This window comes from Caloenas nicobarica, chromosome 16 (genome assembly GCF_036013445.1).
Source record: "Caloenas nicobarica isolate bCalNic1 chromosome 16, bCalNic1.hap1, whole genome shotgun sequence".
Classification (NCBI taxonomy): Eukaryota; Metazoa; Chordata; class Aves; order Columbiformes; family Columbidae; genus Caloenas; species Caloenas nicobarica.
In genome coordinates this window covers 8,225,119-8,501,741 of record NC_088260.1, presented here as the reverse complement: position 1 = coordinate 8,501,741, position 276,623 = coordinate 8,225,119, and the positions used below count along the sequence as shown (strand labels likewise).

At 41.4% G+C, this 276,623-nt stretch overlaps 9 protein-coding genes and 1 long non-coding RNA gene across 22 annotated transcripts; 5 read left to right on the top strand and 5 right to left on the bottom strand.

Moving 5' to 3' along the window:
• The first annotated feature begins 22,909 nt into the window (after positions 1-22,909).
• MAPK1 (mitogen-activated protein kinase 1) lies at positions 22,910-59,981 on the top strand. Its single transcript, XM_065646242.1, has 9 exons — positions 22,910-23,257; positions 40,813-40,995; positions 42,681-42,870; positions 48,717-48,833; positions 50,606-50,720; positions 51,268-51,399; positions 53,540-53,649; positions 54,376-54,503; positions 55,828-59,981. The coding sequence occupies exons 1-8, from the start codon at positions 23,115-23,117 to the stop codon at positions 54,490-54,492; spliced, it is 1,107 nt and encodes a 368-aa protein (XP_065502314.1). The 5' UTR covers positions 22,910-23,114; the 3' UTR covers positions 54,493-54,503; positions 55,828-59,981.
• Positions 59,982-80,672: 20,691 nt separating this feature from the next.
• YPEL1 (yippee like 1) lies at positions 80,673-103,146 on the top strand. 5 transcript variants are annotated; one of them, XM_065646053.1, is made up of 6 exons: positions 80,673-81,064; positions 82,609-82,770; positions 84,957-85,239; positions 96,281-96,324; positions 97,741-97,849; positions 98,662-103,146. In XM_065646053.1, exons 3-6 carry the CDS (start codon positions 85,123-85,125, stop codon positions 98,749-98,751), a joined length of 360 nt encoding a protein of 119 aa, XP_065502125.1. In that variant the 5' UTR covers positions 80,673-81,064; positions 82,609-82,770; positions 84,957-85,122; the 3' UTR covers positions 98,752-103,146. The 5 variants fall into 5 exon arrangements, with proteins under 5 accessions (XP_065502125.1, XP_065502123.1, XP_065502128.1 ...); XM_065646055.1 differs by lacking the exon at positions 80,673-81,064 and adding an exon at positions 82,171-82,490; XM_065646051.1 differs by lacking the exon at positions 82,609-82,770.
• Positions 103,147-122,786: 19,640 nt separating this feature from the next.
• Positions 122,787-194,611, bottom strand: PPIL2 (peptidylprolyl isomerase like 2). Its single transcript, XM_065646674.1, has 20 exons — positions 194,494-194,611; positions 194,373-194,422; positions 193,753-193,798; positions 192,809-192,871; positions 192,587-192,638; positions 178,669-178,720; positions 176,349-176,440; positions 174,698-174,787; positions 165,804-165,879; positions 164,269-164,429; positions 162,624-162,699; positions 161,300-161,406; positions 149,232-149,321; positions 147,800-147,833; positions 138,994-139,111; positions 136,303-136,359; positions 126,742-126,814; positions 126,517-126,579; positions 125,901-126,040; positions 122,787-124,172 (listed from the first exon to the last, which is right to left on the bottom strand). The coding sequence occupies exons 1-20, from the start codon at positions 194,523-194,525 to the stop codon at positions 124,079-124,081; spliced, it is 1,566 nt and encodes a 521-aa protein (XP_065502746.1). The 5' UTR covers positions 194,526-194,611; the 3' UTR covers positions 122,787-124,078.
• On the top strand, positions 144,240-148,645 carry LOC135995396 (uncharacterized). 2 transcript variants are annotated; one of them, XR_010607098.1, is made up of 3 exons: positions 144,240-144,331; positions 145,861-145,964; positions 147,535-148,645. It is a non-coding gene; the product is annotated as an uncharacterized LOC135995396 (long non-coding RNA). The 2 variants fall into 2 exon arrangements; XR_010607099.1 differs by having other exon boundaries at positions 145,858-145,964.
• A 1,553-nt stretch (positions 194,612-196,164) lies between the features above and the next one.
• On the bottom strand, positions 196,165-231,146 carry LOC135995150 (protein HIRA). Of its 3 annotated transcripts, none has more exons than XM_065646243.1 (25): positions 230,883-231,146; positions 223,261-223,323; positions 222,413-222,523; positions 221,398-221,488; positions 220,808-220,902; positions 219,873-219,968; positions 218,389-218,549; positions 217,408-217,575; positions 216,814-216,927; positions 215,039-215,109; positions 212,681-212,786; positions 211,866-212,090; positions 211,066-211,151; positions 210,400-210,594; positions 208,814-208,984; positions 207,102-207,306; positions 206,242-206,346; positions 205,376-205,524; positions 204,891-205,052; positions 204,080-204,138; positions 202,978-203,083; positions 201,098-201,220; positions 199,712-199,875; positions 197,614-197,702; positions 196,165-197,037 (listed from the first exon to the last, which is right to left on the bottom strand). In XM_065646243.1, the coding sequence occupies exons 1-25, from the start codon at positions 230,974-230,976 to the stop codon at positions 196,921-196,923; spliced, it is 3,126 nt and encodes a 1,041-aa protein (XP_065502315.1). In that variant the 5' UTR covers positions 230,977-231,146; the 3' UTR covers positions 196,165-196,920. The 3 variants fall into 3 exon arrangements, with proteins under 3 accessions (XP_065502315.1, XP_065502316.1, XP_065502317.1); XM_065646244.1 differs by having other exon boundaries at positions 230,940-231,146; XM_065646245.1 differs by having other exon boundaries at positions 230,906-230,968.
• A 272-nt stretch (positions 231,147-231,418) lies between these two features.
• MRPL40 (mitochondrial ribosomal protein L40) lies at positions 231,419-234,243 on the top strand. The gene is made up of 4 exons (XM_065646443.1): positions 231,419-231,604; positions 232,196-232,279; positions 233,272-233,430; positions 233,774-234,243. Exons 1-4 carry the CDS (start codon positions 231,558-231,560, stop codon positions 234,081-234,083), a joined length of 600 nt encoding a protein of 199 aa, XP_065502515.1. The 5' UTR covers positions 231,419-231,557; the 3' UTR covers positions 234,084-234,243.
• A 1,780-nt stretch (positions 234,244-236,023) lies between these two features.
• Positions 236,024-237,114, bottom strand: C16H22orf39 (chromosome 16 C22orf39 homolog). 5 transcript variants are annotated; one of them, XM_065646609.1, is made up of 4 exons: positions 237,031-237,114; positions 236,766-236,952; positions 236,414-236,547; positions 236,024-236,206 (listed from the first exon to the last, which is right to left on the bottom strand). In XM_065646609.1, exons 1-4 carry the CDS (start codon positions 237,052-237,054, stop codon positions 236,081-236,083), a joined length of 471 nt encoding a protein of 156 aa, XP_065502681.1. In that variant the 5' UTR covers positions 237,055-237,114; the 3' UTR covers positions 236,024-236,080. The 5 variants fall into 5 exon arrangements, with proteins under 5 accessions (XP_065502681.1, XP_065502680.1, XP_065502682.1 ...); XM_065646608.1 differs by having other exon boundaries at positions 236,414-236,593; positions 236,785-236,952; XM_065646610.1 differs by having other exon boundaries at positions 236,414-236,563; positions 236,785-236,952.
• A 274-nt stretch (positions 237,115-237,388) lies between these two features.
• UFD1 (ubiquitin recognition factor in ER associated degradation 1) lies at positions 237,389-245,077 on the bottom strand. The gene is made up of 12 exons (XM_065646329.1): positions 244,997-245,077; positions 244,419-244,551; positions 243,573-243,605; positions 242,613-242,734; positions 242,129-242,259; positions 241,651-241,723; positions 240,874-240,942; positions 240,277-240,342; positions 239,945-239,992; positions 239,497-239,585; positions 238,664-238,745; positions 237,389-238,241 (listed from the first exon to the last, which is right to left on the bottom strand). The coding sequence occupies exons 1-12, from the start codon at positions 244,997-244,999 to the stop codon at positions 238,167-238,169; spliced, it is 924 nt and encodes a 307-aa protein (XP_065502401.1). The 5' UTR covers positions 245,000-245,077; the 3' UTR covers positions 237,389-238,166.
• Positions 245,078-245,665: 588 nt separating this feature from the next.
• On the top strand, positions 245,666-256,688 carry CDC45 (cell division cycle 45). 2 transcript variants are annotated; one of them, XM_065646436.1, is made up of 18 exons: positions 245,666-245,716; positions 246,996-247,055; positions 247,353-247,445; positions 247,782-247,919; positions 248,478-248,621; positions 249,740-249,795; positions 250,406-250,454; positions 250,957-251,018; positions 251,388-251,438; positions 252,226-252,345; positions 252,720-252,851; positions 252,945-253,043; positions 253,301-253,462; positions 253,664-253,802; positions 254,156-254,239; positions 255,445-255,563; positions 255,977-256,053; positions 256,624-256,688. In XM_065646436.1, the coding sequence occupies exons 1-18, from the start codon at positions 245,666-245,668 to the stop codon at positions 256,686-256,688; spliced, it is 1,701 nt and encodes a 566-aa protein (XP_065502508.1). The 2 variants fall into 2 exon arrangements, with proteins under 2 accessions (XP_065502508.1, XP_065502509.1); XM_065646437.1 differs by lacking the exon at positions 247,782-247,919.
• Positions 256,689-272,525: 15,837 nt separating this feature from the next.
• On the bottom strand, positions 272,526-276,355 carry CLDN5 (claudin 5). Its single transcript, XM_065646705.1, has one exon. The coding sequence runs from the start codon at positions 276,268-276,270 to the stop codon at positions 275,620-275,622; it is 651 nt and encodes a 216-aa protein (XP_065502777.1). The 5' UTR covers positions 276,271-276,355; the 3' UTR covers positions 272,526-275,619.
• Between the last annotated feature and the right edge of the window lie 268 nt (positions 276,356-276,623).

Genomic DNA, 276,623 nt, shown 5'->3' with positions numbered 1-276,623 from the left:
CAAATTTTCAGGAAAGGGTAGGTTGGGGATTTGCTTGAGTAGGTTTAGCAGCAGTTTCCTAGCCTGTGATTCACTTAGCTCACCAGGGAGCACAATCACCAGTTTGCTGCTGCTGCTTTTTCATGACTATGGAAAGCAACTATGGGAATCAATCGTCCAAGTACCTCCACAATCCAAAGGCAACTACAGCTGCTCTTCGCTGATAACAGCACAGAGCTGAACCAAATCAGTCTTGTAGCATCTCTGGTACCTCACAAAGGTGTTGTCTTTCTGTAGATCTGAGCCCATTCCAGCTGCATTTGAGAACAGGAGTGGACATCACTATTGTTTCTCCTTGGTGGTCCCCAACACAGGCTTTACTGTCACCTTTCGATTAGTAGAAGGTGGAATCCAGACATTGCTGATTCTTGCTGGCTGTGCTGTCTTACCCATGAATGTTTTCTTTTTCATCTAGCAGGTCTTCAATAGACCATGTGTTCAACAGGGACTCGTAGCCAACCTTCTGCTCAGTGATATCAGTCATCTGCAGTCTCTGTTGCTGGTGGGCTTGAGCAAGAAGCAATCAGTGAGCCCATGGAAATGAATGTAAAACTTTGATTTAAAGGTACATGAAGCTAAACTTAGTTGCCATTGATGGGTTTCATTTTACAGAAGCGTTATCTACCTCAATTGTTTGAGCAAGCAATGACAAGCTTAACCACTCTCATTTGATGTATGTTTTTTTGCAAACAACGTGCTGTAAAATCAGTAGCCACTTGTTTCCTAGACTGTATAAAGTAATGAAATAACAGTGGTGAAGAGGCAGGTGTTTCTGTTTCAGCGTGAATTAGTGACTGTTACAGCACAAATGGGGGCTGTTTAATTCTTACAGAGCTACTGAGTTTACCTTGACTAGTATTTGCTGTTCTCATCCAGGTTCTCTAGGAAACTTCACTGGGGGTTGCTATGCAGAATTTAGTTGTTCAGCTCTACCAAATCAGTCTGGAAATGCCTGTTCCCTACACCTGGGGAATGGAGTGAGCAGAAGAGCTGCTCCAGAGACCAGCAGAACTGTAAGAAATACTGGCTTTCCCCCAGTAATGCAGACTTCACATGTCTCTGCTCTTTGGCAAGGGCCAGACAAAACATTTTCTGCATCTAGATCAAGTTTGCTATTCAAGTAGCACTAATGTAGATTACAGGCTTTCATGTTACTGTCTCTTTTTTTTTTTTTTTTTTTTTTAAGAAATCAAGCATAATCTTGAGCATGTCATGCAGAAAGTTGCTTGTGTATTATGTGTAGAGACTGTAATGGGTATTTACCTGTTTCACCAAACTGATAATGCAGTTTTGCATATGTAACTGCAGATGTCTTACAGTCAACATCCCTTATATAAAAGAAACCCCAACTTTTTAAAAGTGTTAAGCTGGTTTTGAACTTTTCTGGTTTGGATATCTAACAATCTGTTACCTGTTGTACTAAAACTAATTCTAAATATCTTGTTAGATGCTTTTTGTTACTTGCATGTTGGTTGTGGTGTGTATTTTTTGTTGTTGTTGTTGTTTACTGGAGTTAAAATGTTTTGAAGTTTGGGTTTGCCACATTCTCGTGTTGTTATATTGAGCCATTTGGAAATCACACAGAATCACAGAATCACAGAATGTTAGGGATTGGAAGGGACCTCAAAAGATCATCTAGTCCAATCCCCCTGCCAGAGCAGGAAAACTTAGGTGAGGTTACACAGGAAGGCGTCCAGGAGGGTTTTGAATGTCTCCAGAGAAGGAGAATCCACAACCCCCCTGGGCAGCCTGTTCCAGTGTTCTGTCACCCTCACTGAGAAGAAGTTTCTTCTCACATTTAAGTGGAACCTCTTGTGTTCCAGCTTGAACCCATTACCCCTTGTCTTACTGTTGGTTGTCACCGAGAAGAGCCTAGCTCCATCCTCGTGACACCCACCCTTTATATATTTATAAACATTAATGAGGTCACCCCTCAGTCTCCTCTTCTCCAAGCTAAAGAGACCCAGCTCCCTCAGCCTTTCCTCATAAGGGAGATGCTCCACTCCCTTAATCATCTTTGTGGCCCTGCGCTGGACTCTTTCCAGAAGTTCCCTGTCCTTCTTGAACTGAGGGGCCCAGAACTGGACACAATATTCCAGATGAGGTCTCACCAGGGCAGAGTAGAGGGGAAGGAGAACCTCTCTGGACCTACTAACCACCCCCCTTCTAATACACCCCAGGATGCCATTGGCCTTCTTGGCCACAAGGGCACAGTGCTGGCTCATGGTCATCCTGCTGTCCACCAGGACCCCCAGGTCTCTTTCCCCTACACTGCTCTCTAATAGGTCATTCCCCAACCTGTACTGGAACCTGGGGTTGTTCCTGCCCAGATGCAAGACTCTACATTTCCCCTTGTTATATTTCATTAAATTTTTCCCCGCCCAACTCTCTAGCCTGTCCAGATCTCGCTGGATGGCAGCACAGCCTTCTGGCGTGTCAGCCACTCCTCCCAGCTTGGTGTCATCAGCAAACTTGCTGATGGTACACTCAATTCCCTCATCCAAGTCATTGATGAATATATTGAACAGTATTGGTCCCAGAACTGACCCTTGAGGCACTCCACTAGATACAGGCCTCCAACCAGACTCCGCCCCATTGATCACAACTCTCTGGCTTCTCTCCTTCAGCCAGTTTGCAGTCCACCTCACTACCCGATCGTCCAGTCCACACTTCCTCAGTTTTGCCGTGAGGATGCTGTGGGAGACGGTGTCAAATGCTTTGCTGAAGTCAAGGTAGACCACATCCACTGCTCTGCCATCGTCAATCCACCTTGTTACGTCTTCATAAAAGGCTATGAGGTTGGTCAAACACGACTTCCCCTTGGTGAAGCCATGCTGACTGTCCCTGATGACCCTCTTATCCTTGATATGTCTTAAGATGGCACCAAGGATAAGGTGTTCCATCACTTTCCCAGGGATGGAGGTGAGGCTGACCGGTCTATAGTTGCCCGGGTCCTCCTTCTTGCCCTTTTTGAAGACCGGAGTGACATTTGCTTTCCTCCAGTCCTCAGGCACCTCTCCCGTTTCCCAAGACTTGGCAAAGATGATGGAGAGCGGTCCAGCAATGACTTCAGCCAGCTCCCTCAGCACCCGCGGGTGCATCCCATCTGGACCCATGGATTTATGGATGTCCAGATTGCTTAATTGCTCCCTAACCCAGTCCTCATCAACTGAGGCAGACTCCTCCATTGCCCTGCCTTCCTCTGGGGCCTCAGGGGTACGGGGCTCCTCAGGACAGCCTCCGGCAGAGTAGACAGAGACAAAGAAGGCATTCAGTAATTCTGCCTTCTCTGTATCTTCTGTCACCAGGGCACCCACCCCGTTCATCAGTGGGCCTACATTGCCTCTGGTGTTAGTTTTATCTGCCATGTATTTGAAGAACCTCTTCCTGTTGTCCTTGACCCCTCTCGCCAGGTTTAACTCTAAGGAGGCCTTAGCTTTCCTAGTTGCCTCCCTACATCCTCTGACAACAGCCTTATATTCTTCCCAAGTGGCCAGCCCCTCCTTCCATGATTTGTAAACCCTCCTCTTCCACTTGAGTTTGCCCAGCAGTTCCCTGTTTAACCACGCAGGTCTCCTGGCTCCCTTCCTTGACTTCCTGCGCGTCGGGATGCACTGATCTTGAGCTTGGTAGAAGCAGTCCCTGAAAGTTAACCAACTATCTTGGGCGCCTTTACCTTCAAGCAGCCTTGCCCACGGGATTCCCTCCAGCAACTGTTTGAAAAGGCCAAAGTCGGCCCTGCTGAAGTCCAGGGTTGCAATTCTGCTCGGTATTCTGCTCCCACCACAGGAGATTCTGAACTCCACCATCTCATGGTCACTGCAACCAAGGCAGCCCCCCACCTTTACTGCTTCGACCAGACCCTCCTTGTTAGCGAGGACGAGATCCAGCAGCGCACCTCTTCTAGTCGGCTCCTCCACCATTTGCATCAGAAAGTTATCGTCAATGCACTGGAGGAACCTCCTAGACTGAGGCTGGCTGGCTGAGTAGTCCTTCCAGCAAACATCAGGGTAGTTAAAATCCCCCATAACAACCAGAGCCTGTGACTGTGAGGCCGCTCTCAGCTGCCCGTAGAAGGCCTCATCAACTTCCTCACCCTGATCTGGTGGCCTGTAATAGACTCCCACAACAGTGTCACCCCTGCCAGCCTGCTCCTTAATTCTCACCCACAGACTCTCAACTCGCTCCTCAACCGCACCTGGACAGTACTCTATACATTGCAGTTGCTCTCTCACATAAAGAGCAACTCCACCACCACGCTTGGCCAGCCTGTCTTTCCTGAAAAGGGCATAGCCATCCATGACCACATTCCAGTCATGTGAGCTGTCCCACCATGTCTCTGTTAATGCCACCAGATCATAATCTCCTGACCGAACGCAGGTTTCTAACTCCTCCTGCTTATTCCCCATGCTGCGCGCATTGGTGTACAGGCATTTCAGGGAGCGAGCCGAGTACACCGATTTCACCCTAGGGGCCTGGGGGGCCTCCTGGTCTTTATTGATTCCAGTGTGCTGCCCCACTGATGCAAGCCCAGCTACAACCCCATCCCCCTTCAAATCTAGTTTAAAGCCCTGCAAATGAGCCCTGCTAATTCCTGTCCCAGCATCTTTTTACCCCTGTGGGATAAACCTTTCCCACATATCACTGACCGGACTGGTGTCTTATAACACCAACCGTTATCAAAGAACCCAAAGCCCTGCCTGTAGCACCAGTCCCGAAGCCAATCATTTACGGACTCAATTTTTCTATTCCGTCCCACATCATCATCCGAAAATGGAAGGAGGGAAGAGAAGATAACTTGAGCCCCAGACTCTTTCACCATTTGTCCCAAGGCCTTGAAGTCTCTCTTCATTCCCCTCAGACTACGGGATGCCGCTTCCTCCCCATCTGTCTGGAAGATCAGTAGGGGGTAATAGTCCGTTGGGCGCACCAGTTTGGGGAGGGCCCTGGCGATGTCCCTGATCCGAGCTCCAGGTAGGCTACAAACTTCCCGATGCTGAGGGTCAGCTCTGCATATCGGGCCCTCTGTCCCTCTCAGAAGGGAATTGCCTACCACAATTACCCTTCTTTCTTTTTTATCGGAAGCAGTCTTGAGGCGTGGAGTCGATCGCCTCTTCCTATGTGACTTCGTAGGCGGCCCTTGCACCACATCCCCACCTACATCTTCTTCAATATCCAGGGCCTCAAACCTATTACGGAGGGGCACCTGGGGAAGCAAAGCAGGTAGGGAGGGGGGTTGCCCGCGACGCCTAACTGGAACTCGCTTCCAACCCTCCTCAGCTGTTTGGCCCCCTACTTCTGCCCGACAGCGACAGGGCAGGGGCTCTCTCAAATCCTCCCTCTCTGCCCGACAGGGCAGGGGGTCCATCACCTTTTGGGGGGTTCCCCCTTGGGGCCTTTCTGCCTGGCACGCCAGGGAGTTACTCCACCAGTCAATCTCCCTTTCACACTCCCTGATGGACCTCAGCGTCTCAATCTCCTCCTTAAGCTTTGCAACCATGACGAGCAGATCTTGCACCTGCTCACACCTCACACAGGCTGAATGCTCATCTCTCTCCCCCGGCAGCAGCAGGCTCTGGCACTCCCTGCAGCCGGACACCTGGACAGCCACGGTTCGAGGCAGTAGCTCCGTCTGAGTTGACACAGTCTTCTTTAAGCAAGCTCTCTTCCTGGAGGAGACCATGGTTGGCAACAGTCAGGGACACTAATAATCTAAAGTTCTCATTAGAATGAGAAAATATTTAAATGTTTAAATGGTGCAGCTGTTATCTAGCCTTCAAATAGAAGTAGCTCTTGGAAAGAAATATTTTGAACATGCCTTGACAAACATAAGCCTGCTCATTTTATACAAGAGTTCATTGTATGCTTGAGGCATACAGTAAGGCAAAAACAACTCTTTTGCATAGCCTGAAAGAAAAAATTCTAGCTATGTTGTGGTGGGCTGGACTAGTTACACTATTTCAGCCTGCAGTTTGATGGTGTTCTGTTTGCCCTGAAAAAGGTGGCACAAATGGTAGAAAAGAGACTTATTCCCCACATCGTATTCTAGGCTGTAGAGTAAGCACTTCCAGGAAAAAGCCTGTGAGCTCCTTGCACCCAGCCTGATTTTTCTGCATAGACCTACAGCTTCAGAGCCCTTGACACGGCTCCCATCTCAAGGTGAGGCAGGAGGGGCTGGGTACAGAAAAAGGCAAATTGTTCTGCAGGTGCCTGAACGCTCCTTCAGGGCTTTGTGTTTCTGCCCCTAGAGGGCTCCCTCTTGCCTTTGGCCAAAGCGAAACAAAAAGCGGTGGGACAAGATAAGTGATGTTGCCTATTGCCACAAATTGTTCAAAAGAGCCCCCTGCATATTGTGTCATTCCCATAATATTTTCATCTTGCTGGTAGGCACTGGAAAGCTGAGTGGGGAAAATTTCAGTCTCTTGCAACCAAAATTATTCTATGATTCTATAATATGGCAAAGGAAGGAAGGTATTATCTTTTAAGAAGTTGCAGTGCCTCTGGCACTAATTCTGTTTTGATTTTTACTGAGTAAAATGCAGGTAGGTGGTTCAGGCTGGGGAACAGCTGTCCGACACCAGATCTCTGGTAATCCCAACAGCGGTAATTTGGGGAGAGTGCAAAAAGCCTTTTATATGGGAGGCAGGGAAGAAGTCATTCACGTAAAGAGTGGGACATAACCAGTATAGGTTAGAAGAATGTTTCTTTTTGCACCTCTTAGACAAGATTTAAAAAAATCCGAAGCCTTGTTTCTCTTTATATAAGATGTAAAAGATATTTGTCTGTTTATCAGGCTATAAGAGAGACCTCTCTTTTAGTCTAGAGCCCAGTTCCTTTACAAAATCAAGTTCTGGTGTCAGTGTGGGGGGAAAAAAAAAAATTAACAATGGAACTGAAGACACTTCAGGCTTTCTATATAATTAATTATAGTTATTTAAAATCTTGTGCAAAGTCTATGCTTGAAAAAGTTCTAAGTTATAATTAAGTCAAACTGCTAACGATGGATCTAATTGTTGGGTTACAGACAGGCACAGGTAATGCAAGTTGGGCCACTGACATCAGATATTTCACCCAATTGCTTTCTGTTGATGCAGCTAATTCCACACAACTGTTCCAGCAGCTGGAATGACCGGCATGGGATGAAGCGTGGATGTATGTCAAGAGCTTTCCCTGACAGACTTAACTGGCCGAATGTCAGTGGTCTTTAAAGGTTCCGTGTCCTAAGTATTGGCTCTCAAAAGACTCCCTGGGGCACAGCTGCTTTAGCACGGCTGCTGTTGAAACCCCTGCTAGTGAGGGACTCGAGATGGGAGAATGAATTAGATGCCAAAATGGCTTTGCCAATTTCGCCCTTTCTATCTTATCAGTCACCTGAAGTCTCGTATTTTTCTGAAAAGAATCATTGCAGTTGAAGAAAATGTCAAGTTTAACAGTGTAGGCAGGTTTTGTTGTTGCATTGGTGAGTCTGCTTTTGAAAACAAAAAGTAATCCCCTCCCACTCTTCCATGGATTTTAATCTCTTCAAAATGTTAGAAATATCAAATCGTACATGGACAGACCTTCCCCTTTACTACAGATCGAAAGCTGATTGATTAGCTACATTGCTGATTGATGAGGATACTGAAGTAAACATCAAACCCTAGACACGCAATATTGGGGTTCCATTTAGAGTCTGAATACAGGGTGTTTGGAAGTGACTGCCTGAACCATTGAAACAATGTTCCTGCTACACAGTGCACCATACACTAACTAGAGGATTATGAAGCAAGTGCTTGGTTTTGGCCTGGCATTAAAACCCTTGAAACACCCTTGAAAAATAGTTTAATTTTTCTTTCCTCCATTATGTTCTTCCTCCTCGAAATGTTTGAGGCTTTTTTTTTTTAATTGTAGCATTTTAATTGCAGCATCTCAATTAGTGTCTTGGTTTGGTCTGTTTTCTAAATTAAATAAATTGTGGATCTGTATTCTCAATCTTGAACCTCTTGGTAACTGGTGGCTGTTACTCTGTTACTGTTTATGTATTTATTTGGTGATGCTAGCAAGAGATTAGGAAGTGGATGGTTTCTGCAGGGTAAAAGAGACAGGGGAACCAAGAAATTTAGTATTTTTTACTTTCAAGTAGTTTAATGAAAGGTTAATGAACAAAACCTTAATACAAATACTAACTAAAACTGTTCATTTCTCCCCCTGACTAATAATCACCTCTTGTAACGAGAAGAGATGCTGCAAAGGCCCGCCCCTTCGCTCAGAAAATTGCCTTCTAATATTTTCTTGTTAATGAAATTTTAAGTCAACAGGCTATTCCCAAGTAGCAATAGGCCAAGGCAGGATATGCATTAGCGGGCTGATGGCAGGCGTCCCATGGCAATCCTTGAGCGCTGGCTGCATCGCTGGGAGCACTTAACGCCGGCTCTGCTAAAGCACTTCTTGTGCTCCCGCTGCCTCCTTTGGGAGACTGGTCCACTGACTAATAGAGCTCAGTGTCAGGAAGTCTTTCCTGTTTGTCAGTCTTACTGGTCTCAGTTCCAATATACGTAACTGTAACTTCTTTGACTGCTCTTTAATGAAAAATTTAAAAAGAAAGGCAAAAAGTCATCAAACTTGCATAAAAAATTGAAACAAATCTCGTTTTTCAGTCTTCACTGTAAAATTTGTAGAACATGGGTTTTTAGTTAAATGCTGCCTGCATATGTTTTGGGCTGATGGCAGCAGGATCTGGAAGCTGGCTGGCATAAATCCGCTCATAAATAAAACTACTGCATCTCGGAATCTGTCAGTGACCGATGTGTGTGTCTGTGACATGTACGAAAGCTGGCAGCTCGTGAAAGCCGAGCTGAGCTGCTAGGGGCTCAAGAGAAGTTGGTGAAGTTACACAATGCGCTAGTTGAGATGTCACGGGGAAGCCAATGGCTGGGGTGTGGAGGGGAGACCACCGGGGCTGTGTTTTGCAAGGAAAATGGTGCCGGTACAACAGCCGCCTGCAAAGCGCTCTGGCCGGGGCAGCGGGAGCTGCTCGCAGCCTTCACCAGCCGCAGAGAGCGGCTGCTGTGCAGGAAGCAGCCGGGGAGAGGTTTTCACAAGGACCTGTTGTTTGCTTGCTCAGATTATATCAGTGTTCTGGCTATTGAGAGGCATTTGGCCTTTGGGTTTTGCTTTCAGCTTTATTTATTTTTGCCTGTTCTCAATTCTCTTTGTGAATAGCGATATTCTGAGTCACCCAGAATGATTTCTGCCTTCATTAAAGATTCCTTCCAGCTCCCCTTCAACTGCCTGTGGGCTGCAGCCTGCCCCTGCCTCCCCCTATGCACTTTGCTGCACATATTTAGCTCACAGTATTCCATCACTCGTCAACTCCTGCAGCTCTGGCTCTCCTTCAACCATATTAAACTATATTGTACTTTTGGTTCTTTGCACAACTCGCATTCTTCACCTGACCTGTAGTGTCTGTGCTACATCTGAAACATGTTTTCCAGCATTTGAGAGCATAGAGCTGATGGAGTAAAATGGTTAAACCGGGAAACTGGGCATCCAGAGCCTTTAGTCTCTTTCTGTCACACTGTGTCTTTCTGTGTCACCCTGGATAAATCCGTTTACCTATTTGTGTCTTTGTTTCTTTGATATACATTGGTGTTTAAATTGTCTATGGTATCGACACCAAACACACAGGACTATGTTTCCATAAAACCAAAATTAAAAGATGCAATATAAAAAAAGAAGTAATTGTATAGTTCTTTAATGGGTATTCCTACATGAATTGCTGAGCTCTGTGGCACTCTAAAGCTTGTGTATAAGAAATTCTACAAATCAATAAAGAAAATAACCTGGAAGGGAGGATGGGTCTCTTGTTACAGCACTAAGCGTCGATACTGTAAATGTCTTAATGCTAGTTAATGACCATCCCTAATGGTACTCAAACAATATACATTTGCTTTAGCTTTTTTCAAAGTCCAGATGAGCTGCTCAGAGCTCTTTTAATGATGCGAATTATTTAACGCTCATTTGTATGCAGTATGCTCCTGCTTTCAAAGTACTTCACAGAATTCAAGCCAAATTCAGCCTTGCAGCTCCACTGAAGTCAGTGCTTGTCTGTGCATCTGTTGGTCGCTTTTCTTTTTGTTTTTTGCTTGAAGAGTTAACTTCTTGTTATGTTCATTTTATTTTTTTAAAGGTGATATCAGCAAAGGGCTTTTAGTCGCCCTTCTTTCCTCCCAAAGTAGTAGCCGTAAGTATCAATGCAGTTCTGTTGACTCTTGCATCTCCCTCTTACCCCCTGCAAAAGGAGGACAGGCTAAGCAGAATATAATTTTTTGTGTGTTATTTTCTTTCCTCTACTTTGCACCTCCTAAGCACATTTTTGGTGATATCTGGCACTTCGCCTGAAAATCATCCTGCAAACAATATCTGCCATCTGATGTATGCAAGATACTGAGTTCCTTTCTGTGGCCCATTTCGATTTAACACAACATGAACTGATGGAGGCCCAAGTCATGTACAATCCTGCAGGTTAGTTATGCTCAGTATAACGATGTCAGGATTCACTTTTTATGGCTGGGAGCAATATGGCATGGGAGCCTGACCTGGTATTTTGAATTAAAGTAGCTGCTGAAAGGTGGAACAGGCATTGTTACTTCAGGCGTATACTAATTTTTTTAGTGTTGGACTTCACAACTGCAATATTCTTATAATGTAATTTTTAACTCATCCCATTTTTAACACACACATTGAAAGAAAGTAAAAATTAATCTGCAATCATATTATTCACTCCCCCTGGTACAGCACAGACCCACAAACATCTACTGCCGGCATGGAAGAGTGGAAAAGCATCCTTTCTAGATGTGCATGTCACTAGGCTGGGCAGAGACGTTTCTTGTCAGCTGTTAGATATTTGCTGGCAGCACCGGGATGAGTGTTGAAACGTGGGAATAATGGGTTCATTTCCAAGCTCCACAGCAGATGAATCTAGATGCCCTGTTGCCCTATTTTACATAATATTGCAACAGTAAATGGCTGCTTGCCCTCTCCCTTTGCCGCAGTACTGTCCTCCGGCTCCTGCCGAGGTGATGTTCATCTGGATGTTCTCTGCAGGCAGCTCCTTTCCTGCTCCCCCAGCTCCTCCCTCCCCATGGCTTGCCCATCCCTTTTGGCCTGCATCCCTCTTCCCTCTCTCCTGCTGGGATGGATGTAATCCCTGGAGGAATGTGGCCCACAGGCTTCTGCAGGACTTGGGTGTGTGACGCTGGAGAGCCTCTGATGGTGAATGCAAAGCAGGAAAAAGCAAATCTCGCGTCACCTGGCAGCACAGGGAGGGAAGAGCTGGGGGGTTGTGGGCTGTTCAGTGTGCCTGGCTGGCCAGCCAGCTTATCAGACGAAAAATAGAGGCTAGACTTTCAGGCTGCATGGGCCATTTCCTTATTCATTGTGTCTGGGTGATGTATTCTCTGCCTGTGGTTTTAATAAATATCTTTCATAGCTTCTTTCTGCTTCAGTCCCCTTTGGGATAGCTCTTTCCAACTCAGCTGCATCAGTGTGCTGAAGATGTTAAGTCTGAGTGTGTGGAAAAGAGGAAAGAGGAGGGAGAACTTCACGTAGAGCATCTAAGAAAGCTTTAGCCGTAACTCTGTGAAACTGCTGTGTATTACACAAGCCTCACCTGCAGCGTAAGTTGCACAAAACTCTCTCACTCAACCGTATTAACTCTTATTCACTTTCCTCTTTATATGTCCACAGAGCATTCAAGTGTTTGCAAGGAGGATCCCAAGCTACTGCTAGGACCCATACTTATGTTTTCAATAAGGCTTTGCATATAGGATGTTGCTGTGTTTTAGTGAGTATCCTGGAAGTTTCAACAGGGATGTAGGGGGAAAGAAAAAAAGACAATTCTGTGTTTGGAAACTGCATTTTGTCCTATGTAGTAAGCACCTGTCTTAACCCTGCTAGAGCAGAACAAACCCCCTTTTCTAGCAGAAACCAGAGTTGTTGTTAATTAATGTCTTGCTGAAAACTAAGTCTTTGCCATCTGTTCCGCCCCCTCACTACGAATGCCACTCTGATTATGTTGATTATGTAATTAAAAATGAAAATATATTTTGGTAGAGTGCTGTATAGGCATCTGTGCTGATTCTTCTCCTGTTCCTATTTACTGTCCCCTGTCTCACAAGAAGAGGGAAAGTCGACGATTGTTTGACTCCTGGGTAGCTTCATCCTGGAGCAGCAGCACTGGCTGCCAAGCTGGTGCAAGTTGTGGGAGCAGCCGCTTGAACCTGCCGCGTTTGAGCCACGAGTCCTTTGGAACCCCTGGTTATTCAGTTCATGAGAAATCCGTGGCAGGAACCTGCCCCTTAAACTGAAGGTGCTTTAAGTTCTTGTGAGGGGTTAACTCGAGTCCAGAAGAAGAAAAGTGAAAAGAAAGAGTCCTGGTTACTTCACAAGTGATAGCATGACCTGTGAGATCAGCCAGGCTGCTCCTGTTACAAATACGGCCTCTGTCTATCTAGGGGTGGAGGAAGAAGGAAAGAGGAGGGGCAGCTTTCCTGTAAGTGGGTTAGAGCAATTACTGAGGTCTCTTACAGCAAATGAAGTTGTCAGTGTGAGTCACATTCCCTTTTTTCTCTCACTGCCAAGTTTTAGGCAGTAACCAGACAGAGGGAGGAAAAAAAAAAATAGGGAAAAGCAACAATGGAGAAAAGTTGAACTGAAACAACCCTTCATTCGGGGTATTGTTTGACATTTTAGTTCTGATTGTACGTAGCGATAAAGGGTCTATAAATATCCTGCCTGCTGAAATTCCTTATCACAACATCGCCTGTCAGCTGAACAAATAGGGTCCGTTCTCCAAATAATACATAATTACATATGTAAATACAAAGTAACTGATGATATCTCTGCGGCACGTGGAATGAAGGCCCGATCACTGGAAAGCACCTTAAACCTTTTCTCTGTTACTGAAAGATGTCCCAGTCTCGGGAAAGCAAATGGCAGATAGAGCTGTTACTGCTGAATCGGTGGGAGCTCTGAGACGGGGCAGAAATAAGGAAGGAGATGTTTATCTGACTGACTAGACTAGATAAAAGCATCTTCTGACGCTTTTTGAAAGTATCTTAGCATTTAGTTCTGTTTAACAAATGGCTGGAAGCTTTTCTGCTCTGCTCTAGAGCTTTTAATGAAGCATTGTGATTCCCATTGTGGTCGATTGTTTGACACTTTTATTATTACTGGTATGCGTAGAGTTTTTTAATGGTTGACAGCTGGAGAAAGAAGTATTTTGTGCATTCAAACTTTTAGCACAAAGCTGCTGTTTTCTATTCTGCCTTTGTCTTTTATTCTTGCTGATGCAAATCAGCGAACGACAGAACTGATTAAATTACGTTTGTTTACTTTTCCTTGATGATAATAAGACACAGCCTGCCTTTTATGAAAGACAGAAATAGAGGATGTGAATGTTTCTACAGTATTTCTAGAAAGGTTTTTTTTCTTACAATAGAAAGGCGTTTATTTGTTTCTTATGTCTTGTTTTATCAGATAATGCGCACTTCCTAATGTATGTGGAATAAGAATAGAGCAATGAAGGACAGTTAGCAATGGATTCCATTTGGAAAGCTTCTACCTTGTTATTTTTATTAATTCAACAATATAAATGATCAGACCACATCACAAAACAAACACAGCAAGATACTTCTGTCCTTCACAGTAGGAATGCCTCTGGTTATTACTATAGCTGTACAAAAAATTCCCCTCCATTGCAGGCTTTAGGTTTATACGTTTGCAGTTGCCATTGGCTTCTGGCTTCAGGATATTGGTACGATACTGGAAAGAAACAAGCACTGAGGGGCAGGGCTGCAGAAATAGGATACCCATGATTGTTTTGGTGAGTAATGCGCATGTCTTGCGGATTGTGTAATACTTTTTTTTTTTGAAGGCTTGTCCTGAGAAAGGAGGCCTGTGTTTGTCTGTCTTGCTTGCGCAGTGTGTTTGCAAGGAAAAAGATCCTGGATCAGGAGTGTGTTTCTAGAGGTCAGCAGCTGCTCGTGAGACGATAGGACAAGGTCACTGGGAGCATGGAGAATTACAGCAGGAAGACTTTGGGAGGGCTAAATGGCGGAAGCAGGAGAGGAAGAGGACAAGCAGAAATGAGGTGGTAAGGAAGTCACTATAAAACTGCCCTCATTATTATTTTTTCCTGCATTTTTCCAAAATAGAGAAAAGTGCAGCAAAAGATGGCAAAGGCAAAAGAAAAGTGCCTCAAGGCTTCTCAGCAGTGTAGTCAAACCTCCCTGTTTCACAGATGAAACTAGATTTAGGGAGTGATAGCACATGGCAGCTGAGTTGAATCTAATGGACTGCTGGTATCAAAAACGACATTTCTGCTCCCAGCCTTGCTGCTTTCTTTGTACAGGTCTGGTGCTTGTCAGGCCCTTTGATGAGCTCATGCAGCTCAATAAATTGTAAGAAAATTAATTCAGCAAAAACACCCCGTACCAGCCCAGGAAAGGAGAGTTGGACACTGTAAGAATGGAGACTGGAACTGCCGTGAGTGGCAGAAGTACAGACGTCAGATTTTTGCTGCAGATTTGGGGTGTGCTGGGGGATGCCTCGCTGCTGTTCTGCGCCTAACCTCCCACTTCACCTCCAAGGTGGTGCTCCCCTCAAAAGGGCACGAGATGAACGCAGCCTGATCAGGGAGGCTGACTGGCTAGGTGAAGGGAGGCGATCCACAGCGGGGAAGGGAACGAACGGGACTGCAGGAGCCCAGGAGGAGGTTGACATGGGTAAGAGTAGTGGAAGAGGAACTGAGGAGGAAAGAGGACATGTTCAGAGTGACCACGGAAAGCTGCTGCAACAAGCACCGGAAAAATGATTGAATACAGGGCAATGGTCCCATCTTCTTAATCTAGCTCTTAAAGAGTTTATTCTTGTGTATACATGTAGCTGTCCCTGAAGGAGAAGTCCTGTTTATGTCCCTTATTTAGGTATATATTTCTCCAAATTGGGATTTGATAAGATGACAGCTGCTGCATTTTTATTATCCGCACCCAGCAGCAGTAAAAGCTGTTCAGAGTTCAAGATGGAAATGTATCTGTATATTGGCATTTATCCAGCTGCACTTCACAAAGGTAAATGGCACACGAGAGTGGTACGCTGCCCCCTTTTAATCCATTTTCTATAGACAGGGGTACTTTGCCTCTCTGCAGAAAAGCCCAGCACAGCTACTGTGCTAATAAACACTCATTTCTCACTGCAGCATATGCGCTTCCCAGGCTCATAAATCCAGGCAACTTGTAGTTGAATAACAATTAAATATCCACACGCATTTCCATACCATGGTCTGGTGCACAAGGCATAGGCCTAAGTAGCTGGACATCTGCTGTCTGCTCTCCCACACTTACTGTTTGGCAGAGCATAATCACTTAATCTTATCCTGCCACCATTAATGGTACCTGTAAAATTGGATGCAGAGCATCATCCTACAGGTATTTTGCCATGTCCTTCAAAAAGAGCAGTGTTCTCTTGCCTTTTTTTTTTCTTTTTTTTAAAGCAGCCTTTATTGTAATAGTCAAAAATACTTTTCATTGCTGTTGGTCTTTCTCTCAGGATTTCCAGGCCAGGGATTCAGTTTGGCTCTTAACATCAGTGGGAAATGAGACATCATATTGAATAGTTAGTTGAGATGCAGGTTGCTGATAGATCCTCACAACCATTTTGTGTCACTTTTACAAAACCCAGAGACTCAGTCATGCAGTAAGATAAATGTAGTGCTTGATTACAATGGATGTATTGCAGTTATAAAAGGCATCTCTTATCATTAGGCTCTGCATATCTGGAGTAACAACCACCATATGTCAGGTAAGACAACAATAACGTGAGCCAGATAATTCTCCCATTGTTAAAACTTTCAAAATCAAAAAAGCTACAAATGTCTTAATTACTAATTCATTTTAGCAAGACCTAGTGCTGGTGGCTGGAGGGAACATCCTTCTGAAGTTCAGTCTTGCCCCTGGTCTGATAACAGTCTATGTGGCAGAGTTTAAAATGTTATAGCCATTTAAAGAAGTAAGAATTGTATACAGTCGTCGCCCATTTTGAATTTGCGTGCAGCAGGGTTATCACATGGAACTGCAGTTCAGATCTTCCCATTTCTCCCAGAAACACCGAACAAACAGGTAAGTCTTATAGTTTGCTCTGAACTTAACAAGCCTCGTCCGCTGGTGAAGTTCTATGAGACACAAGGCCTGTCTTTGCATAGCTGTGTAGTTACCTGTCAAAATGCTATTCCCTATAGAATTGCCAGAAACTTTGAATTTCCTCCGCAACTCCCACCCTTGTGTGCCTGTCAGCTGTGGACCAAGCTCTAGCCATGATCACAACCACCTCCTGAGTCAGTCTCAACCATTTGCGTTTCCTTGCCAAAGTTCTTATCTGCTGGGGGTGCAAATTGCGCCATCAAGGTTGCTGGTGTTGAAAAATCTGCATCCTTCTGCACCCCAGCTCTACATTTTCAGGCTAGGTTAATTTATCTGGAATAACTAATTGAGACAACAAAGCTGTCAAGTGAGAAAGGCCACACTGTGAGACAGCACTGCTCTGAACATCTGCACAATTTGTGTATTTGATTAGGCACCTCAGCACTTGCAGATTATTGTCGTTAGAAGCAAATCTTACTCTTGCCGTTTTCATATAAGGCTCTGTGCAGTAATTCCGCAGATGTTTGTCCTCTGTATACCCACATTGTTTACAAAAATGACAAATGCTGATAGTAAAAACTACATTTGCTCATTCAAACATCTTGATATTTACATACAAGAAAAATCATATGCTGAGGTCCGATGATGTAATGAGAGATGCAACGTGGACTTCAGCAGGAGGTGGATGGAGCCCTCAAAATCTGCTTCACTCACACAAATAGTCCCCTGATATATATAATGAAAACCCTCTTTTGTTTATAATGACAGATGCCACAGGCAGTTGTATATTTGGATATTATTTTTTCTCTAGGAGTGTTTATTAACAAAGGCTTGAAAGTTTTATGATGTGGTGAAAACTGCATCTCTCCTGATAAACAGGAAGTGCTCAGAGGTATTGCGTTACCCCTGTAATGCAACACAGATTCTAACAGCTTGGCTCTTTTTTTTTCAAAATACTGTAACACTATGTCCTTCAAGAAATCTCTCTCACCTGCACAGCTCTTATCTACTATAGATAAGCAAAATTGCAAAAGAAATGGTTGTTTTAAAAAGGAATGATGATTCATCAATTTCAGACTGCAGAAACGGATGTCTGTAATGTATACAGTATCTATTAAAAAAAAAAGCAGTACGGTCTCTTTGGGATCTAAGGTCAATGGATTGAACAACATGCAAGGAGAAGAAACTGATAACCTTCCTTCCCTCCCTCAGCACAGGTGCAGCTTAGAGAGCAGAGATGCAGATTTCCCTGCAGGTTCTCGGAGTGTCTCAGCTGTAAATCTGGCGGTGCCTCTTCTGCGGTTCTGTGGTTCAGCGTCAGCAAGGCCAGGACCTGGCCCGTAAAGGAGGAAAGGCCATTCTGCTTCCAGCCAGGACTTGCTGTCTGCCACAACCAGCGACAGGGAAGCTAAGTGTGATACTTCATATGTGGAACCTTATATTCAGAATAACTGTGCTACGGCCTTCAACTTGCTCATAAAGGCTGCCACGCACTTGTCATGCGATGTTGTATCAATGTTGGCTGAATTTTGAACCCTGGTGACTTTTATGTGAAAATCTAAGAATCTCACTAGGGTACTGTTCCCTGTCACCTGTTTCTCAGCCACTGCCCATCATTTAGACTGAGTACAACAACACAGGCAGTTAGGAAGTATACCTGCGCCATCACAAAACCATTAGCCGCATGTTTATTTGTGATGAACGTCACCCCAGCTGACAACGTCACGTGAAAGCAAGTCCTGGTAAGCTCTTTTTAGAAGGTCTGGCACCATTCCCCAGACTGGTTCCCCACAAAGGGACTTGTCTGTCTGCCAAGTGCTTCCCTTGCACAAAGCCAGATGCACTGGGGTCTGGACATCACCCCTGCAGCTCCCACCCTGCTGTTCCCATAGCTCACTCCCACTACCTGTTCATCTTACTTTACTTTTACATGCTTCCCCCCCACATATTCCCTTTTATCCTTCACCGTTCTTTCTCCTCTGCCCTCACATCAGCCAACCTCTTCATCTAAACACTCCCTAAGTCTTTAGCTATGAGAAGTATTAAAAATGAAGTTACTGCAATATCTGGAGAACAAAACTCCTAATAATCCTGTTTCTACGTTCCTTGACTTCTGCTTCTGTTGGGAGGCATTGCTTGTCCTGTCTACAGCTGAACTGAGAACAAGTGGGGGAAACAGACTGCATATTTTAGTATTTGTAAATCATCAGACTCGTGAGGTTTTGTAATAACCTTATCTCCTTTTTTATATTTTCGTGTATTTGCCTAGCAATCAATGATACCAGAAACACAGTGATCAAGAGATTGATATTATACAGTAGTTCAATCTTTTTGTAAAAACTTAATAGCTTTCCAGTGCCTAAAGCTTCGGCACAAGAGTGGTCATATACCAGGACTTTAGTGGCATCCTCAAAAGTCACTGTAATATTCTGTATAAATATTCACCACACGTATGGGTTGTCAGTCTTGTAAAATAACTTTTAATCTGGTGGTTCAATTCTCTTATAATCCACAGCTTGTTTAATGAATTCTAAGTCTTGGGCAAGATGAAGCAAGCTCATGGGGAGTAGCTTGGTTTTCAAGATACCAGCTCCAGATAACTGAGGACAAGTAAAGCACACAACAATATTGAAATCACTCAGAGTTTTATTGCAGCTGACTGAGACAGAGTGTGCTTTGAGGCTGGGAAATTTCCATTACTGAAGTGCAGGTCAGTGCCTGGGTACTGCTGCTACTGCAGCTGAAAAATAAAAGCAACTTAATTTTATATAGACAGCAGCAAAATGTCAGTATATTAATTAAAATTGTTAGAATTATATAATAAGCTTTTAAGGTTGCTGCAAGATGGATCCCTTTAAAAATATTTAGAATATAATAGTGAACTACTTGTACAAAAAATGACTTTGAAAATGCAACTGCATTTTCAAACTATATTTGTGAACAGCGAATCTAGCAAGAACATGATAGATAATACAAGACATCTACAACAGCGACAGATTCTGACAGTGACAATGACACCCAGTGCAAGGTCAAGATTGTTACTGACAGTATAGTTCTGCAATTAATTATCTTTTGTACTCCCCTTGGCGTGCGCAAAACAAACATAGCAATCTGTTTACTAGTTTTAACTGTGGTGTATAAGCCACCATAAGCTTCCTGCAAAGTCAGAAGGCTGAATGGGGAAAAAAGGAAATACTGGGGAGGGGGAAAGTAACTTTGTTTTGGCATCAGTTGCCAAGCAATTTGAGTGAGAGACTGTTTTTAACTTCCCAACAGCGTAAGATTACACCAAGATCCTCATTTTCTTCGAGGTCACTTCACACTGTCAATGCTGTGGCCGACACTGAAACGAGAATCAGTCTCGAGGGATTTCGGCCGCATGTCACCAGTTAAATCAAGCCCAGGTAGGTACTGACTAGAAGTTATTAGCATCTGATGCTCTTAATGAATCTTAGGATAGTTCCCTGTGGATCAGAGCTCATATCTAAGCAATTTAAGTTTGTGTCACATTCATCACCATGGTTCCTGAGTGCCTTAGAAGTTAAAATATATCTTTATAAAACATCTTACATGTCTTATTTCACTCTCTCGTCACCCCCGCACCGAGGCTTGAGGTCCTTTTAAATAATGCTGGGAAAATGGTTTTAAATACTTAAGGCCTGCATTTCGTTGGGATGATGGAGAGGTTCAGGTCATGCTGAGGTACTCGGAAAGCAAATGCTATACTCCTACAGCAGCTACCAAGAAACCTGCATCTTCAGTGTCCCCACGCAAACAATACAACTAATATGATGATGATTTTGGGAGACGTAGCTTTAGTTTTAAATTAGCACAAAAATTTGAAATCCCTCCCACCCCCAATAAAGAGTGGCACAGTAGGGCAGCTACGCAGTGTTTGTCCTTTGCCCAAACTCGATAATACTGTTTCCAGGACTTGTAGGACCTTTCATAGCATGAGACTTACTTTTTTCAAGAGACCTATTTACAGAAGTTAACAATTCAAGTAGACATGTGTAACAGTACAGAGAATTTCTAGAGCCTGATTGTAGGATGAACTCACCCATGTGAGTCCCGAACTTGATACGGAGATAGTCCGAACCACGGCATTTTTAAACTGCTCGGTCGTATGGCTTGGCTGTTTCCTAATATCGCTTTCAACCTGAAGATACTGTGTTTCTGCTTGGACAAACTCTTATCAGCGGTGATTTAATTTCTTTTTGAAATAAAAGGGTTTTCATCAGCCGCTATCATTTTTTACTAAGTACCACCTCTTCTCCCCCAGTGTAATCCTTTATTTTGATCCTGGAACTAATAATTTTGTGAAAGCACATTTATGTTCTTTCCAGAAGTGAGGTTTTAATGTCACCTTTTTGAGGTAAAAGACCCAACATTAAGTGCAGGTAATGACAGAGTATTTAAACGGGTTAAAAAGCAATTGATAACACTTCTGTGTGGCCTGTCTCGTTAACAGGAGTGCTTTGCTGAAATACATACACTCAGTTCTGCCACAGGAGACATTGTTGGGAAAGCATGCCATAGCAATCTGACCACTTATTTGGGTTTAATTGGATTAGACACGTATTTGAACACAGCACTCGAGGAGCTGACAGTCTTTCCGCAATTTCCTAGTCTGCCTGGTTGGTTTCCTTTTTGATCACACACATCCCAGTGAAGGTAGAAAATAATCTAGATACACGCCAGTTTTTAATTAAATTTGCTATGACAGGTTGTGTTTAAGCTAGATTCTCTATAATCATTTGTTTTGCATTTGCTGATGACAGATTTATTTATGTATGTAATCAGAACTGTAAGCACAATTTCATTTTTAGAGCTAAGAGAACCTTTTAAATAACATTTTACTTGGTTTCAGAAAATTTAAACATTTATTCACATTTACTGCTGTCTAAAATTACTGAGAAAATAATGCTGTGTTTCTAAAGTGCAGAAGAACACATCATGGAAAGGAAAGCATTACATACGAGTGAAAATAAATACATCGGAAGCATTATCCCACTCAAATACTTAAAAACCCAAACTGTATCATTGAATGTCTGTTAGAGGGCGTTTATTAGATGATGTTGGTCACCTATGACAGCTTTCGCTCCATCAAACTAGGCTGGCGCTGTGTCTGGAACCCAGACCCTGCCGGGCTGGAAGGAGAGTCCTGGGGCTGCACCCCGGGTAACCGGTGCGCAACTGGAACCAGAAACTCTTCCTTCTCGACTTCTGGTCAAACAGCCAGCCTGAGGCTTTGGGGGATGTTCGTCAGTTGTCATCAGGAGATCGTATGGCGTTTGGAAGCAGCTACGGAAAACTGCAATCGTTGGGTGGATGGCAAAGGAAGCTGGTGCGCAACACGCAGGGCCAGAAGGTGGTGGGATGCCAGAAATGAGCCTCTGGCAGCTGGGAGATGGAAAACACAGAGCACACAGGGACACCTTCAAGGCAAGGACAGACATGAAGAAGCAGGATTGTCAGCTGTAGAAATGTCAACAGGAAGAGCCAAGAGTAACAAGAGGGCAAAGTACAACCAGTGAAAACCTGCGAGCAACTGGATTGTCGGGTAACAGCTTCCATCTGAGCACTGTAAACGGGAATGCAAAATTAATAACTGCTTCTAAGAGAAAAGCTTGATAGTCAAGGGGTAATCAGATGATTCCACATTGGGGTCTTCTGACAGACTGGCATGGTTATAAACGTGGACACACAAGCACGCTAAGATGTATGAAGATATGTATTTGAACACATTTTCAAAGGAACAGGAGATACAGCACATCTCGAGCAGCGCTGGCAACAGTAGTTAAAGCAATCAGCAGTAGGATTTCAGACCAGGGTTAATACTTTTTGTCAAGATGCTTAAATTGCGGGAACAAAATCAGAAGTGGTTAAGATCCTTGTGCATAGTTTTTGCAAACTTCCAGATCAAGTAACAGCTACTGCAGGAAAACAGGACAGGCACTGTCGAAAGCGGAGTCAATGGCACAACGCAAACCACCAACTGCATCCTCACCTCCTGCCCAAGCCCTAAGTTTATTTACGTTTGTATGGGAAACGACTAGGAGGAAAATGTAATTCTGTGTAAAAACAATATGCTAAGTAGAGGTTGCAAAACTACGCACTGAAGTTAGGAGATGCCAGAGACAAAGTTGCCCTTGCTACAGCAGTTCGGCTTTCACACGTAATAACCTTGCGCTGCGTGACAGCGGCGGGCGGCAGCGCACCCGGCAGCCGCGCAGGCCCGGCCCGCAGAAGCGCTTTTCCGGCACGGACTCCCGGCCGCCCCGCCCGCGGGCAGCGGTGTCACGGCGGCCTGCGGGACCCCCGCCCGCGCGGCTCTCGGGCCTTCCGCCGGGAGGGCGCCCAGAGGCTGCAGCCCCGCCCGCTGCCGGGAGGGCCCGTCCCGGTTCCCCGGCGGGAGGCGGCAGCGGGACCCCGGCCCGGGCTCCATTTCCTGCCTCCGCCACCTGACGCCTCTAATGGCGCCGGGCGGCCGCGCGCCCGGAGAGCCGGCACGCCCACCACGTGACCCGCCCGCCGCGCCCCCTCCCCGGCGGCTGCGGTTACCGCAGTCCCCGGCCCCGCCCCCGGCCCCGCCCCCCCCCGCCCGGCCCCGCCCCGCCGCTCCCTCCGCGCGAGCCCCCACCCCCTCCCCCCTCCCCCCGGCCTGGCTCGGTGCGCGCGCGCGCGGCCGGCGGCGTCTCCTCAGAGCGGCCGCGGCGGGGACGGCGCTGACGGGGCCTCGGAGCCGGTGGCGGCGGCCTGTGCTGCGGAGCGCGGCGGAGCGGGCGACGCCTCTTTCCATCCCTCCCGCATCCTTCTCCTCGTCCCCCTCCTTCCTCCTCCCCCCGCCTCCGCCCCCCCCCGCACGCAGTCACCGCGGTTCCCGGCACGGACAACATGGCGGCGGTGTCGGGGGCCGGGGCTGCGGGCGGCTCGGCCAACGCCGGGGGCCCGGAGATGGTGCGGGGCCAAGTGTTCGACGTGGGACCGCGCTACACCAACCTCTCCTACATCGGCGAGGGGGCCTACGGCATGGTGTGGTGAGTGCCGGCAGCCAGCCCGGCTGGGGCAGCGCCCTTGCCCTCAACAACTCCCTCCCTCCTTCCCTCCGCGCCGCCCTGCCCGGCCGCAGCCTCCGCGGGGCCCGGCCCCGGGCTCCGGCCCGCCCTGGCAGCGGGAGCAGCCCGTGTGTCGGGGGAGGGGGACCGGGGCTCCAGCATCTCTGCCTCGCTCCCCTCAGCTCTGCTTTTCCCTCCGTGCTCCCGAGGTTTGTCCCTCCGGCATCCCCTTTCCCCTCCCTCGCTGCCGCCTCCCCCCGCTTCCAAAATTCCTCCATCCCTGGGTGCAGCTGAGCGTCTCGTTTCCTTTCAGCCGTGCGTTTATTTCCTTGGATGTTTTTCGTCCCCGTCTCTAGAGTTGGTTGCTCTCTTTTATTTTCTCCGTCTCTGTAGTGCTACTGCAGGCGGTCAAAAAGGGGGAAACGGTAAAATCCTGCTGGCAGCTCCGCGGGTCTCTGTGCCCCCGCCAAGGCTCGCCTGCCTGCCTGGCCCTGAGGTCACGGCTGAGAAAAAAAGTGAATTTGTGCATACGAGTTGCTGCCCCTACCTGGCTTTTCTTAGGACGTGCCGTCTGTGCTGCGAAGCCTGCCAGATTAGTGTCTAAATTAACATGTGTGCAGGTGAAAGTTCTCTTCAGACGTTCTAGCTTTTGGTTATATTTTTGTACTAAGGCTCACTAAAAAGCGATCGTGTGTGTTTGCTTTGCTTGATATCACTCTTAAAGACTTGGGTGAATTAGCTACAAAAGACGGAAAAGGTAAACTAACCAGATGGAGGGCGTGAGGTGAGGTGGGTTTTTTTTTTTTTCAATCTAAATGAGTTGGGATGATGCTGTGTGATGGTACGTGTAGTATCTGGGTTATAAATCTGACATGCTCAGTGACGTCACTTAGGATTTCTTATTCTGTTTTCTATTAGTAAAAGAGGTTAAAAACCCCCTTACTTCTGAAATAATTTATGGGATGCAGATGAAAAACTTCTTTTGTTATTGTTTTGTCAACTTTCTTCCAATGCCGCATCTGTTTCTTCAGCGTGCTTTTGACCAGAGGTACTAAATGAGATTTACGGGCTATGACTTCACGGAAGCTTGGTCAGCATTAATTTCTCTCTCTGATGCTTCATCTTTTGTAAACTAGTGCATTTCTCAGCAAAGGCTCCTCACAGCCTTCAGCTGTATGTTACAGGGTTTTATAGCTGTAAGTTTTTGCATATAGTCATTGAATTGTGCTGGCCTGTTAAGATGAAGTCATCTCGTATTTCAGGGTGGAAGCTTTCGTCTAGGCCTGAACTGAGCTGGGAGATGAGCCTCTTACAAAGTTTTGAGTTGTGGCCTTTGCTTTTTTTGCTGTGGGAAGAACCTTCAAACTGTAAATCAGTAATCCTGTTTACAGTGTAAAAATATCCTTGTTATTGATTTAGTGCTAGAAATCACGACAATCATTCGAGTCCAGAACCTGTTAATGTAGCTTATGGTACAAGCTGTACTTTATTACTGTGTACTTTATCATCTGGGCTAGGGCAACTAAACCACCGCAGATAATCTCGGTACTAACTGCACTGGTTTATACTTGCAGTCTGATTTAGGAAAGTACTTGGCAACAGTATTTCCAAGATGTACACTCTGTATAGTGTAGTTCATGTGAACGGGGTGTTAAAAGTGTATTTAACAGACAACGTGTTAAAGCTGAAATATTTTGCCACAGATCAGAGATTACAAAGAGCAGTGGGATGGCAGCTGATGCCCTTTTTTGGCATCACTGCGCTAGTGAGCAGATACAGGGGAAACGGGGCCACTTTCTGCCCCTCCAAATGCTACATTATTAAATTCTATACTGAAACTGTTTCCCCTCCAAAACTATATAAGGTTATCTTTTATTTAAGAACTTGCTCTAATATATTGTGTCTGCTATGGATGCTGTACAAAATTACTAAAAAAAATTCCAAATCTCCAGTTCAGTTGAAATATGCACTTGGGTCTTGTGGTTTTTACTCTAAAATTATTAATGTGAAATACTAAATTGGGTGTGTTGTGCACTTCATTATTGCTCTTCTGCCTTGGATGTGAAATGTCAGGGAACAAAGTCTCAGTTTATATTATTATACTTGATAAGGCAAGTGTTGGATGCACTTGTAGTTAAATGCCATAGCAACTGTAATGTTTTGTAGTGCCTAACATACAAGCTCTTATGATTAAATAAGATTACTTATAAATCGACGGAGGTATGGGTTATGCAATTTAGTACTACATGTTTCTTATCTAGCTTTGATTGCTAATGCAGTGAGGATCTGCAGAAGCCTCTCCCTTGGGGGCGGGGTAGAGGGCAGGCTGCGTGCAGATGGAGATGTTTCCTGCAACTGCAAAATCCATTTAAATTTCTGCACTTTAATGAGGGAAAGCAAAGCAAGCTTTGATTTTGTTTTAGACCCACAGCTAATGCGTACAACTTGGGAGATGCTAGTTATTTGCAAGTGCATTGTGCCAAAAGGCTTGTTATACAGAAAACAAGTGACTTTACTCTTAAAATCTTTCACTCTTTTCCTTGTTTTTACTAAGTCTTGTATATCTAGGTTATTGGGTTAGGGAGTTGAAAACAATAAATTCTTTATATTAATAAAAGGACAAATTAAGTATTCTTAGGATAGTGCTGTTACAGTCAGTCTTCCATTTTGATTTTGCAGCAGAGAGAATAATGTTTGAGAAATATTGATCGCAACATAAAATAACAGCAGAGGAAATAGAGGAAGATGTTGACTGAATAGACTGTACGCGAATGTTCTCTCATCTGGATTAGAAAACCCTTAAAGGCATTGATCAATTTTCTCCAGTGCATTCGTTTTTAACCTAATCAGGTTTAGAGTAAAAATGAACTTAGCAGTCTATTTACTGCTGTATTGTGGTTGCACTTTCTCAGCTTCCTAAGCAGAAAAGGCACAACGGCATCAGGCAAACCCCCATCTTAATGTCCTCCAGTTAAACTCTGCCAAAATTGTTCATCCTTTTTGATACAGGCTTGCATCTTTCTTGGAAATTTTATTGCTGGAGGTGAAGAAGTTAATAAGTGGATATCCATGTCAGTATTCTTTTCTAACCTGTTTTTTGTTTTCAGTATTTCTGCATGTGAAACTAGGGGATGACCACAGAGCAAACCAAGTTTTAGCCACAATCCTCGGCACTTTCCAGGACTGCAGGACTGTCTTTGAGCAATTTAGTCATACAGTCATGTTTGTTCTGAATTAATTTATCCAAATATATGCAAATGTCATGTTTATTTTTTTTCCTCTTCCCTTTCTCTTTTGCTTAGGAGTTGTTTTGAAGGGCTTTGGTGGGAAGCTCTTCATGTAACTTGCCCTTTCTTTCAGCGATAGGGGATTATCAACCTCAGAGTCAGCTGGGACCGACTTTCACACCAAGTCTGAAAGTTTCAGAGCTGCCTTTCAGACACAATAAAGTGTGAAAGGTTTGTGAGATTGTCTCCTCCTTCCCAAATGTGTGTGGGCTTTTTTTTTCTTCTTAAAAACCAACCAAACAAAAAACTGTTAACAGGCCATATTTTAAACACACTGACACAGCAAAAAAATAGGATTGTGTTGAGCCGTAAATTTCCAGTGTGAATTGTTCTTCATGAAGTTGGTCAGCAGTAATTTGGTAAGGATGATCATTTGACAGATTAAAACAAGTCAGCTTTTTGGAAAGAAATGATGAATGGGAATGTGATAGGGATGTTGGTTTATATTCTGGGTTTTGGAAGTCCTTTTTATCAGCAGGCTTATGTAAATGTTAAGTATTATCACTGGTGTGAATAACTGCATATAAATAATAAACATGAATGCAGTTGGAAGAAAACAAACTTGAAGCTCAAATCTTGCATTTCTTGGCCTGAATTTGACTGTGTTGTTACAAAGACATCTTTGTGTTACTGATGTGCTATAGAAGAGTGATATTAGAGGTTAAAGTAGTCAATAGAGGGACTTTAAAGTAATACTGAAAAGAATATTTTAAACATTTGGCAGTAGTTTTTTCAAAGTTCTGCTCCTTTCTACTGTCTCACAGAAGAGCCCTACTTGTAGAGGATGGATAATTTAAAATGAAATCTGAGAAGTGTATTCAGGATGAGGCTCGAAACAGAAAAAAAAAAAAATCAGGGATAGAATGATCTGCAAGGTGTAGATATTAAAAGATGAAAATAGAAAACTTGATGGGCTTGATGATTGTGTAATATTTTCTTTTGAGACTGCCCAGCGTTACACAAAAAGGTAGCATTTGCATCCCTGTGAGGGTCAGGTGGGCGGGCTGCTTAGTGGCAAGGATCAGAAACAGCCTCTAAGGTTTTTTTTCTGTTAACCATTGCATTGATACAGACAAAGTACACTGTAATGACAGAGCAAGTGTAGAGATGGATGTTCCTATTTATATGTGCTTTTAGGGCACACAGGTTTGGTATGGGTGTCCATACCCACTAATTAACATGTTCTAGTCTTTGTGATGAGGAAAATGGGGAGCTGATACAAGTTAGCCAACCCCGATAGATCATTCTTATTAGGGAGTGTAATCAGTGGCTACTTATCAGCTTCTGCCCTCTGGGGAGGAGGTCCAGGTCCATGTTTCCCTTCAGTCACCCAAACTTGTTTAACCTGAGGTGGAAACACGAAAGGAGCAATTAGAGCTGCTTTTGCCTCTCTCCCCTGGGATGCGACAGGAGGTCCGCAAGCTGTGCAGCAGGCGGCAGGGACGGGACAGCAGCTACTCGCTCGCTCTGTTTGTATCAGAACTGTCTGTGAGATTTATGGGAGATGAGAGATAGCAGCTTCTCCTGTCCACCCAAAGTAGTGGGATACTAGCTTAAGAGTTGAGGAGTGCAGCTCAGGGGCACTTGCATTTTATAAATAAATACACATTTTCTTAACATAGCCTGGTCCAGCCCACATAAACAGATAGAGGTAACTTGTGTTGTTTTTTTAAGCCTGATGTGTTAAGGAAATAAGGCTTATGTGTTCATAGTATCTGTATGTGGTTGCATCAGTCTGTCTCCTGTACTCCTACATATGATTCGTGAACCTGTTGCCTGCCTTCTATCAAATTTGACAGATGGTGGAGGTCTTAAAGATGGAAAGTTTCTACAAGTTTCTTAAAAATAGGTATTTTGCTACAGTGAAGAAATCCTGTATGCTGCTTGGCTGAAGAAGAGACTGTATCAGGAGGTCACTATGAGAAGTCAGACTTGCCCCAAGAGATGTGACAGATGCCCCAGTTTCACAGATGGATTTATTTGTACTCTGGAGATGAGAAATGTGCATTTGTAGGACACCAGGCTCTGTTCAGTGAGCTCGTTTAGGTGTGGGGATCTACAGCCCACAGAGGAGTTAATACTTACCAACGGAGTAGATGTGTACAGCTCAACTTGAGTTGAAAACTAGTACTTTGCCAACATAGTAATTTTTTAATTGCTTTTTATGTTGATGCTTTGTCATGACTTTCAGCTGTGATACAGTGATGAAATTAACTGATCAGTTGGATATTTAATAAAAATATTTTACGACATCTTGCTGTGGAATCCTTCACAGCATAATGTAGGTTGAAAGGGACTTCTGATGTCATGTAGCCCAACCTCCTACTCAAAGCAGGGCTGATGTCAAAATTCGATCAAGTTGCTCAACTTGTCCACTCAATATTTCCAAAATCTCCAGGAATGGAGATTCCACAACATCTCTGGGCAGCTTCTGGTTCTAGTGTTAAGCCAATTGCCCAGTGAAATTTTTGCCCTTAAGAACATGAGAGTTTCCCTTGCTGCAACTAGATGGTCACCTCTTGTCCTCCGTACTTTACCTCTGAGAAGTGTCTGGATCAGTTTTCTCTATATCTCCCTTTATGTAGCTTAAACCAGCAATTAGATGCTTTCTGCCCACCCACCTTTTTTTTTTTTTTCCCCCTCCTAGCCTATAGAAACCCAGTTTCCTCTGTTTTTTTCTTGTATGTCAAGTCCTTCAGCCCACTGTGCATCCTAATGGTTTTCTGCTGGACTTTCTCCAGTACCGGGAGAGAGGAAAATCAGGCACAGGATTCCAGATATGGCCTCACAACAGTAATCACTTTCCTCGACCTGATGGCTACACACTTAATAACCCAGCCCAGTCCATGGTTAGTTTTCTTGGCTGTGGGCAGGTGCTGCTCATGGATGAAGCTGGATGTTTTTCTGCTAATCTAGACAATACTTTTACTTGCACTTAAAGTGAGGTATTTTAGGAACTTTTTACATTATGTCTGAAAAAAACCCAAACAAACCCTAAAACATTTTATTAAGCTGTTTCAATTGTATTTGATTTTGATTTCTAAATCGCTCAAATGAAGCATATGGAGCCATAAACATATTTTAGAGTACAACTTTTACTGTTTTGTAAGGTAAATTAAATTAATAGTATATGTGAAATGCAGCAAAGCCTAGTTTGTTTCAGATGGTTTATTTGTGTAAAACATAGATTCTATTAATTGTTAAGTCAGTTATTAAAGAGAGTTGTTTGCTCGGGAATGAATCTCCTTTTCAGAAGGGAGCTTATTTTCCTTTACATTATTAAAACTTTTGGGCATATAAAGAAGCTATTATCAAACTCATCTTTTTGCAAGGTACATTGAAAGCCAAATATGCATTGCTTTATCAGTTTCTACCATGTAGATGAATAAGATCCAGGTAGTAATAAATGTCATTCAGATGGGGATTATTCTATGAGATTGTTATTTTCTTATAATTGATATTTTCTTACCATTGATGGTGGACTTGGCAGTGTTAGGTTAACAGTGGATGAAGTACTGGTTTGTGGGTCTGTATATATACACAGACGGCTCGAATAGAAATATTGTTCTATTAGATTTGGGCAGAATCTTCCATGACAGTCCAGTTTTTAGTGGAGTTGTGCAAGTGTTTTTACTATTTATCTTGTTTAGCAGTACCTAAAATCACAACAGTCTAAGTTCTGTTAACAGAAGATCTCTTCTCTTGGAAGTTCTTCTTTCATATTTTAAGAGAATTTTCATAAAATACTGAAATACTCTGTGGTGATTAGGATGCAAATGAGAGTTTTTGTTACATGGTAGAAAGTAATTCGCCTGTGGTGTGGGTGCGTTTTAAGTACCAGCAACTTGCAATTAGACTTACAGTTTATAATATGCAATTACTTCACTTTGCAGTTTTCCTTAAAATTAGCAGCTGTTACTGCAGTGCCTTCTCAGTTGTTTGGAGAGAAAGCAGTTTCCTCCACCAAATATTGCTGATGTGTCCTGCGTAAAACTTGAAGTCATTTGAGCACTGCAAATTAATACTCCCCAAACTGCTTCAGTCCAGAATTTGCCCAATTTTATTGGGATTTGGATGGTGCAAAGTACCCCAAATGACATTCAGGCTGACTTTTGTATTGGATTTTTCTGAGCGTTTCATAATCGTGAAATATCTTCCTTTTAGTTACAGGAACTGACATGTCTTAATGCCAATACCCTGCCTGAACAAAACACAACTATTAGTATGTTGAGGGGCTAGAGTTTACTGTTGGCATGTCTTTTTAAAAAGATAGAAAAAACATGCAAAAAATGCCTTGTAAGCGGATACTGAAGGGAAGTAACTTCTGATAGTGGTGAGATGCACCGTCAGTGCTGGTGGTTTGGGTTTTTGTTGTTTTGTTTTGCAAGTGGAGTACTGAACTGGCCATGGCAGGGTGGACAGTAGCAATGAGCTTGCTTTCTCTGGTGCTTTGTGATAGTTTTCATTTTGCACTGATGTTTCTACAGGTTTAGGAACACCTCTGCTGAGTATACATGGATGATCTTGTTCAGTGTTTTATTTATTTTCCATTGGAGTGAAATACCGTGAACTGTCTCTTTTGAAGATTTATGTAGTGTGGAATCAGTTAAATAAGCTAATTCCTGAAAAAAATATCATAATTGTCTGGATTTTTTTCCTTTTTCTAAAGCTGATTAGGGATTGAAGTCAAATTAGAACGTTATTAGACAGAAGAGTAAACCACACTGGGGGATTTGTTAATATGATTTCACTCCCAGCTCTCTCCCCACTCTCTAGGAAAGGGCGATGTTTCCTGCACACATTCATAGTGCTGCTCTGCTGGCAGCAGTTGTTTCCTTGACTCTGGAGTAACACTGGTTGTGGAACTGACCCGCCATTGCTGTCTTGGTGGCTTTTTGTTGCCTCTTGAGAAGCCATAAGCACAGGAGGAGGAAGCTGGCGCTTCATCAGCTTGTGTGGAGGTTGAGCTTTCATGACAGTGGGACCTCAACGCTTACGCTGTGGTTTCCATGACTGACTTGTGCTGATCTCGGGCTGTGGTGCTTCTAAAGGAGCAACCTTTCCTTCTGTGCCTCGCGTCGAGTCATTCCTTCCTCCGCTCTTGTGCTGGTGCTTACAGAGCTGTAGAGTTAGCTGTGGTGGGAACCTGGTTTAGGTGAAGTTACTTCATAAAAAGTTAAATGTAAAGGTAGTAAGTTGATGTGACTGACACAAAACCCGTCGAGTGCTAGTGCTGACGCAGGAAGGGAATGGGAAAATGCAGGTAAAGACTTTACTGTTCCTGTTCATAAGCTGCTTTGACTTTGAGCTGCTTTAGCTCTCTGAACTAGCACAAAGAAAGCAACCGCTCCAAGCAAAAAAGTGAGAAAGGGGCAGAGTTGTCAGGCAGAAAAAAAAGAGAGTGAACCGCAACCACTCCTTTTAATTCGTGGAGCCCTTAGGTTGACTCAGATGTTGTCGAGCTCTTACAATTTTAGCCTGAAATTGATACCCACAGGAGTTGTCTTTAAGTTTTATATAGAGAGAAGAAAGCTAGTGATATTTAATATCATAATATCTTATCAAAAGGAATGGGTGCTTTTGGAATGGAGGTTTTATTTTGCAAATAGGAAAAGGGCCTTGAAATGTAACAGTTAAGTTTGCCTAAATGTTAAATTTGGCATAGATGCTATCAAAGGAAATATTGGCAGCGGAGAACCTGTAAACCTCTAAAATGAGGAAGCTAAGTGGGAAGGCAAGAAGCAGAAAAAATAGACTATGTAAAAGTTGTCTGTTTTCTGAAGACCAACTTGAACCAAAGTACCATAAAGTAAAGTAGGCATATATGGCGATTTGAAGTCACAGTGCTTCACAGCTGAAGGTATAGAAAGAAAAATACATATTAGAAGAGACTGAGAGAAGCGATTGTTTTTTTCGAGCAACTAAGATTGATCAAAACACCATAAAGTTAAATGACAATACAGAACATTGGGTGAAATAGCTAATATTTTTCTAATACTAGATGTTAAGGTGCATTTCTGGAATAGCTGTTTTCCATAGTTCTGCTTAGTAGGTGCTAACAAAGCACAAATCATCTGGTCTGCCACACCCTGGGTTATGAATTGACTGAGTTTCTGGTGAAAGTGATTTATTTAACAGGCTCCATTTTGCATGACTAACTATTTATTTTCAAAATACTAGGAATGATCTAAGGAATTAAATTATTAAATCTTTATTATGTGCATAGTAAATAGTTTAAAATTGTAATGCTTTGGAAGGTTCCATCAGATTTTCCTTTTCAAATACTGAAAAATAAAATCATGCTTTTGTAACCTATTAGAATCATTTGAGTAGATATATGAAAACAAATTTCCTATAGGAGGTTACAAAAGTGCCTTAAGAATTTGTGGTGTGAAGGGCAATAACCTGTAGTAGATCAGAAACTGCCAAAGAGTTAATAGCGTTTATGAGTAATTATTCACATTTGTCATGGGCGGAAAGAGTTGTCATAATTATGCCAGCAATCTTTAATAGTAGGATTGATAGATAGTGAACGTTATGAGAGAGAGGACTGAAAAAGTAGGTGGTAAAGGTGAAGGCAATGCAGCTGCATTTTTGACCCAGTAAGCTTCAGAATTTAACTAAAAGCATGATAGAGCAGTCTGCATTGATTACTTGTGCACATCACTATGGACTTGTGATAAAGGACACTGGTTTAGAAATTAGATTTATTTTCCCCCGGGCTGGAAAAGAAAAACAAAAATCAAAATGGGTGGAAATTGCCAGGTGAGTTTCAGTGTCTGTGGGCAGCTGTATGTCACAGCAGTGCATATTATTTTTCTTTCCTTGACAAAAACAAGACTTAAGGTAAATCTGAGGTTATCCAGTAGCTTACAACTTGAGGTAGAGTTCCAACACACTTGACAAATCGTGGAAAATTCAGCAACCAGATAATGATAAGAAGAGGTCCATTTCTTAAAAACTCAAACTTTTGGCAATTCAGTATGTAATTCTTGTATCCAAGCTTACTCTGAAGTATCTCAATTTTGAATTCAAGTGTTTTGGCCTCTTCTTTTGTTAGAAGAATCCCGGCTGTAGAGCCGGGCCCAAAGAGTTGTGGTGGACGGAGCCAAATCCATTTGGCGGCCGGTTATGAGTGGTGTTCCCCAGGGCTCAGTGCTGGGGCCAGTTCTGTTTAATCTCTCTATCAATGATCTGGATGAGGAGATTGAGTGTGCCCACAGTGGTTGCAGATGACACCAAATTGTGTGTGAGTGTGGATCTGCTGGAGGGTAGGGTGACCATACAGAGGGATCTGGACCAGTGGATCATTGGGCTGAGGCCAATTGTATGAGGTTTAACAAGGTCAAGTGCCAGGTCCTGCACTTGGGTCATAACAACCCCAGGCAGCGCTGCAGGCTCAGGGAAGAGTGGCTGGAAAGTGCCTGGCAGAGAGGGATCTGGGCATGTTGATTGACAGCAGCTGAACATGAGCCAGCAGTGTGACAAGGTGGCCAAGAAGGCCAACAGCATCCTGGCTTGTATCAGGAATAGTGTGGCCAGCAGGACCAGGGCAGTGACCATCCCACTGTACTGGGCACTGGGGAGGCCAAACCTCGAACCTGGGGTCAGTTTTGGGCCTCTCATGACAAGAAAGCCCTTGAGGTGCTGGAGTGAGTTCAGGGAAGGGAACGGAGCTGGGGAAGGGGCTGGAGCACAAGGGTGATGGGAGCAGCTGAGAGACCTGGGGTTATTTAACCTGGAGAACAGGAGGCTGAGGGGAGACCTTCTCACTGTCTTCTACTACCTGAAGGGAGGTTGGAGCATGGAGGGTGTTGGTCTCCTCTCCCAAGTAACAAGTGATAAGATGGGAAGAAATGACCTCAAGTTGCACTAGAGGAGGTTTAGATTGGATATTGGGAAAAATTTTTTCTCAGAAAGGGGTGTCAGGCATTGGAACAGGCTGCCCAGGGCAGTGGTGGAGTCACGGTCCCTGGAAGGGTTTAAAAGTCAGGTAGATGTGCTTAGGGACATGGTTTAGTGGTGGGCTTGGCAGTGCTGGGTTTATGGTTGGACCTGATGGTCTTAAAGGTCTTTTCCAACCTAAGCAATTCTATGATTATAGGCTAGTAGTGCTTATGCATGTTTCCTAAAGACTGAGAAGATAATACATACAGCTATTTTTTAATAATCAATGGGGAGTCTCTGTAGCATAGCAATAGATAAGAGTGCAGATTATAACTTACTTGACTTTTGTCTGAGTAAGATGAAAAAGTACATGGTGCTCATGTTCTTAAAGTTATTATAATATTTTTGTAGCTTGAAAAGCAACTAGACCCTTAAGGCTGAGGTTTGTTGGGTTTGCTTTGGTTTTTTGTGTGTGTGGTGGTGTGTTTTTTGTTCTGGGTGGGGTTTTTTTTGTTTTTGTTTGGTTTTTTTTATAATCTAATATTTAGGTAGCTCTCCATTTTCATGGATCTACTAACTTCCCTGCATAGTAGGAATTAGTCTGTAAAACTAAAACTTTAATGGAGCAAAGTAAAAGTTTATTAAGATGCCCTCGTTTCATTAGCTTTTTTCCTGAATTCACAGCTGAGAAGCCTGGGAGATGTTCTGTTACTGAGAACCTATTCTAGAGAAAGCTAATAAATCAAACCAAAAACTCTCAGCCAGACATGGGTTGTCTTTTCATAAACTGAGGTCTGTTAAAACAAGGCAAATATGTCTTAATATGAATAGGCACATATTCCTTTTAAAACCAGGTGCTGACTCAGTAAGTTAGTGCTAATAAAAAAGGTCTAATAATATACTTATTTATCTTCAAAAATATTATGAATGAATGGGACAAAGTACATATAATTCTAGTAACCATAGGTGTTTACAGTTGGGGACAAAAAGTGTATTCAGTGGTATAAAAATGACACATTACTGAATGTCCTCAAATATGAAACTGTCCGACTACTTTTATCCTTTTTCCAGTTTTTTTGGTAAAAGAATACTACACTGTAGCTACTCCCTGTATTTTAATCATTTAGAATCAGAAACTAATTATTCTGAAGAATCTGAAAGGGTTAATATCTGATTAAAAAAAGAAGAAAGACACAAACCAAACTAAAACCACACAGTCCCCTCCACAAATCAGCACCCATAGCACTACCTTCTTGCTTTCCCCCACCCCCCAAAATCATAGTAAGCAGTCTGTTATGGTACTGCCTGTTATTACTACATCATAACGCTGCGTTTTTTTTCTTACAGCAGTCTTAAAAATAAGTTTAAGCTATTTGCATTGTAACTTGATAAATGTCAGCATGTTGTAGAAATGTCCGTGATTGAGCTAAATGTAGACTGAATGGAGAGATTAAAGATCTTCATAGATCAGCTTGTTTGCTGGGAATTATTTTTGCCTCTCCTCTCCTGGTTGCAAGCAGAATTATTCAATATTTCAGAAAGACTCTTATCCCTGGATATGCCCTTGGAATCTTGTTTCCACAGCAACACAAAGCTACTGATGAAACATCCCTTTTAAACTTCAAATCAGTCTTTTATTTAGAGTTGTAATTAGGATGTTTGCTGGTAGCATTGTGTATTTTTATGCGTATATATGCATGTGCTGAGAGCAGCCTGCAGAACAGCCGTAAGGTGAATAATCCTGGAGTGTTGGAAGAACATCCCGTGGTGGGGCGAGCCTTCCGGCCGCATGGCACAGGAGTGTGCTGAGGATGGGGGTGCCCACAGAGCAGGCGGTTGTTTTTCAATGGTTATATGAAGAAACAGCCCTCTGTGGGGTGTAACTCTTGCCAGGAGCTGGCTCCCTTCCTCCCGCAGCTGCAGCGTGCTCTCACTTGTTCCAGTTCTGCTCCAAAGTGAAACATGTGAAGAATCGAAATGGATGGAAGAACATGCAGCAGCCATTGTGCGTAGAAGGAGCTGAGCTTTGGCACTTGTCCCGATCTGTCTGGTGAAAAGCTTTCCTGCCTCGAGGAGGAATGAATGGGAGAGGGGCTACATGTCAGAGGTTCCTCTGAGCAATCAGTGTGCAATTTTCTGCAGGCTCCTCAGAAACTGCCTTGCACGTTCTGGTCATTGCATTTGGAAGCAGCCCCACCTGGGGCTTTTTTTTTTTTTTTTCGGAAGGAAGATGGTACTGGAGCAATAGAAGAATAAAACACTGGCTTTAGAAGTTCCACGGTGCAGCTTCTTGGTTATGAATGCTCATTTGTTTATTTTGTACAGCTGTGAAAGATGTTTTACATGTCAAATCTTCCTTATATATTTACAAAAAACTTAATATTAGGAGTTATAAACTGTACTGCTAGGGCTTGTATTGATTTTCATGCGGTGTCTTAAAAGCATCTAAATAATGGTGCTGTTGCAGGTGGTTTCAGGATGGTAACCACAGCTTGAAATAGGAATAATGTTGTGTATACTAGAGTTGGGCACTTGCAAAATCTGTATTTAAATTTATCACATTACAGATAAATAGCACTCACAGCTGAATGGTTGCATCAGCTTGTGAAGTTGCACATCATTGGGGTGGAAATAAATCCTTCTTTCTGAATATTTAAAGTGTCAATAACTAGATTAATCGTAATGTGAATAATACACAGACTGTTAAAGGAAAGTTCCGTGTGCAATGATCAGCACGTGGTTAATGATTGGAAACTAAAATCTATAAATTAGTACTCTAAAAGTTGTTAGTATGTGAACTGTTATTCTCACTTTACAGATTTTTATCTTCTCTAGGAAAAAAGCCTAGATAATAGAAGGTTCTTGCCTTTAGAAGGAGTCCCAGTTAACTGCTTCAGTGAAACTATCAACAGTTGTTGTGAGATTTAGTAGAAGCTGAAAGTCCAGACAATGAGGTTAGACTGTGCACACTGGGACAGCACTTCCAGAATGCAAATAATCTAAATTTAGGATGTGCAGGGTGGTGGATGGGATGTATATGTGGAGCTATTCCTTTTTGGTCTGTAGGGGGAGCATGGGTGATTATTAGTTGTAAAATTAGATCTCTAATTCTAGCTAAGGCTAAGCAAGATGAATCCTGCGTTAAGTGATAAGCTGTTATATTAACTGCAGTGCGTTAATGCGTCGAGGGTTTTGATTTGCACTTTTAATAGTTTTATTTGTGAACACTACACATGACACTGTGTGTGAGCAGCATATTTCTGCAGCAGAGTTCTGGAGAGTGGTGGGTAAATCCGGTGTTGATGGTAGATGCTGGTTGGATGGAGACAGGAAAAGCTTTGGGAAGTGGTTTGGTCTGACCTGATTTTGTTAGTTTATGGTGTTTCCTAGGTAGTGAACCAGATATTACTATCTGGTTTCATAGGCCAAATAAGTGTCTGATTGTAGCATATGTGCATGAGAAAACACGACTCTTCAGTTCTGCTGAAGTTCCGTGTAATTTGTAGCTTTTACAGTTTTCTGTAGCATGCGTCAAATTGAAAAAGCACATTCTTTCTAAAGGGTCACAGTTTACTCAAAGCCATATTTGCTTTGAGGGCTGTGACTGAGAATGTGAAATGGTTTCAACTTTAATACAGATTCTCTGTGTACCTGTATTATGCATGATATTTAAAATATGCATAAGCAAGTGTACTAACTACTTATATGATTAGCTTCTTCATAGGAATTGAGATAATCTTTCATATGTTTAATCAAGTTACAGAAAGGCTCATATTTCAGAAAGTGTGACAACAGAAAGAAATCCAGTGTTCCTTGTAATGTTTCAAGTAGGTGGTATTTTGGTGTTGCTCTCCTTAGCTGAGGCTTTGCAGTGGTAACAGCAATGCATGCTTAGCTCCACTGGTGTGGTGAGATCTTCTGATACCAACAGAAAAATGACTGTATGCAGAATGTACACTGCAGAGGAAACTGATTGCATCTTTACTGCAAAGAGTCAGCTTTTTCCCCACACCAAATCATGTGTTTTGTAGTCAAACCATCTGAAAGCAACCCATTCTTTTTTAAATAACTGCATAAACCTTTTGCTAAGAAAATGCTTCAAGAAGCGTATGTGAAACAGCTACAAGAGAGCAAATCTTGGTATATTTATTTGATGGATTCAAGTTCATTGAATCTGTACAAGGAAAGATGCGTATTTTTCATCAATAACCAACCTTTGCTTGAGAAGCAATAACTTAAAGATTTACCAAATATTGTAAGAGATTAGGAGCTTTTATTTAAGCAGCATCAATTAGTAAATGTTGGCATTTTGCCTTTTTCTGCTCTGCATAGCTGCTCTTGTCCAGTACTTTGAAAGGAAGTAAGATTCTGCATTGTGAGAGAAAAAAATATGCTGAAATCAATACAAAGGAGGAGGTAGGAGGTTTGTTTATAAGGATAAAATGGTCCATAGGACTCTTTATTTTGTTTCCCAAATACAGGTGGTTCATGCATCAGAATTATTTCTAATTCTGCTTTCTGCTTGTGACTTACCTTACTGGTATATTGTAAACACCACAGGTGATTAACTAAGAAAATTACTGAAGATGAAGTGCTCTTGAAGGCTGTGCCAAGTTCCACTTATGGCACTTTGTTATTATCTATTTTGGGACTTAAGAACCGCTAATGTGTTATCTATACATACGTAATAGCAACAGTTGTAACGAACACTTGCTCTTAGCATGTGGAATTTCAAAGCACCCTGTGAAGCATTTGAGTTCATTGTTCTAGAGGCAAATAAATTGTGCTGTCTGTCTGTGGTTATAGACCGGGGTTACAGATGCAGACAGGTCAGAGTGATTCTGCAGAAAAATCATGCAAAAAAGATGTCACTACATATGCATGGGCTGTATGGAGATCTTACTGGTGGCACAAATTCTCTGTCATTTTTAATAATGAAAGTGAGAAATGTTGAGCACTTGCATACAGTGGTAACAGTGCTGTCTCAAAAACACCTCGCTGCACCGTAAATCTGCTTAGTGGTAGAAGAACCTCAACGTGGCCAGGTATTTCAATTCCTTTTAGGTCTCCTTTTCTTATTGGATTTTCGTATTTCTTTCTGATTTAGCCAATCACCAGATACCTGGATATCTCAGCAGAGTGAGGCCAATTAAGAAGGTTTCAAAGAATGTTCTGGGACTCGATTATAGAAAATTGGTGGAATGTAAAGCCTGTTTGGCCAGTATGTTTATATTTTTATATGAAATAGTTGACACTGACAGAAATGTTTAAATGTAAGCTTATTTGTTAATTTCCAAACAATACCATAGTGAGTAAAAATAAATTTGAAAGGAACAAGAATCATATACACACATTTAAATTCTATTTTTTTATTACCATATACTTTCAGCATAAAGAGAAGTTATTATAATGAGATGCTTTGTCATTCATATAAGCAAGACCATAGAAAACATCCTAAAATTTGGAAGGATTCATAACATTTTTACTAAATAATGACCTGAGTCCAAATTTTAGAAAATTATGTATGTGTTACTGAGCCTTTTTACATGGCTTAGGCTGTGATATTCTTCATAAATGCGTAGGCATTTCGAACAGAAATACTGCTTTATTGGTGTAGCCAGGAATGCTGTTCTGAGCTGCTGAGCTCACAGTACTGGAAATGCAGCAGCCAGCGTGTTTGTTAATGTGGGTCGCCCTCTCGGATTGCCTGGTCATACTGCTGCTTGCTTTTGCTTCATGTGTGTAGTCTGATACAGCCTTTCTCTGTCGCTGTTATCTTTGGAATTGTACTCGGAAAGGTGTTTTCACAAATTCGCCATCCCTTTTGTTCTTCAATGGCTGTTCTTTGTGGAGATGCCAACAGTGTAGCTCAATGGAGTGGTAAAAGGTTGTGGCAACTGGAATTACTTGCGGGAGTTAGACACAGAATGTGGGATTCTGCTGCTTGAAAGATGATTTCTGAAGGCTTTTCTGCACCCCAAAGTGAGTGGGTTAACTCAAGATGAACTCCTCCTCTCAAACAACTTATTGATTATAGCACATAGAAAAAGACTTAAACTTGTTTGTTCCACAGGCTGATAAAGAAGATGAATTCTTTTTCTTTATTCAGGTACCTGAGAATCAGCAGACTCTAAGTCAGTTGGGAAAGATAATGACTTGTAGATACACAATTATGCTGGTGATACAACAGTCTTGTCTGTTCATCAGATTAAAAGATATGTGCCACTGTCACCTCTCTTCATTTGATAAAAATAAATGTAAAACAAATGCACTACCCCCATATTCAGTTGCATTCACGTTCTAGCTTTCTGAATTGAATTAATTTAATATTCCTTATAACTAATGTTATTGATTCTCTTCTAGTTCTGCCTATGATAACGTCAACAAAGTTCGAGTTGCTATAAAGAAAATCAGTCCTTTTGAGCATCAGACGTACTGCCAGAGAACTCTGAGAGAGATTAAGATCCTACTGCGCTTCAGACATGAGAATATTATTGGAATAAATGACATTATCCGAGCTCCAACTATTGAACAAATGAAAGATGTGTATCCTTTCAAAATTCTAAAGTTATTCTGCAATGTTAGTGATGGTTACCGCCTTCTGTGTTTTGATTATTTCTCCCTTTTCATCTTCTTCCTTACTAGATTTTAATAAAATTTGGCTTCTATTATTGAAAACTGAAAAGGAAGTTCATGGTGTTTGATGGCTTTATAGATAGATTTGATATATAGGTGAACACTAGTTTTGTTTGTTCTTTTTCAGGAAAAAAAAAAAGTTAATTTCTGTGTTCCAAGCCAAAGAACTCGACATTGTAGAGATGATTTAGTTTAGCCACTTAATCCTAAAAATATATTTGTTCTTGATAGAGCTATTGTTAGAACTATCTGACTGCTCTGAGGATAAAATAAAATGGCCAGACTCTGCTACAATTGTCTAAAATTTTCTTAAAGAATAGAATAGATACATCTTGGTGGGGGGGGGAAGTGAAACACAAGCCCTGGTTGTGCAGAGCTGCCTGCATGTGTGAAAAGTCCCAACTGCACATGGGCAGGTAAACATGCTTGATTAATATATGCAAATCTGGCCTTTTTGTTATACTAATGGATCTTTCATGAGAAACCTGACTTTGTGTAGGTGACTTCATGTGGATGTCTCGTGTATGAAGTCTTAGCTGAGAGACTTGAGATACAAAGCCTAGTTTAGAGTCAACCAGCTTAATTTCCCCGAGTCAGTGTTCATTGATTCCTATGGGTTTCGTGGGTCTATGCCCAACAAAAGGCATAAGGCAGACAGAAATGGAATTGAATCTGGGTCAAATGTTTTCACTTTGTAAATTATCAATATATTATTTGAGTTCAATTGGTCTTATGTGGGATTCTGAGCCTGCATTTCTGCGGCCATTTTGACTAATGTAAGCAGATGCTGCCCATAGAAAGATGCCCTGGTTATGTGATCCAGTCTGAATGCCCAGAGGAGAGGATGGGAATGCCCAACTAGAATGGCAATAGTAGGGTGTTTTCACAAAATCCTATTTTGCTGAAAAGTGATCATGGAACTACATCCCAAGGGTTTTGCAGCCAAATTGAATTAAGGGAGAAGGTGGTTTTACTTATTCCTGCCAAAGCAGAAAAAAACCTCCACCTTTTCTTTATATTCATTCCAATCTTAGGGAAAAAAAAATCTGACTGAAAATATTATGTTTAATTTTGGTAAGCAAAGGACTGTTGTGTTCAATGTAGCATAATAAATACATAGTAAAGGAGAACGACATCCCAATTTTTGAAGTGGAACAGTGGCATAGAAGCCTGACCAGAAATGATCAGATCTTCTACCTTCATGCTTTTATGCAACTGAAAGCAAGTATCTCAGAAGCTTATTACTCATTAAACTAAAAAGCAGTCTTTTATTTCCTGGCAAGCGGAATAGGAATCTGGTCATATTAAGATTCCAATAAAAATCAGGCTCTAATGTAAAGAAATAGAGGTTTATGATGATTAATTGGAGAGGAGCATGTGCTGATGCCTCTTAATTCTATAAAGGGCTGCATCATGTAACAGGATTGATTCGAATCAGAACTTGTAAAGGAAGAAACAGCTACATAGATTCATAATTGTTGTGAAACAGACAAATAAGATACAAAAATCATTACAGAAGTTTCATCTGGTACTGTATGTTGATATCTAAGATGACACCACATTTGTTTTGCTGCCTTACATCTGATGCCTGACAGATACATTGTGCAAGATCTTATGGAGACAGATCTTTACAAGCTCTTAAAGACTCAACACCTCAGCAACGACCACATTTGTTATTTCCTTTACCAGATTCTGAGAGGGTTAAAATATATCCATTCAGCCAATGTGCTTCATCGTGACCTCAAACCTTCGAATTTGCTGCTTAACACCACTTGTGATCTCAAGGTCAGTTGAAATTTCTTAGAAATTTTGCTTCCAGGGTCTTCATAAGCTGCCTGCTATACGCATGGGTGTTACTGGAAATAAATGTGATTTTTATCCTGGAAAGATTGCCAAAACAATATTGGTTTTGATAAAATAATTATTAAGATTTGAGTGACTAAGAACTCACTGTTATGCTATTTTAATGAGTGCATCACTGTTTCCATCTGGAGGCTGACTTTGAAACGGCCTCTTTGAAAGCTGGGTGAAGTACTTTGTCTGAAGCAGAGTTATGTTTACCTAGAAAGGAAACTCAAAACTATATATTTCAGGTCTTGGTTTCTCTGTGTTTAAAACGTTAATTGTTCAGTGTTGGAAAAGGACTTCATATTAGTGGGTAACTAAAATGGCATGTGAAATTCAGTGCTGATTAAATGCACAGCAATTAGAAAAGAGAGAGAGCGTTCCTAATTTACATTTCCAGCGCTGGGCTCTGTACTAGCTGATACTACACAAGGATGATCTTAGAGCTGTTACGCATCTTGGAAAATGTCAGCTCAGTGCTTAGTAGCATTCAGTAAAGCAAACCGCTTGTGAAGAATCAGAACGGAAATAGAGAATAAAACAGAAAACATGCCATTCTACAGCTTGCTGTTTTGGAGTTTTCAGTTCTGTGTGATCATAATTATCACACTTCTCCCTATGATGTCCTTTTAAAATGAGGAGACCAGGGCTTCAAAGTACTTCCCTCTGTATCAGGAAGAACTGTTTAGCCTGGGTCTCTGTTGGAAAATACTGCTTGAGGGAAAGAAAGAACACAATAGAACTTGATAAAATTGTTAGTGGCATAAGGAGGGTGAATAGAGAACAGTTGTTCAGTGTCTTTATCTGCCAAAAGGCCGAGGTGGGGAAGAAGAAAATGCTCAGAGTGAAAGGACATAGTAGTTAACTTGCAGCATTCTTAAACTTTGGAATTTGGTACCATAGAGCACTGTAGATATTACAGATAATGTGACTTAAAACACCGACCAAGTTAGTAGAAGAAAAAGCTGTTGAAAGCTGCCACTGGTTTTACAGTCCCATGGTGGCCAATCCGTGGAGGATGAGACTGGCAGAGCAGCACTGTTACGTTCCCTTTGACACGTTACGTTATGTATTTGCTGTTGGCCACTGATGGAGCGAGGTTACGGACGTTACTTTGATCTGATGTGGTACAACTGTGTGTGTTGCACACTGTGTTGCACTTCATTACAGTTGTTTTTTTTATAGTAGCTCTAGCGTTCTCATTAAAAAAAAAAATACACTCTTCAAAATGTAAACCAATTGCTGGCCGTGCAAGTTTGTCACAATTCCAAGAAAAGTCCTTGCTGCTCATACGCTGGTCCATTCTAAAAAGTGGCTACATGGTCAGTTTGCTTTACATTCCCACTGCTACTTGTAAGCGTTTCCTAATGCATGGTACTGTTGGACTGGTCACGTCTGACTCCTGCTATGGGATTTCAGCAGCGGTTATTACATCAAATCCCTTCAAGGCATTAACCCCTTCATGAAAGAAATGGAGTAAAATCTACGATGACTGTGCAACAGAAGCAGAACAGAACAGTTTGAGTGTAGCTCTGTGTTATGTGCATTTAAAGGCAATTATACAATAAACGGCAATGTTTTAACACAAGTAACATAGTCATGAAAAAGATGGTAAGTTCGCTGTATGGCAAAATAGTACTTATATGACCTTAGTGAGTATTGTTCCTGTTTCTTTGTAAGGTTATAAAAAGGGCACGTGGCTCCAATATGTGCTGCCTAGTGCAGAATGCGGTAGTCTATATGACAGAGCATATGCTTTTTCATAACCTAAAGGGAACTCTGGTTTTGTATTAATACCGCATCTAAAGTTTAAACAACAGAATTGGAGAGAAAACTAGTACATGTTAGGGCTTGACGAATGCTGAACTTGTACTAACTTGTTTCTTCTAGGGCCGTTCTGCAAGTCTGTTTGTCAGCTATGTATGTGTGCATGCTTACTAATTTGGTTATTGTACATAAACCACAGCATACGGTGAAAATGAACAACTTAAAATTACACTTTTGGAAGAAAGTATGTTCATCTTCAGTGGTAATGCTGTTGGCTTCTTTCTTTAATGGCGTTATGAGAGAGAGCTGTTCATCTTTTCTGGAGCTGAGTCCTACAGGTTATAACAAGAGCTTGCTCTTTCTTCTCCCTTAAACATGATCTTGACTCCTGGATCACAGACTCTATTTCCAGGAAGGAAACATAGGAGTCTCTATTGACACAGTTTGTCTGTGAACCCTGTAGCTTGTCCGAAGCAGCTGAAAGGCTCAGGGCAGAAGTGCAGAACCTAAAGCTGTTTGTTTCCTTAGGCTGTGCTACAGACTTAAATGACACCTTAAATGTGATTTACCACATGGTGAATGAAAACTTGTGAAAGTACATAATTTTGACTTAACTACTGTCTCTTGTTATATATTTTCAGTGAAAGATTAGATTTGAGAATACATGAAAACTACTACCTTGAGATCTCTGTCCTGTGAGAGTCCTGGGTAATAAAAATACTGGTCTTCTCTTTTGCAGTCTGGCATCTTTCCCGTGAATGAGATTAATGTACATACCACGGGCTGGAATATACTCTAAAATAGTATCTAACATTTTTAGAAATATTTTCACATGCTTTCATACAACAATTGGGGCTGTTTTGCAGTTTTGTAAATGGAATAAGTTACATAAACTATCATGACTGTGTAATTTTCCTAGGCTAGTGGCATTAATATTTCAGAAAATGAGGTCAAAGTTATTTTAAACAGATTCTCAACTAGTATATTGCAGTGTCTTCAGTGTACCAGTTTACTCTAGCTGGGAGAATCTATTTCTTTGACTTGGTTAAAACATGAATACACTGTATCAATATTATTTATAAGTTGTGATTTTCTATCTGCATAGTGAATACTTCCAAGTATTAAACATCCAAGAATTGTTAGATATTAATACCTCAATAGGCTTGAAAGGAAGGTGATGAGAGAGGGATTTTTTTGTTGAAAAACTGCAAGTTGTTTGTTTCAGGATTTTACCAATTTCTTTAGAGATGCAGCTGTTTCAACTAGCATCTTAGCATTAACAACTAAACTTAATGGAAGTCTCTCCTTTTATACACATATATACATGCACATGCACAAACTACTTAATGATACAACTTCAAATATTTCAGTGTATTAGTTGCACTGTTGGGTGTCAATTAATTTGCTTAGTAAATGGTAGTATGTATGTGATCCTCATAAATGTTCCCACCTGCTTGGTAGCTTCATCCAATTTTAAGTTATATCTGCTTAAAAAAAGAAAAGCTTACCTGATGCTGGAAGCTAAATATATAAATAAGATGCTGGCATTTTATGTATTTACTTATTTAGTGGGGAAGTAATTCCTTCTCTCTTAGTAGCATCTGTTCTGTCTCTCCAAGGCATGAAGCACTGACTGATGTACCTGGGTCTTTCATTATGCACTTTTTTATTCTCTGTTATGACTTAGTCAAAATGCCAAGAAAATGTTGCCTGCCATTATGTTGCTTTCACAGATTCTTTCTTCTTTTGTTTTAGTTCTGATTGAGAAGCCTACCTTCTTCTCGTGCTTTGACTTTTATCAATTATGTTTTGAACAGGCATAGTGGACTTGGATTATCTTTTTTTCCCCTAAACAGGGTGGCTGTTTCGGTTAATGTGCTCCGTTGCCACAGGACAAGCAGTGTCTGCCCTCAGCAGGGTCCGGTCAGTCTCTGTGCTTTGTCCCTCGCACCCAGGACCTGAGGCAGAACTGTGACCTCTCCAGCTCCTCCTTTGTCCTGCCCGTGCTCCTGGGCAGCTGCTGCAGGCGCTGCCAACAGCCAGAAGCCTCTTTCTTGCAGCTTCAGCCTTGATGTCTTTCTCACTAATGGTGTTTCTTCTTTTCTGCTTAACCTGTTTCTGCTCCAGTCAGCAGGGGCTTTTTGTCATTTTAATGAGCTCTCTTGGTCATTAATCTTCCTTTCCATTCCATGTGCATTTTTCTACTTGAATTGACAGATTCATAGGCACCTTCTTTAATTTGATTCTTTCTCCTCACTGTGGACCAGAGAGTGAGTGTCTATATTTTTTTCTTAGTAATAACAAATCGTAGCACTTTGCTTATGTGTAATAGTATAATTCTGCACAAGTCTCCTTGCCTATAGTCTTATCTAGCTTTTTGCTGAGGTGAGGAGGAAGAGGTTGCAACAGTTTTGTCTGCCTTCATAATTATTTTCTGAAGTGCATAAAGCTTTCCTCTACAGTTTCTTCGCCTCTGTCTTCACAAGAGACTCTTCTGATTATTTGCACTGATTCTCTTTATGTAAGCTGCTAATTGCACACAAGGCAGCTGTTCTGTTTCTGTAGCCAGGGAAAACCTTGACATACTAAAAAGGGTTCTTTTTGGTTTTGTTTTCTAAGGATTTAGGTTGTGGGGTTTTGTTGTTGTTTGTGTTTTGGTTTTGTTGTGTTGTGTTTAGTGTTTTGGTTTTTTTGTTAATACGTAGCTAAAATCAGAGGAGTTATCTCATGCAGCTTGGCTTATGAATTTCATAATTGCCTTTTCTTCAGTCCCTCTGTTTAACAGTCAGCTGCTGAATCTTGTCTTTCAGATGCAGCTTTTAGTGGGCTGAATCACTTCTGAACTGATCTATCAGTTGTTTCACAGGCTTGTCCTTCTAGGAAAATAAAGGAGTAAGTTGGCAAGGTACCATGAGGTTTCCGCATCTTTGGCAGGATGATCCATTACAGTTTTGATTGACTACAATATATTATTACTTCACATTTTTAATATAATCAGTGTACACAACTATCAAAGAGTAAACTATTATAAGATGTATGCATCAGCGGAACCTCCTGTTTGCTACTCCTACATTTGATGCCTTGTTTTTCTGAGAGTACATATCCTTTCATGCAAATACACTTTGAGTGGAAGTTGATCATTATCATAAATTGGTATTTGCTTAGTGGTAGCAAAAGCATATAAATGTGTCTCCTGCCATGTACCTTCTGGAAGGTAAGAAAGGAACAGCTGCTGTTCTCTAGAACACTCTCTTTCTTCACATTTTCAGTTTTCTTAGTTTTTCTCTGGAGAGAGGACACTAAATAGCTCTGAAAGCCCTGGAGCCTCCTTACCAGAGTAAGGAACTCACTAGTCTAGATCAGAGTTTATTTTTCTTTCCATGATTAGATAAAACTATTTTCCTGATACAAGGCTGAAAAATATTTTCTTGCATGGCACTTGGGGGGGTGGTGGTGGTGGTGGTTGTTTTGGTTGGTTTTTTTGTTTTTGTTTTTTGAACTCATGCTTTATTCAGCACCTATAATCTCTCCACTCTACCATTATCTCATGATTGGATGGGATCTCATGCAGAGATGCTTTTATGATGGTAGCTTTTGTAAAAAAGGGTATTGAACTTCGCTACAAATGTGGTGGTCAGTAATTTTGTTTTCTGGAAATCTTAATCTCTTTTCGTTTTCTGGTAAATTCCCAATAACAGGTTGGAGCAATATATTTTGCCACTTATCTGGCAGAGAAGGTGTTAAGTGCAACATCAGTTGTGCACCAGGAACATATTTTTTTCCAAAATAGCTTATTTTTCCTGGCCCCTGCATGGTCTAATCCGATATTCTTTGTATTTATATCCAAAACATGTTTCTTAAGGTTTGCGCAATAATTTGTTTCTGTAAATACAGGTTACCATCCCTGCATTTGTAGGTGTTACATCATGGGTTGAGGAGCAGTGAATTAGTAATGTTGTAGTATTGGAAGCTGTATGTCTAATATCTAACATGCTTTTTTAAAATTTCTTTAAAACCAGATTTGTGACTTTGGACTGGCTCGTGTTGCAGATCCAGATCATGATCACACAGGATTCTTGACAGAATACGTGGCCACGCGTTGGTACAGGGCTCCTGAAATCATGCTGAATTCTAAGGTAAGAACCACAGCGCTGCTGTGGTGCTTCTGTTGCTGGTTATTCACCTGTGAGTACCAGGTTTGCTTCCACCCTGTGTTTTTAGGTTCACACATGCATAGTCTTGAGAAAATGCAGCAAAGGATTTGCAGTGTAGCTACTGGCTTGCAATAACTTTGTGATTCCAGATACAATTATTGGCTACTACAACTGAGTAATCATGTGTGTGAGTTCCCGTGTGTCAAGTTCTTTGCCAATCACAAGACTTCTTTACATCAAATGCTCCTCCACAGAACAGGACAGGAGTACTGGCAATGAGAGCATTTTACTACCATCTTCATCAAGGCTCGCAAATGTTGCCTTAATATTATCTTGACATCTTGATTTAGGTTTAGAATGTATAATGAGGATGAATCTAATTCTGAAGGCATGTGATCATTATGTGCCAATCTTAATTGCATTCCCATAGTGTTAATGAAATAATCCCTTTGTGTTTTGGTTTTGTTTGGTTTGGGTTTTTTTATACTTGGAATTGTTCTTACGTTCTTCTGTGGCTGTTTTAAGGTCCCTGCATGGTGTGAGCAATGGATATATTTCATAACCTTTGCATTAGTTTCTACAGCCTTACACTTGCTTGCTAAATACCTATGTGACATCTGTGTCTGTTTTTAAATTCCTCAAAGACTGTTGTTTCTGTAGGATTATGGCTTCACTGGCGGTTGTGTTTTATTTGTTGTGGCAATAGTGTGTCAAATGTGCTTCTAGAAAATAGTCGTCTGATCAGTCGAGGTTGGTTTTTTTCCTGCTTCTTGTATTTTAAACTCATGTTGAGGCCATAAACACAGGGCAACTTGACCTTACTTCTGGATAGCCATGTACATTTATCAGCAGCTTTTACAAGAAAATATTTTGTGTGTTTCCTAAGAGGTGGCCAACTTAGAATTTCCTGGCCTGTAGCCCGATTCTTTTTAGAATTACAGTGCCTTGAAAACAAATGGTCAAGTGATGAGGTCCTGAGAAGCCGGCGCTGAGGTGCCCTAGATTGAGCAGTTACTGTAATAGCAGTTGTTGGGACCTCCCTGCTGGCAGGAGGGGCAGCGCTGGGCAGCGGGCGGGGGGAGAACAGGGGCTTCTGAGCCGAACCGGCCCCTGCCTTACCCAGGCACTGCTAACGCTTTTCTTGTGGCTAACACAGGTTTTCCATACACATGAAAATATGGCCATTGCTTCCATTCTTCATATATCACATGTACTATTGTTGGCCTTCTCACATCATCTTTACTACTTACTTACTGTTGTGTTTTACATACCAGCTAAAAAACAAGCTGGTTTGCCCTTTCACCCCTTGGATGCTGAAGGCTGCTTACTGGTGTTGTATTTAGATCCTGTGAGGAAGAAGGATGGCACTTTTCACATGTGTTTAGCATACTGTTAGGAGCTACAGAACTAAGAAGAATAGCTTGTTTCCAAAATATGTTAGTGTAAATTTGCTGTAAAATTAGGGAGTCTCAAAAATTTGCAGTTGGTAATACGTTTAGCTAAACTTAGAGAATCCTCTCAGAAAAGCCTCACTTGCATACTTCAGCTCTTGCTAGCCCTTCAAAGTAGTGGTTTTGATACACAGTTCTTAATTATTTCATTCTGTACAGAAAAATCGAACAGCATGAACAAGCATGACTCATCTTAAAAAAGAAGATTTAGTTGCGTGAACTTTCAAAATCTACTAAAGTAACATGTTGCTGCAATTATGCAAAAATTTCTTTGACAAAAACGTGGTTTTGCTTTACTTGCAGGGTTACACCAAGTCTATTGACATCTGGTCAGTAGGCTGTATTCTGGCAGAGATGCTCTCCAACAGACCCATCTTTCCAGGAAAACACTACCTTGACCAACTTAACCACATCCTTGGTAAGCTTTGTAGAAAAGTGGCATTTCCATGTCCATCTGGCTCTTTCCATCTTTTCTACCAGCTAGACTGGTCTTGGGCACTTGCATCTTTCTCTTGGTCAACGAATAATGTAGGGATCTGCAGGAGTAACATCTGTTCCCTGCCAGTATTTCTGCAGTGATTTCTACAACAAATTGTTGATTTGGGGGCCAACTAGAGGATATTTACCAATTTATTTAAAAAAAAAAAAAAAAAAGAAGCTCAAATATACTATCAGGTCCGGGTCAATTTTTTAAAAATTTCTGTAGATAGGCCACTTAATTTTATCTTTTAAACAGATTACTGATGGTTAGAAAACTCAAATGCACTTGTTTGTTTACAAGAAAAAAAAAAACAAATTTAAATCTTTTTAGTAAAGGTTTCTAAAAAAATTCTAAGATATTCTATACTCTTGGAGCATTTAGTCTGAAATCTTCCCAGTGGTTTTAATGTAGAGTTTTAGCAAATGTGATATAACTGTTTTAATGTGCTTTTCATAGAATGCAGTACTGTTTGTATTTTTTTTAGGTATACTTGGATCCCCTTCCCAAGAAGATTTGAATTGTATAATAAATTTAAAGGCCAGAAACTACTTGCTTTCTCTACCACACAAAAATAAGGTACCATGGAACAGGCTGTTTCCAAACGCTGACCCCAAAGGTATTTTATACTTTATCACATTGTATCACATCTTCAGAAAGGGAAATGAGCCCCAAAAGTAATGGCAGGATGGGATTTTTAAAAGCACCATAAGAATTGATCTATATTGGAAATAGAACATGCAGGTCTGTTAAAACAGCAGTATAAATCTAATATAAAATCAGAAACCAGCGTGAAACCCTCATACTAGCTTATCTTTTTAAAGCAATTTTTAGTAACTCTTAAGATTACGTGTTGTGGTGTTTGATCTTTAATTTACATGTAAAACTTAAATCCTAACTCTTGTTACTGTCTTTGAAAGCACGATCCACTACTCAGGTACTGGACACAGGCATCGGATTTTGACACGGGCATCAAACAAATCTTGAACTGTTTCTAAAATGGGATATGAGAAAGCTGCTTATTGCCAAACTCAGTATAGTCTCTGCAGACTGTGCAGATCAAACAGGATAATTTCAATCCAAGTGTGGGGCCTTAGGCAGTATGACAGGTTAACATTTCATGGGTTAAAAAATTCAGTTATGATAAGTGGAGCAAAAGTTATAAAAACAAGGAATATAATAATTGTTACCTTTCTTAACAAGGCTTTAGTAAAGGGTAAATATGACTTTGTTTTGCCTTTAAATTCTGCTTCATGCAGTTCAGGGGTGGGCGTGTTCACAGCCCAGTGCTCTTTTACCTGCTCTGATACAACCATAAGTCACTTATTTTTTTAAACTGATATGATAATTTACTCTTAGTGAAAATGATCAGGTACTGAACTGCCATGTAAAAGCTGATTTCTGCAGATGGAACTGTGTAGAGCTGATTATCCTTATCATTGGGAGAAACAGCAGTGATGTATTCTGCTTTTATAATAGTGCTTATCAATGTGAGAATTTTTACCATGGGCTTCTGATGGCTGCAGCTGTAGCTGCGCTGCTGTGCTGAGCTGCTAGGGGAACATGCAGTTTGCACGGCTTCTGCTACGCCTTCTCATCTCAAGTAGCTCTGACAGTGATTTTTCAAAAAGCTGTTTGTCAGTCATTTCAGTAAAAGCATTGTCCGGGACATGCTTTAGCATGGAGTGAGCATGTGAGTTTCCAGTGTTGAGAAAACCACATCAAAATTTTTGATGTTAAATGTTGTGCAAGTTTGCAGCTTTTCAAGCTGCCATTGAATGCAGTGGTAAGGTCTGTCTCTTCTGCAGTGCTGGGTACGCATCTCATCCTGATGCAAAGCTACAGCTACTTTGCTGCAGTAAGAAGCCTCTATTTAAGTTCTATGTCATAAATGTGGTGAGGAAAAGAAATGGAATGGAATTTAGGATATGCTGCACGTATCTTTGGGCTTCTTGCTATAATCATTCTGTGTTTTTTTCCTGGAAAAGTAAAATGTGTTACAATCAAAGTAGTTGAACAATTGCAGTAACTCTGACATGTAACATTTGTACAGAATTTCATCAGACCTCCCTCTCTGTCTTACTAGATCTTCAAGTTCTCTATGGATACTTTATGACTTGTATTCAACATTTTGCCTGAGTCTCATGAATATGAATATATTTGTATCTTAGCTGGAGAGTATCTTCTGGGCAGCTAGTTTTGCTGGAACAGTTCACTGTGATGATCTGGAACTCCTAATGACTTCTGGATGACATTTTTGTCAGTAAACAGCCAAATTTTCTTTTCAGAATAAGAACATATTTGTGATTACTTACTCATCTCAGAAAAGCTCTATCTTGGTTTGGATTTTTGGCACAAAAATACAAAGCATCTATTTGAGTGAAGAAAAATCCCGATCTCTTCCATTTCTGCTGTAGTTAAAACCAGATTCTACTGCGGGGTTTTATGCGTTTCTTCATTTGACATCCATTCTGACACTAGAAGAGCCTTTGCAAGGGTTTTACCTCCGTTACAGCAGATGGTGCCAGAGGCAGCTGTAGCCAAGGAGCTGATGAGATGGGTGGGCGAGGAGACTGCCCAAGTTACAGGGAGGAATCAGCTGCTTCTGTTGCTGCCACTACACCTGGGGAATTCCAGCTGGAAATTGAAATCAGTGCAAAACTTAGGGCAGAGTGTATTTTCTGTGTAATATTGGTGTTTACAATGTTTTTGTGCTTTAGGGTGTGTATTAAACTCTTGCTCACTTTTTTTCCTCTCAGCACTTGATTTGTTGGATAAAATGTTGACCTTTAATCCTCACAAGCGGATTGAAGTGGAGCAAGCTTTAGCCCATCCATATCTGGAGCAGTATTATGATCCAAGTGATGAGGTAAAAGACATTGTTAAAATGTCAATATTGATTAAATGATGTAATGTGTTATTTTCTTCATTAGTTTAAGGACAGTGTTTCTACTGCTCTAATGGAGCGCAGAATGAATTGCATCAATTTACCAAAATTTTTTATTTCTTGGTCTATTACAACATTTTGGAGACACAACGCAATAAATAGATGCTAAGGTGTACTCTGCTGAAAATGGAACTTCTCGGCTCACTATGGTCTTGTTTCATAATGTCTGAGATAAACGTGGAGAATAACTGAGTTTGCCATCAGATTATGCATTTACAGCCCCTCAATCTGAACTTGCTGCAGTTTAGTATAAAATTCCGAGATGTCAGGTTACTTTTGGTGCAGAAGTAGGGGCGAAGGAAATTAGCTAGTTTTTCTTAAGGGATGGGTATGCTTATTCTGAGAAATTCAAATGTTTCAGATAATTTTTCGTCAGGTAGATATGAAGTTATGAGCCTTTAACAAATATTTTAACTTGTGGTTTAGATTTGAGTAGCTACTTACTATGGTTTGACTTAAAAGCTGGTAAGCTAATATATAAAGCGCACAAAGGACAAATAAAATGAGTTCTTCCTTGACGACTGCACAGGATTAGATATTTTTGTGAAGTGCATTTTCAGATTTTTTTTTCCCCATACAAGAACTACGTGAAATTCCACAGAACAGTAGTATTAAAACAAAGTAATAATGTTTCTTTATATTATTCAGCCTGTAGCTGAAGCACCCTTCAAGTTTGATATGGAGTTGGATGACTTGCCTAAGGAAAAGCTGAAAGAACTGATTTTTGAGGAAACTGCTAGATTCCAGCCAGGATATCGATCTTAAATTGTGCATAGGTAAAGTCACAGCAATACGAAACCAGGGGGGCAGGGGGGAGGAATTTGGAACTTTGTTACCACTAGTGAAATGTAGAACTTGCCTTGTTTCTGTTGATATGCTCACGGGTGCTAAAGGAGAGTTTATGCTTAGTCGTTTGACCTCAGTTCTGTCTGTTGCTGAAGAAACTTTTGAAAATGCAGTTTTTACTTAAATAGAGTAACTTCTGTGGCCACTGGCTTGAATATTCAAATGTATAGAAGTTCACAAATTAAGTCATTCTGATCTTTATAAATACTGTATTTTGTTTATTTAAGCTTACTAGCTAACATTTGAAACCATTTTAATAATTAAAAGGCACACCTAAGGTTCACACACCTGGCCCTTATTGTTAGCTGGGCATTGCCAGCAGAATTAGACCCGGGACACAACTACACACGTGGTGCTTATTTCCCATCTGTGTTTTCCAAAGCTAATTCTGTACAAGAGGCAGTAGCTGTACATGTACACATTCTGGAAGAAAATTACCTAAATTTTTAGGAGTAAGATGAATCCTGTTACTAATAGGCTGTAGTATGAAGGGAGAGCAAATAGCTGACATTGGTAAGTTGTAGTTCATGATCTCTCCTGCTTGCCTCTTTGCCCAGAGCATACTTACCTGGGTTGGATTAGGGATTAAGGGATAAAGGGATTGGGCATAAAGACATCAGTGAGCCGGTGCTAACGGAAATTTCTGGTTTGCTAAAACTGTTACCTTTCAATGTTACTATGAAGAGTTGATGTGGCTTACGTGATGCTGAGATTTAACTATTGTACTCAGCTTGATAATGATATGCTGATAAATTTTCCTAGTCATTTGTGGTTAGAATTATTAGCTATTCCACATCACAACAGGTTAAACATACATAGCTGACATCCCAGTGAAGGCCAGTCCGCGGGAGGTGGCCTAAAACGGACGGTAACGGTCTCTTCCTGTGCGTTTCTGCTCCCCCTACACACACCCCAGTACTTTTTCAACTGTCTCAGTGTGCTTATTTCTTGAGATTCAAAACTTCCTCCTTGGCTGTAGTTTTTGGAAGTGAGAAGCAATGTGAAAATAACAGATTATTCAGATAAACAAATAATGTACTGTATTAATTAGTTCTGATGAATCTTCTTAATCTTTTGAAGATTTAAATTTTCAATTTAAAATGTAATGTACTAATATTCAGAGTCTCTCGCGCTTTTTTTAAACGTATATTGGCTCACAGTATAAATAAAACATAGAAATAGGAAAGTATGCTTGTTTTAAAAGGGAATGTTAAAACCACCTTCACTGAAATATGTCTCTGCTCTTTTTTGTAGGACAAGGACTTAAAGGACTGGGCATGCTCAAACGTTGCTGTTCCTCTTCCCAGTTCTTTATTGTTGGTCATGTCTTGTGGCCTCTCTCAGCTTATCCACTAACTCCTTTGAGCCATTCAGGAGGGCAGTTCCTGGTAGTTTTGGCTTTTCATGCTTTCAATGAATCTTTTAAGGCTGAAGAATTGTAATTGACACTCCTATGCGTAATGCCCATTGTTGATCTGTTGCAGTACTGTACTGTAAGTGCACCTACTGCTGGCCGTATTTTAACTGCTTGCTTTCTGGTTTGAAAGATGCAGTGGTTCCTTTCACTCCTGGATCAATATCCAAGAAGATAATTCATTAACCTGTAAGAAGTTTACACCATGAACTATGTTTTTCTGACTTTACTGAAGTCGCTGGCATTTTTTTTAGAAAAGCTACTATTCAGGGCACTTTAAGTCAGTGACATCCCAGATTTTTTTTTTTTTTTTTTTGCACTTCCTTTTTAAATAGAAATGGGTAGCATCCAGCAGAGTTTATACATTATTCTATGGATTACAGCATAAGTCGTGTTCACGTTAATCTTGCTTATGCACTTGTTTGGGTGTCCTGTGCTGTACATACAGGTATTCTATACAGTGTAAGAGCCACATAGGAACCCAACTTAATTGAATTCATCTAAGAAACATTTTTTTCCATGTATTGACAAAATTTGTACCTTTTTCCCCCTGCCTTTTCTAAAAGAGATCATTTAAAGTTTAACCATGTTGGAGGCATGGTACTTCCAAAGTTCATACCATGTAGTGGTGTTTATAAGACTTGTGCAAAGAGAATGAGTGGCAGCTCGCCAACTTACGGTTACTCACCGTGTGGTGGAAGATTAACAAAGAACATAATGGCACGATGACCTAATGGTGAATGCTTTTCTCTGTGGAAGGCATCCATGTGCGGTGGCAAGCGAGAAACCAAAATATGATGTTAATAAACTCAATCTACATACTACATACCAATGAAATGCTTCAGATGAGGACGATAGTTTTTACCTTTTGAATCTAATCACTGACATTCAGAATTCTTGCAGAGAGGAACACTGCATCTTTAAATGAGAAAGTTTGATTTTACTTTTGCTCCTACAGCATGTCAGCATCTCAAGTTCATTTCTTGCAACCTACACTATGGTGATTTGTAATCCAGCCTCCATGAGCTCGTGACATGAAGTACTGTTCTGTTGTCAAGTACTATCAAACTTTTCTGATAATGCTGAGTTAGGACAACCAAACAAAGCTAGCACTAAATAATGTTTAAAATTGTATACCTTTTAATGATCTTTTCAAGTATTTGTTACTGAAATTGTATAATGTGGAGTTTACTAGGTGTTATGTTCCAGTGCAGTGCCTCCTTTTCTTTCCCCACTGCTCTCTGTGGTGAGAAATTTGCCTTGTTTAAAATAATTACTGTGCCCTCGCATGACTGTTAAAGCTTTCTGTGCAAAGATGATTGTCTAAGTGCCACATGCCTATGATTGAGAAAAAAAATAATCTATTGTTACCTCTGAGTTGTGTTCAACTGAAATGCTATTCAACAAATAACTTAGGAAAAATAGCTCTATTTTTAGCTTTTCATATCTCTGCTGTCTTTTTCTCATTTTATTTTGGCAGCAGTGAAGAATGGATTGTATAAAGACTGCTTGCTAATATGAACAAAATGCACTTGTAATTCCTGGAAATAAATTTAAATCTTATATCTTCACATTAACATTAAGAATTAGTTTTTGGTTTCCTCTTGGGTAATGTGTTTGAATGGAAATCAGGTTCAATTGCTACTGTAGTATATAAGGACGCTTGCTGGTTAATAACTTCAGGCTCCTCATACCACTTAGTCTGCTCTTCAACGAAATCTAGAAAGCCATTAACTTAGACTTCAATAGATAAGGGTGCTTACAAGATTCCATTTCAAAATTTTCTTTTTCCTATATTTTTAAGTGTTAGTCTGCCAAAACTAATTTTTATTAAGCAAGGGTTCATCATTAAAGGGCATTTTCTATTAGGAAGTTCCTGTGGTACATAAATCTCTGTTGCGGGGAACATATTAGGAGCATTGTCAGGACACTGCGCAAGTGACCATTGAATTGCGGTATGGAACCTATGCTAAAAACATTTCTATGGAAATATGCACTTGACTGTTGATACTAGTGTAGAAATTTCTCGACATTTCTACACATCTTTACCAAAATGCTTTTCTCACTGAGTTTTGAAAAGTTGAAATATTTCTAGAATCTCTGCTACTTGTATGATCATCATTACTACAGGAATAATTTTTGGCATGGTTGGAAAGATGACTGTTACTGAAATTAGTTTGTAACACCTCCGTTTTAATTTATTAAGAGAGAACTTTTGTCAGCTTACTTCATCTTTCTCTTGCCAATTCTTTTTTTTTTTAATACTTGCTTTAATTTTGGATTTTTGGGGAGGTGTAGACTTACCCTTGCATTGTGTCTCTCAGAATGAGAAGCCGAGGGTTTGCTTTACCTAACATCTGGTGCTTTGGGGCTTTCTTCCTTAGCTATTCTTGCTGAATCCAATTGGCATCCATCAGTATCAGTAACCACATTCACCAATCCTTTACCAAATTCACTTAACATTGTTGGGTTGAATTTGTTGATGTGTCAAACGCAGAAGCATGATTATTTTTTTGGTCAGATTTTGAAAATAGTTTAAAAGAAGGTGCCTATAACAACACTGTGTTAGATCAGTTATCTCATAATTTTACATTGATTTTTTTCTTTATGTAGTCTTTATATTTTAGAGTGGAGAACAGCAACTCCTAATCGAAGTTAACACGCATATTTCATGGTAAAGGTGTTTTGAGAATAAGGAATGTAAACAGTTCACTGTCAAAAACATTCCAACCTTACAGCTGAAGAAAAATATGCAAACATAAATTTCTCACGGATGCTCTGGCAAACAAGCATCTTACTCTGCTGTCCTGACTGTCACCAGACTCTTCCTCATCAATATCGCACGTTCTATCCAGGCTGAAGTGTCCGACGCATGCTGGGCTGAGCGCTGCGCTGCACTGGGAGCTGTCGGGCTGCAGCACTGGCAGAGCTCAGCAGTGGCCAAACGAGACCTGAGGAGTTGAGCGTGGTTTTCCTCACAGAAGGAGAAAAAGAAAAACCTGTTGTTGCTGCCCACTGTAATATGCTACGATATATTTATACCATGTCGAAGTTGTTTGCTGAGCAACTGTACTATAGATTTAAACTTTATTAATATATATTTGCTTATGTTAGTGTAGTTTATATAGTCCTTGGTTATTGATAAATTTATTGTGTTGTTACAGCACAGTGATATGGTATAAATATAGGTCTATGCATACACACCACGTACTCATGAATTTGGTCCCTTGCATAGTACTTTTATATTTGTACAGCTATGTCTTCAAGCAATCCCAGATTTTAGGGGAAATATTTTTGTAAATGCAGTGGTTTAAACAAAAAAAGTCCAAACAATCCTTTTACTAAGTTTTAAATACATTTGTGGTTCAAAATAGTTTAGTTAACAATTGAAATCAAGACACTAAATTAGTGAAAAGTGCACATTAGTAAAGTGAAGCTTACAATGGTTTTTGTAGCGTGCGCTGTGATCAAACTAAGTGAAACATTGGAGGAAATGTAAAACTTGGACTACCTTTGTAAATCTAGAACAAATTTCTAAAGGTTGCAGCTGGTTTACTTACTATTGTTGCCTTTTCTTGTGTTGTATCAGTGTAGAGCACTCTTAAAATACTCAAACTGCTTTGTCTTTGCTTTGTACTGTTGGTGCCTTCTTAGTCATGTACCCCAAGGTCCTGCATAGCTACTTTAGTTAATGGTAAGTTTAAAATAAAAAAGCAAAGGAAGATTTTATAAAAAAAATTCATTTTCTGTATGTTCTTATTCATTGTAACAATTAAACGTTTATATTGTGACAGATTTGTGATTTGGTTAATCTGTATAGATCAATTGTAAGTAGCAAAGGTTTATATTTCGTCTTATTCTTTTGATGTTGTAAACGTATGTGATTTTCTTTTTTGAATCAGGTAACTTAATGTTCTGTTTTGTTTTTTGGCATCTGAATCTTGTAAAAACAAATGCGAAGAAAATCATTAAATTGTGTCCCTGTATTACCAAATCGACATAGTACTGTGCATATATAGAATGACTGGAATTTTGCTTTACAATGAACTGCTGTTCTGTAAACCATAACTACACGATGTGTATTACATTAGCTTATCTAAAAAATTACTGTTGCTTGAACACTACAGTGGTGAGAATACTCGTTTGCTTGTTACACTGTATGGTTACACCAGCTTGAAATTAAATTAGGGAAACCTTCCAAAAAAACACAGGTGAAGTTTCTTCATATGCAAGCAGAAATGTTTTGTCTTTGGTGCAACGAAGTTATGAAATCATCAGTATTTTGAACTGTTGAGCACAGAGTAACGCAAATAGATCCCAGCGTATCTGATGATTCACAGGCTTTTTTGACACTCTTTATACTGATATTCATATAGCTATCGCCTCGTTCCCATGAAATCTTGAAAATAATTACTTGAGCAATCCTTAGAGAGCAAATGTTTTCATTTTACTACAAAAAGGTTTTCTTCTCGGGCCAAGGGTTTTAAATGTGTGATTTCTGGGAACAATGCGAGCAAGCTTACATCACTGTAATGGGCTTTTAATGGTTTTTTTGTTGGTTTTTTTTGTTGGTTTTTTTTTGTTGGTTTTTTTTTTTTAGCCTAAAATCAGACTGTGCCAAAGAACTGAACTCTTAAAAGATGTAGTTGGATAATGGCAGCTAGAAACTTCTCTAATCAATATGAAAACATAGAAAATGTGACCTGAAACTGAAGAGAGTTTAGCTATAACTGACAGTTCTGTAACAATTCTGAGAATTAGCTTGTCAAAATTCATCTCTCTATCCCCTCTTTGGCTTTCACAGCGGAGTAAGTAAGGTTTTCTTCCAGAATATTACAGAATTTCATTTTTGCCATAAATAGGTTTATGCGTGTTCTTAGTACTTAGCTGACTGTAGCTGCCTCTCGCTTTCTTTGTTCCCTCTAGCAGAGCGCTGTATTTGCGGTGGCATGTGCTTCCACAAGTTACTTCAAGGTGTGACTCCGCTCCAGCTTGTCTCAGTGGGGGTTTTGACAAGCTGCTGATTGACTTCACAGAATGTCAGGGATTGGAAGGGACCTCAAAAGCTCATCCAGTCCAATCCCCCCGCCGGAGCAGGAACACCCAGATGAGGTTACACAGGAAGGTGTCCAGGCGGGTTGGAATGTCTGCAGAGAACGAGACTCCACAGCCCCCCTGGGCAGCCTGTTCAGTGTTCCGTCACCCTCACTGAGAAGAAGTTTCTTCTCAAATTTAAGCAGAACCTCGTGTTCCAGTTTGAACCCATTACCCCTTGTCTTAACATTGATTGTCACTGAGAAGAGCCTGGCTCCATCCTCGTGACACTCACTCTTTATATATTTATAAACATTAATGATTCCACCCCTCAGTCTCCTCCAAACTAAAGAGCCCCAGCTCCCTCAGCCTTTCCTCACAAGGGAGCTGCTCTGCTCCCTTCAGCATCTTTGTTGCCCTACGCTGGACTCTCTCCAGCAGTTCCCTGTCCTTCTGGAACTGAGGGGCCCAGAACTGGACACAATATTCCAGATGTGGCCTCACTTAACACTCTGGTAACCCTTGCCTAAGTACTGTTAGTGTGAAATACTAATATTTCCCATATTTCACCACAATTGGACACTGATCCTCTCTATCTGTGAACTTCAAGTATAACGGGCATTCTTAAACTGTTGGAGCCAAAGACTAGGGATGGGTGCTTGGGGCTGGGTGTGGGCTTGTGGCCAGCGTGGGCTGGCCTGGTTCAGCAGGAGCCCCCAGGGTGCTCTGGAAGCTGAGCCAGGTGAAGTGGTTGCACTCAGATACTCATGAAGGCTTGTGAGGAGCTACTGAGTACATGTTTATTTGAAGAGATTAGTGTAGGTCTGGTGGCATCAAGTTTTGTAGAACTCTGACCCCTGGACTTTTCTCTGCAGACCGAAGGTGGCAGGTTCTGTGTTCTGTATGTTTCATTTTCTGTTAGTTTTTTTCCACTAAATTGCACATACGTAACACTTGACAAGCTTAAAAAATAAGAAAAACATTTGAGGTATGTAGAAGACTTACAAACTTCATCACATCAATACGCATTGTGTCTGTTGATGGTTGTCTTGCTCCGATGTGTCTTTCCACCACACGTGGAACTCTTCAGCTAGATTCAGAAGAGTTCTGGGGCTTGAACTCAGATTCTGAAGGTGGCTTTGGTGAGTCTGCAAAGTGACATGCTGGTGCTCTGCCAGTGCTCACATCACCTGTCGGAATGTGGTTGCACTCACACAGTGTTCATGTGAAGTCTGATACGAGAGTTGTTCTTTGACCCCTCTGCCTTTCCCCTTTGTAAATTACTTATGCTGATAACTTTTCCTCCATGTGTTTTCCAGACCTCTGCTCGTTTTTTTCAGTACAACTTGCTGTTGACAATTTACTTTTTTCTTTGTCTCCCTATTCAAAGTGAGTCTAAAGTCCCAGTTGTTAAAAAAAATCTTTCTTCTGTAGGATTCATGAGCTTTCTGATGGTAAACAACAGATTATTGATCCTGGTGGTGAAACTGTAAATCCACTGAAGAGGTAAGCAAGGAAGGTGGAAAGTCACCTGGGACTCTTCCTTTTGGAAGCACAGCCTGTGATCTGATATCTGTACGTGGGTTTCTGAGAAGACAGTATAAAAACAGAAGGAGCAGAAAGGAACAGTGCATTTGGCTAAGATGTGGCATAAAACCCCATTCCACTGGGTTTCTTTGCTACTGTTGGGAACTTCTGCCTGAAGTCCAACAGTCCCTGCTTCGAAGTTTTCTCTTTTTGACTCTAAATCTTTAAATACCTTCTGGATACTGAAATCTTCCTGCTACTTCCCTAAAGCTGCCTCTCGTCTTCCTCTCAACACAGAGACAGAGCCCTTTTACCTTAAGTTCCTTCCCTTTCCATCTGATTAACAAGTGTAGCAAACAAATGTGTGATCCTTCTAGCTTTTCATTTTACTTGGTACAGAGGTAGCTTATGTTTGTACATGAGGACTGAAAAAAGGAGCCTTGAAGTATTCTATTTCTGATTTCCCAGAAAAGAGCAAGAACTACGTTGACAGCATATTGAGTGTGCAGCATTTTCTCTTCTAAAAATATGGAGTTTAAAAATACTTTCATTTATCTTTCTGTGAGCTTGTGCAAAGCTCAACTGCATTAGCTGTTGACCAAAATACTAGTTCGCTGTGTCTCCTGCCACTGCTGCTTGGGCTGGGCTGACCTTTGGTCTTGCTGAGTTACTGTCTTCCTGCAATGCTTCTGTTCCTCACGGTTTTACACTTCCCATGTTGGTGTTTTCCTCCAAAGTCTTTGTCTCCTATGACCGACTCAATGACTTCACTTCTTTGGTCTGACTTTATCTTGCATGGCTGTAGATTACCTACAGTCTCACAGCTCGACTTCTGTTTGCTTTTTTTAATTTTTCCCTTCTGCAAAGCTGAGCCAAGGACACAGTTGTGCTCATGGAGCTGAGCCCTGGGCCGCTGGTCACAGCCACTGGCTCTGGGGAGGAAACGGGCAGCGCATGGCAGCTCCTCTCCTGCCGTTGTCGCCGCAGTGCCCGGGATGGCACCAAGGCGCCGTGCAGTGACCTCTTCATTCCACCTTACAATTTTAATGCTGACCTTGAATACACAACCCAGAAATAACAATGGAAAATTTTAGTCTTTGTAGCCATGATGCATGCTTCAGCACACCTGAAAACAATATCAAAATTCAGGCTTTTCTAGCAAAAAAATAATAAAACCCGAAGCTCTAAGGGAATGCCGCAGATTTTTTTTTTTTTAATTTGCTGTTACTAAAAGACTTGAGATGCACATTTTAGGGCTTTGTCGTTGCTGTTAGATCCAAGACTAAATGGCTTGTTCTGAAGATGTTTTTCTGCCTTAAAAGTGCAAATGCACAAATGCTGAATATTCAGAATTTTGGTTTGAGATTCACTGAACTGATTATACCACAAGTAATATGAACAATTCAGAGGAAGGTTTCTTAGTCAAGCCTTTCTTCTAGTTCACCTTTGATTTCAAGAGCTAGTACTTAGAAGGAAATTATGACTAAAAACTTTCTATATTCCTGGAAGTGTTAAAACTCACAAATACTCTAACTTGTAGTTGAGACATAGACTCAGGAGTTCAAACTTCAGACTTTTAAATGCATTCTGTGTTTTTAAAAAGCTTTTTGTTAGTTTTTGTACATGTATATACTTCTGCAAGCTTTTTGACTAGGTATGCCACAGATGTGGAGGGAACGCAAACTTTCGCAGGCCAGCTTACACACTCAGAAATACTTTAATGTTGTTGATGTCTGTGTTTGCTCTCACATGCAGCATAAGTGCAGCACTCCAGGCAAATGTGTGGGCATTAAGGAAGAAAAAAAAACACCTGTGGTTATTTCTTAAGCATTCTTTTGTAGCTAAACTTAATTTATAAACTTGTTTTTGAGAGTATGTTTGGTCTTTTGGGAGAACTGTATTAAGCTGTTTTTACAGCTGACGTCGTGACATTTCTCTAAGCATAATACGCTGTCGTTCCAGCATGGCAAAGGTCTGCATAATTCATGTGTGCTCAGCTTAATCACTGGTTTTCTTCTTGTGACAATAAATGGCATTGTACCAAAAGCAATATATCCTGTGTCTAGTTAGTAGTGGAAATAATTATTACTGTGCAGCTTTTATTTTCATTGTCTTTCCAGCGCTTGCCACTAGCATGGATCGTGTGCACTGACAGTTGCTCCAGGCTATTAAAGATGTCTGGGGGGGGAAACAGTCCTGAATAATACTTTCTGGAAGCTGCTGCTGTACTTTGAAGCAGAGAAGGGTTGCATCTGATGCTGCATTAAGCTTATTTTCTTCTGAGTCTTATCATCAGAATACATCTAGATCTCTAGAGTGTTTCTCCGGAATTGTTCCTCCACATTTTTCCTCTTGAGAAAGGCCCAGGCTCAACACCAGCATTGTCAGAGCCAAGGATTATAAGAGAGCGGAAGGGCTTTTTTTTTCCTCTGCTTGATTTTGGGATTCTGCTAAGCTGTGCGCAGCCTTATTAGATCACGGCACTGTAAAAAGACTTGTGGAATGCTGCAACTGGCTTTGCTCACCAACTGCTTAAGACCAGATAAGACCACACAGGCAATATGCAATGCACGGCAACTCTCTAGGCTTAAGTTCTGTCCCTCCTGCCCCCCCGTAGCAATTCCATGCTACTGGTTTTGCAAGTAAACCAACGCTGGATAACTTTCCCTTAAAAGAGAGAAGCTTTGTTTTTTCCTTTCTGGGTGCTCAAAAGGGCAAGATATTAAGACAGTTCTCTCCCCACCGCATTTGACTGCTAGTGTGTAGTATTTATCATACTGAAGTGTTGCTGTACAAAAACTTTAATGCTGAAGAACTTGCTCTTCTTAATGTGTATATTCCTTCTCACTGTAGAAAAATACCTACTTCCAGTTATAACTAAATAGCTTTTCTGCATTTTCTGTGCACATTTTTCTCTGCTGCCTCCTACTCTTCTAGATGTGACTTACTTTACTGCTAACGGTGTTATAAAAACTGTAGCACTACAGGTGTCATGTGGTAACTTGTAAATAAAATTACTGTAAACACATGGTCAAGTTATTTGTGGTGCTACTCTGTAAATGTGTGACATACCTTAGCTGTAAAGCATAATTGCGCTTTCCTGAAGGACCTATGCTTTGCACTTGGTGATTACGAAGTTGCTGTCTGTGCCCTTTTACAAGAAACCTTTCGGTGACTGGCCTCCTCAGCAATCTCGTCCTAGTAACAAGTTCCAGGCAACTACAGCATTGACAGCAATTATTTCTAGGCAGTAACTTTGCAGCATAATTTGCTAGATGACAGCAAATCAACACTTATGTCAAACTGATTGTCAGTGGAGCAATAATACATTTTAATGTAAATATCTCTAAAAATTTGTATAGTAAGTAGAGAACACAAGATTATTTATGGTTGGAAGCTGATTAGGAAGCTGTTGCTGTGGTAGCATTTTACCCTTGGAGCTGATCAGCTCTAGCAAAGGGCTGTTTCCTATCCAATTGAGAGGGTGGCGGACAAAAGTGGAAGAGGTCTGACCTGCGTAGAGAACACAAAGTGCTGTGTTTTGGTTAAAAAAACAGATACACTGCTCTGCTGCGTTCCCTTCGTGGTTGGCATGCTGTCAGAAATGGAGCGGCAAATGCTGTGTGGCTGGCTGCAGGGCTGTGCAGGCAGAGAAAGGTATGGCAGGCACTGCCAGGAGCTGGTGGGGACGTGTTCATGAACAATACTGCCTTTCTCTTCCAGAAAACAGTCCTGAGATCTAATTAGCAGTCAGATGTTAAGCTCTTCAGAACAATTTGCCTTCATGTATGCATGTGTTGTGGAGGGCCTGTCAGTGGGCTGTGTACCAGTAGATAAAATTTAATGTTTAAGGGTTGCCTTTTCTTTGGGGGATGAATGTTTTAGTCAGCCCTATGGAATACTTTAAGAAAATACTCAAATGGCTGAATTTTCTGCAGTGCTGGAGAGATAAGCAGCCTGTCATTCCCTACTACCTGAGGCTCCAGTCAGCTGTATTTGTGTATGCAGGTAAAAACCACCTTCTACTCCACACCATGGCAACAGGCTCTTTCTAAAAAGCTTGTCTGAGCAGGGGCGGGTGGGCTGTTCGAAATGTGCGGTTCGTAATGCTGTTCCTCCTGTTGGGTGCCTTTACAGAATCATCCTTTGCAGTTCTCTCTTCCCTGTACCTCTGGCTTCATCTCATGGTTTTTCCTGCCAGTGCAGACTAAATGATGTTGCTTGTCAATGCCTTGTCTGTGACTGATAAGATTTTCCTCTGTCTTCCACTCTTTAAGTTCATCTGGAAGCAGAGTTCAGTCCAACTTTAATTCTGAAATCAGTTTTGGCTGGTGGTTTTTTGTTTGGGTTTTTGCTTTGGTTTTGTTTTGGGTTTTTTGGGTTTTTTTGTTGTTTGGTGGGGGTTTTTTTTGTGAGAACTGTTATTACAGGCTTGAGCTTTTTGGTAGGCAAATGACACTTCCTTGTGAGACAGTAATAAAAACCTTGGCAAGCACCTTTGCCTAAGCTTGCTTTGTTTTTGTACAATGGACTTGACAGAGAAATAAATCAGAACAGATTTTTTGCTTTCCTTGTGTATTGTGTTGACAGTCATCAAGAACACACTAATTTGGGAGAAACTGTTTTTAGAAATTGCTCCAGTTTAGCAAACATTTTGTGCATTGATTTTTAAATAATTGTCCTTGTGATCTGCAGTGTGAGTACAGTTATTTGAAGGGACAGTCCGGTGGCAGTCAGGCAGCATGTGCACAACATCTAGTCTTGAGTTCTGACACTGCCCAGGAGGGGAAAAGCAAGTAAGAGGAGTCATAGCTCTTTTAAAAGCAGCTGATGAGCCAAAAATGCTATTTGATGCTGTCTAATAATGTTAGCTATGTTCAGAGTTTAAATAGTGCCAAATAAATGAGCAAAGGACAAGTAATTTGCCCTCTGCTTTCAAGATGTGGACAACCAGCAGCTGGGCCAGACTCCTTCATCACTCACTTCAGACACTGCCAGCCATAGCTAGTCAGTTGAAAGTGGCTGCATTAACACATGTACTTTTGACTATGAATTCCCTTCATACTTTTGTTAAGTAACTAAGAAAATTGCTTTCCATTCAAATCAGACCTTTAAAGTCGGGCGAGAAAGAAATGAACTTTCAGTGTTGCTCATGACTTTAAATGATTTGATATGGTAATATTTCTGCTTCTTGGCTTTCAGTTGCTCCTCTAGTTCGTCACCTCATTCTTCCCTTCACATCTCCTTCCCTGTAACTGTTACATAGTCTGTGGGAGCCTGATTCTTTTCAAGGTATTTAAGTGAATTAAGAGGCAAGTACCACATGGAAACAGTTCCACTTAACAAGGATCAAGCTGTTTCTCAAAGCAGGAGCTGTGACACAGTGGTCTGTGGCCTTTTACCATAAGGGGTAATTGAGTTTTATTTACAGCGAGCATATTAAGCTGAACAATTCAAAGAATAAACATACTCAAAACAAATACAGCCCTGTTCAGAATAAAATGTCATGTCCATGACAACTACTGAATGGAATCTCTGACAAGACAAACCCAAACAAACAGGTACTAGAAAACAAAAATGTCTCAGAAGCAATGCTCTTGAATGAATGAAATCCGTGTATGCGACAGAGATTGTCTGAAGGTGGTGATTATAACCCAGTCATTTTTTGGGGGCAGAGAGGTGGGCAGCAACAACGAAGCCTGTGACATTTCTTGTATAAACATTTCTATCTGCAAATTGCCACACACCTCCTCAAACACAGATAGCAATTAATTAAGCAGGAGAGTCCATTTCAGCTCTTAAGATGCTTATTCCAGATATTCAAGTATTGCTTTGGCATTTACTTGCACTGAGAATGGATTAATGATGACATTTTTGTGTTAAATTATTGAAATTTGGCATGTGTATATTTTGGTTTTACATGAATGTATGAATCACTTGAACACCCAGTAATTTTCATGGTGAAAGGAAGTGTGACAGCATTTCAGTGATCCTGCCTTCCTACTGCCTGCTAACTGTACTTGCTTTTCTTTTGGAGTGCACCCTTCCATGCCCTGGAATGTTTTTAGAATGAAATAATCTTCAGGTAAACTAGTGAAAATTACAAACTCTTTGCATGGCCTGTTCAGGGATAATAAATACATCTGTATACCCTTTGCACCTACTTAGGCAGTGAAGAGCTGGTTAATATCTAAAAAGCTTGAGGAAAGGAGATAATGTAAACTCAGCTCATGTTTTCCTGTAAACACAATTCCTGTATCCTGCTGGTGACTAAACCACGGGCTGTCAGTTTCCAGGGCTTGGTAATTAGTAGAAGTCACAATGCTTCTGGGTGGTTTTTCCTATGCCGTATTGTTTTTATTAATAATTTTGTCTGCATGTCAAATTTTTCAGCAATAGGGCTATATAGTCTCCAGAACAGAAAAAGAACAGACCTAAAATTTGCCATAGATGTAATAATACTTTTTATTCAGCCTCCCACTAGAAACCTCGCATCCATGAAAATCCAAATAAAAGCTGTTAAAGGAAAAACGTAGCTGTAGCTTAGTCCTATGTGCTTCATGGCTCTCCTGCCCATTCCAGGAATTGTGGAATTGTTGGACTGATTCTGGCCTGCAGCTGAGCCATCTGCTGGCAAGAGGTTGCCATGAAAATAGTTCATATAAATAAAAACCTTGCTGAATGACAGTTTGACGTGATCATTAAAGAGCAAAATTTATAATAGTAATACCTAGAGTGTTCCAAAAAATATTGTGTAAATCCTCTAGAATTATAGCTCCAATGTTTATCAAAGGCTAACCTAGCAACAATTTAGAGCAGGAACACACTTGTGAAACTGTAGTGAATGATTTTTTTTTTTACATGGTAGGTTTTGAGGTTCTTTTGGTTTGGTTGGTTTGTTTGTTTGGCGGGGTTTTGTGTGCTTTTTTTTTTTTTTCCCCAAACAGGCCGAGTCTCACAGTGTATATGCAATATGACTGGTCAAGGCAGTAGAAATGAGGATTAAAAGAAAATTTTGTTGCCTGGGGACTGAGTTGATAATTTTTCCAAAACTTGGATACCGATTGAGATGACATATTGCAATATTTGCATTTCATCCCTATGTTGCCTGTCAACCTTCTATCCTGGTGCACTGCAGAATGCGAAGCAGCAGCATTACCTCTGTCTTTATTTTAAGTAATCATTATTGCATACTATGACATACAGCTGGTAGCTTTTATGCTCAGTGCTGGATGCTGCTGTCTCGAGCAGATGTAGGATGGCCTTTTATAGCTTTCACCTGCCCCTTTTCCAGTAATTTAAAATGTTAACCATGCTGTGGCTGAAAAGAAGGGCTGAGTCCCCTTTGCAGCAGCCCAGTCATGCTATTCCTCTCCTGTCCTCTTCCTTGTTCTGCCTCACTGGGCTACAAGCTACACTGGCGATTGTGCCAGGCTCAGAAAATGTTTTGACAAACATGTAACTACCAGTGCAGACCAGAGGAATTATTCAGTAGCTGTACAGCACAGTACACAGCACAGTGTGTAGGTACTGTGTGCATAGTGCCTTCTGACTAAGCAACACACTTATTTAATGCAAATATTTTTTCTTGGTACAAAAGCTAGCAAGGAATTCTTCATATAAAACCATAGTGCAGCCATGAGCAAATTTAATTTATGAAATGCACATGACGGCCAGCAGAAAGAATTAGACTTTCACAATATTCATTCACTATGTGTTAGTCTTCTCAACCTGCACTTATTTGCAGATCTCTGAGCATGTCTGCAGGGTATATAAAATGGAATTCTAGATTTGGAATGTGCTCCAGCTTGGCACTTACATTACAAGGTAAGGCTGTTCTGTCACTCACCTTTGGACATCATGGATGCTCTACATGACATAGCAAGAGAGACTTTTCTTGCCAGGCATATTTTGCTGGGGCCTGCGACTCACTGTTGCACCTTCTTTGTTTCCATGTCATACGGATCAGGGGATATGTTTTTCATATTAAGATTGTCAAAATACATGTGCAGCTAGTCTCATCCTGTCATGTACCCAGTAACCAACTCCATACCAGTTTCTGGAAACATAATTTGTATTCTCTTCATCTCTGCAATCTTGCACCTCTGACAATATTTTTAGAGAGATTAATGCAATTTCTGATGCGATTGCTAGAAGCTCTATCCAGTAATATACAAGCTGATATGCAACAGAACCGAAAATCTGGTATACCCTGTCAGCTCACCGCCTTCCTGCTGCCAACATTGAAGGTGCTAAAAATGAACTTACATATGTGGGATATGAACAAGGGCCTTGCTGAGCTATGTGGTCACTGAGTCCAGGTGTTGGTGGCCTCTGTAGTTTCTGCTGTGTGTTTTGTCCTTTCCTATGCTGAGTTCATGGTTTGGGTGGTCAAGCAGTCAAATCAGGGCAGTTACTCAATACGTTTCTAGTTCAGGGATGGCAGGAGGAAGTTAATTGAAACGTATCTGCTTTTTTCTTCCATTCAAATGCTAGCATTTTATTTGAGGACAACTACTTGAAAAATAATTGTTTTAGAGAAGAAAAAAAGTTGCCAAAATAAACAACTCATCTGTGCTTAGGTTTTCATAGAAACTCTAGGGAATTCTTGAAGGTAAGTGGCAAGGTACTTCACTGGGCACACCAAGTTAATAGTGAACAGCAACATTACTGCAGGTTGGAGTTAAAAAGTGCTAATAGATGCTTGTTCTCACTATGTGCCTGGCTGAGGCTTCTCTAACAGTAACGAGGAGGATGTAATCAAATACTATGATTGATAGTGTTACACAAGGAAATGGGCAATGCTTGCTTGAGCTAATCTTGTCTTTAACCAGTCTCCCTATTTCTCTGTTACCAGAAACATTCGACCCATTTGTTCTAAAATTTATAAAGGAAGTTCATATATTTATTTATCAATATTTATATAAAGATGATGGTAAGAAGAGTCAACCTGATATAAAAAAATCAGTACAGTTTCAGCCACGAGATGGAGCCAGTACAATATCAGGCACATCTTCTCAGTTGAAGAGAACGTTACATGCTATTTTGTCTCTAAATCCTTCAGCAGCTTTAAGAGGATTGTTCGCTTCTCAGTTACTGAGATAGCACTGGAGAAAACAAAAAACCAGAAATACCTAGTAGTTAGGGTACAGAATTAATGTATAAATTATTCCAACCCACAAATGAAACTCTTACAGCTAATCTAATAATGAAAAATAAAAATCAGTGATGCTTCCTTTGTGACTCTAAATAAAACTAGTCTTTAGACTCAGTTGCATTCTCCAGGGGTTTACGAAATTAAATAACTTGAGGAAAAGAAAGAAGGGAAGATTAAGAAGAGGGAAAAATTAGAGAGTGGCAAATAAGGCCCTTGCATTAATCTTACAGAATCAGGTGTATCTATGTAAGTAATAAAACAGCAGAGGCAGCTCTAGCAGCTACTGCAGAGAATGTAATATAGTAAAAATCTCAGTGAGCAGGACAGGAAGATGGGGTTTCTCCATACGTTCTGCTTCCCGTAATCTTTTTAGACATTTTCTAGATAAGTTATTATAAATAAATTAATCAGTTAGGCCTGGCTGCAGTGTCAAGTTATAGTGTACAACCCTGTGTTCTGACAGTTACAGAGGATCTGTTTTCTTCTTGTTATTACCGTTCTCCTCTCCAGTCTCCTCATTGTTTCAAAGTTACACTAGACTCATACTAATTACAAGAAAAGCTTTTCTTTTTGTCCTTCTCTGATAGAAAATTTCCATGGCAAACATTATTTTTTACTTTCCATAGTCATCTCAACATCGCAAAAAAGAATGAGCTCTTTAACAACATCTGTCTTCACGTAATTCTAGAGAATAGTGTGAGTGTGATGCCTTGAAGTTTTATCCTGCCCTGCTTCATTATGCCCTGTAAACAATGGGCTGGCTACTACTACAATAAGTCAATACTCCTAATCAAAATAGGTTCCTATTTTTAAAAAATTTAATTTCCTAGAACATAGCTTTACTAAGGAAACCTATGTTCTAATTCACCTTTGAAAAAATTTAGGTGACCTGCTGGTCATTCTCAACAAGAGATGTCTCCTGAATGTAGCCAGACTTTTAACTTGTACAGTATGTCTGGACCAATTCAGGAGAAAACACTAATAAGCTGAAAATGTTTTTACATCAAATAGCTCTTTTTTTTTTTTTTTGCTTTCCACTTATTATGAGATTATCAGTAGCAGAAGTCTTCATTAAAGTGTCAGTGCATTTATGAACAGGCCAGTCACATCTCCACTTCTTTCAACTTAAGTATGAATATGTTTGTATAACATATGATCTGCACAATGGTACTGCTTGTAGAAAAGAAAAACAAAGTTAAACATCTGTAGCACTCATTTTATATTTCATATATTGTTTATTCAAACAGCTAACTGTATTAAAATAGTTGCTGTGAGGCTGATGGATTAATAACAGATTAATGGTAACAGAAAGCATTTTCTTAGCATTGTATAAACTATCATTGTCTAAAAACATCTATAACATGGGGTCTGTGGAGTGGCCTAACATTTTTATGAGACCAATTACTGTGTTATCTCTGCCCAGAAGTCCATTTTGCTTATATTCTCTTAAACACCAGTGATTTTCAAATCTAATTTGTATTTAAGCTGTTAGACAAACTTCACTATATGTTCCTAGTAAGTTATTGAAAGTGGTGTTATAACATTAAAAAAATCAACTCAGTGTCTCTGATATATCTGAAATGCTATTTGTAATTCAGGGAAGGTAATAGACTAATCAAGACTTTGTTTCCCTCTCTATAAGGCTTCTCTGGGGTTTAAACTTTGCATATCTCCTTGCTTAGAAAGAAAGGTGGGAAATGGCAGGTATGCATGTTCTTGAAGTGGGAACAGCAATTCTGAAATGCCTTTGGGGATCCTAATGAAGAATCAGTTGAACACCTGGCAATTAACCAAACAGATAGATGTGATAATCAGGCTGTCTAAATAGGAAAAGAACAGTCCTGTGCTTGACAGGGACAAAAATCACTGCTGGAATCCACAGTTCAAGACATCTTTTGATAACTTGGAGAAGGATCTGAGAAGAGATACAGAAACAACTTAGAAATTGAAAAATGTGCTTTATAAAATGCTATTACTCAAAAGGATGACTTGCTCTTGTATCTACAGTGAGTCCTATTGTCTCCTCAGTCTTATAGATGAAGGAAAAAACAGCTAACAATAAAACTAAATACATTCAAGGGAGAAATAAGATGTAAAGATTTGTCAATGAGAGTAATTAATGACTGGAAAAAGGAATTAACAATTTGTAGAGACAGGATGTTCTAGGATGTTTTCCTAAGGGATGTTCTGGTTCAAATGACAAGTAATATCACCAGTCACATGGCTTCTATCTTACAGCAAGTTATACCACATGATTACACTAATCTCCTTGGCCCTATTTATCTGTGAAATGATAGAATATGCTTGTGCTGGATGTCCTAATCTGGACAGGATACAAAATGAGGATGGAAGTGTAAGTCTAGGATTTAAAATGAAAAACACACCTCTTGGCAGAAGGGAAAAAAAGAGAAGAAAAAAACCCCACCAAACCACAACACAACCTAACCCAGAAAAAGCTTGAATCCCTGCCTTGAGCCAACTGTTTTACATATATAGGCAAGTGTATGCAGAATATGTTTTTATAAAACATGTCTCAACAGAAAATTGATTTCTGCTTTTCTACGGCTCGCAAAACACAGGTTTAACTTCTCAGGTAAGTAATAACTGGCCAACAATTAGCCAGGGAGTCTATAGCCACATGAAACAGATAACAATTCTATAAAAAAGGTGGATTTTATAATATGTATGTGTACACTGAAAGGTTATTTAGTTCTTTTTATTATGTCTTCCTTTTGCCTCACAGAAATGTGTCTTCTGCTTTCTTTACTGCTAAATACAGACAATACATGCTAGCATTTGCTTTTGCACTTTAAATGGTACGGTCCTCATAAAGTGCAATTAGTTTGTATGTGGTGGTGTGCTGGTTTATTGTGTTCCCACTCCTGTTTGCATTCTAAATTGAGGTTCAAATGTTCCACTACACTGTGTAATTTACTTACCAGGAATAAATAGCTGGAAAACTGATGATGCCATTCCCAGTCTCATGGTAAAGTGAAGTCTGATTCTTGCCTACAGTCTCAACGTACCTTGCTGGAGACACAGCCTAGCCCTCTCAGAATTCAGAATTACCCAGCCAATATCAGGGGTTCAGAATAGTTCTGTCTTTTCAGTTTTTGGATATGATCTAGACCTATTCCCCCTCTACCCACCCACAAGGAGCTTGGGATAGTTTAAAATAACTACTACTTTTCAGAGATAAGGAGGAAATTATAGTACTCCTGGGTTAGGTTTCAGTTCACTGACAGATTTTGGCCAGTCCAGTCATGTACACCAATGGACTTTCATATCAGAAATTGGATCAAATTACTGAATTCTGAAACAGGTCACAAACAAATTTTAAGACCGCTTACCACTTTTGTCCTGTTTTCCATCTCTAGTATGCTTTCACATTAACTATCAAAATGAGTCTGTATTGGATAGATAAAATGCTTATGCTTATTTCCCATAAAGAGAAACATGAGGTAGATTGCCCACAGACAGTTAAGATTTGGAATTTGAGAGTTAGGACTGAGAGATATAATGTACAGCTCAGCGCTGGCTAAATCTACAAGTTTAATTAAAATAGAAGGATCTTCTAATGCATACTTTTGGTATCACTTTTTGGCCCTGAATCTTCTTTTGTAGCAGTCTAAAGCATATCATAATGAGCCAAAACACTTGTGACCCCAATTTTAGGACTTAATTGCTACTGTATCTCATCTTTGGGTCCTGATCTGTGAATCCTACAGTTCCAGAGATTGTAATTGATTGACCGTGCCAGATACAGAAATTGAACAGTTATAAATTCTCCCATTAGAAAAACACTCTTGTTAATTTTATATAGAGAGATATACACATGTATTCACACACTACAATTCCGTTCTGCTCAAGTCTCTTGAAAGACTTTCTGCAAATCCAATGACAGCTAGCAGGAAAAGCAGAAACGAGTTGCAGGGCTTCCTCACTTTACCAAACTAGGCAAGTAGCTGCTTGCAGTCCCTGTAGCTGCCTCCGCTTTTGAGGACAGTCAGAACTTCATGGATCCAGTATCTTTTCCTCTCCACAGCTTGGCTAGTACAAGAAACAATTTTCAAGAATAAATATGGCTATCACTTGTTGTTATGATCACCATTTTGACTACTGTGCTTATATCAAGATAATTCTTTTTGTTGGCCTTATATTTTTGTTAAAGACCAAAAGGAGTATATAACAAAACCTGGATGTTTATAGACTCCTACTAGTGTTATCCTGCAGTGAAACGTCTAGATTTTCTAGTGAAAGCAGATCTTTAAGTATTATAAAACCAAATTCGGGGCGGGGGGAGTAACCTAGCTACTAAGGTACGTTGAAGCTTGAAGGGCTTGTATGCTGGCTAATTTCCTGATGAACTTACCTGTTTCAGGTAGGACACTTGTCTCTCTGTCAGTCTGAATATCAGAAAATTTTAGTTAACATCTGGTTTTGTTATTTCAAATGTCACACAAGAGATAAAAGTAGCACTTCCACAGTGATTCTGGGCATAAAAAGTGCAATTCAGATTGTACAGGTGACAAATCACTCTCCAGTGGTGTGTATTTCGGTCCCCTAATTAGAGACTATATATATAAATATATATATACACACACACACACACACTCCCAGATTAGGTATCTAGAGTTGGGTGATACAGACTTTTTTCCATCTCACATCCATTTACATGTACATGAGCAGACGTCTACATCATATAAAAATCATGATACAAATTTGTTTGATTCATAACCCCCAAACAAATTCCTCTGCCTATTCTCTGCTTGAGGATAGCTTGAGATGACAAAGTATTTCCGGACAGCTGATCATATAACTTGATATTCCCTGATCCACTGAAGCAATAGCTTCACTGCATCTTTTCTGTGTTTGCAGGTTTTACATTAGCACAGGTAGTGCAACTTAATATTTACTCCTACTGTTTAAAAAATCATCCCAAATGAAAAGATACTAATTTATTTTTTCCTCCGAAATACCTCCCTACACACAAAGTTCCAGACATCTAAAATCTGCTGTGACAAATACCAGTATAATTTATGACCTAGCAACAAACTGTTTTGCAATTAATGCATAGTGCTTTATTTTCATATTATATAATCAGAAGTTTGATATTAATTTTGTCAGTTATTTCTATATTGTACTCTTTAGGCCAGCTGCTGCCATGTCCCAAGAAACAGATACATATTTATTTTCATTGGAGAACTCTGGAGAACACAATGTTATATATCTGAGTAACTGCAAACTTTTTTTTTCATCACTAAGCTCACATTTATGACATAGGAAAGAAATTATTTTTCATTTAAAAATATTTTTCCCTCTTTCAGCTAAAACAGAGAACACAAAACTTTGCAACTCTAGGACCAGTAGAGATTTAACATCTTGAGGAACCAAAGGAAAGAAAGATCCTGACATTCTTTCTCAGTTTGGGTGCCTTTAATGATCCTTCCTGCCTCTACCTGTCCTGTTTCAAGTTTGTCCTGTTTTCAGAATGGCCTTTTATGGTTTTAGATACAAGTCACCTACCAGTTCTACTTCTAATGTGCTAAACCACGTGGACTATGACTGCATGCTGTCTGACTCCCATAACCCAGTGAATTCCAGAACTACGGACCATAACATTGATTAGAATCTTAACAAGGAACAGCAACATCCCCTCTCCATTACAAAATTGTATTTAAAGAGAAGTTTCATGATGCAGAGCTCACAACAGGAACAGAGACAACACCTGTCAGTGTCAAAATCAGTCCTATTAAAATGGTGTGCATTGTATTACTGATGATAATATTATTATAATTAGGACACTACAGAGGATTAAGTAGTAGCAGTAGTAGTAGTGGTAGCACGACTTCTGCTTTGCTAGTCAAGATCGGAGCCCCGCTCTGAAAGTCAGATTTGACCCTCAGAGTTTACAATCTAAACAGTATAGAAATTGAGATGCAAGCATTTAATTTCTCCCACATTTCTTAGGTTATTTCACTGTCTCAGTAGACTACAGGCAGTACTTCCAAGAACATCATGCTGTATCAGAGGTTTATTCAGACAAGCAACCTTAGTCTGCTCCTAAAGCACTGAATACATCCTTGACATGTCTTTATCATTAAAAAAAAAAAAAAGAAAAAAATGGAGAAAAAGATGGTATTCTAACAGTGCAGCTTGTGTATTTGTTACTAGGGAAACAAACAGCAAAGAGAAAGAAACCCTCAGTGTCCTTGTCATTTGGATCTTCCAGTGATGAAGCAGAGCTTGTGTTAAAACAATGGAAACATTGTTCTGCTTTCGGGATCCTTTGCTGTCCTCACTGAGTGACAGACACTTCTTTCTCCCCCTTGTCCATCTTGTCAGCTCCGAAAACGAGAGTCACTTCTCTATTCAGGATTGGACTGCTGTGGAGTTTTTGTTTTTAATTATTTTTTAAATTCCTCCAGTCTATTTTAATGTCTGTTTCTGTGTAACCTGGTCAGTTCCTAACACCTAAACCAAGATCACAGCTTGTCTCTCAAGGTAAACAGAAGAGAGAGACCCCATGTTACATTCACATCTGTAGAAAAGCCTGTACAGCAGCACTAGTAACTCTGAGTTTGTACTTCCAGTCAGTGTTGAGACAGAGCATCAGCAAGATTTTACAGAGGGCGAGAGGTTCTGCAGCATTTGCCACATTTCAGCATCAGGCTGTGCAGCTGTGATCCCTGAGGAGGACTCTGCATGTGCGATATCGTTGCTTCTGAGGCTCAGGGGTTGTGTATCATGGTGGGAGCTTCACCACCAGTTTCAGTGAACCAGCGAGGTGTCAGTCATTGCTTACGTGGACTGACACCTCACTTTGTGGTTTGGGAGCACGACCTGCAGAAATCAGTGTTGTTTTTATAATGACTTTCTGCTCATTGGTTAATATTCCTTGTTCCTAATCCTCAAAAAGAGGACAGAAGTTGGAACTATGGTAAACGCACTGTGGTAGAGTACTTGGAACCTGTAAAATCCAATATAAGTATTAACTGTTTTTAAAAGGCCGAAGCAGTTACTTCTAAAGCAGACATATGGGAACTTTTTTACACAACTCTATGGCAGCTGGCTGCGTGAATAAGGTACAGGATCAGCTAGACCAGATGCCAACAGCTGTCCATCTAGTCAGGTATCCTTCGGCTTGATAAAGAAGAATGGAGTAAGAAACCTGTCTTGTTAAGGAAGAGTAGTACAGGCCCCTCAAAATGAAGTAAAAGAAGCAGTTTGTTGAAAATTTGTAAAAGCCCTTTATGGGATAATTTTAACTTTTAACAGGCTGAAGCTGTTTTTCAAGAAGCATCTCGAGATTTATGTAAGTTCCGCGCGGTATCAGATTTAATGTAATTTCTCTGCTAAATTATGCTACACCCCTGCCTCTTTCTCCAATTATTATCTTGTTGTACGTCTTTATCATACGCCTCATCCAACTCACCTGTGGGAACTGGATTGGGAAGCTTGATTTGGTGCACTCTGAAGTCAGGCTGAACAAATCAAAAGGATTATCACCTTTCTCCTTTTTACAAGACTACAGCTACCAGCACTGGAGCAAGAGAGATTATGGGAAAATTGCAATAAAAGCCCTACTGGAAATACTCTCACAGATGTTTGTTTCCTGCTGCTTTGCCAAAAACATATTTCTCCTTTATTGTGCGTAACTTTTTTGTACTGTTCTTCAAGAATGGCCATTAATTTGCCATTAAGAAGGAAGAAGCATGTGACGAAAAAAATGTATGAACATGTGAATTATAGTAAAAAATTGATCTGCAGAATAAAATCAACTAGCACATGGTTTATTGATTATAGCCACTATCTGAATTGTAATGGATTCTATTTCTCTAATATTCTGCAAAGTACCAAGGCCCCTTGGGTAAAAAAACTCACTTGATAAATCTTTGGAAAAAAAGATGTCAGTACTGACAAGAAGAAAAGGAGGCAAAGAAAATGTTATTGATGCTGCATTTATGTAGCATGACAAAAGAGCCCTGCCTTGGGGCACAAAGTGGAAATGACGGCTTTGTCACAGGCTTTGTCAGTTTTTATCTCTATACTCTTTGCCCATGGAAATAGAAGTGTACAGCCAAAATAAACTAGGGGCCAGCTTTTATTTACTTTTTCAAGGAAAACAAGATCATTGCCAACAGACCTCAGATGCTTCAGAAAATACTTGTGTGTGAGTTGTATTTTGGTTTTCTTAATCCTCAAAATAGTTATTCTATACCTTAAAAACTGTATTTTTTTTTCTTTATGAGCAATGATCTCTTTCCAAAACTCTTTCCAGAAACAAGTGCTCTGACCCATCCTACTGATCTTCCAATCTCCAGCTGGGCTTTTTTCCGTAATGGTTTTTCTACAGCACTGACCTCTTAACACACTCGTGTCATCTTCCAGAGTTTCACCTACTTTCAGCAGAAACGTGGAAAACAAATACTCTCCTGAGAGGAAAAGAAAAAAAAAAAAAGCCTGAGCAATCCTACATTGCTTATTACGATGCCTTCGCATGGAAAGCCTTCTGAAAATACTCAGGGATGAAACCATGACCGAGCCGGCTGCTCCGGCTGAGAATTTACCTCGTGTCGGTTTGGCGCCCCCGGCCCGGGCCGCCCCTCTCCTCAGCTGCCCCCTCAGCGCAGCCCGGGCGGCCGCAGCCCCCAGCGCGCGCTTCCCGCCTCGCACCGCCGCGCGCCGGGGCGGGGGGAAGCGGGAACGGGGTGGGGGGGGCGCTCTCTGCCCGCGCACACCGGCACGCGCCCCCCTGCCTCGCGCGCAACGGCCCGCGGGGGCGGAGCGACAGGGGGTGGAGCCGAGTCGGCGCGCTCGCCCCGCCCCTTCCTCCACAAAGCCGAGGGGGGGGCGTGTGGGCGGAGCGCCGCGCGCCCGCAGCTGGCGCGCGCCCCCCGCCGCGGCCGCCGCCGTTCCGTCTCCCGCTCCCAAGGGGGCGGGGCGAGCGCGAGGGCGCGCGCGCGCGCGCCGTGATTGGCTGCCGGCGGCGGTGGGAGCGGGTTTAACGGCCGCAGCACCCCCGGGCCGGGGGAAAACAAAACAAAGGCGGCGGCGGGCGGCAGCGCAGCGGCAGGATGCCTCGGCCGCCCCTCGGCCCTCGGGGCGGGAGACGCGCGCCCAGCTCCCGCTTATGACCCCCGGCCGCCGTCGAGAAGGCACCTTCGAGGCGAAGGAAGCCGCATCCCCCGCCCCCCTTTGTTTTTCGGTGAGGGCCCGGCGCTGAGCCCTTGCCGGCCGTCGCGTGAGGCTCGGGGGTCCCGCTTCCCCTCCTGCCCTTGCCCGCTGAGGGAGAGGGGCCCGGGAGCGCGCTGCTGCTCGGAGTGCGGGCTGGGGAGCGGAGCCGGCACGGCGCAGCGGTGAGTACCGGGGCGTGCGGGCAGCCGGTCCCTCTCCCTGTTGTTGGAAATTTTTTTGGGGGGGACGGGCAGGCGGCTCCGAAAGGAGCCCCGTGTTGCTCCCCCGGCCGGGGGGGCCGTGGCTTCCTGTGCGCGCGGGGCGGGGGGCCGCCAAGGCAACTTTGCTGGCGGGAGGAGGGCTCGGGCGCTATTTATAGCGCCTGGAAATGACGGCAGCGCTGCCTGCCTGCATGTAGCCTCCTCGTTACAGGGCGGGTGGTGATGGTTTACATAATTGGAGGGGGGGGTAAGGCTGAGCTCGGCGGGCAGGGGTCCGGTGGGGTTCCCGCGTCGCTCCCTCCCGCCCTGCGAGGGCCCCGGGAGCGGTGCGGCGGGTCCCTGCTCGGGGTCCGGCGGCTGGCAGGAGGCTGGTCCGTGTTAGGGTGGCTGCGCACGGCTGTCCCCGGGCTGCGTGCCCGCGCTCTGGGGGAAACGAGCCGTTGTCCTGCGGGGATCGCTGCGCGTGGGAGAGAAAAGGCAACGGCGTCACCCGCCGCCGCGGCTTTGTGCTCCGGAGGGAGGGAGGAAAAGGCTTAAACGCGCATGGAGCAGCTGCTCCCTCCCGGCACGGAAACCAAGGTCTGGCTCTGCCGGTAACTTTCTAATCGCATCTTTTTGTTTCCTGGTGTTTCTCGGTATCGAAAGCGAAAATGAGACGCCTATATCTCAAATCTTTGAGATTTTTTGTGATGGAGTAATCAAATCGCAGCTTACCGAGAGTGCGTGCGTAGACTTCGTCCGGCTCTGCGGGGCCAGTCAAAGACTCTTAAGTTTATTTTGTGTCACTCTTCTTGGTTTTTTTGAGCCCGGACGGAATGACGGAGTGGCTAATTGCTCACACATCTTATTTCTCCATAGGCGCGTGTGGTTCCAAGCAGCGCCGTGACAATCCCCACGCAGGCAGGGTCGCCGCCTGCTCGTTTCTTCCTTGCCGGTGCCCGGCTCATTGAGCAGAGCTGGTCTCGCCGCCCCCTGCCCAGGGCCGCCCCCCCGCCACGCTTATCGGGGTGTTTGTTTACACATCCGGGAGCTGCGCGGGGCGGGGCCGCCCCGCCGCGCCATTGGTCGCCCAGTGCCCCTCCCCGGTGACGTCACAGGGCGGGGCGCCGGGCCCGCGCTGTCCCTCGGGGGGCGAAGTGCGGGCGGCGGGACGGGGCTGGGCATTAATGATCCATCCCCCGAAAAACGGCCTTTAGCTTTCGGGGTGCGCGTCCTCCTCGGGAAGAGGGGGCGGTCGGATCTGTGGCACTGCCGGGGCAAACCCCCCGGCTGCAGTGCTGGTGCGAGGAAGGCGAAGAGGTTTGTTCGTTCGGGCTCTGCTGGCTGCTGTGCGAGTCCGCGGCGAATGCAGTTGGTGCTTCCAGAGGTGCCTGTTGGTTCTAGACCGGTAGGTACAGGGACAAGTCACCCGAAACACGGTCTGGACAGCCATTTGGAAATGGCTAGACACCGATATCTACACTTTGTTTTGCACTTAATTTTGCGTTTTCTTTCAAATTCCTTAGATCTTCAGGAAACCTGTCATGGGCATGACCAAAGCACAGACTGTGCTGTTGTCCAAGAATAAGAAAGAAATGGTTGCCTCAGGTTTTTGCACTGCTTTCCACAGCATACTGAACAGCAGTTGTGGAACTTGCTACTGCTCATAGCTATCAGAGTGAAGCAAGGTTGGATTTATTCATCCTTACTAGAACAAGCTAAGAAATTATTTAAGTTTTGGACTTTGCCTTTAACATCCTAACTTTACCTTAACATCCCACTGTTATTACAGTGTGTATTAAACACTTAGGATTGCCTTTTTTTTGAAGACAGCAATATGAAATAGAGTTTATCAGAAGAGCTTTGGAGTTCTTTAAGTATATTGAGTCTGAAAGAGTCCAGATTGCTATTAGAAATGCAAGTTAAAAATACCTTGAAGAAAATTATTTTCCACTTACCTTCAACTTGCTGAACTTTTGCAAGCATTGAACTCATGTTTTAGTTACTGATAGAAAGGGTCTAATCCAAAGTCAAAACATCTTTGCCTGTGGTGCCTTTCATTCTGAAACCCTGGGGTTTTTTTCCCATTTCTATGAATGGAAACAGGATCTGTATCTTTCTAACATTAAAAGTTCAAGCTGGGAATTTCAAGGGAACTTCCTTTTAACTTCCAGGATTGTATTTCTTATGTCATCTTTCTCGTACAATCTGTTGCCTCTGATAAATGTGGCTTAATATCTAAGTGTTCTACAAAAGCAATACGTTCTTTCAAACACAGTAATCAATCTTCCATTATATAATTAAATTATCTTGGGACAATAGGTGTATAATATTTGTTTAAATGACTGTATTAATAAAGTTCTGTTCTTCCTACTAACCGGATTAATATTTCAAATATATTAATGTATCCCTTATCAAGTCTATTTTCCTCTTCAGTGACTAACAAAAGCCCAGTCACCATGATGTGTAGATCTGTGATGTGCTTTGGATGGCAGCTTGTTCCCATTGTTGCTTTATTTTTTGGTTTGCATATGTTCTGCTTCTTGTCTTGTTTGTGGCTTATCTCTGCTTCTGCAATTCTTTGTGTAAGAAACTTTCTTACAGTAATTCCTTCAGTAGTTCTTGAGTCTTCTCTCCTGCTGCTGTCATAAGCCTAAGATTTAAAAAAGATTGTGCTAGGCCTGCTGTACAGCTTACTTTTTTCAAGACTACTTTTGAAGCGCAGTTAATGCTTCCTATAAACAACCTTTTTGTAGCTTTCATTATCTCTACTGGTATTGCTAGTACTCTATTGCTAGAAGAGTGATTAACTGCTGCCTGGCACACAGTTTACAATTGTAATAAGTGTTTTGCATGCTTGTTTTAATAGCTGGATCAAGATACTGTAAATTCTTTATGTTGGCTCTCATTTCTGTGTTTGTGCTGTGGACCTACTCCGTCAGTCAGCTGATAGCTGATGACATCAGTGACTGTGCAGTGTTCATGTTTGGATTGCTCATCAACTTGCCGCATATAGTGGTAGCTGTTGACCTTTGACAGATGAGTAGATGTTATGAATATTTAGAATCTGTAATTTTCAGGCAAAATCTGAAACAGGCTTGCTTAGCAGGAAGGTCCAGCCTTCTCAGTTTATGCATATAATGTCTCTTAAAGGGACTCGGAATTAAGAATGCAACTGGGTATTAACTGTGTAGAATTTACCTTTTATTAGCTGACTGTGATTTTGGTAGTAGCATCTGTTAAGACTATTCTGTTAGAATAGGGAAATCTCTAATTAGTTTTGGTCAGGACACTAGTCAAAAAGGTCTTTGCCTAAAAGCATAATTCTGCTGAGCTTGAAAGAGGAGGCACGGATCCCTCAACAGGGTAGTGGCATCTTGCTTGATACTTGACTTAAAGCCAGATGCAATACATCAAGATTTTTGCTGAAAGCCCAAGTGCAAATATCTGATGTGCGTTTATTGGTGGACATAGCAACTGTTTTCCAAGATGTCTTGTCACTTGCTATATTGGAACCAACCACTGGAACTTCAGAAAATTAACTTTCTCTAATCTCCTGCATTTTTGCTGCATGGATGTCCTAAAGAGTATACCTGGTATATTGTAGAAAGTGCTCTTGTGTTTCATGAAACACTGTTTGAATCTCTTCCTTCATTAGAAATGTGGTGGAGTAGATTCCACTAGCAGAACAGAGCTGCTTGTTACTGTGTTGAATGGAACTTGAATTGAGCAGCTTCATAGAAAAAAAGGAGCCTGTAGTATAGCCAGGCTTTTGCTCTAAATAACACTTTGCTATGTCTCTAAAATTATTGGATAACAAGTTTATTCTGGCCTTGTTGTAAGCTGCTAATCATTCTGCTCTTTTCACCTACAGGTTGTGACTGTTTCTCTTCTGTCATTTGTGTGGAAAGTGCCACACACACTCCAGAACAACAACGGCTTTTGCTTGCATATTCCAGTGTTTCTTTTGTCAGCGAGTTCAGCAAAGTTGTAATTCTTCAAGTGCCAGCCCTGAGCTGAGTGAGGAGCCACCAGCAGAGATGGTAAAAATGACAAAGTCAAAAACGTTCCAGGCTTACCTGCCAAACTGTCATCGAACCTACAGCTGTATCCACTGCAGAGCCCATCTAGCCAATCATGATGAATTGATCTCCAAGGCAAGTGGTTTGTTTAGAGACCTCATGAATTATTTCTTAACCAAAATGGTTATCACTGTGTCATTGCTCCCAGTAGATTAGGGATGCAAACTGATGCATACTTCAGAGTATCTTCCCTGAGTTCACTCTTGGGTCGTACATATTGTGTACTGAGGACTGGATATATTCTGGAAACTTTTGAATGTGACGTAAAGGCTTATCTAATATATTCCCTATATTAACAACCTCTGACTACTGTCAGGTAGGTACTATTTGTGAGCAGTCATATCTGAGAAGTCTGCTAAGAAAACTATCAGAAGAAAGCATGGATATCAGGGTAGGGGTTACTCTGGGCATGGTTATTCCAGATAAAGATTGTTTTTTACTCTATTTGACTGAAGGTCACAAAACTGTTTCCAGAATGTTCCACTGTGGTGAACACATTTACTTCTGCTGTATGCTGGTTTCTGAGGAATGTGATTAACCAGAGGTGTACAAAGTAGTTGGACTGTCTAAACCTTAGAGGATGTGTGGATCCTTGAAACAGGCAAGGCCTGTCCTTCTTATCTGTTGCTGGAAGAAACCAAGATTTGTGATGTATGAAATACTTAGGAAAACTTTAAGTTTGGGATGAATACTTGACAGACTGGTTCATTCCTTGCTTCATATCAGCTCCTGACAGATTCGCTCTTAATGGCATCCTGGAGAAAACAGTTTCTTTTCAAACCTTTTAATACACATTGCTTCCTATATAACTATTTTGTCAAATAAAATTTTTAGTGGCAAACCATATTAAACTGACTTTCTGTTACTCTTGCCTGTTCCTGTGTTTGGCAGTGCTCAGGTGATGCAGCTTTTGAGTGCTGAAGAGATGAGGGGTGTTGAGAATGCTGCTACTTCTGAATTGAGATTTTTGTTTGCATGAGGAGAAAGCATACCTGCTTGTTTATCCCTTAAAGGGTTACCAGGGAATAATGGGTCTTCCCTATGCCGTTTTTCCTGTGTTATTAATATTTTTTGATCTTTGTTTAGGTCTCAAGACAACTTTTTTATTCAGATAGTAAAATTTGTAACAGTTCTTGGCAGTGTTACTTATTGCTTGCTTGCTTCTGCTCTGCCTTCTGTCCCCTAAACAATTATTTTCCTCAACTTAGTACATGAGGCATGGAACTGCAAATGTGAAACAGTGAGCTAGCTACATATGTAAAATGATGTGAAGAAATTAAGGAGGACTTGTTTTATTGTATTAACCTGAAAAAAGTTCCTCACTTTCTTTATAGTGATATTTTGTTTTAAGGTCAGCAAAAATAAGAGAAATATTCAAACAGTAATGTGAATGCATTTGAATTTCATTTGTTTCCACATTGATTTCAGTATTCAAATATAGGGGGTCTTTTTGGCAACACTGGATTCCAATTTACAAGCAATAATAGCTTCATTATTCACTACATGTTCTGGGCAGAAAACTAGCGGGAGGTGTTAATCTTTCCTGAACTTCAGGTTGTAGATGCCTACAGGAAGAAAGAAACTTTGCTAGCTGTGTCTCTTGAGATGTATGAATTCATCAAGAAAACGCAATCCAAGCACACATACTTAATAGCAAACTTTTCTTTTAGTGGATTTAGATTTTTGCGTGTCAACTAAACTGCCAGTTACTGCATGAGCTGGTTGTTCTCCAAGGTCTTGGGAGTTTTGATCAGTAGAATATTTTGAATGCTCTTAAGCAAATCACATGTTCATATTACAGCTTAATAAATTCATTTCAAACATAAGTCAAATTTTCAAACAACATGGAGAACTATTTTTAAAAATCTACCTAGTAAAGAGGAATACTTTAAGTTGTTCCTAATGGTGTTGGGAAAAGTGTTAGATATGGATTCTGCTTTTTCTGGCTTCCATAATTTTCAGCGAAGACATCTTAAAACATTTCTCTGCCTGCAGGTTGACCATATGCTTATTTGACAGCCGATCCATATTCTGTCAACTTAAGATTTGACCATATTTTATTGTCTCTATCTGTGTGATAATGAGAAATAAATGTGAAGTGTATATTTCTGTATGTTTGTAAAAAATAAAAAATGTTTTTCATCTGTTGTATTTGGAATGTAGCTTTAGCAACCTCACCATCCTTTAAGCTTAACTTGTGTGTTTTCCAACATTGGAGAAGTTCTTCTGATGGAAACAACTGCAAAGCAATAGTTAGTTACACAAATAACTAGTGCTGTCCTGGGGAGTGGTGCGAGGAAATAAGATTTATTTTAAATGAAAATGCAGATTAACCTGGAAAGTAAAAACCAAAGAAATCCTAGGCAATGTGTAGACAGGACCATATAAGGACTGACAGATGAGTGTATGTGAATCTTTTTTCTGAAGTTCTCTTAAAGTGCTTTCACTGCACATAGTGTGCAATGAATTTAGGTTAATGAGAGAGGTTTTTTTTTAATTTATACTAACAATATCTAGGCTTCTAGTTACTATACCCAGCTGCAGCAAAAATACTTATAACCTGAAGTGTAGCAAGTTGATTGTATACAATCTAAAGTTAACCAAGAGCAGTGCTGTTGCTGTGCTGGTTTGGATTTATTGATGGAACAGAGAATTGGACTGTTCAACCTGATTTCCTCCCCCTTCCATGCTTTACTTTGAGGGCCTAGTTAAAAGCTAAGCTCTGGTTAACACTAAATATGATTTTTTTGGTTACAGATTGTCTAGGTTTTTTTCCAAATGATTTCTATACAATATCACTCCACAACCCTAGTGTTACAAATACTCCGCAGCAGGTAAAGGCAAAGGGTATTTGGCATTTAGCTGTAACTGTTTAATTTGGGTTGTCTCCCCACCCCACATTTCCTGGGTGCATGGTGATTGTTGCTTTCTTCTTCTGTGTGGTCAGGGAAAAAAAGAGCCAAAGTGTGTGGTGTACTCTCAATTTAAAGCAGCTACAACTAGCTTTCTGATGTGCTTTGAGGTAAAAGCGTTTGTTATACCTGATACCATAATGCTTCCAACTTTGAATGCTGTGAAATGAGTGGTGTTTCTCTTAAATGTTTGTCTGTCAGGGAAAAGCAACAAGTGCTGCATATTTCTGTCAATCATCCCTTTGATTCTGGTCCTCAGAATACCAGACTTCAATACAAATTTGCAGTTCTTCTGCTTTTGACAACTGTTGATGCCAATTGTCTGACAAGGATGGCAGCGCACATGAATCACCTTCTCATTTTATTTCTGTTCTGTTTGAGCAGCAGGATCTCTTTCTTCCCTTAGAATTAATCATCAAGCTCTTTTTCCTTGTGACCTTGCTGGTGATAAAATGGCAACTAAGAGTCACGGCAGCAGCTTAGAAATAAGAATGCAGACTAAGACGACAGTACAAAAATGTGCTACCTGCACAAGTGAATTCATCATTATCTGTAGTTTTCATTTTTTCTGCAACTATGAAAGGACGCAACATGTTGCCTCGTGTTGAAATCTGCTTGGATGTTAGTGATTAGAGCATATGTTTCTAGATATTTTTCACTCTACAACCTTGTGTTTTCTGTGTCTAGGGAGGAGCTTGTGGAAAGAGGAGGAATGGGAAGAAGGCTGGTTGAGAACAAGAGTCCCAAACTGGGAAGTCATCAGAAGTAGAGATGTTGGCACACAGTCTGTAGAGCTGAACACATGTGCATGTCTATGAACAGTTGCCATAATAATTTATAATCCCAGTCATTTGGGGAAAACACTCATTTGAAGGATGCACAATAAAAGAACTCATACTATAGATGACTTTTAATTGAAATAAGTGTAACTTTGGAGTGGTGGTAGGTAGCTCTTAGACACTACTGAGCACTGTTTGTTCTGTTTCTTTGGTGAAGCCTTCAAAGTGAATGTTAAACAAACAAACACCAAAAAACAATCAAACCAAAAAACCAAACACAAAACAAGAAAAACTATTGGACTATACCAGTCTTCACTATGCTGGGGGATGTTCAGAGGACAGAGGAAGAACCTGCAGCTTTTTTACTTTTTTAAAGGAGCAAATGGGTATTTTTAGAATAATGTCCTACTATGAGTACAGGCACAGAACTAGCTTCTACCAGCAAGTAACCACAGGCCTTAACAAAGAGCAAGGCAAAAAATTAATGCCACAGGAGGCACTTGTTGGATTTAAAATGTTCAAATAGCACATAAAAAGCAACCAAACATTATATGTTAATAATAATAATCTCAACAATTAAAAAAATTGACATAATTGAGTTTTAAGGGAAAACCTCTACAAGACTCTTTGAAGTCCAATGGAGGTTGCCACTTGTGTGGCCTATACAAAATGTTATATGTATGCTGCTCTTAAAGCATTCTAAAATGAGTTTTGTGAAAGGCTTAACTGAGCTTTCTTCTGGTTTGTTTGTACATGGTAGAGAATGTGCAGTGATTACTAGCAGTAGTTAATTTTATAGGAGGCATATGTTACTTGAAGAGCATAAGTTTTAAAGCACTTGAGAATGGCTTGTACCCACCGAGTTCCAGTAGTTGTTTAGAAATTCAGTCAAGGTCCAACAAATTATGAAGAAATACAAATACCTAATAGAAATCTTGGAACCTAGTGGATATATTGCAAAGGATAATGCTCTGTTACTCAAGGTTGGCCTGCTTGAAAGACACTTAAATCGTCTTACAAAGTGCCTTAATGCTGGAGATGGAAGAAAATCTGGATTATTTTGTTTGGGTGCCTGTATAAATACTGTCACTTTCTTCTGTCTCGTTCATTGCAAAGCATATCTGCCCAGAGGGGGAAAAAGTCATATGAAGTCACAGAACAAGACTAGATGTGTCAATATTTTCAAGACCACATTCTGCATAAAGGTATATATACATAAGTGTCATTGACCTCACTGGGAAATCCTTGCACCTTATGGTGATTAAATTTAGTTCTCCAAGGCATTCAGTATGTCTGCTGTTTTATTATTGATGAGAAGGGAAAGTCTTCAGCTTAAATAGATGCCAAAACGTTTTTAGCCTTGCTAAGCAATCTGTGTTTTTGTCCTCTGCTGTTTAACTGATGAGTTCAAGAGGATTTTTTTAACGGTTTATTGTCTGTAAGTAAATGTGCTGTTCTTAGCTTGATTCAATTTGATAATCCCCTTCGCTTATGATAGAAGAGTACTCGGAAAGACAGATGGGCCTGTTGTATGCTTGAAGGCCATTTTTGTTCTATGCTGAAAAAATTGAGAATGGGCCTAACTTTATAAATATTCTGGTGATTATTTTCTCTAAGAGGCTTCCAGTTTTTTGGGTTCTGTTTTTTTCTCTTGGGGGAAGAATCTAGTTTTTGGAAGAGAAGCAATCTTTAGAAAACATCCAAGAATAGATTTGAAGGCTTAAAGGAGCTGGAATGTTTGCAAAATAACTGTTCTTCTCTATGGATATTTGGCATAGTTATTTCTGAAATACATTCAAGATGGTGTATAAGTCAAGATAACTTGTCCTGCCTGACAAAGTCTTCACTTCAGGAAAGATTTGCAGTTTTGGGGGTGGAATTTCTTGAGGTTATTCTCTACATATTGAACTTTATAACTTCCTTTTTTAAAATTAGTAAATAACTGAATGAAAATGTACTTTCAAAAAAAAATTTTGATACGTGTTATGGCGTCATCTAGAACTTGCCTAGTAAGCAACTGAGCAGCATTATCTCTAGTTGTCTGCAGTATTGAGGAGTTAGATCTGAGAGGAATACCAAATGGTACAAATAATTCTTTACCGATAATTTTATTTGTCTGTAGGTTATGTTGAATTCAATTTTCTGAACTTATTTTGCAGATCTTGAAGTCACAGGATATTCTTACAGTCTGTGGTGCATCTTACTGAGAACGTAATTTCAGACATCAGAGCCCTTATATGTGTATTTCTGGTTTACCTTAAAAATACTACCCCTAAGAATACTGTCTTCTGAATTACTGAGCAATATTTATTTGAATTGAGTATTTGTTCAGAATACTAATTGAGGTTCATCTATCTTGGCCTGTAAAGTGAACTCTAGCAAATTGAAGGAAATTGAAGAAAACGAAACAACAAAAAAACCCCTTTAGACTTCTTTAATTTCCATTCTTTATTTTTCCGTGTTATGAGTAGCTTGCAAGCTGTGCATAAGGAACATCGTGTTAGTGCAATTTTGACTTGCTTATAATGCACGCAATACCTTTAATACATTAGAAGATGCCAGTTTCGCTGGATGTTTTCTGTGCTGCATGATCCTTAGCCACACAATCTAATCCTGGCTGTGGGGAATAATTAATTACATAAGCTTTTTAGTAGCTTCCCTACCCATGCCCTTAGGTATGCTTTAGGGCAGTAAATACATGTTCTGCTTAACTGATACTTCCTTTTCTCCTGGGTAAAACAGTTAATCCTGGTGGTAGAGCTAATGCCGGGTTTAGCTTAAGCACAGATCATATCTAATTCTGCAGATGTGTACTGGTGTGTAAGTGAAACATTTATAGGGTTTCTTTAATACAAAATGTATTGATGACAGCGGTCTGTCAGATGACTTGAAGAGATCATAATACCAAAGTATTGTTGCAGTCGACCTTAGTATAGTTCCTAAGCACGTACTGCAGGCTGCACTGAAACAAAAAGTTACGGATCTTGTAGATCTTCCTGTAGAATTGGACAACTAGTCAAAGATGTGGATTTTCTAGGGAAAAAGTTAAGTAATGAATCAGTGCAATATTAATAATTGAGGACCATGAAAAAGCAGACTTAAAGCAAGTTTGTTTTAACTGTGAATATTAGTTGAACTGATAAATTGCCCAGCTTTGATGTAAAAATCGTGGTTGATGTGAGTCATGGATGACAGTTGGTCACACTTGCCCCTATCTTCTAATTCCTCTCTACTGGGTGGGACGCATATTTAAGACACGGTTCTAATAGAATGTTCTGGTTTGGTTATGATTTATGTAGAGCGCTAGCAATCTTGGACGTGCCGAACAAATCTTGCAAAGTAAAAGTTTGTGTTTGCATAGCTGATGTTTATTCTTCAGAAGAGCGGTTTGTCTGGAGACTGGTTTGAACAGTTATGCCTGTTAGTCCTTGACGCTGCCATTTAAAATATTCTCTTCCTTTGAGGAGCTGACACACAAGGCGTTTAACCTGTCAGCCTCTTAAAATTCATATCAGTATAACTAAACCATACAGTGCAGAGTGTGAGAAACTTAGTGCTGGTAAAAACCAAATGTTTGTTCAGTATTAATTTTTATTCTGGTTATGCAAAATACTCAGTTTATAGCCAAGCTTAGCAAGCAGTTCTGGTGCCAAAATGAGTTGTCCCCTTTTTATTTCTAGTAATAGGATGCATCAGGAAGTAGAGTTCTGATAATGAATCTTTCTTATACCTGTTAGTAGGTGGACCCTACACGTAAATCAGCGTTCTGTGGTCAAGAGAATGCCTGTGTGACAGATGTACATGTTTTTGTGTTGTTTGAATAGTTTTTTGGGGAAAAAGAATGTCCTCAGCTATTCATGTGAATGAGAAACTATAACTGCTAAGCTCCGACAAGTTAAGAAATTAATAAGAAAAAAGGCACGGAAATTTAAAAATTGATATCTTTATAGTACTTTTACTTCAATCAGCTAGAAGAGTTCCGTATGGATGGACCACAGACAGTAAGTGCTCAGTGGCACATGGATGTTGTGGTTTGACGCTTGTTTTAAAGGAAAACCTGAGTTGCCAAGACCCAAGTTCTGTATTCCAGAGCACAGTAACACACATTGCCACAGGTTGAAGTTATCTGTAAGTGATGTAAACATGGAGGAACTCGTTTTTCCCAGCTGGACTAAAACAGTTGTTCTATCACATGTAAATATAATGTTTAGCCTCTAAACATGTATGTAGGCGAGAAAGATCAATCAGCCAAACTGTGCGAACAGGAAGCTAGAGAAGGTGGGAATGGAGGAGCTTTTCATGGTAGTGTGTTTGTGAACAAATTTTTCTTTCTAAACTCACTCTCCCATGAAAAGGTTCTGTTTTGTGTTGCTTTTCCCTCTGCTCTACCCTGGTAATTCCAAAAATTGGAAGGTAATGAAGATGGCCATTTCTGAGGGGAAAAAAACTAGGAGATTACGGGGGGTGGGGGGAAAAGCGAAGGGTGCAAGAAAAGTCATATTTAAAAATACATCAGGAAAAAAGAAAAACTAAAGCAGTACTTTCCAACCTGTGGTTTGTATTTCATTTGGCTAGAACTTTTTTCAGCTTATGAAACTAGATGGGAAGGGCTCCTTTTTCTGCTATTCCTGGCATCCTGTTACTGCCCTCTGCTTAATTTTGAGAAATGCAGGGTCAAAGGAGAGCTTTTATTAGGTGATATTAAGTCAAGACTAAACATAAACTTGGCAGAAATAATTGCATAAAGTAGTCCAAAAGGTCTCTTGACTGTTGATTTGTTCTGGAGTCTTTTTCTTTCCCAGCTAGCTGGGGAACTTCAAGTATGGCATATAAGCAGTTTTAAAAGTGATTGTGTAGCACCAGACAAAAAAAAAACCCCAGCACTAATTTGTATGCAACTGGCATGTGTAATTACACGTAAATACAGAAACTAGCACATGGTTCATTTAATAGGGGAGAGTATTTATTGGTGCAGTTTGAAAAGAGATTTGTGAATTCTAATTTGCTAAATAGAGTTTTTAAAGCAAGGAGGAGAAATGGCTGCAAATTTTTAGATGTACGATTTTTTACAGGAGCTTAACCAAAAATAATGGTCATCGTGGCTTTGAAAGTTCTTTTTCTTAGTTTCAGGTACATGAAACAAGGGAGTTATAGTTTATGTTTACTTCTTAGTGAATAAGAGGACCTCTAAAGTGTTTCCTTTGCTTTTTCTTAAATTTTGGGGTGGCATAACTGGAGTTTTCTCTAAATTCGTTTATAGTTTACTCAAGCTAGTTACTTGTTAATGGGCGGTTTTTGAGAGTGTATACGTGAATAGTTTTTGACTTCATCTGCAGTAAGCATTCTCTGCTTCGTTATTGATTGTGAGACACTGGCTCTAATTTAGAGAGCATTGCTTATTATATAGAAACTACAGATTGTAGGTTTTGGATCAGTCTGTCAGTTTTGTGATGTGTTTGTAACTATCTCAGGAGAACCAAACTAGGGATGGGTCCGTTGGTTTGGTTTTGTGGTGCGGTGGTGGGTTTTTTCTTTCCTTTTTTTTTTTTTTAAAACAGTAGGTGTGAGGATTACTTTCTGGCAGAGCTGTTCTGACTATGCTCAACGGAGTCTCTCCTTTCAGGGTCACTCTTACCTGAAGTTTTAGCTTTCACTGTACCGCATTTTTTTTTTCTTCACCTTGTGGAAAGTAAGACTTGCAGTCCAGAAAAACAGACAGAGTACCTTTTCTTTTGTCTGTGCTGTAGACGAAGAAATATGTTCTATGCCCAAAAATCTCCATTCAATAATTATTTTAAATGGTTGCTAAAATAATACTGAAATATCAATGCTATAAACTGTTAAGTAGAACTTCTAATCTTAAAGTGAGATTTTATGACTAGCTAAGGGCTGTACGTAACCAACTACACTGCCACCATTGCTACATCCAGAGTCACAGATTTAACATTTTCTTGCAGTAAATAATCTGGTTAATGTTGATCAAAAAGTGTTCATTTATATACATTTTCTTTTTACATCTTTTTTTTTAGGAACTGTTCTGAGTAAGTAGTTAAAACTTGTGTTGGTAATCATTAGGCTGGTGAAATATCTATTTAAGTAAATACATATGAGAAGAATAATCCATTGCAGAAAGGTCCTTCTGCCTATGGTTCCATGCCTCATGTTACTAAAACCAGTCAAAAATATTCAAGTTGAGATTTTCCTTCCAAAAACCTTCCATGTTGATCTGATAACAGGTTTCAGAAAGGTTGGTCTTTGATCTTCAATACTAGAACTGCAAGAATTCTTTAAAAAAACTGTACTGCTTCTTCAACATAGATGAAAATGTTAATTTTCTTAGAAAGTAGGTTAGGGAAGGGAAATTCTGCGGAAAAAAACCCAAAACACAAGAAATTAGTACTGTTTAGGTAATTTTAAAATGGAATTCAGTATGGAAGAGAGAAAAAATAAAAACTCCATTTCAGTGTGATCCTGTTTGAATGGGAAATAATGGCTATGTCTGCATTGTCAAGTAATTCAGTTCAGAAGGAACAAATCAACAGATGAAAACAGTGATGTGTCTTACATACATTTTTTGATGTTTTACCTATGGCTGGATCTGGTCTGCTCATAAATTTTCCCAATATGTTTGTAGCTCAGGGCTGTCTGATCACAGGCTTGGACCTTTATATCTTCATTAGCGTTTGCAGAGTGCACAGTGGAAGAGCTGCTGGTTTAGTTTGGTACAGAAGGAACAAAGATGTAGTTCACAGGCATTGAAACTGCTCTGCAAGCCAAACCAACCCCCATCAGTGTGGCTGATTAGGGGTTTTACTTCTACTGTCCTACTGCTCTGAACTAAAACGTTAATTTAGATTCAGGCAAGAAAGTCTAACAGTCATCTTTTGTCCATAATCTATCAGGAATGTGAGAGATTTGAAAGTATATGGCTGTTCTTAGGCATTTGATAAGAGTAGTTTTATTAAAATAAAGCTGAGCTTACAAACCGATCAGATGCTTTTCCTGAATAGTGTGCTGGTTTTATGATTGGTCCAGAATTTCACCGGACTTACATCAAATGATGCAATTAAATTGAAATAAAGCATCTTCTGGGTGCAGTGGGAGAGAACAGAAGAGGTGGAAATAATTCCCTTTGAGTTAAAAGCAGATTTTAATTAGCATGAAAGATGTCCAAGAAAATGAGAATTGGTATCCTGCATTATAGATGTTTGCATTATAGACGTCTTACTTAGAAAAACACTTAACTTAAAACTGTTGCTAAAAATGTAATGTGGCTTAAAGTAATTCCTTTGAAATAGTTTATATCTGTATTATGTTTATATGCTTACTAACATACCCTTCTGGAACTATTTTTTTGTTTGGTGGAGTTTTTTGTGTGTTTTAACAAATGCGATTTTTCTTTTTTTTTTTCTTTTTTTTTTCCAGTCCTTCCAGGGAAGCCAGGGGCGAGCCTACCTCTTCAATTCTGTGTAAGTATGTTGTTATGGTTATGCACACTACATACAGAGTGTAATTTTTTTTGTACGCTTCGTAAGTGGAAAACAGTAGGAATTAGTTTAACTGCACTTTGCCCTGTTCTTTTTAACATTCTTTACTCATCAGCAATAGTTATTACAGACCTACTGAGCTGATTTGTAAGTATCCCTCTGCACATATTAGTTTATCTTCTATTTTAAGTAATTCTGCTAATAGCTGAAAGTTGAGGGGAGGGTGTTGATGTGAAATTGGTTTTGTGTATGTGATAACTGTCTTGAGTAAGAGTTGTCATTCTGAGATGTTCCAGAACTTAAAATGTGACTGTAAATTTGCTTTAGAGAACTCTACTGTAGTCTAAAGAAGAATTTTCCAGTGTGATAGGCACATTTACAGGTTAATGTTCCAGCAAATTTGGTACATCTTAAATGACCTTGAATATTGCAAATGTGCTAGAGGCAAAAGGTCTCTGTGATCTTATCAGGCCTAATATTTGCAATTTTAGATACACCCTACCCATGATATAAAGCTCTTTGAATTTGCTAATGGATGTATTTTAAGTTTCTAATATGCAGGATTGCATTTTTGTCTTTTATTTTTTCAGCAGTTTATTGTGTTGCAGCATTTTGGAAAAAAGAAATGCAGTTAAGTGTCTCAGTCTATTTTAGACCAGAATAATGGAACTATAACTGCAAAGGACTTGGTTGCAGATCTTTGACACTCTTTTTGTAATGCAGTCCTTCAGTGGTTGCTTGGGACTTTTAGTATAACTGTAATAGTAATAACTGGTAATAACAGCAAAAATGGCAAAATTTTGCTCTTGTATAACACTGTCTAAAAATTTGTTTAGTTTTGCCTGATGTTTTCTGCATAGACTCTTGTTCATGAAAAAGCTAGCTTGATGCAGTACTTCATGGGATGTTTTGTTTTTATATTGCTGGTGGTTCATCATGGCTTGGTCTGCTGATCTGTAGCAAAGAAATATTTATGAGGCTTTTTCCTTGCTGCTATTTTGGAGTTGGTTCTAAATTCAGCTGTTGGTGCTGATTTACTGGTACAGATTTCCATTATAGAGGTCTCAAATTGTTTTTGAAGAAAAGCCCAAAACTGTAGAGGTGTCCAGTTACTGCTTAGTGTTCTGTTCTCTGAAATTTTAACTGTTTAGCCTGTCTTTGTTCGTGGGGCATCACCGACAGTTTGCTGTTTAGAATAGCCACTTGAAAAAAGAAAAAACAACCTCATTTTTTCCTCCTGTCCTTCAGCTCAGTGTAACAGAAGTAGTTACTTTTACAGCATTGTATAAGTTAGGGCCTTTTTTAAACTATTACTTGTCCTCCAAAGAAAAGGTGGATACCAGGTAAGAAAAGAAGCTCCTGTGCAGTTATCATAGAGTAATTTCTCCTTTTTTTCAGGGTAAATGTGGGTTGTGGTCCAGCAGAGGAGCGAGTTCTTCTGACAGGCTTACATGCTGTAGCAGATATCTATTGTGAAAACTGTAAAACCACTCTTGGATGGAAATACGTAAGCAATATACTTAAGTCTTCGATAAATGTTTATATGTTGAAGCACAGATATTTGAGTAGGCCATAGAGCAGCATCTATACTGATAGTTAGGTGAGTTAGCTCTAGTGCTTTTGTATATATCAGACTGTAACGTAGTTTTGCTTCCTTATATCCGCTGGGATGTTGGAGTAGATAACTTCATTCTGGACTACAAAGCAAGCATGAGCTAGAGGTGCTACTACAGCTCTCCAATACTTCTGTAATATTTTTTTGCAAGATTACCAACTACATACATTAAACGAGATGGAAGAAATGTCAAAGTGGGTCATTAGTTTATTGGGTTGCAAAGTTGGTTCACATAGCAAAAATATGAATTATGATAAATGGTATAGCTTCACATCTTATAGAAAGAAGTTTTCCTGATGCATTCTCTCTGATGATGAATATAGAGGATAACTTTCAAAAAGCTTTCCATTCCCTCTTTCCATTGCTTCTGGAAATAAGGAAACTGAACACATATAACATGCGATTTCCTAACCTTCACTTAAAAAAAAAAAAGGTAAAATTCTTTAAGCAGTGAGAACATGGAGAGTTCTAAAGCAAAATCTGTCATGCAGTGGATCTGCCCATTCCACTAATCAGAAGTTTACCCCTGTTTCCTTCTCAATGCTCTTCATCCTCTCTTTCCTCCATCCCACCCTTGATTTGGTGTAACCGATATGGGATGTTAGCCAGAATGTCTCCTGGTTTGTACTTTTAATGGAAGTTTGATGTTTAAAATACTGAATTTCCCCAGCTTAATTCGGTGTCTTGATTTTTCTTTTTTCCAGGAACATGCTTTTGAGAGCAGTCAGAAATACAAAGAAGGAAAATTTATCATTGAACTTGCCCACATGATAAAAGACAATGGCTGGGAGTGAATCATAACGTTTTTCCTTCTGTTTGGACAATATTTTGTGGAACATGCTTTACAAAGACTAAAGCAAAGTAAAGGAAGAGCTTGGCTAGAGTGGCCCTGGGAATATCACTGAACTCTGAAACCTCACAAATGAGTAGTGTAGTGTAAGTGGCTATTTCAGGCCATGTTTGCCTTTTCTCCTTGTGTAAGTTCCCTCTTTTTGTACGTGTATTATTGTGTGAACAGTTGTTTTGGAACATTTTGGATGACCTTTTTCTAAACTCTCAAACTAGAGAAACAGTTCACTAATTGAAAACGGATTTTACTGGTTAGCATCTATCTCTGACCTATGCCTTTAATGCTACCTTCTGCTGTGCATGCTTCTTGCCTAAACACCTACACTCCAGTCCTGTAGAAGTTCTATACCTGAGCAGTCCGAAAGAATGTATGGGATGGGGTGCTTTTTTATATGTAGCAATTTCCGATGTGTTTGGCAGTGAAGAGGATGCAGTATTGTAGTTATTAATTTCTTTTTTTAAATTTGAGTGTACCATAACCTGTGTACATCTTGTAGGTGAATTGGTTAAAGGTACAGTGCTCACTTAAAAAAAAAAAATTCAGTTGCACTGACTGAAGTTAGCAGGTCTCAAGTTGTTAGGAAAGGTTATGCTAGAGGTTTGGTATCTTAATGAAATACCTTAGAAGGATTTAAAATCAATGATGCTATAGAATATGTTCATTTAAGACCCATGTATTCCCTAAGGAGTTTGGATTATAAATTTATAAAACTATAGCTTGCAAGATTAAAAAGGCAGAAAAATATATGCATCTTCTATTTTGGAAAAAAAATAAATTAGTCGGTGTATTAAAAAAAAAAGTTTTGGTACTGTACCTTTGCCAGTAACAGGGACTTGTGCATCAGTAAAGTTTTATGGCTGGTTCCATGTAACTGTATAGTCCTAATGCACTGGACAAAGAGGTTGATGTCAAGGAAATTTGTTGAAGTATTCTGCTTCTGCTACATTTGAACAAAAATATTTATTTTTGTGGGAAATGGCCAGAGCCTATGACATGAAAATTAATATAGTACCTATAGAAGAAGGAGAGGTAATAAGAGGGAAGGGATGTTTGGCTCGGTTTTTCATAAAATAAAATAACAAGATAGTTTTTAAAACTTGGGGGTGGGGAAGGGGTTTCTTGGTTTGCTGGCTAAATCATCCCCAAGTACCTTTTTAATAGAAAAATTTGTATGAAACTCGTCTTCTCTTTTGTTCTCACACTATTTCTTAAATGGAATGAGTTAATGAGAGAAACTTCTGGAAAGTGTATGCACAATATTAGCTGCTGGTACCTGCATGCAAATTCTGAGCAACTATGAAAGAAATGCTCTACTTAAACTTGCTAACTTTATTTTCAAATTAAACAGTCTCTGAAGACCTTTTGTATTTTGATCCTTTTAATGCTTGAGGACAAAATGTTTGGGAAAAAACCTTTTAACACTACATAAGTACTATAACTGAACAATATGGAAGCCTTGCAATACAAAATCATTTTCTCTCAATAACAATTCTAATATGGCACCTGCAAAATTTAGTCATAGGTGCTGTTGCTGCTGTTATGTTTTTGGGAATCTCTGATAGGCTTTCTGAACTCTGCTGCACTTTAGAAATTTTGTCATACATGAAAAATTATGCCAATGGGTAGGGGCAATACATATCTTTAAAACCAGCTTTCCAGTGTCTTCGTGGAGAGAGAGAGAAGAGAGTTCACCCGTGTTTACGCATTCTCTGTGATGCAGGCTGGCTACACTGCATTCAAGATGTTGTACTGAACTATACCTAGGAATTAAAAATAGAAGAATTGGAGAAGTAGTTAAAGCTGTTGGTTTCAGTCCGGAGACCTGAGGTGGTGCAGTCGTGTTTGGTCTGGATTTTGTGGCTTACATGTTTACTAGTTCATGTTCACATCATCAGGCTTCAGAGTCTCTTTTTTACACAATGTTGTTGATGCAAGAGATGGGCTTTGCTGTTGCCTGTCTCTTGATCTTTTTGACCTGGAATTCTTGGGACTTTATTTTCCTCTATTGTAATGTATGTTGCCAACAAAGGCGGCACTAAAACTTCCATCAACAAAAAGTTTGTGTTGGCTTCAAAGTCCAGTTGCAACGTTGATACTTGTTAACACGCTGATGTGAAGTTCGTGTATCTTTGGGCTTTTCTTATTTCCTGGCTACAGACTTGTTGAAGCAGTACACTGGACTGAAGACAAAAGTAATGGCTGCTTTTCAGTAGAGAGCTGAAATTAAAGGAAATATGTAAAGTATTGAAGATTTTTCTCTCAAAAATTGGGGGTTTGGCTATCTCTTGTTAGTAAGTTAATGCTGTTTGTAACACAGTCTGGTTCTTACTTAGAAATTCAACCTCTTTCTTCAGTGCATTATTTATATTTCAAACTGGACATTTTCACCAAAACCTTAATTAACTTTGATGCCAAAGGCTGGGACTTCATCAAGTGTTTAGCACATAGAGCTTTGGACTACTGGCATAAAGAGTTAATGATCTATACATGATGTTTATGGCTTTTAAGAGAACCAAACAAAGCAATATTATTTTTGGTCTTTTGAGAGTTAACACTTAGGAGGAGTAAAGAGTAGAACTAACACAATTGCTATTTCATGCTGCCATGTAACAATTCTTGAGGCTCATTCTATTGAGGGTATATGTGAATTTTCTTCCTGTGTTGTTTGGCAGCATCAATGATTATTTTCTCCCCTTGTAAAGATGTAGAGAGTTCTTGTTATTGGTTTTGGTGAAAGTAGAATCCAGATAGAAATGGCTGCTTGCTGATGTGAAGAGGTCAGTCTGGTCACTGAACCCTCCAGCAGTCATTTGAAAGAAAAATAAACTTACTTGAAAAAAAATTTTACTAAAGCATTTTCCCTCTAACCAATTTTTGTAATATATTAAAGATTATATTTAAAGTTTGTATGTGTTTGCTCTGGGCAAGTTTACTTCCCCTCCAACTTGAGCACTTTTGTTACTTGTACTGGTTATTTTTATTGTTGGTCTTAACATTTATTTTGTATTTTGTTTTTTATAAACTGTAACAAAAAGCTTTTGTGAACCTTTGTTTCTTGCTGGCTCTTTCTTGGACCAAATGAACTGACTATGAGCTGGCTTAGAAGAAATGTTCATTGGGATGCACAGGAATTTGCTAGCAAAAATGTACATGTATTGAAAGTTGGATTTTTTTTCTCTGAACCTCTAAAGCCACGCCTGTCCTAAAGTAATTAATCATAATTTGATGTGACTTTAGTAATCTGACCACACATGCTCTGTCTAGGTCCAAAGGAATGGCTGTAACAGTGGTGTCCAGAACTGGGTCTGCCTCCAAACACTTGAGTTATTCTTTGGCTAGTCACTCCAAGTACATTTTGATTAATAAAAGGTGATGCTGCCATCTGTAAAAAATTCTGTTAAGTTGCAAACTTGCTGTGAAATAAGCTGCAGAATTTGATGAGAGATCGCGGACACATCAACCCAACCACTCTTGCTGTGTGCCCAGCAGTTTAGTAATCTCAATGTCATCTGCCAGTAAAAAGGGCCAGAATATGCATTTCCTTTGTTCATTGTAAGCTGTACAATGACAGACTGTGTTAATGAAGTTTGTTATAATTCCATCTTATTTTCTCACTAGCAAGGCCTAATGCAATGGCCAATCTGAGCGGTATGCCTTGCATGCTTGCCATCTTTCGCAGTCCATGGGAGAGGAGAGGCAATGCAGTTTATGAAATTTCTTTGAATTAAAGTCTGGCCTCAGAGGTTCTGGCAAATAGTCATCACTGTGCCCATAACCAGACGGTCATCCGAATTTCTTACTGGTGTATTGAGTTAGTGCAAGAGTTCATGAATGCTGTGTACCATTTTTGGTGGGCTTAGGCTTCCCTTTGACTAATGCTTGTAGAGCTTTTTCTGCACGCTCATCTCAGCAGTCAGATTGCAACAGTAGTGACCTACAGTCTCGCAGACCAAATTTCGAACATCTCTATTCTTTGATGTGGCATTGAGTGGAAGAAGCTGTCAAATTATTGTTAAACTTTTTGGACACTTCATTGTATTTCCTTGAGACTCATGTTGAGCCAACCAGCAGTACGAACACTTAACGCAAAAGGAACAGACACTTCAGAGGTTTCTTTTAAAAGGACTGTTACAAATGGTTTAAGGCCTAAAGCATGAGTCGTAAATGGCGGTTGAGTTGTGCCTCATTGTTTCTTAAACTCTTTACAATGCTTTCTTTTACAGGTGACTTGGCTGTGTTGCTGTTTTGTCCTAGCAATACTGTACATTATTTGTCGTTTCACTATATTGTATCTACTTGAGGTATCACAATAAAAGCTTTCAATTGTTTTGTTGAGTTACTTGTTATTTTCGTGATGTCTTTTCTTGCTAATTTAGATTCTCATGCTTTTTTCTCTCTTAAAGCCACAGAGAAACACCAGTGCTCTTAGTTGCTGTTAAAAACTTCTAACCGTTGGTTGAATCTGATTTTTATGTGGTTTTAAGAACGTCACTAAACATTTGTTTTTTTCCTTTCGCTGATCTTTCTAACAAATAGAAAATCATGTTGCTACTTTTAGAGCTTTGGCCTGTTTTGAGCCAATCATGGAACTTCTGCAAAGTGCTTTCAAAAAGAGAGTCAGTTTGTGCATACCCCAAAACTGACTTTCAGAGAAATTGTAGGAACCGTGTGTGTTTTCTGTTGCGATGTCTTGGTCACTGTAGACCAGAGGAGCACTCTGAGCACTGGGACTCAATCTGTTATTTCTGCTTTAGTTGGGAGGAACTTCTGTAGTTCCTCTAATCAAATTAATAGTCTTCTCACGTGTTAGTGGAGTTAAAGTCTCCACTGTGAGTCAGTAACAAGGATGTGATGAAGATGGGTCTTCTCCATCCAAGAGCGCAGGTCATAATGGGCTTAATATTGACTCAGATGTATGTATTTTATTTGCAGGAGGCACAGTGTGCTGCGTGCATGACTGTGAAGGGCTCCCACCAAGATTCACAAATGAACTTTCCCTAATGATCATGTCAGTACATCACTGGGTGTCCGTAGCAGCAGGTTTGACAGTGGCTGTCGGGTTCTCCAGTGGAAAATCTCTGTGCAAAACAGCAGTTAGGCTGGCTGCTTTACTGCTGTAGCCCCTTCGCAGTGAGGGGACACTTGACTCATGTTCAACCTGGAGCCCACTGGAGCCCCCAGGTCCTTTTCAGTTTGAAAATTCAGTCTATGACCCTCATCGACGGTTTAGTAAATTGTTACACCAAGCAAAGTGATGTTTTCTCCTGAAAATTAATCTGTAGATGGTCATACTGATCTTGATGCTTATGATGCTTATGATTACAAAAGCAAACTGGGACTTTATTATTAAACGCTTCATATTTGAAAGACTTCATATTATTCATTTGAAAGACTTCAATACCTTAGTTTAAACAAATTCCCAAAAATGCTCTGTTGATATACCGATAGTAAAAATATCCTTTAAAATTTCTTAAAATTGTAGCAAGGAAATATTGCAGTGATTTAGTTTACTTTTCTGTATGACAATGGGTGTAGAATTATACTTAATCACATTAAACCATGTGAAATAAATACTTTTCAAAGAAGTGCTTCACATCAGACTTGCTTGCTAGTGTAAGATGTAGGTGTGTGCTAGGTAAAGTGTTGATGAAATTTTCCTGGAAGCTCTCTGAACTCCAAGGTAGGCTAAATTGTGTCATTGTGATAATTCATTTTTAGCATGCTAAACCAGTAGGGTACATAGAATTCAGATTAAAAACGTCAGTTGTTTGCATTTGAACACTTTGGGTGAAATAGGAAATTAGCAGCAAGGATTCATGTAGGATTTCGGGGGGAGTTGGGGTTTTTATTTGCTTTAGTTAAATGTTCAATTACTGAACATTGGCAACAGTGCATCAAATGTGACCCCTTTGGACTGCCTGAGGCTGAGAATGAAGTCATTCAGTGCAGGCTTATTCAGTGTCTCTTCAATAATCCATCATTTCATCTCACAGAGGGATGAGGATGCTCTACATATGAGATCAAACAATACTTCCATCTTAAGGAAATGGAAGATAGCCTGCTACCCTTTCTTTTATTCATGCACTTATAAGCTGTCATCTCAGACTCCTTTTTTTCTTTTTAACCTTTTCTTGGCTTTGCTGTCTTAGAGCATGATAAAACTATCTTACCAGATCTGAAAAAAAAACCTGATAAAAATGGCATTTTGTGAAAAATTTATGAGTTTTCATTGAATAAAAACCTAATTTTTGACATTGGTATAATCAAAGTAATAAAGATTCAAATAACACAGATGTATCTTTCATGTTCAGGATGATCATAGTAACATCCCATGAAATTTTGGTGTAGTAAAGGGACTGTAAAAACACCATTATCAATTGGATTACCAGAATGATACTGGAAATGTGAACTCCAGTGTTGTGTTGTACCAGCTGGAAAATCCCTGGAGGGTCTCTGACTTCCAGATAGATACAGATGGGCAGATGCCTTATCTACAAGCTGGGAACCTTCCGTTCTATGTCTTTTTGCCCCTGTTAAATTTAAATAACTGGACAGCAATCTCAGTTAAGGGTTTTTCTCTCATGCATGAGACACTGGCTGTAAGGTCAAGCTGTACTGGGACAGCAGTACGTCTCTATTTACAAAATCCAGTTATCCTAAACAGGAAAACAGTCACGACTAAAGGGCTGCACTTTGGTTACTCTGCCCACGCGAGGTTTTCTTTCCATTTTTATCTCTTCCTCTGCCCCCTCCCCATGGCTCTTCCCCAGAGGGTCCAATCTGCAGAGTGGAGCAGAACACCTGGCCTGCCGCTCGCACCCCTGACAAGCAAAGCCGCTGTGCATTAACTGAGGCTGGACAAAGTAATTCTTTGGCTTTGAAGCAGCTCTGCTGAGCCATGGAATTGATGAGCATTAACTTGTTTCTCCTCTAGTAAAGGCTGAGCTAACTTGAGGGTTTGGCTCTGTCAGTTCTACAGCGTTGCAGAATAAGATTTGAGCTGAGGTCACTCACTGCAGGGCTGAGGCTCTGAGATGCTCTGTGATCCTGGCAGCAGTTTAATCTATGCTTGTGTTATGTATAAACCTGATTGCACAAAGAGTTTACCTTAGTAAAGATCACTCTAGAAAGATAATGTAGTTTTTTCAGTATTTAACAAAATAACAGGCAGTTCTTGCATGGTCTGATTTCTGTATTTTAGTAGTAAATAGCGTAGCTTAACTTCTTACCCAAATAGACTTCAGAGGTTTCAAGCTCAAGCAAAGGCAATGGCAGGACCAAACTAGCCCTTTATTCAAAACTGAGTTTACATCCTGACATTAAAATGTACACATGTATGCAAATTCCATCACAGCTTGGAACATCATGGCTCATCCTCTACCTGCAAGAAGGGATGCAAATGTTATTTAATCTTCAGAACTCCTTTATGACATCATTAGCAAAGATCATCTGCTTTATTTTACACCTGATGAAAGTTAAGTTAGTTTTACAAAATCATTTATGAGCAAAAGCCTCTAGTTTGGGACCTAGAGCTGATGACAGTGCAGCAATGGTGTATGAGCATCTGAAAAAGTTTTCTTGCTCTTATGTTTCAAGAATCAAAACTTCAGTGGATTAAACAGCAGCCTGATTGCTGCTGATTTTGCTAACCTTTCTATTCTGTACATGTCTGTACAATACATATGTCAAAGCTGGTGGCCTTGTCCCTTATTGCATAAGGCAGACTATTAAGGTCATACAAGATTACAGCAAATATCATCTTTGAATTTGGCTACATCCACTTCTGATCACACACTGGATTTCTTCAAGTTTCTTTGTCCCTAGAAACAAGAGCTGACTTGCCCAGATACCTTCAGTCCCTGTGTGTTCGGGATGGCCGCTCATTGTGTCAGGATGAGAATGGGGAAGGTATGTTACTGATGTGGTAAAAGTTTTAAATTTTTTGAGCTTGGGTTTGAGTGGCATTATCAGCTTTGTGTGAATTGTGATTCAAGTTATTTGTCCGTTTAAAAGTGAAATAAAATAAACTTTCTGCATGAATGGTTATTCAAAATGTTTTACTACTGAATTTATGAACCACTCTTCACAGAGGTACAACACTAAAAGTGAAAAAAACGTGAAACCTGACTGCAGGAGCTCTGTGCATTGTCTGTTCAAACAAATATTTTTCCAAAACTTTCTTTAAAAGCCCACTAGAAGTCAGGGATCTTGTGACAGGGAGCAGAGCTGCCAAGGGTGAGAGGAGCTTGTTTTGCAATTGGGCCTGGGGGGAATTGCTACATCTACAAGCCAGGTTGCAGATGTAAAACATGTGCTTTTGAGGGCTGGGGGGGGCTTTCCTAAACAAATGTATTTCCTAAACAAATATAAAGAGATTTTCTGCCGTGCACAGGGGAAACCTGTTGATATTATCACAGAGAGCCTTTGGTCTGTTGATCTGGAGCTGCTGGGCACTGCAAAACCATTTTGAGAGACACGAGCTAAGCGCCATAAAGGCAGGTTTGGCAGGTATGTCAGGCGCTGGGACGCGACGGGAGGGCACCGATCTCTGCGGTGCTGGGAGGGCGGCTCTGCCTCCTCGGAAAAACCTGAACCTCTAAAAACGAAGTCTACAACCTGCCCTGCAGAAAGAGCACAAGTGCAATTCAATGGGAAAAGGTGAAATTTTGGCACAGTCCAGGTCCTCCACAAGCCATCTATCTCTGTGCCTTGTGTTAAATGGCAAATGCAACTCTGCTTTTTGTGCACCCTGCAGAGGAGGGTGCCCCTGCTCCGACCCCCTGCTCTCGGGGGCAAGAGGCCCTTTCTGGCCATAATCTCCTTACAGGCCTGAATTAATTATCTGTTTCCCACTGACGGTCAAATAAGCATAATTGCACTGGATGGCACGCTCTGCTTCATTACACAGTAGAACCGATAAGACTGTAAATCTGCTTGTCTACTTAAATTACCTTCCCTCTCTTTCTTCCTCTTTTATCTTCCTCAATTTGCCACTTTTTATGATATCCATAACAGTCCAAAGTCTGCAGCATTTTGCTTTTTGTTGTTCCTCTTCTTCCCCGCCCCCCAGCACGCAATACCCGCGGGGCAGCACTAACAATTCATGGTCATACGCTGATATTTTATGGCGTTTGATTCACTGCCGGGCAGCCGGTGCGTGACGGGGGAGCCGCCGTGTTTCCACCCTGTCCGGCTGGACCCTACCCCATCCTCAAACCTCAAGGGCAGAGGACAACCTGCTGCTTTGCTACCAACCTATCGCTGCTTTACCGATTAAACTCCTGCAGTGAGTTTGAGGCCTAAATACTGCTTCTCTGTCAAGATAATCAAAAGAAAATGAGCATGTACAAACTGCAGCCCCACAGCGATGCTGGGCTTCGTCGCCTCTGCTCCTCCTACCCCCGGGCTGAGGAAGCCAATGGATTTTGCTTTAGCAGCAATTTTTTCTCCTTTCCCCCTCTCTTCAATAACGAAAAGTTTCTCACAGCATAGAGGCTGGAGACACAAACTAATGCCCTTTAATTACCTACTTGTAATATACAAAACCAAACGGTTTCTGATGTCATGCTTGCAATGTTTACTTTGCTCTGGCAGACCTCTCCTTCACCGGCCAAAACTCACACTGAAGGTTAACAGCTCCCAAAGTTAATGATTATCTTTCCTTGTTTGCTCAGTGTTTCAGAGTTAAAACATGTAAATATGACTCCCCTGTGTAATTGCTCTGGTCAGCCAGCGATGAGCACTGCAGAAAACATAAACACATCTATTAGCAGACAGAAATTGTGCTCCCTCGCCTGGCTTCCCCGGGCTCCCAGAAGCGTCCGCTCGCCCAGAAAACAGCCAGCACAGGATGAAACCGTCCCGCTCGGGCTGGCGATTACACAGAGCCTGCTATGAAAACCCCCTCTCAAAATAGCAATTTCTAATCTCCCCCGAGGCCGTTAATCAGGTTTCTAATCCAGCAAAGCTGTCTGTACTGTAACATGCTGCGATTCCTAAGCCTTTATTAGAAAACCCTCTTGGTTACAGCATTTACTGAGTCAGGGGACTGATGGCAACGTTTGTCTGGGCAGAAATAGCCACAAAACAAATATTCTGAGAGATAGGTCTGAGAAAGTGGCTGACACCATGGCCTGGCTGCACCTTACCTGTGAGAGCTGGATGTTACCGAAGCCTCAGCTGTGTAGAAATACAGCACAATACCATCTCCTAATCTGAGATTGTCTGAGGACTGAAAGCAATCACTGATTCTCTGGAGACAAAACAATAGCTGGTCCTGTCCGATCACTTTTAAATCAGATAGAAAAGGCCTGAATGTGTTCAGCTTCACAGGAGCAGAGGTTTTGCTCCTGTACTTTGGATAAATTCCAGTGGGGGTAATCGCGTCTGCCTCTTGCCCAGCTTTCCCTGGGTGGTTCTGACTGTCTCAGAGGACCTGATGTGTTGCGGCGGGGGAGCGTGACGTGGCTGATGTGCATTCGCAAGTATGTGAGATTTGCAGTATTAATGGGGATCCCTCCGGCAAAAGGCACTATATAAATGTAAACTCACCGCTCACAAAGCGACTCAGCATCCTCGAGCATGGCCGTATGCAAGCACACTCTGTTAGTGAGGCAATGGGCTGTTAAATCTCTTCCTGCTACCGGAGCTTTAAAAGGTTCTTGGCGTCCCAGGCTGATATTTAGACTTTGAGGTTCTGGTCGAAGAGATACAGGCTCCCAAAGGGGCTCAGCTGGAGGAGGCTGCAGGGATGGTTGGGGCACCATGACAGGGCTGGGTCCTGGTGTTCAGCAGGATCTCAGCTTGCTTCTCATGTCCGCAAAGCCATTTTAAGCAGAACCGCCACCAGTCCCAGGTTTGCAGGAGCTGGCAGGAAGGTTTAAAGGGAAAATGTGCCATGTACTGACTCCGTGTGTGCTGCACCAACACCTCCCTGACATATAACCTAAGAGGAAAAAAAAAGTTTAGTAACACTTGGGAAATGAATTGTGTGAGAGCCCTAGATAAGGGAGCGCTGCTAATGTTGGGATGTGCACAGCTGTGTGCCTGTCCAGGAAAAGCCCCCGCTGCCTCCCAGCCTCCTCTCCCCTCGCTGGCCCCCACACAGCCACACAAGCAGCAGCAGCCTGTCTGCAACACACGTGCGTGGGGAAGACGATAAATACAGTGTGTTTTGTTTCTTTATTTAGCATGTTCCTCCCAAGAGGCTCCAAGGTCTCGAACTCGTGGTTTTACTGAGCTTGCTGTTTTTCTGCCTGTGCCCGTGTGCGCATGTGCATGCACGGAGGGGGCCAGTTTGGTGTCTGCGGTTTCCTCCCGGGCAGAGTGAGATCCCGGGGGCCGAGGGGTCTGGAGCAGCCCTGTTCTGCAGCCGATGGCCTGTCAGCAAAGACTGCAGCAGCCTCCGTGCCCATCAGCCAGCTCCTGCCTGCACCCACATCGTGACCAGATCGGCTGGCCTCCCCTGGGCTTTTGCTTTCGCATTCTGCTGTTGACATTTGCCATATATTTTAGCTTCATTTTGCTGTTCTTTTTTCCTCCATCCCTCTCCCCTCATTACCGCTGTTTAGCTAATGCTCAGGAAGTCTCCCACGCCTTGTGAAGCCCAGAGCCCCTGTTGCTGCCCCACACTCTTCCCTTCACCTCTGGCTGGCTCCAAACCCCACCTCCCATTGGCAACCCGTGCCCTGCCCCATCTCAAGGCCTGTCCAGCTCCACACTGCACAAAGGAGCTGTGGAAGGAAAATAAATGTTATCTGAAGGTTAGCGCAGGGCAGGTGTGGGGCTGGCATCACGCTCCTGCCCCGCACTGTGCATCCTGCCAGCTGGAGCCCTGCGTAGCGTAGCCGAAATGAGAGCACCCACCTCTCTCAGCCGCCCACCCTTGCCCGGAGAAGACCCGGTGGGGGTGCAGGGCTGGCGTGTCCCCAGTGCTGGATGCTGCCGGCACCGGGCAGTGACTCATTTTGCTGCTTGGGGCTCTGGGTGTGGATGTCTCACTTGTTTCTCACCTTGGCAGCAGCAGCTTCATCTGGTCAAGGGCTTTTGGTCCCTGCCTGGCACAGCACAGGGTGGCTGGCACATACGGTCCTTGTCCCCTGCGCAGCATCTACTCACCCCAGGCCACAAACTGGCAGCAAAACTGCCTGCCTCATCTGTTGGTTTCCTAGAAATCCAATGGCCAGCTTGGCAAGCAGAAACCCAGTCCACAGGGCTTGTTAAATCAACACAGCAGGGACCATTACAGGGATATTTGCATGACAAGGTGTTTGCAGCTGTGTCAGAGGGTGGAGGGTGTTTTTTAATCTTTGCTTTTCCCATTTGAGCTATAGAGGCAAAACAGCCCTTCGAAACAGCACAGAGGGATGCAGCCTGCGTGCACGAGCTGGCAAATTGGAGCCCCCGCGAGGACGCCCTGCCTGCACCCGGCAGCGTCCGGGCACGGTTCAGCGGCTGCCAGCCCTGGCACGGGGCAGGCTAACGGGCAGCGTTGGGAGCTGTCAGATGCTCAGGCTAGCGGCACCGTAAGAAAAATTATTTACGTGCAATGAGCATAACCTGAAATGCAGCTGCAGCAATGGGATGTGGGTAGCCATCCTCCTGGAAGGGCTGGGAGCCCCCTGAGCCCTTCTCCAGCCCTGACTGCACCCCCAACCACACAGCAACCCCTCCCCTTGCCATTGCTTTACTTTGCATCTCTTGGCTTTTCTTTAATCTTTGCCTTTTTTTCTGTCTGTTCTTTTTTTCTTTTTTTCCTTTTTTTTCCTTGTTCCTTTTTTCCCTCTCCTCTTCTTGCCTCTTGCTTCTTTTCTGCTGTGCCACAATCAGACAAAGTCGGACAGCCAGGAGCAGTTACCGGTTTCGTGAGCCACTGGTGTCCAGCAATACCGTGGCCCGGCTTTGCTGGCTGGGACAAGATGCCCTTCCTGGGGAAAAGGAGCAGCTCTGGAGCCGGTGGCTGCCTGAGAGGGAGCCTGGCTGGTTCAAGGTGCAACATCCACCCCCTCTGACCGTACGACTTGTAGTTTTGGCGCCTGTTAGCGAGCATTTACACACTGCGGTTTTGCCACTCGGAAATCCCAAGGCTTGTAACAAGAGCTGAGGCTTTAAGCAACACTGTTGGTGTGAAGGGCTTCATGGAAACTTCTCTGGTTTCTGCGGATGTCGGTTCTGAAAACCAAGCTTATCTCCTCTGAGCCGTGCAGTAGGTCCCTAATTTGAATTATGTACGAGAGCTGAGGGCAGCAGACAGGCTGTGCAAGCATCTCCAGTTTTCACACCGCAAGTCGGTAAAATCTTCTCCTGGGCTGGCCCAGCCAGGCTTCCTGGGCACCAACAGCCAGCAGCACAATCAGTGGAGGTGGTCGTTACTTCTCTTCCTAATTTTTTTCTGTCTTTGTCCCATTTTACATAAAGCCAAGCTGCACAAATATTTGATCCCCTGAGGCACTGGACCAAGCAGCAGAGGTGGGCTCCATCCTCCCGGGGAAACCTCCCTGTGGTTGGCACCACATGGCTGCCTAAAACCCGTCTGAAAATGTCTGTGCCTGGACTGCCTGCAGCTCTGGGCAGGGACCTGCCTGTGTGTGGGCAGGTTATGAGACGGATGCTGAAGCCACTCAGTGGGCTGGGACGTGGAGCTGAGGACCATCCCCTCTGCTCCACACCGCTCAGCACCCCGCCACCGTCCCAGATGATTGTCTCCATGGTACGAGTGCTGAGCGGCATCCGCTTTGGCTTTGCTGTTGCTCCCTGCGGCCTCGTTGCACTACAGGCTTGATTTTAATGGAAGATGAAAGCGTGGCAGGGGCACGGAGGTGGCAGAGCCAGCCCTGTGCTGAATGGAGCTCAGGCTGGCACCGATTCCTCGACAGAGTCAGCAGCCCTGCCACTGCGAGCGGGGCGCTTGCAAGCCCTCACCCTTGGAAAAAAACACACACGCTAAAAAAATATCAGGCCAAGCTATAGCAATGTGTAGCTTGTTTTGTTACAGATTAATTGCTGCGATAAACCCCATGCACTTTGCTGAACTGCATGCTTAACCTACTCTTCCGATGCTTTTTTTTTTTTTTTAAGACAGGCACAATACAAATTGCGATCCTTGCTTTTATGAGGAGGTCACAGACAGCAAAGATGTTTGTCTTGCATCTGTGCATCTCCAGGCAGGAGGCCGGGAGCTGGCGGGGGGAACCACCTCTAAGCACCCCGGTCGTGGGGACAGGTGACACAGCCATGGCCAGGAGCCAAGACCCTTCATTTCAGTGCTGGGTAGAAATGCCGTGCAGCGACCGATTAATTCCTCCCTGAGAATCTGCCGTGTCCTCGCAGGGGCTGCCGGAGCCTCCCTACCCCGCCACTGCTGGGAGGGCCCTTTGCCGGGCACAGGGGTGCTTGGCCGGTGCTTTCCTTGCTGGAAAGGTTTCAGGTGCTGCCCGGAGTGTGAGAGGGTTTTGCTGACCTCACAGCCTGTAATCTTACTCCTGGACTTGAGACATCTCCCGAAGCCCCTCCTGGCCCCGTTCCCCGCTCCCCTGTCCCCAGGACAGGCTGTAATCGTCTCTTGGCAGGACAGCCCTGACCTGAGCACTCTGGCTCCCAGCAGATTTCCCCAGCCTCGCTCAGCGTTTGCAAAAAAAAAAAACCAAACCAACCCCAAAGATTTATTCTTGACAGCTCAGCTGGGTGGAGAAAAAAAACATGTTGCTCTTTACGTCTATTCTTAATTTTGGCTTTTTTTTTCTTGTAACAGAGGTTGCCAATAATAATACAGCAGGAACAGCTTCTGGCCCCATAACCATCAGTTTTCTACCCTTTTCTGTCGCAAGTGCCAGCTTGGTTTCCTGCCAGCCCAATGTCTGCTGACAAAGTGTCCGGCAGTGATGCAGCCGGGGATTAGAGATGATGTGAGCAAGCTGTGCTCTCTCGGCCCCAAATGGTGATGGGGATGGTAGGTGACACCGGGTGTCACTGGGAGGTGACAATTGGAGCCCCCCTCCAAATAGCTGTTTATGGAAATATGGCTGGATGAAATGCAAAAGCAACACAGACTGATAGGGCTCACGGGCCAGTGCTTCAGGATGGGAATTTTCCAGAAATACATTTATTCTGGAAAGAAGACGACAGTTCCCAACCTTCCTGGTCCTGTGGGATGAGGGTGTTGGAGGGGGCCCCAACTGTGCCCCTGCAAGACCAGACCTGGGAAAAGCCCCACTGTGATGGGCAGAGCTGGAGCTGGGAAAGTTTAACTCAGCCCTGGCGAGGTGGGGTTGGTTTGTGTGAACCAGTTTCCTTGTTTGCAATGGGTGTGAGGCTGGTGAGGGAGATGAGCTCTGCCCCAACGATCTCCACCTGCAGCCGATGCCACCCAGCATCCCTGCAGACCTGGCATGGATAAGCACACTGTTTGCCTTATAGGGGCCGAAATACATCAGTGTCTTAAAATGTGACCCTCCAGGTGATTCACTATAGTCTTAAATAATCAAAGCTGTAAAAGTTAGCCGACATCTTCCTTGTGTCTCTGCCTGCCTCCTTGCAGAGCTCTGCAAGGCATGTGGCCAGAAAGCACAGTGAAAACCAAACTTATTCAGCTGAGGACCTGGGAATGATGGGGACCAAGAGACAGCCCAGGACTAGTCGAGATGGAGCATGATGGAGAAATCAGGTTTATCGCCTGGGGTGAGGCTGGTGTTGTCCAGATAGGGGCAGGGAATGGCCAGCACCCAGCCACACTCCCACTAGCCAGGTTGTCTGCAAGACCTGGACATGATGCCTCCGTCTCTGGGTAAAGAAAAGCTGCTTCCCTTTGAATGTTAAAGCTTGAGAGTCCCATTCACTGACAGCCCTTTTCCCCAGCATCCCTGGCTCCCTTTGCCCTCCCTGGGGGTGGCCACAGGGCTTGACCCCCATTTCTGTGCCGCTTAGGGTGCCTGGTGGCGGCAGTGGCTGTGGGAGAGACAAGCGGGCTGGCCCCAGCATCGCGGCGCTGGGACGGCTGAGCCTTTGTTCCCCTGCAAGCCCTGGGCTCCCCGCTCCCCGCCGCAGCACTGGCCCACAAACCCAGCTGCAAACCCGTGCTGTGCAACAGCTAAATACTGGGAAACTGGGCAAGCGCCAAGAACTTTGATCCCCAGCCATGAAAACCTCCTCCACAAGCTGCCTTCTCTTGTGAAATAACCTCCTGGGGGGGCTGAGCTGATGCGTGCTGCCCCTGCTGCCTCTGCGGCCCCAGAAAAGGGGTTTGGCTGGTCAGCAGTGGCATCGCCTGCAGCCTTGTCCCATAGCGGGGCTGTGCTGGGGCTGGGCAGACGCAGGTTGCACCAAAAAAAAGGCCTTTTTTCTTTTTTTTTTTAACTCTTTCCTGGGGTTGCTCAGCAGCTGCAGCTGCCCCATCTTCAGGTGGACAATGCTGAGCTGTCGGGTATGAGCCCTGCGCAGGACACACAGCATCAGCCTGGCTGGCTGTGAAAGGGCCACAGGTGCTCTCTGCTAAAGAGCTCAATGAGCCACTGATGAACGATTTCTTTCTCCCGTTTTTGTTATCTTTAACTCTAGTACCGTCCAGCATGGTGGTGGAATTGGGCTTTTTAGGTTATTTAGAAGCAAAGATGGGAAAGAGAGGGATTTTTTGCGAATGCCAGATTGCAGCTTGATCAAATCAAGGCAAAATGAGGTCTGCGCAAATGTGGATGTGTAAAAAGACAGCAGAAGAGCATCTGGGGCTTCTCGTACTGAGAAGCCTCCTACTGAGGCAAACGAACCCTATCGTATGGTCCAAAATGCTGCCAGATCCTCGGAGAAGGTGATGGTGCCCCCTGAGCTGCTGCAAACACCACAGGTTGTCAGGCGGACACAGAAAGTGCAGGACCAAGGCCGTGGCAGTCACGGCCAGCCCTGCCGTGAGCTGCCCTTATTCAATTTTCCTATGGTTAAACCCAGATCTTCCCCTTTCTTGCTCGTCACTTTATTATTAGTGTTTCTGCTCCTTTATTTATAACTGCAGCCTTGTCTCTCACACCCACGGGCACACGTGTCAGCAAAACGCCTCCGCGCCGGGGGCTGATCATCCTGGGATGTGCCTCAATCCGCCACCGCGTCCCGAATCACCCCCTGGGGTGGAGGCTGTGAGGGGATGACCAGAGGCCAAGAAGTTTAGGGCATCAATGCCATAAAGCCTTTAACATCACTCTAGTGTCACCTAGCCGTGGCTCCTTAAGCACAACTATAACAAGGAGTGTTTTTCCACTCTGCCAAGTAATCAGAATGATTTCCAGTGCTCCCCTCCCTGTCTCCTCACAGTTGGTCTCCAACATATGTGTTCTTGGTCATGCCTGGATTTTATTATTTTGCAGCCCAGAGCTGCTCCCCTCCAGAGCGAGCACTCTGCCCGCAGGACCCAGATGAGTCTCCCCATGTTTCGGGGGCGTCCGGCCACCGTGGCTCCTGGTGCTGGCTGGGACCGTGCAAAACTCAGTGCATTGGTGCTGCGCGGTGGAGCTCGCTGCAGGGCTGGAGCATCCGCTGCCGGCCCCCAGGGTGCTGCAGTGGCTTGGCAGCGTGGGAGGGTTTTCTTTTATTATTAGTGAGCATGCTGAACTTTCCCGTACTCCCCACAAGGTTCCCATGGATTGGGGTGAAATCAGGGTTTGGCTCTATCACCCTTTGTGCAGGCCTGGTTTTGGTCCCAGCAGAGGGGACGGAGGCAGCATCACCAGCACCTTTGCCCTCCCGCAGAGCTGGGCATGGACATGGCACCCGACCCTTTCTCTGGAGAAAGGAATTTTCCTTAACAACAGCAACAACAAAAAATCCCAACCCTAAACATGTATTTTAAGGAGAAATAAAGATTAGAAATACTGTAAGTGGTGGAGACAAAGCACCAAAAATAGCATCCAAAGTTTCCTCCGTGCACTCTCCCTGCAGGCAGCCTGCACTATATTTGTCTTCACTTGCCATTTCTGCTGCAATCAATTTGCAATTGCCACTGGCAAGGAACCCATCTATTAAAAGCTTGACTGAGATCTGTGGTGAAGATGTCTGTAATAAAAAAATCTGGCCATTCATTAATAAAAAATAAAATAGTGTCCTTCTCTGCAGATCTTCCTGGCCCCAACAAAATCCACTAAAATCACCGCCAGCCATGTTATCAGGCTCAGGAGCAGCCGTGGAAGCCCAGCACGGGTTTCCTTCCACGTGGGGAGGGATTTGCTCTGCAGCCACTGGAGACTTGGAAGCACTTGGCGTTTGTTGCATGTCAGTGCCTTATCTCTGCAATTTGCTGCAGGCCACCCTGGGGAGGCAGATTCCTCCCGGGTCAATTGCTTTTATCATAAAAACAAATGTTTTCTATCATCCCTTTCATCCTGGGATGAAAGCACAGATAGAAATCACACGGCTCCCTGTGCTGCCTTGCTGGGCCGTGCCGCTGGGTGCTCGCTCTCCTCCCAGAGAAATGGGTGGGAGCAACAGGGAAGGCAATTGGAGCCTGGAGTGGTCCCTGGCCTTTGCCTAAAAAAGTAACCCCAAGGGGCTGCCTAAAAAATAACCCCACAGGGCTCCCTGTAGGCACGGGGCTCTGCCCCGGCTTTCTGCCCCCAAGCATCATGGCCAGTGCTGCCACCCAGCTGGTTTTTGCTAGACCCAGGCACAGGCTGGGAGCCCGTCTGAACCCCCTCCGCTTGGGGAAGGGATGCTGAGGGAGGCAGGAGGGTGACGGGTCTGTTTTGAAGCTGAAGGCACACAGCCTGTAGAGCCAAGCAAAACAGCGGCTGTGGAGGGGGATACAATTACTGCCTATAAATAGCACTGGGAAGCGAGCATTAGGGAGGGAAAAAAGCTATTCAAGCTAAAGGACAATGTTGGCACAAAAGCAAATAGATATAATTAGCCATTAATAAATGGAGGCCAAAGATTAGAGAAAGTATCTAATATCAGAAAAGTGAGAGCTTGGAAGGCTTTCCAAGGGGAGGGGTAGAAGAGACCTTGACCAGCGTTTAAAACAGGCTGTGGCTATTTTTTTAAAGTCATTAAGTTATGAGTTGTCAAATACAGCCTGCTGTGATTGCAGATGAGCCTTTTTTTTTTCTGTGTAAAAGGGAAGATTTGGCCTCTCTGTGATGTCAGCAACAGCAGAAGGGCCTGGGAAGCTGCTCTGTGCACAGCCCTGTGGTACAAACCCGATGCCCTTGGGCAGATCGGTTGATCCCAGCCCTTCCCGGAGCCCCTCTGCCTGCTCTGCCCTCTGCAACCCGGCCAGGGACCAAACCTGCCTGGAGGGTCAATTTAATCCCAGATGGGAGGGCTGCCCCTGCCTTGGGGCCCAACCAGCTTCTGCGGCTGGGGTGCAGGCAGCAGTGCAGGCAGAGGTGCAGGCAGCAGTGAGTGCCTGTGTCTATATGGGTATGGTGGTGACGGAGAGAAGGTTCCTCCTCAGTTGCTATTTCCAGTGGATGAAGTCACTGGGCTGCAGCGCCTGAGCTCAGCGAAGGGTGAGTCAGTGCCGGCCACGCCAAGGCACCATTCACAGCCCCTCGCAGCTCCCCACAGCCCTCCATAGTCCTCACAGCTCCCCGCAGCCCCCCACAGCACAGCAGTCGCCGTGCCCCACGCTAATGCTGCTACTGCTGCCTCCCGACAAAGGGGTCCGGCGTGGGACGTGCACACTGTGATCGGCCATGACACCGCATGGCCACAACCGCTGCTCGCTGGGCATCAGCAGCCACGGCTGGAACCTCCCAACACCTGCCCGGGCTGCCCAAAGGCGGTGCAGGAGGTCAGGGCTGTGGGACTGCAGAAGGGACTGAGCTGCCACAGTGGCTTCACACCAGCACTGGGTAGGGCTGACCCCACTGGGAGCCTCTCTCCTCTCCGATCCACCCATTGAGCTCCTTTTGCTTTTTTAGAGGGGTTTTCTGCTGCAGGGTTTAAGGCCCAAGAAGCAACCCAGCACTGGCTGTTTGTGCCGGGTTGGTGAGCTAAAGCAGCACGTGGGATGGGCAGGTGGATGCTGGCGGCTGGGTGGCAGGGCAGGAGGGTGTGATGGCACCCCGCTGTCCCCCCAGCACTGCAGCCTGGTCACAGCCTTGCACCGCAGCAGAGGTCCCAGCCCCTGTGGGTGGCAGGGATGGGGACACCCCTGTCTGAGCTGAGGGGGTTGGATGTCACTGCCGCGGGGGTGCGTGTGCTGGAGCGGAGGGGCTGTGCTCACCAAGCTGTAAGCGCAGCCTTGGCTCCGGCCCCTTCCCCGCAGTCATGGCACAGCGCGGTCAAATCCTCCACAGCGCCTGGAATAACAAATTCACTTTCCGAAGAAAGAGAGGAAGCAAGAAATCCCCGGCCACGCTGAGCGGTGTAACCCGTTGCCGGCCAGGGCAGGCAGCTGCCCACCTCCTTCCTGCTTGGTCCGATTTAGTTTGTTTGCCTTCTCCAAAGCAAACAGTGTTGAAACTTGGGGGGGGTTGTGCTTGGCAAATCCCCCCCTTTTGCTTATAAAAGCTGCTTCCTGGCGCAAGATTTCCGACATCCTGTTCCTTCCAAACAGCACTGCCAAGGGGTGGTGGGGGGTTCCCAGAAATATGTGATATTTCTCAGCCAGTGTCTGAGCACTGGCTTTATCCACTGGCTGCAGGGTGGCCACGGCTGTGCCTGCGGTTCTGCCACCAGCCGAGGGGACCGACAGCCCCTGCTGGGGTCACCTGTGCCAGGTGGGGGCTGTGCCAGCCCTCAGCACCCACCGATGCTGCACCCGTCCAGCTGTGTGTGCAACAGTGCAGAGGCAGCAGCACCGACCCACTGGCACCCGCTGGCTCTGTTGCACTCTGCCTCTCCCTGCTTGCTGAGTGGCACCATGAAGGGATCGGCCATGGAGTGGCTGCATTTAGCACTTGAGCCCTTCGCTGCTTTTGCTTTACCCCTGGCCACCTGCCACCCACGTCCAGGATTCAGGTGACATGGAACAAGCCCTCAATGCACCAGCATACGCAGTGTTAAACCAGCACGCTGCTGCTTTTGAACTAAAACCCGGTATTTCCCTGCAAGCCCATCCACATGCTACATCAAAGCTCAGACCATCGACATCGAATCAAAGCCCAGGGAAGCAAAGGGGCACAAATGCCCCTCGCCTGGGCAGGGAAGCAAGGGCTCATCCTGGCTTCTCAGCCTGAGGTCTCTGGGGCCAATCTGGGTTGAAAACCACAGAAACAGAGCTCAGCAGCCCCAGCAGAGGCTGGAGTCAGTAGGTCTGTACTAGAGCCAACACACAGGCGTGTGGTGCATGGTAGGTGCACATGGAGGCACTAAGGGTCGGGAAACCTCTGCAAAACCTGCTAGGAATTGGCCCAGAAAGCCCCAGAAAGCAGAATGGATCCTAGCAGGTATTTGGTTCCCCTCTGCAAGGCTCCCAAGGACACCTGTGCAAGCTGGAGGCACCAGTGTGCGCGGCTGCCCCAGGGCAGGGATGTGCCACCTCTGTGATGTTCCCAGTGCGATCCCCAAGCAGCCCTGGCACTTCTCTCATCTCCTCTGCTTTAGCTCCACTGCCCGGTGGGTCCAGCAGCCACCTCAAGGGTCTGATTGCTGCAACCTGCACATCAGGCTCCAGCGAGGTGTCCTGGCACACTTAGCATCCCCGTCGTACTGACCATCACAGCCTCCTCCAGGTTGTCTCTGTCCATTTGTCTCTGCTCTGCTTCTCGTACCAACAGCATCCTAAGAGCAGCTGGTCCAGAGCCTGAACGTCTCTGTGCCCACCGGTCAGGCTCAAAAGGATATGACGGCCCTTTGCCTGGAGCAGTACCTGGCAGAGGTATGTTCTGTGTGGTTTTCAATTCACAATAAGAAGTAGTAAACTGGAGTAAATTTAGCACAGATGGGAAATGAGCTGGACTGAATTCTGCACGTGCCTCTGCTCCACCCCATGGAGCCCCTTGCCCTTATGGCTAAAGGTGGGTTGGGCTCTGGGGAACACTCATTGCCCGGTCCCTGACTTGAAAGGAGCTGGATGGAGAAGCAGGATTTTCTTGAAGACCTTGAAACACAGAGTTTGACTACACACTACTCACAGTTCATGGCCCCATGTGAGACGGGCACCAGTACAATCCACCACATGATGCTGAAGCAGAGCAATTGCTTGTATGAGCTCCTGCTTCCAGAAGAGCAGTCTGGAGCAATTCAAGCCAGTAGGGAACAGGCAAAATTAAACTGAACAACAATATTTTGAGCTTTTTTTCCTTGGTAAATATGTAAACAGAGTTGCAGCAATTTAGCTTGAAAACCATTTGATTAGTGCTGTTGCCCACACAGACAATACTACAGTCCTTGAGAGGCTGGGCTGAATCCACACCAGAAAAAGCAAAGGTGAAGAGCTGAGTCTCCTGCGAGCCCCATGTCTTTGTGAAGCTGTATGGTAACGAGCAGCCACGGCTGCCAGCCCCCCCCCACGCCACCAGCTTCTTGAGGATGTTTTATGCTTGTGGTGTTTGCTGCTAAAGTGCCAGATCTCAGGAAACTACAAATTTACTGGTCACTCAGTGCCTCTGGTATGGGGCAATGAAAGGTAAGAGTGCTGGTGTTATTCTGGCCAAGGCCAGACAACAGTTATTTCAGCCTCTGGTTAAAATCCTACTTTTTCTCTCTAAGCACATTTACTGGAAAAGTGTCAAAGACAAAGAATGTAAAAATGTACTTACAAATAGCACAGCAGGAGTGGCTTTCTATAGTAAGGTTGCACAATTCCTGCCTATCCCTTCAGCCACAGCAGGACCTGGTTTGGTTGTTCCCTTAACGCACCATCCTTGCTGGAGAACCAAGCAATGAAAGGGGCAGAAAAGGTTTCAGCAAAGCCTCCTTCCTCACCTTTCCGGACTCAGGTAGTGGAAACTCTCCAAGTCACTCAGCAAAGAGCCAGGTTTTGTAAAAAACAGGGCTACACCATGTTGCGCTGCTCTCTGGACACCCACCTTGTGTCCCCATAAGTATGGTTCACCATTTTCACTCATCTTTTAGAAAAAAGCTCGTGTCACATTGTCCCTGTGGTTTTGTCGATCAGAAGAAAAGCTGAAGTTAAAAATAAATTGACCAAATATGCAAAAATACAGGTGTGGGAGGGACGTGAAAGGGGGGAATTCAGAAGAAAAATTTGCTGCAGAGTCTGGCTGCGGGAGCACCGATGGTTCTGCTGCCCTGCAGAAGCTCTTGGTGCAAATCCCAGACCAGTTGCTGACCGGCGCAAAGCCTCAGCCAAATGGCTTGAGCCCCGCACCCCACTGCAGCACCCTGGGGAGGTACCAAGAGCAGCAGGGAGCACCAGCAGAGCCGCCCAAGAACCGGATTCGGGCCAAGCAGTGAACAGAGGCTGAAGAGCTTCACCCCTGCTTAGAGCAAAACTAAAAGTTTTATGCTCAGCCCTCCCTAGAAGCCAGGAAATTGCTCTTTTGTGTCTGATGTTATGGTGGGAAATTGTAATGAAACAGGCAGTGCAAAGGCCGTGCTTGGAAGGGCAGCAGTCTTTCATAATAATATCCATTTTAATCTAGAAAAAAAAAGAAGACATTTTACTCTTAAGGATTTCATCAAACTGGCTATTCCAGCTCTAGTAGTGCTGTGAACCCCATGACCCAAAAATGGGCTAGGTAGCAGGGATCAATAGCAATTTATCTGGAAAAGGCCAGTCCAGGAGAAGCAAGAGGTTTCAATACAAGAAACTCGGCTTGAGGAAAGTACCATCATATTCCCTGTTCCAGGAATCAAGCACGTATTATTTCAAACTTATAAACCGCAAAATGTTGCAAACCACCCCCCCACAATTCTTCTTTCAGACTAGCCTGAACTTCCTATGATTTAACAAAGACGTAATCATATCCGCGAAGATCCCAGAGTTCCTTATGAGCATCTTAAAAAGTAGGAATGAATCATTTCCTTGTGTAACAATCAACTTTGCAATGCCATGATCCTGGAGATGACAGTTTAACAGTCCAAGGCAAGCACTCAAAAGAAAATAAAACCATTTAATGCAAAACATTTTACCAAAAGTTTTTACAGCAATTTAATATAAATGGAATCTTCTCTTAAAACATGAAACCACCAATATAAATGTATTGTTACAAAGCTGATTACAAAACTATCCCCTCAGCCACATAGAGAGGTAGGGAGGGTATTTCTGTCATCTGAAAACGCCTAAGATGAACTGAAAAGTAATGTTCAGGATCTAGCCTTCTATGCATAAGTGATGGCAACACACATACATTTTTGGATTAAAACACAGATGATATATCTTCAAGCCAACAGGCCTTTACTAAACTTCCTAATAATTTGTGGGTAAGCAATGGAAATATCTGGAACACCTGCCAGCTATATTATATGGTTTTCCCTAACAATGCGAAGCCTGATGTCAGGGCAGACTACAGTGTGTGTTCCCCTGCAAGGAGCAGGCTTTAGGGATGGTTAAAAAAAAAAAAAAAAAAGTTGTTTCTATTCCTGCAGTTGCTCCAGGCTGCACTTTCTGGGACCTGAGGGCAGGTTTGAACGGGTGCATCCTGGCCCCCCTGGCTGCCCAGGGGCTCAGGGAAGTCCAGCCACTGGGAGGAACAAGCGGTGCAGCCACCCCAGGCTCCCCATCTCGATCCGCTGCTTCCCAGGCTGTCACCTACATGGGTGCAGAAAGCGCTCATTTTGGAGCAAGCGAGGCCCTACAGAGACTGACAGCTGTCAGTCCGGCCAGGGCAGTAAAGCGCACGAGACAGAATTGGTCCTTGTTGAGAACTCGCACAAGGCAGCTGGAAGGGCAGGGCAGGATGGGCTGGAGCCCTCTCCTCCCCTCCGCAAAGCACTACAGCAGCACGGGCGCTTCCCCAGCACATTCATTCCTTTATTGGCAGACTTGGCTGGTCTGGAAACAATTACCTGTAAAAGGAGCTCTTTCACCGACATAGCTGTTCACTGAAGTAGCGTCCTGCGAGGCTGGGCTCTGCCTGGTCCGCTGCCAGCCAAGCCGAGAACGGCTCCAGCTAATCCCCAGCGGAGCGGGGCTGCCTGCTCCCAGCTTAGCAAAACAACAACAAAAAGGCCTTCGAGGAAGATGCAGTGGGGGGAACGCAGCTCTTTAGAAAACAAAGCCACATTAACCAGCCTTAACAAAGCAACAGTTTTCTTCTGCAGTGGAAGGGCAGGCTGGTGCCTTCCCTCCCCAGGACAGACTGTCTTTCGGGCTCTTCGGGGACACGTGGGAGGCCGCCTTTTCTTTTTTGCTGTGCTGCTCCAGTGCTAGGCTCCCCGCGCTCTTACCAGGAGCTAAAGTCCCCGAAGCCTGTGCTCTTTCTCTCTTTCTTTGCAGCTGTGCTGGTTGAGGGTCCATCATCTTCCATGCTGCGCTTCCTGGAGCCAAAAGGAAAACAATTCTCAGGGACTATTCACTGTTCAGTGGGACCAGGGCAGCTGGATGCCTTTCCTCTCCCATCCCTCATCAATTAGGGAGGAGAACAAGCTCTGTGCCAGCATAGGGACCACAGGGGGGTGGGGATGGGGGCCTTTGGTACACCCAAAAAGAGAGAGAGTGTGTCAGTCTGTGGGAATGGTTCAGGTCAGGCTTTTAACACCTCCAGGAATGAGTTCAAAACCCAACAAGTTCTCCAGGCCAGAGCTGAAGATTTAACAGCTGTACTTTTTTAGCACAGTCGCGATGAAAATGTGAGCCACAAGTTCTTCCCCCACCTTCTCACCTGCATTTGTGGCAGCAAAAGGATTTATGGGGAATTAGGTGTAAAGCAGCTGGGCAGATTTTTCAGATCCTTTCCTGTTTCTTGAGCACAGCCTGTCGCAGTCGCTGCTGCTATTCTCAGCCTCTTTGGAGCAGAGTTTGCAAGCCCATGGAAACACTACGCAGCCTGCTCACGTCCTGCGGTTTTATTGTCAGGTATCAGTAGCCGATAGGGAGAACTGAGAGCCCTGAACCTGCCAAAGGGCTGCTACGGACCAAACTCCCAGTTTCAAGGCAGGCTGCAATGAGTGAAGGACTAGGTAAGAAAATTAGAAGTCCTTTCTATTCTACTTGACCTTTTCCACAGAGCTGCAAACTCTGCCTGGCTTTCCTCAGTAAATACAGTGCAGAATGGCAGTACTTTTAAGCTGAACATAATATTTTAAGGGACAAGCAGTATTTTGTAACCGAAACATTTAACTGACGCACCAAACTGACCTACATGGGCTAACGCATTTTTCTTCTCACAGGTATGCAAATGCCTGGAAGTCACACAGGCACATACAAGCTGATTAAATAGCTGTCCAGATCTGTCAGATCTGTGTATGCATAAATACACACCTTTGTGCAGCAGACAGACAACGGCATTTTTGCAAGTGCTTTTAGAGAAGCCTACGAAATATCAAGTGGAAGGCATTTATTTTAATTTATCCAAAACTCATGCAAAGCTGCCACTCAGGTGGGATTCCGTACCGTCCTTAGGAAAGCAAGCAATGCTGCCAATCGCAATGGGTGTACAAAGGGTGTCTGGAAGAGGATGCTTTAGAAGCCTGTACAACCAGCCAGGCACCCTGGAGCTACTCGCCAGACGCCCTGTGCTCCCACGGCAAGCCTGGGAACCTGCTCCCCTTTCCACCCATTTCAGTTGTGCTGGTACAACTGTTCGTGCAGCTGAACAGGGAACCAGATCAGCACACTGATATGGGCTTAAGGCAACTACTTTGTGCAGGGGAGAAACTGCTAAAAGAGAAACATCTGTGGGACCACGGCCTTTAGAAATAGCTGCAGAAGAGGAAGAGAATAAAAGATGGTGTAGGAAGTGACACAGTACAGTTCCTCAAGGACTTCTAAGTTGTGGAAGCGTATCTACAGTTCTGAAGTCAGCACATGCTGTTAAAGACTAACTTGGTCATATTAGAACGCTAAAAGAAAAGCTCAGTTAACTTATAATCTTGAAAAACAACAGAAGTAGAGGGTGCTCTTGACTGTTAGGACTGCATGAAGGTGTCTTTGCAAAGCCTGCTGGCACAAACCAAACATCTGAGCAGTGGCACTGGACAGGACCAGCATCCAGCAGGAATGGCAACTGAAACACTCAACAAAGATCAGATGGGCAGGGAACTCACGCTGCAGCCATGTTAATGTATTTTCCAATCCCCTGCCGGTAAGTTTTAGGAGTCTGGACCTCTTTCTTTGGTGGGACCACCTCAGCTTTTGTTTTGGCTGCTTGTTCTTCTAGCTGGACCTTCTCTCTTTCTGCAGCAACCTGTGGGAAGCAAAGAGCACAATCTGTTGCAAAAACTAGTCAAGAGTAAGGAGAAAATGTCTACAAGTCTCTGAAGCTTTAAAGCACTCTAAACCAGCAATCAGCACTGCTATGATTACAGGGCAGGCTTGAGGAGACAGACCTCAAGGGCCACTACAAACAGGCTGTTTGCAGCCATTATAACAAAACTTCTCTCTTCTCACCTGCAGCCACCCACAGCTACTGTGGGCATCTGGAAAGGAAGCCATTGCAAGCGTGATGGACTGGGAGCTGTGCCCGACTTGGTTACAAGATTCTCCACCGAAAGAGCAGCGATGACCCTGGCACCCAAGGCAATGCTGAATGGCAGCTGTTTAATCTTAGCTTGCAAGCCTATGGGCCCACGGGCTGCCCATGTTCAAAGAAAAGGCATTAAGTTACAAAGTTCTCCAAAGAAGAGCTTTGGCCTTTCAAAAAAACCAACCAACTATCCTCACCTGGGCATCTGCCTCTTCATACGGATCAACAAAAACGGTTGTTGTCTCAATTCTTATTTCTTCCTGGGAGCAGAAGAGAAGAAGAGCAAATCAAACCGCTGATTAAGTTGTGCCATCTCCCCCACGTTCAGCTTTCAGAGACGCGTCAGTGGGGTGAACCGCACCGTCACACGAGGCCATATGTGTTCGTTCCCTCCTGCACAGCCTCTGGTGCTCCACACATACCTTGGGACGGTCGGTTTTTGGGTCACTCTCCACATTCTCCATAGCAGTCAGAGTCTCAAAGCCACCAACCACCCTAAAAGAGGACGGACACAATTTCCAGCTGTCACAAGACACTCAAAATATTCCTGCACCATTACATGTAAAATATCCAATTTATGCCCATTATTCTACTAGATTTTAAACCACGTTTGGAGGAAGGGAAATCAGTAACTTTATTTGGAAGACCTACAATGTCATTCAGTGCAGAAGGCAAGAATTTTTTCTCAAGTCTGGGATTAGAATTTAAAATGAAACAGAACATGGACAAGTCAAACCCTCAGAGGCAAAGCGAAGCCTTTTGTCCAAAAACCTGGTAGCCACGCAAACCAGCAAGATAGAGAACAAGTGACTGTGGACAGCCATCTGTGCAAGAACACACAAACCCATTACAGAAATGGGTTCACTTGCTAATGCTACATCCATAATTTTGCAGCTCACTTGTTGTTTCCAAGAGGTCTGAAAAACAAGCCAAACGACTTGCTCAAGAAAGCAAATGTTTTTGTTAACTTCTGATTTTTTACCTTTTTTAAAAAATTGTATATCTAACCAAAAAGTGTTATTAGGAAGAAAGGGAATCGTAACGATGGCACTACTGGAGAGCAGTGACAGATCTGTCCACAGTAACAGCAGTAACACAGGAAGAACAGGATTGCTCCTGAAGCATTTCAGGACCGTGGGCTTGCGAGGGCTCTGGGAAAGCAGCAGAGCATCGAGTCGCAGATGCGAGATAACACCAGGATGCTTTTCATCGCAGTGTCTACTTAGGATGATGTTAGATCCCTGGCCTCTCGTTTTTCAAGTCAACACATCCAAATACTTGCTTCAAAATGCTTAAGAAAGGCTGAAGACTTTCTGGACTGTTGGATGTTCATTTTCAAAAAAAGTGTGGAACAATGGGAAAGTTCCAGGAAAGGATGTTTAGAAAGGATAAATGGGGTGACCCAGATAATTATAAGCCTGTCATCCTGGCGTCTTTCCCAGCAAAATAATGGAACAGCAGAGACAGGACATGATTAAGAAAGAAAGGAAATAAGTAATGGCAATCAACAAGGTTTCATGGAAAACAGAGTCTGTCAAACAACCTTCTATCTTTGAGACAACAGATGTGGTTAACATGGATAACAGTGTCCGTGGAACAGACTTCTGCAAGGCGGCTGATATTTTGATTGAGAAACCAGAATGATATGAAGTGAACAAAGTACACATTAAATAAAAAAATTGTCTGACAGGTGTCAAAATCTAATTTTAAGTAGAAACCACTGAGTCAGTACATTTCCAGAGGGTTCCTGCTGGGATCAGACCTTGGTCCCAGGGTATTTAACACTTTTATCCACATGATCATCCCAAATTAAATTTGAAAACAGCTATACTTAGAAAAGCAGCAAATAAAGAAGAAGACAAGCCGTTGATGCTGAGCGATCCAGATCCCTCAGAAAAGCAGGCTGCAGCTGGACAAGATCTGTTTTAACAGAGCCAAGCCACATGGTCAGGAACCAAAACCACAGCCCATATTAATGGCTGTGGGACAGTGAGAAGCCGCCGTTATTCTCAAAAACACGCTCCTGGAGTCAAAGGAGTTTGGGGCTGGGAGCTCCGCAGCAAGGGCAGGACCCGGCTGTCGAGGAGCCCAGGGCTGCCAACCCAAGAGCCAACGACCCTCCAGCCTTCCGGGGGTGGCACCTGTCTGGAAACCTGATTGCTGGGATCATTGGGACGCCAGTGCTAGCACAGGTAGGCTGTCCAGGGCTGGGCAGACGAAATGGAGGAAACTTCTCCCCTTTAGTCCTCCAAAGCCTGTCGATATTCTGTAATCAGGTTGTAACTTTTAAGAGCAATTAAAAAACCCATATGTGTAGGCTAGAACGGCGTCATTCGTCTGCAGCTGGAGGCAGGACACTGGGGGAAGCTGCGCAGGGCTTGAAGACCCTGCGTGAACTTTGGAAAGTTCATGACAAAACCTCGTTTTTAAAATCCTCCTCCAGGCCAATATCAGATTCACTTACAATACTGATGATTAACACAGAGCCTAAGATATATTCACTGTGTTTTAATTGCCCCTAAAGGAAACTTTTGATTTAATATTGGAGGATTTTCTAGCCAACAGCTCCATTCATTATCTGCTCATATGTTTTCATTTAATTAGGTTCTGATAATTTGAAATAGCCAGATCAGCTATGCACTGGCAATCTCAGCTGAGTAATCCCATAGCTAGACCTCCCACAATATTAGCCCTAATGCATTTTGGTGATGCTCACGAGTCTTCAGTTGCTATGCTAATTAAACTTTATTTGGTATACTTTGTCACTTTTACATTTTAAAAGGCTGTGATAGACATGGCATGTAAATGACCTAAATAGCCTATTCTGACACAATTATAAAGGGCTAGGGGGGAAGAAGACAAAGCTGTTATGCCTGCAGAGCATGTCATCCTCCTTTCTTCCCAGCTTCTTGTCTCTAAAATGGAAAATTGCTTTCTTTTACACCCCTGGATTCTCTAACATTTTGCACAGAGCATCTCTATGCATATTACAGTGTCAGCACAGTGAGCTCTCAATACGGGTTTACGTCTTTAGACACTGCCATAATACCAATAAGAAATAAAAATGAATTTGAATACAAACCACTAGCTCAGAGACGAAAGCTCTGACCAGAGGAACTGGAAATCATTTACTAGTCACTTTTGTTCAGGGAGCACTTGGAAACTTTGCCAAGGATCAGACCCAGCTGAGGCTGGTGTTTCATCAGTAACAATTAAAATCCAAAAAGGACAAGATCTGATTGCAAACATCACCAATCCAGTAAAAACTGAATTACTCGCTAATGGGGGCAGTCATGGCTGGATGCGAAAAATGGAATATTCCAACTTAAGGTCTCAAACCATAAAGGATTTTGCAAACTTTCCTCAGATTTGTCGAAGTAGAGAGACAACGTACATGCAGACTCTCGAAACATTACATGTGTTTATCGTCAAATCTCATGATGTTACATTGCAGCACTAAAATCAGGTTGATGCCCATGCACTGGCATCTGTTCCAGCAATTGCTCCTCACAGAATGAGGAAAGCAGCACACCAAAGCAGTTTTGGGGGTTCTCTACCTGTCCCACAACACATATTCTGGGTGTAAGAAAAAAAGGCTCACAGACATCTTGCCAAGAAAAAAGCCCATACAAGTTATATGTAGAAAAGACCACCAGATCAGTACATTAAAACATTAAAAAAGACCTCTAAAGAGAGAGCCACTACTTAATATTATTCTAATAGCCACTAACTTTGAAGAAAAAGAGATTAAGCCTGTTCTATGAATAAATCTGAGCCTCAGCATAAGGAATTCCGTACATCATTTTCATTAAAACAAAATGCAAACTCGAGAAGTTCACACTAATATCCCTTTATACCCTTTACATGTGTATGTGTGTTACACAGACTGTGACGGTCGCACCGCCTTGGCCTTTCTCATTCCGCGTCACTTGTGCAAAGTTGGGAGCCCGGCAGGGAAGGGAAAAGGGATGAAACAAGTTTAACCTTTTCCACTGTTTCTGGCTCTATTCCTTCTATAAGGTGCCACACATGCTTTGTCCTAAATTGACCAAGTGAGGTTTAAACAGACGTTCAGATGACATCCTGCAGTGAAAAGGATGATATTTTCAAGACATAATTTACATTGGAACAACCAGGGAAAACGAGGGTTTGCTGTGTACTTCCAGTAGATGTTGAACAGAGAAATGATGACCTCAACTATATATTTAGCTCACCATCCCTGAGACAGCTTGTTGTATTTTTAGAGGAGCTTGATAAATGTTGCATTACATTTAAGCATGGACGACAAGGTAGGTACATTTAGGTTTTTTCTGTTAGCATAGTAATGAAAACAAAAATGTGCCCTTACTTGTGCAATTCTGTTTCCTTGAAAACAGAGCTAAATTAGCACTGGAAATCTTTGCATTTCAAATTAAGAGATGTTATTTAAAATCTTACTTCTTGTTAAGGCTCCTTTATGCAAACTGGTAACCTTACTTCATAACCACTGCCAATGTCTTTGCATGAAGTATAAGTAAAATGTCTGGAGCAAGCTCTATCCATGTGCAATACGCCAATGAAACGCTGCTACATTAGTGCTGCTCCCAAAGAAAACTGCAGCTCCCTTGCAATCTCTCAGACATTCACACATGGACTTCCTATTCCTCATATTTTTGTTTAGAAGAATTATAGGAATCAAGCTTTATGCAATGCTGGGGATGGCAGCAGTCCAAGATCATAGAATTTCCTGGTCAGAAGATGATATAAAAACAATGTCTGGACTTTTTTTTTTTTTTTTTTTTAATTCTTTAAAGTAGAAACAGAAACCAGAAAGAAACATTGTTTTGTAAACACATTCTGCCCTCAAGGTTATTTTTATAAAAAAGAGTACATATATTTACATACTCACACAGAGACAACAATATATACATGCACAAACACGTACACTCAGAACAAAATGTTTTCTATGTATACACCCATCTGAAAGGGAGTGAGCAATTTGAACTTGCAACAAGGATGCAGTCGAAACACCTCAATCTCTCATAAAGGCTTGATCTAGCAGGCGAGACACAGTAACGAAGGGCGCTGAAAAAATAAAATAGCTTGGAAAAAAAGCATTTTGAAACCAGACTCAACAGGCGAGCCTGGCACGTAAGGACTCCTCTGCTTTGGCACAGGTTCCTCTTCAGAGATCATACCACTGTTTTGGAAAAGACAACAGCCCTTGTGCAGCTCCGACAGCCCAGTTCTCATGTGCTACATGAAACCAAGGCCACGGCTTCCACAAAGCAGCCCGGTTTATTTTCCTACCTTGCTCTCCACTCCTCCCCTGGTGCACTCTGCAGTGCAAAATTAGGTCAGGCTCCCCACACAGATTCAACAACAGAATCAGCTCTTCTGCTGTGACACAATTTTTCCATTCTTCACATGTATTAAGGCAGAAGAGCAACAAGAACATGAGTTTCCCAGGTTAGAAGCCACTGGGGTTCACCGATTCAAATCATACAAGGAATGTTACAAGTGGAAACAGACACTGTGCATTATTCAACCGTACCCGGGTAACTGAATAATGCCTGGTAGCTGTTTTATGTAGCTGATTACTTTAGAGGACAAGAGTTACTTTCATTGCCCCATTCTACAGAATTGCAGTAGAAAGCATTAAACAGGTTAAGGAATCCTTATATACAGAGTGATACTTATCCGAGGAAAGAAAACTCTCTTCCACAAAAGCATCTGACAAGGAGAGCAGGGAAGAAAAGACTAAACTGAGTGCACATCAGCTACTGACTGGTGCCTCCAATTTGACCAAGTTTGAGGTTTCCCAAACCACCTTGTTCATTATTTCTGGGAACAGGAGCATTGAAGATTGAGTGGCAGAAACCTTGAGAGACAGTTAACATTTATCTGCGTAAACAGATACGTGCAGCCACATACAAAGGGGAAAACTGTCCTCCATATACTCATCCCCTGTCTCAGTTGCCACATCGTTTTCTCAGTTCTTGACAAGCACAGGTGATGCTCCAGTAAATGCATAGAACTGCTGCACAGGTACTTTCCGGCTTTGCCACTCTGACCACAACACTTTTCTCTCCACTCCCTCTATTGCCCTTCTTTTTATGGCATCATATGCTTGCAACCTGCCCTCACTTTCAAGCCCACTATGCCCTCTTTGTCCTAAATCTCACCCAAAATTCAGAGGCAGCATTTCTCTCCTCCTGTTGATCAGCATGGCTCGATCACTTTCCACTATTATTATAAACATGCACATTTTCATGTGTCCCTTTAGCTTTGGAAGAGGCTCCCCAAAAACAACCACAAAGGCATTTCAGTTTTTCCTGGGGTTTTCTTCTTCCTTGGTTCTGAAGCAAGTGCAAACCGTTGGTGGAAGACAGGCAGAAAGGGGTCACTGTCACAACTTCTCTGTATCTATAGGCAGTCTCTTTACTACTTGCACAGCTGTCTGGGACAGAAATTGTTTCTATTTCTGCTTATAAAGGGCAGGTGTACCGCGTCTCGGATCCACGAGAGCTGTGAGCCATCAGAGCAACAGAAAACATAATAACAACCGGATGGGACGTGCTTGCATCCAAATTTCATAAAGCACACCAGACAGGAATGTGAGCCTATCCCGGTGCTTTGGCTGTGACATCTCTGTAGCTCATGCAGCTCATGCAAGAGCTGAAGGCCCAGCTGTAGCACAGGTAACGGGGAGTCCCCTCGCACACAGCCCGCAGCAGCAGCCACCAGGACCTTCCCCAGGCAGCAGCCACCTGCAAATGCTTCTCATCCACCAGCAAATGCATGCCGGTTGGTTTACATTATTTGAGCTTCTAAGTTAAACCTCTTACCAGCCAGCAAAAGCCAACAGTTAGTTTTCACATTAATTACAACATTCCTTAAGTCAGGAGAAATGGTAATTACTAGAAATGGTAATTACTAATTTAATCTAGGCAGCTCTGCTGGAGCAGGAAATCCGTGCAGCCTGCAACACACCTCCAAGGGAAGGCATTCTTCTCTCACTCTCTGCCTTTGTTTTCGCTCCCCATCCATGTCAAATTATCTCCTTTATTTTCAGTAGCATCCATCCTCATTATTGCCACGGTGGGCAGGACAATCGTGACAAGATACCCTCCCTGTCCTCCAGCCGCAGCCTTCTCCTGAGACTTGAAAATTCCAGTGCACCAAGCCAGACATGTGCCACCGCTTCACAGCCCCACTGCCTGCAGCTGCTGTGTTTTCCAAACATACTTAACAGCCAAACATCCAACTCTTAATAGTTGCTACTGTGCAAAAATTGTGTTTCAAACCAGTGGGGACATGAATAAGATTCAGCTCTCCAGAGGAGGAACTTTCCAATGTTCCATCCTACACAGGACCCACAGAAACAAGATAGGGGTGGGGAACAGTTGCTCTTTCATTGTTTCTCTGTTCTTCTCAAAAGTATGGAAAACCTGCTGAAAAGTTCTATACAAGTCACAAACAAGTCATATTCTGCTCTCAAAGCTACATAGGTGACACTCACTAACATGAACCAGAGCCGCATAGAAATAGCTGAGGGCACAGTGGAGATCAGAGTATTTAGGTTTTTATATTAACCGAAATAAGTAAACTTCAAGTCTATATGAAAGTCACAACAGCCCAGTAAGCATCCAATTAAGATTTAACATTCATGGAAACAAAGAATTCTGATTTCATGGTTTCATTCTATTCTTAAACCTAGATATTATTCCTAGATATGCTTCCTAGATATTATTGTACTATACAGCCTAAGATCAGATATAGTGGCCAAATCCTGGAAACACCCGGGATCTAAAATAGCAAACTGAATCTGGAGCTTCATTAGAGGTACAATCTCTGGAATCTTTCGGCTTTATGGCTTTAAAAACAAATGCAGGTAAAAACAGCTGAAGGATTTTGATGACAGAGTACAGATCTTAAGAGCCACACACATCAGCCTTTTATATTAAATTTGTAGGTAAATTGAATTATTCAAGTATTCCATTTGTAGATTAATATAGGGCAACTGGAATATATTCCAGCATCTTCATTTTTTACGTCCTTTGAATCAATCTTCATTTACATGCAAAAGAGTCCAGAGTAAAATTTGCTTGCTCTGTGTTCAGGTGAAAATGTGACTCAGTTTTCATGCAGGGAACAAACGTGATTCTAAACCAACATTTTAAATGAAGCTTCTCCTTTGTATTTCAGCTGAGAATATTTGCAGTGCTCAGAAAGCGGCAACACTTCTTTATTCTGGCAACCAAGGTCAGATTTCTGCAGTAGCAAGGATAATTCAAAAATCAAGACAGACTTTGCTAAAACTACATAAATCTCTGCTATATACACTTAACCAGATTTACTTAGACTGAAGTAATTTCTCTCTAAAGGGCAACGAACAGTGTGAAACATCATTTGAGCTATTTTACTCATAAGGTACTTGAGATGTTACACGTGGTATAAAGGCTTCTGGGAGCACATTCCCTGCACTGCTGTCAGCTCAGCCACTCTCTAAATTCTGTCCTGGTGAATTATATTAAAAGCGGAGCACATTGGGGAAACACAGCAAAGACACCGGAGGACTATACAGGGTGCTCACTGAAGCCAGGTTGCATCCAGAGCTGAAGAACAGTCCCCTTTTCAGCTGAGCTGTCCTAACCCAAATACTATTTGATGAGATGGGAAGCTCGGGTTAACAGCATTACTGTATGGGATTTAATGGGATTTTTGCAAGGAGGACTCTAGTTGTAGCTTAAGTGAAATAGTCTTAAGATACAGGTAATTTAACTCCTCCAAGAATATACTTGGTCTCAGCTTTCAGTATTAGAATTTGCTTTATTTATTTGCTTTCACCAAATGACAAGGTAACTTTAAATTTTTCTAGGACAGACCTGAGAAAGGAAAAATAAATATATTTCAAAGGGTGCAATTACTGCAGAATCATTATCGGAACTCACAGCACTAAAACAATTGTTTAAAATGAAACCAGCTTCTGCCTCAAGAACTCACAGGCAGAGAATATGGATTAAATATATCATTTTCATTGTACAGCACTATTGTATGACATCCAATCAAAGTAAACAGCACATGCATTTATTTCAATTGCTGCCTTTCAAATGGATAAGCCATGAAAAGAATAAAAAACAAATCTTCATTTTAACAAGACTGTAAAATCCTTGGGAACTACCCATGAAGCAGGCTAGTAAAATACCCATACCTGCCATTTGCACCAAGGCATTTTTTAGAACAGCTATGCATGACTTGGTAAATACCATGTACCTGCAGCAGAGGAAGCAAAGAACAAGTCGTAATATAAAGATTTTGTAATATCTTCTGTAACAAATACCTTGATATTTATTGTGTGAGGGCTTGACTGTAAAAGACTTTTGCAACAGACTTCTTTATAAAGAATGAAGTTCCTTGCTGTCTTGGCATTGGTAGTATGTTTATATATATACATAAACATGTATGTATGTACACACTTGCAAACAAACATACTGATTTTATATCAATGATAATCGTCAGGAATAAAAGAGAAGAACAGAATAAAAAATAATAAAATTGGCCAAAAGACCTAACCTAATGCAGAAGCTCTATGTACTACGCCATGATGAAGAACAGCCTTGTCGCAACTAATTTCCTGGTTGACAGCTCATAAGAGGATGAAAGCAGTGTTGAAGAGGTAATCTCTTGTGTCCCAGCAATTAGCATGCACAAATATTAACGTGGTTGGTTACAGGACGATGATTACTTTGTTCATGACTCCCTGGAGAGCCAGCCACAGAAGGGAAGTAAAGCAATTTACAGCGATGGAAGGAGGAAAAGGCAGAGTCTCGTGACTGGCACTGATGCGATGCTGGCCACCTACTCATAACCAGGAAAAGTGGATTGTGAGCCAGGATTTTGCACCAGTTCAATTGCAAGAGTCACTCGATTCTTCTCTCTAGGCTTGAGATGCACAGGAAAGCACAACTGCTATAATGCTGCTCACAACGTCCTTCACTTACCTTCCAAAAACTGTATGCTTCTTGTCCAGATATGCACAAGAGCGGAATGTGATGAAGCTGGAAGGAATAAAGACGTAACAGTTAGCATATCATCTCATTGACACTCAACAATGCTTAGAAACAGAAAGTGTATGTAACAGCCCCCCAAGAGAAGACAAGCGCCTCTCCTCCTCTGGGAGTCCTGCTGGCCAAACGTCCTTTAACTCCCATTTTGTGGGTTTTGTCTTGGATTTCTGGAGCTTTGACGTCTTATTTTTACACCTTACTAACATCCCTAAACGTTACTCCAAGCATGGTGACTTGCACAAAGTCCAAAATCAATCTGAGCATCTGCCTCCTTGGCCAGGCTGGCCCTGGGAAGCTCACACAGACAGGGAGACGTGCATCCTGCTGGACAAGCACATTTCTTGTGCGTGACTGCGAGCTTGCATCCAGCAAATACAGTTCATATAAGACAAAAGCCTTGTCAGTGTACACTTCTATCTTTTAGGATATTTACTTTTTGCATTTCTCTTCCATTAAATTGGCCTGGCGGTGATTCATTTCTCCTCTGGACAGAGCAAATTTGTGCTTTGGATACAAACATGGCAGAAAAATACTTCACAGTGTCAAAGGTAATGAAATATTGTGAAACGTGGATTTTAATTTTTAAGTAATTGGACTTTTAATTTTGATGGTTGTATTTTTAAACTTAAACACGGGAACTAAAACACCAAAATCCAAAGCAACCCTTACTACCAAAACTTTTCTCTAAAGTTTGATGTTTCTTTGGAAGACTTGGACTACAAGCATATGAGACAGAGGTTTCCACACTGTGGTCTGCAGACCACGATGGCCCATCTTGGCTGGACACGCCGTGCTGGCTCTCCTCCCTGTCTCCATCTGTTACACTACATTAGAGACAGCTAAAAATATATGAGCATTCCAAAAGCACTTTTCCATATAAGCAACTGCCTCAGGAAGTTATATGATTGCAAATAGGAGGGGCTGTAATCTGCCAGATGATCTATTAAGACATAGCTTACCCTAGGAAAGACTTGAGATGCTGTGCAGAACGCAAACTCTTACACGGGGCAAATATTATAACTTAGCCTTGCGCCTGGCTTCTTTGCACCACTTTATTCACAAATATCCGTACTTAGGATTATCAAGGGGTCAGTTATGTAGCATGGTAATAAACAAATGAAAAAATTGAACAGCAGCAAATACACAGAGAAAGCTTCATCCACCAGTCACAATAAAAGTAAGGACAAGGGAATTAACGTAGCTCAGGATGATCCCAGAGAAGTCCTGAGCGTTATTTGAGCATCACCTTACACAGAGGACCCAGCTGACTCTGCTCTGTGGTGCCTGTCACCTATGGGGAGAAATATTCACCCATTTCCTAAGGTCACAAGAGTTGCCACAACTGTCTAAACACTGCCTCGGAAGCTTTATAAATACAGGCAGCTGGAGTCTCTCAAGGATTTCACATATAAAGGAACTTTATATTTCATTTGCAAATTTTAGGGAAACATACGATCACACTTAGAGCAGCAGATGATGTGACTCAATATGGCACATCACTCATGAACTGTCTCTACAACTTCTGTTTCTAGAATCCCCTCTCTTTAAAAAAAAAGAAAAAATAAAGAAAAATAAAGAAAAAACAACCTCTGCTCTCCCCCAATTTAGCAACTGAGTGCTGACACTAACATTCAAATCCAAAATAAGCTCTACAGCAACTCGATCCTGCAAACCACCCAACATGTGCTTAGCTTAAGTACGTGAGTGAGCCTATTGGAGGCCCTGACACAAGCACTTGTGTTTAATTAAAGCTAACCACACTAGTGCATGGTTTACAAGCCATAGCAAATACTGAGCGTCATGAAGACCAACACCAAGAACCCCATTCCAGCCCCAGCACACAGCACTGTACACCCCCCCACACCCCGTTTCTTGAGGCTCCCAATAAAAGGTACAACTTTTTTCCATTGCAGTAGAGAACGACCAATAAATAGCTGGCTCAAAGTGACACAGAACATTTTCAAAAGACTGCAGGCAAACACACGTATTAATGTTACACATAAAAAGGTCATTACAACTTCAATATCTTTAGATTTCATTCGTCGTTCTTCCTGTTTCTCCATTTTTCCCTCATTTTAGTCTTCATTCTGCTTTTGTACATTGAAAACCAAGTCATTCTCAATGCCAGATTCTGCAGTCTGCCACGTCTGGGCTCTACACATTTCAACAGTGCAGAATTGTTCTCATTTATTTAAAATCAGGCAAGTAAAGAGAAGCAACATTTCCATAGAGCACATGTTACACTTCATTAAGCCCTTTCAAAAAGCTCAGTATGGGCTAAATGTAAACAGAATGGAGAGGTGTAATGATCTTACAGCGATAACACTGCAGGGACACTGAAAAAATGAACAAAAACGAACAAAAACTTCAAATCATAAAAACAGAAAAGGCAAATTAATGCTGATACTATAAACCTACAGGTCGTTGTGCTGTGCATTTACTTTGCTCTTACATTGGGTAACAGCAGCTGGAGCTCCCCTGATTTCAATGTGCAGCACTCGACAGAATATTTCACTTGACTGAACTTTAAAGAGTAGCTCATAAAATGTAATTTGTTTTCTTAACAGAGTAAGACACAATGTCTAGAGGCAAACAATAAAACACAAAAAGCAAGTGACTACTTACAACTGCGATTTGTTTGTGTTGGGTCCTGAATTGGCCATACTGAGAACACCACGTCCCGTGTGGGACAAATTTGGCTTAAATTCATCTTTGAAAGGTTTTCCCCAGTAAGATTCTCCTCCTTAAAAGAGAAAAGATCACAGAATAAATGTTTTCACTACTTTCCCACTACATTTTGTAACAGGCACTGACATTAAATTCAAGGTTTCTCGCACTTCTGATCACTATATGTACAATATATTTTTACCTCACCCCTGTCACTAGGCTGGTTTTTGAGCATGGCCTTGAAATCAGCTGTTTGCAACTGGCAACACAATTCTGTGCCCCACATTATCAACTGCAACAGACCAGGCTGTTTATCAACAGCATTAGATATTGGGTGCTGAAGAATTGTCAAGGATTTAATTTTTTACTGCTGGTCCATCATATTTTTTCTTTTTTGAGTCATTAAAACTTTAAAAGCAGCCTCCTAACAAAACATAGAACAAAGAATTACTAGTTTAATTGCACTCTGGATATAGCACTGCTTCCAGAAATAAAATATCAGGGAGATGAAATACATTAATAGAATCAACTAAGAACAGGAGCTATAAGCTCAAATGCTTAATTCCTGGCTAAACAATGAAGAATGATGACATATATTCCTCCAAAATAAAGGGTAAAAATTAGATATTTGGACTAGATAGCTGAAAGATGTAAACACAAATGTAATGAAATCAAAAGGATGATAAAACTTTGCACAAGCTGCACACCCAGCCCTCTAAACTGATTTATTTTCTGTGACTGTGGATAGAAAGGGGGTCTGGGAGACCCCTCCCTGTGGCTGTCATTTTTATATGATTTATGACAGATCTGACATTTTCATTTGCACTTTCCTCCAAGATCATTCTTAATAAGAAAAATGAAGGCTGAGATGACTCATAGTTCTACAGTCAAATCCATAATCTTGTTTGACAAACCATGAAAAAATATTTCACCTTAGGATAGTATTAAAAATAAACCAAATAAAACTATCCAAACAGTCAGCGAGACTGGTCCATCTGCAGCATCGGCTCAAGAATCCTCTAGAGTAACCGTATCACTTGTGAAGCAGGAGGTCAGTAAAGGATCTGTAGTGCTCAACGGCTATTCACACATGTAACACAACGAAACAATTTGATGATATGGCTGCACAGGCAAGCAGCGAATAAAGCTGAGGAATAAAACAGACTCCTACCGAAAAGCTTATGCAGAAAATCACAAGAGCGCATCAAATGAGAGAAGAGTTTCAGACGATACCACGAAAACAAAGCATCACAGGCGGACGGCTGCAAGTGCACGTGGAACCAAGTGAGAAAGACATTTTGGAAGAAATTGACCCACATATAAACTAAATTAATCATGTTCAAAAGACCTATTAATAGAGTTGAGTGTTGCCTGCTCTGCAATTTGACAAGAGCCAGCAAAAGTGGACAAAGCCTATAGGGATTTTCTGTAATCAAGAGTGGAGGAGGAGTGATTACTTCAGCAATCTTTGGCTATTGAATATTTTAAGATCAGCTAAATTACATCAGCTTGATCTCTTATGCCAGCTTCTTCCAGTAGTGGGTGAAAGGGATATGGTACAGCTGCAGCCATCTCTACTGTCTTGAAGATGGATCCCAAACCCAGCTATTCTAGCCAAATCAAAGTGTTCACCCTATTAGAAAAAGCCAGTAATTTTCTTTGCTAATGAATCTCCCTGCGTGTTGCTATTTACTAAGAGAGGTTACTTGTGCAGTACCACAAGCCAGTAATTTTCTTTGCTAATGAATCTCCCTGCGTGTTGCTATTTGCTAAGAGAGGTTACTTGTGCAGTGCCTTGCTTACCTGCCTTGTTCAGAAAAGCAAAGTTCTTGTAGGTTGGTAAATAAACAAGTCAGAATACAGCAAGGCTCTGGGCCAACAGGTGCTGCCCAAAACCTGAAACACGCCTGCGAAGCCTGCAGAGCCACAGCCCCACAACGGCACCGTGCTCTGCGCACCATTGCTCCTTCCCTCTTTGCCTTTCACAGTTTTCAGCTTTGCACTCGGCTCCAGCACTGCGGAGCCGTCGCTTCAGGCCCTGCACTGCCCAGCCACGGCCAGAGCCCTCTGCACCCCAGTAACAAGCTTCACTTCACCTTCCCTTAGAAAAAGACTTCATTTTGCTTCAAAGGGCCTCCTGAAGGAACTCCTCGTTATTTGAAAGCAGATGCACTTGCTACGAGTCCTAACCCAGAGAAGTGTTTGTCACCCAGACATTTTCAGATACTACACAAACACGAACACATCTCATTGAGATGGTCCATAGCAGCAAGTGGCTAAACCCTTGGGTCTGTTACACCCTACATACGCTTTCAGCTGATGCCGGAATTACGGTGCTGTCAAGCTGCAGAAAGAAGGTGGAATCAACCCTGAAGCCTTCACTGGTCAGAAAAATAATTCAAAAGGAAAGAGAAAAATCATGAATGACAGAGAGACTCTCTCTTTCTGGCACAACAAGCAACCAGACCCAAGAGCTTGCAGACAGGAGCGATGAGCCATGATCTTTAGGTTTTGGAATATTTATTTTTGTATGATTTCATTTCAGATCATACACTGCAGGTCAGAATTAATCTCATATGTACGAAGGCTAACTTTAGTTCATTCCAATTCTCTGGATATAAGTGCTAATATTTTAGTAGACAGTTAGAGCACGAGATCCAGTCCCTGCCCCCCTCTGTCTGCCGTACAGCTGTTTCCAAGGCTAATTCTGTCTGCCCGGGAGCTGCAGGCAGGAACAGAGAATGGCCTGTGCAGCATTCGCCTAAAAGGCCAGACGTCCTATAAAGGACATAGCTGAAGTGTCTGCGGAGCCCTGGCAGCGTGGACTGGCAAGGGCCGGTGGAGACGCTGCAAAGGCAGCGAGACAGCAGCACAGGAATAGTTTGGTTTTGTTTTGTTTTTTAAAGAAAAAAATCCCAAATTTTTAATTTAAGAATACTTTAAAAAAAAGAAAAAAAGGGGGGGTGGGAGGGGAGACAAATGCAAATGTATTCTCCTTATATTAAAAATAGCCTGAATGTGCTGTTTGTCAAACTCCTGCTAACCTCTGGAATCATTCCAGGCTTCAAGTATCTGCTTGAAGCAGGACCAGACAGAGCAAGCCGGAAGATGACGAGTTAAATGTATATATTTTTTTAATTACTGAAACCCAGAATCACTTTCTCTCTGAAGATTAAGTACGGATCCCTCGTTAGATCCTCGTAGATCCCTCGTTACTGCCACGGCAGCACAAGGTCTAATGCTCAGCCTGGGAGCCTGGAACGAGTATTTTAGATCCTTACGTTTTACTCTCTATGTTGGAGGTCAATGTAAACTTGGGAAAACAAGTCACAGGCTCCAAACCCACTGCTAATAATTGTGAGGCATTCAGAAGTATCTAGCAGATTTTACTGTGTTAATTCCCCACATGGCTGGGAAGCACGGCTGTGCCATCTCCTCATGTTCTGAAAGCAGAATGGATGCAGGCAGAGGAGGTGGGACCGTCTAACTCCAGCCCTCCCATGTTACACTACCGATATATGCCATAAAGAGAGTTGGCTTCTCCTTATATTCCCCAAATCTTCCTCCAAGAGCAAACAGATCACTGCTGACTATATATGGAGTCACGATGATGCAAAAACGTCACCCCAAAGCTGACATACCAGCCTTCAAGCAAAGCCCACGGAAAACAAGAATTGAGTCTGGGTGTTAGAGTCACAGCGGGCAGCGCTGCCTGTCGCTTCACCTTCCTCTCAGCTTACTCCCTGATAAGATTATCTTCGGCCACAGCCGAGCCCTGTGCCTGCTGGACATGCAAATGTTTCTGAGATCCTCGTACAAAAAGTGCTGGAAAAAAATTCGGGGGGCTTCTGTGCTAAAAGCCAGAGGGGTTCACGTGGCAGCAGACACGGCCCCACGCGGGTGCTGCCGCTGGCTGGGTGGGAGCAGCACTTACAACCCGGCATAAGTGGGTCTCCTGTTTGCACAAAGCTGGAAATGAACTTGGGATCAGCCACGGAAATACACCGGGCCGTCTTCTAACAGCAGCATCTATCCTGTGCCTTCAGGAGCTGGAAGGAAGTTCTGCACAACTCTGTAAAATAAAAATCACATGTCCACCCAGATACCCAAGATTCAAAGCTGAAGGCAGCTGAGAGCCACTTCCCCACATTTTTAATAGAAGAGAAAAATTCTCTTAAATTAAAGAGGTATTTACCTAATTCTCACACGGAGATGAAACCAAACAGACCACACACCTCATAGGAAAAATTAGACCGTATTCATCATTTCCATGGCTATCCAGAGTGGCAAGATATATTTAGCTTGTAACAGAAGCATGGTTAGTTATTCAGTCTCGTATCTGCAACTTGTGCTGATGGTGAAAAGGTGAATAGATCTAAACTGACACCTGAAGCAATCGCACATTAGCAACTACACAGAAAAAAGCCACATTCTCAGATTGTCTTTTGAACTAAAACAGCTTACTCTTTTGTAGTCTTTGTTCCTTCTAAAGACATTTTTTTCAGAAAGTTTTTTTGGGGGGGTTTTTTGGGGGTTTTTTGGTAAAATTACAGAAGTGGTACAACTTTCTTGCAAAGAGCTGAGAGATGCACCTAAAGCTTCAGAAATGTAGCATTCCAAAGCCAGGTGTGGGCTGCGAATCATCATTCATGACAATTGTGATTTTAAATAAATCCTTCCTTTTTCTGGCATAAAAATTGCTAAGCAGCGTAAGGAAGTGGGAGGGCTCTGATTCACAAAAATGATGGCTTACTTTCTGTAATTTTCTTCTTGTCATTTGGAACGAGGTACATAATAACATCTGACACTTCTATAGAGCTTTCCAAGTGAGGTTCTTGAATCATTTTGCAAATACGAAAGCCTTAGCTCAGCCAGTAAGTGTTTCTCCCCTTTCAGATAAGAGGACATGGTACTTTTAACCCCATATACCAGAAGCTGGATTTTCAGAGGGGCTGTAATCTAAAAGGAATTTATTCCTAGATATGAAGTCCTTTTCTCTTGTCCTTTTCTTGAGCTTCAATCATGCAAGAAAAGGGGCTCTAAAACTAGGTTACACTTTAGGAACTTGCTTTGTTAGGAAATCCCACTGCAGAACTGACCAAGTTTGTCCACAGTCCTTTACTATTGACAGTTCAGAGGAGCTCTGCCAACCAAAACGCAATTCCCATCTGGCCAGTGGTATTTTATCTTGGACTTTTACAGCTATTCGATGCCTCCTGTGTGTCCTCCTGGATTCATAAATGGACAGAGGCATATACATACAAGCTGATTCGTGAGACTTTCCAACAGGCTGCAGGTAAGAGTAGCTGTAAAAATGTCTGTGCCACTTTGAAAAGATAATTCTTTGCATATAGTTTTCCCTTTTTTCATACAAAAGACTTACAATGTTAAACCTATTTTTCCTACATGCAAATTTTCTTCTATTATTTGGAACACTGAAAATACAGAGCAGCTGCTGCACTTGAACTAGCATGAGTTAGACAGAATTATTCACAATGTTCAACCACTTAGTTGTTATAAACAGCAGGAAAAGATACATCAGAAATCTAAAATTCATTTTCAAATAATTAATCATTACAAAGAATGACCATGACTCAGCTTATTGCTCTGAATACTGCTTCTATGGGTGGTTATTTTGCTAGAAAAGAAATGAGCTGCTGCAGCACAATAAAATTTCTCCCAGTAGCCTTATGAAACATTAAGTTGAAGGCTGTAGAAAATTAGTTTGGTCCTCTAAATCAGTGTCAGCCTTACAGGACTATATATCTAACTGCTTTGGCAATGCAGGTCTGCCAGCTAAGTTAAGGTAAAACTCTATTCCCCACTCTTTTCCCAGTGTGGTATCTCAACTTCTAGACACCATAATGCTAATTTCCACCCGCCTCCATCCCAGGTTAACTGCTGAGTACCAGGAATCAGTTGTCCTTCATGTGTCTGCTGGGTCACGGTTACTATTACGATGGCCTAACAAGGACACATTGGGGTGCTGAATAACAAATAAGAAAGAACTAAAGATCAGTGCTGCTTACAGACAGGACTGTTCAGCTGGAGTAGCCGTGGAAGCAGAGAGTCAGTGACAACCAGCCTGGCATTTCACATCTGTGAAATGTTTCCAAAACACATGCACGCTTATCTATAATAGGTGAGCCAAGAGCACATTCGCAGTCTGTGTACATACGACATGTAACCTTACGCCACGTCGTACCGAACGTGCCCAAATCCACTCAGAAGCTGAACAGTCCTGGGCTTAGTTAGCAATGGAGTGGGTGATCATCAAAGTATTTGGGTGTTGCAACCATAAACCTGACACCTGTTGCTGACCATGGGATGAATGTCAGATGACAGACACCAAATGGTGGGAAAATTTTTTTGAACAAGTCTGTTCTAGTTCCTGAGCTGATGAAGAGGAATAATTAAATAAATATAACAAAACAAAAACATACACAGGCTTAATGCACCTTCCACATGTCAGTTTGGACAAGTTTTTTAAAAACAAACAAAAGAATCCCAAACCTCTTAGCCAGAAAATTTCAGTTAAAGCAGAAGGTTCTGTGTGGAAGAGTGAACAAAGGACGTTCTTTTTTTCCCTGAAGTCTTCCTACGAAAAGCTCTAACAGAAACAATTCTGGCAGTTCAAAATACTGATATTTAAAAGTAACCTCCAATTGAAATATGTGGGAAGAAAGCCCTGTTCTACTCTCATATGCTTCTCTGATATTAGAGAAGTCAAGTTATTTAGTCCCCCAGTAAACCCCTAAAGATCATTAAATCTTATGGACATTTTAGCTTTCAAAGATGTATCTATATATTTTTTTTTCTAAGCAGCAGCAAGTCAAAGAAATACTGAAATTCCTTCCAGCTTCCAGAAGAAATAAAAAAGGGAATTTATACTGCAAATAACATACAAGACCTAGGCAAAAATAAAAAAGGTACGAAGTACTGAATCTCAGTGCTTTACTCCAAAGCTTTCCTAACATGAATGCTTGTGATCACACTAATAACATGCAAACAAATGGATTAAAACCTTTACACTACGGGAGCCTGGGAGAGCATCACCATGTTTGCCGTGTTTTTACCCTGCTGCCGAACTATGCCTCCTCTGGCTGCTAGACAAATCTAGTAGCCCACCAGGTTGTCCATGTACAACATTTTCTTGTGATATTATCATATTCAATAAGTGATTAAGTAGGATTACCTAAAGTTCACCTGTCTTCAAAAATCTGCACCACTCATATCTACTTGAGCATACACTGCCCATTTTATTAGAATTTTAATAGTCTTGACAATTGTTTACAAGACATCTCTTCTGCAATACGTTCATATGAATGACAAGGAGGAAAACAAGATGGAAAAATTAGAAGTCGTTAGACTCCTTTTTTAAAATAAAAGAATACACATAGGAGTTTTCTTCTCCTGCGGGCTTATTTGCATTTTACTTCCTATTTGCTTTGCCAGTAGAGCTGAGTCTTGACCTTCAGTGCAGCTGCACTGCCAGTCCTCTGCCTACTATTAATTGTGCTGTCTTGCAATACTTCTACCATTTGCACAAATAGAGACAAGAATGACACCAGCAAGTTAATTTTCATTCCACAGCAGGATCTGAACTCCACTCTACAAGGGCGAAAGGTGTCTGAGCCAACCCATTACATTTCTCCCATCTCCTGACACCTCTTTAATTTATCATTTTAAAAGATGTTACTAATTATGTCCTTTGGGATTTGAACCGAAATGTTCCTTATAACAAAATCAAATCATATTTCTTTTGACAGTCCAAGCATATACAGTGACAAATCCTGTTAATGGGCTTTTGCCATCAAAACATAGAACCTTTAACTAGTCTCAAATCTTAGTGTATGCAACTGTGGATTATCACATGCAGTAGAAAAGCTGTTGCGGAACTCACACCAATGTTTACAAAGTAAATAGAGCTGAAGCACTTAACAATGACAGAGACATCTTTTTTGGATGATCTGTGAGCACAGAGAAGAATATAGTGCGTGCATATACAAGTGACACATGTACGAACTAGAATAAAAATGCACAGAGCCCCACAGGACCAGGCGAGGAGCTGTGGAGGTTGGTGACATCTACAAGCGGGTAGATAAAAGGTGCAAGTGGAGAATGAGCAATTCTACAGCAGCAACTAGAGATATTACATTTCTACTGCGGTGGGCAATGCTCTGAGGACCCCTCAGCTGCTACGTCTCCTGACCATTTCTGATACCATTATTACACAGATCTCCAACTAAGGGAGAAAGAGCAGGCTGAAGAATTTAGTAACAGTGACCCCGAAAAGTTAGAAAAAGAGCGGCTTGGGCTTTAGAAGGCAACTGACTGGGAGAACAGATGGTATCTGGCCATTCACCAGTTCTGAGACAGGTCTCAAGTATTTCATTAACACGGAATTTGAAAGCAACTTTGCATGAGTGTGTTTCTTCCTTTGTTCTTTGCCCTGGAAGGCCAGCTGTAAAATTGTTACAATTTTTATTTATTTTCTAGAAGAAAAAGGAAGCAAAGACCCAACAAGAATTCTACACGGAAGAGTGCCCAAGTTTTAGACTGAGAATATACAAGATGAAATTTGTAGCATAGTTAAAAGGGTCATAAAAATACAGTGATAAAATCTTTGCTTTAAAGTAGAAATACTCACAAAGTACCACATATCACCATTTAGAGGATTTTAATCTACAACGTGTCTGGAAAAAAATGTAACAACATAACGCAAGAACTGAAAACAGTTTACTTGATTCAAACTCAACCTTACCTGTTCCTGTTCCAGTCGGATCACCTCCTTGGATCTGTAGAATTTAAATAAAATCAGTAAGTTACACACACATATATATATATATATATATATCTGTGTGAAAGACATTAAATACAAGCCATAAAAGCCAATTCTGCTCAATTTTCTTCCTTCTGTACTCTGTCATGTTGACAAGTTAGCAACAAGGAAACCATTACCACTTACTTGGAGCTTCTTTTATTGCCTGGCTGTCTTCTCCTACATTACTTATCCAAGAGAAGAATGACAGTTTTATAAAAATAATAGGTCTCTTGTGGGTAAATAGGCAAAACAAACAGTCTTGAATGGGTTAACCAGATCATACTTTCTATTATGTGCTGGGCTGTAACATGCTTTTTAACTGACGATGCATTGCTTTTGGAAATGAAAAGGCTTTACATTTTGCTACCAATCTTCCACATGATGGGAAGGCAAGAAATGAGGGAATATGGAATATTTTCTGTAGTTGTATCTGTATTTCCCAGTATTCCCCTCACTATCTGCAGTTGGAAAAATCCTCATGTGAAACCAATATTTTAGAAACATAATTAATCACTGGATATATATGCAGGATCTACAGAAATAATATTCTGTATTCTAATGCCATTAGAGGGAGTGTGCCATGACTAGCTTCACAGCAATAGCACACAAGCACAATTTTAATTCTAAGTTTAACACAGTCCTGTCAAAAGAAAAAAAGGTTATTTTAGGATGACAGGATGGAATGTAACATTCAGTGATGTCCCCTGGAAGATGTGCACTGCTTTCAGGATCAGGTTGTTAATTCTTCTGAAAGAAGTTACGAAGACAGCTACAGTATCCTGAGTTGCCTGGACTATACCTACGTAAATAAAGATCTTTGACTACCAAAGTCAACTTTTTGGGTCACTAGGTGTTCTTTAACTCCTTCACAAAGAAAGTCTGGGCATCTAGTCCTGGAGCACACTCAGGAGAGGATGATCTGACCGTATCCAACTATCACAACCTGAAACAGAAATTCAGCTGCTTTCTAAAGGTTCGTCTGAATGGGATACCAACAGGCCACAGTATTACTTATCCAAATTAGCATTCCCCTCTGTCTCTCCTCCTGTTCATTAGCCACCCACCCACAGCTTAGGGAAGGTAACAAGAGCCTTGCCAAGGCAATGACTCTCAAAGGCTTTGCCTGGAACGCCAGCAAAAGCATTACTAAATGCAGTGATGCTCTAAGTGACAATATTAGTGGGAGACAGTTGCCAGTAACAGTACTAAATACAAATCTAGTAAGTTAGGACAAGCCAACTTCTGATGGTATATTTAATATACATTTATGGCAAGTTGTCATGCGTGGAAGAAACTAAAATTGAATTAAGCTAAATAAATACTTTGAGGACATCACGTATTATGCATCACACAAGGTTTGTTCAATACTCACCACAAAATTACGAATTGATCTGTGAAAAATCGTTCCATCATAATAGTTCTTCTTGCACAATTTGATAAAGTTTTCACATGTTCGGGGTGTCTGAAAGACAAATGGAAGTTTTAATTAAGCAATATCTTCAGACAATCAAATTGGTCACTACACTCTTTAAAAGAATAACTTCCCATTTGTGCCTTGCAAAGAAACAATCATGCAGGATTCTTGAAAATGAATGAGTCTCTGTCTACAGAAAAAAAATGCAACATATGCTCTTTTAAAGTATACTGGAGAGACACACATTGTGTTAAATAAATTAAACCCAGACCTTCCAATTAGCACAAAGAAGCGTTGAACACTAGCTCAGGTAATGTGAGCTCCCAGTAGACATAATGATGGTGAAAGCAGGTAAGCTCAGAGACTTCCAAGTAACTTAGTTCCAGTAGTGTATTATAATCCTGTTCCAAATGGGGACTTCTAGCACTGAAAAAAGTTAATTTCCCAGAGTAAGAAAGAACCTGATTTCTCTGCTCCACTGTTTCAAAGTGAGCACATTGAAGCTAACTGGGAGAGAAGCATTTGGTCCTCTTCACCACTTGGAACTAAAAATGGAACTGACCCCACAAGTCACTGCACCATAGGAAAAATAAAAAAAAAAACTTGTTTTCAAAAATAATTTTTAAAAAAGGCGCTAAATATATTACCGACAGTGCAAATTAAAGCTAGTTATTTGAACTTATGAGCCATGGCATTCAAACAGTACCTTCCGAAAAACTTTACTGTCTACTTAATTATCCTGCCACTGTAACTGTACAGATTCTCTCCTCTGCAATACTAAAATACCTTCACATGTACCAATGCAAGTACAGAAACAGCCCATTTTCTATACTTGGACATGTTTTCCAGCCCCACTGTGGATTAAGTGCATGAATATATTCCAGTTTTACAAAAGAAGACATCTAACTAATCTGAGTCATTACAGGCATTGAAAATATCCTTATTGTTGTATGCGCTTGGAAGTAAAGCCCCAGCATGAGCTGCAACGTCTGTAAATGAACACACACACACAATTTGAAGCCTCTTTCTGAAAGACACTGATTCACTTTGCATCGGTCTGACATCATTCTTGGTCTGAGAGAGACGGTGAGAGTGAGCCATGCAACCTGAAGGGACTTAAAAGCAAAAAAGTAAGGCAAGCCCGATTACAGTCATTTACAGATGAAATCATCTTTATCTTTTTAATTGTACATCCATACAAGTAGTCATATGGAACCATGCAGAACTTGAATTTTCTATAATATTTTTTTATCCGAAACACAACCATTCTCTCTCCTCTTTATTTACACTGAAATATCCCTTAATTATCCAAACAAATTCCACCTGCCACTAGAAATTCTTTAAAATGATTCCTTCTTAATAAGACAGATATAGATGACAGTTGTCAGCTGGGCCGTCACTGGAAAAATAAACAAATCATAATGCAATCTTACACCAGCTATTATCTCAGATTTCCTTTATAATTCATTACTAGGTTAAAATGGTAACGGTAATGTGTTTATCGTAGAATGCCACTAGGGCATGTAGCATCCTGAGGGCGACTTGTAAGTAAATATATTCCATAAAAATTGTTTCAAGCAATAGGAGGTTCTCCTACAGGTTCAATGTTTATAGCAAATTTGAAAATTCTTCTTTGAATTGGACATATATGTTTGAAAATATTCGTTGTATATTACATTTCAAGTAAAATTCAATCCTTGGAGAATCATTTGTGCAGGGTATGCTTCCTTTATAAGACAATATCATAACAGCCTTGATCCAAACATAGTGCTGTTAGTTGTCCACTCATGAAAAATGTCAGTAAGGATGAAAATAAGTTTAAAAAATTTCTTTATGAATCAGAAATGGAATCAGCAGCTTTTAGCCTAAGGCACTTTATCTCATGAGAACCAAGCACTCTTTGGAGAGAGAGGCATAGTTAATAAGTTCTCTGGGGGGAATATAGCAACCTGTAATTAATTTTTTAAGAAAAATGAAATCAGGCGAAAGACTGAGTCCCCTAGGAATACATATCAAACCATTTTAAATTTGCGCAACGTTGATAACCCAACACAGATTTCCTATTTATTTTCAAAACATGATTTGTAAAATATACATCAAAAGCCTGGCTCTAGTAATGTATTTTTTATGCAGGACCTGACCCTTCTCTCTAAATGGATTTCTAGTTATTATATCTCTTCCCAGAAACAAGCTTTTCAATTGCAACTGCAGAAATATGTCGTATACATGCAATAATCATTTCACTGCAAGGTTTTCTTTAAACAATCGCCACCAAATTGGTTCCCATGGTCACCTCATGCATCATACAGATACATTTGGCAGGTAAACACTTCCTTAGCAACATTACCATTACCTTTTACAGTGCTTTTGAGTAGACACAAATAAAAAGGTTTGCATTCAATCAGTAATAAACCCCAGTTTCAGTCACGCAGTTGATCTAGAATATCTGGCTAAGATTATCTGATTTATACAAAGCAGTTTACGTTCTTGCCAAACCTCACACTGCCAAGCACATTTCAGAGACTTTTTAAAGCAGCGCCCTGTCCAAAGCAGGAAAAAAAAGCTTGAGGTTTATGGGAGAGGTGTTGATCCTCAGTAATGAAGTTACGTTCTGCACTGACCATACAAAGACAGCCAGTCTTTGAAGTCTTTGTTCCAACTACAAAGACTGATGAGGAATACATATAAACAAACATTTGAGTTCAAGCTCTTGTGGAAGATGTCAGACTCAGAGTCTTAGAATGCAAAACTGTCTACATCTTCAGAAACTCCCTCCACATCACTTGCCTCACACTCAGCTGGAGGAGGAAGGGATGGTCGGGGCACCTGGAAATGCAGACGCGCAGGAGACAACGCCGGTTTCTTGTTGCCTCATTACTGGCAATGGGCTCCAAGCTCGCTTTGTACTTCTGGCTGTTCTTGTGTTCTTGTCTCCAATTGACCTAAACAGCAGCAGCTAACTTTTCCCTCTTTATTCCTTTTACGTTAAGCAGGAAATGATTTAAATTATTTTAATCTGCTGACTGTGACTCAGACATCTATGTGAGAAAGTCAAGGGAAAAATGCCACTTGAAATAGTTAACCTGTTGCTCTGAAAGTCACCAACAGAGAAAAGGTTATGTTTTAAACCTACTGCAATATCTGCTCAGAAGGATGCAGTGATAGTCCTAAGAAGTCAAATTTTAAAACTCCGGAAGGTTTTTCACGTTGAAGACTGTGGTAGGACAGTCCTGAGAAATCCTTCTTTTCTTTGATCAAGCTGGGACCCCATAAATGATCATGGTGTCTCTGTATGATGTTCCTCAACTTAAAGTCACGTCTCTCTTCAAATGACAAACAGTAAGGAAAAAAAAAAACCCACCAAACTTATTTATACCAAAATGGGACTCCTGCTCCAAGTATTTTGTAGATGCCAGATAACTGTTCCACTTTTAAGTATTAAGAGAGCAAATGTTAATTTCCTTTTTGCCAGCAAGGGTGGCTCCAAACCAGGCAAAATTCATCTCTCTTGCTGCATCCTGAGACCCGAGCGGTAAGACTAACCAAGTCAGGTCACTACCTGATTTCTTGGTTTGCAGCTTTCCTTTCTCATCAATTAAAACGGGACATTACATTCGTAAAAGTTACCTTAACTCGGAATTTGTATTGGGCAGCTGAAAAGCCAAGCAGAAGTAGACTAAAAACCTGCGGCGCTCCTGTTGCCAAGGTACAGGGGATGGGAAGAGAGATGAGCTTCTGAGACGTTGCCATGACTGCAAGGAAGAGGCTTTACTATGTGAAGAGCTAATCATTTCAAAATGCTCCGTCCCCTGAGGATCTGTATGAACCTTGAAGAGAAATTTCACACTAAGCATTCAGAAGCTGTCATTTGCACATCTGTATAATTTCCTTGTGTTAATTCCACTTCCCTTTTATTTCTTTTTGTCTCTCTAAATTGGATGAACTGTAGTAGTTGCACTAAAGTAGAGCCTTGATATATGCTCATTAACCCTATGTTTCAAAGCAGAAATAATCTGGATAATGAAAAGCTCGTTCCTCACAAATTGTGTTCTACAGCCTTCATCTTATCACACAAATGCCAGAATCCTGCTACTAAGAGGCATGAACTAGTGATGGAAATTTTTAAGGCTTCAAATGAAGCCGGCGTTGTTTTTTTTTTTACATAGATCTCCTTTAAAACGCACAGTAGATTTTGTTTTGCTTTAGTCCATTTATGTACTTTTTTCTTTTTTGCATAGACCATTTTCATTCTTGCAATTGTTCATTCTAGCAATGGTTCTAATACCTAAGCCATGCAAAGGCGATTTGGTAAGGTTAAACTCAGTTCTCCCCATCTCTTTCAATCTGCAATCCTTGTAGCCTGCCCATCCCACAGGAAAGAACTCGGCCTAATAAAAGCTTGGCTTTATTTAGGGCTTAGGCAGAGGCAATGACCACTATCAGGTGCAAGTGTCTGGTCCCTCCACTAAGTCATGGAAAGAAACTGGACACAGAAATCTTTCTAGTGCATTTCAATGCATAATATTTACTAGAAGGCAATTTAAGCTGCCCTGCTTTGCTTTGCACCGAGGGACTAGGAGGACACTCCACTTGTTTCAGAGCAAGAGGGACAAGAAAACCCAAAACTCCACAAAGTCCGCTGCAATAGCAGAGGAGAATTTCACCACGGGAAGCCCATGACATTTCCCGCAGGAGAAACGTTTACTAGAGACCCGAAAAATCACCCCCTGCCAGATCCACTTTCCTGCTGACAGCTCCCCTGCGTGCGAGACGGGTTGAGGCGGTGACAGGTTACGGTGGCAAACAACAGCTGCCTAGGGTGGATCAGTTCAAAACCGACACAGTTCGGATAAGCGACACCATTCTCCATCTGGTCATACAGACAGCAAACAGGTTCGGATCAATTTGTGACCCAGGATCAGAAGAGCACAGTTCCAGAGAGAGCAACGGGAGAGATGAAAGTCTCAGGGCATTGTGGGGTAGAATACTTGGCTACACTCTTACTGGTATTAAAAAGAATCAGAACAAGCAAACTACGCCTCGGGTAATAGATTGCTGACTTGATAGCAAACATTTGCCTATTTTGCTACCTCAAAGCCACAAAGTTCACTTAGAACAAAGAGCAGAACTATTGCATTCTCATTACATAGAAATCCACTATAACTTCATTACGTATTTAGCAAAGATGCCAGCAGATAGCTAAATTTCACTTTTCAAAGGCATTTCTTCCACAGTACTGACATTAATGATGCTACCAAAAAGTTTTTCGAAATCTAAGCAAGATGTTCAGCTTAGATAACATGCCAATAAAAAACTGACATTCTCCAGTTTTATTTTTCACTTTTTTGCAAATACAGGGACAATCAGTTTAGCTGAGCACAACTCAAGTTAAACAAGGCATCTAATTCACTCATCTAATTTGTCGCTGTTAACTACCGCCATTCCAGAGGCAGAGCTGTCATCCCTAGCCACAGTTGTTACTTTTTCCCTAACTTTTATTTATTGCAGCGGTAGAAAAGAAAATAATCCTCTCCCCCCCTCAAATCTGTCAGTCACACAAGGGCTGGGTGCCATAAGGATGGAGCTGGCAACCACGATATAGCACCACTATTACAGTCTAAATGGGGATGCAGCTTTAATTGATTGAGCAGCCTCCAGCAGCTGTAAAACCTGGAGTATCACAGGTCCCGTGGTGGCTCCCTGGCATTTTGTCTGTCTGCGACTGGCACATAAATCCCACCTTTTCAGAAGATGCAACTTGTCAGCAGTTCCACACTAGACAGCCAAGCTCTGGTAGCTGTCAGCCTCCCAAGGTCACTCTGCTCTCATCAGAGAAGCCAAAGTACAAACAAGAAACGTGTCAGGGAAGGATGAAGAGCAGCAGCTGTGTAACTCCAAACTGCCCACCTCACCCTCGGGTTCGGGATCACCAAGTGGCAAACGCGGCTGGCACAGGATGCCTGCACTGTCATATGTCAAAAAACAAGTGACACAATCGATTCTCTCCCTCAGATCCAGCTTGCCGGGGGGGCTGGGGAGGCAGAAAGGTCCAAATGTGCCAAATGCCTTCCCACCCATTACCCAGTGCCAAAGGCTGCCAGGAAACCACGCAGAGACAGCAAGGGCAGCAAGCCCCATAGTGCAGGGACAGGTTGACAGGGGGGTGACCCAGCACCCTCCTCAGCCTCACGCTGAACGTCCCACTGAGGCACAGGGTGAAATCAGGGGCTTCCACTTCCCCTCCACTGCTGCCAAACAGCACAATGGCAGCATCCAGATAAAGCACTTCCTACTAATATCTTGCATGAAAATGTTCCTCCTTTCTCAAGCACAGGTGTTATACCCCCAAAGTTAAAAACATTTAAAATATTAGCTTCTAGTTAATTAAGAGCAACAACCTGCTAATCATTATGGCTGCATAGAGCCATTTCACTCCCAACCACAAAGAGCACAACATCTGTCTGCTACTGCAGCGCTTTGAGATAAAAACACACCGGGAACAACAAACATTTTTATCCAGCTGTTCTACTGGAAAAGGATAGTTTTGTTTGTTTGGGTGGGGTTTTTTTAGTTCTGTTGACCAGCTCTTCCTACAATAACCTACTTTGGTGGAAAAAAAAAAAAAAAAGAAAAAGAAATAAGCCATTTACAACCATGCCAAGACTACTGTACTTTATCCCTATAACCATATTACCGAGTGAACAACACAGTGATAGAACATCAAAAAGTTATTTGCCAGATAGTGCCACAGTTACTGTGAGGGAAAGTGAGTAAAATAGACATTTAAATCAGAAAGAAAATGAGATTCAGGAAGACTGGGAAACATCATCATGCCAGGAGGTCAAAGGATTTTTTCGGCATCTCACTTCTTTCCCACTGGAAATGGATAAGAAGTTTACAGGCTTCTGATCTTCAGAACAGTCCCTCACACAAAAGGAGAGATGATTTCAAAGACCAGGAGCTGGATTACACATTTATAGATCATAGGCATATTTAACAGGTCAGAAGGCCTCAAAAGATTAAAACATCAGTGTTTGTAGAATAATGGCTTCTTCAGATAGTTATGCCAAGACATCATCATTAAGCAGAGTTTGCCAGGTCCTAAAACCTCAAAAAGCATTTGTGGAGTGCTGGATGGAGCTTTGAAATCCATCTCACATTCCTCTTTGCTATGCCAACTTGCCCTTAAACCTTAAAGTATTAAACCTGAGAGAGGTGAATTTACAAAAACTGCCATGGCAGTTACGGATTAGTATTCAATTACCGCTACCGGCATGTGTTTAACCACCAGATCATTACCCCACAGCGACCACTCTTACGAGGAGAACTCACAAAGAAGAGAAGGGAGATAGTGCACCAAACCACCTGTTCATCATTTTGACAGGGAATTCTGGAGTGTTAAATTTGTGTATATATTTCCATGGTGCAACAGCAACAAAATACGAGCACTAAACAAGAAAGCCCCAAAGCAACATAGAGACAAAGGCAGGAATTTTTATTCCCTTTCACAGGTGCATAGACCAAGAGCCTGCTACTCTGTCTATTCTTAGGCAGGGCTTCTGATTCCAACAGGCAGCCTAAGTTATTTGTGTAGCTGCACTCTAGCAATCAGGCATCTACGATACACATTATTGCCTGGGAATTAAAAATTATGCCTGATTTTATTGCTCATAATTAAATTTAAAAAATGAGATGCCACTGATATAAAAAGATCTGTAACCAAATGACATAACCACATCATGCAGCAAGTCCATGGCAAAGGCACAGAATTCAGAGTTTACCAGCTTCTAGTTCTGCACTCTATCCACTATACCACACTGCTTTTCTGCTTCCAAACCCAAGTCAGTTTGATGTTTTGCACTGGGTAAAGCCTCCACCTTGCCTTAAGAGGCAGCTCTGCCACCTTCAAGGTGTAACTGCATCACTATAGTCGCTAATACAACGGAATACGCACAGATGATATAGACAGTTGTTCCCAGCAGCATCCTGACTAAAGCAGCTAAAGAACTTGAGGAGACTAGAAAAATCACAGTTAATAAAATACAAGAAATCCAGCGATATTCATTGCCTTTCATCAGTTATTTCTTCATAATTCATTTGTTTGGTGATGTATAAGACTAGAGTTGAAAGAATAACACTTGTTGGATGCTGTTCAATCTTCTGTACTCACCAGAATTACTTCTGGAAAGTAGAACTTTATTTGTTTCCAATTAGTATATACAACGAATGTTGCTTATGCCCAGCTGAACTCAGCTTTCTGGAAAATGTCCCTAACAAATGGCCATCTTATTAGTCCCCATCAGGAGGAACATACTTTATCTGAATAAGAAGACTGGGAGAAAAACAAACAGCAACAAAGAGCACTAGGCACACTGCTAAGATGTAAGAGAGAACAGGAGTGTACCTTTGCTCAATTGAGGCACAAATTCAAAGCACGGAAAAAAAAATCCAGCTTATCTTCCAAAGTTTTTATTGCCTTTTCTCAGGTCAATGACTTAAACCACACGTCTTTCTGGAACCCAAGTGAAGTTTTCTGGTGCTCTGATTTCAAATACAGAAAATATCTGGATTCTAGCCCTATTTCTTGATCTCTTTCTGAATCCCGTCACTTCAATCACACTTGATTTCCTCTCTGGATCAATACAAAACATTTCTTAATTAGGTTTTTGGTGCTAGGAAGAATCTCATCAATATCAATCTTATTGATTGGTACCTTAAAGTACTAGTGTATGAAGATCCCCAGATTTATTTTTTAAAAAAGTTTCCATGCGTATATATAGACTGAACTCCAAACAATCCATACTGTCAGTTCACAAAAAATGGGGAACAGAAGAGCTGTGAAGGGAAAGGGAGCAGGAACCCAAGGCGGGTCCTGAAGGCAAAGAGGATACTGGGTGGGCTTCAGCAGCAGTGCAGACCGCTGACAGCACAACTGCAAAAATATTTTGCTTAAATAGACTGCCCATAGGCATGAAAATACAGTTGAAGACTCAGTAGACATACAGTCTAAGACAGCAAGTATGTCACTTGCTGTTGTCTACTTCAGCAAGAAGACTTAACCTCAAAGTGTATATTGAAATCTAACCAGTAAGACTATTTTAAAATGTAATTTGAATGTTGCAAGTCCTACCTCCAGACACAGGTATTCATTTGTCATATTTATATAGCCGCTTCATCCCCAAGCTTCCTAAAGCATTTCACAATCACGTATTTGCAGTACTGTGCAAACATACAACCACTGCTAGAGTGGTTTCCATAATAACCAGAGCACAGGATATCGCCCAGCAATTAAAAAACAGGAGCCTGTGGTCAGGTTGAGACAACAACCATTCAAGCAGTGTTCAGTCTTTAAAAAGAGAAGCTAAGCACCACTGTAGTATGGCTTATAAGTCATGTACTTGCTCCTGCAGTTGCTCTGCTTGAGAGAGCAGATGTATGAATTCCCCAAATCACGTGTATTTTGACTGAATTCAAACAGCAATGACAATCTAATACTGCCATTGTCTCTCTCATTCACTCAAGTAGCACAGATATGTGTGTTGAATCCAGAGGTCCCAGATCTGCTGGTGATCTCAGTGTGTATCAATATAGTGCTTCGGGCTGAACTTTGTTCTTCTGTTTCTTTCTGAAAAGGCAAGGTACTACCCATGCCAACTACATTAAAAAAAAAAAAAAAAAACAAACCACAAAGGCTGAAAAAATCAGGCACCAAAAACCCTGTGCAACATTAATTTGGGTGAGCATTATGAGAAAGTTCAGTTCCCCCTGGCTGCATTCAAGGACCTTACCAACATTCTACACTTTCGGAGGAAAAACAAATCCTGCATTTAAACCATTTCACTACACAGTTCCAAATAGCTCCCAGAACTGGTTCAGTTTGTGCACTGAATAAGCCAGAAGAGCTGATAAAAAACTCAGCCTGTGATTAATTAAGACTATTTCCACATATTTACAAGCAGGGTGAACTGGATGTGTTTAAATAGACTTGATTTTGGCATTTCCCCATTTTCTATGTCTGTCTTTGCAATCTCAATAGATCCATTGTAGCTGATCTGTGCATATGTTTGTGACCTATATATGTGTTATATGTTTGTGTTTGCTGTGTCTGCACTGAGCTATCCTATGTGCTTAACCTCAGTGTGATTCAGGAAAACCAAAGTTAGAAGCACAAACTCCTTATATAGTAAAAGGAGAAAAACAAGCAGCTCCCGGAGGAACTGATTTAATAGACTTAGGATGATGATCTAAAGTAGATGTTGTGAAAACCTCCCTAAAGCAGCAAGTTTTTCCTACTTATTCTAAATATACATTTTTTTCCCCTCTGCAGTGCCAAAGGTCTGTTTGATTCACACAGATTTAGTCGACACCAAGAAAAGAAAGAAGCAGATGGCTGGAGGCCAGTGTTCAAGCAGGTCTGGTTGTGTAAAGCAGCGCACACTTCCAACGCGTACATGAGGAAACAGCGCGTGTGTGAAAGGGAGATGAATAGAAATTCATCTGGAAAAAAGGAAACACAAGGGATATCATACAGGATGTTTATAATGGGCAGTTGAGACCGGGTCATCAGGACTGAGTGACACTGGCCACACATGTGGCCAAAAACCCCGCGCTGATAAGAATAGCTACAGTCAGCCTGCATTAGCCAGGAGCCAGTTTGAGAACATATGGCAAAACAAATGATTCAATGCAATCTGCTCATTCTACCGCTTCCCCCAAATATTGCTGTACTAACATCCTCTGCTTTTTGCCTCATTACATAGTGTTACTATTTAAGAGCATGGAAAGCACCTGTAGGCATGATGGGGACCTACAGACTTACTAGCATGATATGCTGCTGTGGAGGTTCTCATGCTGTTTCCATAGATCAGGTTGAGATGTTGACACACACTGTGCTCCTTACTCGTGCGAGAGGACTGAACTGAAGGGAAAGCCAGCGGGCTTGTCCTGTTTGCTTTTTCTTTCTCCCAGGCAAAAATGGATTCATTCTCCCAGCGCATCTTTGGATTTCACACCAGGCACCCCAGCTCCCAGCCAGCACCGCTGGGTCACAAGTAGCAGAGGTTTTGCCATTTAAACTCCTGTTCACATCCTTCAATTTCCTAAAATATCTACCTTCAGGCCTATAGTCTCCTGAGATAAAAATTTCAGTAAACAACGGAAGGTTTGGGCTTTTTACATTGAAAACTTTTTTCCTTTTATAGACATGGTTGTACAAATAAATAAGCAAGGACACTAGCAAACAGTGACCTCTGAGACACCAGTGACGGCTGAGACATCAGTGTCACCACAACTCATCCATCGTAAGTCTTGCCATGTTTATTATTTTAAGAGTCACAGATTTCCCCCAGAATCAGACTGTATTGACTATAAAAAACTCATTTTTTTTTTAAATGAACGTCTAGCTCTTAATGGCAAAGGGAAGATGTTTCAAAACTTGAACCTTAAAAACTGAGACAGCAGGAAGTAAAAAATATATTCTAAGGCTTTCATTTAGGTTTGTTCTGTAAACCTCAGGATTGTTTGTTCTGTAAAAGGATTCCAAAGCACACCTAACCATTTCTGGGGATCTTGACTACCTGTACTCAGGCTGACAGACTGCCCTCAGTTTCACTGAGGTTCTTTCCCTGGTTCTGTCAGTAACCTGCTGTGTAACCTTGGATTATTCTCCCTTCTCTGTGGCCTTCCTTCTTTTTTCTCTCTGCCTTCCTTGTCATTGTTTGGGTCACTGTAATCCTGACCCTTTGAAGCTCTAAACATGTACCTTGACATGTCGTAAGTAGTCCACTAAAACGTATGGGACTACTCACAGAGAACAGTTATACACATAGTAGTATAGTATATAAAATAATATGCATACATTTTACAATGGAATTTTGTGTATGTATGAAAACACACCAAAACAACCGAAATAGTTTTTTAACTGTATCTATTACAACTACACACTATTCCTTTCTTTAGGCATTTCCACTGCCAGCTCCTATTCTGTTTGTTGTCTAGACAGATTCATCTCACAGGGCAGACAGTACCATATCACAGTGCAGCTCCAAGTTTAGGTCTCCCTTATTAGTGTGAAGTCGCACATAGCCCTTCTTCTTCACGTATGTGTATCTCACAACATCTTCTTCAATAGCAGCTGTATCAAAGCAAAAGACAATAATTAGTTCTCTGGAAGGTTACTGATTAATCTTTAGAAATCATCAGAATCTAGCAATTTGTTTTCTATCATCTGACCTCTTCCTCAGGGCATTGGGTTTTCAGGGATTGCACTCTGCAATTCATCTACGATAACCTCACATTAATCTCTGTGCAAAACACTTTCCATTATAGAAAACCACCAACTCTTTGAGAGCCATCAATATCATCTCTATTATTAAGTCACAGAAGCATTCAATATTACACACTATAATTTTCAAGTAATGTCCACCAATCACAAATGTTACTTTGAAACCAATTTTTTTTCTTGTCAAACTTGGAAGCCAAGCAGGTAGTCATCAGTCAGCCACAAATTGCTGACATATGAGGACCTACTCAGTTCTGAAAACAAATGAAGCTACGTTACTGGAAACACTACTGGAAAGTCACACTAAAGGATCAATCTAGGATGTCTCCACTTCCATTTTGTCAAAATGTCCAGTTAGTCACATGTTTTCAACACTCAAAGAATTACCTGCAAATCACTGTAATCCACCAAGTAAAGGAACTGTACTTGGTAAATGCAGTTTTAGCAAAGTGTTTGATCTTTGCCTAAGTGTGTGGCATACTTCTAAACTTTAGTGCCAAAAGCCAGAGCTTTCTCTTCAACTGGGAATACTCATCACTCAGCTATTTAACCATTATTCAAATCAAATAAATTTTATACATTTGTGTTCAGGCTGGAGAACAAAAGGAAAACTTTATAGTACTGAAATACACTTTCGCGTAACCGTGAAAAGCAGTAAATCAAAAGTTATCACCACAAAATTTGCTGTCGTTCTAACCAATACTGGGTCAGGACAAAAAGGTGGTAAAGATTCTGTATCCTATTTGAGGACAGATTATACTTAATTCCTAAATTTACATAAGTGCATATCCCATTTTGTGGTCCCCGGGCACAGAAAATACCTCATTAATTTCAGTTCAACATAAGTAACTGCCATTCAAAGCTGAAGCTAATTCACAATTGCTCCATTATTTTCAGAATGAGCTCACTGGAAAATAAGGAAACATCTGCTTAGGCAACACATTTCCATGGCATCATTACTGACCGATTATCAATGCATTCCTTCAGTCCTCATACATGTATGTGTGCTAGGGAGGACACCTTAAAACTGGAAAGTAAACAAACAGCTTGTAGCTAGGAAGTTCGGGTACCTGCTTCGTGGGTAGTTTCAGGCACCATTGCAGTGGAGGTGAAGGAAGCACTGACTGCGCCAGTAGAATAGTGAGCCTGTTCACAGCAGAAAAAGGAAGAGAAAAAGACATTAAATCTCAGAGTTTATCTACTAAAGATACTAGGTAAGCACCAGAAGCACACAAATGTCATCCTTGGGAAGGCAGACTTTCTGCTCTAGCTCCTATAGAAACAAACGCACAATGCAGCGATAATTCTCCATCTGTTACCCACAACATTTGCTCTGATGAAACTCCAGTTAAGGCTGCCCGTGTGCTGAGCTGAAGGGGCTGATTGCTTCCACTACAGTTTAATACATGATTATGCAAAGATTCTATTACCAGAATTTATTTGTACATCCACAGGTGGAGATATGAAAGGAGTACTGCTGGCAAGACATCTGTAAAATTCTCCAATGTTGCTGAGTAAGTGGAAGGAAAATCCAGTGAACCACAGAGATAGTGCGGAGCAAAGCAAACCACCCTCTCCCACACACGGCCCCTCTGCGTGCAGAGACACTGTCCCACGGTTCCCCATGGCTATTTTGAGCTTTGTAATTCTCCTGCAGAAAGGAAATGTGAACGTCACACACGGATTTTGTAGCAAATTACAAAGATCTAATAAACCCAATCTAATACCTTTAGAAACTCTGGGGCAGTGTCTGTAAAGAATACAGGTCAGGCCAATGCTCTGCCCATAAGGTTACGCTGCGTCCTACACAAGTTTACAGTTATGCCCATCATTAGCTGACAATCTGACTCTCCAACATATGTAGAGCTCATCATTCTTCCTCGCCTCTTTTTTTTCCCCTCCCTACATCTTTTGTTTTCTTACAACACTACGGTGCCCTGAAAAAGGGGCAGATGTGATCCTGCTCCTTGGTCACATATGCTCCCTAATCTGTCACTAAGCCTTCTCATTAAAAGCCATATGCTGCACTGCTATTCGTTTTTGTGGAAGTGTAATCAAAGCACGAAGACACATACATCCCAGAATTATTAAAGGAAAGAAGAATACTCTGTCTTGCCCTTTTCATACAGCCTTTGATGTAGAAAATCCAATTGCAGATGAATTGTTTGTCTTGACAACCATGAATGCACAGTAACATGTACCTGGAAGAACATTCTTTAAAATATTACACTAAAAATCCTGCATTCCAGTGGAAAAAAAAAATGGAGAAGCAGCTGTGGATAATTTATAGATTTGCCCACACCAGAAATGATTCACTTGCACTGCCCTTAAGGTGTGTTCTCTCAGCCAATAACTGCAGGAAGCAAATGATAAACGAAATCAAAGCAAGAGATTACAGCTTGGGAAAAAAGGTTCTGCCAACATATACATCATAACCACATCATAAAGATTCCTCCTTCTTACTGTGCTTCATTTCTAAAATATTTAGGTTAATTTACCATGATTTCACAAAGAGAAACTCACTGACACATCCAATGTATTTCTAAGGAGACCCAATATGATTCTCCTGTTTGTATCTGTGACAAATTTCCATTTAACAGAAAACGTAAGGAGAAGTGTCTGTTTATACTGCAATATGGCCTCTATGCTGAAAAACATCTATTACCATTCTTGAAGAAGCCAATCAGTGCCAAACTACAAATTAAGTCAACTTACTGCATTCAGCTTATCCACTTTCTTCTTTTCAGGAGCCTTCATAGTAGCTGCAAGAATATCATCGCCTTTGAATTCCTTATAAAGCTCCAGTAGAGTCTCTCGGGTCTCTGTATTTGTATTTTTCAAATAGTAAGATGGGTCTAATTTTGCTTTTTCTTCATCTAGATAAGACAAAGTTAAATCATTCAGAGTTAAAGAAAAATTCTACTTTGTTCTCATTCAGTTTATTACATACGTAGTAACACGAAAATCTTCCAGATACTATTTCTACTTTTTTTTTCTTTTACACAAAAAGGTCTAGTATATTTATTCCTGCAGAAACAGTAACAAGTAGTAATGCATAACACTAACAACAGTACAACTTGAAATATAGCACAATAAATGCCAATATGATGAAGTACACCAAAAGAAAAACAACTTCAAATGAACTACTGTAAAAATTTTTTTGAAGCCACTAAAAATTATTTAAGTTCATGCAAGTCTTGTAAAATTTTTATAGGACAATGAAGACAAGATACAGTTGAATGCAATATAAACTGCTGTGCTTTGTCTCCTCACTGTATGGTCAGGCCTGTGATGCAAAAATCCTAAGGTCAGATCTTTAATGTGACACCAGGGGGAGGAAAACTGGCAGACTGAACTGTAGAACATGATTTTTTTTTTTTCATTATTTTTATAAATTTCACTTGTTCTCTATCTTGATATGCCTACTATTTGCTGGTATTAAATATTCTATCTCTGAGATAATACCCACTTATTTTTAGCAGGTAAACAGAGAGATGCTTGCTTGTAAGACCCAAAAACCACACCATGCTTAGAATCAGCAATGAGACCTCATTAGAAACGGTTCTAAAGGAAAACACAGGGGCAAAGGAGAGAAAATTTTTCCTTCAGCAATTTAATATTAGCAGATATTACTAAGCATTTAGCTCTCAAAAAAAAAAAAAATCACAAAAGAATTGAGAAGCAAATTTCTTACTTGTGATATCTAGAAAGAAAAATAAAGCATTACATTTTTTTATTATTAAAATAATTTGGGGACTATTTTAGAAAAACCGGTATCAATCTTTAACTTGGAAGATGCCCGTTGTTACTCAGACAGAAGGATGGGCAATACCCTGTTAATACACATGAACGAGCCTGGCAGACAGGTATGGGAAGATGAAGGTTTCCTTGTCTGGTTTCTGGCACAAGGGCAATGGACCTTTTGGCAAATAATTTTTCCTATTCTTACTCCTCTCTCATCTACCTACTCTTAAAGGACAAGGAAAACTTCCTGTGTTTGCACAGCACTCAACGGAGACAGTTAACGATTACTCAAAGAATCATGTCTTTGCTTCAAAATATGTTAACACGTTTTGAGGTGAAAGGGACAGTTTCAACAAGTTATTTGTGTTTCCAAGAAGCTTTCAAAGTTACCACTAGCCACTGAGGGATGTCTGTCCAGAGAAAACAGTGACAATTCCATAACATCGTCCTTAGAATTTGTATATTTGTGTTGGTGTTTTTTCACCCTACCTTCAGTTCATCCTTACCTGGATCAACTACTTTTATGTTGTTTTTAACATGAAAGAAGTTTGAGACATTGAACTTATCCAGGTTTGTTGGATCCTGAAAATAATAATAAGAATAAAATCTATCAGAGAGCTTGGCAGGCATCTATGCCATGCAACAGACTAGTTTGAAGGGCAGGCACCATCATAATAAACAAATAGGGAGAGACAGAATAACTTCCATACTCCTCAAACCACAGAAAGATGAAAAAAATATAAAGCAATCAACTCCAACCGATATCAGGAATGCGCCAGTTCACAATAGGCTCCTTAGGGATCTGGAATTCAGCCCCAAATATAATATTACACATATTTTACCTGCAGAAGTTACTAACAGGACTAAGCCGAGTCTCGCCTATCCTAGTGAGAAGAAAGAATGAGGAGCAGCAATCCCCTGATTCTTTCCTTCGTTCTGTGGTTTGGTCTAAGATCTATGCAAATTCACATTAACTATCTCCTTCTATTTATAACAAGTGTGCCTGATTTGCACATGCTCCGTGAACTTTTGAAATGCATTTCAAAATACAAATAAACCTCAGAGCAAGTCTTTGCAGTCAGAACTGGTTTGGTAGTTGTTTTTTTTTAATAGTGAAATCTGTGCTTACAGATTTACATTTAAAAATAAAAAATACTAATAAATAGGCAACAAAAAGTGGTATTATGAAAACTCTGTTGAGTGACCACTCAAGTAAAACAGTAAAAATACATAGTCTATTAAATGTGAGTCTTCATACTATCTCTAGGCAACTTTATGCATAACTTTGACCTTTTGTTAGAGAGAATAAGACAAGGAATGCCTACTGGTGATTTAGGTTACATTATACTACTATTAAATAGTCCTCAATCCCCTTCTTAGAACAACTTCAAGGTTTTCTCCTCGAGCTTCTCTGCAGCACAGAAAGGTCAAAACATCAGCCCAGGACACCCAGTAATTTCTGGAAATTCTATCTTACAGAAAAGGATTTAAAATCTAAAATACCAAAATATCTTAATAATATGCAATAGTTTTAAGTTCAGGATAAAAAAACCAATGCACCTTATTATGCAAAGAACAATGATACTGGCATGAATACTATTATCCCAAATAAATTTAACAAAGCTTCCCAGACCACCACTGTTAGTAAGAAGTTGTGACAATTCCATCTCTGCTAAATGCAAGGATTAGTACAAGCAGAGCTGGTAGCTCCACCCCTTATTAAATGATCTAATTATGCCTTCCATTCAACCCTGAAATGGTATGCTTCCACCAGAGAGTGCATTTTTAGTTTTACTGCTAGTAGTAAAACAAAACACATTTTTGAAATCGAGCTGTGTGATTCTGAACCCTAATGATGACCTCCTGGCTTTCTGTTGTCCCCTTTCCCAGCCACCATGTAACCATTTTCTATTGTCTCCTCCACCACTATGCCGTTCTGATAGATCTTCATCAAGACATGGGCTGCAAAAAAATAAAAATCTTTAAGATCTCGCATTAGAAACAGATCATCTTTAAATAAAACTACTAAGCAATAGGAAATTTGGACCTGTTTTTAAGCATTTTCTGTATCCTCTGCCACCGGCATTCATGTGTATTTGTGATTTATTCCCTCACATACATGTTTATGTATGAATAGAGATAATTTCAGCCTTGTTCTCTGACAGTCAACAAGACGCATGGAGAACATCTGGAGAAAGGGCTCAGGTTGCCTCCTCCCAAACGCTCCTTAGGAATCATGAGCTGCAGCTTTCCCACATAGAAATCATCGCCTTGCACATAAATGTACCAGCTCAAAAGGTGAAGGCAGTAAGACTGCTTACCCTTTCCAGGAAAGGAAAAAAAAATATTTGTGTATTAAGATTAATAGAGACAAATGCATTTATAGCAATGCACATGTCTGTTGTTCATGGCAAAGCAGGACTGACTCCTGAAACCAGCTTTACATGGATGGGAGGGAGAGCAGGAGGCAGTAGCAAAGATGAACCAGAGAACACCTTCACTATATTCCTCTAAATAAAGCTTCTTGATTTACTGATTTATTGACTGTTTAAAAAGAAGTAAAAGGACATCACAACTGCCAGTGCCTTATGAAAGCCATTGTTTTGTGCTCAGGGTACCACGAATCCGATTAGTTCAAACTGTTTTCACAGCCACAGTTTGTTTGAACATTTCCCTGGCTTAACCGGCCGAACTGCAGGCATTGAGCAACTCCGGCAAAAACGTTCAGAGTCTCCTTCCGTGCAAGGGATTTCTCAGGGCTCTCCAAATCACCACTAACCTGCCCATATGCAATTCACTCATTATGGCACGAAGGACAGCAGAGGCCACAGGGCAGCTCCCTCTCCTTGCAGACCACAGCCATCCATCTGCTCTCCTGGAGACCCAAGACAACCTCAAACCCCAGAACTGAGACCAAGGTCCTCTGCACAAGCCTTCAGCACTTTCACACAGGCATTTGCTCAAATGGGAACCTTGACAGAGGTTTGATTTACAGTGTTGTCCCTTGCGTTCCTGATTCTGTGAAGCACGAGGCTCATCACACGTCGAAAAGGCAGAGAACCCACGTGCCTACTCCAAAACCAGTTTCCCTCTGTCAGTGGAAAAAACCCTCAAAAATGGTTCTTCGAGTTGAAATTTGAGCATCATCTTACGCAGGACACCTAGGACACATACAGTTGACATACTGATTCCTCCCTCTAAAATACAGCATCATGATACACTAGAAGTTTGGAATTAGACAAACGTGCATACTAAGTGTGAGAGTACTGCAGTAAATATTGAGTTAAACACAAGACATCATTTACTTTTATCATCTCCAAGAGCAGAAATACATCTGACCAGTCCAACCTGTGCTGCAGAAGACACAGATCACTTCCTTACTGATGGTACTGTGTCCTACAATACAGGACACACATTCTTCAAAGGTAGGTCTATGGACATTTTACAAGTGCACACTTTCTTTAGATATGTCACTTCAGGAAGAGAATTCTCTAAACATTAATAATTAGCCTGCCAAGTTCTTCTTGTTGCATTCATGACAGCTACTGGGCACAGCATCAGAGCAGTCCTACCAAGACGCTGCAGTGACAGGCAGACGGACATACCCGCTTCATCAAAGCCTTGAGCTCTAACGAATTAACGGTCTCTCCTGATCAGAGAAAGGCCGGGCTCACGGGGATGCTCCCACACCTGTTAAGATAAAGGCCTGAAGCCCGAAGGCCTAAAGAAATAAGTTCTGTGTAACCGCACAGAAACCAGAAAGAAAGATAAACCATGAAGAGCAAATTCGCCTGCTTTTGTTTGTCTTAGCATGTTTAAAAATATGCATTCAAGTTACCACAGGAAGCAGTCTCAGGGTCTTTCGTATTAAGGTTACAAACCATAAACTAAGGTTTAGCAAATCACTAACACAGATACAGACTTCAAACGGTTGCTAACTGTCACAACTATTAAAAATCTTGTATTTGATGTTTTCCTGAACAATTCATCTCAAGTTTTATTCCACTTTTTTTTTTCCCCTATCATTTCCCAGTTTCACCTACTCAGGGAAAAAGCTGAACTCTCATTATTCTTAAGCACCATAGACACAAACCCCCAAAGGAGCAGGTTAAAACCAGCACAGTTTTAGACCGTGTGATTTCTTCGAGTCCTGATTCCTCTCTTACCATTTGGTTGGTCATGCTGCATCCCTAATTATCTTCAAACAACAAAATTTAGAAGTATAAAAACCATACTACCTCCCCATGATAAAGCCTGAGTTTGGGCATGTTAAACTTAAGTTCCAAATTATTTTAATAAAATGACATGAGCATTTCCCAAGCAATTCCCAGATGACATTTAAACTTTGAAAACTGTATTTACAGATAAATAGTAGTTTTAAATGCAGCCTTGTCAAGGACTTCGCCTGGGCTGGAGAACACCTACAATTTTGGATTTTCTCTCTGCAGTGGGACCATACTCTCCCTCTGACCCTAGGGCTGCTATCGAGCAGTTCAGACACTGACCATGTCCCAATGTGCCACTTCTTAACCAGCCACTCTGCACATGTGCTGGTGCAGGATTTGCCCTCAAAGAGCCCTCGCCCACAATGGAGAGGAGAGGAAGTTTGCTCTGACCTTCTGTCACACAAAGAGCAAACGAGAAATAGCTGAGGAGTGAAATATCAATTAACAGTGTGCAGCTCAGCTACCTCCAACTTAGCTGATTAGTTATGCTTCCTGCCACAAACGCCAACCGTATTTAACAGCTTGTTGGGAACCATGTCTTGTCCACGGCTGGTTAGGTTGTACAGAAACAATAAAAACGACATAAGGAAGCACATAACAGTAGAAGCCTTTTTTCCCCTTTAACAGCAGCAAACCTGTTTCCATTCTACTCAGGCTTTTTGGTTTTTGTCTCTAGTTATGTCTCCCAGGAACCTCCCTCCGTTTCTGTGGTGCAAAGCAGACGCATTTGTTAGTGTGGATCTATCAGGGAAGGCTCTCAGCAGGCTGCCAGCAGAGGACTGTGGTATTAACGCTGGCACAACAGGGTCAGGGGAGTTTATTGCAATTGTTCTGGCGAAGAGGAACAGATCATCTCTGCCCCTGCTTCACCTGCGAGAGCTGCCATTGAACAGAGCCACGCTTCTCACACCTCACCTCCCCTTCCCTGCCGGCACGCAGCCCAGCAATAGCTTCTACGAGGTTCCAAGAGCAGGAATAATTTCTTCTGTATCTTCACAAATTTGAGAGCCGTGGTTTCTGGTTTGTGAACACAGACACAGCGGAAGATGAAGAATTGAAAGGGGATAAAGGGGGAATTGTTCTTATCTCTTCTGAACACTTCCTACCAAACGGGACATGAAAGCAGGGTATCGTGGCATTCTTACTTTGCTCACCTCAGCACCCTCTCCCACTTGTGATGGGAAGAAGTCCCCAGGACTGTCCGAGCCCACCACTGTGTCCAGCAAGGCAATACCTGACCCTGTGCCTCTCTGTGCATCCTGAGCTTAAAACCTTTAAAACAATTGCAAAGTGAAATGATGAACAGCAATATTGCAGAATGGGAAGCAGAAAAGGAAGGTAAGAACACTGCAAACAAGCTTCAACAATACCAGCCTTCCTATTACAGATACACCGTCCCCACAGATCTCCAAGTGCTTTACATCACACCTTACCCACTGAGTATAACGAATACCTCTTGAAGTACTCGAGCTGTTTGACATTCATGACATTTGCAAGGGATGCTAAGTAAGGCTGAGCTGATCATCATTCAAGGTAAAAGAATACAAGTGGGTTTAGAGTTATGAGAAACACAGGCAAAACACAACAGTAATATTCCTTTTAGAAGAGATATGAACCAGTACGGTGGAGAGAAAAATTATCTGAAATAATGATAAACTGCAAGGAGAGGGAAACTTGGACAAAAGTATCACCTGCACTGTAGAGGATGGAAAGCTTGACTTGAGTTTGTGGCAAGATCAAGCAGCCAAAAAGAAGGAAATTTCAACTTGAGGGTAAAGAGTTACAGTCTAAAAAAATGCTGCTATACTAAGACTGCTGGTGTCTAGGAAGGGTTTCATGTTGAATAATGTCACGTGTATTTCTGTCATTATCAGCAAGATATTAAACCAGAATCCACGACATCTTTTCCCTGAATAACTACATTCCAGTTTCGCTAATGTGCCTTGCACACCAGGATATGGTATTATTCTTTACCTCCTGCCCTGAGGGGCTGGATAATATCGCCATATGTTGATGAGAAACTGCCATGCTCTGCCCCAGGACATTTGCATTTCAACGGGGAAAAAAGCAACTTCTGTTTATGTAAGTGCAGGAAGCGCTATGGATTCCTTTACAAAGAGAAGCACATCAAAGATCTAAAATAGCATTATTAACAACTTAAGTTCTGATTTTGCTTTTTTTAGTTTCAGATCAAAAATAATTTGTCCTTTTTAACAAGTAAACTTAATAGCAATGGGACACAAATAACTATCAATAAAATCAAAGCAGCCAACGGGGATGAGACAGTGCTCAGCAGAAAAGATAGCAGGGAGGGATTATGATTAATGTTTGACTAATGTTTAGCACTGAGAACAGAACAAAGTATTTTATGCAATTCTCTCTCTTCTGGAAAGAGCAAATAGTTTTTGTTTTTAATTATATACATTAGGAAAGAGAGGTGAAGATTGAGGTCAATTGCTACTCTGGTAAAAGAACATCCCTAGCAGCTGTAGGATTGCCCTTTACTTATCAAAAACAAAAATGTGATCATACAAATAATCTGTAAACACACATTATTCAAATTTTCCACTTATCATGTTGTATTTCACTACTAAACACAGGTACCCCATCTGCTTCCTGGGACATTCAGAGTCAGCCTCTGGAAATGCTATTTTCTATTGATAAACACAGCTATTACAGACAGTCCTACTCAGCTGTTATTTGCAAAGCAAAGAACGTTTGTTTTTTTTTTTTTATATAGCAACTTCCTTTATATCTACCTTTTTGCCAAACAGCAGGGCCAGTGTTACCAGCTCACTCCCAATTCCAGCTCTCTCAGATGCCACAGTACTCAATTTACACGAGGGAATGGGAAAACAAAAAAGTGATAAGTTTCAACACAGAATCGAAAGGTTTTTAAGAGAAGCGGATAGAGCTCTAGAGCCACAAATTGAAACACAACAGATTGCAGTCACGAACTCTGGCTAAGAAACAAAGCCACAGGTGGCAGCGCTTGGCAGCATGAAGCCACACACTGCCTGCAGTCCTGTCAATACGACAGCTGATAGAGGAGACATTGGTCTGTCTCTTCATTTTCATCAATTTTCATCAAGAAAATACTATGAGAAACTAACAACAGATTGCTATACCACATATACATAAGCAATTTTAATACCCAGACTAGTCATACCACTGTAGGTGGTGTTTTGGCCTCGACAAAGCAAGTCAGGGCAGCACAAGAACAGGAGAAATCAAGGTGAACTTGCAGGTTTGCAGCGGGTGTTGTGCAGCGCATGGGATGGCTCTTGGTTCTCATTCAACACCCCAGAGCCATTTTAGCCTGCTTGTTGAAAATCCTTGTTTTGGCAAAAAAAATATTTAAAAATCAGTTGGGCGAAGGGTCAAACTTTAGCTGGTTAACAGCACATTTAGATGATCAAAATCTCTTCCAGTCCAACTCCAAGATGGGGGTCACTTCGCTATTTCTAAACTTATTTGAGAAGAGTATATACCATAAGATTGTACACTTAGAGATAGAAATCCAAAAAGAACAGAATGAAGGTGAAAAATATTGATAAAAATCCACATAGGGATCATCTAAATTGCTAGCTATTGCACTTTGAGATTTAGGGGACTATAGCATCTCTTTGCTTTTATGAAAAAAATCAAAGCTAGGGCTGTAACAGAAACACACTCTTTACACATACATTCGATTCCAAACCTACAAAACATAACAAAATATTTTGAAATGACTGCACATTTCAATTATTTCTTAAAAATAATTTGTTTTTCCATACTGATGCACAGAAACATTTTTAGTCACTCATGTTGTCCTTTTTTACTGTTCCAAATCCATTAGCAACCATGCAGTTAAATTCAAATAACATTCTGTTGGGAGCTTTCAATCTGAAAAAGCTGTGGTTTTTACTTCCATTGGATTAAAACCATTTTACTTTGTTGCATTAACTTGAACAGCCATAAGCCCAAAGGAATAGAGGAAAAATATTTATAAACACGCTGTTCAGAGGGGAGTAGGGAAGAAGGGATCCATTACATTTAAATTTCTACATAAATGAAAAATATTTTTCTATTCAAATTAGACTGTATTAGTCTTGGTTAGTGGCAATTAACTGTTCATGAGATGCATACTAACTCATGACTCCAATAATAATGATCCTTAAATGTTTTTCCCCTATTTTGAAATCATGCAGCTTAAAAATGCTTAATTTTAAACGTAAGTTTTAGATCTTTTGACACTAAACTTCAGCTGTAAATAGATACCTGTTACACTCCGAAATTTACAATGCTGTTTTAATTCAGGTGTTAGTTCTTTTAAAAATCAGTAAAAGATCAACATTGGTATCTATTCACAAGAAAACCATGGCAGGCAAGCACTTAGAGAAAATCTGATGGATTGCTGCTTATTTAGACAAACTTTCTCTAAAAACTTTCTCTAAAAAGTTCTTTTCTGAAGCTTTGACTCTTTCAGGCATCTTTAAAAGAGTAAGACGGACAATCAACTTCAGTCTTAACCTAACAGGTCAACTTCCTTAAAGTTCATATACTTCACATTCTAAACAACATTTCTTTTGATAACATGGACCATGCGCTGTTGGCTGTCTAAAGCTGAAGATGATTCTGGACGTATCTTTCCCTTTCCTCTACCCAATCTTTTCCCAATGCACTTCTGTTAAGACTTGCCATAGATCAGAGGTGTCACAGCAATTTTTCATCAAGGTTAACAAAACAAAACCAACAAAATCCTATGTGTATTTTCCTGCCTAAAACTTAAAATTATGCACAAGATCTTATATTCAGTCAGATATAGTGAAATAGTGAGCAACTGCAAAGACATTTGTCAAAATTCACATTTTTACATAGCATCCTTGACTTTTTCTGTGCACTTTTTTTTTCTACTTTATTTTACAAAGTTGAACAATCTGCTTATCTACAAGGCACACAATAATCACTCTAGAGATCTGTCAAGCTCTAAGTTGTACAGCATCTTTGTGGCTCATCTGGATAAAAAAGAAAATACGGCAGTTCATCTTCTACCTGTCTCCAAGACACACACACAGAGAAAATGTTTCTCTGTTCAACTATCCCAGATTCCTGCTATAGCAGTGGACATAGCAACATTCCATCCTCTCCAAAAAAGCTGCATTGTAAGAAGTGTAACGCAGAGAAAAGTTTACCTGCAGTGTCACGATGTCTTGCCGAGTGAAGGGCTCATCTGTTAAAAGATCCTTGTAGCTCTTTGGTTTTATGTTCAGCTGCTCAACTGCCTAACAGCCAGACAAAAGATACAGATACTAAAAATTGTACTCTAATGTATAAATATTACAAGCAAACATAGTCATGCATATCATTTTAACCAAACTCATCGTAAAAGTACTGCCAAAATAAAAAAAATCCTGCTTGCAGTTTTCTGCGTTTTACAGATGGTATAAGACAGGCAGCTTTAACACAGGGTCTGCATCTCCCCCACCGCCAGCACCCCTGGGAGACACGTGTGTCCCCAGCAGAGCCGCATCAGCCCCTCACCCTCTGCCCACCCCAACGGCTGCACCGAGCCTGCAGCAACGCTGCTCTTCACCTGAGAAAATTAAATGATGCTCAGAGCAGCAGCGTGTTATTTCTTGGCGAGAACCAATGCAGAATAAATGTTTTGTTGTTATAAACAAATACCTCACGCAGAGAGATGACTGTGGAAGCCTACCTGCAAGAAAACTGAATCTGTCTTATTCCCCCAAGTGTGCTCTGTTCTCATCAGATGAAAGTGATAATATTTTTCTAGTACCTCCAGAAGTCCGTAAATTAATTCTGTGCTTATAACAAGCCGATAAATATTATTGCTCCAAGTGATACACCATATGAAAAACAGACCCTCTTGGCACAGCTTGTTTAGGAAGCCCGGTATTAGAAATTGTAGCAAACTGAGCAACAGTTTTACAATATCAACAAGCATTTAACAAACACCACTCTGAAACTCACAGCAATCAAAGCATCACGCTTCCAGAAGGAACAGAAAATACAGTTTATTTTAACCTAATCTTGACTGCTCTCACAGCTGGAATGAAGACAATCCAAGTACAACGGAGCAAGTTTTCAATAACTTGATGAATCCAGCCTTTTCCCTGATTGCAATGGTTTCGGCTTGTTCCTCTCAGTATCTGAAAGTCCTACCGGAATCTCCCATGAACAGATTTCAAAAAGCAGATGTTTCGGTGTTCAGACTTTTTACAACACTGGATATGGATCCATTAACTGAAGGATTTATTTGCCAATGAAAAATAATTAAACCTTGCTTTTACAGTAAGGATTATGCAAACAAGTCACAACTAAAATTCCACCTGAGTTCACATAAATGTTCACAAAACACAAATAAAAATGCACTTCAATTGTCCATTAAGGCATTATCTGCTCTTTCCCCAGCTCCAGTTAAAATACTCTTTTTTATTCATTGATGTGAACAGAAATGAGGCAATTTGTGTTTTGGTGATACAGATGACTCTGTATCAGAAAGAAAGATGTCAGAAGATTTGTCTATTAATTCAGCTGAGGAGCACATAAAAACTACTCATTTTGGTCTGCATGATTCAGTGCATGCAGATTAACTTAGGAAAAGATTTTTAAAATATCTTTTAAATCATATTCTAGGGTTGTTAATATTTTGAAGGTAAAAGTCAGACAATAATTTGTGAAATTAGTTCACCTCCTTGCACTTCAATTTTCCTGGCTGTAGAACAAAAATAAAATGTACCTACCTTTCTAAAGCATTTAGTGATCTTCAATGAAATAAATAAAATATAAGATATTAATAATGAAATGCAACAGAGAACCTACCTCATAGGCAAACACATTTCCAGTTGTCTTGATGGCCACAATATGGGAGTTATTGGTGAATACAGTAAACAGCACTGGACAGTGGTATTTACCTGATGGAGGAGAAAAAAGTTTAAATTTGGCATGAAGTCCCTGCAACTGTTTTGAAATAGTTAATTTCTATTATATCTTTGAAAGATATCTACATTAATATTTAGTATAAGGTGTAACTTCAGTGTGTATTTAATGGTGTTTTAACTGCACTTTGATTCTTCAGTGGCAAAAAAGTAACACAAGAGAAATAAAAAACAAGCAATGAAAATGCTGTTTTGAAATCTACTTTTTTCAATTCCCCAACACAGAAATGTGTCCAATTTACTTGATTTCTATGAAGTACCACAATATAGGTGTTATCGTTGTAATCAAAGCTCTATTGACTCTAAAGCCTGTACCTTGCAACCTGCCCAGTGCTCTATTTTCAGTGTTGTTCCCAGGAATAAAAGTTTAGCTTATATCCAACAAAAAAGTTCACAGCAGCTGTTGTGCTTTTAGGAGACAAGAGCATTTTGTATTCAAATGTGGCAAGCAGAATGCCATTAAATCTGAGCACGTTTTCAACAAGGAACCCAGCTTCTGCTCTAATCAAGCTGTGAATTTTCCCAGGAGGGTCAGCATAAACGTTAAGCATGTCAACAACAAGCAAACTGATGGAAGGCAACGTACGAGGAAAAAGAAAAATGCCTGGATCATCTCAGCAGAAAGCAACTAGACGAAGGTTATTAATACTTGTTCAGCTTGCTAGACCTGGGGGGTTTGGGTGAAATTTTTGAAATAGGTTGGGCCTATTTGGTTCTTTTTTCCCTAATTATCATCTGAAAATCAAAACCAGCAGGAAGACCAGAACAGAGGCTGCTCACAGCACCTGCACAGACAGGAGAGACAAACACCTACAGAGTATTTACCGATTAACTGATCAGCCAAAGAGGCTCCCAGGCCTCCAGCACACAGAGGCCAGCAAGGGCCGTTTCTGTTAATGCCACCAGAGCTGAAGGAAAGCCATTACCACACGGGGCTGAAATTCAAGAGGAAGTTTAGAAAGGGATTTTCACAAGTGGCATCAGGGTATGGCCCAAGTGACGGATACAGAAACACGCTGGTAAAATGTGAGGCCTCACTCCAGCTGCATAAAAAAGAGCAAGTCACCGTGTTTTCAGTTCTAGCAAAAGCAGAGCTACTGAGGGCCCACACTTGTTCATCTGGATAGATGGTACTCAGCTAAGGAAGGGTCACTAAATGGAAGAAACTGCAATATTTGAAGACCTTTTTTATTGTTTAGGTGTGAACAGAGAAGATCCTACATATGTAGCAACCACTCAACATGTTAAGATTTAAAGAAAAGTTTGCTGATAGACAGAAATGCAACATTTTACTCTTCCTCTTTGGTTGCATCTTCCCTTGATCTATTAATGACATGGCATACACCTTTTTAAGGAAAAGGCTTCGGAGTCTGTGTGGCTGCTGTCATTCTACTCCAGCATTACGAACTGGACTTCTTTAAGGAAAGCCAAATATCACAGTATCTTTCAAAAACCTTGGCCACAGTGACTAATGATAATTTTTTAACACTCTGGTCTTGAGACAGATAGAACACAAAATGCCGAAGAAATCCATCAGCTAGAGAGGAGACCTTGTAGTCTATGGACTGTTGGTAAGATAAGGACAAAGACATTTCAGAATTGTATTCCCATCTAATCCTTGAGACTCTTGTTTAAAAGAAAAACCATTATTTGCCTTGTAAAATATTATTTCATCTCCACTGTTCTCTTTTATTCCTGGCACCCTCTCTTAGATGGCAGGTTTTATATCTTTAACCCTGCAGAAATAAAACATGAGGCTGCTTTCTTGTGTGCTGCTATTCATAAAATCCCATGTGTTCATTTAAGTCTAATTCATCTTACAAACGAAAAGGTGCTCAGAACCAAGGGAGCAGCAAATAATGCCACAGGCAAGTTAGAAAAACCTAACATATTATGGAAATTTAGCCTTTTCTGAAAAATTTCCCTAAAGTAAATAGTACCTCACTGCAGTAGTAGCTATGGTAAAGTGAAGTTGCTGCTGAATAATTTACAGCCCCCCCAGTGTAAACAAAAACAGATATGGAACTTTAAAAGTTGTGTCATTCACAAGGAGCAGTCATTCTACTCAAAAAATAAAATCCACAATAGAAAACAAACTATGTAACTTAACCATGAGTAAGACAAACCGGGATTTATCAAAGCACTCATTAAGAAAAACAAAACACAAACAAACACCAAAACACACGGGAAATTACTGCTCTTACCTTCACTGTTTTTAGCAAAATTCAGCTTTATAAGTGATTTGGCATCTAGTTTCTAAAGAAAATGAAGCATTAATAAAATTAATCACAGCAAAATCTAACCGTGGAAATAAAAGGAAACTGTAACATCAGTGTTAGGATTTTAATAGCACATCATTTATTAATAATATACTGCAAGTTGTCTGAATCATCAAAACCCTGGGAATTTAAGTCACAGACAGCCCACAAAAACAAGGCTCATTGAGCCTGAGAACTGGGATATGATTATTTACAGTGTTGTAGTTTGACACAGTACAGTGCTAACCAAGTGAACAGGCTGGAGAAGTTGTGCGGCTCTGTCTTCGCACAAATTGAAAGGGGAGTTTGCATGAAAAGCCGAGGCAAAGATCAGTGCTGCTGAGCAGCAGTGACAATTCAGAAGGGACCTCTGATGAAAGTCATACAGCCAGCAAACCATTTTGGCAATCAAGCTCACTACCTTTTCTGAAATAACTGTAATTTTTCTTTTCCTTCAGGGAATGTGGAGTCCACAACATAACTAGCCATAATGAGGAGAAATGGAGGCACAAATTCTCCAGAGAGGCGCTTGGGGTGAGGAAGGCAGACAGACCCAGGAGGGATCTTTGGCCAGTTAATCCCCAGGTAACAATAACAATTCCATGGAAGAGGGAACCGAGATGCCAGACGGGGGTCAGGAGGTCCTGCAGGCTCATGAAACGAGAGTGCCGTTCTCCCCTGCAGAGGGGACACTGCAAACTGGGCTGACTCTTGCTCCCCCACGCTTCATCAGAAGAACGTCTACGGCCTTTTTCTGCTGCCCTCTCTCCGGAGGGGCCTCCTGACACAGGGAAGGAAGAGCTATCGGGCTGTCAAACCCTTCTGGATGATCAGGCTGCTCCCTCAAGACATGAAAGCTACAAGCATGCCCAAAATAACTGTGCGCCTTCAGCAACATGACAGGGCAGGCCCATATATGCCAGTCATTTAATAGGGTCAGGATGTGATTTGAGCACATCGCTGGCGTGCCAGGGCACACCATGACTGGGGTCACCCCACCAGCATGGTTAGGTGGCACTTGACTGGGGTACCCAGCTGGAAACAAAGTCCAGCCCAGCAAGCTGCAAGGCTGAGTCAGGATCTCAGATATAGGAAAAAAAAACCAACCAAACCCAAAACCCAACAAACCCTTTGATTGTATCAGCTGTCAGAGACAAGTTTCACTGCCAAATTGATCCTTAAAAGCACACACGGCACAGGCTTTTTAAAAGAAACAATCGGTTCTCTTCTCAAAACACACACCTGAACAGTTTAGGGAGGTTTTTATAACCCAGACAGCACTTTAGAAAAAGCTACGCGTGGAGATCTGCCAGCCGCGGTGCCGACACTGCTAGTTCAATCATTGTGGCAAAGAGCGATAACAAAATCATGTGAAACCAAGTCAGTGGACTTTTTCTGCCTAATCAAAATTCATATTCTTGGTTCAGAGCGTACACGTTATGACAGCTGGACTCATTCATTTACAGGAAGGCACTTCTCAAATTGTTTCCAGCCAACTGGCAGGCTCATTTGCTGACAGAAAGGTAACCATCTTTCTAATTTATTAGCGAGAAGAGCAACGAGAGCTAGTAGGAATAAGATAGGGAAGGAAAGTGAAGAAAGAGAGCAGGTTAGATTATATTTAGTTAGGCAAAGGCAGACCAGTGCCACTGTTTTTCCTTAAGTAGATTCTCAAAAACAAACAAAAACCAAACAAAAAAAACCCCAAACAAAAGACAACGAACCTGCACACTGCTGGGGTATGAAGAAAGACAGCAAAGGCAATGGCAGCTTGTGAAACGACTAAGAGAATGCAGAGCTTTATTCATTTATTTATCTTCTTACTAGAACAAAATTGTCAAAGAAGTAATAGGGGAACAGCAGAGTTGCCAAAATGAACATATGATCCCGGACAGATCTGTTCAACCTAAACAACTTATTAACACAAAGCAGCATCCATCTGTGCACATGTTGTGCAACAGCCCAAAAATTATGTTCCAGGAAAAGCTTCTTTAGAAATACGACTGCTGGAAACATTGATAATTTGAAGAAGGCCTTTAAATCATCTTGCTGGCAGACTTGACCTATCCCCAGAACACATGAGTGGATCACCTTTAAACAAAAATGGAAACAGTTCGCTAAGAAACAATTTAACATGACTGAAGATTCAGATTTATACCTTGACAGAAATTTAGTGGAAAAGACAGACTAAACTACTATACAGACTTTAAAGGTAGCAAAAGCTGCAGTACACTGTTTCATCTGACAATGTATGATGTATCATTAGAAGTGCTGCCAAGCCCTCGAACTCTTACTGCATACTCAAGAAAATAGTATGGTATTTCAGGTCACATTTTTCCATACTATGGAAAAAGGTTAGTTTTCAGCATCAGTTATTCATCGTGCATCAGCTGCTCACACTGGCATCTGCTCCGCACTGAGACCAGCACTTATACAGTCTTATATGTCAACAGTAAATTAAAAAACAGTGATTTTCATATAGGAGTTGAAACACACGCACTACCTGGAGTCATCTTCCAGGATGAGAACTCTATACCAAAGGGCTGTATGAACATTATAAACTTCTTTCGCTGCAGACTGTCCTCTCATCAAGCTTGTGTTGAAGACCTGACCTTGGCATGTCAGCTCATGCCCTTTGGAGCAGCTCTGCGCTTCGGTTCGGCCAGCAACAGCTTCATATCTGAGCACTCCCATGCTGTATCATGAGGGAACTTCCAGCTACCGATAAAGGATGATTCTTGTGCAATGTATTTATGAGAAGGGATGGAAACAGACTGAGAGTCGTATAGGAGAAAATATGTGGGGGAAATATAATTAGAGCACCACCACAGAAATGTTTTGAGAAGTTCATTAACGTGTCTTAATGCATAGGAAGACAAGAGGGGGATTTAGTGTTTTGTCAAAGGAAAGCTTTCGAGCACTGGAACAGCCAAACCAGGTGATTATCTGCTACAAAGGATTGCCACGGTCTACAGAGACAGCTCAGCGCTGGAGACCGGGCAACTGCACATGGAGCATCCTCAGTCTGCACGCCGTGACTTCGAGCAGGTCCAGTTTTGAAAGACCTACAAGTTACACAGGAAACTATGAAAGAATATGATATAGAAAACCTATATCATTTTTTTCCCCCTCTCTTCATTTCATATGAAAACAGGGTTATCTTGTGTGTGGGTGAATCTGCTTTTATTTATTCTCTACCAAAAGTCAAAGCTTTCCAAGCACCATCACAGTTTGTTGCCATGGAAATGACCATTAGGCCACAAACGGGAGCCAGTCTTCGTGGGAAGAGACAGCAAGAGTGAATGAGTCCTAAAATGAGTTAAAGCACTTGTTTTCACGTATTGCTTATCACTAATAAAGCATAAAGGACCTCAAATATTGCATACACAGCTCAAGTTCAAAACAATTTCCAACCTGATTTTCCCCGACACACATCTACCATCCAGTTTCAGCCTAACTCTAGTGAAGAAAGCAAGGAAAAAACGTTTATTAAAAACACTTGATCTAATTAAAATTCTAAATTTTTAACAAAAATGAAAGGCCACAAGCATGCACCACTTCCCCTAAGCAGAAACAAGAGTTCCATATTCGCTTCTAAAAATATTTTATGCAAGAATACTGGAAAGCAGACACATTTCACGGCACGTAGTGCCAGCTGCTCCACAGCAAGGAAGGGCTAAAAAAACCCCAAAACTAAACCCAAAACCCATACTAGCTTTTTTCTCAGCTGACTCCTCTCTCGCAGGCACACTTCCACAAAGGCAGCCAAGGCTACTTTTGGCCATGACCTACTTGCTCGCAGCAGCGAGAAGCCCCAGCGCCCCGCACACTCTCATCTGTCAGCTGACAGCGCTCGTTCCTGCGGGATCCCAAAGGGCAGCACCCTTTATTGATACCCGAAGCAGAGGTTATTACCACACGTAGGTTAGTGGGGCACTGTGGCAGCTCACAGACGAAGCACGCCGATTGTTTCGAATTAAATCATTCTCTGTCATCGCTGTGTGTCTCATGAAGATATGACCTACAATCCCCGCGCATTAATTAGTTACACTCTCTGAATCTCTTTGCTCTATGGCTGCATGTTCTTCTTGTTAATGAGGCTCTGACCCTGTTAGATATGCACCAGCCTGAAAAGCAATCAAAATGGGCTCATTTGATTCTCTATCCACACACGGGTAGAGTTGGTGACGTGTGGCAAGAGTTGTATTTAGTAAATACAGACTTTCCCGCTCTACGACATTGAGTTAGCGTTAAAATGTTTGATGCCTGGGGATCAAACACCCGTTTGAATGGCCTTTGGCAGGAACACACGATAATCCAGTGAAGCCATCATGGGGAAAATTCATGTGTCATGTCTGAGCTGGTTGACAACACGAGGAGAAAACCATCCAGGCCTGGCGTGTCTGTTTGGTAGGTTCTCATCCTACCAAAACAAGCAACACAGAGTTACCTCAAGCAGAACACAAGGCCAAACCAAACACTGATATTAAAACACAGTGTTGCCTACCGAGTACCCAATTTAGCTTAACAGCAGCAAATGAATTCTGTATTAAATTATTTGGTTCTGTTAAAGATGAGACCTGCTATTCTTTGCCTACAACTTCACATTTTAAGAAGTTCTCTTAAAATTTTCCCTGCTATAAAATCTTCAAGAAACGTAGGGGTATTGAATGTTTGAATAGCATTGGAATAACTCCATGTATACTGCTACTTATTTCAGATCTTGTAAATGGATTTAATGATGATAAAAGGCATTGGAAATCCTCATCAAGGCTACGCATTATGGGAATATGATTGGAAACATCAGCACTTGCTAAACAACAAGATAAGCCATCTTTATGTAGTTTAATATCTCATAAAGAATTTGGGGTCAGCAGCCAAGAGGACAGAATAGTCTCATGATTCAAAATATCATTTCTGTGCTCACTTCAACACCATAAATGCTAGATATTTATCATATGGACAACTGTCTACAAAATGCTAAAAAGATACCCTCAAGTCACATCCCTGGATGAAGCTGCTGTTTAACTGCAGCTTTCATCTACTACTGGACTGGTATGGAAACGGACACAAAAGATCCTTCATCACCCACTTCCAGACCACTGTTTTCCACATTTAAATTTTAATTAAACTGACACCATATGGTCACCAAAGCCTTGTCCAGAGAATCATAAAGATATGCTTGATAACACACATGGCTCACAGATACTAGCAATAGCGTTGCTCTATCAAAGAGCACATTAACAGAAATTACCATGAGAAAAAGATCTGTACTTCCATGTGCAAGATTAAACCTGCAGTCTTAATGCAGTCAGAAGTCTATCAATCCAGAGATCCACGGCCAAACACAATATGGTTCATCGAAAATAAAGCTTTGCAGAAGCATCAGAAAGTTAGCCTCCAATTTTAGTGAAAAACAGGCAAGCAAGGATCTGTGGGAAACCTCATGCTGTATCTCATTTAAGGCTAGAGCACTCCACAGCTGCTAGTTTTTCAAGTGTCACAAACACAAAACCCCATCCAATGTGCCTACTTCCACCAAAACACAGAAAAGAAAAAGGAAAAAAAAAAAAAAAAAAGAGAGAGACCATCTGTTTGGTCTGTAAAACCTAGATGTAAATACTTTTTTGCTGTAAGGGAAATAATGCATTAGGAATAATGCTAGACACATTTATCTGCCTGCGTGCAGAGCTGGCTCACTGGATGAAACACTGTCCATCACCGCACAATCCCCATCAGCGAGGTGTGAAGGGGGCACAGCAGCTTGCCCAGTGACTCATGACACTGGAGGGTTTTAAACAGCTCCTTTTGACAAAGCACTTGAACAGTAAGTCTAGGCAAATCTCACCCTTGCTCTCCCTGTTTGGCAAAGATATAGGGAACTGAAAAATAAATCCCCCTTTTAAGGCTAACTATTAGTGGTGCTGGGTGCACTACTGGAAAACTCACAGATACAACTTTGGAAGAGAAACAATCAATTACCCACATATTTGTCAGTAACAAAGGAGAGTGGGCAAGTTTCAGAAAAACCAACATAAAAATCTTCCAGGTCATCAGACTCACCAGGACCTTCAGCCCCTTGACTCCCCTGTGTTTTACAACCATTTCCAGTTATGACACACGACTTTCTGGTTGTTCCTCTGGGCAAGAATCAAGTTCTCATATCTTTCTATCTAGGGGCCTTGAAAATTTATGGTCAATAGTCAAATATTAACTCATCTAGACTGTTCACTAAAAGCTAATAATTTCTGAAGCAAATGAGGTAAGACGACATGGTTCAGTTGCTGCATATTGAAGAGTTCATCTCATTCAAAGTGGATTCCAGGCAGTTGAGCAGCAGCTTGTGTCTGCTGCCCCCAGACAAAAATGCACCTGGAGAGAGATGCTCAGTGATGATAGCTGTAACCGCCCGTGCAGAATGACTGTTACAGGCCACAGAAAGACAGGCAGCAACATTCAAGTGGAAACAAACAATCAAAAAAAACCCCAAACAAACAAATAAACCACAACAAACAAAAAAAAAAAAAAAAGGAAAAAAGAAAAAAAAGAGAAAAGGAAAAACCACTGCACATCCTGCTTCTGAAATGATCCAAACTATCAAGAGAAAATACAACTAATTATCATATTCTGAAAGCACCGTTTGTGTCTTAATGCATATGATGAAACTGTTTTCTGTCTTACGCTATCATGCATCATATATCAAAGTATGATCAAAGTATTTAAGGGAGAGATTAGAAAATATTCTCACCACTGTACCAAGCATTCACTCAGCATTTACTGTGTATGCTAAGATTAACTCTGTTCAATGAAGATAAATTAAAATTAAACAGATGCAGAGAAGAACAACCGTGACCATTTAGGGTATAGAGAACTTAAAGGCAAGAAGATAATGTGACAGGAAAATACAAGTCTCAACAAGAAAATGTCAAGAAAGCATTAAATTCCCCTGTACAAATACACAGCTATAAACACTAACAGAGAGAAGCACAATTTTGGCACAAATACAAAACGAGACTAAGCTGGTCAAACCCCAGATTTACAGGAGACATCTATCAGACGAAAAACCATCAGCAGAACCTCTCGGCAGCCATAGCAGGAGCAAAGCAAACACCGGCTCAGGACAGAGCGCCGTTTGCAGAGCAGACTACGAGGAGCCGAAGGCCTCAGAGAGTCTTCCAGTTCTCTTTTCCTCATCATTTCACCCGTCTTTCTGCAACACACGAAAACCACCTAAGCTGGATTTGTCTGAATCATTTTTCAACAACAAGGCTTCCCTTGGGTTTATTTCTGTGAGCTTTGTTCTCTGCTCTGCAACAAGCTATTACTCACTCAGAACAAAACTGTATTCCCCTCCCCCCCAAATTTTTCTTACAAATAAACAAGAAAAAAACCTCTCTCCTTCACTTCAAATGTACAGGAAAAAATATGGTAGGTTTAATAAAAGGGGGAAAAAGGGGGCAACTGACATTTAACCCTATGCAATATCTGAGGACTTGACTGAATTGCATCAGACAAATTAAGAAATATACTTTGAATCTCAAAGCTGAAGATGTACCGACTTCTGACATGTATGTGAAAAGCCTTCTTTAGAGAAGAATTAAAATTCTCATTTATACATCAGCTATGCGACAGCCAAATGAGACCTGAAGTTACTGATCCACCTAAATGATCACTCATTTCCAAAGCCCCAGGGAGAAAACATAAGAGAATACTTGGATTTCAGGTGCTGTGCTCTGATGTTGAGGAAAAAAAAAAACAATGAAAGTGGGATATGTTTCACTCCTGAATTTTTGTACATAATGAAAAATATCTTAATCGGTCAAACTAATTTGCTCTTAATTAGATAGTCCCAGCACTCTAGATATGGAAAACTGATGTGGAGATAGCCTGCCTATGGAGCACTGCACAGCATTTTCCTCTCGATATTGTCTGTCTAGACAAAGAAGGAAAATGCTCATAGTAAGCACGGTCTCTGTGGAAACAGTGAAAGTGAAGAAAACTTTTCAAGAGAAAAAGATGAAAAGTCACAAGGACAACCTGACTCCTGCTGCAGTGTGCCATCTTTAGAAGACCATCAAAATCCTAAGGTAGCATTTCCACCATGATGCAGAAAGGTCTAGACAAGCACTCTGAAAATGCATCACATTGGACATTATCTACAGCTATTACATTTTCCTGACAATGTATTCCAACAGCAGCTACTGCTATGCTGGCATGAGAGAGGTCACCTTTGAAACACAGCTCCTTGCCTGATGACATCCACTATTTGCTGCTCATTATTTAGAAACACACCTGGAATAACAAGATTAAAGCAGCAATCTGCAGCAAATTACCACACGGGCCACATGAACCGAGTTAAAAGCCATCATCACTGTTGATTTAGCCAATATGGATCACATGAAACATGAACTTGTCCTCTCCCCCGTTCAGGCCGTTCCACTCAACTCGGCGTTGGAGGAGTTTTGTTTGTGATCTTGACGCCTCTGACTCAGCAACGTGTGAAGCTCATGCACCCACTTACAGGGCCCTGCGCTGATTATCTGATAGAGGTGGGGAGCAATTTGTAGTGAACTATAAACCTGGGCTGGAATTTCACCGGTAGTTTAACACCTGTTCCTACAGTACTTGATATTTCTCACACTCCTGACACACTGCAGTTTCTTTATTGAGAATATTGCAAAAGAAAAAAATACCGAAGCCCTCTTACTATGTTCGCTTCTTGGATGAAGAAACAATTACCAGTGCTTTCTATTTCTGTATCTGTGTTTTCAAAATACATGGTAAAACCACTTCTGTTTAAGGAAGTTTCACCTTTGCTCTAATTTCTGCATCCTTTTCAGGCAGGATTTCCCTTATTTAGATAGCCAAAGACTTTTTTAGTGCATTAAAAAAAAAGTGCTGTAAGATTGTTTGTCCATTTTTAAAGTGGGATTAATACATGAAGTGGTAAAAAAATAACCTTCTCCATATCCTCTCCACTACCCTGGCCAGCAAGCTTCTTTTACCTCAAGACCAGCAACTGATTTCCATAACATTGACTGAAATCTAGTTGATCAAATTGAAAAGCAACCATGCTTTCACAAAAAATGAAGTAACAATAGCGACCAGCATTTGGCAGAAGAATTCGCTAATAAACATGTTTAAGGAAAGTATTTGAGAAGGACTTTTCCAAAGCTTTGAAATACCAGACTGGGTTGCAATTTTTTCTTTTGAGGGTATGAAGTGATAGGTTTTGAAAGTGCCTGTAGTTATTCCAGTAAGCATCATCCTACCAACCTTATTTCAAACAAATGATTAAAAAAAAAAAAAAAAATAGGGGCACTGCTTACATTCCTAGCGAGCAGTGCTGGAGCGAGGAGTGTCCTGTCCTTGCTGCAGGGCACGGCGGGGACAAGACGTGCATCTCTGGGGGCTTTCCAAGTGTGGGCCAGACAGGCTTACTGCACGCGGCAGGCACCTGTACTGCCACAATTATTTGATCGTATTAGTCATAATCTCACCCCAAGGCATTCTCGTTTGGTAAATACAGGATTAAGAGTGTGGGAGAACACAAATATTTGTCTTGTACGCAGAGCAAAACTTTGGGGAGAGCTCTCTTTTTTAAGAAGGCAAATGTCCTACTGGGAAAAGTCAGAGATTTTCAGCCTTCTGACTCCAAAGATACTCCTAATTTTCCATGTCAGTGGCTGTGCCACCTTCTGCTTTTTTTACATGCCACAAATTCCTTTTTATGGTTATCTTCAGAGGCAGCCCAAGCAAAAGGCTTTCTCAACCCTAAAAAAAAAAAAAATCTCAGAATTTATTTTTTTTCTTATTTAACCCAGTTAAAAAGTAAAAACCTAGTGACACTTGCAAAATAGCTCTCTCTGGCCTGTAGGTCTGGATCCTAACCTTGCATGAGACACGGCACAACACAAATTGTGTTCTGCCTCATTCAGACCAGAAATGTGACCCCTAGTCTCAAACATCCACCATGCAGCATCTTCAGGCCTCTTAACGTGACTCTTAGGCATATGTTAAGCCCAAGCTAAATTAATTCAACTGAATCCTGTTTGTCCTTCAAGACATACATATGCAACAACTGCACAGCCTCACGTGGCCCTTTCCATGAAGATTGCCTTTCTGGGTTATGCAGGGTCAGCAAACAAACGGATTTTAGTTTGCTCTGAGCCGTGCAGAAAGAATTCACATAGGTGAGCCCTTATATGAGTTTAAAAGTAGATGCACTTAGTCATAAAATTGACTTTGGACCAAGGCCCTAGAAGCAAACACCAGAGATTAACTGACTTTCAGCTGTCCACAAGAACTGAATTCCCACAGAAAAGTGGGTACAAGGGACAAAGACCTTAGCCACCCAAGATACAGGGGAAGAAAGAGATTTGCCAAGGTTACAGAGCCTTGAATAGGGCTGAAGTACAACTGCAATAACCTGGCCTGCCCACATGCGGTTAGAATGTCACCGAACCAGAGTGGAAAAATAGGTATTTACATCACAAACATTACAATGCAAAAGAGAAAAATAGCTCAGCCCACATACACCATATCCACGCAACAAAGAACAATTTCCTTGAAATCCCTGTCAAATGGCACACGGATACATCATCTGTTCATATCTGGGATTCCAACAAACCGGACACGCTTTGACCACTCTCACTCCTTGGAAACTGGTACTGGGGAGCCCAGCTGGCTGGCTTGTGCAGGCCTGCTGGTCACTGCTGCCACAGCGCCGCCGCACGAAACCTTCTGGCAAGTTTGCAACTATCTGCAAGCCCAAGAAGCCAAAGTGCTGTTCTCAGTAAAAAGGAATGAGCTAATTATGACCTTCCTCTTTATTTTACGCAATTTCGGTGTAAACATAAGCTAGGGCAGTGTCCTGACAAAGCTGACAAAAAAAGTAAGCGAGCCAACGCCATCTGACAGCCTGTAGCTCAGCTGCAAGGGATGCACTGTTTCTTCCAAAATTCTTGGGGTAGTAATAGAAGTATTTTTTCACTCCAATGCATTGTTAAAAAGGGGGGAAAAAAAAATCTAAAGTTACCTTCTGGAATAGCTCATGGGAAACTCTAGATGTAGGTCAATGGTGATTTGTTTCTCCTAAACAGATATTGGAGTCCAAACTGCACCTCAGGTGCACATTTAGAAAAGCAAGTAAAAAAATAAACCCTAAACCATAAGGAAGTATAGGGAAGGAAAGAAAAAAAAAATTGAAATACTTTAAACATATCAAAGAATAACTGTGACCTTGGCATTGCAAAATTTCTTTGAAAAGCCTGGTCCAATAGTTTAAGACTTAGAAGAATCAGAGAAGCTGCTTGTAGATCAGTTCACAAACACCCAATTAATAAAAGACAAGCACAGTCCTATCTCCTGGGAGCACCGCAAAGATAAATATATTAATGATTGCAAGGCTCTCCAATTCTCCGCTGAGGGGTCTACTTCAGAAATAAGACAGCTAGACAGAATTAGTGAGTACCAAGGGTGCACCATCAACAACGCCGTTTCCAAGTAGCCTATTGACTTCTCTAAAACATTTGGCCTGTAGCAAACCATAACAATAGCAGTATAAGCCACAAAGGATATCATTATTTTTAACTTCAGGACAAAAAAATTGAAAAATTCTCCAGAGCCTCATCACCAATGACAAATCAACCTTTGCAAAGTAACTTCATAAGGCACCGCACAAAACACAGCATCGCAGCTAATCTGGTTCAATTCCTTTTTAAACAAACCCAGAGTCTTAAGTGTCTGTAAGTCACCAACTCATTACAGAAAATACACTTTCTGGTTTCCACAATAAGCAAGCTGTACAAGTGACAGAAGGTGCACAAATAATGACAGATTAAATAGTGGGCAGCGCAGCCTAGAGATGCACAAGCTCAACTCACTGACTTCTTCCACCACCCGCCTCGCCTTGTCCCAGCACCTCCATCCCCTTTCCTGCCCAACAGCATCTTCCTGCTCCAAAAAACAGAGCTGATCTCCTGGGAAACAACCCCACTCTATTCAACCCCGCTCTTCCACCTAGAGCTCCACAGGGTTGGATTCAGCAGGGCTGTTTGCTGTTCTGGACAGCAAGCATCTTTTTTTTCCAAGTGGTCTGGAACACGGAGGACAGAGCTGTATAGCACAAGTCCACCACTGAACGCAAGGGAAGAAGAACAGGCTTCCCAAATGGAGTGATACAGAGGAAAAGGGGACACACGTAGAGGAGAGTGAGAGGCGCACGCCACATCAACTATAGATGCACAAGTCTGGGTAAGCTAACAGATCTCAAAGTCAGACTTAATTTGAGCATTTCTGGTTCACCAAGCATATTCTGCATCACCTCCTTTTCTCTATATTACACAAGACCACTAGGCACATTACACTTCTTATTTAGCATTTACCCAAAGTAATTTTAAACCACATCATGGTTCACAGTCTGAAATGAGAACAGGTGTAATGGAGCTGCTCTGAGTGAAAAAACTGAACTGGCAACACCCCAAAACTCCCAACCAATGCACAGAGCAGCAAGGTGGTGGGAGGCTGGCAAAAACAAGTGAAATAGCTGTAATTCCGTACCTTCTCTACAACACATTGGCCTCTTCACGTGTGAAGAAAGACCTTCAATCATCTCTCCATCACACAAACACACCTGCAGTTTGCTATAACTGAAGACATTTGAGTTTATGTTCAGAGTTTGGAATGCTGCATCTGTATTTAGCTTCTCCTCATATATCTCTGCTGGAAAAATCTTTAATCAAACACAAGATGTTTCAAAGGTAATGTCATACCAGAAAGCCACCTGCAAAACAACCAACAATCCTGTGCAATGGCTGCCACCTACTGCTTGGGAAAGTAACTGCACTTACTGAAGAACGATACAAGCTTCAGTAGCTCAAGCAGCATTTTCTGTTTAAAATTTTCCTCTATGCCCTCACAAACAATGTACTTTTAACACAACATAAAAAAATAATTCCAACAAGGAAACATCTCCAGTACTTCATATTTATCTGGTGCTTTACAATTTCACATTACTACATAAAGTAATCCCTTCATAAATATCATTTATGCAAAAAAGGGAGGAGGAAAAACACTAAGGCACTGATCATAGTGCAAAATCCCAGTCCCACAGTGAACTGTCATGACAGAGACAGGTCAGAAACTTTCTGAAATATATTGTCAAGATAACTCAAAAGAGTTTGCAGTGTAAGTTTACCATTCATATAATCCATTAATCTCTTCAATCTGCATAAAGCCAAATATCCCTTTGGTTAGGAAACATCATTGCAAGCTTAATCACAGACAGGGAGGTGAGCTTGCCAGCACCTTGCCCTGTACGGACCGGAATTCTGCTTACACGAGGCAGCAGTACGGAGCCTTCTCCACCATTGACCAGTCAAGCTCTCTGGGTGTCACTAGCAGTAACAAACGAGCTCATGTTTCCATCTATACAGATTTTAATTATGCCATATCTGTAAGGCAAGACACCCTGGGATTCTATATAAATGAACTGCACGTTTCCTCTGGCACACTATTGGCAATCCAACGCAAAGAAAAATGAACTACACTTTCCTCTTTCTTCCACACACACAGTCCAAGGCTGATTATTTTCTACCTCAAAAGATCATCAGCAGGATGACACCGAGGGGATACCAGGTCTCAAATCTAGAAGTCTCCTTTTTTTTCAGAGCTATAAAGAGATCCCTAATAAATCTGTACACTAATTTCAGCAAAGTTGATCTCACAAATACCATACTTCAAAACGGCACTCTCATTCAACTTCTTTTGCTTTCGTTAAGGCTTTTTTTCTCCCACACATTAAATAGGAAACTGAACTTAAGGAAAGCAAAGATATCATGTGAATATATCCATCATTACTTACTTCTCCGGTGATTGGATTGGTTCCATATTTCTTTATCCAAGGAACAATGCTCCTGAAAAGAGAAAGGATAAGCAATGAGACAAGTGCCATCAAAAACCTCTATTATTTTTTGATGGGCATGAGTATTTTTGTCAACTTGCTATGGTCAAATTACGATTACACAGCTGTAATCAAGCAGTTTGGCAAGACAAAAAGTAAAGCTAAGTAAAGAGAGTAACTTACAGTATGTCAAAGACTGTCCCATCTGGTGTGCAAACTGGGTATTCAAATGGCTGCAGAGACAAACTAGAAGAAAAAGTACACATTCTGTTTAGCAAAATCAGTTGGAATTTGTGATGACAGAAGCAAATAACGTTTTGCTGATTCAAGCCAATGAAAATACTAAGTGGCTGCCAATACCCACTACCTGATTCCACGGAAATTAGGTTAACACAAAATCCATGAAAGAAACTGGTGCAGTTCAGTAACTTGTAGCTGTCGGCACTCACAGCCAGAGAGGCAGCTGCTGTAATGCTCCCCAACCCGCTCCCATTGCCATATCGGGCCCCAACAGCACAAAAGACAGTTCAAGTAGAAACAGTCACTTCTTTGCGCTGAAACATTCAGCATCCCCTGCAGGGGTTCTGCCATAACCCACCCAGCTCTTACCGAGTAGTGGTAGTTTGTAGATATGGATGGTAACTTCTTCAACTATTCGATTTACAAGATTTCTAACCCACCTCTACCAAATCACCTCTTTCACTCCAGAACTTTGAGCAGTAAATGCTAAACCCAAAAACCACACATAAATATTGCTTCAGTCTATCTGATCACTGCCTCAGAAAGCAAATGATTGACCAAGCATATTCTGGCCACAGAAAAGTAGATTCAAGTGCCAGTTACACAGATTTGAAAGACCACAATGTACCCGATAATTGTTCTGAATTATTTTTTTCACTTGTGTGTTCTTTTAGCCATCAGATTCAACCTCTGCAAACACTAATAATAGAAGGTACATATATTGTTTTGCTTCTTGAATGTTTTTCTTGCTGCATTACTATCGTAGCAGGCACACATCAATGAAAGTAACAACCTTGGAAGAACACGGCTTCAGTAACAGTTCAATGTCAACCGCCTGATGGATAGATGTGCCGTTTAACAATGATAATGTAGATTTGTTGTCTTACCTGCAGTGATCAAATGCTAAACGTCTGAAATTAGTTCGTGGAAGGTCTGTTTATGGGAAAAACACAAACCAAACCTTGAGTTTAATAAATATATAGTATTTTAGGTAACAAAGAAACACTTGAAAGTTACATTTTGCTATATGCATGGTGGCAATTTACTGACGACAAAGCTAAACGCACTAAAACTTGCAAAACTGTAACTAAAATCAGACTTGTTCTGCGGAGCACAAGTACCTCCTCAACTGAAATGATACAATTAGAAAAAAAAAACAACCCAAACAAAATGAAACAGCAACAAAAAACCCCAACAATAATAACCACAAAATGCAACAATAACAGCAGCAACAACCGCCACCCCCCAGAGCTCTGGCGGGCCCAGAGCACCGAGCGTAAATGTGACTGTGAACAGCTGAACCGCCCCCAGGCACGCGGTGAATGGGGGGGCGGCTCCTCTGCGCGTTAACCCCGAATTTCTGCCGGGCCCGGGCGGATCCGCAGGGCCGGTCTGAGGAGCCCCGGCGGTCAGGGGCCAGCTCGGGGGGAGCCCGGACCCACCCGCGCCGCAGGGAGGTCACCCCACCGAAGTCACGGGGGCCACCCCTCGCCCCCCGCCCCGTTACCTGCTTTCTTGCCCCCGTAGAACTGCGTGTACTCCGCGCACGTGATGTACCTGCCGAGACACGGGGGTCACTCACCGGGGTCACTCACCGGGGCCCGCCCGCCCCGCCCTCCCCCGCTCACATCTTGTCCTTCTGGTGCTGCCTCTTCCCCATGGCGGCGGCTCAGCCCGGGGACCCTCGGGAACGCGGCTCCTCCGGGCCGCCCGCACCCGGACTCCTGCGGCCGCGGCTCCTTCCGGTGCGGGTGCGGCGGCGAAAGGCCCCGCCGCGGAAACACGGGCTGCGAGCGGCGTTCCGGGGCCGGGAGCCTGCGAGCTGCGCGCCCGGCTAACCCGGGTTTTATTTCAGTTTTTGCTGCAGCTCAGGCTGGGTTCTCTCACCGGCGCCAGGGCAGGGACGCCGGGGAAGCCCTGAGGGAGTTTTGACGGGTGTTTTCAGCCACGGTGTACAGGGAACGTCTGATCCTGCCTCATTTCTCCCTCCAAACCATTAATTAATAAAAGCTCCTCGGTTGTTCAAAACAGCCTGCTTTCACTTCCACGCCAAAAGCGTTCCTTCTCGGTTTTGCTGCAGGCTTCCTTTGATAACGTAACACAGCCTTAAACAGTTTTCAGAGCCTGCATCTGAAAAAAAGATGCTGAATATAAGCAGAAAATGCTAAAATATCCAATTTAAGAAAAATACTCATCTTCATTTAAATAAACTTTGATGCATGGAATTTAAAACAATATTATTCTTTGCCTGACAGGCAGTGACACGACCTTCCAAGAAAAAATGGGTACGAAACCCTATATAGTGTCTAATATGGAGACAGCTCTTCATAAAAAGTATTTCAGCATTTAAATCCTATTAAAAAGCATTCATTACATACTGGTATGTACAGCACAAGGCTGAACAGAGGATGGCCAGAATCCAAACATCTTGCCTTCTGCAGGAGGAAAGAGCCACCTGCCTCAGAGCTTTCACTTATCAAATGTCTCCAAAACTCCCCACGCTTGTTTGTTCTTTCCTCCTTAAACCACCATCCTGGCAGCTGCCTACACAGAACAGTTGAGAGTCAAAATCCTCGGGAGCTGACAGCCAGACTCCCGTGGCCTGCACTGGGCTTTGGACCAGACCCGCCTTTTCCCCATAATACAGTGTCTATCTCCCATTTTAATAATTTCAGCAGGTTGTTTACCTGCATACACGAGTGCAAGATGAGCACAATCTGCTCTGGTGGCAGGTGTCCCTGCTCACTGCAGGGGGGTTAGTCCCTCCCAAGCAAAACATTCTATGGTTCTATGATTCTACTTTATGAGGAAGATGATGCCTGTTCCCATGAGTGTGGACTACCTGGCAATAGCACATGAATCTTTGTCATCGTACAATTTAACTTTTTGGACTATGGGTCAGAGGAGCTTGTGTAGCTCTTCTTAACACCTTCACTTTTCCCATCTGATACATGTGAGATTGCCATAGGAAAAAAAAAAGTAATCCTGTGTCCGTTGGGTGAATGCAGGAGGCAACAAACCCCTCCAAATGATGGAATTTATTGCCTTAAAGATCCTTCCCTCTAGGATCCAGACAACCATATAAAACTTTCAGAGGAAAGATCACCCAGTTGGTATTATTTATTTCTAGACATTTTCACATGATTCAGTCTGCGTTGACATTTCCGGAGGTGCCTGTGCCCTCTGTAATAATTCAAGACCGTGGTTTTGCTTTTTGTTTTTTAAACCAATGCAATGTTCATTTATTTTTGTACTTACAAAAAGAGTCACCCCATTGTATCCCGCCCCCTCCCCCCAAAATGCCTTTTACAAACATTTAAAAATTAAAAACCAGATGATGACATGTTAATTTGGTAGAATTATTTTGAAACATAGCTTTTGTAATTAGAGTTAAATTTCCTACAAGATGACTTTGTAGAGATAGCCTGATGATTGGCCAAATAAAATTCCATATTACAAGTTAGCAAATTCTAGTACAAAAATAGTCCATGTGTTAGAACAGCCTCTTATTATTATTATTATATTCACAGGAAAGAGTCTATTGGCTGCATAATACCTTAATACTTATGAAATTTCTTTTTACGTGGCTCATTCATCTAATTTAGTGTTGAGCCTCAATAAATCCTCAGGCAAAAAACCCTAAACAGGGTTAAATATGCTGTTCAGTGTACTCTGAAGTACTGTGCTTTTCACAGGACATCCAAGAAACCCCACAAACAGTTCTCAGCTAGTTTTGATATTAAAATGAGATCCAGATCCAAAAGGACCCCCCCTGAAGTACATATCCACGACTTTCCACAGAAACAGAGGCCACAGCTTCGATGGTGAAGTTTCACTTGGGAAACGGTCGAGCTCATCCACTCATTTTCACGAATCCACTCGTGAGCTTCTTTAAAAACTAAAGCAGGTCACTCCTGAAGCTCTGGGACTCTCCCGACACTGCTCTCTTCAGGAATGTCCCCACTGACCGGGTTCTCGCTCCTCTTCTGTCTCTGGTTAATGCTGTTCAGCAGTTTCTCTCGGACCAGGCCCCGCAGGGAAAATCTGGGGAAATGCTACTTGTCTCTCAAGATGTCTAGCTGCTCTTGATATTCTGTGAAAAGCCTCTGGAAGCGGAGGTTCTGTCCAATAACAGGAAGAAGCTCTTTCAATAGTTCTCTCTTTCGTAAACCCTGCACAAAAAAACCACAAAAGCATCCTCAGAATGTATTCCTTGATATCATAAATATATTCCATACAGCTATTTAAGATTTGTGCCTTTTCCTGCCTGGAGAGAGATGTGTATTTTATGTTCTTACTCTGGTTACACGACTCTCAGAATAAAAACTGTCTTTACATGTATATACTTATGAACCCAGTGCAGCCTCTGCCCTTACAGACTCCAGGCTCTGAGAAGGGAAGACATTTCAGTGGCATGTCACTATTTCAAAGTTGCCATCTGAAGAATGTGGAGACCTGAACACGCAACTCTGCTCCATCTGCGTGATACTCACAGCAGCACCAGAGCTGAGGCTGTGGCAATAAGCATTTGTTCATGGTTTCACATTAAATAAATACAAGTGTCATGGAAGGAAGCCTGCTTACAAGATTAGAGCAGAGTATGGAAAGGGTTACAGGGTCAGCAAAAATAATTTGTCGTTGCTTTTTTGCCACTAAGTTGAACGATATTTTAAGTTCTATTGTCCATGTTCTGTAATTTTCACAGGAAACTCTTCCTTGTTCTTCGTCAAACTATTATCAGGACTTACCATAACTGTTGATTCCCACTGACTTCCAGCTGAGTAATGGACTGGACCCAGTAAATCCTTGCATAATTCTCGCAAACGATATTCAAACCCTGAATATTATCAGAAAATAAAGTCACATTCATAAGCATTTCACTATATATAACCACTCCACAATGTAACTGACAACATTCAGGAAAGAGTTAAAAATATAATAAAATAAAGCCAAACACATTTCTGAAAAGGTATATTATTCTTCTAACAGCAAATCTTTGGAAAGAGAAGATGATTTGTAAAAGATTTATTTTAGAGTTCCAAAGGGTTTTATTTTAAGTTCTCAAACCCAAACCCACTACTAAAGATGCTGTACAACAGGGAGAAAAACTGAAGTAGTTACTCCAGTTTGTTTTGAGCTGCCATGATCTCAACCTCACTTCTCCTCCCACAATAAAGATATCAGCTTAAAAAACCAACAAAAAATAAAAACAAAAAACCCCACCAAAAACCACTGGAAAACTGACACTTCAGCAGCCAGAGAACTAACACAGAAGAGATATCACAAGAGCTGGAAAGCTACAAGATGAAAACCAGTGAAGGAGAAAAGTTGTTAGGTTGCATTTAATGGCAATATATGAATTTAAAAAAAAAAAATCTCGAGTCAGCAGTGAAAAAAAAACCCAAAATCAGACATCCTTCTGAAACATTACAATATTACTAAACTAGAAGAGATGTCTGAAACCCTTACTTATAACAAAATTTAAAGGGATAAAATAAATACACACGAGAGTTTAAAAAAAAACCTAATAAAACTGCACACAGGTTTGAGGCCAGCTTTATCCACCCAAATATCAGAGGTGGGAATTCCCTTGCAAGTAACAAAGTAATCCATTTAAGAGTAACTTGTCAGTATAATAGATTGAGTATGTTAATGGATTTGAATTCATTAAATTTTTAAATCATCATAGGAATAAAGGGTCAACAATAGGATGTGCAATTTTCAAAATGTAGCAGACCTAGAAAACTAGTGAAACAGTAACACATGTATGGCAAAGCAGAATTTGCAGTGACACCCAGTGTACACACACACGTGAGGCAGTGACATTTGCGCAGTGCAAGATGAATCCCCCACAAACAATCAAGAGGTTGTTGATTAGCGAAGACTTTTAAAAATATAACCATCTCTTTAACATATGACCCAAGATGAACATTTTAATTTCAACTTAGGGAGGACAGAGGGAATCATATGCAGCTCATCAGGCTCTCTTGTTAAATCAAGTAGGGGTCAAAAGGCAAGAATTAATAAGCTCAATTTTCATTCTGCCAACACCTAATAGGTGGCCTAACACAAACCATTTTGCTTCCCTCTGAGTAAAATGATTGTGCACAGTGAGGAATGAGGCTGAACTAATGCAACAGGAACTACTGAACTTGGAATGCAGACAAGCAGAGATACAGATCTTTAGAATCCAAGAAGCATGAAGTCATTTGGTTAACCTTATTTAACGTGATTGCACAGATATATATATATTCAAATATAAAATACACAAGCAACCCTTCTTGTAGGTTTCTTGCCTCATAGAATTTAACCTATGCAGCTCACCAATATAGGCTGTTGAAATTATACAATGTAAAAAAAGTATAAAGTGCAAGTAACACCAGCAAATTCTCTGTGGTTTTATGTGCTTTGGGACAGTGTCAGAGACTGAGCGACTCACATCAGGCAGTGATCGTGAGCTCGCTGAGGAATGTTACGTATTTTACAAGGTGCTGCTGATTCCCCTGAAACATCTGTATTGCTGCCAGACAATACGTACGATATGCCTGACAGACACAGGACTTCTCTACAGAGCAGCTCCTGCAGTCGAGGTCCGCAGATGGCACTGTTTCCCCAGACCACGATCTGTTCACAGTCTGTGTCAATATAGGATTCCTGAGTACTGAGCACCATAGGAAGCAAAAGTGCTTCAGCAGTTTGTTTTGGTTTTAAGTAAACACCAAGTCCAGAAGCCAAGTGCTAAAAGAAGAACGTTAAGTGCAATCATACACAGACATGACACGAAGAGAGCGTTTCTTAAAAATCCATCAGAGCTGCACAGAATTAGCACAGCATGGCAGGTCTCACCTTCATTAACCAGGTACCGTGCATAGATAAGGAGCCAGTGGCGATATTCGTGACTGGACTGTAACGTAAGTGCTGCTGCTATCTGGCTCTCCAGGTATGCAAGCGTTGTTTCTTGTTGCACTAAATGAGGCATGGAGAACAATCTTGCAGCTTGCCTTCCTGAACTATGAGACCAAAGAAAAATTAACATGTCAGCCATAAAATCAGATACTTGTTTAAGGAATATGTTTTTGTAATATAAGATGTTCTACAGTTATCTTTCAGAGCCACATAGTGCTTCCAGAGCTCAAGCTTTTAATGACAAAGGCAGCACTTCATGGCAAACTGCCTTCCCCCTCACTGGACTATTTACAAGTATCAAGGTCCATGAAGGGTTTTCTGCTCCTGTTCCTTTTCTCTTCCTTTAATCTGCCCTCTCTTTTAAAACACGTGCTTTTCAGTGACCAAGTGCTCCTAAATGTTTACAGGAAATTAAGATGACTGCCTTTACCTTTCTTTGCCCCTCACAGGTGAAAGACAAAACAAAGACAAAATATAAAGTTAGCCTAAAGCATTTTAAGGATTTCTTCCAAATATATGCATTGTCATAAGAAGGCTAATTTGAAAAAAAAGTAACCAATTATTTCCTTTTTGAGGAAAACGCTAATTCTTCAGTCTGGTATTTTCTCTCTCAAATAGTGTTGTTTGTTTGGATTTCAAATGTATTTCCCAATTAATTCCCCTTTCCTTCCCAAGAGAACCGCAATAAAATCATACAACTCTATACAGTTTTTCTCCTAAAAAAAAAAACCACCACCAAACCCAAACCAAACACAGATGTGAAGGACACAAATAGCAGAGAAATCTGCCTGGGAAATGTAATTCAAATCCAGGTGAGGATGGGCTATTAAATTACCTACAGGAGTCTGCTCCAGCTCACACAATTCCCTGGTGATTTCAGATGTTAAAAATATGCATTAGATGACTAATCACTCATTTTTCTATAAGACTTGATTAACTAGATCCCTTGAGGACAACTGAACTACTCAAAATTTGTGGGCCTACTCCAAAGCTGGTAAACTAAAAATTAAAATGTGAAATGCAAGAAGTTCAGTTTAGCTAATCACAATATTACATGCACAGAATGGACAAATATTTTATGCACCCAGTAAAGAGCAGCCTTAAAATTAAGTTTAGAGCATGCTTTCCTACTCCCCAAACAATCTCAAAATAACATTAAGATAGACTATAAATCTGCACAGGTTTAAAAAAACACATTGTACGAGCCACTGATAATTATCAGTCCCATAAACATCTTACGAATCAACTCACTGATTCAAGCACATGAATAAGTAATAAGAAAAAGATGACAAACATGCTGATCAAATGAAGCAATTAAGTGCGTACTTAGATGTTCGTCCCTGTATTACAGCTAAGGGCCCCGAACACTGCATGGCTTCTTGGGATGGTAAACTATTCCTGAAGTCTGCACATTGTGCTAGAGAGTCCTGTTTGTCAGAAACAAGATTCCTGAAACAAAAAAAGCAAACAAACAAAAATCAAGTTTAAGGAGAGCAGGCAGTGATACCAGGGGATCCAGGTCTGTTCTTCCTAAAAGCTCGACTCGTATTTCACAGATAGCAAAAAACTTATCAGCGAGGTGCTCAGGAATTCCACAGACCCCAACTGTTCCCACTCTGTGTCCAAATTCTGCTTGTCCTGTCACAGAAATGTTCCTCCCACCCCCAACATTAATTGTATAATATAATATAGCATTTAGTTTTGAAGGAAATGAGCTTTCTACTTATTTTACATCTAATAAGAAGTTGCCCCAGAGTGAAGACTGAAATGAACACAGGTAATGACTTTCTTATTAAGAACTGGATTTTCCCTCATGTCGGGGCCCCCACCCACCAGACAAGTCCTCACAGATCACATATGTTGACAGTCTTTCCCATGCATTGCAGCTCTTCCTTCATAGGGAGGGGGCTGAGAGTTCCTTCCTCATCAAGGATATCATTTTCACTGGTTTGAGATGCCAAGGGAATCTGTGGCTCAACCCGATGCTAAGTTTAGATCTCCAGACAGCTCAGAGGTAAAATGGCACAAATATTTTAAATACCCTTTACTGCTTTATAGTGTTTAAATTTGTATGATGACTAAAGGGATTGCTCTTTTATATATTTCCAAAGCTGTGGTACAAACTAAGAAACAACAGTAAATTCAGAATTATGGCTGAGAGCCTGTCCTCTGCTCTTTGTTGACTGAGAAAATTTCTGCAGAATTTCTCTGTTTATCTAAAGAACAAATAAGGTGTCTTTTCTTTTCCAAAGGATTAACATCAAGTAGTTGACTAACAGCAATTATTCTAAGGAAGAGTTTAAACAATAAGTCCTTTCATCAAGCATGCTCATTATACTAAGTACCACAATTATATTAAGACTGCAACATGTTTTTTCCTCTTAGAAAGGCAAAAAAGAATCTGTTTTGGAAAGATACTGTAAGTAAATTAACCACGGACATTTTTTTAATGGGAACTTATGCCTTGACAGAAATAAGAGACTCCATGAGGAAAGCTTATGTGATAAGGCACAGACTCTGTGTAGCCTTTCCTTGTGTTTAGGACATCAGTGACGACTCTTCCAAGGGAATTCTCTGAGGTATAACAATTTCTCCCCTCCTCATCTGACTTACTATCTTCATTAAACTCTACATCTAGGAGACACAGAGGTGTCTTCAAATTTGACTGCTTGTGAGATCAAAAAAATATATTAAGGAGTGACAGGGACTGACAGAGTCAGGCACACACATGTTCAGGATTGGGAGTACATAAGCCTTATTTTCCCTGGAAACTGAGCAAAATAATTTTAACATGCCTAAACTCCCAATAAAACTCCAAAAGCTGTTTTGACAAGTTTTCCAGAACTTTCCCATTCTTTTACATAAAAAATGAATTGTAAGGCTAGTTTATTTTTAATCATTGCCAACTGCTTGGCAGATTCAACTGATGTACATCAGTAAAAGCATATGTAGGTGTACATCAATAAATAAGAGTATGCACCATGTAGGAAAGAGTGATAAAGTAAGCCATAGTTTAACTTTTTTATTCTAAACATAACAAATCATAGAATATAATAAAGCTGAGACATACAACGGCAAACCAAAGTAAACTAAGCCTGGCGTGTGATCCTACTCAGACTAACCTTCAAAACAGGTAGTGAAACAGTAAATCAGAATACACAACACTTCAGATAAGCTGTAAAAGCACAAAATAATATCTAACTTACCAGGTAGAAAGAGAAGGACTAAAACAGTATGCCTTTCCATCGGACATGCTCATTACAGGTATCCCATGCTGAGTCAGCAAGATCTGAGAGACAGTTGCATCACTTCCTGCAAGTTAAATCAGACCAAAGCATTTATTTTGGAATCTTGAGTAACATCCATAATTGTAAAACGTGCTATGCACCATTATCAGTCGTAGCAATTTTACTCTCAAGCACTGATAGGAAGGTCACGACACAAGATAATGACGGTAAACATCAGGCTCCATGCAGTAGCATTAAAATTACTCTTTTGCAAAATATATTACCAGTCTTGGCAGCGCAATTTATACTGAACATTGGCTTAATTGGAAATGTTCTCCATGTCTAGTGGCAATTTTCAGCAATTCTGCCATGTCTTCTGTAACCCAGGAGGCCATTATCGTTTTTTCCATTAAGTTAAAATTCTAAAAACCTGCATACTTTGGAAAGTGTGTTCTCTAAGAACATAGCCTAAGTGGGATAGCTAGAGTTTCTCATTTCCCAGCATATTCCAGGCCCAGGGTTTGTGCATGTAACTTCTAATGAAGACATTTGCAAACTGCTAGTACAACTACTTCTCTAGGTAGTTTTGATTAGCAATGTATGGATAAAAGCTAAAATAGAAGCCAATATGCTCTGAGACACTGTTTTTTTGATATGTTCTGTGCTAGATATTGGCAAGCAGAGAAACCGAAGATTTTGAAATAACGAATCGGAAGATAATCACTTGTTATTTATCGTTAAGATAATAATCATGCAAAGTGCACACAGAGAAACTATTGTAATAGCAGATTTACATCAAATATTTATTTTGTGATATTCACAACACTGAATTTTCACATTCAGAAGCAAGCCAGAATATAAGAAGCTACAGAGTCTTGTACAATTCTGTTACTCGCCAATTTTCTCATCTCTATTATTTCTACAGTATTTCAACATTGCAAGTTACTTCCCTTTATTACACAATAACAAAAACTATTTGTTTAGGCTTTTCAGTTTTCATAAAATATCAGCATATTCATAAATGGCACTACACAGTACAGGTGGGCTCAAAGGTTGGTAACTAAATGACCTTTATTATTACCTGAAAATATTGTTTGCAACGACTCATCTCTAACAATGACTGTCCGCTTGTGAACATCCCTGAAAAAGACAAAAGGACAAGTCTGCAGTTTACAAACAACTGAAAGCTCCAAAAATAATTTAAAAATGCACTTCTTCAATATTCATGCAAAGTGGGGGTTTTCTGAGAGTTTGGATGTTTGCTTTTTTGTTTTGTTTTGACATTTTCTTCATTGCTTCGACAAAATTATTTTGGCGAACTCAAAGCCCTTACGGCAAGACAGAAATCAATAGCAGAGAACAACTTTAATGGCTCTTCATCAGGAAACCTCATTACAGCTAAGCAAACACTAAGGATCCAAATAACTCCTTTAGGAGCTCTGACTTGCATGAGGCATTAGATTAAATAAATTCAACAATTGTAAACAAGTTACTGCAGTTTTTATCTTGGTATCTCAAAGACTGCTTGAGTACTTCTAACTCTGAAACTCATGTCCTTTATTGGCTAAGTATGATGGAAGTTGGAAGCATCCATATTTCTTCTTTTCCCACCCTCAATCCACTCCATCTATGCATGACAAGTCTATCCTAGGAAGGCTGATCCTTGATCTTCCTTCTAGAATCAAATTCAATATTACGGACTATCCTAGGACAGAGAAGAAACAAGATTCAAGTCCTGCCTAGTTAACTCTTCATATTATATCCAAAAGTGGACTTGTGTTCAGACCTGATGTGGTTTAAGCCCCAGTTTCAACAGCAACGCATCAACACAGAGTTACTTATAAAAAAAAAAAATCAGCCTACCAGCTGCTGCAGCCAAAACTGGTACTTACCAAACAGAGAGCGTAGCAGCAGTGGTGAGAGCCATGATGTAAGAACCTGTGCAATGTAGGGTGGAAATGGGTGTATTCAATACTATAGGAGGAAGAAGGCGACGACCACAAGCTGAAAATACTGACAACGTTCGTTTCTCACAGGCCACACTTACGATCTCACTAGGAAAAAAAAAATCAATATGAAACATTTACATTTTGTCAAATGCAAGTAGCACAAACCAGACTGACTTCTTAAGTTATCATACAACTGGAAAAGAAATAAGACATCTTGAGCCACGCACAAAGAATCACAAAAATCCCTAATAGAAGTCATTCAGTTAATCAACTTTTCCAAATAACTAGAAAAAAATACCTTTAGAGCCTCTACTTATTTGTAAATATGCGGGTTTAGGTTTAATTAACTTTCCGTACTGTGTACTTTTGTACCCTTAAAAATGTTTTCTGGCCTTCGGGACCCTCTTTCTGCAAAAACACTCTCTTACCAGCTTCCCGCTGCAGTGAGAATTCGACTGGTGAGGACCGTCTCCCATTCTTTTCCTTCTCGATTACACTTTAACCTGCTCAACTTTGAGCCTCCCAGCGTGGTCATTTCATTCTCCACTTCAAGGTACATTGATGGATCTGAACTTATCTGAAATACAAAAAATACAATGCATTTTAGAAGAGGAGAAGAACTACTCAAAAAACCAGCAACTACTATTAGATCCAAAACAACGCCATCTTTAAGAATGGATTTAAGTATAGCATTCTCTGTTGAACGTGGCTTCAAAATATACTGTGGTACTTCAAAAGAAGCAGACCTCTGAAAATCAGCCTTGGCTACAACACAAATAATTTCTTTCTATTTGAAGTATAAGAATAAAGAAAGGTGGTGCCAGTCTGTGCTTCCTAATTAAGGGCACCAGATCAAGTCTGGATGTGCCCAGTCACCCTACAATCTTGCAATTAGAACCAGACCACCACAGCCTAAACACGCAGAAAAATTATTTCACAAATACCTAAAGTAATTTGCCAGTTTCTTCAGATGTAGAGCACCTCTGAAAACACCCGCTTTTTCTCTTCAGCAGTGTGCTACCAACACAACTGTAATAATAATGCAGCAGTTGGTCCTGGAGACTCTCACATTTACCCCCCACTTTGGTTAACCAGGAGGAGGGACTGATGAACCAGCGGTATTCCTCTTGAAGTTTAGCTAGTTCAGAAGTGTCCTGTTTTCAGCTGATTTGCCATTAACTTTTCTCATGTATTCAAACATTAATTTATCAAAGGATCTGAATAGTCTAAGATTATTTTAAAAAGCAGGATTTTTTTAAGTATTAAGCTTTTTTCCCCCTTACAGTCCACTTACTTGCAAAGTAAACATTTTCTGTGGGATTGGGGTTGGCAGTTTAAGTGCTAATGCTGGCGCAGAGATGCAGGCAGCATCCTTCTCAGAAGCCAGTGTAGCTGGGGACTGGAAAAAAAAAATTGCAATAGTGGTTAAATTATTCCATTTTTAAAAGTCCAAACCAAATATACTCTATAATACAGATTGATTTGAAAGATTTTTTTAAAATTCCAAATAATGCCAACTGCAAATATTAATACTTTTTTGAATTAGTTGTATAAATACAATTTTTTAATATAGCTTCTAAGAATTAAAAAGCCAAAACAAACTAGGAGTCTTCTTTTTTATATCCCCCCCCCTTTTCCAGCTCCAACTAATTAATGGAAATTCTGGTATACTGCATGGAAAAGCTAAGCTCTGAATACTGAAAACAAAGGGATCTATATGCCCTAAAATGACGTAAACACTAAAGCAACTTACTACTTCATGGCTCCTAGGAAATTCATACCCAGTTAAGTCATCATGCCCAAGTCACTCTCTCGTGCTTGGCCATGCTCCATCAAAGGACACCAAATCCTGATGGCGTTCCATTTTATTCTGGACAGTCATTTGGCACACTATCACTGCTTATTGTGCTGGTACCGTTTAGTAAGTAGCTGCATATTTGTATAAAGGATGGATGCATTTGCCACACCATATGAATATGCTTTTTATAATCTTAAAGTTAAAAAAAAATAAGTTTAAAGGCAAGGAAGAGGTAAGCCTAAAAATTCTGAGAGATTGATACTACTTGTGTTTCCCTGACTTGATAGAACAAGTCAACATGGCACTGACTTTATTAAATCAACATTGTGACTTTCAATGAATTTTACTTATTTCACCTGAACAGTTAAAGTTACTGGTACAAGTCTGGAGTCTTTTCGAGGTCTTCCTTTTTTCTTCTTTTCTACCGTTTCTCCCTCAAGTTCCAGTTTCCGTTTGGGTGCGCTGAGTGGCTTAGCAGCTGGAATCTTCTCTTCACTGTCACTGCTGCTCTCCAGAATATCCTTGGGCTTATTGTCTTTAATTAAATTCTGATCCTTCAGCCTAAGCAAGTAAAAAATATATATATATATTTCACGTTTTATATAAGCTGATTCCAAAAGCTGACACATACTCTACACACTGCATTCCTGTATGCAAGAAGATACACTCAGACAAGGCTAAGAATGTATTTCAAAGTGTTCAAAGGCAAGAGAAGGAAGCTGAAGAGGTATGGCAAGTCCTCTGCAAAAGTACAACGTGAAATATGTATGTAAGCTGATCAGACATATTCTCTCTCAAAAAAAAATTAATCAAACTAGCAGTTAGGAACTGGATAAAGCTGTAAATAACTATATTTTAGCAGGTCTCTTTCCCTGGGTCGATACAAATAATTCAGCACTCCGTAAGATACAAGAGTGGTTCACCTTTTCCTCTCTCATGGACATTACACTTTCTGCTTACTCATGCAGAACTTCAGTGGTCATTCTGTTGTCTGTCCCCGAAAGTCATCCTATTCAGTTCTGACTACTGTAAGTAAGGTGCCTATCTGCAAACTACGCAAATGACCTCACTGCTCCATTTTCCAATTCAGGAATACAATATAACTAAAGACGACAAAGTACAAATCCCTGTGAACTCTTTTGTAAACCAGTATACTCTAAAATAGGTCATTTAATCATACTCTCCCCATTCCCTCCAATAGCTGGTTATTAACTCACAACTATGCTTTGCCACTTATTCCACAACCACTTGGCTTCCTAGAAATATCTTGCATAATCCAAACCCTTTTTCTTTGGCATCTAAATTATGCCAAACAACACACTTTTATCCGTACTTTACTGACACATAAGAGGCAATTATGAGAGTAATTTAATACATCTTTCTTCTGCATCATATGGTTAAACCATTTGACATTAAAATACTGAAGTATTTAGTAAAAACACATTTTATCGATAATAAGTTGGGGAACTACATACTTCTTTCTCAAGGCTGCTATTTTTCTATCATTTGTTTTGGTGAAGCAGGAATATTTATGCCATAACACACTATGTCACAAAACCAAAGGCTTTTTTTTTTAATCACGTGGATTCAGAGCCAAACCCCCTTAAAAATCAAAGCATCTTCTCTGCATGCCTTCGAGGCACAAAACTGAAATACAACTGCAGCTATTCTGACGATAGGCCATCTGCAGACACGTATGGTAATTTATCTTGAAGTCAATCTCACTCTTGTACAGAGATGCACACAGGCTATTTTTATCTTCCAAGGAGCACAGACGCATGCACCGCACACGGAGGCACGCACGCACAGCCTCTTGTAACAACAGTTTTAACTCAGTATTTTGAAGAGTCTGCTTGATCCCAAATGCCAGAGACAAAGGTCCAAAGAGAGAACACCATCAAAGAATTTACCTATTCACAGCTGTGTCCTTCCTTCCAATTGCGGAAGACACAAGACAATTCCTAGAGTGCCAGTGCCATGACATCCTCCCCACAGAGAATCAGCATTTTAACTCTTTATATTACTATCCTTTTATTTATTTATTTACCCCCCCCAGGCTATGTCTTACCTGTCCACAACAGTCTGATTTGTATTTGTTACAACAGCAGTCCCTGAGGTGGCTTTGGATCGTTCTGTAAATCTAGAATCAAATGCTTTCATGGGTTCAATCTTGGATGGAGTTGTCAACACAGAGGAAGACGATGCAGGAGGAGCAGTTGAGGCAGAGGTAGCGTTTACACTGTCAATACAAGGGATGGGAAAACAAGGATTGAAAGAAATTTAGTACTGGTAACCTCCACTGCTCGTAGCAACTAGCTAGTATTCATTCTACTGGCTAGGAACCATATTGAAAACCTTTCACTCAAGTACATACATGAATTACGATATGCTTTGTCCCCTTTCATGTGTCAGTATCTTGCAAGCTTTGCATACCCTCAAAAGCTGTTTATGATAAATCTCAGAGCTAAGAGCTTCATGTGTCCCCATAGATATATCTAGACTAAAAGATCCTAATTAATTCGCCGTGTATTTTTAACTCGGGAATGGAATTGTACTTTCAGCTGGTCTTGAAGGGAAAGGATCACTATTTCGAATTATGACTAAGGTACCCAGTTTCAGCCTTTTTCAGGTTACCAAATATTTTCCATTACAAGATCATACTCCAGTGTTTATCAATCAAACAATCTGGGATGAAACCATTCAAGCCAAGTTTTGATTTTGTTGTTGAAGTATCCAAACTTATTATTAGGCCTTTCTAAGCATAACTCTAAGGGAAAGGAATGTGTTTTCCCCACACTAAAGCATTCCAGGGATCTGTTATTTGAATAGCTGTTTACTTTAGAGATTTTTCACTTCATTCAAACAACGAATCAAATGAAAGAATGGCTCTAAGATAACTGATGTTTGTACTAAAAAGCAGTTAGAAGTCAAATTTCCAAAGAAAAGGAAACTTAATAGTTTAATCTGTCAATCATTTCTCATAGCCTACCCACTCATTTTTTAATCTGTTGCCAATTTCAACTAAATTTGATGGAGTGGTAGAGGTTCCAATGACATTGTGTTCTTACAAATGCTAGAAAAACACATTGAGGAGAAGAAATGAAGTCAGTGCTTACACTGAAAAGCAAGTAAAATTTAGTTGTTCCATAATTAATTTTAAAGACACACTGGCCAATCAGCACATGTGCACTGACAAGTCAAGGTCAGGTCACTGTGCTCGCTCTCATCTGATGGGGTTGTTATACAGGGAAGAACTATTACCACATTTGCAGAGAGATCTACAGGACACAGGACAGAATTCAATGGAAAATAGGCTTCGTTATCTCCACTGCTGGAAAACCTTCTGTTATTTACTAATAGCAACCCCGCAAATCCATAAGCAAGTAAAATTGTCAGAGCATTCACAATCAACTGTGTACCTCACTGCACTGAAGTTCATTTCCAGAACTCTGCATATGGATTTATTAATTACCGATTTATCACTATGTAAAGTAACCAAATATTAATAAAATCTTGACATTTTCAGGAATGTCAGATTCTTGAAGTTTTGCTCTAAGGAAACCACTTTAATAATTGCTTGATTACACAACTGTAAACAAGAATTAAAAACTAAACAGTGTCATATGAGCGAAAAACAAAACTGCAAATACTGACCCATCTTTGTTGGCTGCATCATCTGTTGGTTTTATACTGGCTGCTGTCGGCTCTACAGAAGGCTTTGAAGTATTAAGGGAATTTGCAGCGTTAGAATCTAATGACATGAGCTGCTGGTTACTTTGAGAAGACATCATTGAGCCAGAGAGAGATCCAGATATTGGGATGCTATTGAAAAATGCTGTAGAAAAATCCCTAAGCAAAAAGACAAACAATAAATATACTTCTTGAAAACACTTTAAAAATAATGTTTAAAAATAACTGAAAAATAATAATTCTAACTAAACTGTTTATTCCATTCTTCTCTTTACCACATGTGGATATTCATATACAACCTAAATACACCACCACCACCTAACTTTCCAGTCTCATTTCTCATATACAAAGGACGCCAAAGCCAGTATTAATGTGGGTACAAACATGCAATACATTAAAACTATTGTTCACTCATCTATAATGGTAGACAATGAGAATTAGCCTGTTCTATTAGAAGTGAGATCTTATTGCTAGGAGAACATAAGTTGAAACTATATTCCGTAAGTATACACAAGGTATTTCCAGCAAGTGCTTTAAGATGCCATAAGATAAAAATAAGTCAGAATTCTTAGTTTGCATCAGAAAAAAGATAAAAGGGTAAAGAGGGATTTTAACAACTCCCAAACGTACCCAGTGTCCAGCTGAGCTATGCAGAGAGGTGTGATCCTTCTCCGACCATCTGCTGTTCGTGTTTCAACTTGTTTTTTTAAGAGATTCTGTTGGGAAATATATTTCATTGTCATTTCTGATAAATAGGAAATGCCTTTTTTTTTTAATTTTTTCTTTTCCCAACTGACAAGAACAGGTGTATTAGATGAAAGAAGTTCCTCTATTAAAAATCTGTTAAAGATTTTTTTCCATATTGCCTTTGAACCACGCTACTATTGCATAAATAGAATCAATCTACATTTTTATGAATACAAGTGTATTTTAATACCACAACTTTTTTTTGACCAATAGTAGGTGTTTTTTAAATAGAAGTTCATATAGTACGAAGTACAATAGAATTCTGATTCTCTCCACGCTAGAGAGTTAAGTCCAAAGCATTCTCATATGTGTGCACTGAATCCTTCATTAAAAGTTGTTCTCTGTCTAGGAGATAATTAAATAATGCTTTCAACCTCCTTCATTGAGAAACTGAAGCACAGTTCTACAGTTGGACTGTTATTAGTTACCTTTGTTGTCCTTTCTGCACACCGAGAATTTAGCACATACAGAAATATTCACAAGCATTTTTCCACACCGTCTTACTTCTGCTTAAAAGCATTCTAACTTTTCAAAGAGTCCCAGCAATGTCAACTGGACCATTCACGGGTTAAAAGGTGCCATCCAACATGAATAAGGAAGCAGAAACTGGTTTTATCATAAGCAGTTTGATATTTATTGGCTTAGTACTTGACACTATAAAGTGACCATCCAAGAACACCTACCTTCCTAATGTCCTCCAGACTCTCCCCATTGACCATGCTTGCCACCTTGGGAGCTGCTGTCGCAGTCCCAGATGTTTCCCTAATTGACGCATTTTTCTGCTCCACCTGCTGCTGTTGTCTCTGTTGATACTTGAGCATCTCTGGATTCTCAATAATGGTGGTAGACAACTGAGCTTCAGTCATTATTGCCAGGCTTTTACCATAGGTGGACTGATGAATGTTGCTCTGTGGGCGTTAGAAATGTATCACATAAAAGGAGTGACTACAACTGCTAGTGTGATATCACTAATCATAATGTAATGGAATCACACAAACCTCACAGGATCTATAAAATGCAAATGCCCTCTGTATCATTTATACACTACAGAGTTGTTTTTCTTTATATTTCCAGCTAACACTACATCAATATGTAAAATAATTGGAATTCAAAGCTTTAGTTGCTAATGGCGATGAGAGGAAAAAAAAACAGCCAACAGCAGTTTAAAAAGACTTGCATATATGCAAGTCAAAGAGTAATTTTAAAGTGTTTTGAAGCACCCACTCCTTGTTTTGTTGGCCAAATAATTACTTCAAATGTATAATGATGTGTAAGCAAGTGGATGTGCTCCAAATAGACTTTCTTTCCAGAACAGAAACCAATATGACAAATTCATTTATTGACTACTCTTTTTTTAATGATTTGTAAAGCAGACAAGAACGCATTTTCCTATAATATGGAAATCAGTCACTACATACTTGTATAAATAGTCCAATATTTTAATTGAATCAATAAAACCCTTAAATATGATCACAGATTCTCCAAGTGCCTGCTGTACCTTTTCCTCCTCACTGAGTGGATCTCCAAGTTCATCCTGGGAAAAGTCCAAAAACGCCACTGATCCATCCATGGAACACACCAGGATACCGAGTCCATTAAGGGTCCTGAAGAAAATAAAGGTCCATCTTTGGTTTCAGTGTCCTTCATTGATGCAAAGGGGCAATACAATAAATTATTCCATGAAAATCTCAGCATAAGATTTATTATCACAGCAACTACAGATGGAAACAAAGAAGTGGGCCAGCGAGGAGGCAGGGTGGTGGACAGCAGGAATTCACGTGCCAATATTCCTTTGGAGACTGCGCACAGGAAGGCGGCATTAAACAACACACCTGCCCGTGGCATGATCAGCACCATGAAAACCTTTCTGTAGGGGTAAAACAGAATATAAACTGAAGTGTTGACAACAAACAATGAGAGAAAATGATAAACGTATTTGCCGCAAAAGATGTACAAAACTTGTGTGCTAATGGAACTGGGTGAAGAAAGGGGCCTTTAGCAGATAAGCAACTGATACACTGCTTTTAAGGCCATATAAACTAGGTTAACCAGCACTACGCCAAGCTGGAAAATGATAAAATCTTGTTGAGAGTTTTCTGCTTGCTCAGCAGATAAAACTGCCGAGCTTCTATTGACCTCTGGATCCAAGCAGTTATTCCATGAAAACATAATAGCGTTCAGATATTATGATGATGAATCCGAGTCTAAAACTCTAAAATAGAAACGAGACAGCTGTAACAATATAATAGTATCAGATTTCTCTGAATTTACTCAGTCTGTTTTCAGAAAGGAGCATGTTTCTGAGAACATTCTGTATTATTGACATTTTAGCCATACATTTCAATTTGTAAACAGGATATAAAATAACAAGCTTCCTGATGATCCTTTGTCTCTCAAATATCCCACAAAACCATTTCCTCAGAAATTGCAAAATGTTAACCAGCTATTACTCCCAATGATTGTATGCCATGAAAAATGTTCAAACTGCAGATGGAGAAATATAAAACACTACAGGAAAACAAAACTATTCAAAGCTATTGTACTATAACAATAGCAGCAGTTCTCATGAAATATTCCACTTATTGACTTTCTAGCCCTCATCTATTAATGAAAGCAAAATGTTTTGGTTTTGAAAACTTTTTATGTTGCTTCACTGAGCTTCATGGCAAAATCCACATGGCACACAGAAAACAGGAAGTTATACAATTGTAAGCTTTAAAAATTACAGCATAAAACCACCAAGACTGTTATAGCTATTAAGGTAAAATTTTGTTAGGAAGAGCTAGAATTAAAGAAACCTACGTAATCAGCTGTGTGCCTATCATGGGGGAAAAAAAAAAAAAAAAAAGAGTATTTTCTTGTCCAGAACCCTTAACTCATAGGTACAGAGTATTTTTTTTTAATACCATTTGCTGAGTGGTCTCATGGTTATTTCTCCCTTATTATTGAAGTTTTGCAGTGAATAAAGAACTATTAAACTCTGCATTTTTATGACCAGGACTTAGGAAGAAAGCAGGAGAGGAACTAACTGCAGAAAAACAAGATTTAGGACAACAGACTGCTGAGATAATGGGTTGTCCAACGCAATCCAGATCACTAGAGATGCCCTGCAGTCTCTTGGGAAAGTTCAGCAATTGCTCTTCAGCTACCTCCTGTGGTTGGTGGGATGGGGTGTGCTTGGGTGTAGTAGGTTCATTATCCCTTCTCTGAGACTTGCTACATGATCAGCCTCTGCTACTTGTCAACACAGAGCAATTTACACCCTTCACATGCACTGCAACACCACAGTGTAACTACATTTTCACTAAAACCAAAAGCCATTGCATTTACTTTTTTCGACATGCAAATCCTTCAGGCAATTCAAATGATGAATGAATATTGCGTGTGTGTATAAAGGAGTGAATGTATGTACAAAACATAAAAGGACTTTCTCTTTTGCTGTATTGTGTCCTTAGGCATGAAGGAAAGATTGACATAGATGGTTCAGCTGAATTGTCCACCACGTCATGTTATAAAATACATATTCTATGAAAAAAAAAACCAAAAAAACCCAAAAAACAACAAAACAACAGAGAATCATAAAATATCTGTGGAATGAGTTCCTACTTGTTACTGCATAACGTTCTAAATACATTCATTTTTATTCAGTTTTAGTGTTACACAAATCCCAAGTGAACACATGGTAGTTGCTAATGTTACTACCAAAGATGTTGCAGCAGAACCAAAAACTTCAGGCACCAATTACTTGTGTTCCAACAGCTACAGTCTGTACTGTTTAAAGGAATTTCCAGTTAATCCATATATCTAAAGTTGACAGCAACACTTGGGCTTTTGTAACAAATGGCAGAAAACTTACCAGGAGATGTCCATGATAGACTTGTCAAACAGCTCATGTATGACAACTAGAGGTCGTTTCAGACACGTAAGCTTAAAATAGAAGAAACAACACTCAAAAATTTAGAAGTTCTATGCTACCACAACTATTACCACATTAATACTCTCCCAGAGTCTAACAACATTCACCAGCCAAGTTCTGGCCAGGAGACAGCTGGTTGCCTGATGGTGTATCTGAAGTTACCCATTCCAACCCTGGCACAGAGTTGGAGAAGAGCTGACATTCAACCTCCCCTCCCTTCTGAAACACGGACTGAATTTCTTATCCAACTTTGCCTTTACATCAGTCTCATAGAACACTCTCTACCACTCAAAGAGTAATTCCGCAGAGGCTAAAGACAGCTTCTATTCTAGGCTTTATTGAGATAAGGATGTTGCAAACTGCCAGCACAAGAGGAAGACGGAAAACAGATTAGGTTTCCATGTCCTCATTCAGACTACTTGTCTAAGTAAGTGAAGCCTATCAAGAGCAAAGGGAATTTGACTCACAATTATTCTCAAAGATTATTCCTTTACACTTCTAAATCAGCTTTGTAATAAAGAAGTGAATAAGAAAATTCCCAGTAACCTGTTTTAAATCAGACATTCTAAGCTCTTTAACATTAAACCAATGGATTTAATATCTATAGCATATAGTACAAACGAAATGAAGCAGAAGTCAATGTGATATAGGATGTTACACGCCCATAGGTTCACAGACGCAGTGTAGCAGTCATTTTCAGTAGCTATTTCTTCTATGTTACCCCAGGTATGTGTTGTGTAAGTATCTATTAAGCTCTTCAGGGCAAAGACTGTCTATAACTTTGCATCTCTACAATACCCAGTATAACTTCAACAGCCACTCTAAATGAAACCATAGTATAAATAGAAAGTAAAATATACTGACAGTGATACTTTGATATGGGTATGCACTGGTAGCATTGCCAGAAACAGATTTAGTGTTATGCATTTAGCAATTGATGGATAAATATCACACTGGAATCTATAAATAGTAGATTGCAGTTAGCAATTGGTATGTTCTGGCACACGTTCTCATCACAAAGCTTTCAGGATCAGTTAAATTTATTCCCTGTCTTTTGAAGTTGCCAAACAAACCATCTTGCATTTATAAATTTGAGAATAGCTACCCTTCTCTTTGCCAGAATAACAATTTCAGCGTAGATTTTAAAGTAAAACCCAAACTAGGTACTGAAAGTATACTGAAAAGGCTCATTCACTTTCACATTTCTTTCCATAGGAAAGATAGAAACCAGAACAAAGCACAAAGATGAGCTGAATATGTCTCAGAGACTATCCTGTGCCTGCTATATTCTCCTCGTACCTACAAAAGCAAGACAAACAAAGCTAGACTCCAAGATTGATTAACGAGTATGTGGCCTAAACATGGAGAAACGGTAAAGTCTTTTTCTTATGAGACTCATATGGAGAATGAGTAAAGTACACAGGAAGAAAATAGGGCTGAACTGTGTTTATTTACTATGGTAGCACATTATTTCCCTTAACGGTTCCTCCTTACCAGGGCGCACAGTCTGCCCCTGGCTTCTAGCTGCTCTGGGCTTTAAAGAACTGAACTAATACCAATTAACTTCCTTCCAGCTCATCCTGTAACAACAGAGAGAAAAACACCTAAACATGAATCTAAATATAAGACCTAATGCTGTACATATGGCTTTTGTGCAAAACCCTCAAGTTATCCAAATGACCATGTTAGTCACAGGCAGCAAATAAACCACTTACCCAGACAGAAAGAGATCGATCCTTACTACCAACAGCACAACAGCAGTAGGGACAACTTGACTTGGTGGAGCTCCCATTCTTTTGCTTCTTTTTGAAGATCTTTGGATTGAATTTCTGAACAAATGAGACGCGCCAAATTTTATTACAGTAATTACATTTTATAAGAGAACTGCTTTAAAAGCAAGTTTTCCACTTAAAAGTGAAAAAGAAACATTTCCTAGAAACAAAGAGCCTCACCAGACTCTGCACATGCTTTCTTACGGGGCTTTCTGAATGCCTTAACTGGAATGGCAAATAATATTACTAGTGATCACGAACCCACTAGAAACCCAAGCCACGGAACAGCTAACAAAGTTAGTGTTTGGCATTCCTAACATGCTCCTGTACTCCTCCCTCCTATCTTGTTCATCTACGTCCAGTTCTCTTACCACAGCTGATTGCTTCCAACATGTAAAGTTGACACTTTTAAATCACTATCACGCATTTGCATTACTAATCTTGACCACCTATCTTCACCTCTTGTCCCATTTATGCATAAAGTTATCAAAAAGGACACACTAGAAGTTTTACTTAGGGTAAATTACTATCACTCACCACTACTGTAACTGCCTTCCGATGCCCTACAAAATCCATGTTGGTTTTCCATCCATCTCTCTCAATGATCTGAGCAGTAGGTCCAGAATTATTCATGGCGTGAGCAGAAACAAGATAGTGACCATCAGGTGACCAGCTAAGACGCAACACATGAGTTGTCCCTCCACACTGACAAAAATAATTTAAAAAAAACACACTAGAGCTTTAAAAGTGTTTCACACACGAAGGATTTTTAATATAAACTACTTAAATTTTAGATTTACGGAATACGATTACAAAGGAAGTCTTCTGTGAACATAAAAGAATGACATCACAAACAATTCTCAGCACTTCAGCCGTGGATACTGGATACCGTACACTCACTATTCATCCCAGTCCCAGTTAGTGACAGGGCTGCAGCATACCAGCTGCTAACAATGAGACTTCAGCTTGCAACACCAGCTCACACATGAATTTGGGCATTTACAGTCTATTACAAAGAGTAATTGCACTAATCACGATACCATAAGATCACTGCAAAACACTCAACTCAGTAAGCACCAGCTTCAGTCCCAAGAAATTTGATCTCTTGGTCAAAGTCATCACATAACAGCCCTATGATGCCAGACCAAAGATCCCTCCCAAGTACTTGTTTCTGATAGTGGCCAATACAAGATGCATAGGGAAGAATGTAAGAACAATGTAATTAGCGTGCCAATGCCTCCTTGGAATAAGCTCTATATTTCCAGGAAACTACCTAATTGTTTACATAACCCATATAAACCTTTGGCCCCCACAAGATGCAATGTCAATGACAGTCTCAATTTACTCATATAGTGTGAGAAAATAGCTCTTTTTCTTCTTTTGAATCTGACATCTGATAGTTTCATTTGATTCGTCACTGTTAACTTAACTACTGTTCATGCAGAATCACAGTTATTCTTACAATTTTCATTCATTCTACCAGGAATTCACTTTGAATGGTCACACATTCTGAAGTACCTCATCAAAGGGTTTTGTGATGCTGGTTTCCAACTGCCAGTCCATAGTCCGCCACACCTTCAAACTTCGATCATCAGCCTGAGATGCAATATATTTTCCAACAGGATCCCAGGTCAGCCCTTTCACCAAGCCAGAATGCCCCTTCAAAGTGGCAAGAATTTCTGCGCACACAGAATTGAGAACAGAGAGGAGTTACTGATATCTCCTTTAGGACAGACTGCTGAGGAGATTTACAAGATCTTTTAGAAGCATCTTATTAAATATAACCTCTTTTTAATGTACAAACAACAACAAAATATCAACAAATTTCAAGCAAACTGGAACCTGTGTTTAAGCTAAGAATGATATTAAACAGTGGGAAATAGAACTCTGGACAGAATAAGGGGTGCAAAAGTCTCTATATCAAATAGATCAGAGCAGGAAGACCAGGAGAGCCCAGGCAGCTCAGAACGGCACTTTCAAGCTATGGAAAGCAGTGGTTTAACTGGAACTTCAGTTAAACATTCACCCTTTCCTCTGGACCCAAAGAGGATGGTATGCTTTATGGTTATCACAACAAATTCAGCTTTGTGCAAATATGAACTAAGTCAAAGTTGCGACTGAACAGACACACAAGCCTGGCAGACCTGGTAACCTACCTTCAGTCAATCTCTCGCTTATCGGACCATGAGAGAAGAGGCTGAAAGCCCTGCACAGGCTGCACAGCCAGCTTGAAAGTCTGAAAACTCTGATATCAAGATTGGAAGCAACCCTAAAATCAATGGCAGTGACTGGGCACCAGACAAGGGAAGCTTCAGCCTGCATCGAGCTACATGGTGAGAAGCAGCCAAATAAAGGTGGATGCTCCCAAATTGCTGCAGACCCTTGCAGGGCACTAAAGCTCTCCGTGTCTCAGCTGCGCCTGGCAGCACGTCCCTGGGCAACAGAGACCTCGGGACTGTGTGAATTGCCAGCACTGCAGCAACGGAAAAAGATAAATGGCCATCAAATGGAAGACTTGAGGGCTTCTGCTACTGTGAGGCTCTCCGAGTCCCTTCTTCCTCCCCCTCCTCATGTAAAGTCACACTGCTTATTAAGCAGCAGCATTTAAAATGAGGTAAATAACACGATGCCCACCCAAAGAAAAATGAACAGAAAGTCTTGTACGTACAAAGGCACCGAGGAAAAATATATGCATAAATAGATGTAATATCAAGCTGAAATTCTGTTTATTTGGGATTTTGCAGAGAAGGTGAAAAAGGAAATTAAAATAAAATCAGCAGCACACCCTGAAGGTAGCTGTTGTCTACAGCAGAGCGGTATCCACTCTCATTGCCATCCAAACTTGGAAGAAGGACTGACTCACCACATTGCAAGTGTAATATCTCAAAAGACAGACAACCCATTCCCACATAGAGATTTCAGTCAGCAAAATACACCCATGGAGAAAACACCTTGTCACAAAGCTTTACATACTTGCACATCTGAAATGTAAGAATTCTCACCGGGAAATTTGACAGCATTCCAGATGACAACGGTGTTATCCACACTGCAGGATGCCAGCCAGGCATCATGTGGAGACCACGCTACATCCATGACATCTGTTTAAAAAACACCCAAATGTTTCCACATAAGACATTGATGGCAAACAGAGAATACAAAAATCTTTTTAAAAAGAACTTGTGTGCAACATTTTTTCTATCACCGAGAAATTATCATCTCACCAGAGTGGAAGGTGAGAAAGAACATAGCAGCATACATTGGGAGTGAAGCTCTCCAACTTATAAAGTTCAATGGGGAACAAAAAAAAAAAAAAGAAAATCCAAGGCAGAGAATGCGATGTCCAGTGATTATAAAAAGTACTAATGCCTGTATAAAGTACTTTGTCTTGTTTTGAATGAAAAAGCAACAGCAGTTATTGCAATGCACTCGCTTTATTCCAACACACATGTAGCGATCAAACAGGTTTCAATCTTGATTTTAATCATAGCTCATGTCAGCAGGTGTAAAATGCGTTTGAAATTATCTGGTTTATTTATCTCTTGCATTGCTCTTTAGTTATTTTTTCTAAATAAACATTAATATTCTCTGGTTTACAAAAACTTTACCTTTTGCCAACCAGAAGATTGTCCACTGCAAGTGTGAACATTTATTTAAATAAAAAGGCAGTTTAGCTTCCTTTATTTAGATTCATTTTAAAGCTACCAAATACTAAAATATAGGTGTCTTAGTTGCTAATTTTTCTACTATATAGTTGCTGAAACTTGTATGAAAAAAATCAGCATTTGATTAAAAATGACGTTTTCTTTTAGATTTTCATTGTTGCTCTTAAGAATAATTACCAACTTGCTACCAAACAGATATATTTTGAGCAAGAAAATGGGGCACTGAAAATTTTTTTTCAGATACATGCAAATCCTTTCAGCACCTTTTAACTTACCTCCTGAATGGCTTCTGAGAATCGATACACACCTCCACTGCTCAACATTAGTAAGTTTGCTACTAGAACCAAACACAGTGCTAGGTCCAATGTACCTAATTAGAATAGAAACAGTGATCAACAGAACCACCTCAAGTTCTTCAGACTTTCTTTCTAAAGAAAATCAGCTGCACAGCACACTTCTATTTTACGTTCAGTTATTGCTGCAATGAAAACTGAAGCAAAAAAAAAATGGCGTGTTTTAGAGAAAGTAATTTGAGTTCTTAAAAAATTAGCTTCAATAAAATGTACAATTTCTACACATAGAAAAAAAATTATAACATTTAAGCTAACTCTTGAAATCTCATCAGGAAGTTTTCTTCAAGGACAGAAGAAAATGCCTCAGCTCCTAGAGAGGAGCTCCAGCCAAAAGACAGAAGAGACCCAATCTCCAGTACCAGTGATGTGGGGTCACAGGTTTCAGTTCCTTACTCACCAGGCGAAGCGGTGAGCTTACAAAAAGGCCAACACAGGAAAGAAACACTAAGAGATGTGACAGAGTAACCTACTTGAAATAAAATATAAAACTGAAAAGGAAGAAACATGCTTACGCAGCTCGTTTCCACACCATAATCAACTTGTCATCTCCCCCTGAAGCCAAGTAAACTCCATTGTTGGACCATCGCACACAGTTCACACAAGCTGAAATGTAGAAAACAAAGTTTGTAAGATGAAATATGAGAAGAAGAGGTTCTGAACTGGGACACAGAGTTTGTAATAAGCAAAAGTGGACAGGAGATGTTTAGGATTTAAGTGTGCTTCTTCCACTCAAAGCGGTTACTCTGTCTGCTCTAGATAAATGAATTGGTACTTATCTTTCAGTAGCAGTTGAGGAACTACTTGCTTAAAAAAAAAAAAACAAACTAAAAAAGCTTCAACAAAAGTAGCTCAAAAGGAGAAAGATTAATATTCATCTAACAAAGGAAACTGCTTGTGATAAATGAGCAGGGATTAAGAGGCTAAAGAAGAAAAAATACATCTTGAAGAAACGGTACAGCTTGTTCAGGTAACTATACTTTCAAATGTAATGTGCAATAAATCCAGGATAATTTAGAACTATAACCAATATACTTCGTATGATGTTTCCTTCATACTTAGTTTTTCTCTTGCTCTTTCCTTCAGAACTACTCAGTTTCTCAGAATGTGCACTATCAGTTACTTTGTGGTCACGGCTGGAAAAAGTTCACAGGGAGATTTCCAAAGGCATCTATATTTCTCTGTACATATTCTCACATTCTAACAACACTTTCTGCTGAATATCTAAAACCATATATACCCAAAGTACGAGACCACTCTGCTGTATTTTACTGATTTTTCACCACTGGACGGGGCATGATTTTTGTAATTACAAACATGCTTAAGCTTTGGTAAATTACCAACAGTCTGTAAATATATATACTTATACATATATATACACATACACACACACATTAAAAAAGGCGTTTAGATGAGGTTCTTAGAGACATGATTTAGTGCTAGAGTTAGGCTAGGTTATGGTTGGACCCGATGATCCTGAGGGTCTCTTCCAACTGAAATGATTCTATGCTATATAAAAATCTTTGTTACCTAAGTGATTGTCCATCTGACAAAGCATCTTGGGAATATTTTCATTCTTTTCATCTTCCTCTTTCAGGACAGGGGCCATATTCCAGATCACAACTTTCCCAGAATCCTGACCTGTATGAGAACAAAAAGTCCCTTCTTTAAATACATGCAAAAAAGCTTTTCATCTTAATCTCAGTTCCAGAACAGATGCTAAAATTTAGGCTTTACTGCAGCGGGAACTTTAGAAACAATTGAGTACCGATGTCATTCTGATATAATTACACGGAGACAGAAGTGTTCTATTTTTCTTGAAGCTATTAAAAATAAAGTAACACGGCCTTGTTCAAAAATCATATTGTACATATTGGTATCAACTATAAAGATTAATATTTATTATAAAATCATATTTTAAATGATAAAAGATACATTCAAATCCTAAACTGCAGTTATTGTAGCCAACATAAAATTATTCACTATTGTAATCCAAATAATATTTGTGCACATATTTCTTGAGCTATTCCATTTATAGAATTGGAATTTTTTTGTACCAGTAGCTCTACTATTTAGCAGGTCAAAAACCCAACTTCACATTCAGTTCCCCTTCAAACAAAAAAGAAATTTGGCCAGTATGGCCGCAACTCAATTATTGCAGCTACTATCTCAATGATGTCCACAGGATGAGTACGTCAGAGAAAAGTAACTCTGAACAATGGCACTTTTCAATACATTTTAATGACTTATATCTCTAAGAAACAGAAAATTATGTAAGGGATGTGTTTTTAAAAGGGTCAAACTGATTAAAGTGTTGCGAAGGCACAAGGTTGTTGTTATCGCCCCAAATTCTGCCTTCTATCAGTACGCAGACGTACCTTGTCCTCCTGTTGCAAACTTGGTCCCATCTGGGTGAATGTCCACTGAAAATATTGGCTTTCCTGGAATTAAAGAACAAGCAGCAACATACTGAATTGTTTTACAGTCAAGAGAACAAAGTAACACCAAAAGAATGGTAACTCTTCTGGTTGGTGAGTAAGTGTGTTCTTCCAAAAGCTACAGTTGTAAGAATTACAGCTGACTACAAGAGCTGAAAGCAACTTGATGACAGAAATGACAGCCTATTAAAAGTGGATATGGATGTTATCAAGCTGTAATAAACCAGCGATAACCAAGGACACTTAATCCAGCAGGACATGCCAAACGTCCCAAAGAACAATAAAACCACAAAGCAAGCGCCAACGAGGCAAAACCGTATTTGAGTCAGGGATTTCTTCCAGGTTTCTACAGTTCATTAGCTGATGACCTGAAGCAAGTTTTATTCTGGTTTCTGGTTTGGTTTTTTTTGGTTGGTTGGTTGTTTTGTTTTTGGTTTTTTTTCTTTTTGTTTTTGTTTTTTAATCCTCCCTAATCTCAGACTCCATCTGTTAGTCACACAATTACCTGTCTCAAATTTAGACTCTATTATTATGAAGTGCTTTTACCATAAGCCTAGCTTTTATTTTTATGGCTTCCATATAGTCAAAGGAAGACTAACCAACTCTAATATTACTCTCAAATCTTTCCATTCTCCATATGCTACACCTTTCAGACAGAAACTAAGTTTTATGAAAATGTAAACCCTATTAAAAATAACTAACACAGCTGAGGAACAGCTTTGGAAACCAGACAACCCTCACTCAGCCTGTTCTGCTCCAAGCACTGGATCATATACACTTTCCTGTATGTTCACAGTTCTTTTAACCTTTGCAGGAGGAGAAGGAAGAGGGAAAAGTAAACTCACTGCCCTTCAATGATGCTCAAAGAATCACCACTAAGGATTACTTGAAGGAATAACGCTTGTGATTTCCATGTTCAAGTAATTTTTGGCAGCAGTCCAAACCCTTTCCAGCTGGAATGCTTCTACAAGCAAGATCACACACATGCCAGTATAAAATAAGGCAATTTATCATAACAGCCAAAAGAACTAGTACCCACTGTACCAAGATTACTCAATAAATTTCCCATGTATGTCAATTCTTTCACTGTACCTTCATGATATGTTAAGACATAAATGACAAAACCTGGAGAATGTATTCAGCGACAGATTTTGTTGCAACTGTAGAATCTGAATTCCTTCACACTACGCTGCTAACAGAACCCTCATCCAAATAACCAGCATTTCTTACTTTTTGAGGGATAAGCATTTTGCTTCATGTCAACTCTTATTTTCTTTATGTTGACTTGTTTTAAGGTTTATTTTATTTGGATTTATATTGCAACTGAAATGTGACTCCCCTTAAAATTTGTACAGGCAGCCAAGCAAAGACCTTAAGCACAGTAAGACGGCACTCAACTTGCATTCCTTCCAAGTCCTTTAGACCACATAAAATACATAAGCTGAGACTGAGCTGTGGGTTTTCTTCAGATTGTTGTGCCTGATTCTATCTTTTATTCTATTAACCTGAATGCAGCATACAGGGCTAAGCTGAATCTTTTGAGAAGCAGAGGCAAGCAGCAAACATTTTGTCCTTCTCAGATGTGGAAGTTCCCTTAAATAATTTGAAATAGTTTAACCCACTGACACTTCTGATCATTCTGGTCACTCTTCTATCAGCCTCTTTCGTTTCTCCTGTGTTTTATGATGTGGAGGGGAACTGGCATTCAAGACTGTGTTCAAACACAAATGATCCACGTATTTGCACAGTAGGATAATGTTTTCTTTTCAGTTCTTTTCCTAGCATAAATTTGGGTTTCCATCTAATGAGCACTGAGCAGATATTTTCATAAAGTATTAGAAACCTAAAAGCTCAGATCTCAGTGGAAGTCATCAGGGCACTATTTTACATGTGAAGTTTAAAAAGGGTATGGACTTTGCACTCGGGAAAGGCGGTGGTAATAAATGAAGCCTTCAGCAACAAATGGAGTTTCCTACATGGCTCAACTGTGATCCAGGAAGGGACCTTATTCCACAGGTAATTAATCACACACAATGATCTACCCAGTGTACTTGTGCTTTTCCTCAGAATTTGTGAATAAGCTCAAAGCACAATGACTTGTGAACATGAGGCCTGTCAAATTCATCTTCTATAGGAGCCACGTAAATATCGTTTTCATCTGATGGATCATCCCTAATAAATTGGACTAGTTTAATACATCTCTCTCTCACCAGCAATGTGCAGATGCATCCAGTGGTTAACCTTTAGATAAGCTTCTTCTCCCTAGAAACGGTTTACTAAATCAAGTTCCAGATTTCTCAGAGTTTGTACAGATAAGAGTCTTCCATTTTCCATAAACAGGAAACCTGCCAAACTACACCCAGCCTCAACGTGTCACACCCTCTTCTTCATAGACGTTCTGCATTAATCAAAATACAAACAGCGACTGCAAAATGCCATGTCACGTACTGGCACAGCTGAATACTTACAAGTCAACCTAGATGAATTATTACTTACAGGTCAGTCTGGATTTTCTTTCAAATGGCTTTGGATATTATTCCAAGATCTGGGGGTAATATAATTAAACATGGACTGTTCAGTTGTCTAGCTTCCATTTCACAACACTTTCACTGTGCTCTTCTGTCTCAAGTAATTTTATTAGTGGAAGAAAGCATAAACTTAAGCTGATAAGAGCAAATCAAAGGGGGACGCAACTACTTATGAACTAGCTCAGGACCACAGGGCATCAGGATTTCATCCTTGGCTCTGGCTGCCGTGGCCTGTTGTGGAAGCCAAGCGCGGCCGCAGCCCTATTTGGATGCCTGCAGGAAACATCAACTACTGCATACAGGAACCTGAGCTTCAGCTAAGAAGATCATTCGCATCCATGTTCAGGCAGCAGTAGCACTACTGTGTGTTTCAGCACCAGAAGGCATATAGACTTCATGGGCGTGTAATCCCGACCAGAGAGCACCTGATTCGGACCCTTTTGCCAATCCTCAGAAAGGAGTTGTAGAGCTTTACAATTTATTAGAAAGCGGCACATCAACACCACAAACAAATTCAGTTCCTATCTAGCACAAACACTGCATGAAGTTTCAGGCCAGTTTTGCCACACACTCGTATTCACCAGCGCAGAAATGGGTGAAACATACATGGAGTTGACAGTGACATGTCCAAAGATTCAAGGTTAGCGGTAAGAGGCACTTGAACACCGATGCGCCCGCTTGGAAAGGGAAATCTCCCCAGTGCCCCGCTCCAGAGCTGTGCCTGCTCTTCTTGACTAGCGAAACATGCGGCTTGCCTTGACTAAACTAGATTATTTAGATTTTAAAAAGGAATCACTAGTAAAGCTATATATTATGAACGTATATTAACTCTTAGACATTCCAGAAGGAATTTATATTTTTAATATGTTTGCTCTCTACACTTCTATGTCCATCCCTTAAAATACCGAAATTCAATAATCATTAGCTTCTTTCCCCAAGTAAACCAAGACTCATATTTGTTTCCAATTTCGTCAATCTAGAGATGTCAAATGATTAAAAAAAAAAAAAAAAGAGAACAGATGAAGTCATCACAGGTAGCAAGACGAAGTAATTACCAGGGTGTTCTGGTATAACTCCAGGGAATCGTTATCATGGGAATACCATTTACAGTGGTGGATAATTGCCACAGGCTAAAGCTGTGAGACTTGGTCCATACTACTTGTGGTTTATAAACTGATCACAGATACTGGGTTTTTTCTCACTTCCTTCACTTTCTCAAAATAATGGAGAAGGCGCCATCATTTGATAGCAGCTGCCTCCTTCCCCGGGTTCATGTCTTTACCTGATTATGTTATTAAATCCTGTCGAACCAAGCCAAAAGGCACAAGGTCCCTGTTTGCAAGTGACTGATGCTTTCCCATGCTCATAACTGGAGATGTGTTAGACTTCCTAACAGTCACCATGCATCAAAACAAAATGTGATGCTTAAGTGGTAACATTAAAATCTAACATAGTGTGTTTTAAGACACTTTGCCATCTTGTAATAATTTCTAAAAAAAAAAAAAAAAAAAAAAAAGAAGTTTAAATTCTTGAAGCTCCTAGCATCACATTGCATGAGAAAGCAAACCAGCTTCATTAAAAACAGAACACCTTATGATAGGCCAGGTGCCCTGTTAGATTCTTTGTTTAAAGAACCCAAATATACATTAGGTACTTACGAACACCAATAATGAAACACGCTTGAAACAAAAAGTTCCAACTAAGATAATGCAAACCCAAGAAGTTCCCATCTTTAAAAAAAACCACATCAGCTGAAGAAAAAAAACCATTTTAAATATTGCGTTATTTTTGTTTGTTATTTAACTTTAGGCAATAATCAATGAAATAAAGACAACTTTACGTTAATTTCTACCACAATACGCATGAGTTTCTATTCATCTTGCTTCCAGCCCATCTGATATATAACACCCAACATGACTCACAAATCAATTCAAATATTTACATTCCACCATTACAGCTTGGAGAGATAATAAACTCTGTGCCTATATTCAAACAAAAGCAGGCTCCAATTTCTACAAGTTGTTATACGTGAACAGCACCTTGGGGTTTGCACGAGTTTCTCAGAACGGCAAGGGACCTCCTTTCCCACAGGGCTCAGCGTTCGCCTGCATCAACCGTCTTTAAGCACCAGGGCTCTCAAACCTTGTGTGCCAAATATGTATATACAGCTGCGGGATGCGTGATGCACCTTTACAGAGGTACTGAATGCAAAACTGGGAAGCAGGAGCAAACCACACCATCTGTATCGTACTGTCGTCTGCTCCCATCTCCACCACTGGATTGCACTTTTCAATATTCTTTCCTGCTCTAAGAAACATGGAAGAGAAGAACACAACAATAAGGAGAATGTCATGCATAATCTAATAAACCCACACTGAGCGTGAAAAGCTTACGGAAAATGCATCTGAAGAAGAAATGTTTCCAATAAGTATTCAGATAAAGAGATATTAAGAATTTCAAGACAAAAATCTGTAGAGCCAAAACGTGTTAAAGTGGTTTACTGTAAATGCACAGCATCACGGCTGAGCAGCACCCAGTTCCCAGGTGTATTAATTTCCCTGCTACGCCACTATCTTCTAATGTCTGTTATCTCAAGTAGAGTGTATGCCTGTAAGCATCATTAAACTCATCCTAGTCCACCCGGTAAAGTACAAATCCCAAAACTGAGTGGGGAGAGGGAAAGGCTGGAATGGCAACACCTTCATCTGGTGAGCGGAAGGGCCAGTCTGGCTATCAGGACTCCTGCTCACAAACCAACAAGAGCGAAGCAGCCTCTTGTGCCCGTGAGGAAAACAAAAGGAGTAAAACTTATCACGACAAATCTCCAGTGCACACAGTATAAATTACCTTTACTCTCCTTCTGGAGAGGTTTCAGAGCAAATATGTGGGCCCTTAAAGACTGATGGAAGCTTCTTGCATGCAGCGATGCCTGCAGGATCCGGAACCTGGGTACGTTAAAAAAGGCCGACTAAACTCACCAGTTTTTATCTGACACTCCTTGCCCCAAGGATAAGAACGTATGAATGTGATATAGTCCTGTATACACTAGCAGACCATAAAGCATTTTACAAATGAAGTCAGTGATGAATGTCTGTTTTGCAGGTGGTGAAACTATGACAAAGTGACTTGCCCAAACTCATCCCAGCAGGACAGCGGCAGAAATGGGAATCAAATTTGGGACTACCGAGGCCCTGTGCAGTGCATTATCCACTAGCAAAGTATCGCAAGGCTTTATAAATGGAGCCTCACTGCAAAGTGCTTGGCTGAAGACTGTTTTCTGCAATTCACAAATCAATACCAAAATGGCTAGATGTATTTTAAATTGCTACAGATGTCAAATACACACCAATACCAAAAGGTGCATCCATTAAAGAAATAAGGAAGGAAATTACAGATCTAATCTCTGATCTGCAAAGATTTAGGCCGAGTGTTTTATTCAGCTGCTCATAAGTGTGCTCCCACTGAAGATCCAGAGGGACACAGGACAGTCTGCCCACAGGCAGCCACACATTAAGATGTAAATGCTACATTTGTTTAGATTAACCAAGCAGAAATGTAAAAAATATGTCAAATAAAGTACTTCCACGGTTTTTTTGGTTCGCTACTAAGTTTCATTAGGTCCATCTGCTGGCTATATGGCCCCTGGACAGTAATTCAAGTAAAGACGCACACAAATTGCAACTCAAGGCTTCAGCTGCTGTTTTTAAAACCTGCAGCATGATTACAAAGACAATAACACACACAGAAAGGCAGCTGTGAAGTTGCATCTGAGGTTTCTAACTCAAAGCACACTTCTTCAACTTGAATAAGGCAGTCTCCAGCTGGGTTTTATTCTAGATACTAATCGGCTAGATGAGTCCGACTACCGACATTTAGACGAAGTATTTATTTCAGTTGAAATACAGCTGTACGCATGAATTTGAGGACAAAACTTGCATAAACAGAAGTGAGCTCTTCACGTTAAGATTTCTTTGCACTGCTTCACCAGGAGCAGTACAGGTATTACTCTGGAAATTTATCATAAGTGGTGTAAATACATCACAGTGACGCTATCCTGTACTCGTTGCACTAAAAGTAGAGAGCTTTCCGTCAATATTGACACTTCATTCTAAAGTGTTTTAGTTCCCAAATCTCTACAAAATCACTAGAGGAGTGGCAGACAAGACAACACTACAACTTCAGGGGGTTGTTCTGAAAGAACCGTTGGAAGAATATTTTTCCTCTGTGGCCAAGAGGACTTACTGCACTTGGGGGTTTTACCGCTGGACCTGACTCAGCCACGTGAAAGCACCGCGGTCAGTGTTGCGCACGGGCACGGGACGTGTGTGCATCCCAGGAGCACCCGGCCGCCGCACGGCCGCCTCCTCTCCCTTTTTGCACAGGCTCCACTTGATTCAAACTATCACTCTGCGCTTTCACAAGCACGAAGTCGCCCAACATCCGCGCCTGGCAGGTAGAAGCAGCTCAGTCCCAGCGAACCGCACTTCCCCTCCCCAGCAAACACACGCTTTGCCCCGCGAGAGCCGCCCCGGCCGCCGCCACCAGCGCGGCACCTCCAGCCTCCTCCTGGGGGCCGGGCTGAGCCCGAGTCCTCCCCACACAAACTCCGCAGCTCGGCAGTCACACTTCTCCACAAATCCCGCTTTCGTTTCCGCACCTCCAGCCATCCACCCCCGGCCGGCCTCCCAGCCCGCTGCCCCGCACAAGCCCACGGGACCCCGCCCGGGGGTGAGGACTTGTTGCTCCCCGCTCCCCGCCGCCGCCCGCCCGGCGGCACCTGCCCGCCGCCGCCCCGAGCACGCCGCGGGGAGCGAACGGCCGCTCCGGAGGCTGCGAGGCGGCAGCTACAAACGGCTCCGGCAGCCCCGGCTCCCCACCGGCCGCCCCCCGCCCGCGGTCCAACCCGCCCCACGCGTGTGCCATGCCGCGCCCCGGCCCCGCCGCCGCTGCCCCCGCCCCCGCTCCCCGGGCCGGCCCCCGCTCCCCGGGCCGGCCCCCGCCCGCGGCCCGCTCCCCGCCGCTGTCCCGCCGCACCTGCCCGCCCGGCCCCGCAGCACCTGCTCCCCGGCGGCGCGGCCGGCCGGCCCTCACCATTGTGGTTGACCCAGGTCGGCTTCAGGAGCTTCATTGTTCCCCGCCCGGGGCCCCCGCCGGCCTCCGCCCTCGGGACCCCAGGGCGGCTCCGCCCGGGCTGCCTCCGCGGCCGAGCGAGCGGCGGAGCTCAGCGGCCGCCGGCCACCATGGGCCCCCGCCGCGCGCCGCTCTGCCCGCCCCCTCCGCCGGCCGGAGCCGCCTCAGCGCCGCTCCATGCCCCGGCGCCGCCCGTGCCGCAGCCCCCGCCGCCCGGCCGCATCCCCCGCTCCGCTCCCGGCGGCTCCCGGCAACGCCGGAACTCGGCGCCTGGCAACCGCCTAACCGGCCCGGCGGGAAACAGCCGCCCCCGAGCCCCGGCGTTCCCCCGCCTCGGCCGGCGGGGGGCGAGATCCCGCGAGGCGCCGCGGCCCCGCCTCCAGGGCGGGCGGGAGCGGCCGGGCGGGCGGGCGCCCCCTGCCGGGCGGAGCGGGGCCATGGCGGCCGGGCGGGGTTGGGGCGGGGCCTTCGGCCCCCGCTCGCAGCACGGCCGGAACGCTCGTGGGCCGGAACGGTGGCGCGGGAGCCGGAGCGCGGCCGGCGGGCGGTGCGGTTCACTGCGGGCACCGCGACGGAGCCATGTGGGCGGCGGCGGCGGCGCGGGGGCTCTGCGGGGTCCGGCTGAGGTAGGGCTGGCGCGGCCACCCGGGCCCGCGGGGAGGGAGCCCAGAGAAGCGCCCTTTGCTCGGGGTTTCCGCCGCCCCGGGCCTGGTCCCGTCCCCGGGCGGGCTTTGCTCGGCGGGGCTCCCCGCGCTGGGCCTCGAGAGCGGGCCGGGGTGGCTGGAGCAGCCGGTGCGCGGCCGCCTGGACCGGGTCTTTCTCCCGTGACGTCCGCCGAGGTTTGGGAATCGGCATCTCTCTCCTCCCGATGTGAACGGAGGGGTTCTACCGCGCCAAAATCAGCGCTGCAAAGAGGCCGTGATCAGAGCTTAAGAATAAAATCACTCTAATCTGCTCATAGACATAAAAAAACGTATTTGCTTTGCCCCTTGGTACGCTGTGGATTCACAGAAATGAACAGTCCAAATTTTGGGATTAGTTACCTCCCTGAAACGTTTATCATCTCTTGGCAAACAGTTTATACTGTCACGAATTAAGAAGCCAAAAATTAAACTCATTATTGCAATTTATTACTAATAAACAGCTCTTTTGTCTTGCAGAACCAGTGTCATCAAAGCAGTTTCTCCTCATGCTTTATGTTCCGTTTTCTTCTTCAGTGCGTGGCCGCCCCAGACGGTGCCGTTCCGAGGAGGTCACTGGCAGACGTCGCTGCTGGCGCTCGGGGCGTCGCTGCCCGTGCGGTGAGTGCCGCTGCCATGGGCTTGCACAGAGGTGTTTTCATCCTTACGGGAACACGAATTTTCCGAAGCCTAAATTAACTTTTAACTACAGATGTTTGCTTTTAAGTCACTATATGCAGAAGTAGTTAAGAACTGTCGGCTTCTTGAGAGTTTAATGGTAACCTACAGAATTATCGCTTTATGCTTGTGTAGTTATATTTTTTTTTCTCAACCACAGAATGTGGTTGGAGATGTTTGGATTTAAGCTGTATTCCAGAATTCCCTTTTGAGCGACAATGGAAATGAAAGCCTAGCTGAACCGAAAATACTTTACTATGGAGTGCTGCTACACTAGACAGCCCGCATATATGTACGCGTTACATTCTGGCATCCACATTTTGATGCAACTGGTAGCTACTGGATACCATCGGAGAGACTTTCACACCATAAAGGTTGTTAGTTTGATCTGCAAGGCAGGAATAATATCCCACAGGTCCACTGCGAGGATTAGTTTGTGTTTGTGGAGCGTGGCCTGTCTTGGGTATATAGGATCTGTGTGGAGGAGCACATGAGGGGAATAACACCTGCAGCCTGAATTTGGTTCCAAATGTGGAAATTCTAGAAGCATGTGTAAATCCACTCAGTCCTTTAATGTGAGATAACAGGCATATTTGCAGATAAACCTGTTACCCACTCTGCTGTGCTCTGAGCTAGTGCAGAACAATTCCACTTCAATTTTTGTGGAACTTCTCAGGTCATCCTGATGTTCAGCACAAAATTGGAGGTTTCTTTTCTCAGGCAGGTACAGTTATCTCTGCAGAAAATCTCACAAGACGTATTACTGTCTCTTGGAAATCACGTTACTTGAGTAAAGCTAATATTTGTGACTTCTGTTAGGGACCAAATTAAGCAACGGGAAGGAACAGTCCTTAGAAATGTAAAGTGGAAGTGAAAGCTGCTGGTGTTGAATTAAATGACGAAATATTTTATTCACCTAATTATTTCCCTTGTAGAGCACAACCACAGAAGAAGAAGAAGAAAGTGGATGTAAAGAGAGAGCAAGCACAGAAGGATCGTATGAAAAAGAAGATTAAAAAGTTGGAAAAAGCTGCCCCAGAACTGATTCCAATTGAGGATTTTATAACACCAGTTAAGTACTCAGATAGCAACAGGTAAGACTGTCTTTCACTGTGCACATGCATTCATGGTAGAAATGCTTCTAATTTCTTTCTCTGCAAAACAGCACCAGCCTTGGTACAAAACCTTATCTACTTCTACCAGGACAAAAACATAGAAAGCAAATTTTATTTGCCTCTGCTAACAGTAGTGAAAAATAGTAATATGAATTTCCTGTTAGGATGTCTGGAAGACCTCACAGACACTGCATGAATGAAATGTATTCTCTGGGTTTAGTGGGGGTGTTTTGGCTGGTGGTGGGGCTTTGTTTGTTTTTAAATTTGCTTTTTGGGGTGCAGGCTGTTTCTCAATTACAATGTGATCTTTTTCTTTTATCAGGGTGCGAAGTCTTCCCCCTCTGTCATTTGAGGAGACTGAAAGAAGAGTTTTACTTATGAAAAAGTGGTCTTTGTTTAAGCAGAACCAAGCTCAGGCAGAAAAGAAAGCGATTCAGACCCTTGTAGAAGCTCAGCAAGAGGCACTGAAGGAACTGCGCCTTGAATCCGAGGAGCTGTATCAGGCAGCAATCAGACGAGACGAGGGGCTTTTCCCCTTTGAGAGAGATGGACCTGATTATACCCCACCGCTCCCTGGTTATGATCCTCCCGAAGGAAAATGTGTTGATATCACTAAAGTGTATACGCAGTGATGGAGGAGTTTGTTGTTCATCTCACAGGAGCTACTCAGCTGACTGAAGGAGAAAAGAATGGAAGAGAATAAACAACTCCTTCTGCAGGTAAAAATACTGTAGGTGTGTGACTGTAAAAAAAAAAATAAAATAAAAAAACCACAACACCAAGCCCAACACATGAATGAAGTATCGGTTTGGGTTTTTTAAACAGCCATCTAGGTAATGCAACACTCAACAGAACTATACTATACGGGAGAGGTGCCTGAGGACTGGAGGAAAGCAAATGTCACTCCGGTCTTCAAAAAGGGCAAGAAGGAGGACCCGGGCAACTATAGACCGGTCAGCCTCACCTCCATCCCTGGGAAAGTGATGGAACACCTTATCCTTGGTGCCATCTTAAGACATATCAAGGATAAGAGGGTCATTAGGGGCAGTCAACATGGCTTCACCAAGGGGAAGTCGTGTTTGACCAACCTCATAGCCTTTTATGAAGACGTAACAAGGTGGATTGACGATGGCAGAGCAGTGGATGTGGTCTACCTTGACTTCAGCAAAGCATTTGACACCGTCTCCCACAGCATCCTCACGGCAAAACTGAGGAAGTGTGGACTGGACGATCGGGTAGTGAGGTGGACTGCAAACTGGCTGAAGGAGAGAAGCCAGAGAGTTGTGATCAATGGGGCGGAGTCTGGTTGGAGGCCTGTATCTAGTGGAGTGCCTCAAGGGTCAGTTCTGGGACCAATACTGTTCAATATATTCATCAATGACTTGGATGAGGGAATTGAGTGTACTACCAGCAAGTTTGCTGATGACACCAAGCTGGGAGGAGTGGCTGACACGCCAGAAGGCTGTGCTGCCATCCAGCGAGATCTGGACAGGCTAGAGAGTTGGGCGGGGAAAAATTTAATGAAATATAACAAGGGGAAATGTAGAGTCTTGCATCTGGGCAGGAACAACCCCAGGTTCCAGTACAGGTTGGGGAATGACCTATTAGAGAGCAGTGTAGGGGAAAGGGACCTGGGGGTCCTGGTGGACAGCAGGATGACCATGAGCCAGCACTGTGCCCTTGTGGCCAAGAAGGCCAATGGCATCCTGGGGTGTATTAGAAGGGGGGTGGTTAGTAGGTCCAGAGAGGTTCTCCTTCCCCTCTACTCTGCCCTGGTGAGACCTCATCTGGAATATTGTGTCCAGTTCTGGGCCCCTCAGTTCAAGAAGGACAGGGAACTTCTGGAGAGAGTCCAGCGCAGGGCCACAAAGATGATTAAGGGAGTGGAGCATCTCCCTTATGAGGAAAGGCTGAGGGAGCTGGGGCTCTTTAGCTTGGAGAAGAGGAGACTGAGGGGTGACCTCATTAATGTTTATAAATATATAAAGGGTGGGTGTCACGAGGATGGAGCTAGGCTCTTCTCGGTGACAACCAACAGTAAGACAAGGGGTAATGGGTTCAAGCTGGAACACAAGAGGTTCCACTTAAATGTGAGAAGAAACTTCTTCTCAGTGAGGGTGACAGAACACTGGAACAGGCTGCCCAGGGGGGTTGTGGATTCTCCTTCTCTGGAGACATTCAAAACCCGCCTGGACGCCTTCCTGTGTAACCTCACCTAAGTTTTCCTGCTCTGGCAGGGGGATTGGACTAGATGATCTTTCGAGGTCCCTTCCAATCCCTAACATTCTGTGATTCTGTGATTCTGTGATATACTACCTTACACTTGTGCTGTGCTAGAACAAGACAAAGTATTTCATGGAACACTATCCTTCTGGGCTTGAGAGTTGCTGAGATGAAATCCTGAAGTGTAAGACAGTAGTAAGAGACCAGAATCAAATTAAACACCTCAGTTCTCCCTTTAAAAAATACTGGGTGTTCAAATAAACTCTTCAGTATTTTTGGATGAATACTAAAGTATTGCAGGGCAGAGCTACAGTTGTGTAATTTCAAGATGACACAGAAGAATAAAATAGCCAGCATAGTTCTGCATTGTGTATTACGTTACTGACCAAACAGCAAAACAGTCTTTCTAATTTGGTTTGTCTTCGTCAAGTGGAAGATACCAGTCCGGTGGTGGGCTCTTCCTGAGCTTCCACACTGGAGCATATTTCTGTTTTTCCATAACGCGAGCTCTTTCACTCTTGCACAAAGCTTCCTGAAATACAGGAGGAAAATATTACCACAATATTGCTAGATGTTCTAGTCTTATAGAGCCTATTTCTTGCTGTGACTGTTGCAGATAAAACAAGGAACAGAAATTTATCATGCTTAAATAGCAGCACCAAATGCTAAGTAAGCCAGGCTACAAGGTTTTAACTATGTAATTCCTCCATTATAAAGAAAGCTACCACTTAGGCGATACCTTTCCCCCCAGAAGGCATCCAAGTCGGCTGAAAGGACGAGTTATGCTGCAGCCTGCGCTGAAGGGCTCTTGTCTTTCAGCCTTATGGGGCTGTAGCCAGGAGCGTTCCTGGACACCCCAGGAACACGTTTTGCCTGTAACGTGGCAGCTCTTCGTATTAAGAAGGAAATAATAGAGTATCTGAAATAAAGAGCTTTTACAGCAGAACGCTGTGGAAATAGCCCTTCTGGAAGTTAAGCCCATCTTACCCACCCCCACCCCAAGCAACCGCCCCGTTTTCCAACCCCTCCCTGTGGCGTGTCCGCCAACCGCTCGCTGCCGTGGCGGAAGGGCAGGCGGGGCCCGGCGGTACCTGCGGGGCCCGGCGGTACCTGCGCGGCGGCGGCGCGGCCCCTCTCCCAGGCGCGACAGGCCTCGTAGTCCTCCCGCCAGCGGCCGCAGGCCGGCAGCTCCCCGTGCGTGTAGTAGTGGTGGAAGGCGTGGCGCAGCCCGCGGCAGTGCTTCCACTCCCACCAGTAGTCCTCGCACGACCGCGGCGGCTGCGGGCGGACACAGTCCGGTTAAGTCCCGCCGCCGGCCCGGCCCCCCCAGCGCCCGCCGCCCCTCGCCCCGCTCACCCGCCAGCTCTCGCCGCCCGCCATGCTGGCACCGCCCCGCGGCCAATCCCCGCCGCGCTCTGCAGCGAGACCGGCGCGTCCGGCCAATGGCGAGGGGCGGCACAAACGGGCTACCTCGCCGCCCCGCCCCCGGGCCTGCGAGCCAATGGCTGCCTGAGGGGCGGGGCAACCTGGACAGCACGTGACACCCAGCGCTCTAACACCTCCCCTGCAAAAATCACAACTACAACCGCCCCCAAACCCGCCGGTTTCCCATTAATTCTCCCGCCAGGGGCGGGGATGCAAGTGCTGGGGCCACGAGGCAGCCCCCACTGCTTTTTTTTTTTTAAATCTGAAATCACCACACCAGGGACGCACGCTGGTTACCAAGGAACCTTTACTCGGCACAGGAGTTGCACCCGGTTACCCGTCTGAAGGCTCATTGACCACATGCCAACACTCGAAAGGATGCACAGGTTATTACTGACACCGCTGTTCCAAAGCATGTGACACCAGAGCTTTGTACTCCCTCCCCGGCACCCACTGGGTCTCACCTCTCCCTATACGTGCCATTAAATTGCTACGGTACGTTACTGTATCTGAACTAGTAAAAGGCGTGTTATTAATTATAAATATAAAAAGCAATTACAGGGGGATTGCTTAGAATGACTTATAATCCAACACCTGAAGCTAAGATCAAAGAGGCTCCTGCACAAAAGCCTTAAACACCCAAGTGTTAGCCTTCATTTGCACCACACCGAAAAGCTTACCCAGAATTGTGGCAAAATACATATAGAGGGAGGAAAATATCAAGCACAGAGCAACATGAGACCATTATCGCTCAGGGTATAAAAGGGATGGATGTAGTCTAAGAACCAGACCTTTTAGTAAGGTAGACCTTGTTGGTTTTACTTCTCAGGTTTATCTGAGATCTACTTTCTCCTCTTCACAACACAAAAAAAACGCCCTCAGAATTCCTAGAACTTAATTTTCAACTGAAAATTAAGACAGTTTGACAGCTCCACTTTTAAACGCGAAACCAAAACCAGCAGAAGTGTTCCTGTGTTGCAAAATGATCTCTCAATTGCAATAACTAAGATCCAATATGCTGCAACTGTTATTTTATTTTCCTCCTAACTGACTAAAGGTACCGCAACTTAGGGTTTTCTTCCTTTCTTGCGCAGGGACTGGCCTTCTCCTGAAAAGGCAATAAATCGACTTCCAGATTCATCCTGGAGAAAGAGGGGGGGGGGGGGGCAAAAAAAAAAAAAAAAGGTTTTTACTTCTTTGCTCACTGCTTGTATGTGATGAAAGCTGAACAATCATTAAAAAGAACATTCCATCAGAGCAGCAACTGACTGCAGACATTTCACATCCTTAATCTACATAATAACCACTTTCTTCCTGGAAATAAAATGCGAGCATTCCAAGGATGCACTGGCTTGTTAAACTTGTATCAGGCCAATTCTTTTACATCAGCAAACAAGGATACTGAAGGTTGCTTTAATCTATCTCAAACGACATTTAACTACTACCACTTTTTAAGAGAAATGCACTGTGGAAAATCAAGCATGGGAAGAGGAACCACAAACTTGGACAGTAGTTCTAATGTTCTAATTCTGTGCAAAATTGGGAAGGATCCAACTTTATTTACCTCTTCGATTTTCTTAACTTGTGGACGAGAGTTTCTAATGAATGTGATTCTACCAATCTTGAAGTCATAGTTGGGTATTCCTCTGGAAAAGAGTAAAAGTATTATGAAATAAGTTTTATAGCTACCATCCAACTGAGAGACCTATTTTATGTCTGTCAGTATTGCACCAACTCTAGCTGTGAGTTTTCATTACCAACTAATTCTGGAGTTAAACCACCTGATTATTTTCTGAAGGTAGGCACACATTGCATGAAGTAAATAACCAGATCCTGGAGCTGCTGTAGAAGCTCGGCTGTGGGCGCGGTTCCACATAGCCCGTGGTTTCCACAGGGCCAGGGACATGCTTTTCCAGAAGAGCTGAAGCTTAACTGTAACGAGCATAAATGACAGAACACTACAGGAACCATATCCTTGCACACTTCCGCCAAGTCTGAATTTAGAAGTTTCCTTCTCAGAAAAACAAAACAAACCCCGCACAAAAGAAAACCCACATGTCTTGGCTTTGGTTATCCACGCAAGTCAAAAAGATTTCAGTCTATGCCAAATTTCACTTTAGAAAATTGGCAGGGTTCTGTCCGTAACTCAATCCAGCCCTGTCTAGACCTGCTCCCTCTCCCTGCTTGTCTTCCACAGAACCAGAGCTGATTGAGAGTTCTGGCAACATAGGGTCTGCACCTTAAGTAGTCAGAAACACAGTCAGTCTAGATTATAGGCTATTTATCTTCTAAATGCAAACTCATGACAAAATTAGCTTGTTTATATCGCTGCAGAAAAAAAAATTCCACTCAAACACTGATTCTTCACTTGCTGACAAGTGAATAAAACATCCGTACCTTCGAATGTCTCCTGGTTTAATTGGTGATGGACTGGGCTCAACACCTTTCTTCTTGCCATCTAATCTGTTCCCAGAACCAGAGAATGCCTGTGTATACATAAGGAGTTTTAAACCTTGTATTTGAGAGCACACTGCACAGGGATACTATATTCTGTAAAATCTTAGTATCATTTTTATTTAGTTCTTTGATTCAGCATGTTTCTTTTTAGTACATATAACAAGCTGATGAACCTGAGTGTACATATGTTACAGTCTCCCATTTATAGATCACCTCTTTAAGGGCAGCAAGTCATATGATACGGCTGCAAGCACCACAAAACATTCGCGGATACTTGCCAGTTAAATGACCACCACCTCTAAGAACAGGTATTAGTATTTTGCAGTCATTGGAACAACTTTCCCTCACCATTTTACAACATTCACAAAACGGAAGAAATTTTACTTACACGAAATCCTATGTCACTCACATATCCACTGTGGTCTGCTTCAACATCCTGTGAGGGAAAAAACAGTGACTTAGTTGCGTTCATGTTGTGATATGCAGAACACATGAAAACAGTTCCATCTATTTCTGATCAAACAAAACTAGAATAATCCATTTCTGAAATCAACAGCTGGTGAACGCCCATCTCCTAAGTAACACAAGCAAAAGTGTCTGTTAATTTTAGTCTTAAGAAAATTTTTCAGGAAAAAAAAATGATGTTGGCACTCGCTGCTCCATCACAAGCAAGGCTGAACTCTAGAGAATGCATTTTTGAAGAAAAGAAGTTTAACTTACTGTGGTCTCTTCATGTTGTGCACTTCTTTCTGGTTCTTTGTACCCCAAAGGAGCATCAAAATCCACCTATTTACATCAGAAGAATGAAAATAAGCATGACTGATATTTTTCTTTCAATCATAAGCTTTATACTACTATTCTTTAAAATGGCACAAACTATCACTTCGTTTTGATCTAGAAAGAACTGAGGTTTGCTTGTTAAACATTTAACGCAGAACTGAAAAGACTAAGACTCCCAGGAATGAGTCTCAGCGTGTAACTGAAAGAGAGCAGTAAAACTGCACCTCACAGTATCACTGGAGTTTGGATCAAGATCAGGCTGTTAAATAAAACTCAGATTATAAAATATGTTGAATGTAGACATTAAACTAGGCACTGCAGTCACTTGATAGTACATGAAGTGCAGCTCAAGACTAGAGATGTGCTTACAAAGGTACATGAGGTACTCTCAAACCAATCATCTTCCCTATGCCATCTGATTTTACCTTTCCTGCAGCATCAGAGGTGCTTGGTGTGCAGCGCTATCACTGACCCAGGTGCCCTCTCCTTTGGGGAGGACACAGTAAAAGCAGATGTTCGCCATCAGCTTTAACTTACATTCATATCGCATTCTATGATGGACACAGCCTTATCTGGCTTGGTCTCCATTACCCGAAGCTCATAGATCTGAAAGAGTAACAAATATTTTAAGATTGCACACGAAAGAGCTCAACTTATGTATAAGAAAAGCATATCTAAACCTTTCCTTTCAGATACGTTCAATAAAATTGAAATAAGTGCTCTCTAGGTTAAGGACTGGATACTGCAGGTTGTCTAAAGAACACAAGAGCAAAGATTTTTAACTTAGAAGACTGCTGCATGCTGGAGCTAGAGAACCTACCTTTTACTGTACCTTGCTGTACTCTTACTGTACCTTAATCTGCATTTTTGAAAGCAAATTATGAATTTAGGATAAATTCTATCCCTGGACTTGTAAAAACATCAACAGCACAAAAATTTATTTTCTCATGAGTCAGAAAACAGTTTAAACGGTAGCTCAGGAAAAGACTTAACCAATCCCTTTTTTCCTCCAACAGAAGAGTTGTAAAATCCACCATCTGGGATTACTTGTCCACAATAGTGCTCAGCTCTGTGCTGGACACTGGTGCTAAAACAATCAACAACTGAGCTTAGTCTACAACCCCAAGCTATCAAAAGTGCACGTGCTGCCAAAAATACTCCTCTACAAAATATACTCACAAGATGTAGTCAAAGTACTTACGTGGTCACAATCTACTGAAACACAGCGTACTTTTTTTACACGAAGCAGAATTTTTTTCCTCAAACTGATGGTACCCAAACGAAACGTGTATGGACAGGTGTTGTATACGGTACCTTTTCATTGTAGTTGATGGCAATGACATCCCCAGTAGTTAGACAAGCGAAGTTTCTCAACGCATTTTCTAATCTTTGGAGTATGTTAAAGAGGAAACGTTACCAATGCAACACCAAACCTTTAACGTAATTACATTTTAAAACTCTGATCCTTGGCCCATCAAAGATGGTTTAAAAGTCATCAGTACTGTCGACAGCCTTTTAGTAAACAATGGCGTGTACAAGTTTTTGAAAAGAACACTCAAACTATTGGACTTCAGGCCAAGATTCATACTTCACTCCAGGCTACATTTTGTGCCAGCAGTTTGCAACATCTCTGTACATAAGCTCTCCTTCCTTTTTATTTTCAGAAGGAGCAGTAGTAGTTATCTACTACTGGAAGAGTATGAGCCACACCTGAAAAGCTGGCTCTGCTTCCTTATTCCAATATCTGGAGGGAAACTTTTGTCCCCTGCTCCATAATTGATAGGAAGGATACACAGCTTTGGGATTGGTGATGTCAAGAAAATCTGGACTCTGTGGTTGAAATTTTGAGTAAGTAGCAACTTGAAGGTTAACACTCTCCACTTGTACCAGGCCTCCCTCTTCCAGCAGCAAGTTCTGCATCATCTGCAAGAATGAAAACAAAGATACAAATCACTATTAACAAGACCAATGTTTCTAATTCTCTTTCCTTGCATATAAGTATTTTCACTGGGGTCACCATCTTCCCTGAATTGCACCCGTTTACTAGGTTTTAATTTCAGGATGAACAGTCAGGTGCATCTTAAAAAGCGGTCTGCTTTGCTTATTCAGTTACTAATTCTTACGGAGGGAAACCTGAGTTGTGACTGAAAGCTGCTGTAGGAACATGACTAGCAAAGACACACGCTTTCAGGAAACATTCCGCCTCTTCAGTGTTAAACTGGCAACACAACAATCCTACTCTTCAGGTTTGGACAGTTCGGCATGAGACGACTCACCCAGTGTGGAAGGTAACATATGCCCTCATCAGCCACAAACTCAAGCACTCCACAGTGCGTCATTCGGTCTGAATTTTTATTGGTCAGCTTAAACAGCATTGGGTACGTAATATTAAGTCGGCCTGGTGAGAAAGGAGAAAAGAAAATTACTTGTTAAAAGCCACTAGTGCATTTCTGAAGCTTTCAGAGATCAAACATTAGCAAGAGAATGGGTCAGACTATAGGAGAGGATCCTTCTCACACCAATATTCCAACTCCTCAAAACTACAAATCCAGGAGAGAGTACAGATACATGAATAATGTATTGCCATTGCATATAGAGCGTTAAATGCCTCTCCAACATTTCCCCGAGCTCAGAGATGAGCAAGCAGCAGCAATTAGCAGAAGAATATATTATTGTTATGTCCTTGTGCTATTATCAGTTAGCTCCTCCCTAATGAATTGCAGCATGCCCTGCCTATTTTAAAATTAAATCCTGAACTAACAAATTTCCCAAAGAAACTCTAAGGCTAAAACTTGTCAGGGGGGACACCCTTAGTTAAAAAGGCTAATAAACACCATTTATACTATTGATTCAGTTATCTTTTTTCCCCCCATTTCAAAGTTAATTTTCACTTATTTAGTCTTTAAAATAAATTTTGCTTCAGACGACAGTGTCCAGAACAAGCAGGTTGAGATTAAGAATTTACCAGATTAACTGTAACCATTACACTGAATATGCTATTAATAGTTAATAAACAGTGATTCCTGCCTCAGGTAGCCCAACACTTCAGACGTCTGAAGACAGACAGGTCCCATTAATTCTGACAGACAAAATACTTCCAAAATACATTTTTTGAACTAATCAGTCTCATATTCTCTGTTTAAATCAGATTTTAATAGATAACTAAAATACTGCGGTATTTGCTTACACATTCGCTCATATTTCTAATGTTATTCCTGAACAAAAAAATCACTTACTGAGTTGATCCAAAGCTGATGGTGGCATAATTACTGCAGAAATGAGTAAGAAGGTAAGATTAGGAAAAGTATGACTGTACAAAGAGAACATAGCATACAATTTCATCATTCTTTTCTCTAAAATATGAGATTCTAAAATCTTCTGTAAATTAATTTTTGAGCCAGAGCTTTCAGTAGAATCAGTAATGACAAGTATACCTGCTAGCATGGAGGTTTTAGAATTTAATTAGAATAAGAAGATAAGGTTTTACAATACGTAGTACTAATGCAAATGTTTCCTAAAGGCAATTTTATATGTTTGGGCTTACAGGTGCTCTTAAATCGAAGCCAACTCAAAACAAAACAGCATTAGTCTGACAGCCTGAAAATTAAGTTGGCCAATCTATTCTCTTTGTTCAAATTAAGTTGGCCAATCTATTCTCTTTGTTCAAATTAAGTTGGCCAATCTATTCTCTTTGTTCAAGTTAAGTCAAGTAACAAAGAGGGGGGAGGCGGAGAAAAAAAAAATTTTAAAAAAAGAGTCCTTACTCATAAATTTCCACAGGTTATAATAGAGGAAAGATTTTAACAAGAGACTTTAGAAGAATGTCTTCTTCTAATGCTCATAAACCAGGACTCACTTGTTGGGGTTTTTTTTAATTACAAAGTAATACGGTAAAAGATGAACCCTCCCCCTTCCTTCTTAAAGCCCCGCCCAGGAGCTCTTCTGCCTCCAGCCACAAACCCCACAGGGGTCCCAGCCCGTTCCACAGCATCCCTGCAGCCCGGGCCAAGGCCTGCATCACTTGACACTATCCACAAACACTCTTCCAACAGGTTATTAGTCAAAATAAAACATGCACATACTCTTCCCGCCTTTCTCCACATCTGACCTGTCATTAGGCCCGGCAAGCATGGACACCGAGAAGCAGCGGTACTGGGTTGAGAAGCGGTTCTGGAAAACCCGAGGGATGGGGTGATCGAACATATTAAAAGAGAACTAGGGGGGGAAAAAAGAGAAAGAAACAAAAACAAAACACAAAGAGAAGAGTGAATCAACGGGACTCCCACAGCACACCGCAGAGTCACAGCGCTCGCTGGAGTCTCCTCAAGTTCGGCTGAAACTGCGCAGAGGAGCCGGGCGGTCGGTGCCCCCGCCCCGGCGGAGCCGCCTGTTCTCACACAGGGTCCGCGGGGAGGCAGAAAATGGAAGCGGCACTTCCAGACCTGCCTTAAAGTGCGGCTTGGCCGAGCAGCCGAACCCCCGGCACGGGCGGCGCTTCGCGAGGCCGACGCCGACACCCGCCGGCCGCCTGCCACTCGCAGCGGCCTCGCTACCCGCCGGCTTCCAGCACGGGCACCGCCGCTGCCGGGGAGGGAACGCGGCGCCCAGCCGCCCGCCCGCCGTGACTCGGCACTTCCCGCGGCCGCCCCCCGGGCCTCACCATGGCGGCGGCTGCTGAGGCGCAGAGCGGCGGCGCTCGAGCTCCCCACAGGAACCGGCGGGCACTGGCGGGCGGGCTGGGCCAGGCCGCGCTCTCGCCTGACGCGGCTCCGGCCGCCGCCACGGGCCCCACCCCACGGCCCTGCCCCGCCGCGCTGCCCCTCCCAGCGTGCCGCGCGGCGCCCGCCTCCCGGGCGGCCATTTCGTGTGAGGGCGGAAGGCGGGATCTCGCACCTGCCGGTGTGGCCATCGAGGAAAGCTTTTCTGGTAGCTCGGTCCTTCTTCAGGCACAGAATGTTGATGTGACCCCTCTCGCCTCTTCATCGGACTCACTTAAATGGCAAAGCAAACAATTTGCCCGTAGCAAAGATGGCAGACATGGCAACAAAAGCCATCACGGTGCTTCCGGCTGGGATACTCCTGGGATTGGCCAGCCCCATGCGTCACGACTCCCTTTTCCCAATCCCATTGGCGAACACCCGGAATGGGTTGGGCAGTTAGCCCAATCCGCTCTGCGACGGAGGGACGGTCGCTCTTCCATTGGCCAGCGCGCCGTGATGAGCAGACCAATGGGAAGCGGCGGTGATTTGGCGCCCAGTTTGAGGTGGGGCGGCCCGTGCGCGCCGCCGTTTCTCCGCCGTCGTTTCCCCGCCGCTGTCGTGCTGCCGCTATGTTCATCTCCGACTGCCGCCGGGAGTTTTACGATGTGATTGTCAGCCAGGTGCGGGCCGCGACCCGGCGGCGGGTGGGGTCACCCCGGGCATCCCGGCGGCGGGCGGAGCTGTCTCCCCTCAGGCCGTTTCCCGCCGCCCCACGGAGCGGGGGTGGTGCCGGGGCGTCCCTGGCTCTGCCGGCGGCTGAGGCGCTCCGGTCGGCCTGGGGCCGCGGGGCTGTGGGGGCGGTGGGGCCGCGTCTCCGGGGCTGCTGGGGTCGGGGGAGGCGGCGGGAGCGGCGCTGGCAGGGGGACGTAACCCCCCCGGACCGCTTTGAGGGGGTGTAAAAATATAATTTCTACAGCCAGCTCGGGGTGTAAAAATATAACGTCCTTCCCGGACGTGTCTGCGGCGCAGGAAACCCGACCCAAAGCTGCCGCCAGGGCCAGAGGTTTTACTTACAGTTCATCTTCTTTCTCGAGAGTGCTTTGGGCATTCTTGTGGAGCTTTCGTTTAAAAAAGCACATCTCTAAATCCTTTTTTTTTTCCTTTGTATCCTTTTAACCGTTTTCATGTTCGCCCAGATGCTAAATCTTGTGTTCTGTCTTTGAGGTTTCTCTTGCAGCCTTTCTCTTAGCCAGGCTGGTTGGCTGCTTTCCTCTTTTGCTTGTGAGTGCTCGACTTTGTGCAGAGTGAATCTCTGCACTGAAGTGGTGAAGCTTTTGTTGGACAGTCGTTTAGTATTTCTGCCTGTGAGACCATATCATGGATTGTGCAAATGAAGACATTTCCCTCAACTTCTCTAACTGTGCGCAAAATATAAAAAACCACCCAAACCAAACCAACCAAACAACAACAACAAAAACCCCTCAACAAACAAACAAAAAAAAGAAAATACACCAGATACATCGTTTGCCCTGAATCAAGGTTGTTTCAGGAGTTGCCTTGCTCCTATTTTTGCTACAGATTTTTTTTTAGTCAAAACTGTTCCAGATCCCATGCTGAAAAGTTAGGTCTTTCTAGATGTGATGAAAAGGGTTATAGGGCTGAGTAGCTTTGAACCTTCAAAGCTCTGTGCTGCTCATGGGAGTCTGAATAATTATATTTCCTCAAAGTAGGTGATTTTTTTGGGGTATGTGGAGTTGTTATTTGTTCATATGTACAGGGATCCAAATAGGTTGATTTTGGTTGCAGCGTCCATTCAGAAGCAATGTTTGTGGTTGTAAAGATCTCTACCTAAATTTCTTACTTTCTGGTCTCAAAGTGATCTATGCATTTCATGTAGCAACACATCAACTTTTGTGCCTATGTTAATATATTAATACTGTTATGCTGTTATTTTTGCAGCGTGTTCTTCTTCTCGTTGCTTCAGATGTTGATGCGTTATGTGCTTGTAAAATACTCCAAGTAAGTCTTTGTTCATGATCACTGTAGGCTAACGGTAAAAGAAAAAATGCCCTGGGAGCCTTTTAATAGTTTTGAACTGGGGAAAGGGTGCAGGTTTGATCTGCTTTTGTAACTTTTTTTTTTCCATGAGTTATGACACTGAAAACTGGGAAGTCATAGTCCCGAAGTTCATGTAGATTTGTCATTTGGGATGTCCTCAAGATAAATATTTGTATGAAATAGGATTATAGCATGGTATAGCACTGTAGAAGAGGTTGTTCCCCTCACTTCTGCTAACAGCTCTTTGCTTCCTTTCAGGCTCTGTTTCAATGTGATCACGTGCAATATACCCTCGTCCCAGTATCTGGGTGGCAAGAACTTGAAACTGCCTTTCTCGAGCATAAAGATCAGGTGAAAAAATACCAGAAATTTTTTAAGTTGCAGCTAATCTTGTATAGACAGGAACTTCTTCCCTTTCCCCAACTTAAAATGTCAGCTCTTAAACTAATTATTATTATTATTATTGGTTACCTCAAAACAGCGGTTAAAATTTAATATACCAGTAACAAACTTGTGAAGTTTTTTACATCAGCTCAAACTAATGTGCTATAATTTCGATAGATTCCAATTAACTTTCTACACATTTTGAGATATAACAGATGGTTTTGTAAAGGTGTTGTCGGTCTTCTGTGTTTCCCATTAATTGAAGTAAAAAGCTTTTTCGTTTGTTTTTGCTTTTGATTGCAGTTCAAATATTTTGTTCTTATTAACTGTGGTGCCAATGTTGACCTTCTGGAGATCTTGCAGCCTGAAGAAGACACTTTTTTTTTCGTTTGTGATAGCCACAGACCTATCAATGTAGTGAATGTTTACAATGACACACAGGTAAACTAAGCTTTTCTTCATAATAAAAATGTTTGCACAGTGTGGTGGTGGGTGGTATAGCGCTTTTCTGTGTTTTGCAAAATTGCTTCCAGTGTTAGCTAGTAGGTTAGGAAGCAGTATTAATGGATATTTGCAGTAGTAATAAGAAAAAAAATCTATTATTGGTAGTAAAATATATACTGTTAGCAGTGTGATAGTTGTCAGTAGTAAGCACCCATTAGTCCTGTTGCTATAAATCAAACTACTGCAAATCAAAGGACGAACATCCTCCAAAATATAGCATTTATTATATTTCAGGGTTTAGCAAACCTCGAATTTGAGTCTTAAGCACAAATTGTTTGACAACATGCCTGTAGCAGCATTAAAATGACAACTCTGTCAGTAACGCTGTAACAAAATAACACATTTATTGTGTACAAATAAGTATGGTCTCTGTGTTAAAAAGCATTATTTTTGTTATGCCAGGAACTGATCACAGCCAAAATGAATTTTTAGTTTCTCAAAATATCTGAAGTATTCTCATTTTAATCACTAAATAAGGTACTTTTTTCATGTTAGATTAAGCTATTAGTTAAACAAGATGATGATCTCGGTGTTCCTGCTTATGATGATATCTTCAGAGATGATGAGGATGAAGAAGAGGACTCAGAGAATGAAAGTGAGGGATCAGAACCTTCAGAGAAACGCAGACGTTTTGAAGAGGTGTGTTTCTGCTGCTTTATTGTGAAAAGAAGGAAAATAAAACAGTTAGTACATATACTGTACATCATCACAATAATTACATTCGAGTTTAAAAATTATGTTCCGTGTGATCACAAATTCAAGTGTAGGTTTTATGAATAGTCTACTACAACCAGCAGAGTTTCACATACGCAAAGCGTTTATTTATCTGAACTGCACAGGAATATTTTCTCCTTATCAAAACATGTTTTGAACTTGACTATGCTTAATGCTGTCTTTGTGTCACCAGTGAACTGAAGGATCTCTTTCCGATTAGGTTCTGTGGGCTTTTCAGCCTATCAAAACGACTCAGTTAGATAGAAACTTTTTTTAAAATAGAAGTTTGAAAAGATAAAAGGTCACAAATAATTTAGCAATACATTTTGTCTGTCCTCATAGCAGTAAACTAACAAAAGTATATTATGGTAAAGACACCCCCCCCAAAAAAAAAATCTGGCATATATTATTAATATTTTTAGCATATTTTCTATTTATACAATGCAAAGAACCAAAGGCTAGCAAGATCAAGAGTCAATTAATTGTTAAGACACTCTAAAATTTAACATTAAATATTGTACTTTTTTTTTCTACTAACCATTGAAGGGTACTAGCTTAGGAAAAGCTACATTCAGAAATTCAAAAGAAAATCTATAAATAGTGTACACAAAAGCTGTTTTTCAACCAGCTAAATATTCCACAAATATATTTATTTATTTGAGTTTTCAATCTTATTATGCTATTTAAGGATAAATACACAGTACCCTCTTTCTGGTCCTAATTGTCTTTATTTTTTTATCAGTATCATTTTTATTATATAAAATGGTAGGATGCAATGTTGGTACTTGTTGAAAATACTGTGTACTAGGTCTCTTATTTGTGAAGATGAGCTAAACAAATATTAGCACAGAAAGATGCTGTGACTTTATAAAAGTCTGTGCCTTAGATAATACTTAGATAATACTTTTCCTGTTAAGTACTGTTAATGAGAATAATTCTTCTTCTAAGTCTTTTAAATGATGACTCAGTCATTAAAGTATCTGAATAGGTGCTAAACTACTAGAGAATTTTTTTAGCTTTTTAACATCCAAATTAATTTACAGGACATAATAGAGAGAACAATGAAAAGGCGACAAAGGCGAGAGTGGGAGGCACGCAGGTGTGGTTTGGTTTTTTTCTCTTATGTTTTATGTATCTCTCTTATTCTTTGATTAAAAGCTTTTTGACAATACAAAAACATGGTACCATTCTGGTTGATTTGCAAAACGTTTTAGTTCGAGCTATTCAGAAAGTGGAGAAGGATATTTACTATATAAAAATAAAATGTTTAAGTGGAGGATAATGGTAAATTGTAATTTATAAATTTGTGTTGCAATACGAACAGTGCTGCAGTTTGAAGTAGCTGTAGTATTCTTATCTTGTCTATCTTAGGGTGAAATCCGTGCATGTTTTCTTTCTTTACAGTCCCATTATTGTCAATAGGAATGAGCAGGATCAAATCAGATAAGAAAATGGGATTTGCAGAGTCAATTATTTAATAATTCTTTCCTTTTTACTCTATGAGTATGTTTCAGAGTAGTTTCTACATTTCTTCTAAAATCTAATTAGCTTGCAGAAAAAAATTGCAGCCCAAGTTTGTGGTTCTTTTTTTAAAATTACTAAAATGAAATTTAAATATTATTTCACAATTCAAAGCTTATATTTTGAATTGGATTCAAAGACCAGTTCACCGCTTAGTCAAACATGTTTGGTTTTTCTTCCCTTTTCAGACGAGAAATTCTTTTTGATTATGAGCAGTATGAGTATCATGGAACCTCAGTAAGTGTAATCTCGCTATAAAAACGCAAGATGCCAGTGTAACGGAAATTGGATAATATCCTATGTTGTAATTATTGAATACAGTATTATATTTATCAAATAATTTTATACATTAAATAATATCGTCATATATTGTTATTGTTATGTTTTATTGTTGATGTAGGGAGCTTATTTGCCTTTTGGAATTCTCAAGTGTCAGGATATTTCAAACATAATACGTAAGACACCAAACTGTCCATTCTGTAATTTGGCCCCTTTGATTATTTTTATATTTTGTTAGGTGTTGCTTCATATATAATGCAGATTGGCAGAACTGTATAAAATATTTTTCTTTCTACTTAGTGTCCTAGAAAGTAAGACACTGGCAGATTGTCAAACTGAAGTGTGATTTCTAGAGTTTTAGTGACATGCTAGTACTCCGCACATTTAACTGTGTTTTATTTCTTAAAACAGGTCAGAGTTTTGTGTTCATTTATCCTCTTTTTGTTTTTCCATTATATAGTCTGCAATGGTGATGTTTGATCTGGCATGGATAATGTCTAAAGACTTGAACGACATGTTGTGGTATGTTTCCATTAACATTTTAAAAACAGGCTAGGAGCTTGATCTGATAGTAAAAAGAGGCAAGATTTCCCAAAAATATTTGATTTCAGTATAAAGTTCCAGTTTATTTCCCAAGTCAATGTATATCTTGAATTGGAGGACACGTCTGTGTAAATTAATTAGAAGCAACCAACAGATTTTGCATGGATAAAGGGCGGATGGTACTGTGTGTGTATGTCTGCTCAAGAGGGAATTAACTTCTAGATACAGCTGGTGAACACTGTTTCTGACTTGTTCTTTTAAGTACTTAGAGGGTTAAATATAATATATTCTACTGGAATATATTTTATTTTAAATTTTTGTTTCTTTCTTTCCTCCCCCCAATTTTAGGTGGGCTATTGTTGGCCTAACAGATCAATGGATTCAAGATAAAATCACTCAGTAAGAATAATTTTTTTAATTTATCTTTATTACTTTTCTTTTTTTTAAGGGTAACTAATAGCAATTCATAGAGATCAGGAAACATATAGGAATTAATATAACACAAGACAATTAATAAACAGTGCAATTAAATATCTTAATAAATGAATGAGATCTGATGCCTTCCAAAACCAGGAATATACATCAGAAAGAACTGTATTTCCCTTTTCTACTATTTAGAATTTTTAAATCTTATCTTTATTTTTCACAAAATTATAGAACAATCACTTTTGATCTGGGAAGAAATTGTGTCTAATGATAATTTTTGTAAATATGACCTTGATACAGAACATACAGTTTTATAAAAGGAAAAAAGTTCTGTATCTTCCAACTTCCATTCCAATTTTAGTTAATAAGTTTCAAATTTTCTCCTTTTTTTTTTTTTCTCACTTCGTATTTTGTTCTAGCTACCATCAGAATTCTAGTAGTACATGTATAGACCTTAATTCTGGCAGTTTATTGTTGCTAATACATGGATGTCTTTAAGGAGATAAATGTAATAAGTAACTAATTTCAGTTTATCTGTCTCTCTGCGTTGGTTTTATTTTAGCTTTAGTTGCCTGGGTGTGTGGCTGAATATAGAAAGAACATTATTTAACAAGTTGGTTTTTTTTTTTAAAATGTGTCTGCAGTTTTCGTGCTGCTGACTGGCCAATGTGTAAACTTTAGGAAGGATTTTTGTGTTCTCATAATCAAGAACAAAAATACATGGGAAGAAAGTGAACTGACAAATTTGGTTTTGTTTAAGAATGAAGTATGTGACAGATATTGGAATCCTACAGCGTCACGTGTCTCGCCATAACCACCGCAACGAGGACGAAGAAAATTCTCTGTCAATCGATTGCATGCGAATAGCATTTGAATATGAGTATCCTTGCGTAAGATCTGGAAAAAACAAACTTCACCTGCTTGGTGAACCCCAATTGAGTTTATATGTAGGGTAAAAAAATCCCAAGCTTCTCCACTGAGAATGGAATTAAATGGAAATTTGAACGGTTTGTTGAACGTGAATGTAGCTCATACGTAGCTTCAGTTCAGCTTAGCCTTCCCGAATTAGTTACAAGTCAATGTTGCTCATCTTGTGCTACCTGCACCTGCAGCACATAACTGTATCTTACGGAGTAGAGAGATGCAAAATACAAGGGCAGATGAAGACTTACACACTAGTTACAGTGTTCTGTTAGTATTTGTAACGTCAAATGATATCTGTGTTTATAATTATTTTCCATAATTCCTGTTCAGTCTGCGCCTGGCGCTTTATCAGCACTGGTCTCTGTATGAAAGTCTCTGTAACACTTCATACACCTCCGCCAGCCTTAAGCTTTGGTCCGTACAAGGACAGAAGAGGCTCCAGGAGTTTTTGGCTGACATGGGGTGAGTTATAAAAGTCTGGATCTTGATTAAAGGATCATTTTTTTTCAATGAACTATGGAAAAATATCAGTGTATTTTTTCCTTCTGTTTCTAGTTTGCCTTTGAAGCAAGTGAAACAGAAGTTTAATTCCATGGACATGTCTTTGAAAGAAAATCTTCGGGAAATGATTGAAGAATCTGCAAACAAGTTTGGGTAAATTGTTTTAAACACAAAGTGCTTTATCTAAAAATAATTTTCAATTAAGTTCAAATAATTTTGTGAAGAGAATGCAACATCTTGTTTTAAAAATATGGTTTTTAGATCGACAGCAATATTAGGCCTGTTGCAAATGTTAGGGTATGATTTGTCTTAATGTTCTTAACATTAATACATCGAGGAGATGGCTCATCAATGTTGATAATAATGTTGATAATGTTAATAATCTTTACTGGTTTTACCTCATTTTGCAGAATGAAGGATTTAAGAGTTCAGACCTTCAGCATTCACTTTGGCTTTAAGAACAAGTTCTCAGCAAGTGATATAGTTTATGCAACAGCTTCTCTCATGGAGAATATAGAGAAAGAGGGACCCGAAACAACTAATTTCATTAAAGCTTTGGACAGTCTCTCCAGGTGCTGAAAACATGTCTCTTCATTATTTTACAATTTTACTTAGGGAACATGGGTTACATATCTAAAAGACGCATTGATACTTCATAAGTCATTGAAGAAAAATCAAAGTATCACTGTGAATAGTGTTTAGAGAGGTCTCACTTTTGTATGAAAAGCTTTCTTTTTATGTGAAAGTGTTTAATTTTGTTCTTTCTGTTGCAGAGGTAACCTGGACAAATTGCACCAAGGACTGGCCCTAGCCAAAAAGCAGTTACGTGCCATCCAGCAGACAGTAGCCAGCTGTATTTGCACCAACCTTGTGATTTCCCAGGGGCCCTTTCTCTATTGTTCTCTCATGGAGGTCAGAATTCTAGTTTTTGGTTGTCTCATAGTTGAATAACACTGTTTTCTGAACTGCTTAACTCGTTAAGAATGGCACTGTCAGAAAGAACCTATTTATCTATGCTGTGCTGTTCTCTGATGGGTCAACATTGACATGTACTCTGAACTTCCCAAAGGAAGAATCCGTCCTCTCAAAGGGCAGAGGGCTTCATTTCAAAGGCAAGTGGGCGAGATGAAATTCCTATATTGTGGTGGTTCTTGTTGGTCTTCTTGGAGCCACGCAAAACTTTTAGACTTGTCAGTAGATATTAAAATTAAATAAGTGGAAGAATCGTTCTTGGATTGTAATTGAAATAATTATTCTTTTCCTAGGGCACACCAGATGTGAAACTGTTTTCCAAACCAGTGTCTCTGTGCCTGCTTAGTAAATACTTACTCAAATCGTTTGTTTGCTCTGTAAGTAAACATAAAGCTATTGACTGACTAACTTCTGGCCTGTGTAGTTGCTATCATTCTGTTGGATACTTGCAGCTGATTATTAAAAACATTACATGAAAATCTTAGTAATGTTTTTCTGCTAATTGGTTGGACAATTCTAGCACATTTGTGAATGCTGCTTTAGGAAAGGTATCTGTCTGGGAGACTTCATAACATTAGGAAGTGTTTTCGTTACTAAGATCGTTATGGTCTAAAATCTTTGTGTAAGTTTTGAGGAAGCATATCACTAAATATGTACTTTGAAAAGCTAACCTAACACAAAAAAAGCAATACTACAGGACTGGTAATTGTTATCCAAAGATTTCTGTGTCTGTTTAAATAAAATCCTCTGATCTTTATAATTAATGTAACTGAAATTATATTTCATTTATATTTTGAGGTATTAATTACACAATTCAGATAAAAATTAGGTTCTAAGATTGAGAAGTCTCTTCACAGTGAGTACTTCCTAATTTGTAGATGAAATTTATGGTGGTCTATCCTCGTCGGATTGCATCTGTCTGTCCTCATTTTGAAAGTTAGACATGATGAAAAACTGTTCTGCCACTAGGAGCAGGACGGCATTTTTAACACTCACTGCGAAACATTTACCTTAAGAACAGAACACTTTAAGCAAACTTCTATTTTATTTACTTGAGTGTCTAAAAATGGTAAAAATGTAATAATTACTTTTGGATTTAATTAAATTACAAAATTTGTTAAAGTTACAGCTTACTGCTGCAAAACAATGTGACAGAGGACAATAGTTTCTAGTGAAAACTATGTTTGTCAATATTTTGTCTGTTGTATTTCAATGTAAAATTGTTACTGCAAAAAATTAAGCCAAGTCCAAGTTTTTAGATACCCATACCTCCAGCTGTTTTTTAAAGAGTTTTTTTTATTTACTATAAACCATATCTTGTCTGTCTGTATGAATGTGCTAAATGGAATGTGCTAAAATGGAATGCAAGATTCAGAGAAGAATTGAAATGTCTATTGGTCCTTAAAGCGACTTTTACTGTGAGAAAGAAGGGGATTAAGAGATAATGTAAAGAAACCACCTTCTGTTGAACTGCATTATAGCTGTATTCTTAGATGAATATTCGTAATAGTAGCTCGCATGGAGAGCTCAAACTAAACTGTTTCCTGAGTTTGGTCTAACAAAGAGGCTTTCTGATTTCCAGACAAAAAACAAGCGTTGTAAATTGCTGCCGCTGATAATGGCTGCACCAATGGATGTTGAACAGGGAACTGTGATCATGGTGGGGATTCCTCCAGAGACAGAAAGCTCTGACAAAAAGAAGTAAGCATATTGTTTAAAAGTTCTCTCCCGTATGTATTTAACACTGAATACATTGAATTGCATCCTTCTTAAAAAGATACTTTTTGCATAAGGTACACAGGAGACATTCTGAGAGATGATACAGATGTTCCTCACCTTCCCTGCAAGTTTGGGTTTTTTTGCTCCCTCTTTAGCAATTTCTTTATCTTAAAAGAGGGAAATAGTTCACTATATGACCCTCGATTTAATTTCTTAAAGCCTGCAATGTTAAGATTTTTGCGCCTGAGTAAGTGAGGTGTATGCTGAACACATGGCACATGAAAAACTTCTGGAACACATTTTCTACTGTCAGCAAGGAAAGAAGTTCCATCGTTCTACTTTAGTAAACGTTTCCTTTTCTGTAATGCTCATTGGTATTTCTGTTCATCTTCTAGCTTTTTTGGAAGAGCATTTGAGAAAGCTGCAGACAGTACCAATTCTAGGACTTTACACAACCATTTTGACATGTCAAGTGAGTAAATGCTGCTAATCACTTATTTCATTCACCAAACAGTCCTTTAGAGGTCAGTGTTTACGCAACCTCCATAAAGCCTAATGACTGTGGGCAATATATTCATTTGTGTATGTCTTAGATGCTAATATCTAGGGAGCGTATGTGATACACTATTCCTGAGTCTGGTACAAATACAAACTACATTATTTGTGATTCTTTTTCTAAGTGGTATCTTGTTGTGCAGAAATCATAAACTACTAAGCAGAGGCTTGCATATCTTTTTAACACGAGCTGCATTTTGCGTGGAGTAATGATTTTCATATGTGCACTTAAGTTAAAAATCTGTGAGGTTATCTGTGGGGGATTTATGTTTAGCAGCCAAACCAGGTATGGTATTGATGTTACGAGATGCATTCTTTGCTGTCTGTTTCAAAAATTAGATGCTTATGCAATGAGATGTGCCTGCCTTTGTATGTACTTACTAAAGAGGCCGTTTTTAGTAATAACATACTTATGTATTCTTCAAGTGCGACATCTAGTATATCTTTCAGTTATTCGCATCTTGTAATAAAACATTTCATATTTTAGTAATTGAATTGAAAACAGAAGACCGGAGCAAATTTCTGGATGCACTCATTTCTCTCTTGTCCTAATGGTAAGACAGTGTAAGGAGAATTAATTTAAAAATTAATTACAAATCAAGTTAGTAATCAAATTACATTTGTATATTATCTGTAGAATGTTCTAAGAAAATGTGTCACTTTCTAGTGAAAATATAAATCAAATATAAGAATTTCTTACAAAGACAATTGGTTTTCTTTTGGGGAGGAAGCAGACAAGGTACAAGCAGAATATTTTTTGGTTCCTCCTTAAGAGATTTATTTATAATAAGTTTTGTCATCCGTAAGCTTCTCTTCCATTGCTCTTAACTTTTTGTGGGAAAGGAGCAGCCATTTGTATTATGAAAGAAATGGAGATATTAGCTAATCGTAGTTGATACTCAGTTACTGATTTTTAATTATGATGGCTTTTTTGAGCTCAGGATGGAATCTTGGCCATAGCAGTCCCATTCTTGGCTTTGACGTTAATGTGGAATTTGCATTTTTCTTTCACAGTGAAGAATGTTGCCTATGTTATTGTGTAGTTTTTATCTGGAATAAAGATGGGGATGTAAGACTTCATTTGTAGTTGCAACTATTAGCTTCACATGAGTTTTAAAGCTACTTTAGAGCAAGACAGATTTTACTGTAGATCTGATGAGATTGTCAAATTGTTGCAATTGTCTTCAAATATTCCCTGCTTTTCAGTGGCGATGAACTATTTTTACTGATTTGTGTGTGTGTTTATTCTGCAGTGGTGGGTGGGGATATCTTGCTTTCTCCCAGAGAAGAAGCCAAACTGAATTATTTTTTTAAGGTCTGTTTGGACAATCCATCAGATTGTTTGAAAGTATATAAAGTACCTCGTGGCTTTTTCATGCCTTTAGTATTAATGTGAGGTAATCTCACAAGATTATCTTTATATATATGAAAGCAGAGGAGTAAGAAGAAGGCTTTAGCAACAGTCTGTGAATGTTGGTAGTCCTAGACAAATGATGATATGACTTACTTTTATCCAATGGGTATCAAAGCTGCAACTTCTTTTGTCTTCTGTTCACCCAGAAGTTTGAAGCAGTGGGCCAACAGCTGCAGTTGTTGTTTGTTAGACAGCAGTGTCATGCATGGCTTCCAAGATTTCTACATCTGTTTGTTACTTTCTTTAAGTTCTGACTACCAATTGTTTGTTTATTTTCTGTCCTTGTTACACAGTGGTGCTTTTTGGCTCCTTGTGCTGGAAGCCGAGGAATGGATGCTCTGAAATTATTTTGGAAGTTCCAAAATTCGTGGTGCTGCAATTGGGATGTGTCGTCTTGCTTTATCTTAAATGTACCGGTACAGGCCTGGACTGTTGTTTTTATGTCTCTTGGGAGGTCAAGAGAATTTTAACCTTAGCACACAGATATTGAACACTTCTTTATACAGATCTGTCTAATGGCGAAAGGTGTCAACTAGGAGTGTTTACAAATGGGACTTCTATTTGTCAAACCTGCTTTTATTAGTAGATGTGCTCCTGTGATGTTTAGTTCTTGGCTAATAACTAAAACATAGGTTTGGAAGAAGATCTATATTTATATTATCATTCTAATGTTCTTTTAGAGTAGTCATCTTGAATGCTTTTTATTTATTTTTTAATACGAAACTTTTTGAAACTCCCCTTGAATTTCTGGAGTGTTGAAACAGTTTTTTAGTACTCTCAGGCTGAGGTCTTCTACTTTAATTGAAATAACTGTTTTATGAGACCAGTTTTAAGATTTTAGGGCTTTTAAAATCCAAGTACTGAGTAATGGCCAAATACCAAATGAAAAATTGGGGGATTCCTGCGTCAATAAAGCATTTTTAGTCATTCATTTTATATACTGTGGTGTCACTTGTAGCTTGGCTTTGGGAATAATTTTCCTGGAAAGAGTCTAAAATACTATGATAATTGTGTGTAGACTGTAGCATTATAAATATTGACAGACTTGCACAATACTTTTCCATGACAGAGATTTCATTTCACTTGGTCATATGAAATGGTGTTAGCTTGTTAGACTTATCCTGCTGTGCATTGGGTGGGTATATAAATGCATCTGTTTGGAATTCTTTTTCTTCTTGCAATGTTTGCTTGAATTCTGTGCGGCTTTAATGTTTTTTTGTATTATAGTGACTACATACATGTTATATATCATTACATTATACTTTGTCCAGATTTTTAATACAGGTTAATTTAATATTAAATGTGATTTGAATGTAGCCAACAGAAAGTTAATTAAACTATATATTTTAATTCAAACAAAAGTTTGGGGTTTTCTTCTTTTAATGTTTTCATCTTACCTGAGTAAAATCCTTGTGCCAAGCTGCCATGGCCAAAAAGTTGTGCTTCCTAAAATAAAACACAATGCCACCTTTTGGTTTTGCATGTTTAGTAGATAGTATTGCCAATAAATAAACCCCCTCTTCCCAGTGTACTTTGGGTTTTGCCTGTACACAGCATACAGTAATTTTATTTCTTTTCTGAAGGAGATTACTGTATGCTGTACATCATGCTTCTAGATGTATCAGAGAAAAAAATGGGTATATGTAGCAGTAAATACAATGTGCTTCAGTGTGTAAGATCACCTTCATGTGTATGGAATGGATAATAACTGCTGGGTAAAACTGAATTTTTACTTGCACAGTCTTGGTCAGTAAACGCATAGAAGATCTTACACATCCTGGATCTCTGACTTGTGTGCCAGTGGCCATCTACCAGCAAATCCTAAACAAACAACTAAATTCCCCATTTTCTCCCTGTACAAAAACTTTAGACAGGGAAAAACTCATTATGAGGAAGGCATCAAAAAGCATGGGCATGTAACATCCCGGTTTAATTACTGTCTCTATATTTACTTACATTTAGTGCTATGTTTTCAATACATGGCATAGTTTTGAAGGGTAACTTAGCAAGCCCTTGCCTTTATCTTCTTGTTTGGGGTTTTGGTTTTCCTGGGTTTTTTCCTCCACCCTCTCGTTAGAAGCTCTGTGTGAACTCCTTCATCTCACCTCATCAATTCTCTTACTGCTGTTGTATCCCCCATCCTTCTCCTGGAACTTTATGTATTTGCCCCATTCCCTTTTCAGGGCTTATTTCGGTTTTACTTCTACCACATTTTCCTGCTGTTGCGATAAACACAAAACTTGCCTAGCAATGAAGAAGGAAGTGGGGGGGAGAGTAGGAGAGACAAGGGGAATATTTGTGTGTTTGCTTTAGTAGGTGACTGTCATGTCTTAAAAAATGGACAAATTTTCAGGCATATGCACCCTTTAGCTTCAGCATATTGTGTTGTGCTGGGAAGTGGGAGCCAGTTTTTATGCTGGGATGTGTTGGTAATTACCGGCAGGTACTTTGTCCTCCAAACAGATGTGTAAACTCGAAGCTGTGGATCTACTACATGGAGAGTAAGCTTCTCTTGTCCCTCCTTTATGGCTTGCCTTTTTTTTTTTCTTTTTTTTTTTTTTAAGGTTCTAGTTTTCCCAGGATTTACTGGAGATGCCAAGAATACCTTTGCGAATTTTAGGATTGATCAGCTGTTGAGCTCATCCCAAGGCCATTCAAATGTAACCCAGAATCAGTCAGGAATGCTGAATGCTATATAAGAGGAAATTCATTAAATCTATGTGGAAACTGAAGTCTCTGCCAACAGATAAATACTTCTGCATGTCAACTTTTTACAGTATGTAAAATAGTGTCAGACACTCCTTACATAGTTTACTCTGTACTACAGAGTTTGTAGATTAATATGTTACTATCACTTGGGGAATCATTGGATGGGAAGATCCAAAATTGTGGAGTCTCAGTGTGTGGACATAAAGTAGCTCAGTTCAGCAGCAGTAAGTCATGGTTTGAATGGCTCATTGAAACTGCTCTGTAGGTTACTTAAAATGCTTGCTTCCTACAGCTGAGTGTTGGACAGAGACTTCATGCCAAGAACTCTTGACATCTCTTTGTGAAGAGATTATTATGCTTTTGATTTATTTTCCCCAATAGAAAATGTGGCTCTAATGAGTCATTTTAAAGTAAATAGTTAAAGCACTAAGAAATCGGCTTATCCTCTTAGATGTATGGTGACATTCCACCTGGCCATGTCTGAATACAAATAGAAACATTCCCTAAGGATTATGTTTGAGCTGCAGTAACTCTTTTCCTTCCACTGTGTTTTCTTGCTGTAATAACAATCTCATAATCAGTTCTTTAAACTATTTCTGCTGCTGCTAATCTGTTTTAGAGAACAACAAAAGTATGAAACAAAGCCTTTAAAATGTTTCAGTTTTTTTAAGAAAATAAAATAATGAAAATGCTTAAATACCAAAGTACTAAAGTAGCTGAACAAGCTGACTAAGCTATACCATTCCTTCACAGTGATTCATGCCCATTTCTTTCCGGGGTAATAAATTTAGACATAATTGCACAGTAAGGCACTCATTTGATTGGAATGAAAGTGAATCCCCTTCCCCAGAAGAATCATAGTGCCTTAATAGACTTGTACTTAACAACATCGAGGTGGTATAATGGGTAGGAATTAATTCTTACTACTTGTACTGTTGTTCTTAAGAAAAAACATTAAAATGGAAAAGTGTTACAACTTTTTTGTATGAATGAACTACTGGGTCTGTATGACTTTAAATGTGGTAATAATAGCCATGGTGGGAGACCAGAGAGCCATTTAATCAGTATCTTGATGTCTATGATGTCAAAAGCAGGTCCTAGGGAAGAGTATAGAAACAAAGCAATTGCATATGATGCTTCCTTCCAGACACAAACACAAGTACTCTGCCAGTCCTCGTGCTCAAGGACACCCTGAACCAGGTGTGGTTTCTGTGTATTTGGTAACTGTCAGTAGTTATCTGTGAACCTGGATAACTTCCTCCTGAATCCCTGTAACATTCTAGCCTGTGCAATATTCTGTAGTGAACAGTTCTGCAGCCTAGCTAGATATTGTCTGAAAAACTGTGACTTTTCAGTATTTTTTGCAACTTGCCAATTGCTAGCTTATGGGATGCTCTGTAGTCCCTACCCAATGGTTCTCTGTAGTCATTGTTTTGTAAGTATTTTTTTATATTCCCTAGTCATCTCATGCCAGTCTGAAGAATAGCGGCCTAATTTTTCCTTTTACCGGAGCTGTTCTGTATCTGAAAAAGAGAAGTTTTTAAATTGGTCTTTTTCGTACAGTTCTTTAGAGATGGCTTGGAGTTGAACTGGCCACTCAGGGTATGCTAACTTGTAAAGACAGGAGTAGTACATAACAGTATTTATTAAAAGTGAAGTAAATAAATCAATAAAATATCACAAATGAGGAAGAAATTAAATGTAAAACGCTCAGGACTGTTCCCGAGACAGTAAACAAGAACATAATTTAATTGTTGATTTTTAGGTGTCTGGCAGTCACAATGGTTTTGATTACCTCATAGGAGGAATATTCTTGAAAACATCCCTCTGAAACTTACTTTGTGAGTAAGTCTTGCTTGTCAGAGGAAAAGAAAGCAATGAAATGTTTGTTTCTTTAAATGGAAAAATTGAAGTCTATCTTGGCTCTCGTGTACCATTGTTGGCTTCAAGGTGGTACTGAAAGTTCCCTTTGGATCAGATTCAAGGACTAAGGAAAAAATGTTGCCCAGGGTGGAGCCCTGAAGTGCCACCTTTATGCACAAACGTTTGGGGTTATAAACACTTTCTTAGCAGGAAATATTACAAAACATTCACTAGGGAAAGAAAAATCTGTGAGCTTTTATTTCAGACTGGCCTCCCATTCTCTTCAAGCATTTGAGTGTTGATTTTTGTTGTTCAGAATGTGGCAGAATTAGAGAAGCAAGAGAAAGGTCAAACACGTTCAAAGTAGGCAAGGGATCTTTTACTCAATTGTACATAACTTCTTGACAGTCCTGAGTCTGACAGAGAGCAGAGAATGTAGGTTTCCCAGTCACTACTGTTGTGTGATAGAATAATTTTTATTTCCTCTGCCTCCAGCCAGTTGTGCCTGCTGGAGAGTTACTCCGCTAGTAGTTACTCTGACTTGCAACCTGTTACTGAGTCATGTATTTGGGCAATATATGAAGATCTCCACAATGAGAAATGAAGATAAAGAGCTGTCTAGTAATTTGATATCGCAAACAAGCATTTAGCAGAGTTGCTGCTGCATGCTATTCTCAATGAGCTAAAGACTCAGAAAGCATCCTTAAATCAGAACTAAAATCAAGCTCTCTGTAGAGAGTTTTCATATACGAATTTGTGGGCAAACCTAATCATACCTCATGAACTAAACTAGAGTAAAATATATAAATAAGCCATATCGCTGCATGGTTCCTTCCTTTGCTGGATCTGGGTTTGTTTTATTAAAAGATCTGGGGATTTTGTATACCTCAGTTTGACAACATTCCTCTCTGAAGTCTTTGTCACTGTTGAAGAACTGTAGATTATTTCTCTGGGTATTCCTTGATATTAACTAGGTTACCTGTGTCAGGTAAGTCCTGTGATATTCAGTCTCTTTTCAAAACCAGTTTTAATTGAGAAGAGACATTTCTGGCCCTTGCAAGAAGGTAACACTCCCTTACAAAAAGAGGTGCAGTCTTTTTAACTGAATAACGCACTTAGAGTCACCTCTTCTCGTTGATACAGTTTGTCTGTGTTTTCAGTCTCTGCGGTGTTGGTGTCTCTTTCCACTGTTTAGCTCAGTGGAATTTACTTTCATTTAATCATTCATTTGCAGCATGTCAGTGGAAAATCGGAGGCACCTGCCATTGAATTGGAAAGAATTCACAGGGACATTTCAGCACTTGGTATGTTTTTATTTGCTGAAAGAAGTCACCAAGGGGCTCCTGAAATAAGTGTGCCATTAATAATTATCTCCTGTCTGATGTGAAATCCTAGATGGATCAGTAGCCTATAAGGAACAGACATGTAAAATGGTATTTTCTTTAAACGCTGTTGTGGTAACTGTCCAGTTCAAAGAAACTCAAAAGCGCATTTGGTTGCTTCTAGCTAATTACTCTTTGTGGGGCAATCTATGTCTTGGGAGCTTTTGTTTACATGATCTCAAATTTGAAAAACTCTTGTCCTACAGTCTCATGATGCAAGCCTGCTCTCCAGGCTGTTTAATGTGTCCTGCAAATCTTAGAGCATTTAGAAAAATTCATAAATTAATTGGAACAAGATTTCGACCTTAACAGTTGCAGAACTAGTGCTGTAATGTAATTCTGCAACTTGATACTGTAGGTGAGAACTGGTGTTTTATGGTGTGCAATTGGGTATGTGCCACTCTCCACTGTCTTGGAATAATTGCCTCCTAAACAGATCTGGAGATTGGTTAGTGCATTTATGCTGTCCGTGTTCGACTGCCTCAATTAGATTGTCATCGTTTACTTGGTTAAATCAATATCCAGCATTAATTTTATCTATAATTGAGGATTCAGGTAACTAGAATCAGTACTAGACTAGTTCAGTACTCCATATTAATACTGATATCTTGCTTAGGAAATTTAAGACTTCAAAGGTAGTACCTGTCGTTTTTAGCCTTACTTTCTCACTTGACAAAATCTTCATGGCTGAAAAGGTTTTTCTACTTTTCAAAGTACAACCCAGTAGGTTGTTCTTTATTTATACTTGTTGCCAGAAAAATCCATTACCCTTTACAGTTAATGGCATCCTGTGGGTATGCTATCAGAACAGCACCATTTCTGGATTACATGAAAGTTACATTTTGAAAAAGTAAGCACAATCGTTTAAAGACATGTATGCACATATTGTAAAGCACTGGTGGAATTTCCCAGACGTGTCTGTTTTAGGGAGGGAAATATTGTCCCCCTAAAACAGCCTGAGGAAGGGAAAACCCAAACCATCTGCAGTTTTCCTCTCTGCCTGCCTTTTCTCTCTTCGTGTGAGATTTTTTTACCTACGTGTTATCTGTTTCTAATGTCAAGCTAAACTGCCTCTCATTCTCCCTACCGAATCTCCCCCACGTGTTTAGGTTTCTTTATCCTGTTATTTGGCTGAAGTTTGTTCACACCCACAAAAACAGCATTTGCTCATGCATGGGTGTTGGTATATGGTTACCTGCTTTGCAAAGCCAGCGTGTGCTGCCTCATGAACACGAAGAAGGGGAAGAGTATTGTTGTTTCAGCTGTTTCCACTTGTGATGTAGCCATGTAAGTAGATTAGCTGATATCAGTGTTAAGGTCGGAGTAGTTAGAACAATAACTTAACGAACACATCCTCTATATGAGACATTTTCCTTGCTAAAGCTACTGAATTCTGATTCCGTCTCAGCAAACCCTCTGAGCACAGCACGCTGTGTTGAAGGGAAGCTTTCCAACTGCTGCATACAAAATTGAGAAGGGAACCTGAAAAGGACTGAAAATGACAGGCTGAAGTACAAAAATAGAAAATAAAGAATGAACAGGAAAAGAGAAACTGAGTTACAATGGAGGGTGAGCAGTAAATCTGGTTTGCCTTTCTAGCTCAGGAAGGTGTCTTGGAATCTGTATTTCAGGGCACCCACTGGGTGGTCACCAGAGCTCTTTTGAGTGTGTGAAATGAAATGGAAAACAATAGCTCAGCAGCAATTGCTTTTTTCCCTCTGATGAGGTGTTCCTTGAACTGCCAGCACGACTCCTGCTTGATTTAGCAGTGAATACAGCCAGGCATTTCCTGAAACGACAGCACTACATGGTGCTATTAGAAATGCTAAGTGAAAGGTTCTGCTGTGAATAACGAAGGAAAGGGAATAGGATATGGGAGTGTGACCCACTAAACTGTCTCTGCAACAAAAGGGGGAATGAAATGTAGCACAGCTGCACAGGGGCCATCTAGCCAGTCTGAAAATCCTTGTCTCTGCACAAATGGATGACAGGAGCCAACAAGATCTGTTTGGAAGAGATGTTTCTTTTTGGAATGGTTAGAAGCTGATGCCAGCATCATTTGTATTCATAACTTTTTTCTTTTTTTCTTTTTTTTTTTTTGTTTTTCTTCTCTTATATTATCTACTAAACTCTCAATTCTATGCTTCTTCACAGACATTTCACCAGTTAACATAGATGTTTGTGTTCTTGGCCAATGTCCCATTCTGACTAGTTTCCACATACGTATGTATATGCTTATCCATCTGTTCCACTATCTCCAAATAACCAATAAATGTTTCCTTTTTAGAAAGGGTATCTTGTCTCAACCTTTCAAAGATAGCAATCCTGTACATGGCTCCAAGAGTGCTGCATTGACTTGGCAGAAATTACCTAAGAATCGCTACTCCTCCTCCTCCCTGATTACAGCCCTTAGGAAAAAAATGTGATGACCCCTCATTTTTCCATTATTCAGCACATTTTTGTGGTCTTTCATTTCATTAAACCTCAAATTGTTTTTATTTCTTCCTTGCCTCACCTCCTCCCTTCAGCAGGGTGAATGTTAGAGAAAGTGCCTCTGATTCAAATGGACAAGAAGACCCAAAAAGACATTAATGTGGCAGAACAATTAGGTATTAGGTGAGCAGTATCAAGTCTCATCGGATACAATCTGTATTTAGTAACTTATGCTGGTTTTTATCCAGTGTCCAATCACCCATATTAATTCTACCTTTTTGTTTTTAGAACAAAAAACTCGTACATTGCTGACATCAGTCTTAGAGACCTCTAGTTGTCCAGGACACCCACCACATCACACATACAGGTGTTCTGTGTGCTATTTGCCAATCTATTTGTTAAAACCCCCCACCTTCCTATTTTACCTTCAACTTGCGGAATTCTAGATCTTCTGAAACAGATTGATTTTTTTTTTTTTTTTTTTTTTTTTTAGTCTTACAATTTAAGGTAATTGAACTCTTTAGTTTTTGCTTCTGCCCTGGATACTTTCGTTGCAATTTCCAGACTCTCGTTGCTGTTAACCCTTTCTCAATGTACAATGTCTGCATTTTCACTGGCACCTCAGGGGAAGGTTTCACTCAAATTGATGCCTACAGCAAGGTAGTATCTTAACCCACCTTTGTTCATTATACAGCACTTTCATGATATCATTCCTTTTTATTTTTATTCATCTGAGTTAAAATCCTTCATCCTGCCTGCCCGTGTCACTGGTGACGCAGCAAGATATTGGCTAGACAAAGAAAACTATTGCTTATTTTTCTGCTGGGTTCGTTCTCAGCTGGCTCAGTCTCCTTAACCAGTCCGCTTGTCACATGTGTGCCAGTGCAAGGAAGGGGACTGAACCACATGGCTGATCTCTAAAATACTCATTCCATTGGGTTTCATCCCTTGTGTGCTTTGCTTGCTGTTATGTCTTTTCTGATATAATTGTGCTCCAGTTTTGTCTGGAGCCTTCTCTGTAGTTTGGTTCATTCTTGTGGCTTTAGGGTTTTTCCAGGATTGTTGAGGTGCTGGGTCTGCACATGTGTATGATGTGCCAATCTCCACCCTTCTGTTATAGGAGGGACAAAACACAGGATCAGGTCAGGACAGGTCTAAGACATTTTAGTTCAGGAGGAGGATTGCAGTTTGCCTTTTTTCTCATAATACAAATTCCTGTGTAGCAACGGATACTAAAACTGAAATTCTCAATTCTATATTGTGACATGGCTCAGACTTAAATAATACTATTAAGGGGAAAAAACTTTGTCTTACAGTTTACCTCCCCCTCCCAACCTGCCTTTGCTGTGGACTTGTTTTGTACACCCCAGCGGAGCTCAACACTAGCATTGCAATCTACCAAAGGGCCATTTCTGCCAAGCTATGAATATATTTTTCGGACATCAGGCAAGTAAAATCTACAATCTTGTGAGAAAGTCAGGAGACAAATGGATTATTCTTCCCACCACTGATGATCAGTCTTTAGGACAGACAGCAGTAGCTGCTGCAGAGCTTGAAATGAGCCATCCAGGTATGGAGTCGAGATTGCTGTACTGAACTGAAAGTGCAGGTTATAGAGAATGCAATCAGCTCTGGAGGAATCTGGGCAGGGTGCCATGGATAACACCTTTCCTTTTAGGAGGGACACTATAATGATGATTTGGATGGCTCGAATAGTTGTGATCATTAATAACCCCAAGGAGCCAAGAGGTCTCTTTTCCATATTATCCAAACAACACCACTTTACCCCTACACTTTTAGTATTACACTGGCTTCTGGGAGAATCCACTATCTGTTGTTGCAGAACAACTGTTTTAATAGTGCCTTTGTTTAGTTTCTTACTTTACCACCCAATGGAAATAACTCTCTAAAATGGCACTCAATCCACATTGTTACAGTAGACTAAGATTATATTTAAAGGGAAACTCTTTCTGTGTTTCTGAGAAGCTACTGTTATTCATGTGTCTTATACCTTTCTGAACAACAGAAACTCCTCTTCCATGGTATGTTCTGCATATAAAAGCTTTGGGAGTGAACACTTTTCTAAAATTGGCAGGTAGTGGGGCACACAGACATTGTCTAAAATCAGGAGGAAATGGGAGAGTTGAAAAATACTTTGAGGGTCTAAGAACACAATGGAATTCAGAGTAGATGTTAAGTTCTTCAAACTTCGGTCTTGCTTGTCAACATTTTAAAATGTCAACAGTATAACAAAAATAAGGTGGATGTAAACAGTGAAATGTATTATGTTGCTTGGATCTTGGCAGTCACCGCCAATGAAATAATAGCAGGAAATTGTAGAGAAAAAAACCCAGTGAAATCATTCTGCAGTCATTGGGTATTCATGTGGGTCTTCTGTGCTGAGATAACACTTGGGTTTATTTGTATTATAGAATGAAAGATTGCTGTTATAATTGGAAACCGTTAAAGGTTTTGTAGCTCAGGCTAAAGGTTATCCAGGCTGCTGCAGCAGATATCCGAATTCTAACAAAAGATATACTGTAAGGACAGAACGTTATAACTGGAAGAGTAATCTAAAAATATACATAGAGCAAGAATTCTGCCGTGCTAGGCACTTGTTAGAGCTGATAAGAATTGCTATTGTGGTGGGGTTTTTTTTCCCAATCCTTCAAATATGTGAAGCTATACTGAAACTGAATCATACCATTTTGAGATTTCACATATACTCTTGTCAAGGAATGCCTATTTTTCTTTCCTGAGTGATCTCTTTTGTATCCAAGCCTAAATTCTCTTAAGATTTAACCTTCTGTGGAAGTGTTTTGATTACAAGTGCCGTTAATGCTAATGAGTTATGTATGAGTGTAACAGAGGGGAATCGATTCAAGTCAGAGTGTGTTTGAGAGTGAGCATAGAGCTCACAGGGACCCCCGTATAGTTAAATGAATTCCTATAGTACCTGGTATGAGGTTGAGATGAACGTCACTCAGACCTCTGTCAGCTAACCTGGTTGGTTGAAACTTTAGGAACGTATGCAACTGAAATCCAAAATGCATTTAACATTGCAAACTATTTTTGCTACCAGATTAAGAGGATCTGTTCTCATGCATCTCCTAGCTTTTGGTGCATTTGTTTAACCCATGAAAATCTTCTACTCACGTAAAAAAAAAAAAAAACCCACAGCCAGCAGAGCTGGTGCTATAGGATGCTAAGATCTAAAATTTACACACATGTATCTTCCCTCTTTTCAGGACTTAGCAATGAGTGATGCATCGCAATGTTACAACTGGCACAGAGTTCACAGCTTGCTCCTTGGATCACTTTTGAGAGGGTTATCTCTTGTTTGCCTGCAAAAAAACCAGCTATTTTAAGCATTTACTTTTGTTCTCCACTGTAAATAAACAGGAACTGCCTTCGTTTCATCTGTTGTGTTCGTGTACACCAGAGCATCTCCCTGTGTCATGCAAACTCTCAGCCTGGCTGGTGCAACCTGGAGGATCCACCAGAAGGGAACCTCCCTGGACTGGGAGCTGAGGTGTAGCAAGGAATGGATCTACTGCTGTTGCTGTATTGATAGCACCAGGGCACTTCAGCCTGTCTAAACTGGGCATAGCTTTTCCAAAAGAAATAGGAACTTGTCTGACTAACACCTCAGCTGAGCTTCAGGAACATCTTGTACTGCTGTGAATACTTCGCCAGGGCTTTAGTGATATGAATGCCCTTTGCCATTCAAGATGCTCTGCGGAGGATCAGAGTACAAGATGCAGCTTATTTTATTTTCTGCCTGGTTTCCTAACTGGTCAGATTCCTTTTGTACTGTTTTGTCCTGAGTGCTGGAGGTCTCGTCTTAATTTACGCTCCTATATTAACTTCATGAGATTGCTATGTCTTGTTCGCGAATCTGTTGGTCATGGAGTGAGGTGTGCTGCTTCTTCCTGCTGTAGACTGAAACCAAACCAGCTAGATAGTAGTTTCAAGGCTCACCGTTCTTTTGGTTTAAGAATATTGGTACTGTATATACAGTTCCACATGTTGCATGATCACATTGCTCTCAAAACAAAAAGCTAAACCCAGTAGTTCAGTAAATGCATCAGTTAATTGTATTCAGGCTGCTTAATATCAAGCCCATTTTTCTAGAGTACTTTTAAACCAGACTCTTACTGATGCGTATTTTCACACTATAGGTGGTGAAGCTTGTGCGATACGCTCCCCCGTTATCCCGAGCTTCCTTAAGTGGTGCTGGTGAGAGTGGCTATAGGATCTACCCAGTTCAGGTATTTGTCAAAATCTGGATGTACAATACTGCATTTATTTTACAAATTTCTAAAAGACTACACTAATCTCTGTGTGTGTGTGTGTGCGTGAACAAGGGGCAGAAAGGGTGTTTGTGACTGTGTATTGAAGTAACCAAGATCATAATATGTATAAACAGTTGTGACAATTGCTTTGCAGTGTCTGTGGAGTAGGCTTGGCACACCTTCTGGGTCACAAGTACCTTGGGGTGATCAGAAGCCCAAACAGTAAGTGCCAGTTTCAGTGAGGCAAAGCCGAACCTCAGGGCAATATAAGAGCAGCCAGGGTGCAGCTGGAATCAAGCATGATGAGAAGACTGGCACGAGCTCTGGGCAGATGCCTTCCACATAACACAAGTGCTTCCACATGAAGTCCTACTACTACCTGTCCTTGCCAGATTTTGTTGAAGCTACGTGGTGAGCTTGGGAAGGAGGGGGAAGCTCAGTGTTATAAACACAATCCCAAAATGTCACAGACAGAGGACACCGGTAAATTGATTCATGGCAGAATTTCTCTATCTGTGTTTAAGAAAAAGAAAAGGTGAAGCAAGGCTTTTGTGTATCCAAGCAACTGTAAAGCTTTCACTGTTGCTATGGGAGGTTTTATCAGTGACACAGTGGTAGAAACTGTCCTTTTCTTATAACTGAAGGTTGTGGTAGGAAGAAAGAAGGGGTCTTCTAGACAGACAGACTGTTCTTGCAGAGAATTAACAAGGAACAGCCTGGAGCAGTCACACACACCCAAAGGTCTGATCAAAATAAGAACAATAGAATTCAGTTACTTCCAAAATATAAATATGAGGCCTCCTTGAGGCTCTGCTTTTGGAATGATTTATCCTATCACAATCAGTCTATGGGTGAAACAAATGCAATATTTGACCTGAAAAGAGAATTCACCTGCTACCTCCTGATTAATCTAATACAGCAGAAATATTTGCTGTGTCTTACCAGACTTACAAAAGCAAATCCTCAAACACATGTGCCTAATTAATGATTTTCTTCTTTAGTATACAAAACAGAAAAAGAATGCATTGTGCATATCATCTGATGCTGAATATTGCGTTAATATATTGCTGAATATATACATAAATATGGCATTTATACATGGTGTATGGCTTCTGACAGGCAAGATTCTCATTTAGCATTACAGATGTATGAATCAGTGTCAGTTTGAGGAAAGTAGGTTTAAGAGGCTATTTACCTGCATTTGTGGTTTGAAAGATGGCCAAGGAAGAACAAATTCCTTGCATAATATTTGATCAGGCAATAGATTTATAAATAAAAATCTGGAGTTATGCTGGTTTATTACTCCAAGAGTGAAATGTTTCAGTATGTTCCGAAGAGCAGATGGCCAACAAACATCTTTATGCAGGAAAAGGAAATATTTCCTTAAACATCCTGCAGCAAACGTGACTGATTGAGCTTCCTTTTCCTTCTGCCTGGTGCATTTCCCTTCTTTGCACAGACAGGATCTAACCAGATTTGCAGGGTATGTATGAACTGCAGGTTACTTTCAAATTCATAACTATGAAATGGTTCGTTTAGCAGGACAAAGGCCAAGCCGGCAGACACCCTTTTTCCAGCTCAGCATGTGCATAGCAATGGGAGGGTGGCAAGGAGCTTTTGTTAATCTCAACCGAGCTGGCAAGAATGCTGCAAAATGAAGTCTTTGAAGATGTTTTTTCTTCATTTTTAAAGCAACAGTTTGTTCAGAAAAGCCTGAAAATCTGCAAAATATTGAAAGACCTCCCTGGCACTCATATAACTTCAGCAAATTTCCCCACTAGCAATTAGCCTCTACAGTTTCCTTTAACAGCCATTTTTTCACAGGTTCTGTTCTGATGCAACTGCAAAAATGTTTTTCCCTCAGCTTGAATGGACTTTTTAAAAAAACTGGGTGGCAGAAAGGATTAGGGTATCAGGTCAGGTTGGGGCTGATCCAAGCCACGGTGGGTTTTTTCTTCCTTTTAGTTTTAACATGAAGGAATTGAAAGCTTAAAGAGCTTTCTTAAAATAGTTGGGACTCACACTCCACTTCCTAATATGCTCACATCACAAGACCAACCGCTGCTACTTGCTCTTTTGTCTGAGGCTCCAGCGGAGAGCTGAGATGCTGATGGCTCTGCAAGGACCAATCCTTCCTGCTTCCCCAGGGTCCCCCAGCTCTCTCGCCAAAGGCAGCCCAGGTAAAGGTGCCCTCTGGGCACCGATGTCACACCCCACCTTCCTGAGCCCAAACAACCCAGTGCCTTTCACCAAAAAACCCCACAACAAAACAGTAAACCTGTTCAGGGTTTGGTTTAGATGTTTTTATTTTTATATGAAATCATAAATACAAAACAAAAATAGTAAACAAGTGCTATAGATTTCTCTTTTTGTCGGGATGAGGCTCAGGCCTGATCCTGAGCACTTCCAAGTCTTAAAGCTCAGGGCTAGGTCTTTGCTCTTGGAAAACAAAACACAGCGAAAACCAACTTAGACTTTTACCCTGCAGCCGGTGACCTCAGTAACCGCGTTCCCTCAGGTTAATTTTTAAAGCACAGCAACATGTAGGCATACTGAAGGATGAGATTGAATATAAAAACATCTTTTTTTAAAATTGACCCTGCCGGTATTGTTGGGCACTGCCCCACTGACCTCAGCAAAGCCTTCTTACAAGCCAGTTATGTTTTTGGTAGGATGGTGCTGTGTTTACTAGCACATACACGGCGCTGCTTCTTCCAACAGGTCTTCTTGTGTAATTGCTTCAGATTTTTGTTATGATGGGATCTAGCCCTGCTGTCACACAAAGCTATCTGTCAAGAAGTTTGCCTTGTTAAAAAAAAATCTCCCTTCTATGGGTTTCTCTCCCTCTCTCCCCGACACCAGTTTTGATTTGATTTGAAGTGCTGGCAATGAACTGCCCAGAACTGCTCAAACCCTGCAGCACTTCTCAAGGCTCTACAGTAAAGATACATGCAGGTGTGTCTGTCAGCAGGGGGCTGGTTTTTAGTTCTTTAATTTGAAACAAAATAGAGTGAGGTCCAGGATTTAAACTAGTATCTGTTGACTGTTTGCTAGGCACCAGAGGGCTGAGTGAGGGTGTAGTGTGTCTACAGGCTGGGTGACACAGACAGTTGGACATGATCTTTTAAAACAAAACTAAAGTAACCATGAAACAAAGGCACCAAACCACATAACAAGCCATCTTTGTTAATTTCTTGCAAAATATATGCATTTAAATACATTTACAGTTTACAAGGTTACGCTGTTTTAAAAAAAAAAGTTGCAATGTGAAATACAGAATATTTCATTCTTGTACCAGAACTACATCTCACATCATAGCCATATTATAGCCTTTATTAAAATGCAGATGGTATAAGAACTGCACCTCTTTATAGAACAAAACTGGTTCTAGACATTTTGCTCTGCTCTTGTATTGTCTGATGGGCTCAGACCCTGTGTGTTTAACAATGAAAGCGGTTATCTTTAAAAGGGTAAATCATGTGCTCTATATTAATCATCAGTATTTTCAGGGGCAAGGCTTAAGTCTCATTCAGGTCTGTGTATGTATTGATACCACTGAGGTTTTAAATTTGCTAAGCAGAGTAAAAACACAGTTGATGTAAATGTGTCACAACCCCACAGTTATGGTCACGCCATAAGTCTCAGCATTATCAGAAACTTGTAAGAGTTAATGCTCCCTTAGGTGTGCGCTGTATTGCAACATGGTTGTGAGAGACCCATGAGGTCATGGTGTTGTGCTGAGGAATACGCACAGCAAATTTCCTTGCTAATTGTTAGCATAAATCTCCTTATGGCGATACAGATGCTGCCACAGTCTGTAGCAAAATTATGTGTTGATTTAAAAGTACAAGGAATTTGCATGGAAGAGTATCAGGCCAACCCTTAAGTCCACCTTTTAAAAAAGTGTAAAATGAAAGCTGTCTGCTAATATTCCAGGCTGTGGCAAAGTTTAGCAGGTGTTGAGCTCAGAAATTTAATTATGTTGCCCAGAGCATCTTCCTTCCAGTCCGCACAGTGTTACCAGGGCAATACGGAGAAGCTGAGAACTGCAAGAGCCATGACTTCACATCTCCTAATTAGCCTGCATAAAGTCTCAGTCAATATGTTTGGTAAAAGTCTTCCAGCAATTTCTTCGCCTGATTTAGTAAATGAAGGAAAGCACTTGTTAACAAAATAATGGTGAGGAGCCAAACAAGTGCACATCCAGCTGAACACACAATTCAAAATTGGCAGCAAGTGGGGCTCAGCAAGAAGGCCATGAAAGCTGTCCATGCCCCTACCATCAATATCTAGCGCAATCATTATGTTTCCAGTCTCCTGTAGTGCAGATGAGAGGACACAGAGGGATTCCCTGCTGGAGCCTGGACATGCAAAGATCTCCCAGGTCTCCAAATCTAGTCCTCCAATAATTCTGGCAATAAGTTCATATGCAAGTAAAAACCAAACAGAAGCTGAACAAGAAGAAGGGATGAAGATCACCAAGGGGCAACCTAGTATAATCTGGTTTGTTCTCCACTAAACGATGGCAACTACCTGAAGTCTCCTTCATAGGTCTCAAAGACACACAAACCAATGCACTTCTCTGAGGGACTGAAACAACGGAAGAAAAAATACCCTTCTCCAAACAGTTACTTGCCCATGGGATTAAGGACCAAGGTTAGTGTCATGCTTTAGACAGAACCCCTAGTTTAGTTGCTCAAATAGAAGAAGAACAAAAACCCCTAAGCAGTGAAAGCCCCAGCGGGAACAGCCAGACGCAGGTTTTCAGGAGCGACAACGAAGAAGGGAAAGTTCTCCTCGGCGACAGTGCACATCCGACGGCCCGGTCCCGCCAGCCAGGCGGTGCCCGAGAGGCACCCACATCAAGAGCAGGCTGTAAAGTACTCACAAGTCTCTGGGTAACGCCGGGGAAAGGCCGGGACCTGCGGCGGGAGCCGAGCCCGCGCCGGGCGAGGAGGCGGCTGCGCCCGGACGGGGCGTCCCGGCAGACACCGCCGCGGCTCGCCCGGGCTCCTCGGTACCTCCAGCCGCCCCGGCTCGGGGAGACGCTGGTTCGGCTGCGCCGTGCGGCCGGGGAGGGCTTTGCTCGCCCCGGCACCGCGGGCAGTCAGTACCGGGTCCCCGGCGATGCCGAGCGCGGCGCTGCCCGCAGCGGAGCGGCCAGACCCGCCGGGGAGCCGGGCTGGCGGGCAGCGCGGCGCTGCCCTGCCTGGGACTGCCGCTTCACGGGGGTTCCCGTTAAGAAGAGGCTCTAGGCAGGGGAGCCCTGGAGCTCACCGCAGACGCTCCCAGCGCGATGTCCCGTGCCCGCCGGAGGAGCGCGGCAGCACCGGCTCGCAGCCGCCCGTCCGTGTCCCCGCAGGGCCGGGGGAGCGGGGCAGCCCCGCTCAGACGTAGTTCTTCTTGTCGTACTCGCCGTTGGACGTGGGCCGCCGCGGCGCCGAGTACTTGACGGGGAAGGAGGTCTCGTCGCGCTGGGAGCAGGAGCAGCAGCAGATCAGGCAGCCCCCGAAGAGCAGGAGGGCCGTAGCCGCCCAGCCGATGTAGAGCGCGGCCCCCATCTCCCGCTTCTGGGACGTCGGCACCGTGGGGTCGTAGAAGTCCCTGATGACGATGTTGGCGAACCAGCAGAGCGGGATGAGGACCAGGACCCCGCAGAGGATGTAGATGGCTCCGCCGGCGATCACGATGCGGGACTTCATCTTGCCGGGCTGGATGCAGTTGGTGCACTGCGCGCCCACCACGGTCACCATCAGCGCCACCAGCCCCAGCAGCGCCACGACGACCGTGAGCGCCCGCCCCGCCTGCACCTCGGCCGGCAGCGCCAGGATGGAGTCGTACACCTTGCACTGCATCTGCCCCGTGCTCTGCACCACGCAGTTCATCCACAGCCCTTCCCAGATGGTCTGCGCCACCACGATGTTCACGTCGATGAAGGCCGACACCTGCCACATGGGCAGCCCGCAGGCCAGGATCACCCCCACCCAGCCCAGGATGCCCAGTCCCAGCCCCAAAATCTCCACCGCCGACGAAGTCATGGTGCCGCCGCTGCCCCAGCAGAACCTCCGGAGAAAGGACAGCGCGACCGCTCTGCACCACTCGCCCCCGGGCAGCTGCCGAGCCGGCTTTGAGCGCTGCCGCCGGGCAGCGCTATATGAGCAGCCGCAGGGCGACCTCCCACCGCCCGCCCTCCCGCCTGGCCCGGCCCTTTCCCGGGAGGGGGTGGGCGGCAGCACGGCCCGCGGTCGGGGCCGCAGTCGGGGGACAGCTGTCCCCGCTGCTCGCGGCTGCCCGGGGGTCCCGCCGCAGCCGGTGAATCGCCCCTTTTCTCGGCCCGGCACCCTGCTCCGGGAGGAGCTCTACGGGACGCTCCCGGGAGAGTGTGGGGCTG

Bases quoted from the DNA above. Each gene is read 5' to 3' on its own strand.
- MRPL40 (XM_065646443.1), top strand. From the start codon at position 231,558: ATGTGGGCGGCGGCGGCGGCGCGGGGGCTCTGCGGGGTCCGGCTGAG. The intron at 231,605-232,195 runs GTAGGGCTGGCG...TTTCTTCTTCAG, and splicing joins CTCTGCGGGGTCCGGCTGAG to TGCGTGGCCGCCCCAGACGG. The intron at 233,431-233,773 runs GTAAGACTGTCT...TTCTTTTATCAG, and splicing joins AAGTACTCAGATAGCAACAG to GGTGCGAAGTCTTCCCCCTC.
- UFD1 (XM_065646329.1), bottom strand. The intron at 239,993-240,276 runs GTAAGTTAAACT...TTTCCCTCACAG, and splicing joins CACAACATGAAGAGACCACA to GATGTTGAAGCAGACCACAG. The intron at 238,242-238,663 runs GTAAATAAAGTT...CTCTTTCTCCAG, and splicing joins AAGTTAAGAAAATCGAAGAG to GATGAATCTGGAAGTCGATT.
- CDC45 (XM_065646436.1), top strand. From the start codon at position 245,666: ATGTTCATCTCCGACTGCCGCCGGGAGTTTTACGATGTGATTGTCAGC. The intron at 248,622-249,739 runs GTGTGTTTCTGC...ATTAATTTACAG, and splicing joins AACGCAGACGTTTTGAAGAG to GACATAATAGAGAGAACAAT. The intron at 255,564-255,976 runs GTAAGCATATTG...TTCATCTTCTAG, and splicing joins GAAAGCTCTGACAAAAAGAA to CTTTTTTGGAAGAGCATTTG.
- YPEL1 (XM_065646051.1), top strand. From the start codon at position 85,123: ATGGTAAAAATGACAAAGTCAAAAACGTTCCAGGCTTACCTGCCAAAC. The intron at 85,240-96,280 runs GCAAGTGGTTTG...TTTTTTTTCCAG, and splicing joins ATGATGAATTGATCTCCAAG to TCCTTCCAGGGAAGCCAGGG. The intron at 97,850-98,661 runs GTAAGCAATATA...TCTTTTTTCCAG, and splicing joins CCACTCTTGGATGGAAATAC to GAACATGCTTTTGAGAGCAG.
- PPIL2 (XM_065646674.1), bottom strand. From the start codon at position 194,525: ATGGGGAAGAGGCAGCACCAGAAGGACAAGAT. The intron at 193,799-194,372 runs GTAACGGGGCGG...TCCCATAAACAG, and splicing joins CTACGGGGGCAAGAAAGCAG to ACCTTCCACGAACTAATTTC. The intron at 126,580-126,741 runs GTATGTGTGGAG...TTCTGCTCCCAG, and splicing joins CAAAAACCGACCGTCCCAAG to GAAGAAATAAGAATTGAGAC.
- MAPK1 (XM_065646242.1), top strand. From the start codon at position 23,115: ATGGCGGCGGTGTCGGGGGCCGGGGCTGCGGGCGGCTCGGCCAACGCC. The intron at 40,996-42,680 runs GTATCCTTTCAA...GATGCCTGACAG, and splicing joins ATTGAACAAATGAAAGATGT to ATACATTGTGCAAGATCTTA. The intron at 48,834-50,605 runs GTAAGAACCACA...CTTTACTTGCAG, and splicing joins AAATCATGCTGAATTCTAAG to GGTTACACCAAGTCTATTGA.
- CLDN5 (XM_065646705.1), bottom strand. From the start codon at position 276,270: ATGACTTCGTCGGCGGTGGAGATTTTGGGGCTGGGACTGGGCATCCTG.
- LOC135995150 (XM_065646243.1), bottom strand. From the start codon at position 230,976: ATGAAGCTCCTGAAGCCGACCTGGGTCAACCACAATGGTGAGGGCCGG. The intron at 222,524-223,260 runs GTACGTCTGCGT...GTTCTCATACAG, and splicing joins GTTTGCAACAGGAGGACAAG to GTCAGGATTCTGGGAAAGTT. The intron at 210,595-211,065 runs GTACGTTTGGGA...CTTTTTGCTTAG, and splicing joins ATAGCTCAGCTGGACACTGG to GGATTTTTCTACAGCATTTT.
- C16H22orf39 (XM_065646608.1), bottom strand. From the start codon at position 237,054: ATGGCGGGCGGCGAGAGCTGGCGG. The intron at 236,953-237,030 runs GTGAGCGGGGCG...GTCCGCCCGCAG, and splicing joins CGGGCGGCGAGAGCTGGCGG to CCGCCGCGGTCGTGCGAGGA. The intron at 236,594-236,784 runs GTACCGCCGGGC...TCTTTATTTCAG, and splicing joins GCCGCGCCGCCGCCGCGCAG to ATACTCTATTATTTCCTTCT.